A 262,495-nucleotide genomic window follows, 5' to 3' on the forward strand; every position below is an offset into this window, starting at 1 on the left:
TACATAAAACTACCTCTATACACTTTAATAGACGATACTTAATGCAAACAAGACCTGTATCTAAGTTGGCAGTATTAATAACAGTTTTAGTGATAATTAAACCTCATCACGATTTGAAAACTTTAGATGAATTAATTCAAAATAATCTTAACAGTTAAATGAGACAGTAATTATTATTTTGCTACTATTATTAAACGAATACGGTCGTATTATAAACATATTAAGTTAGTATAATTCTCTTTAGAGCAGGGTGAGAAAAAAGTCCGGAAAAATACAGGGGTTAGAACACAGTTATAAAGCAGCATAGATAATCACTTGGTGCTGGTTCAGTATTAAATAACTTCTTTAAAATATTGTTCTTGAGTAAGACCGATGGTTTAGATTAAATATATGCTGGATTGACAACAACTTTATTAAAGCCATATTTCTTTACACGCCGCTTCCCAGATATTTCATCAAGTCGGTAGATGTTTATTTTTACCTCAGAACTACACAATGGGCTACCTGCACTCTGTTCCCAACGGCGAATCAAGTACCGGATTTTAGAGTACTTATCGCTTACCCACCAAGAAACAGACGATAGAAATATAGTGTTTCTTATCCTCATTAACAATGCATGTATTTAACTATTTTTAACAGCAGATAGATATGGAAAACAGAAAATGCAGATCATGACTTCATTAAAAGAAAAACAACAACAAACGATCCACGATATTATTTGCATCTACAGATAAATATAAATCACCTTATATTTCTGGTTAGCATTGATAAACTAAGATATAAATAAAGTATGTCAGTGGTTTGGTTTGTTTTCAATTTCGCGCAAAGCTACACGAGGGCTATCCGTGCTAGCCGTCCCTAATTTAGCAGTGTAAGACAAGATGGAAGGCAGCTAGTCATCACCACCCACCGCCAACTCTTGGGCTACTCTTTTGCCAACGAATAGTGGGATTTGACCGTACATATAATGTCCCAACGACTGAAAGGGCGAGCATTTTTGGTGTGACGGGGATTCGGATCCGCGACCTTCAGATTACGATTTGATTGCTTTAACCACCTGGCCATGCCAGGCCGCCACCACTGCTGTGTAAGAAACAAACTTCATAAGCAACAATCAAACCTACACTACTGCGCGCCAGTAATTTGGCAGAAAAGCTGAGAAAATCGTTTGTTTCTTTCCTGCGTTAGGTGTCTCTAATTTAAAAGTGGTATATGAGGAAGGTACCTAGTCAACACCACCCACCTCCAACTCTTGAAATACTCTTATTATACAGAATAGCAGGATTTTATCGTCACATTTATAACGCACTCACCGCCTCAAAGTGCCGATTTGATTTATTCATATTTTACTTGTAGTCCAGTATGCTAACCACAGTGCCATGTGCCGACCAAAAACACCTTTGGCAGGGTACTTGACTTGTATGTAGTTAGTTAACTAGAATTACTGTGGTTTTTGTTTCTACACCCGTCTTTCTCATGCAAATATATTTTGTTTACAAAATATGACTTTATGCCCCTGAATAAAAATAATCAAGTATTCGAAAACACTTTAGTTCTGGGGTTGTTCACGTTAGTCTCAATAAATTTCACATTCTTCTTTATTATATTGCTACCAATACAAGGACATGTTTTCAACTTCATGATGATGTGTGTGTTTTTATTGTTGTTCTTTTTTGAGGGGAAGGTATTTAAGGGTTAGACAGCTCGTTTTCGTAGCCATATCTTTCATTTTGTAGATGAGGTACTTGTTCTGTAGTTGTTTAACAATATTGTTAAATGTACATTCTTCGTTGAACAGGGCTGTAACGTTATCCTACTTTCATAATAATATTACAGATTCTTGTTTTTAATCAAAGGTAAAACTGAAAAATAAACTGTGATGTTGGGTCCTAATATATTATTTTATTCGCTGTGCCATTTGCAACACGACAATATTATTCACATGCCTAAATCAATCTAAGTTACTAAATGGTAAGTTAAGAGGACTTAAAAACTCTACATATATTATGCACACGTCACTATTATAAGAGGTCTAACTAGTTCCTTGGTTTTTTGACCCAAACTATGCTATCTGGCTTGATTAAGAGAAAATGCCGTCCACAAGAGAGGAGAAACAAAATCACAGAATATGTTAAATCTCTAAGTAATAGATTATCTCTTCAATTTTACACTTTATCCATTATTTAATCCCGAATAATACATTTTGCACAATGCCACATTATTCAGATACTATAGGTTACTATACAATGAGTTAAAAGAGCTGATTGATTTGGAATTAAGCACAAAACTATACAATGGGCTTCACATGCTTTTCCAACCACTGAGGGGCGAGTTAAAAGGATTAAATACTCCATAAATATTTAAGTTATACGTCTAGCGTATGAAAATTGCACTGTTAAATAGCAGGTAAATATTCTCAATAAGTTATATAGGTAATAAACATGCAAATAGTTGGCTCCACGAGCCGTATCTTTGCTACACGTCACTATGCTTGACATACATTAATTTTTGTCATAAAGCGAGCTCATTCTTCTCTGAAATACTTTGAGATTGAGCTGTTATACCAGTATGAACAGGCTTGCCTCTGCCATGATTTTATGAGTTATTTAAATCAAGCTAAATTCAACTTTTGGTACATTTGTGTAGTGTGTTTGTTTGTTTGAATTTTCGCCAAGTTACTCACTGTGCTGTGTACTCTAGGTTCTCTAATTTTAAAGGTATGGACTAGAAGGAAGATAGCTAATCAACAAAAAAACCATCGCCAAAACTTAAGTTACCCTTTACCAACGAATAGTGAGATCGACTGTTACATTATAAAGCTTTCACGACTTAAAAGGGCGAGCATATTCGGTAAGAACTTCCAATCTTGCGACCCGCAGAATGCGAGTTTAGCGCCTTAACGACGATACCAGACTATGCCAGAAATTGATTTTGTTTATTTTTTTAATTTTGCACAAAGCTACTCGAGGGCTATCTGTGCTACCAATCCCTAATTTAGCAGTGTAAGACTAGAGGGAAGGCAGCTAGTCATCACCACCCACCGTCAACTCTTTGGCTACTCTTTTTACCACCGAATAATGGGATTGACCGTCACATTATAACGCCCACACGGCTGAAAGGGCGATCATGTTCGGTGCGACTGGGATTCGAACCCGTGACCCTAGGATTACGAGTTGAACGCCTTAACACACCTGGCCATGCTGGGTCTACAAGAAATTGAGTTCGCACAGTAACTGATATATTGTACTATTTCCTAACAGCAAAAAATACTGATGGAGCAAACAAATGAAGTACGTACGTGATATATTAGAGACAATGGAACATCCGATTTAGATTTTTCGTCATGTTTTAACTCGACATCAGAAACAATCACAGTCGTGTCATATCAACTAACTTGTATTTTTGTTTTTGAAAACAGTACTTAAAGAACCACAAATACCTTTACCAGAACCTAACCTCATAGTTTGTGTAGTTTTAAGTTTACTCTAAATTAACGGAATCTCCGATATTCCAATTCAACTGCTAAGAAATTCGGGAAAAATAAGTGTTGGTAATGTGTACTTTTCGAACAACAAAGCGACACATCACTTGGAATTACAAAATAAAACAAATACAGTTTTCAGCTCATTCTCTCAGAATTAAATCTAGCCTATTAGTGAATTATTCTAATATTAATGAATTGATACTCATAAGAAACTGAAATGCACTAAACTGTATTATTATAAAACATTTTACTACAAAACTAATTTATCCTGTCTCTTTATTCTTCGATGATTTAAATCATTTGTTCAAAACCTTTATGTAAGTTGTATAATGGCGTAAAATACCCGCTCTTCGCTGGGAGGCTCCAAGTTTTCTCCAGTTTACCGATTAAGTTCTTGAATTATCGCCAATTGCTTTCCATAGCTATCGCAAAGGGATTTTTATCTGATAACCCTGATACGACACCCCCCTACAGTATATAAACATGTGTGCCACCTCTGGCGTCGTTAGATTTTTAATGGGTGTATGAAGTATATGAAAATAGTTGTAAACATATCACCCTGGGTAATCTTATTGCGGCCAGAAATATAAGAAAAATTACTTCTACATTCATTTTATCCCTGGCTGATATTTTGGCTTTCTTTAGCCTCTCTAGGCAGGGGTGCTACACCGTACAAATAATAACACCCCGACCCATCCTGAATCCGCTCCTCAACTTTTATTCTATTAGCTCCAAACCTGTGAGAAGAGTTTGCCGGCAGACAAGTTCAGAAACACTACAATGTTTGTATTGCCATCTAGCGAATAAAATAGTATTTGTTAAAATTACTTGATCTTTTATTCGACTTGATGTTTTGATTTTAGAATGTTGTGTTCACCATGGTAAACAAACCTTTCCGACTTGCAACTTGAACATTTGACATTTGAAAACAACGTTTAAGTATAGGAATGTTTTAGTTTCTATTACGTATTATATTTACAATGTCACATTTTGAACCACACTGTTTCTACACATTGTCATGAATTATTTTAATATTTTGTTTTTCTTTCTCGAAGAATTATCGTTTCTTTAGCGGTATATATTTTTCGCGGTCAATATTATATTTTACATTATAGATGACAAATCACATTTCATCAACTGTTAAGTTTCTTTTCATGAGTAGGCCAAGTATTTAGTTTAATGCTACGTTTCTAAGTATTTATCTAAATGCTAAATTTCCAAGTATGTATTTTAATGCTAAATTTCTAAGTATGTGTTTTGATACTAAGATTTATGTATTTATTAAGTTTAAGAACATTCCAGAGTGAGAAACATGAGAAGGTAATGAAGAAAACAATGTCCTATTAATAACAGAAAAAAAATGTGTTTGAAAAAAATTTTCACTGTTTATATAACATGGCTTAATTTAGAAACGTCTCTAAAGACCGACGTGTATAAGTGCTTTATATAATAATATAACATAATGTTTAGGCACAACAAAGGATCCATCTGAGCTGTTCTAACCTTTCAATTAAAATAAATGTATTTTAAAAAAATAATAAATAAATAAAAGAAAAAGAAATAAAAATATTAATAAATATATAAATAAATTTAAAGCTAACCTTTATTATTCATATAGTTATCAAGCTTTCTCCTAAACTTATTTAGATTTACTACAACCACACTATTTGAACGCAACTCGTTAGAAAAATAAAACCATCTTAGCTGAAGATTACTTCTACCCTGCCAAAGTTTATACTTGTGTCCCCTAGTTCTACAATTCTGACTGATAAATATAAAAAAGTTGATGCATCCAGACTATCAGTTCCCTTTACAATCTTAGACACTTCAATCAGGGTTTCCACTCACTGACAACCCCTGTTAAAATACAAACTTCAAGACTGAACATATTCAAAATGTGACCTAACCAGTGATTTTTACACTGAAATTATAACTTCTTTAGACTTGTATTCAATATTTATGTATGCACAACCTAAACTTTTATTTGACTCACCCCTAGCAATGGTACACTACTTGGATGATTTCAGAGACTGAATAACCACTGCACCAAATTCCTTTCTTTCATAATATTGTGGCTATTCTCATCCAAATTATACTTATAATTCAAATTATGATTATATAAATGTATTATCTTGCAGTTATCCCATCTGCCATTTATTTGTCCAACTCACTAAATGATCTAAATCATTCTGTAAAGCAGCAACACCCAAGACCTTAATATAATCAGCAAATGTAAGTAATTTATTGGCTATTCCTTCATCTTCGTCATTGATATAAATCAAAAAGAGCAAAGATCCTAAGACTGAGCCCTCAGGTACCCTACTCGTAAAATTAATTCATTTCGATGAATTCGATTTATGACAAACATTTACTTTCTTCCATCCAGTCATTTATCTATCTAATTAGTTAATTTAAACTCACATCCAATACAGATAATTTTCTTCACAAGCCTTTTATGTACCACCTTGTCAAATGCTTCTTGAAAATATATATATACATTACATCTACACCATTAACGTCATCTACGTAAACAATAACCCTTTTCAAAGAATCTCAAAACATTTGTAAGCTAAGATTTTTTCCTTAGTGAAACCATGTTGACTGTTGAATAAAATTATAAACTTAGTTAAATGACTTTGTAAAACAGCTTTTATCACACTTTCCAAAATTTTTCCCACAAATAATGTAAGATTAATACGCCTATAATTACTAGAACAATTCTTATTACCTCCTTAGAAAAGAAGAGTGACATTAGCTACCTTCCAATCTTTTGGCCCAAGAACTCACACACACACAAAAGTATTAAGTGTCTTATATATTCAGTCTTTAACCTCTTTCAAACTCCTTGTGGAAATATTATCAAGCCCAGGAACCTTCTCGTACTTCAAACTTTTCAATGTTTTCTTAATAGCTCAAACTTAATGTGATCATTTTGTTTTATCTTTTTTCATCTATCAACTGTTAAAGACGATGAATATTACTTAAATCTCATTAGCAAAATTGAAGAAAAAGCAGAATTTAATAAACTAGCTGTCATATAATCATCGGATACGATCCTTCATTTATCATACCTCAAAGGTCCTACCCTCATGTTAACTATTTGTTTACCCCTAATGTATTTGAAAAAATCCTCACTGTTAATTTTTAGCCAACTTCTTTTCACATATCCTTTTTGTATTCTCAAGAAGGCCAGTACGGGTATTAAAACTTTAAATAAACTAAAGCACAGAACACCGTTAATCTGAAGACGGCCTAAGAAATTCGAAACTCTGTTCTGTACTTGATTTTAATTAATGTTTTAACAGCAACCTTCTTGAGAATACATTTTTACTTCACGTTGGTTTCACGTCATCACGAACACAACTTTTCTGATATTTTAATTTCTCGTTTGACCAATTTTTAAATTTTGTTCATCATTTATAATCTTCTAAATTACCCGTCATACAAGCCAATTTAAATTTCTTAAATTTGCGATGCTTTTCTTTAATTTTATCTCAACTGTTTTATTAAGAAAAAATGTGCACTACCAATATGACAACAACAGATTTTGTCTGCAGACTAAATAAAAATACTTAAATTAATTAAAGTTAGAAAAATTTCAAAACTAGAAAGAAGTACACCGTCGGGCATTTTCCAGTTACCATAAAAATTAGGGTAGTCGAGGTAGTCAGTTCCAAATGACGTAAGCCAAAAGTGTATAAAAACGTGAAAGTGTTCCTTATTTCCATGTCTTTTCTTTGTTTCCCCTTATTTGAAAAAACAAAAACAAAACAATTGTAAAACAAAATAGCTCATACACATTGTCGGATAGTTTCCAGTTACAATACCAAAAATTAAGGGATTCTAGCCAACCAGCCCAAAGTGTATAAAATACATTTATGCCATATTTCATAGGTTTTTATCTCCCTTCTATGGAAAAAAAGAGTACAACATGATAGTCTACCTACACCGTTGAACAGTATCAGACAACCATAAGAAATATTAAAGAAATCGAGTGGGCCAGCTCTCCTATGTAAGGACAAATTCTATCACTGCTGAAGTCTGGTATGGTTTTAATCGAGTGCTCTTGACTGAAAGCAAGAATGATAAATTGTATAGTTTCCACTGTTTTTAAACTAAGAGTAAGCTATTGATATCTAAGATTGTGTTTGAAAATATACCTTTCAATAAAACAAAACAAGATAAAAGGAGAAAAACTTCTGTTGATAACACGGAAGAATCTTTATCACAGCAAGGAGAGCATTACTGCAAGAATAGAGAAAAGGTTAGAAACAGTTATGCTAAATTTGTGAAACAAGCCTTATCTATCAAGTTAGCCAAAGAAGAGGCTGCCAGTCCAGCAAAACAAGGATGACAAATTTTAGTTTATTTTAAAATGTTGGTTATTACTTAAGGAAGCTTGAAACAAATATATTTTTAAAAACATTGAAGAGGTTATTTCATTTTTATGCTTTCCATTATTTTATTCAACTCTAAGAAATGTGAATTTTAAATTATCTTTGTGTGTTTAGTTGATCATTGTATGGTTTCGCACTGTTCACACGTTCAGCTCTCTCAGAGCTCTAGAACTGTCAATGTGCACACCTTTAGCTCTCCAAACATTCTAAACCTGCCAGTGCCCAGACAGTCAGTTCTCAGTAAACTCTAGATCTGCTATTGTTGTAAGAGATTTACTGTTGTACATTTATTTAAGTGCATATGCTTGTTTATGAATAGTTTTCATTTTTGCATGTGACATATATTGCTGACTATGAATTGCACAAATCTCGCCTGTTTCCGAAATCTGTAAAACGTTCCTGTGCGTAAGAATCAACGGTGTACTAGATGCATATATAATACTCGTTATTCACAGTATCGTCACGAGCTTTGGTGAAGGTTCTAGTGTCTCGCGTGATTGATATATAAAAACCGGCTAACCGACAGACGGAAGAAAGAACATTACTAGACAGCTACAGTCAGTACGTTATAGGCTTAAGAAGATATACTAGTGATTAGCACCTATTAATTGGAAAACTACAAAACTGGACCAGGAACATTTATAGATTTCGCATATTTCGAACCGTTCAACTTCAGTGAATTACTTAGGACGTGGCCCGGCATGGCCAAGCGTGTTAAGGCTTGCGACTCGTAATCTGAAGGTCGCGGGTTCGCATCCCCGTTGCGCCAAACATGCTCGCCCTTTCAGCCGTAGGGGCGTTATAATGTGACGGTCAATCCCACTATTCGTTGGTAAAAGAGTAGCCCAAGAGTTGGCGGTGGGTGGTGATGACTAGCTGCTTTCTTTCTAGTCTTACACTGCTAAATTAGGGACGGCTAGCACAGATAGCCCTCGAGTAGCTTTGTGCGAAATTCAGAAACAAACAAACAAACTTAGGACGTAAGAATTTCTATGAGAACTTTAACTGTTTCTTCTGTAAGGTATGAGGGTAGTCAAGAAAGACGTCGTTAGCTTAAGAGTGCTGTGACAATATCAACTCAGAATCAATTTGTTCGTCGTGGAGCTGAATTGTCGATAAAATATTTAGTTCTGGACAGGATATAACACTCAGTATAGTTTATAAAACTCTTGTACATAAACCATCATTTGTAATAACTATTAGAAATAAATTGTATTTTTTTAAGTTTGTATTATAAAATATATTTGTGTTAAAAAGGAAAATTTTGTACACCATTTTGGTTGGCAAATAACAAATTTATTACATGTTAACACTTAATTAACTACTAAGCTGAAATTCAAATTTCCTCTTATTAGAGAGAGTAAAACGTAATGTATATAACGTGATAAATCGAAGACTTATCTGAAACAAAAATATAATATGGTTTGCCAATTTACATACGTTTACCTCTTTCTAAGCTCTAGACCTGCCATGTACACCCGTTCAGCTCTGTAATGAAAACTCTAGATCTCCCAGTGTGCTCATGTTCATCTCTTTAAAAGCCGTAGACCTTTCAGTGCACACATATTCAGCTTTTTAAAAGCTCTAAGCCTAATGAGTGGAGATTAAGTTTTGTTCCGACCGCTTAAATAATCTATCAGGTACATTTTAAAACATGGTTTATTTTTTATATTTATATTGATTCCTTACTAAATAAATGATATAACGCTAATTTTAAAAACGTATTCCAGAGTCTTTATACAGTCAATGCACTTTTCAACTTCGTCTTTCTGAAATCTCGGTTTTTGAAAACTGTAAAACTTTTTTTTCCGGCACCAATAATTAAACTTATATACTTTAATTTAATTTTTAACTAGTAAGAAACTGACTGGGAAATATAAACACAAGAAAGTGAAAACGTAAAACAGGATGCGGGGAAAGAGAAACTTTAAGGAATAACATTTCTCGTTGTCAGTAATGTTTTAACGTACTAAATTTAAACTATTTCTAATATTTTGATTTAATGCTGTGTAAGAAATATTCCCCTAAACTGTATAGCCATTTTCATTCCAGAAAAGATTGTGCATGTACTTTTGCATGCTTGGTAATAGGCAGATTACATCTGGACTGTGGTTTTCAGTAGAATTTACGTTTCTGTTTATGTCTTGTTGAACTGCCACAATGGTACTTGAAATAGTGACATAAGTATTTTATTTCGTTTTTGGACACCATGTGTTTGACAAGCAGTTCCAAAGTGTGAAAATTAATATTTGATAAAACAAGTGTTACGATGGAGTATAACTTACCTATTAATCGCTTCCACTATTCATTCGAGATTTCCTCTGGTGTTTGATAAAATACTCAATTACCACAAAGCATTTTTTCTTTTTTCATATGTTATATTCGTAGCTTTTCAATTACATTTTGTATCCTATAGCAAGCTACGAATATAACACATGAAAAGAGAAAAAATTGAAGACTTCGATGTTTTAATTTATTAACTGAAAAAAGCAAAACAATCCTCCAATAAAATTTACATATTAGTTTAGATATGATAATGTACTCTAATAAAGCCAGGGAGTGTAACTTTTACTTTATTTTTTTTATTTATTTGCATTGTATTAACATACACTAGAAAGAAAATCTGTTTTTTTGAAATTCTTTTTACGTACTTAACGGCATTAAATTGAAATTGTGATATATAAATTAGTGAAATACATTGTTATAAGTAACATTAGAATATATTGGGGTTTTATTTATTAGTAATTTAGGTTTGAAATGTTTTCTTTCAAGCTGACATGCTGTTATTCATAGCGATGTGAGTGACGGTGATGCTATTGAAAATTTTATTGTACTCAAAACGTTCTAATGGTGATGAATTTGTTCCGTAAGCAAGACTTACTATATTATTTCTCTATCATTACTTTCTTAAACGGTGCTTGTTATACTATTTACTATGATAAATGTCATTACTCTTTAATTATTTATTATTAAGATTACTTTGCACTGTTAGTTTAAAATACATGTTTAGGACTAACCTAAATATTTCCAGCTTGCCGAATCTCGTGAGATATTATTGAGTTTACGCCCGAGACGAACTTCAACAAAGACGGTACCCAACTGCTGAAATCAATTCTAAACTTGATAAGTAGAAAGACAAGAAAATTATACTCAATTAGCTATGCCGGGTTGATTTTCAGTTTTGCTCTGAGCGCACAGCTTATTCTGATTGAACGCTATTATTATTATTTTATTTCTTTAAATTAATTAAATTTATGTGTCATTTACTTTCTATTACTGCCATGTAGGATAAAACTACTTTAAAAATTATTATTTTATTTCTTTAAATTAAATAAATATATGTGTTATTTACTTTCTATCTCTGCCAATTAGGATAAAACTACATTAAAAATTAAACAGGAGTATTCAAACTAACTATAACTTACTACACATAATAATCTACACCAATGATCTTTTATGGTTTTTGAAATCAGTTAAAGAAAACTAAATTGGGAAAAGTGAGAAGATTTCAGCTATAATATTACGAAGACTACTGACTTCTTTAGTTAAATTTTATGAAGGTTCTAGTTTGAATAAAGAGTTTTAAAATTAACAAAGAAAGAAGCATAATTAATTTTAAAATAACTGACCCAAGTCCACTGATAAAAACTATTTATTTAAGATCAGATAATTTGTAACTAGGCAAATTTTGTATTACACTGGAAGGATTATGAACAAAACGTCAGTGGTGTTATTTTAAGTGACTTTATTTCCCTATCTCAGGAAGAGGAATTTTTACGTAAAAGCTTACTATTCCAGTATTTAAGTAATTCTGAAAGAGGTGAAGAAAAAACGTATGTATATATATACCTTGCTTTCGAGCTCTTTGTAAAAATAGCCTCATACCTGCTAAAATATATAACTTACATAGCTTGTGTTTTCGCATTTTTTACTGAATTATTTCGTACTAAAAAGTGAACAGTATATGTTTCTGACAAATCATTGTGACAATATTATCTTATACATAGTGGATCCATGTTGGGCACAGATCTTCTAACTCAATGTCAGTTAATATTAGTCCAAAAAATTTCTCGCTTGAGGAACTATTTGTTGCTGAACCACGACATGTTGGAGGTATGAAATTTGCAGGTTTCTTTGGAACGTAGAGAATCCAGGAGACATTGCACTCACAAGCGACATCATTACCTAGAAAAAAAATGTTTTATTTGAAATTAACCAAACATTTCGAGACATTTAAAACGTAACAGAACACTGAGCTTTAAAATAATGTTGATGTATGTTATCTAAACATAAAACTACACAAATAATTGTTTACACTGTATCCGTGCAACGAGGAGATCGAATCCCAAATTTTAATTTCAAAGGCCCTGAAGCTTAATTATGAACTCTTATATATCTACGGTTATTAGGCAATATTAATTATGTATTTAAACCATTGAAGGAGTGAAGACAAATATGATTACGAAAAGGGAATGACTTTAAAATGACGATGCACGAACAAATTTAAATTACATAAAACACTTTAGTGAAATATTATAAAATAATTGATTGAAATATCTTGTTATAAAATATTTTATAAACTTTAGTGAAACATCTTGTTATAAAACACTAGTAAAATATCTTATTATAAAACACTTGAATGAAATATTTTATTATGAAACACTTTAGTAAAATATCTTATTATAAAATACTTGAGTGAAGTATTATAAAACATTTTAGCGAAATAGCTTGCTCTGTATTTAAATAGAAACAGTTTTATGATTATTTAAGGTAGTTATATTTGAGACAGATATGGCCTCACAGATATTTTAATATATACAGGTTAGATTAAATATCATTCAGGCTACTTAAAGTTCAGATAAAAGTCACAATGGTTGAAATACATTGTCTTTGCACAAGTTAAATTTACAATTATTTACGATACTTACAGTTTACGTAAAGGTGAGTCAGTTGATTCCATACTGGTTGAAATACATTTTTGTCTATCGTGGTTAGCTTGTTTCCTTGTAGGTAGACTTCACGAAGAGCTGGCATTCTTTCAAACATATGCAGTTCGAGTTCCACCAATTCGTTATCTCTGTAAACCATTCAACAATAAGAAATGTCTGTCTACAACGTGTTATTTCTGTAGAGTATTTAACAACATTAAATATCTTTATTTATGGCTTATCTCTGTAGAACATTTAATAGCAGGTAATGTCCTTATCTACAGCTTGTTATCTCTGTAGAACATTCAACAAGTGATGTCTCTATCTACAGCTTGTATCTGTAGAACATTGAACAAGTAGTGTATTTATCTATATATCATTAACTCTATAATAACAAGTAATATTGTATGCACATATTATCTCTAAGAAAACAGATAATGTTTCTAAGTACATATTGTTATCCCCATAATAACAGGTAGTAATTTTATTTATATATTAGTATCCCTATAATAACTGGTAATGTTTTTATCAATAGGTTTTCTTAAAACATGTAATGACAGTTATTGTCATAAATTATTATATTTTTTTAGATTAATTTTTGAAATTCTTCACAAGTTTAAACGTTACCAAAGAGAAATAATTTTATAAATTGTACCGATACAAAAGAACTAAACAAAAAATATGTTTTAAAATGAAGTTATTTTTCTTTTTATGTTGTGTTTCGTTTTGCAGTATTTTTAAGGAAAATGTTTTCTTGAATCGGTAGCTATTCAAATGTCTAGAAAAAAAAATTACCTTAAGTTGATTATCCTTAGTTTACTTGCATCCGAGGGAAATGTGTTTCTTTCTATACGTTTGAAACCAACGCCACCTAGGTTAATAATTTCAAGTTTTGATAAATCTGACAACAGGTGAGTAATAGAAATTTCATCTACCTTGATAGCGCCTGATTTGCCAGTACAAGTAAAGCTCTTGATGTTAGGTATTCCTATATAATTTATGTTGCTGTCCAACAAACACATACTCCCTTCTATGGTTAGAGTTTGAAATAGAGAAAACTGTTGGTTTAATTGCTGAATTTCTGTAGCTTCTACCTTACCAACAGAAGATGTTACAACTGACAGTTCAGTTAGTGTCTTCTCTAAGCCCTCGAAGTCCTTCATCAAGTTTAAAGTTTCAATCGAAAATGATTTCAGCTCGATAGCCTTTATAGTTAGCCCCATGAAGAAATAACGACCAAAAGTAAATTTTTCTTCTGTTTTAGACATTGTGAGTTCAAGGCGACTGATACTGTATCCTCGAAAAGCCCACACAGGAATGTCTCCAAGTGTCTTGATTTTGCACGATATGACAATTCCAGTTGTGCATGTACATTGTGGGTAAAGGTTTTCTTTAGGTGGACATCCTGATGAGGGATCAAATACTTGAAAAGTCAGCAATGTTGCAATAACTTTAGAATATATCGATACCTTGTGTCTGTAAAACATTGTAAAACAAAGTCACTTTAAAAACATATTAAAGCTGAAACAAATTCCAAGAGAGAAATATCTAATTTCCATTGGTCTAAAACACTGTTGAGAACGAATATACTCAATGGATGATTTGTTTCAGTAATACTAAAACAAAAAAGAAATGGATTCAGCTTATCTTTTAAATTTGCATCTAAAAATTATACTTTAATAACTGTCTTTATTCCTTTGGGCAGTGCGAATCAATTTGAATTTTTTATTTTATTTTAGTATCTATATAGTGATAAGTATTTTGGTAGTGTGAGAACTCACACTATTGATCTAACTTTTTCGTAAATAAGCAAAACCTCAAAACCGATTTCATGAAATAATATAAAGCTGGTTGATTTTAGTAAACAAAGGGACTTGATAATAGAAAAATTAATTGGGGGGAAATAAAACTTGTTCTATATAAAAAAATATCATATTAGTAACATTAACTACACGAAAACCTAATGTATTTCTTGAATTATTATAAGATATTTTGAATTGAACCCCCAGTGGGAAAGCGATAAGTTTCCGAACTTATAACGTTAAAGTTTTGGTGAAATTTCTCGATGTGAACACAACAAATAACCCAATATGGCTTTGCTCTAAAACAAACAAACTTCTTATAGCAGAAGAAAGACAGAATTCTATTACAAAATGTTCATAAGAAAATTTGACTCATTGACTCACATACTAAAATTATGTATAGTATATTTACAATTTGTTCCCAGGTGGCTCAGCAGTAAGTGTAAGGACTTATAACATTAAAAATTGAATCTCGATACCTGCATAGCACAGATTTGCTAATTGTGTCGTCTTACGTGTAACAACAATAAAACAAACTATATAGGATTTATAAAACAGACTGTATTATAAGATAAAAATATCAATAACTGCTAATTATAATTACAGTTTATGTATTTTTTTCTTTTAAAATCATGGTCAGGTGGGTTAAGGCGTTTGACTCGTAAGCTGAGAGTCGCAGGTTCGAATCTCGGTCGTACCAAACATGCTCGCCCTTTTAGCCGTGGGGGCGTTATAATGTGATGGTCAATACCACTAGTCGTTGGTAAAAGTAGCCCAAGAATTGGCGATGGGTGGTGATGACTAGCTCTAATCTTACACTGCTAAATTAGGGACGGCTAGCGCAGATAGCCCTCGAGTAGCTTTGCGCGAAATTCAAAAGAAACAAACAAATCTAAAATATTTTGTACGTACTATACATTCATATTTAAATATACTTTACATTTTCACTCAACTGTTTTCAATTTATTTGAAGTTATGATTAAATTCAATTATTGGAAATGTAATGTAAATGCTACCAAGTTACTATTAAATCATTTATGGAGTTAATATTAAAATCAGTTACTATAACTGTAATTCGGCTCTATCCAATTTATTTTGGAGTTAACATTAAAGACAATTATTGTAACTGTAATTTTCAACATGAAGAGCACCTTATGAGCATAAAATAAATAGATAGAAAAATGTATAATTATTTGTAAACTCTTTATCGTAAATACCATGTTTATGAAGGTTCATCATGTTACAGTAAAAAATAAAATAAAAATTGTTAGTGTATTTTTGCAGCTTTTGAATAGTAAGCACCAAGTGTAAAGTTTACAGTTTAACATGAATATGAATCAAAATTATGAGATATTGTGGTGTTTAATGATTTGAAACAAGTGTACATCATAACCTGACATTATTTGAGCTACGTGTTTATTTTCTCACCTCTCAACGCATTCGAGATTAATTTTGTAAAAATGTGGTAAATCATGCTTACATAATTTTAAGTAGTCGATATTTGTTACACGAAGAGTAAGTCGTATAAAGAAGTTTCAGCTAATTATTGAACCTATCAGCAGTATCACTGATGCTGCCCCTCAGTGGTTCAGCGGTATGTCTCTGGACTTACAACGCTAAAAACCGGGTTTCGATCCCCGTGGTGGGCATAGCACAGATAGCCCATTGTGTAGCTTTGTGCTTAATTCAAAATAATAATAATAACAACAACAGCATCACTGATACCAACGTTGATGCTACACACCGTGATAAGTCATAAAATACTGCAGAAGGATATTCCTAAGAAAGCTGTAATAAAGAGTTCTATCATGTATCCAGGACAAGAGCTACAATATGTTAAGTAAACAAAGGAGAAATTGTCTATAATCTCAGATTAGATTTACGTTTAAGTCTGACTTTTAAATGATAATAAAATTTTGATTTATTAATATTATTTCAAAGAATAAACGAACTTTCATTGTTTATAGATTTACACTTTCTTACTGTGTGAAGTTTCCCCACAACTACTGTAGGTGGTTTTCTTTGCGTATAAACTAATATTATAGTCGTTTATCTCTCGTAGTCTGCTTTGTCATTGTTTTTATCTGACTCATTCTCTTTATTTAAACTCAAGGACTATAAATTGTACAGAACCTTTACTTAATAGAGTGCACATTGGCCAAATGGTAAGGTTGTTTGTCTCGCAATATGAGGGTCATGCGTTCGAATACTGGACTCACTAAATATGCTTGTCCTTTCAGCAGTAGGGTAGTTATAATATGATGATCAATCCCACTATTCGTTGGTAATATAATAATACAAGAGTTGGAGGTGAGTGGTGATGACTAGCTGCCTTCTTTCTAGTCTTTCACTGCTAAATTATAGAAAGTTAACTCAGATAGCCTTTGTATAGCTTTGCGCGACATTTAAAACAAAAAGTTGTGATTTAACTTCCTTCGCTGCAGGAGAGGGCTAATGAAACTTAATAACGACTGACATAAACCTCTCAAGTACATCTACTGACTTACAACGCTACAATACGTGGTTCGAGTTCCCGTGGTGGACATAGCAGATAGACCAATGTGGCTTTTCTCTAATGCAAAACACGAACGAATGGAATAAAATTAAGGCGTCCAGGAGAAAGTTGTTCTAATTTCCATCACTTATTGTTATTACAACAACACTACGAAGAGATAAAGTTCTAAGATTCTATGGCAAACCAATCCAACGAAGACACAGAGATAGCAAATCATTAACTATTATTAAGAAACACAAGGTATAAAATTAAGGTACAAGATCTAACTGTGAAGTTGTATAAAAGTACGATTCGTAGTGATAACTATTGTATTTCTATGACAACTAATAATTTATTTGTAGTTTTTGGAGCTAAGGAAGAAAAACATCCAAGTTGCTCTTGACGGAAGAGATTTATGAAATTGAAGTTAAAAATGGTCACTGCGACTGTTGTTAGGGGTGTAGGTAAACAACACACATACATATCCTAAAGTTATCATTCTAATCTTTATAAAGGTCACATCTCTTTCTGTATACCACTACTTCTTAACAAAACCTGTGGACGGCTAGTTTAAGTGTAGAATGTTGTGATCTTTACCATTAATCTTATTCCTAAGTTTTACTTGCAAAATCCTGCAAATCTGTCCTTTACACAATTGCAGTTTATATTATCTCATAAGATACTTTTTACCCATTTTAAACCTTTAAGAAAAGCTAGCATTACTTTTCAGGGGTGATTAATTACCACGCCTATAAGTGATTGCAGACAGCGGCGAATAGTTGGACTATACTACATTATTTTAGCAAAGGAAACCGGCAAGTTTGGGCTTAAAAGCAATACTGGAAATTGTGGTTGTGGGTCGTTCACTTTCACTGTTTTAATATCAGAACACTAACCGTCGTTCCTGTTATGAACGACATTAAAGTTACTTTCAGTTATCTCTCATCCGTGGTGTTAAACACCGTTTTCAGTCGATATTTCATTCGTTGCATTAACTGTCACTTTCGGTTTAACCCTCGTTTACAACACTAACCGTCATTATCAGTTCAGCTCTCCGTCACAACATTAACTGTCATTATCAGTTGAACCATCAGTCTTGTTATTAACTGTAACTTTCAATAGACTACTTATTCGTGCCATTAAACGTCACTTTTAGTCGATCCCTCATTGGTGGCATTAGCCCTCACTTTTAGTTGATACTTTATTCGCGTAATTAAATGTTTCTTTCAATTGAGCTCTCTTTGGTGGCATTATGACGGTATAATTCAATGGCTGTGACGTTGCAGTCATTCGACCCATTGTTAGTGGATTTAAACTAATCTGTGGAAGAGAGCACACTCTAGTTCCTCTACCAAATGTAATTGAAATTAACTCAGCTAATTCCTCACTGGAACTTATTCTCAAAAAACAGAGATGTACACTATACATCTAGATAAGGGACTATTTTACATAACTTACTTAGATGAATGTGTATACTGCATTTGATCGATTTTCCTGAACAGTATATTTTTTAATTGTACCAGAAATGATGTGATTTATTAAAATGTTAAGCAATAGTTAGGCACAGAAAAATAGTTGATAAACAAAACGGATAAATATTACTAAAGCGATTTTACTTTCAGCCATATAAATAAATGAAAATAGACGCTTACTCTTTTCCTGCCATCTTGTCTTCGTCCAATCCACAGAGTAACGTCCTTGGCAACATTCGGTTAGGGATTTATAAACCATCAAAACAGGTGATATAAACAAAATTTTCTATCTCTACCAAACCTATGACGCAAACTAGTTTATTGCGCAACGTGTTATTCAATTGTATTTTGTTCAAGGTAAATATCGAATGTTTTATCTACATATCCAGATGCTACATTCTCAATCATTTCATCGAAGACATTCGGGCACTTGGCATCTTCACATACATTTCTTAGAAAAATATCTTACGTTCTGTTTTCGAAAAAATAATGATTAAAAGGAATGCTAAGCTAAGATACTTACATAATAATTAATGTATTAAAAATAGAAACCAGCCCTAAGAAGATTTTCCATATTTCAATGTTTTTAAGTCACCATCTTCAGAAGTAAAACCTGAGGTTTGGTGAAGACTTATATAACTACATAACCATTTGCATTTCTACGCTAGAATAAAAACATACGTCCAATAGCTTATTTCTTCTAAATCTTGAACAAATTTTATTCAATACATTTTTTCATTATCTACTATTTTTATACTGTTTAAATTTCAACTCTGCTCTTCATTATCCATGCAAACCGTCTCTAAACTTTTATTACTCAAGTCTATAACATCAGACACGCCTGTCATAGGTTCTACTAAGACCAGCTCATTTACTTCTTCCTCATTTTTATGTACCTTGACCCTAAATTTCTAATTTTTATATATTTGCTCAAGGTGTTCGTTTGTAATTAAGTATATTTGGCTCTCTGTGCTCTGCCAACCACGAGTATCGAAACCTGCTTTCTAGTATTGTAAGTCCGCAGACATTTCACAGTACTATTTAGAAGTTGGTCAAAGTGAATTCAACAATAGACACAAGAAACTTTATAAATCACACTTCTTATACTTTGTATTTCTATACCCGTGATAAAAAATATATTTATTTTACAACGGGGAGATAATGTTACACAAAATTCTATATTTCGTTGTTTATTCTTGTCATCATATCTACACTTCCTGTCTAACTTTGTATATTATGATATTCTAAATTTATTTTTATCTGTTTTTATACAATTTTCAATAATTTTGAGATTATGTTCTTTATATCTAGTTAGCTGTTTCAAGAAAATTAACTCTGATCTTAAATCACAACTGCAAGTGCGGATTTTTCAAAGCTCAAAATGCAAACGTTCTCAGTTCAGAAGTGAGTGAAATCCCGAATCTGACCCACGAGTCTCTGCCAAACTCATATTTTAAATTAAGGAATAAATTCTTTAAATTGATTAAAAATTTAGCAGTGGGATCTTCCTTGTCCCCCTCTCTTTATGCGAGCTATTTATATTCAAATTCGAAGTAAATATGTTTAATATTTTAGAAGTGAAACCCTTGGTGTGGTTAAGATATGCAAATGACACGTTTTTTGATGTGGCAGAGTAGTATTGAAATATTGATACAGTTTGAAAGTCATCTCATTTCGATCAATTTTGCTCTTAAAAACATTTGGTATGGTTAAGGTATGTTTTTCTTCAAACTTTGCTTTTGTGACCTAGGAACGTATAACGAAAACATGATGGGAGACTATATTCGAGGGCTGATACGTGAAAGTGATTTACATTACAGTCACAAATCTCGAAAACCTACTCACTTCTGGTCATTTTTTATAACTTTAGTATAAATACATGTGAATCTTGATTCATGTGTTATTTTATTCAGAACTTATGGAAATGAAAATATATAAAGTTGCCCGTTTTTACGTAGAAAATAGGTTAATTTCTAAATTTCATTATCCAAGTCACAAAAGCAAAATTTCAAGGGAATAATGGACATTTTCTGTACTTTTACAACATAAACAATTAAGAAATAACACATACTATCCAGGAACAAAATCTGTGTTACATAGTGTTATCAATCTTTATTTTTTCACGTATTTTGAACTTCGTTGTCTTTCTATTGAGAGAGCTTTTTTCTTACGTTACCGTTACAACAATATGGTACATGCTGGAATCAAAAGGTAATCGTAAACTATCACAATAATAGGAATATTAAATATTTGTGTTATAAAATCCAAATAAACATAGGACATGAAAAAAAGACTTACACAGATCTATCGAACAAAATATCTACTTGTGTGTATTTTACAAGTATTAACACTGACCAAGCACTCGGTTGTCAGCAATTAATTAGCTCTTGTGAAAACACGAAAAATGTTTCCCACAGAAAAGAGACCGAAGAATTGAATCTATGTTACACCATTTAGTCCTATTGTGGTATCCCACAATCATAAGTTACCTGCATCACTGATCATTTCCATTTTACATGTATATTTAAGAGAGGATTTAGCTTCAATCATTACTAATTGGTGCAAACTTTTGTACTATCTCTTCACGTGGAATAACCAAACCCCATAGGAGCATTGTGAACTGACTGTAAATATAACAGTTTCAACTGCTACATTTTCACTTTTTAACTAACATCCTTTTGAGGCTGACCTCGTACCTTTAAAATTAATTTTAAATTGCTGCATTAAGTGAGTAATGTAGTCCTAGATTCCATTAATTATCTCCTTAAACTCAGTTATCACAATAGTAAACCTAATTAAACAAATTGGTTGCAATAGCCATAAGCCTAAAGAAACAGTAAAATTGTAATGGAACAACACATAATTTAAAATTAAGTTGTATGAAACTGAATTTATAAAGATATTAAGAAAACATGGAGTTAGATAAAATATACGGACTTTTGAAGAGACTGGAGAAAATAACAGAAACTCCACACTCTTATAACTCCAATTGTTGGTGTCTATAAGAGATGAAAACACAACCATATGATAATGTAATTGTACCTTAAATTATTCTATATCACTTGTTTTGTCTGAATATGATTCTTTCAGAGATAAATGTTCTAAACATTTCGTATGCTAAAATATCTGTCAGATTTCCAAACAGAGATGATTGTAGACTTAGGTCTGGCCGAAATTTTAGTGACACAGACATCTAAAGTAATTCATCTGTCTTTAGAAACAGTATCAAAAGTGATATCAACATAATTCTCAATAAACAGAATCACGCCAGACGAACATAATAGTGGTTGAAAGGCCAAGTAAACAGATTTTTACAGATGAGCACTAATATGAGTAGTGCGACATAAAATATTACTCACAGCGTGAACGTACACGGAGTGGTTAATTTTAACCTACAACAACCAACATTTCTCAAACCAACCTGAAGAAAACTGCAGAACATAGTCTCCATGTTAGATCTGTCATTTAGAAACCTCTAAAAAATAGGTGGAAGAATTTGGTTCGATCATTTTTTACATCTTTTATTTCAAGTGGACGAGTTTTTGTGTTTGATTAAACCCAAGTGAAGGTTACATCTTTATACCATCATTATACTTTATAATGACGATTAATCGTACAATTCGTTGGTAAAAGATTAGCCTAGGAGATGGCACTGGGTGGTGATGACTGGCCTCTTTCCCTCTAGTCTTTTACTATTAAAGTAGAAAGTAGGGGCGGCTAGCGCAGATTGTCCTCGTGTACTTTTACGCGAAATTTAAAAACTGAAATAATAAAAAAACGAAAGGTTTTGCACTAAAATCAAGCAGACAGAAAAATAAAATACATAAATTTAAATTTAAACAGATACAAAATGGAAAATTAATACAAGAGGAAACTAATAATTTTCATATACAAAATATCATAAAGAAACAAAAATGCAACATAGTTAATCTGAAAATAAAATTAGTCTAAAATGCAAATAAGTACACTAAATAAAATAAACATGAAAACACGGCACTGAACAAAGTACAGCAACATGATTTTTTTTAATTTTGAGCATTTTGAATTTTCGACCAATTCACAGAAATATGTTCATTTTCATTATGTGCAAAGGAAACGAAAAAAATATTTACATTTCTTTTGAATCTGCTATATTTTTATCTACGTCGTCCAAGCTTTTAATTCAACAGTTACATTCGTATCGATTTCATGGGAAATAAAACTGAAATAATAGAACTAAAGATATTATCTCAGCTTGTTTATTGTTAAGTGCAAAGATACATCCTAGTCCATCCGTGTTCTGTACACTTCAAATATTGAAACCCAATTTTTTGTGTTATAGATAATCGGACTTACTAGTAAACCCCGGAAGGGAGATAAATAAACGAGTGATATATAAACGCGTCCGCTTTGCATGTGCATTATGCTCAGTTTACAGAGTTTGTAAACATTTATTGTAGAGTGTAATTCCATTTCTCTCATGTGTATATCCTATGAAAGCAATTTTTACATTATCCTTTAAATAACATGAAAGACTTTTCTTTGCTTTACTTATTGACTTTATTTAGCAGTATGAAGATGTTCAAGATACCTGTGAATCTCATATTATTTCTTTAGCACATTATTATGTCAACGTTCAACTTAAAATGTTCATGCAATTTCTGAGGAATGTGTAACTTCTGAATTGGTGTTAAATTTAAATTAAAGGTGACTTGACAACAAGCTTAAGATAAATAAGAAGAGGATTATTCGTATTTTATCTACTTTTATTCAATTATTTTTCAATAACATTTTGTCTTTGCTTTGGTTTATTTGAATATAGTTTTTATTTAATTTTTTTAAAAATTCTTTTATTCTATTTAAAAACACAGTTGTCTAATTTGACCATAAGTCATTGTCCATTTTATTTTCATTTGTTTTAAAGCACTTTTCTTTTACATTCTGTATATCTTCCTTCCGTTTTATACCACCATGTTTGTTTTGTAACGTACTAGGCCTTTGAACCTCCATCGTCGCAGAAATAAGATAGGCCTAACTGTTTATTATATTTATCCTTTATCTTCTCAAGATTGTGTATACTCTAGATTAATCTGGCATAACTTAACACTGCAACAGTGGAAGGTATCTGTAATATTACTTGAACAATCGTCTGAAAGTTAATATCTTGCAAGTTTTTATTATGATGCGTTCTGTAACGGATTTACTATTATGAATTTATTTTAATATCAATATTTGCTTTAGTTAAGCCCACCGCTAGTATAGCGGTAAGTCTACGGATTTACAACGCTAAAATCAGGGTTTCCGTTCCCCTCAGTGGGCTCAGCAGATAGCCTGATGTGGCTTTGCTATAAGAAAAACACAAACGCACATTCTTTAGTTAAATATACGTTTAGAAACGTACGTAAATAAGTGTTGCTAAGTTCCTGCCTATTCTCTACATTTGTAGAAGATTCACACAAAGCTACATGAGGGCTATCTGCGCTAGCCGACCCTAATTTAGCAGCGTAAAACTAGAGGGAGGGCAGCTAGTCATCACCACCCATCGCCAACTCTGGGGCTACTATTTTACCAACGAATAATGGAATTGACCGTCACATAATAACGCTCCCACGGCTGAAAGGGCGAGCATGTTTGGTGCGACGGGAATTCGAACCCACGACTCTCAGATTACAAGTAGAACGCCTTAACACACCTGGCCATCCGGGCCTTACCTCGGAAGCTATAACTGTTATTAAATGCTTATTAATTGGGAAATTATTTTCGGATATTAGTAATTCTACGAGGACATTGGATATCTTCGTTGGAAAAAGTCAATTTATAAATGGTATGAGATAAGCCATTAAACGAAATGTAACAATAGCAACTTAGAATTAATTTGCTCATGGTGAACTGTTAATAAAATATTCAGTTCCTTATAGATAGAAAACTCAGTACTGCTTGTAAGTTTGTAAATAGTTCGTATATAAACTATTATTTGTAATAACCGTTATTATAAATTATATTAATGTTTGTATGTTAAAATATATTTGTGTTAAGAAATAGAACTGTGTGTATTAGTCCTGTTGTCAAATATAAACTTGATACATATCGACACTCAGTTAACTTCTAAATTAAAATTAAATCGGAAATTCGTCCAGGATAAATTATAACACGTAACAGTTCCAATAATGAATGCTGTCATTCCTTCTTCATTTAATGTGATGATGGATACTCGTTTCCACAGTTTTAAAATGGTATTAACAGTACAAATGTACTTATTGACGATATTAGAAATGTAAATTAAGCGAATTCGATAAAGTATTGACATATGATATTTTTAATTAAAACGTTACACTAGAAATATCTTTATCAACCAGAAGAGACTCACAAAATACTTGCGGTCAGATTAGTATCTTTATTGAGACTAATACTGGTCTTAGTCATTCTGGATCCTCTGGAAGAATTCAGTTATGAGGCCCATAATGATAATGCTCCATAAGACTGCTATGATTGCAACAGTACTTCTTCAGATACAGGACTGCTAGAATAACAGCAATAATACAAAATAATTCTAATCAGCCACTGAAAGTCTGTAAGCCCACTTGTCTTAGGTTAACATTAGTTAAGCTTGTGATGTCGAGAAAACCCACTCGTGAGGTTCACGATGACCGAAGAAGGTCGAAATGTTGTTCGCTCCTCTACGTATAATAATTTTTCAAGCCAAACGAGCCGTTTTTACATATATATTACTTAGGCTTATTTTTTAAGCTTGGCCTACATTCGATAAAGAGGTGAATTATCACTGTAACGTGTAATTTTGTGGTTTAAGTTTAGTTTGTGCTAAATTTTAACATTCTTAATACTATCAGTAAATAAACGTATAATATTATTCTACGAACTGAAGTTTTAAAAACTTTGATAATATTAATACTAGAAATGTATATTTCTATACACCGATATTCACTACATAATTAATAATGAGTTTTATTATGTGATTGTACAAAGTGTTTACTGAAGTATATACCATGGATATACTAGCTGCTGCACAGTGTTTCATAAAATGATTCCAATTTTTTTGAAGTACAAACTTTTAGCATAGCTTTATCTCATAGTTGATTTCAGATTTAATTACAGTCGCTAGTATTGAGGATTCCATCTTGGTTTTCTATATCCATGAGTATGCTTATATTCGCTTAAGTGCGTGTGCATTGGAATTTAGACAGGACTTAAAACTACGCATTAATATAATAGATGAAACACGTGAGAAAAGGTGTTTTATTAAAACATGTAACTGCAATACAAATAAGTTGCTATCTAGAATTATACACAGACTGTTCTCTACGTTAAAATATTTTTATTTGCGTGTTTTTGTTCTCTTACCGGAGACTCTTACAGCATTAAAAGAGAAGAAAGGTCGTAAATAAAAGAAAGTATTTTAACGTAGAGAACAGCCTTTTTATATTTTGTACAAAACGTATAACAGTTAAATGATTATCGTGTAAGTAGAAATGTTGGACAATTCTTTATTACAGAGGATAAGCACGAAAAATATTACTGTTTTAGGAACAGTTGGAGCAACTGGGGGCATAGTGACAATGTAACACTGACTTAGGAATCGTGTTATATGTGTTGGTAAAGTTGTGGGCTGCGGATGAAATACATGTTCCAATTGATAAATTCGTTGGACACAAGAATATTCCGAAAAAAACTGGAATTATTAAACATGAAATTGCAAGATAAAAAGCTCCAAAAGGAGGATGGAAAGAATATCCTGAAAGAAAAGTAGTAACTTAAACTAATTAGCCTAACTTAGCTTATAGGCCTATTTCAGGTATAAAAGTCCGTCTTAATAAATATTTTTCTTCGTGAGTCGTCAAAATTGCGTACTTTGTGATCTCTAACTTAAGTGATACCCAGAACAAATTCTTAAACATATGATGGGCTCGATAATCTGCAATTAAAGTATGATGCATTTAATTTCTGAACAGATTATAAGCATGAACATAGAAAAAAACGTTAACTTTAGTTAGATCTCCCATTTAGATCGTCTGTAGCAAGTTATATCAGTTTAATTTGCTGTTTTTTAATTGCTAGCATAGAGAAAAGTGAAATCTACAGCTTAGAATAAGATGAATATCTCTTCAGGACAAAACTGAGTGTGAAACGTTGAGAATACTAAACAAGGACACAACTGGCAGCAACCAATGATAACTGGGATGACTACAATGTTTATAATGCTCCAAAATATAGGGTGAACCAAAATTATTTTTCCAATTTTAAAATTTGATAAACAAGTAAGGAAACACAACCACACAGTTTTCAACACTTTATTTTTATTCATTCCAGTGAGTAGTGCTAGTCTGTAAAATAGTAACCGTACAAGGAAAAAGTCAATGCATTGTTTGGTTTCCAGACCAACTCAATGACTTTAGTGCAACGTAATTGAAGGAAAGAAATATGAGGGTATGTTAAGTATATCGTGTATCGCAACCTAAACATCAAGAAGCTAAAGGCCAGGATAACGGACGCCATCGACACGGTAACTGAAAATGTTGCAGCAAACGAAATGTGCGTAATTTTATTTAATGCTCTACCTCTCCTTTCACACAAATGGAAAAAAAAAGAGAAAAAACATGATCGCTGGTCATTACTACACCTTTAAGAATAAGTAGAGGAGACAGGTAGATGAAAACGAATCCTCGTCACCCCAAACATGCTCGCCCTTTCAACCGTGGAGAGGTTATAATGTGATGGTCAATCCCACTATTTGTTGAGAAAAGAGTAACCCAAGAGTTGGCGGTGGGTGGTGATGATTAGCTGCTTTCCTTCTAATCTTAAACTGCAAAAAAAACTCCTCGTGTAGCTTTGCGCGAAATTCAAAACAAACCAAATAAAAAAACAGAATATGCGACACTGTATTCTATATATAGTTAGTTCAGTAAAGGTTCGTACAGATGCTCAACTATAGTATTACACTGATTTCTTGGTTTACTTTTGTTTCTTCTTTAGCACCTCAGTTTGAGTGCCATGTTGGCTAAACTTGATAATTCAATGTCTAACCTACAGGGAAACACCACTATAAGTAAAGAAACAAATTTATATTACACAGTACGTGTGAAACCTCTAAATATATAAACTCTAAACTACAATATATAGTTTAAACTTATACGAACTATACCGAAGTTTGAAACCACAACATGACACAGGATAAACTAGTCAATGCTGACCTTTTATTTTAATATTTCTAACACGAAAATGAACAATAGTTAGTGTTAACCTTTGCCAAAACAATGACCAAACTAATATTCCTTTTTTGTGGTTATGATAAAGTTGTGTTATTGTGACTAAACATTTTTAACATGGCAAACATCCTGAACATAAAACTTTTAACCTACCCTAATGCTAAAAGATGTAGCCTCGATGTCATTAGCCATCAGTTTTAACGATGGAAATGATAAAATATTTCCCAACCTAGTCTTCTACATTTTATTAATGAAAGACTTCTCTATTCAGAATTCTATAAACAGTGGAACTTTAACATGGTATTTTGTGTATTTTAGTTTTATTTTATATTTTCTTGCATAATGCATGGGGAGAAATCATATCTAGATGCACAAATACACTTTTTTGGAAAATAAGATTAAATTAATTATTACTGCAGGTTATTCAAATCTCTTAATGTACAATTAAATATTTCTTTAGCACATCTGAGCATATTTCTGTTAGTTTGTTTTATAATAGATATGCAAACAACAATTTATATGTGTAAGGAAGAGTGTTATTGATGGTTGAACACACTGCTTTTCTACAGAACATTGGTTTGTCTTCTTCAAGACCAGTGTTCTGTCAAAACATGTAGCGTGTTCAACCATTAATAAAACTCTTCCTTATGCTTATAAATCATTGTATGTCTAGCTATTATTATATTAGCATTGTGTGCCTCCTCACATAAGTTCTTTTTATTGTTTTTTTTAATTTCGCGCAAAGCTTAACGAGAGCTATCTGCGCTAGCCGTTCCTAATTTAATAGTGTAAGACTAGAGAGAAGGCAGCTAGTCATCAACACCCACCGCCAACTCTTGGAATACTCTTTTACCAACAAATAGTGGGATTGACCGTAGAGTATATCACTCTCACAGCTGAAAGGGCGAGCATGTTTGGTACGACGGGCATTAGAACCCACAACCCTCAGATCACGAGTCAAGTGCCTTAACCCTCCTGGCCAAAGTTCTGTTTACTTCATCGAAAACATTTTACGGACAAAATTGCAAATCACATTTCAAACATGGATGGAAATAACTTAGTGACAAAATTAAGTCTTATTTGGTAATGTTGTTTTATATGAATCATTCATCTATTGGTATAATTTTTAATATGAGAAATTATTCGTTAATTAACTCGATTTTAGAATTATTTTATTTAAAATCAGTAGATTATTATATACAAGAATTCGCAAAAATTGTCAACTTTGGTGCTGTTTATCGGCATGTAAAAATTCTTTGAGACACACACCATTTTCAACAGTTGTTAATTAACTTTATTTAAGAAAGTAAGTTCGTTGTACACTTTCTTTTGTTTATGAAACAGCTGCATAACTAAAGAAACACAGCCCACCACCACCAGCTGCAAACATCATCAATGTCAACATCTTTAAGTGATACTCCTTTAAGGTTATTTGGAGAGGCACAGGTGGGATAAAACAGGTTTGCAGGTTTCTTGCTTACGATCAGCCAGCCAATACTACAGTCGCAATAGACTGGGTTATCTAGAAGTAAAGTGAATAGAAACATTGTCAGTACACTTTAAAAGAAGCAAAATAAGTCAAAGTATAGGATTAACTTTAAAAACTCAGTGATCAAAGTAGTTGACACTTTCTTGTTACTTTTATTTTAGATCAGTTAACTTTGATACGATCACTTCACTAAACATGCTTTATTCTCCAGAACCTTTCATTATACTACAGGTATTAAAACTCTTAAGCTTGCTTTATTTTTCAATCACACTATCTGCTCGTTGTCATAGCCGACGGAGCATTTTGCTCAATACAGAACTTATGAAGTTTACCATAACAGTTGTGAAATATATATATATTTACCACCCCTTCATAAAACCGCACTTGTAACACAATCCTTACGTAAATACTTTCCCATATGAATTACTGTTTTTAACAAATGGCGTATACAAATACTGCCCCATAGCAACTGCTGTTTCTAACAAATGATTTTTACAAATACTGACCTAAAGCAACTGCTGTTTCTAACAAATGATTTATATAAATACTGACCCATTGCAACTGCTGTTTCTAACAAATGATGGCCCGGCATGGCCAAGCGCGTTAAGGCGTACGACTCGTAATCTGAGGGTCGTGGGTTCGCATCCGCGTCGCGCCAAACATGTTCGCCCTCCCAGCCATGGGGGTGTTATAATGTGACGGTCAATCCCACTATTCGTTGGTAAAAGAGTAGCCCAAGAGTTGGCGGTGGGTGGTAATGACTAGCTGCCTTCCCTCTAGTCTTACACTGCTAAATTAGGGACGGCTAGCACAGATAGCCCTCGAGTAGTTTTGTGCGAAATTCCAAAACAAACAAATCTAACAAATGATTTATACAAATACTGACCCATAGCAACTGCTGTTTCTAACAAATGACATATAATTACTGTCCCATAGTAACTGCTGTTTCAAACAAATGACATATAAATACTATCCCATAACAACTGTTATTTCTAAAAAATGGCTTATACAAGTACTGTCCCATAGCAAATGCTGTTTCTAACAAATTACTTATATAAATATATTATCACATCATCATAACAACTGCTGCTCTATTAAAAGGCTTATAGAAATACTGTCCTGTTACAGTTCCTGTTGTAACAAAAGGTTTGTAAAAATGTGATTATTGTATTTCGGCTATTCTTAGGAGTTATTCTGAATGAAACACATCGTAAGTAATAGATAAGGAGAACATGCTACCTGAATATAGTTATTCACTTGTTATGAGGTGAACGCTTTTCATCTAAACTTCTGAAGCGTAATTACAATAATTATACAGTCTTCTTATTGAAGGCATACCGAAATCATGTATATGCTTGAGAAAAAATTTAAAATTTTACTTTGAATTAATATCACAGTTTGTACTATTAAGGCTAGTCTTATGATAAATAGGGTCATCTTTTGAAGAACGACATAACGCGAAATTTCAATAAAACAGGTATTTGTGTTGAATTTTGAAATATATTTATCAAAGAAAAGTGAAATTGATCTTATCTTAAGGTTTTCGAACGCTGTTTGATGACCTAACTCTAATACGATGAACTATAATGCATGAAATATCATAAAACCACAATATGTTGAAAATGATATTTTAAACTGTCTTCAACACTGATGAGCAACCGTGTGATGGCGATGCTTAAAAATACAAAAAATATATTTATAATAGTTGAAGTACAAAGGTGATGCCCACCATTAAGATAAATATGAGTCAGTTGATACCACACTGGCTTGAATGTGTCTCTGAGTAATAAACGAAACATGTTTCCTTGCAAATAGAGTTCACGAAGTGCTGGCATGTTTGTGAAAATCAAATCATCCAGGAAATGTAGATCATTATCCCTGTAAGAGTAAAATAATGTTAAGAAAGGACAAATATGATAAAGTATAACACAGTAATTTCAATCGAATAAGTCAGTTAATTTTAAAAATAACAATTAAATATCTTCAAGTAAGTACTAATAGAAAATATCATATGTGAGATGTGAAGAAGTAATACAATGGAGAAGTAATGTGATCAGAACCAGAGGAAATACCTGAAATACTATTGAAAAAAATAGTTAATACCCTTCTTTCTCTGTATAAATATTTCATCCAACTAATTCTAGTTAAAAGCTTAACTTTAACGCCACCTATAAATCTTGCCCTTACCATCACGAGTCCCAAACGTTCTTGGAAGTTCAAATTGGTTTATCCAATAAAAGTATTATGAAGACGAGCCAATGCTAGGAATCAAAACGTCTTTAAAATCAAATATCGATATTCCAAAAGTTGCTGTTATTTTATTTTTTAAGATTAAACGTTAATAGAATGTAATTAAAAGCCTATTTTAAAATACAAATTATCATGGTCATCTGTTAGCCTCTTGAGAGCTTAAAGGTAAAACTTAAGGTTTATAATGCTGAAGCACGAGGCGCTGTCTCACTGTGGACAAAATGCGAATAGCTAGTAGTGTTTACCCTGAAACAAACATTACATAATAATAATCAAATTTCATTTTAATGCTGTGTGAAGATATTATTTTATTAAGGTCGAATTCAGAAGTTACTAGTGACATGAAAGCATAAAAACAACCCGTCCTACGATAAAAAACAATCATATAATTGTTTCTTTAGTTAAAAAACCAAACCAGTTAATATTTGAAAATTATGATAAATAAGCCTCATCTATAATATATCGATTTTTAGCTGCTGTAATAAATATCTTTAAGATATAAATTATCAAACTTTAATTTCTTAAAAGTTAAAAACAAGTATATGTGCTAAAGCCCTTTTCTCAGACATCGATTAATTTATAATTAGACTTTTGTAAATACTTGATTTTATATTTAAACACAACTTTTATTGTCAGCTGTTTTCGAAAGCCCATTTGTGTAAATCTACAAAGTTCATTAATGATAACTATTGTGGTGAAGAATTTCAAATGTTTCGTACTATCATATTCACAGTTTATTTTAAAGCAAAAAAAATATTCAATCTGTAGTCTATATCACAGAATAAAATAGCATTTGTTTTATGATTTGCAGTTATTATAAATACCAGAATTTAAGATATCATTTTAAAAGTTGCAACAGTGCAATTTTCGGCTCTTTTAAAAATAAAGAAATCAAAATGTAAAAACTGTTCATATTTTAAATGCTTCATTTAATTGGAAAACGTACACTTTCTACCTTCATAAAATATGATGTTGTTATTATAATCTAGGAATTTACATCTTAAAAAGCGCGTTTTTTTTTAAGTTTAGGGCAGTTAACACTGAACAAAAATGAGTTGATTATAAAAATTCAAATTAAAGTCTGAAAATTTCCTAATCAACATAGTTAAAGCGTTAAAGGTTTATTTGATTATGAGTTTTAGTATTTGAATTTACTGCAGAATCTGTTCACTAACCTTAAGTTGATTATTTTCAGCTTCTGTGCCGTTATTGGAAAAATGTTTCTCATCACGCTTTTAACTTTAGTACCACCTAGGTTAACTTCCTCCAGTTTTGAAAATGCTGCTAACAAAAACTCAGAAACATGGACTGAATTTTTTCCTTCTGCGTTGCCTGTACAAATGAATTTTTTTAGGTTTGGTATTCCGATAAAGTTTATATTCTGCGTAAGTAAACAAATACTCCCTTCTATGCGTAAGGTGTGAAAATAGAGAAATTCGTCGCCATGGGAAATATCGTCTGATGTCATAATTTCTTCTACGTATGATTCTTCCAATTCCAGTGTTTGCAGCGACTTAGATAAACCTCGGAAATCTTCCATCAAGTTCAAGGAAGATATTTGTAGGTTTTTCAATTGAATATGGTGGATTGACAATCCTTGGAAGACATCTGCTGGAAATTTGATCATTCTGCCGTCTTCGAGGATCAGCCGACTGTAGGTGTGGCCTTTGAAGTAAGAGAATGGGATTTTGTTTGCACTCGTAAAACCTCTACAAGTTAGAACCGGTCCATAAACAGAACATCTACAAGGAAGAATGTTTTCTGGGGGTGGACAACTTGTTGCAGCTTTTTGTAACTGAAGTGTAACAACAATGGAGAAAAACAGCAGCAGGTAGCTAGAGCTGTAAAAAACAAAAACAACGTGTCTTAAAGAAAGCTGAACATTTTCAACATGTTAACTTGAGTTTACCAGACAGTTCTTTAGGTTAACAATAACTTTTTATAGCTAAACGCGAAGAGCAACTTCAATACATGTTACATAAAACATATTAAACTTTTATTGTAAAATTATATAAAATGATCAACAACGCAGCCTATGCGATGTTTACATAATACATATTTACCAAATTCAAATTCCCTAAACTTTGTGGATGTAATATATGCATTATGTGTATTTTTAGTTTTAAATAATTAATATCAAACATTTTTCCACAGATAAAAATTTAGAACAAATTACAAATTCTCAAGTAAAATGAATTAAAATAAGTTGTTAGCTTAATAGGTGTAACACCATTACGATGTACTGTGTACTATCACCTGTTGAGTTATTATTTACGAGTAATATGTGCATACATAAGTGAAAGAGACACATTCACATACACAAAAGACTAGAAACTGCTCCAAAGTCAGGGACTGTTTGAATATTTATCCTCGCTCCCCGATTCATACATGTATCCATTTACGGTCAAATCTCATTATATTAAAAAACATTTATTGATAAAAGTTTCACTTGCAGAGGTACGTATCGCTACTTAGTAATTATTTTGGCTATTTTTTGGTCTAAATGTTTACTGTCTAACATTAGATTGATGTTATTATCTGTATGTTTACTGTATAACTTTACGATAATGCTATTGTCTGAATGTTTACTATCTAACATTAAGTAAATGTTGTTATCCGAACGTTTACTGTTTAACATTAGGTCGGTATTACTGTCTCAATGTTTACACTCTAATATTAGGGTCATGCTATTGTCTGACTGTTTAGTGTCTAACATTCGGTTGATGTTATTGTCCGAATTTTTAATATTTAACATTAAGTTGGTATTATTGTCCGAATGTTTACAGCCTATCATCAAGTTGATGTTATTTTCCAAATGCTTAATGTCTAGCTTTGGGTTGATGTTATTGTGAGAATGTTTATTATCTAACATTATGTTGATGCTATTGTCTGAAAATTTACTGTCTAACATTAAGTAGGTATCATTGTCCAAATGTTTACTGTTTAACATTAAGTTGACCTTACTGTGTGAATGTTTACTTCTTAGTTTCGGTTAATATTAATGTGTGAATGTTTACTGTCTTCGTTTCGGTTGATGATAATGTGTGAATGTTTACTATCTGACATTAATTTGATGTTATTGTCCGAATATTTACTGTCTAATTTTGGGTTGGTGTTACTCTGTGAATGTTTACTGTCTAGCTTTCGGTTGATATTACTGTATCAATGTTTGCTTTCTAACATTAGGTTGATGTTACTGTCCGAATGTTTACAATCTAATATTGGTATGATGTTATGGTCCGAATGTTTACTGTCTAACATTAGTTTGATATTATTCTGAGAATTTTACTGTCTACCTTTATGTTGATGTTATTATCTCAATGTTTATTGTATAACATTTTGTTGTTGAAGTTATTCTGAGAGTTTTATTGTCTACCTTTATGTTGGTTTTATTGTTTCAATGTTTATCGTATAACATTTTGTTGATGCTTCATTCTAAGAGTTTACTTTCTATTCTATAGTTGATGTTATTATTTGAATGTGTTCAGTCTATAATTAAGTTGGTATTATTGTCCGCATATTTGTTGCCTAACTTTAGGTTGATGTTATTGTTCGAAAGTCCACTTTCTAACATTATTTTCTTTGTATTGCCCGAATGTTTACTGTCTAACATTAAGTCGATGTTATTGTCCGAATAGTTACTACCTATATTACTTTGATGTTATTGTCCCAATATTTTCTGTGTAATATTAGTTTGATATTATTGTCTGATTGTTCACTGTCTGCTATTAACTTGACGTTATCTTGCGAATGTTTACTGTTTAACATTATGTTGATGTAATTGTGAGAATGTTTATTGTTTAACATTTTGTTTATGCTATTGTCTGAATGTTTACTGTCTAACATTAAGCTGGTATTATGGTCCAAATGTTTGCTTGCGCACATTAAGTTGACGTTATTGTCCGAGTGCTTTGTGTCAAACCTTGGGATAATTTTATAGTCCAAAATGTTTACTGTTTAACTATGGGTTAATGTTGTTGTCTAAATGTTTACTGTCTAACATTACATTGATGTTATTATGCGAATATTTACTGTCTAACATTAGGTTGATGTAATTGTGAGAATGTTTATTGTCTGTCATTTTGTTTATATTATTTTCTGAATGTTTATTGTCTATCATTTGGTTGATGCTATTATCAGAATGTTTACAGTCTAACATTAAGTTTTTATTATTTTTCGAATGTTTAGCGTCTAATAATAAATTGATGTTATTGTCTGGATGTTTACTGTCTAACTTTAGTTTGAGGTTATTATCTGAATGCTTATTGTCTAGCTTTGGGTTGATGTTATTGTCCGAATGTTTACTGTCTAACTTTAGTTTGAGGTTATTATCTGAATGCTTAATGTCTAGTTTTTGGTTGATATTATTGTTCGAATGTTTACTGTCTAACTTTAGTTTGAAGTTATTATCTGAATGCTTAATGTCTAGTTTTTGGTTGATATTATTATTCGAATGTTTACTGTCTAACTTTGGGTTGATGTTATTGTCCGAATGGTTACTGTTTAAAACTTAGTTGGTTTTATAGTCCAAACGTTTACTGCCTAAAGTTAAGTTGACGCTATTGTCCGAATATTTAGTATCTAACTTTGAGTCAAATCATTGTCTGAATGTTGATGTTATTGTTCGAATGTTTACTGTCTAACATCAGGTAGATGCTGTTGTTCGATTGTTTACTGTGTAAGCCTGGGGTGATGTTAGTGTGGGAATGTTTACCGTTTAACATTAAGTTGGTATCATTGTCCAAATATTTACTGTTTAACTTCAGTTTGATATTATTTTCCGAATGTTTAAGATCTAACTTTAAGTTAGTATTATTATCCAAATGTTTACTGTATTATGTTAACTTGATGTTATTGTTAGAATGCTTACTCTCTAACTGTGGGTTTATGTTATTATCCGAATGATTACTGTCTAACATTGAGTTAACATCATTGTCCAAATGATTTCTGTCTAACATTGAGTTAACATTATTGTCCAAATGATTTCTGTCTAACATTAGGTGGATGTTATTGTCCGAGTGCTTACTGTGTAACACTCTATTAATATGATTGTCTCACATTAGTTTAGTATTATTCTCTGAAAATTACTGTCTAGTTATTCATATTAATATCACAATGTTTACTGGCTAACATTAGTTTGATGTTCCTTTCCGAATGTTTATTGTTTGACATTAGGGTAATGTTATTGTCCGAATACTTACTGTTTAACTTTGGGTTTATATTAGTCTGTGAATGTTTACTATTTAACATTAAGTTGGTATATTTCTCCTAATGTTGAATATCTATCTTCACAATGACGCTATTGTCTGAATCCTTAATGTATGGCTTTGGATTGATGTTATTGTCCGAATGTTTATTCTGTAACTTTGGATTGATGTTATTTTCTGAATTTTTACAGCCTATTATTAGTTTGATGTTATTGTCTGAATGTTTACTGTCTAACATTATGTTTATTCTATTATCCAAATATTTGCTGTTTGACTTTAGTTTGATATTATTATCCAAATGTTTACTGTCTATCGTTATGTTAATGTTATTGTTCTAATGTTTACGTGCTACCATTTGGTTGATATTATTGTTCGTTTGTTTACAGTCTTACATTAGTTTGATGTTATTGTCCGAATTTTGTAGTTTAACATTATTTTGGTAGTTGTGTCTGAATGTTTCTAGTCTAATATTAAGTTGATGTTATTGTCTGAATGTTAACTGTCTAACATTAATTTGGTATTATTGTCCATATGTTTTTGTCTAGCTTTGGATTGATGTTATTGTCTAAATATTTGCTTTTTAAGTTACATTGACATTATTATCCGAATGTTTACTATGCAGCTTTGTGTTGATGTTATTGTCTGAATTTTTACGGTTTAACATTAGTTTGAAGTTTTTGTCCGAATGTTTACTGTCTAACATTGTGTTTATATTACTGTACATATATTTGCTGTTTGATATTATTATCCGAAAGTTTACTGTCTTACATTATGTTGATGATGTTGGTTATTTTCTGTTATTGGTCCAATATTTGCTCTCCCCATTTGGTTGATATTATCGTCCGATTGTTTACAGTTTAACATGAGTTTCATGTTCTTGTCCGAATATTTGCTGTTTTACTTTTTTTCTTGTTATTGTCCTAATGTTTACTCTTTAACATTAGTTTGATGTTATTGTACTAATTTTTACTGTCTAACATTTGGTTCATTTTATCGTCCGAATGTTTACAGTCTAACACTAGGTTGATGTTTTTGTCCAGAAATTACTTTCGAACATCAGGTTAATCTTATTGTCCAAAAGTTTGCTGTTCAATAATGTGTTAGTAATATTGTTCGAATGTTTAAAGTCTAACATTAGTTTCATTGTTTTCTCTTAATGTTTACTGTTTTACTTTTTCTGTTATTCTGTTAACGTTTACTCTCTACCATTCCGTTGATATTACGTCCAATTGTTTACAGTCTAACATTAGTTTGATGTTCTTGTCCGAATATTTCCTGTTTTACTTTATCTTCCTGTAATTTTCATAACGTATACTATCTAATATTAGTTTGATGTTCTTGTCCGAATTTTTACTGTCTAATATTAGGTTGATGTTATTGTCCAAATGTTTATAGTAATAACATTAGTTTGTTATTACTGTTTCAATGTTTTCATTATAATAGTATGTTGATGTTATTATCCGAATGTTTACTGTCTGACATTACGCTGATGTTGTCGTGCGAATTTTTACTGCTTAACATTGCGTTATTATTGTTGTCTGAATGTTTACTGTCTAGCTTTGGGTTGATGTTATTGTGCGAAGTTTTACTGTGTACCTTAGGGTTCATATTATCGTCCAAATGTTTACAGACTAACGTTAGTTTTATGTTACTGTCCGAATGTTTACTATCTAACATTAGTTTGATATTATTTTCCGAATATTTAATGTCTTACTTTGAGTCCATATTATTGTCTAAATGATTACTGTCTAACGTTAGGTAGATGTTATTTTCCGAATGTTTACTGTCTACCTTGATGTTGTTGTATTATCTGAATGTTTAATGTCTAAAATTACTCTGATGTTATTGTTCGAACTTTTACTGTTTAAAATTATGTTTTTTTTTATTATCCAAATATCTACTCTTTAACATTAGTTTTCCGAATGTTTACTGTTTAACATCAGGTTGATGTTATTGTCCGACTGTTTATTCTCTAACATAATGTTAATGTAATTGTCCAAATGTGTGCTATCTAAAATTTGGTCGATATTATCGTTTGAATGTTTATAGTACAAGATTAGTTTGATATTTTTGTCCGAATGCTTACTGTTTTTTTGCATTTTGCTATGATTGAACTAATGTTCACTGTCTAACATTAGTTTGATGTTATTTTCCGAATGTTTACAGTTTAACATTAGGTTGGTATTATTGTTCGAATGTTTTACCATCCTTAACTTCATGTTATTGTTCGAATCCATAATGTCTAGCTTTGAGTTGATGTTATTGTGAGAATGTTTACTGTCTTAGTTTGGGTTTATGTTAATGTGTGAAAGTTCACTGTCTGATATTAATTTCATGTTATTGATCGAATGTTTACTCTCTAATATTCGTTTGATATCATTGACCGAATCTTTGCTATCTAACATTAGGTTTATGTTATTCTGAGAGTTTTATTGTCTACCTATATGTTGGTTTTATTGTTTCAATGTTTATCGTATAACATTTTGTTGATGCTTCATTCTGAGAGTTTACTTTCTATTCTATAGTTGATGTTATTATCTGAATGTCTACAGTCTATAATTAAGTTGGTATTATTGTCCGAATGTTTATTGTCTAACATTAGGTTGATGTTATTGTTCGAAAGTCCACTTTCTAACATTATTTTCTTTGTATTGCCCGAATGTTTACTGTGTAACATTAAGTCGATGTTATTGTCCGAATAGTTACTGCCTAACTTAGGGTTGACGTTATTGTCTGAATGTTTAACTGCTATTAACTTGATGTTATCTTTCGAATGTTTACTGTTTAACATTATGTTGATGTAATTGGGAGAATGTTTTTGTTTAACATTTTGTTTATGTCATTGTCCGAATGTTTACTGTCTAACATTAGGTTGATGCTCTTTCCGAATGTTTGCTGCTTTACTTTATTTTCAAATTATTCTATTAATATTTACTGTGCAACACTAGTTCAATGTTATTCTTCGAATGTTTGCTGTCTAACATAAGGTTAATGTTGTTGTCTAAATGTTTACTATCTAACAATACATTGATGTTATTGCCCGAATGTTTATTGTCTAACAATAGTTTGATGTTATTGTCCAAATGTTTTCTGTCTAACATTAATTTAATATTATTGTTCGAATGCTTAATGTCTAGCTTTGGGTTGATGTTATGATCTGAATGTTTATTGTTTGTAATTTTGTTTATTCTTTTTTCTGAATGTTTACTGTCTAACATTTGGTTGATGTTATTATCAAAATATTTAAGTCTAACATTTAGCTGTTATTATTTTTCGAATGTTTACTCTCTAACATTAGTTTGATGTCATTGTCCGAATGTCTACTGTCTAACGTTATGTTAATGTCATTCTCCTAATGTTTACTGTTTAACATTTGGTTGATATTATCGTCAGAATGTTTATTTTCAAACACTCGGTTGATGTTCTTGTCCGAAATTTTGCTGTCCAATATTGTGTTAGTAATATCGCCCGAATGTTTACTCTCTAAAATTATATTGATGCTCTTGTTCGAATGTTTACTCTTTTACTTTATTTTCTGTTGTTGTTCTAATGTTTACTGTCTACCCTTTGGTTTATATTATCGTGCGATTGCTTACAGTCTAACATTAGTTTGATGTTCTGGTCCGAAATATTTGCTTTTTTACTTTATTTTCCTGTTACTGTCCTAATGTTTTCTTTTTAACATTAGTTACATGTTATTGTCCGAACGTTTACTTTCCAGTATTAGTTTGGGATTATTTTCTGAAAATTTACTGTCTATCTTTTGGTTGATATAATCGTCCCAATATTGAGAGGCTTTTATTAATTTGATATTTTTGTCCGAATGTTTACAAACTAACATTAGTTTGATGTTATTTTACGAATATTTGCCGTCTAACATTAAATAGAGGTTATTCTCCGAATATTTACTGTCTAACATTAAGTTGACGTTATTGTCCTAATGCTTACTCTCTAACTGTTGGTTGATGTTATTGTCCGAATGATTACTGTCTAACTCTGAGTTCACATCATTGTCTGAATAATTACTGTCTAAAATTAGGTAAATGTTTTTGTCCGAATACTTACCGAGTAACATTTTACAAGTATTATTGTCTGAATGTTTACGGTACAATATTGGGTTGATGTTACCGTGTGAATATTTACTGTCTTAGTTTAGGTTGATGTTAATGTGTGAACGTTTGCTGTTTAACATTTAGTTGGTATTATTGTTCGAATGTTTACTCCCTATATTCAAGTTGATGTTATTCTCCGAATTTTTTTGATCTAACATTAGTTTGATGTTATTGTCCGAATTTTTACTGTCTAACATTATGTTGATGTACATGTAACTGTGTGAATGTTTACTCTCTGGGGTTTGGTTGACATTAATGTGTGAATGTTTATTATCTAAGGTTGATTTAGTATTAATATGTGAATACTTACTGTCTAACATGAGTTTGATGTTATACTTGTCCGAATGTTTAATATCTAGCATTATGTTTATTTTATGTTTATGTTACTGTGAGAATGTTTGCTGTCTAACATTTTGTTGTTGCTATTGTCTGAATGTTTACTCCCTATTATTTTTTATGTTATTTTCTGATTGGTTATTGTCTAACCTTAAGTTAGTATTAATGTAGAAATGTTTACTGTAGAATATTAAGTTGATGTCATTGTCCAAATGTTTACCATTAAATTTTTTGTTGATTTTTTTTTGTCCTAATGTTTGCTTTCTAACATTAAGTTGATGTTATTGTGTGAATGTTTCTAATGTAACATTACTTTAATGTTATTGTCCGAATGTTTACTCTCTAACATTAGTTTGGTATTACTGTCTGAAAATTTACTCTCTAAGTTTTGGTTGATATTAACGCTCGAATGTCTACCGGCTAACATTGGTTTAATGTTCTTTTCCGAATATTTTCTGTCTAACATGAGATTGATGTTATTGTCCGAATGTTTACAGGGTAATATTGGATTAGTATTATTTTCTAGTGTTTACTGTTTAACATTAGTTTTTTGTTATTTTCCAAATTTTTACTGTCTAACATTGTGTTAGTAGTATTGTCTTAATGTTTACTGTATAACTTTGGTTTTTTTTTGTTATTGTGTGAATGTTTTATGTTATTATCCTAATGTTTACTGTCTAATATTTGGTTGATATTATCTTCCGAATATTTACATGCTAACATTAGTATGATGTTCTTTTCTAAATGTTTACTCTCTAACGCTAGGTTGGTGTTATTGTCGGGATGTTTACAGGGTAACATTGGATTGGTATTAGTGTCTGAATGTTTACTGTGTAACATTAGGTTATTGTTATTGTCCGAATGTTTATTGTCTTACGTTGTGTTAGTATTATTGTCTGTATTTTTTGCTGTCTAACTTGTTGTTGATGTTATTGTCCGAATGTTTATTGTCTTACATTGTGTTAGTATTATTGTCTGTATTTTTTGCTGTCTAACTTGTTGTTGATGTTATTGTCCGAATGTTTACTGTGTAATTTTTAGGTTGGTATGTTTTGTTTTATTTTTATTATAGTATCTACTGATAGTTTGCGGCTTAAATAGAAACTCCTGTAAAACTTTCTACTAACAAAGTAAAGTATCGTAGTTTTTTAATGTCAATTTCATTACTATCTTGGTTATAAATATTTTGAAATAAAAAAGACTTCATTGAAATCTTATAATGCTTTGAAACAGAGGAAAATAAATTATTACCTCTTCATGTCCATGATTCACCTCGTGAGAGTGTTGCGAATGGTAAGTACCCCTTTTTATGATTCTCGTGAGCTTTATAACCCCTTCAGCATTTTAATATTGTAATGACGCATGAAAACATAATGAGGACCTGTGTTATCAGTAGAATATTAAATATTGATGTTATGTGATCTTGTCTAACTTGCTTCGTTGTAATGTTTATCAAATCCCCACGTGAACTCTGTCACATGTTAGGACCTTTTTTTTGTATATTTAAGATACTAATTCCATTCTGAAAGTTATCTTAATTCTATCTGCCATGTGAAATAGAACAGATAGTACTTTTCTAATTTTTATCAACTATTATTTGTTACATCCTCCGCAGTATAACTGGTATTTAATAATATAAATCCAAATACCCCCTCCTCTCAGTTTGAGTTTTGATGTACAATTTACTTTTAAATTGTTTTACGAATAAAAATTGATCCAGAACGAGTTTCCGATTTATTTTATTATGTACTTGAAGTATTACAATTTCAAATAGTCGGAAATGTTAATTTTAATTTAGATGTTATTCAAATGCTAATATGTATCAAATTTACGATATTTGCCGACAAGATTGATACATACAATTTTTTTCTTAATCCAAAAATATTTCATTATAAATACAATTTATAATGGTTACTACATATAATGTTTTATATACAAGAATTTTACAAACTTATAAACAATACTGGGTTATCTATCTGGTTTAGAAGAGAATTTTATCATGGTCAGGTGGTTAGGGCGCTCGACTCGTACTCTGAGGGGCGCGGGTTCGAATTCCTGTCACACCAAACATGCTCGCCCTTTCAGCCATGGAGGGTTATAATGTGAATGGCAGTCCCACTATTTCTTAGTAAAGAGTCGCCCAAGAATTGGTTTGGAGAGTGATGACTTGCTGCTTTCACTCCTATTTTACACTACTAAATTAAGGACGGCTAGTGCAGATAACCCTTGTGCAGTTTTGCGCGAAATTAAAAAAACAAACAAAGAAACAACTAGCTAACTTGAAGCACTCATACGTTTTTCACCGATGACAATATCTAATGTTCTCGTAGGAATACTAACGTCCAAAGTTAATTCACAGAATTAAACTTTTTGTAATGTCCAAAATCTATAAAAGTTCTTGGTCTGTTATCTGTAGTTTTCCGATTAATAAGCGTTTGTCACAATTATAGGTTCAAAAGCTTATAGTATAATGACTATAGCGACCCAACAATATTATTAAATTGTGTATTAGCGCGTCGATTTATAAATTTTTCAGGTGAGTTTCTCGTAAGTTTAGTTGGTAACAATGTAAATATATAGAGTTGATCCTTACACTCGAGAATCTTGTAGACGTTTAGAGAATAGACATGATTTGGCAACACCATGGGTTACATGCATTTCTAAATATATATTAAACTGAAACAAACATAAACATTAAAATAAATGTGTACTAGTTTATCCAATAGAGATTCTACAATTGTCTTTACTTCGGGATGGAAGATCTTCAGAAGTTACGAACACAAAAATAAACAATTGGTAACATCTAAAACATATAGAATTTTATTTTATATACTAAAGACATTACCATGTATTAACACATAAAAAGAAGTCAAAATCACCATACAAATATCGTCAATAAATACCCATGTCATGCCTTTTGATTATTATTTTGTAATATTCTCACACTTCTGCTAAATAATTAGTAAAAACTGTATAATTACTCTACGTTTCACAAACCTGTGTATACTGGTGAATCAACAATGATTAAATATGTCTGAGATGAGTTAAATAAATAATTTAGAACTATGACAAACCATGATGGTGTCAAAAAAAAGATCTAAAGATAAAACTATTGGGAAATTTCCAGATAATTAATTTTTTTTAAAATGTCCAGTTCTTAACATTAAAAGTGTCATACAAAATGTGCTATCTTTTTATTATTGTTCCATATAAGTTTTTACCATACAGAGGGCTTCGATTTGTCGTAACATTTGCAAGCATTAATCATAATTTGGAAGATGAATACAGAATTACTAACTGGGTATGACACATTTTATTTTGCAGTTAGCATGTTATAATTTGGTAAGTGAATCTAATATTACTTTAACAACATACATGGCATGAGAAAAACGATATGGTATGACTTAGAATACAAAATATGCAAAACGAATTTACAGAAAAAGTGTAGTATATGAAGACGTTACAGCGCGAAACGTTTTCAGCCTCTTCCCTAAAAGAATATGATATCTCAGAATTTTGAAATTTTCTTTCCGTTGATCTTCTGTGACTTCCCATTAGTTTGCCACAATATAAGTGGTGGATATTGTCAATGTCGTTGAAATAAAAGAAATATACTTCTGTACTAATATGATATCTGTTATGGACCCACCATTACCAGAATGTATTCACGCTTCTTGCAACAGAACAAAAGCAACACCTGCTTGATGAACTCATCAGGAATGAAAATATACTGGAAACAACACCACTTCAGATTGTGTTAACTTACATCACAATACAATTAATTATACTTTGTATCCCCACTTTTTCTAGTTTATCCAATTTTATGAAAGGTACCAGCTTGGGGTGACATCACGTTCAGGAAGAATGTATCTTCACACTCATCCATTTGTGCCATTGAAAAAGGAGTTCGAAAACACTGGTCCTATGTGCCTTGTGAAAGGACTTGAGTAATTAATTTATAAAGTATACAAAAGCGCTATTGATTGGTGCTGTATTGTGGTGGAAAGAGTTAATCTGAGATGTGTTTATGGAAACTTTGAATGTTAAAGTAATAAGTTATATGAGGATATAAGAGGCTGTACAAGAAGGCCTAAAGACTCGGAATTGTTTTCTTCATAGTGTAGAACTAATGAATTGAGGAGAAGCCAATATTAACCTCATGCACTGATGCAGAAGAAGAGAAGCAATTATTCGTTCAGTCATGAATGGCTCAACATCCAGTACAAGATTCATTCGGCAGAAACGTTATTTACATGTCCAGGATATCAGAGGATGTCAGGAAAGAGTTAGGACTAAGAAGAGAACGTATTCTAAACATTTATTAACCATATCTCTTGAAATTCCTTTTCTGTAAATAAGTAACAACAATCAAAATGGTAAGTTACTTTTTGTATTAGTTGCACTATACAATGAAAGAGAAACAACAATATTATAATTTAATCTTCCACAAAATGTTTACAACCTTTAACAATGTCGTATGCCAGAATATCATAGGTTTCTTCTTTTTGTATTCGTGTTAGTTGTTTAAAATCCATTCTCAGTTATGAACATGAAACGGAATGACCAAAATCATTAAATCTATCTTCTTTCAATATGTCTTTTTTTTGTGTCATCTTCCAAAATGGCATAAGGAAACCGATAGGGTATGATTTAAAATACGAAATAAGTGAAGAAAAGTTGTGCAGTTTCTTCAAATTACAAAATTTGCATATCTTGAGAATATTCCAGACAATTGAGACTGCCTGCAGAGACGTTGCTGATCAAGTTCGTGTATTCTCCAGATGAATAAATAAAGCTTGAAGATCAGGTTCGACTAATCAGAAAGAAGAACAACTAGTCTCCAGTAGCAGCAGACAAACAATATGAATATTAAGTTTCTTCAAACGTACAGCAAAAAGCATAGGAAACAAGACATACAAACCAAGGTGAGCTCAGATGAGGTAAGGTAAATAGAAGCTAGATTTATTTTTGTTTTCAGTTACTTCATTTTATTCTGGGTTGTGTTTATGGGAATATTTTCTTACGTTTTTAAACACTGCTGTACAACATTGTAATAGTATATCCTGTATTAAAGTCCATATTTTTAGCTTGTTTATTCCGTTGCTAAGTGTAAAACAACACAATACGCTATTTGTTTTGTTTTGGAATTTCGCACAAAGCTACTCGAGGGCTATCTATGCTAGCCGTCCCTAATTTAGCAGTGTAAGACTAGTCATTACCACCCACCGCCAACTCTTGGGCTACTCTTTTACCAACGAATAGTGGGATTGACCGAAACATTATAACGCCCCCACTGCTGGGAGGGCGAGCATGTTTGACGAGACGCGGGCGCGAACCCCGGATTACGAGTCGTACGCCTTACGCGCTAGGCCATGCCAGGCCCCGCTATTTGTGTATCGAAACCTGACTTTTTTTTTGTTTTCGTCTAATCACCCAATCATTAGAGCTGTTTTACACCTATTTAAGAGAAACGAAAATTAATTTTTATTCCTGTTATTTAATTCAGCTATAATTAAAAAAAAAACCAGATCACATGTTTCAAGTGTGTATTAAGTTTTAAAAGTTGTTTTGATATCGTTTTAAGTTATATTTTTATAGTATTGTACTTTGTTACCTGGAGGACGTAGAAAACATAGAAAGTTCAATGGATGAGATATCACGTTTTTTCTAGTATACTCGAACGTAAATTATAAATGTTAAAATATTAAAAAGTTATAACACGTAATATACACTTAATTGTTAAAAGAAAATGTTTTTGTAACATTATTTTTTATATACAAATAAATTTTTTTAACTCTTGCCCTATATCTACTGAAGATATATTCTGAAGAAACTAAAATCATCTATGGTGAAACATTTTGTAAACAAAACAATAAAAATAGGAAGTCGTTACTTGGAAAAAAAGAAATGTAATTGTTGAATATAAGATCATTTGTAAGATAACCAGTAACCCATCGATCATAATTTTTTGGTTTAGTTAATTATACATTTCTTTTGTTTCATCGTCTGTGTCTTATTGTCCATTTTGGATGTTGTATTTTGTTGACTTTCAAAACATGGTACAATAACTTCTACAAATTTTATTTTAGTATTTGTTCAGAAATTTTCTGAATGTTCAACAGAGAGGTGGGAACAGTAACCCAAAAAAGGAAAAAATTACATTCTATAAGGCATTTAAAACCAAGAGCTCTGACACTGTCATTGGGACAATGGTGCTGAGGATCAGAAAACAGAAGAAAAACAATAGGGAAAGAGGAATAGGAGGAAGAGATGACAGACAAAGGGTAGAAACCAAAGTGATGCAAAGGTTAGTTATGAAGTGAGTAGAAAAGATAAAAAAGCAATTCAACAGGAACCAAGTCAACTAGGTTCAAAGGTTAGAGGTAGCTACCAGTAGAATAGACAAAGGATAACCCCCTGGGAGGAATGTATGGTCAGAAGAGGCAGCGAGAGTGAGAAAAGGAAATGATGAAATAACAAGTGTACATGGGTCAAGGAAGAGTAAAGATGATAGAGTAAAGACATGATAAAATGATGGCAAGAAACTTCCACCCAAGACTCCAAAGAAAGAAGAGCATCTTGAAGACCTCACGGCAAAGTGGAGCAAGACTGAAGTCATGTATGGAAGACTGGGGAATGTAAATGACAGAGAAAAGCGTGTCACACACAAATAAATCTCACTTGCACAGAAACCATGAAAAGAAACGATTATAAATTTCATGAAAGTCATAAGATATTATCAAAAATATAGTAACTCTATAATAAAGATTAATATATCAATCACAAAGATTGCACAAATTCTTTCAAAATTAAAAAAAAATGAATGTGCCTAAATTTAGAATAAAGATAATTTCAAGTGCAAGTTCATGTGAGGACCCATGAGCATGGAGGATGCATCACCTTCCTATTGGTAGAGAGATATTACTACACGATGACTACATTATGTACTTGTGCAATTCATGTCAAAACATGTGATTTAGGTGAGAAATAGTTCAAGGTTAGTGGCATGAGCAAAAGCTCAAGACTAGACACACAAGAATTACTACTGTATGTAGAGTTAAGTGGATTGTTTAAAAATGATTATATTATCACTCAAAAAATATTAAAACAAGTTTTTATCATATTTACTCTCAGTAAACATTCAGAGCAACAAGACAGCAACAATAATTCTTACAGCTCTAATAGTTGGTTGTTGAGAAATGTAAAGCATTTTAAACATATCCTTCATGATAGAAAAACACAGGTTCAAAAAGTATTGATAGAAGTGAAATGGTAAATCCTATAACCCAAGTGGGTTGGTAAAAGTTTTGAGCAACTGAGAGATCATTTTCAGTGTTAATAGAATATTTATGGTTGTTGAAATGTTCTCTAAAGGTTTTTCATGTCCTAATTATTGATGACTGCATTTTTTTTACACTGTGTCATAAAAATGGTGTTTTTTCTTCACAAGTGATTTCTTCATATAAAGTTTCTTTGTTTATGCATTCAGAAAATGAGTTAGTGGTTTATATGAACTTGCAGGTTTGACAAAAGGCTTTATTTCATGGACAGCAATCATTTTTGAGTAGGATGTTATTCACTTTTCTGTGAACAAGGATACCTTTTAGAGTTCTATTTTTCTGGAAGGAGGTAACAAGAACCTCATGAAATATCTGTTTAGGACAATGAACAAGTTGTAGAAGATAAAAATGTTTCTTCAAAATCCATGAAATGTTTGAGTTTAAACTGATAGATAATCATAAGAGAAATTATATCTGAAAGTTTAGTATTACTCGGAATTGCTCATCTAATTACTGTTAAAACTTTCATAATTAACATAGATCCTGGAATCAGTGATCTACATTCATTGCTTTCATCAGAAAAATAACTTTATTCATTAATTAGTTTTATGAAGGCCAAATTTACTGAAACTTACTATTTTTTAAGATAATTTTTCATACCTGTTTTTATAAACTGATTAGTATATTTTTTGCAGTCAGTCACCAGGTGTCATTTATTTTACTTAAACACCAAAGCATAATTTTATATATACACATATTTAGGCATTTCTAAACTAAAATATCCATAACACCTTTTTGCATACACTTTTGCCACTGGCTACATTGTACCAGAAATAAAATGCTTACAATAGTTCATAGAAAAATAAATGTCTCTTGGAAAACCAAACATACATATCACTCTCTGATTATACCACCACACCCATTTTGTCCCTGAGGAAGAAAGATCAACCTTTCAAAGGTGCTTGGGGTTACAAGGTTTCTATTTCAAAATTAATGCCATAATAGTTAGTAGTCTTTTACAATAAGATACTTTTGTGGTAAGACAATCTTGAAGATAATACTTCTTGAATACAGTCAGGTTATTAAACTAAACATTTATTAAATTTATGATACAACAAAATGTATTGTTACCAACTGGAGTATAAAAAAGTTTAATAAGTCTGTTTTTCATATTTATACATTATGAATGTCAGTATCAGTGTCTTTTTAAGCAGATGAATGTGTTTCATGGTAACCACAAGTTTCACCACATGTTAAGTGTAACATCACTGATATGTTTTGAGAGAACAAATCAAATGCATCACCTTTTAGAGTTACAAATTTATATATGATCTATATATGTCTGACTATCAAGTTTACTTAAGGAGTTGTTAAAGTTTTTAAATGGTGAAATTATATTTTCTGTATGTTTAATGCTTAAAAACAACATTACATGGAAGTCTTGTATAACTCAGGTACTTTCCATCCAAGTGGCACAGTAAACAAGTTAGAAAATCTTGATTTTCTGTAGAGTAACATGTATTTGAACTTACTATATTAGTGGGGAGTTTCTTTTTAAAAATGCTTAAAAAGTTTACAATTTTTGTATATTAGTTCTGTTCAAGAACAAATCAGGATTGAAACATCCACAGTTTGTATTTATTACCACCAGTTAAGAGTACTTGTCAAAGAAGCAAAAATTATACAAAGGGCAACATTAAATAATGTTCCTCTTCCCTTTTTTGTTACTAAATCCCTAATAATCTCATTAGATAATTGTGTGCCCTACTTGTGAAAAATAATAACTGATTCCTTGAACTGATCAATTACACTCAACCTATTAGTACCACACCTTTTACAACCCATACAAGAAAAAAAAAGCATATGCTTACTCCTTATTTTTTTTTCAACCACAACATTATTCTAACAAAGTATCACTTTTAATTTTTCTTTCACTCTGCGTTTCTTTTTTTTTCACTAATTTTTAAATTACCCTTAATTTCACATGACAGCCTTCATCTTTTTAACAGTTGCCATTTTTAGTTAAACAATTTATTTATCTTCATTATTTGAACAAAATAAACATACTAGAACATTACTTAATAAATATTTGCAACATCACAATATCTTGCAATTTTCTACCATATTCATTAAATAGTAAACCTGTACAATTTGATGACAGTTTTTTATTTGGTGAACATATTAAAAAATATGTTTACAAACACTGCAACTTAATAAAATCATAATGTGTTTATTAAAAAGTAAAAATAGTAATTATAAACACAGCATCAACAAAATAACTTTATTATGTTTTAAGCAATTTCAAGTTATGCAACCTCTTTGCTTCATACAACATACATTTCAGTGTATAGGTATATTATTAAACCTGATGATGACAAAACCTTTTCCAAACACTATACATTCATTATCATGTTAAACTTTCAATAAGATTTGTTATCAGTTCAACCCATCTTTAAACTGTATAAGCTTACTTACATTATGTAAAGTTATCATATATTTTCTCTTTGAAGAAAATTTCTATAGCATTAAAATATATATAATTTTATACACAAATACATTCAGAATTCACAACAAAGGGAACAGAAAAGAAACTTTACAAAGCTATAAAAAACAACCTATATTTTAACTTTATCAACACATGATAGTCTAACTATGTGTTATATCCAAGCATATTTAAACTTTCTCAACAACTGTTCTCATAGCAAGAATAGTTTCTCTTTCTTTCTTTTATGAAGAGGGGGTCTAATTAGACTTCTAGTAGTTTAATTAATAAGTGTACATCACATTCAATGTTTTTTTTATTTATAAAACCTATGTGTTTCAAGTAATTAGTGGTAAAATTAATTAGAAAGTCTATTATTATAGGTTGTAATGAACAATTTAAAATCTATATCTTTATTTCTACTAATGTGATCAGTTAGAAAATAAAAACAGTTGGACAAACATTTGAAAACTTTAATTGAAATAAATTATTATATTTTGAAAGAAAAGCCATGTCTACACCTATATTCACATTTTAGTGTTTGCAAACATCAGTCTGTTTTCAATTTTTTTTATTTCTTTCATTTTTACTTATTTTGGATATCAACAGTACTAAAACATTTGTCAAGAGCATTATAACTTTCAAACAATTAAAAACAGATTTTAAAGTAGACATATGTTACAAGAGCTACAGGTGTCATAAATATAACAGCTACAAATGATGTAAGAAATAATAACCATAAATAATTATTTCAAAATTTTGGTTGAAATAAAGTTTTTTTATTACCATTTAGAGAAAAAAGGTAATTTTTTTTCTAACTTCATTACCAAAATATCTGGTGCAAATATTAATCAAGATGCTTGATTAATAATGAGTGATGTATTCATCAACGTAAATTACATTTAGTAAAACTTTGAATCTCTCATATTTTGTTGTCTCCAAATCCACAAAAATCTTAGTGTTGTCTTTCCACAGTCCAGGAAAGAGCTAAAAAATATTCAGATGTTGTGGGAAAACTGAGGGAAAAGGAATTCAGGATATGGAGAAAATGCCCAAGACAACAATCTTCATTGTCCACAACCTGGGTGACACCCCACTTCACAGGACAAAACTGTACACACAGAATGAATGGATAACCAACAGCTGGTTAAGTGAGACAGTGCTATAACAGGCAATCAACCTCCAGTCTTCATGGGACTAACAAAAGGCAGGTGTAACTCCAAAGTGGGGTCATGGAATTATGTATGATGGAGAGTAGAATGGCAGAGGAAAACAAAGTTGCTTAGTAGTGTGTAGTAAAGGAGTCCACAGGTGTACAAAGCAGGAGAGCTGAGCTCCAACCAGAGCTGAAGAGAAGCTACAGAAACAAATCAGCTCCAACACTCACAATGTCCAACCTTCATAGAGCAGCAATATTAAATAGTAACAAGAAGATTTAAAACAGAAGAGAGGCAAACCCCATAAGTATGCACAGAATGAGAAGTCTGGTGAAGTTCCCCAGTCCAAAAAGACAAATAAGCAAAGTTAGCAGAGATAACTTGATGAGCTGCATCAGTTCACAATTCCAAAATATAAAAAAACACTCCAAATAAAAATAATCATAATGAAAGGGTGTAGCACAGATTCTCCTACAAAAAAAATTGAAGAAAGCAAGTGTGAGAAAGGAAGGCATCCTGATGAAGTACTTACTCATACCAAAGAAACAAAGTTAACTGGGACACAGTGGAAGAAAAATCTCACAGACAAGGTGGAAAATGGATATGTATGAGTTTACCCACTAAAGCTGAGGGGTTGAGATGTAAATCTTTTAAAATGAGTTGAATAAGCATGAGCTAAGTAGATAGAGAGAGAAAAGAAGGAAAAAAAGAGATTCTTTATATTGTACATAAGGTGTCATCTAACAGAATGATGAAACTAAAAAGCACATGAAATCTATACTCTAGACAAAAACAATGTGAAGTAGTCCTGGTACAACATTTGTTAGAGACATTGTAACATGTCCCAAAGTTACAAATTTGATTAAAAGTAAAATTAAGATTGAAGGTTTAATTCAAATCAACATTCTAACTGAAATACTTAAAATTGGATATCATTCTGATTTCTAATCCAGAAACATAAGGAAAGAGTTCACTATGAATTAGTAAGAAAAGTTCAACATAATTAGTTCAAAAATCTGTCAGTTCCAATTAAAACATGAACTGAACGAAGCAGTACTGGGGATAGACAAGTCTTTATTACAATACTAGTGGTCATGAGGATTACTACGCACAAAGCATATATTGTCTAATAATGACTATATCATAAGCTATTACAGTACACATTCTCATATCTAGAAGTAGAAGCTTTATTTAAGAGGTCGTGTGATGTCTAAAAATTTTTATGGCAGTGGTACGACATAATAGCTGCACAGAGGTGAGTACACTTTTATGATTTAGGAACAATGAAACATGACTGAGAAAAGAAAGATTTAAGTACAAGTTGTGCAATTGATAAACAAAACCCATGGAGGGTTGAAAGGAAAATATTTGTTGGTATAATTGAATTTCATGCATAAGTATTCAAGAGTCCCTAATTTTGAAGTGACAGACTATATGGAAGGCAGCTAGTCAACATCATCCAATTCCAACTTTTGAGCTACTGCTGTTAGATTGAATAGTGACATTTGACAGTTTCTCTTACAATTTATCCATGGCCCAATGTGCAAAAAAAGAAACAATGCAGAGTATTAGAGAGGTTAAAACTTAGCAGGTGCATACTTTGTACCATTGAAAGGTAATGATAATCAGTTGATTTCTAGTGCACCTTATGTCCCATTTCATATTCTTGTGTATAAACAGTATGAAAAATAGGGTTTCTGTTTATCACTTTATTTTACAGTGTTTATTGTGCATGAATTACAAAATGTTAGTTATTTTACAGCACAGAATTTTATTGGCAAACTTGAATGAACACCATATGGTTAAACACCTTTTACTAGGTGCAATAAAATAAATGCACCCAATGAAAGTAAATTAACTCCAATGTGAAAGTTCAGCATTTAATTATCAAAACATTTCCATTTAAAAAAACAAACCATCATACACTGAAACCACTGCATCCGTTTTGACTCATTCGAGTCTCAGGGTGAAAAACAATACTCTTCAGAACAAAATTCTTAAAATTTTTCTGACAAGAAATATAAATTAATGAAATTCCCATAATCATCTGCTATAAGAATACATATAGTACTTATATCCTCCAAAATAAAGCTGCCTTCTACACTGAAAATGTATTGCTAATAATTATGAACACTAATGTATAACCTACACAAATGACTAGAAACTGATGACAAAGTGGCCCCAATGTAATACACCATTAATACATGGAAGACCCAAAACTCATGCAACAAGAGATGACATTTGAAGATGTGGGGAAAAACTGAGACTAAAAAAGGTAAATGTCATTGAACTACTTTGAGCTAGCTGAAAAAAACTGTAGAATACTGATATAAAACACTACAAATCTGTGATATCCTACCACCTCAAAAAAAAAAAAAAATTACTTTTAAAAAAGTTACTACTATATAAACACTTGTACATTATTACATTTTTAGTTAATTTATTTTAGTACAAGGTATCATTTCCCACACAGATTTTAAACCTACTTATAGATAAATTAGAAAGTCAGAAAAATTATTATAATTTTTGGACATCCTGTTTCACTGTTTAAATTATTGTTTGTATTTTAAAATATATTAGAAATTTAGATAAATCATTCTTAACCTGTATAATGTCAAAAGCAGTCTTAGCAAAGTACTCTATAGGCCTATAAGCAATGGTATGTGGTAATGTTTTTAAAGTATATTTTTAACAAGGTAATTAAAGTGCAAAAATTAAACTCTTAGTAGGTTTTGAAAGAAAACTTAAATAAAAAATAATAATTTTTCCACAATACTCCTTAAACTTTTTTTATTCCAAACTTTACACACTACCATTGAGTGATTTATTGCTTATTGTAGTCATGATTCAGAGATATAAAACAAAATTAAATGATAGCAATTGTGAAAAGCTAAAGTTTCTAAATCTCTTAAGATAAACAACTGCAATTATTACTTCATACTCCAATCACACAAATAAAACAAAAGGTTTAATTCTTAACATTAATATAATTTTTCTTTCAAACTAGTAAGTGAGTCAGACTGACTAAATAAATTTACAGACAGATCTACAGTAAAAACTGACTCAATAAAATCATAAACAGATCTATAATAAAAATATTTAATTAAAAAAATTTTTTTTACAACCTACTTGTAACATTTACTAAAAGCTTAGTGTCTTGGGAGAAAGAAACGTAATGAATTTGGAATTCTAGTAAACTTTAATTCTCTAATACAGGGTTGGTCCAATGGATTTATCCTGTACACAAAAGGATAAAGAGCTCATTAAAAACTAGAAAAAACAATTTTATTCTTTTCAGTGAATAATTAAATCTCAAGTGAGTTCTTAAAAAGTTTCAATTATTCACTAACAAATGAAATTTATAATCTTACTGCTTTTTAGTACTTTTTCAATATCAAAATCTACTACTTGCACTTTAGCTCGTTGATGCACGCATGCACAGTACTAAGGCAAGAAATTCAAAGATGATCGCGTATCTTGATTGTCACACTACTAGGAAAATTTTTGTGACACCATAGGGTAAATCCACTCATTGCACTAAATGGCTGTAAATGTCAAGTTGGATAAATCCAATTATAGCATGTAGTGTTAAAAGACGTATAAATGTCATTATGTCTGATTATGTTTTTACTGATGTTTCATTCTGATATCTTTAAACGTTTAGAAAAACAATTCCACTTACATACAGAAGTTTAGAGAGATTTATCAAAATTCTTAAATCTTTTTCAAGTTCACTTTACCCTAACATTGTCAAACATTAAAAAACATGTCATAATCACCAGTAAATATAAAACGTACAAAACTCAAGAATTATTTAAATTACCACTTCATAATTATTTCTTATCTCTTAAACATAACTAGAAATTTTTAAACTGCACAGTTACCTTTCCTAAAAAGTAAAGCCCAAAGATAAGTTCCTTTACAAATTTTACTTTGTTGTTTGCATTTCAAAAATAAAACCACAAACAAACTAAACAATTTTCTTCAGTGTAGCTAGAAAATTCAGTATATTTTCTTTTCTAAACAAGTTTTATGGTAAAAGTCCAAGTCTGTGGTTTCTTTTCACCAAAATAATAAACAAATCTTTAAGAAATTACATCTTATAATAAATACTATGTGTGGTTTATTTGTCGTTAAAACATAACTATAGAGTGGGGAATTGTGCTACGGCCACTGCAAATACTGAAACTCAGTTTATGATGTTATAAGCCCTCAAACCTAACCATGGAGTCTCTGTAATGTGACATGTGTAAAACTTTTTTTATTAAAAATTCTCCTTTTTTTCTTCTAATCAAAATTTTTGCTGTAAACACAATTTACACTTTATTCATATGATTATCTTGAATACATCATGGACAACTAAATCCAACATGACCATCTTCACTGATAAAGCAAAAACCAAAAGTTCAAACAGACCAAACCAAAAATTGATTTCCAAATTTAGTTTCTTTTTCTTAACAAAAAACAAAAAGTATTCCAAACACTTTAAAATAAATTTCAATACTCACAAACTATGTCTATACATAACTGCATAACTTTACATTTTTTCTCAAAATAATAAACAACAAAAAGAACCTGGTCTAATATTATACAACAATGCTAGACATAAACTAGCCAAACAATGTGAAATTGAAAATATTTTGGAGTATAACATAATGGCTACTCAGTTTTGATTGAAATTTGTGTATATTTTTTTTCAAAAGAAATAATATAATGAGGAAAATGAAATATTCAGATTTCTTTATTTATAATTCAATTATTAAAATTATAATACTTGCAAAAACTTATAATGTTTGCTTACTTGAAAGTAACAAAAATTATACACAAAATGTCATGCTAGTTTAGACTGTAAAGTCTATCCATGAAAATATTCAGTTAGGATGTACCATTCAACAGGTTAGTATTCAATATATGAAAATAAAAATTACAGTTAGTTATTTTTTTCTAAAAGTTTAACAGCAATAAAGATCTTTTACATTTTAGCAATAACAGTAAGTTAAAATAAGCCAAAAATTGTTCTTATTAACTGTATAATCCCTCTAAGTAACACACCATAGGCTAACCCTACAACAAATTAACCCTTAAACAGCAGGAATGTTGTTGGTAGCAGCAGCAGTTGATGATAGCTGCCATTTAAGGGTTAAGTACCAAGAACGTGTTTGAGAAGTTGAATTTAACAAGTTTTGTGTAACTAAAATGCTTATTTCACTTTTTTCTCTTATTTCGAGAACAACTTTTGAACATTTAATGGCCCATATTTTCATGAATGAAAGAGCAGTAGACAAACCACTGTTATTCATTGGACAGTGATTCGTCGACACATTTTTTGACAAAATGCAAAGGAACATTATCACGTAAACATACTCATATAAATTTTACATGGAAAATACATCTTCTTAGATCTTATTTGCCTCAGACCAGACAAGGCACTGAGGTGGAAGTTTCATTATGGGTTTCTTCCAATTGTAACAAAAGCCTACAGCTGCATGAAGTGTAAAGATTAAACCAAATCTACATTACGTACCCAACTAACAATAATAAAATAAGTATTTTTACTAAATTAAATATTAAACACACACACAATAACAATTATAAAAACTCAAACAAAGGAAAAAGGCTCTAAGCATGGAATTCTTAAATAAAATACACACTATTTTAAAATAAAAATATACTTTATGCAATATCAATTGCTGGAATGTTTGTAAAAAACCTTTAGACCATATATAAATATATAAAGCAGTAAAACAGAATATATTACATTTCTAATATATTTTTCTGTTTTAAAATGATCTCCTAGGAGGTTATTTTTATCTTTAAAATTTTGTGTGAGAACATGTAGTAAATGAAATATAAACTACTATACTAAATCAGGAAATACCATTTACAAATCCTAATGATGAAATTATTTTTTTAAGAGTAATTAAATGCAATACAAAATCCTAATGAGAAAAATATTTTAAACATTTCACTCTTAATGTCCAAATATGGCCTTCTCCAAAAATGAGTATTTTGATCAGAGTGATGATTCTTTTGTACCTGAAGTCCAAAATTTAACAAGACTGAAGTTTTAGAAATGTCTAAGCTGATAATATTTCATCAGTGACTGTAAAAGTGGCATTCAAGTATTTCAAAAACATCTGATCTATTATTATTCAGATACCTTTCAAATTACTTTCATACAAACAAAAACTAAGCTATGTTGTTAAATTTTCTCTCTAATGATTGTAATTATGTGATGAATTCATAAATGTACTTTTATTTTAATACTTAGTGTAAAACAATAGACAATCACAAAAAATTGTCTTACATTTAATTTTCCAATGTGGAAAATAATTATAGTTGATTTACGAGCAAGAGAATCATCTGTTATTATAGGAACATCTGAACTTAGATATTTTAAAGTGGAATAATTACAAACTTAATAATAGATAAATAAACCATGTATTTTAAAATATATTAAGCTAAGAAAACAGAAAGCTATAAATATCACGATCCATTAATAGTAAAAAAACAAACAAATCAAACTTTTTATCAAAAATGTAACCAAAACTTAATTCTTACTCTCTCACATAACAACTACTGTACTTTAGTAAACTAACAGCCAATTAAACACACCCAAACAAGACTTTCCCATCAGGATTCAAAATCATATTCAAACCTAAAAAATACTCAATACAAACAAACATAGAAGTTGTTCACAGAAAGTGTTGACTGGATACAAAAATTCAATATAGTAAAACAAACGCTATACAATTTCAGGAATGTAAAGACCAAAAAAAGTTGAAAGAAAGTATCCAAGGCTATAACACAACAAATGGTAACTAATATTAAATACAAAACTAACATTACAATTAAAAATGAGCAAAAATACTACCTAAAACAATTCTCAAGATGTAAATATGTAATTAATATTTTGTAGCTTGATATTTGGAGTAATGTCATAACATATCTATCATGTTTGAAAAAATATTGTTGGTATAATAAGTGCCAATCTTATGACAATACGAGTTACAAGTAAAATATGAATGTTAAATGATAATTTGAAAAAGCAGTATACATTACCAATCATAAAACAAAATTAGAAAAGCACAACTAGAAGAACAGCACTTATTGCCCCCCAAAAAGTAGGCCTACTTGTCAAAAATACTCCTAATATATTTATCACAGCTTCAACTACTGAGAAAAATTAAAACACAGTATTTTAATGTGTTTATTGTCATGATCACTGCCTCTGTTCATAAAACAAACATTTCTTGCAATTATGTTCTCCCACCTGACTAATAACCAACAAGGGATGTTGCAAGCACTCTCTAAGAAACCTGATAATCTTGAAGGTAACTAAATAATGTTTTAGTAAGGAAATCTTATATTTATTTTAAGAAATTTGTTCCTATATCTAATGGTTTCAACTTCCTGAAAAAATGTATTTCTAGTATAAAAGCCTTATATCTAACAAAGAATGAAGTTAAATAGTGCTAAGCATGACATTTTACAGCAAGTCAATCAATATAGATGTTAACACTGACCATATGTTGAGATTTCATTCAATACATATTTATAGTTATTATAACATTAGACAGCTTCTTCTTAGCGTCTATAATTTGCAAATTAATCAGAGTTATAAGGTACATAAATTAATAAAATTAATCAATAAAAAATATTCTTTGTTGAAATTTCTTTATAATTATTTCAATGAGCCAAAACTTCAGCATTGTCCTATCCATTTCACATCAATATAACTTTAATTTTGCACCACTGTTGTTGTTGTTGTTTTGTGTTTATCTTTTTAAATAAAACTGAGGAATTGCTTCAAAAGAACAGTTCCAATGTTCAAACATGAACTGAAAGGAGTTGTTTCTAATGGTTTCGTTTGTTTGGAATTTCATGCAAACCTACATGAAGGCTATCTGCAAGAGCTGTTCCTAATTTAGAAATGAAAGACTAAAGGGAAGGCAGCTAGTCAGCTATCTACTGCCAACGCTTGGGATATTCTTTTAGCAATGAATAACAGGATTGGCCATTACATAATAATGCCCTCAAAGCTGAAACAGTAAAGATGTTTGGTAACAGGGTTTTCAAACTCACAATCTCCAAATTGCAACTGGAGCACCATAACCACTAGACTATGCCAGGCTCTTTCTAAAAACTTGATACTATTTCCACATAGTCACTGGTATAAAACTTGTACTATAGGACCTCTACATGAGAACTGCTTACCCATCATCCTCTTATCTCATTACAAAATGGCTCTTTGATGATCATTTCTTGAATTACGGGTGGTAAAATAATCCAAATAACTTTATAATAAACCTATATATGTATGTATAAACATATACACTTAGGTATATATGCTATAGAAATGTAGTGAACAAGTTAAGAACTTAATGGTTGGTATATTTTTACAAAAAAACTTCATTATATTAAAATAATGACACATGGAAGGTTATTTCTTTCTTTGGTCAAAATACACCAAAATTCAGTTTCTCCTCAAGACAAAAACAAAAGTGGATTTATGGGTAAACTATGGACACGATCACTCAAGTAACTAGTAGTGTTAACTTAAGAAAGTCTTAGGTCTTTAGTGATTCACTTATAAACAGAAAATTCATGATTTTCTGTACTTCACTTCATTTTGAGAATTTTCAGGTCAACACATACTACATTCCAGTAAATTAGATTTCATTTCTTAATAATAACTAAAATCCATATATATACCTTGATATGCTTGATATATGTATATGACCTAAATCAGACTAGACTGGCATGTCTTTTTTGCTTTTGGCAACTGATAATAATGAAACTATTACATACTCATCACCAATCTGATGATTCACTGTACGAGCGATGGCCTCCAGATGGTGATTTTTGAGTAAAATGGTGTTGGTGATAATTTCCTTGCTGTATTAGCAATCGCTTCATCTCTCTACACTTTACTTTGAATTCCTCTTCTTTTTCCATAAGACTATAATAAAAATATGTTGTTAATACAAGCGTAAAAACATTTGGTTATACAACTACAATGAATTGAAAGTCAACTGTACTATTTGAAACAAAATGAAGAATTATTGCAATCAGAAGAAAAAAAGCAAAGAAATTAGTAAAATTGGGACAAAATAATGTCTTACATTAATTCACAATAAAAATATTTTGCTAGAAAAACAAAGTTGGATGAAGAAGAAATAAAGGTATCTACAGAACAGAAAATGAATGATAAAATGAAATTCAAATGCACTACATATTTTGTTCTTTGAATGATACTGACTACATATTTTGCTTAAATACTTAAATATTGTATTTATTGTAAACAAATTAAATAAATCTCAGATATTTAAAAAACAGCTGCTATAGGTAAAGAAAGCACTAACAAAGGAGCAAACAATGTTTCGACCTTCTTTGGTCATTGTCAGGTTCACAAAGAAAGTACTTTCTTTACCTATACCAGCTGGTTTTAAATATATAATTTTTTCTAAACGTGGGTTTTCTCGTCATCATGGATTAAATAAATCTCAATTTCTTTTCCTCAAAAAAAATGTTTCTTTTTGGACAATTGCTCATTCTGATGAGAAATTTATTCACTCAATTATAAAACCAAAGTTCAAACATAAAATCCCAATTTAACCTCTCACTACAATATTTATCTATTACCTTTTACAGCTGTTATAATATTATATCACAACAAAAGCAAAACTTGTAAGAACCTTAACTTTAAAAACCAAAATACATAAAAACATAGGATTAAATACTTAGTTGTCAAGCAAAACCAAAATCACTGTGTTTGTCACTCAGAACGAGAGATTATCTTCATTTTGTTCCTTTGTTTTTAACAAGATGTGCTGTTAATTTCAACACTGATAATCAAGTTAAAATAAGAATTATCTGGTTACATAAATTCACACTTTTAAAAGGCTCAAATTAAATCATTATATATTACTGTTGTTGGTAGGTTTTAGATTATACATTGTTCAAGAGTACCTACTTATTACTTTATGAGTAGTTAAACATGACCTACTGGCTATGTGGTGAAATATTTCAATATCCTTCTTGTTAGATTAGAAACTGTTCAACAGAACCTGCCCATTAGATTACAAACTGTTCAACAGAATCTGCCCATTAGATTACAAACTGTTCAACAGAATCTGCCCATTAGATTACAAAGTGTTCAACATAACCTGCACATTAAATTACAAACTGTTCAGCAGAAGCCACTCAGTAGGTTAGAAACTGTTGTGCAGATCCTACTTTATTAATCACAAACTGTTTAACAGGACAGATTTATTGTGTTTTCCAAAAAAAAGAAATAAGATTTAATAATTAAAAAAAAATTAGTGATACCACAGTATAAATTCAAGAAACACTGATAATAATAATAATGATATAAATGATAAAGAACAAAATCTCATGTCAAAGTAAAAGAGAAAAAAAATAAAATATTGAAACTGTGATGATTTATACATTTGTTTGTTAATACTCAAGCACACAGCCACACAATGATCTATCTGTGCTAAGCCACTGATGGGTAGACATGATGATGACTCAAGCCAAAGAAACACCTACATCTTCAAATACAGGAAGAGACTAAGACAAAAATCTTACAATATGAATTAATTACAGCAACTTAATGGTATTGTATGCACATAACTCATTTTCTGTACTTTTCTGTGTGTTTAAGATATCATGGACAATCTAAAGCTTATTTTTCTGCTCATAATATACTTCTATTGAAATAATCATATACATCACTTACAAAACATGCAATAAAACAAAACAAAACAGGCTAAATGTGACATACGAAACATAAAAGCTCAGAATTTCTAAAAAAGCAGCATGTTTAAGAGCTGTTTCACCACAAGTTATTTTAATCACAAACAAGTGCAGATGAAATTACTCATCTTTGATATCAATACTTACACATTTATATTTTATATCATTCACCTGCATACATTATTCTCAATAATGCGTAGAAAGGACATTATAACATCAAGATATTTTTGCGATTTTACAAACAACTTATTTACAAATTTAGAAGTACTTTACACACAAGTATTTATGGATAAACAATACATATAAAATCCATTACCATTCTGGCAATGTACTAACTTCAGGTGAACACAATAATCTATATATACAAAGGAAAAAGTGTTTATATTTTATGGTGGCTCTAGGTATTAAATGGATAACATTGTATTTGAATAACTAGAAAGCTGAAAAATCAAACATCACACAATTAAACATTTACCTTTTTCAAAACTAATTATGTAATACCTCAAAAACAGAAACCTAAAATTATCAGTAAAGGAAACTATCAAGAAAGGTCAGTAATTTGAAGGTTAAGCTGCTTAGTTTCTATGTAGAATTTCTCTAAACAAAGGTCATATTTTCACCACATGTACCTGACTTACCTGTTTCAAAAAGTTAGAATGATCAAATATTAAGGATAATAAGTCTTGTTAGATTTGCTTGACTCACTTGTCAAATATTAAGGATAATAAGTCTTGTTAGATTTGCTTGACTCACTTGTCAAATATTAAGGATAATAAGTCTTGTTAGATTTGCTTGACTCACTTGTCAAATATTAAGGATAATAAGTCTTGTTAGATTTGCTTGACTCACTTGTCAAATATTAAGGATAATAAGTCTTGTTAGATTTGCTTGACTCACTTGTCAAATATTAAGGATAATAAGTCTTGTTAGATTTGCTTGACTCACTTGTCAAATATTAAGGATAATAAGTCTTGTTAGATTTTCTTGACTCACTTGTCAAATATTAAGGATAATAAGTCTTGTTAGATTTGCTTGACTCACTTGTCAACTAGCTTGCGGCGTTCTTCCTGTAAATGACGATTATCTGCTTCAAGTTTGGCTCTCCAACTCTGTTCTCTGTTCACCATTTCCTCAAGATAATTCAGCTGTTGCTGCCAAGACTCTTCCTTTTCTCGCAATTCTTGCTGTTCTCTTATAATGTAATCCCTTCAAATCAAAGTTATATACATGAACATTTAGATAAGAGAAGAAATCCAAATATGATTATACACTATGTGAAAAGAATTTCTTCCTCAAAACTGAATGAATGAATAATGATTTGATGAACAACCTGGAAATACAGGTTGTTTTTTCTCTAAATTTCATATGATTCATCTACAACTCAAATTTCACTGTAGTATTTAATTAGATAGTCTCCCCTTTTGGTGAAAATGGTTAATATTTATTTGAAGTAATTAAGTCTCATCTTCAAACTTCATTCAGCACTTTAATTTTGAACACATTTCTACTTCATGAGGACTTATATCACAAACTTTGAATATTTTTTTATTAGAAATGCTGGCTTGTATGAAATGTTTCAATTTGTTAAGCATACACAAGATATGTTATTCCAAACTACATGTATGATGGATAAAACAAACAGTTAATTTAACAAACTTTGAAGAATAAAGTTTCCCTTACTTGAGCTGGCGCATCCTTTCCTTATACCTTGCTTTTCTTTGTTGATACTTAACTGTAAATATCTCAAGCTGTTGTCCCTGTGAAGAAAGTTGGGTCTGGAGTTGATTAATTTCAACCTGGAGTCGTTCAATTTTTTCTGCCATGACCAATTCCTGAACATAATTTCAGATATCAAGTTAAGAAAACATTTTACCAGAGTTTGATAAAATTTGAAATGACGGTTAGTAATTCTGACCTGAACGAAACTCTACAGTAATCACAATCTAAACAGCTAAATCAGAGACCTTTCAGGTTAAGACATAATTAACACTAATTTTGAACTGCTGACCAATAGGAGAGCAACAAGTCAGCAGCACCCATCAAAGTTATAATAACCCAAAGCAGAAAATATTGAGCATATTCAATGATAAATTGCAATTTAAATCATGACTTACTAATCCAAGGCTCTGAACATCAACAATTAGGTCCCACCAAGCCTAAATTTTAGATTTACTCAACAGCTTAACAAAACGTGAAAACATTTTTAAATCAGTTTTAACAGGTTAATTCATTTACATGATAAAAAGAAAAAAGCTAATGCTGAAAATATTACTAAGAAATGGCATTAAACTTTTATTATAAAAACAACGTATAAAATTGAAATTTGCTTGAAATGCCTCTTATGCCTTATAAACGTACAAGTGATTCAGTTCAATAATGCAAATTACTTAGCTTAAGTGTCAAAAGCTTTCTGGAAAGCACAACACTACATTTATAGATGATAAAATTTGTATTTTTTTAACTGCATCTAATATCTATCACAACTTTAAACCTTTGTTTCCAGTTTTCAAAACTTTTGGTGCCTGGTAGTTGTTTTCTGTTCACTGAGTGAGATGAGGCATACTCACTTTGTAAATATTTCTTAAAATATGTTTTGTTTGTTTCTATAGAACTAAGTGTTGGAGTAAAAGGAAGTACTAACTTTTTTTAATATTCTAATCCCTTCCTTGATTTGTCAAACATAATTTGGATACTCTTCATGTTTCAAAAATATTTAAGTTAATAAACCATTTCTTGACATATTTTTATCATTTGTTTAAATCTATAAAAATTATTGCTTATTAGATAGCATTGATTGTGCTAACCTGTTTCACGTTTATCCTGAACTATGTATCAAAAAAACTGGAGAAAAACATTCCTATACTTTACTGTGGTTTCACTGAAATACATTGTATGGAAAAATATCATAAAACACCTTGTTTCATTAATATATAAACAGGCCAACAAAAAAATGAAATAAAGTACCCTGACTTCTTTTTCTTAGCTCATTTTCAAAATCAGCCTGACACAGAAGGGGTTAATTAACAATAACTGAAGCAATAGTAACTATTTAATGAATACTAATTTATTTGGTAGTTTTAATTGTAAGTCCCTAAATTCCAAGACCATAATTCCAAACAGAAACCACTCGTGGAAACAACATTAGATATATTTACATAAAAGGATTTAAAAATTCAATACAAAAGAAGATAGTACGAAAACAGAGAAAGTTCCAGAAAGATGTTAAAGATAAAGCCGTAATGAGGCCCACAGTGAAACTATACCGCCAAACATATTGACATAATTCAAAAAGGAACTCATTACAATCATGTAGTAACACAAACAGGTCTGCAAATATAAATTAACAGCAAACAGGAATATGGCAAAATAAACTGTTACAGCAAAAGATTAAGTGCACATGTAATATATATAGGTAGACACTTCTTATGGAAGGACAGGCTTCATACAAGTGCTAGACAATAGTTTATGATACAGGTAAGAACATGTAGGTACACTAGAATGTAAAACTTTAGATATTATTATTCTAATTAGACTAATTATATTATTCATCATTTGGAAACAAGTTTAATGAGACTGTTTCACATCAACTGATTAAACTGGAATTAGAGATAAGTGTACATTTTATTATTTTAGCTTAAAAATTTGTTAAATTCAATTAGAATAGAATTTTTAAAATCTCTGCTAAGAGATCAATTACATTTAATTTATCTCTTTAATTACTTTCCTGAAATAATAATTATATAACACAATTATCCCACCTGGTGTGAAGATTTTCTGTGATCCAGAGAGGAGTGAAAAGAATCCATCTGTGATGATTTCTGCATCACCACAGACTCTCCTATGTATGTAATTAACACAAAATTACAGAGTGACTTTACATGTATGTGTGTGTGTATACTTACACATGCAACACACATGAAATAATTATGTTAAAATGATATTTAATTGATAGTCTTCAGTTTCAAAGTAAAACATTTTTATGTTTTATGTATGTTTTTTATTCATTCATTTTAAATTAATAATAATAGTTTTCAGAAAACAATGGAAGAATTTTATTTCATTTTATCCAACACACCCAGAACAAAAATACAAAATAATAAATTGAGAATTTAAAGACCTGCAATTAGGGATAATAAAGAAAATTATGTAAACAAGGATTGAGACACTAGACATTTACTGAAACTTAAAATACCTCTCTTGATTCCACAAAACGTAATTCTAGTTAACTGCATGGAACTAAAATAGAGGTTTGTAGTTTGAGTATAACACAGACCTGAGACATTTTTATTGTGTTGATGTTATCTTCATTACTAACTAGAGTTACCTTATTTTTAATCAACAGTTACCAATAATTATAAAAAATATCTTATCCTGGGAAATGTTGAATGAACAAATTTTATACTCTTAACTCATATTTTATACTCATAAATGATGATACTGTTTACTGCTAATATAAAATGAATTTTAAGTAGAAGTGTTATAATTTTGTTAAACAAATGTATTCCCTCCTATAAAAGCACACATTTTAAATAGCTATTAATAATGAATATGCACATGGTACATTAATATATACACAGTTATCCAACTTTCTTGAGATTGGTTTACCACTACTCTCACATATAATTAAACAAAAATCAGACAGGACCAAATTATTTATGCTATTTGGTATAGGAAAATCACAGTTATGTAATGTTTTAAGGCTGTATGTTATTGCTAATTACTGAACAAGAACTTAGAACCTGTTTAATCAACAAAGTCATAGAGCTTTTTTACTCAACAAAACCACAGAAACTGTTTCAACATCTGCTTACTCAGCAAGATCTAGAACCTGTTTAGTCAATAAGGGCTTACTTCCTGATTAATCTATAGAGACTTAAGATCTGTTTTGACAATAAGGACTTAGGAGCTGTTTATTCAATAAGGATTTAGAATTATACAAAAATACCTGATAGTTTAATTGTTGTTTTTTCTTCAAACTGTAAAATAATTTGAACAGAGGTAATTTTATCAAATGCAAGAGTATTACTGAAACTCAATGAAAATAGTATCTGGTCCTTAACTTCTATTCTTAAAGTGATGACACAAACTTCCAGTGCCAATATTATTCATTTTATTTATAATGATAGCTGTCAAGTGTGAAGAGCAATATTTAAATGCAAGTGTTATTCTGTTACGAAGAAATAACCAATAGCTGTTACTTATGTAAATGGTGTATTGGAATATTTTTTTTTTGTAGAAGCCTTTTATAGCATATACCTTGATCATAGTTTATGTGTTGTATTTACAGTATATAAAGGAAATTTTGTTTTTATATTCTAATGTATCATTACTGCTAGGTAGTACACATTTAAAACTATATAAATAATGGGATTTTATCATTTTTTTCTTACACGAGTAGCAAAATGGCCTTTAAAACCTGTAATTTTAATTGCAAGCAATAAATTCCATTCTAATTTCTTGCTAATCAGTAAAATTAGTATAATTCCATGCCCTTCAGAACCCAAGAAAGAGGTGTGTCAAATACCACAACTTTAGAGAATTTTCATTATATTTATAAATCCTGAGAATTGTTATTTGTAGATCACATAATGTAATGGATTTTTACACATTAAAAACAAAACACTAACATTGACATGGTTTGGGTGTGAAGATTATCATAAAAATATGTTCTAGTAATAACAAAAACTGTTATTTTAAAAGTTTTGTTATCAACTTATAATCATTCCTAGGGATTACAACTAGAATGGTTACTTTGAGTTAACTTCCTAATTTGAAAGTAAATATTAAAAGAACACATTTAAATATAGATTTTAGTGAATCGCATGGTATGTTGAATGCAGTGTTGTTTAAAATTGGATGTCAAAACACAAAGCCTATAATTTTGTACAAATTAGGAACTGAAGTTACTAATACTGACAGGCTAAAATACAAAGTTAGAACTTCATGTCATTTTATTTTGCTGAGTTATACATGGCTTATACACCAAATGAGACATGGTGGCCCTGTTCAACTCTTTCCATTTTTTGAAACAGTCCCTTATACACTGTTGCTACAGTATTTGACATGTGAATAACCAATCAACAGTTTAGAATGTCTTCAGAGCGGTTTTCTCAGCCATTTTAAATCTCTGAAAAGCCTACCACATTCTTCAATTTAAGATTTCAAGAAGATAGATTATGTCTTTCATTTGCTTGAAGTTTCATATTTTTAAAAATATAAATCTTAATTATGAAGCTTAATAAATTAGAGTGCAATTCTATGGTATCAGTGCAGTTATTTATAATTTTTTGGGTTATTCTAATGTATATGTATATATATATTTTAATTATGCGCAAAGCTTCATGAGGGCTATCTGCATTTGCCATTCCTAATTTAGCAGTGTAAGACTAGAGGGAAGGCAGCTAATCATCACCACCCACTGCCAACTCTTGGGCTTCTCTTTTATCAACAAATAGTGGGATTAACCGTCACATTATAATACCCCCACGGCTGAAAGCGCAAGCATGTTTGGTGAGACAAAGATTCAAACCAGCGACCCTCAGATTACGAGTCGAATGCCTTAACCCACCTGGACATGCCGGGCCCAACTGTACATATAAAACTTTAACAAAATTTAGTTTGATATCCTCCACGAGCAAAATTTTAAAAGGCTTAGCAACCTATATCCAGCAGCAAATGAGTACAAAGGTTGTAGCAAGAAGAGCTAATTGTTTGCTTTAGTTCTTTATTTTTCTATATTTTAAGAAAAAGAAGTTTAATACCTTAATTCTAAATATTAATAATCTATATACATATATAAAGTATAATAACTGATATGTGACTGTATATTACAAAATACTAGTCCACTATAAAACAGCCACGACATGGAAGACTTAAGGTCAGTTTTACATTACTAGATACGTGACCTTAGTGCACATACACTGTCTAGCTATGTTAGGTTAGATAGGCATGACTGGAAGGTCAACATAATGAAAAATAATAAATATAAATGTTCATATACAGTGTTATGAAACTCAAGTCATTTAAACTAAACATATGTAAACACAGTTAAAGTATTGAAAATGACAGAATATAAAGTATTACTGAAAACAAACATTTTAACCCTTTCGGCACTGAATAACAACTTTTAATGCTTGGCATGGCGCTGAATATATATGTTTGATACTTCAACTAATTACGGTATCAGTATTAAAAGCATGATACCTCAGCAATAACTCAACAAAAGTCCCTGAAATATTCAGTGATTGTACCTAATACTATATATGTTAAATTTAATACATAAGAATAACAGGAATAAAGGAAAGTAGCCTGCTGCACTGAGCCTTCAAATCGACTGCTGTCGCCAACTGCGCCAAAAGGGTTAAATGTGACTGAGCTATTAGACATTAACACTCCTACGAAAAGTGGGGCCTAATAGGCCCCAGAGCAACTTGAAAGGTTATTAATATTAGGCTAATAATTTTGAATTTAAATGAAATTGCCATTTAAATCCATTAATGAATGGATTAATGAGATTCCCACTGTCCCAATCTACTATCTAGTGAAACCACAGCCAGGGGAACGGACTTGGAAAAATAAGGACTAAAAACGTCTTTTCGTAGGAGTGTTAAATAAATAATAGTTGAGATTTTTGTGATAAAGAATAACTTATTTTTAATCATAAAATGAAATCACATCACACTCAAAACTAGTAACAAAACAAACTCGTTTCAGAAACAAACCCTTCAGAAAAAATTACATAAAAAATTATAATTTTTTAAATAAAAAATACTTGTAATCTTTACTAAAAATCTAGCAAATTTTGTGAAGATATAAATATTATAGTGGAAAAACTTAATGTGGACAAATGTGTAGATAAAGTCACGTATATTACACAGAGCCCATTGTGAAAGGGTAATGAGATCACGAGTTTCACTAAAAAGGACTGTAACAAGCACACCTAACTCAAAATACAAAAATTATTTTAAAAATATATTATCCTTTTACAATACATACTTCTTGCTTTGGTTTTCTCCTTTCTTAGATAATCCTCTAGCTCATCATACTGTACAAGAGATTCTGAAAGCTGATCACAACCAACAAAAATATTACTACTCATATGTTCAAATCAAAAATATATATGCCAGAATCATTAAGTTTTCTGTGACTAAAAACTTTATGAAAAATAAATACAGTGGTAAACTAGCAACATAATATGTAATAACACCTTAAATAAAAAATAATCAGACTGGATTTCAACACTGGAGAATAGTGATTGAAATACAATCATTAATAAATCTAATTCATATTACTTCAAAACACTCTGAACATAAACATGTGAACCTGAAACACAATGTGTTCTCACAAGTTTCACTTTTATATTTTGTTATCTGTACATTTATTTCACAGTTCAAACAATGCAGATGTGCACTCTGACTGCACTTGAAACTCATTAAAGATACACATTACAGCCAAGGCTTATTAGGTGTGCACTAATAGTGTGCTACAGACTAAGCAGAAGGCACACCTAAACTGTAGTTAAGATTACACTGACTTACCCTTACATTGTGGCTCACCTTTACTAGACAAACTTAGTTAAAACTGTGCAGTTGTATATTAGTTTATTTTTGCATATTTTACAATAAATAAAAATTAAGATTTTAAATTTTAAGCTTTTTGTTTGTCATATAATTTAACAAAAGTTTACCTTGTCAATAGCTATCATTACTTACAATAAAATGTAAAAGAAAGAAATCCTGTCAAATTTCAATCTCACACTACCCATGAATATACAGAAACACTAGTGTACATTTTCCACCAATGATTTTAGACAGGTTTTTCAAATTCACTAATTTAATTACAAACAATAGAATAAATGGAGGTAATTGGTTTGTTTTGAATTTTTCACAAATTCTATCTGGGCTAGCCATTCCTAATTTAGCAGTGTAAGATTAGAGGGAAGACAGCTGGTCATCACCACCCAGTGCCAACTCTTGGGCTACTCTTTTATCAATGAATAGTGGGATTGACCATCATTTATAACATCTCCATGGCTGAAAGAGCAAGCATGCTTAGTGTTAGTGAATATAAAATGAGCTCTAGATACTAACTTGCACATGTTAAATTGCAGTAAACCCACACGTAAAATATACAGATATTTCTTCTTATTAACATATTAAAAATCTTATGCAATAAATATGTAATAGTAAGCTATATGCATCTAACTGAAGACTACACACAATCAGATAAAAAAATCTCATAAGATGTACAAACATTTGATAATATGGAATGGAAGAAACTAAAGAAAAAGAGGAAAAAGAAGAAAGAAAGAACACACTGAATCATGATAAAAACCAACAAAAAAGGCCAAAACACTATAAAAATACACTAAATTTGAATTACAACTTTTCTTTAGTTGGCTCATAAACTTAAAGTGTTGTATTTAGGTTAAACAACACAAATATTGTCTTTCAGTTTCAATATAATAATACTGATTACATAATACAACAGCTGACTACACAGTTAGGAGAATTATGGAAATGGAAAATACAATATGTTTTTAAAAGCAGATTTTTGAAGGATGAATCATTCTTTGGACTGGTGACATATGAAGACGTGGTATACTATATATGCTAAGTGACAAAGATTAATCCCATGTACAAAACATCTGGTTACAAAGGATTAATAATGTAGTGCTATATTTGTTCTACTTGTGACAAAGAATTCCATACAATACTGAACTTGCTACGCCCAGTGAAAATGAATTAATATCACACAGTGCTATATTTGTTATATGTGGTTGCAAAGAATTAGTGTCACAGAGTGCTATATTTGTTATATGTGGTTACAAAGAATTAATGTCACACAGTGCTACACTTGTCACACTCGGTGACAATGGATTAATGCCACAAAACACTACATTTGCTGTATGTGGTGAAATAGGAACAATGCTATACAATTTCCTCAGGCAAATGGAAAAACATTAATTCTGCAGTGTTTTGTACACCCTATGCTGAATTCAAAATGATTAATTCATCATCTAAGAAAACATGTTTGAGGAACTCTTTCAGAGAATACAACTTCATGGATTTATCACAACAAAATTTATCATAAAAATTATCCACTTTCATAAGCACTATAAACACCAAGACTTACTTTGTAAGCTAAAGTTTCATTATCTAACTCTAACTGGGTGTTGGTTTTTTCTAACAAGCGTATTCGTTCTCCCAGTTCTCTAATATTCCTCTGTTGTTCATGACAACGAGATTTTAACTCATCTCTTTCAAGTTCTAGCTCATCAACTCGCTGTTGGAGACCACCATTCTATAAAAGAAAACTATAATATAATAAACAAAAAATCTTAAGTTAAATAATTACAGCTTTTATTGCTGCATTTCATTAACACTTAAATAACCAAAACTAATAAATAACTATTTGTGTCAAAAACTTCTGGCTTCTCCATCTTTTTATATTTTGTTAAGTATATATTACATACCTAATTAATACAAGTTTCAAAATATTTCTAAATACAAAACCATTGTTAAAATCAAAAGGATACTAAGCAGAAAATAAAGACGTCTGGTAACAAATCCAACAATATTTTGTTTTCATATATTTACATCAAAAAGGATAACTTTGAATCAAAAGGATTATTTCATAAGATTAAACAAATACAAAAAACAATAAGAAAAGCATTTTAAAACCCTTACCCAACACAATCCTGTATCTCCTAGACTTAGTAACAAAATATTAATGTCACGTAGTGACTAATAAAAAGATAAAATGCAATAAGGCAAAATGCTAAATTACAGTACATCTCTTGCACAACAGTATAACTCAAGAAAGTATGTCAAGTTCATTTACTTTCTAACTAAAATTCCAGTGGTAAATGATGTTATACTTGCCAAAATATTCTTTATCCACAGCAGTTCTGTTTCTTCTCCTCGATCTTCACTTTTTGCCAACTGATGAACCAGAGCTTCCATCTATAGGAATCAAATATTTATTTTTTAGCAAACTGAACAGTACTGGTTTCTACAATCATGCAATTACACATACCTATATTCTTCAAATTTGCACCATCACCGCAAAAGCTCAATAGGTTAAAACATAACATTTTGAAATCAGTATAATTGAGCAAAGTTTTGGTTTTAACTACTATTAAAACTACTGATTTTCATAGTATACAAGATTTTTCATGTTGAAAGTTAGAAAAAAGATTGCAATTAAGTCATTTAGCTCCCAAGATTTCTTTTTTATTTGATACTTTTCTTTTTTACTCTGGTACTTATTCATCATAACAAAAAGATTTTTTATACTTGTAATTAACAACAAATTTTTACATAAATATTTATCCATAATGAAAATTTTTCACACAGTCTCTTTGTATAAGTGAACACCAAATTAAGTGTTCTAATGTTCCCTCATATGTTTAAAGAACTCTTTATAATTTCTCAATATTAGAATTATGATAGCTAACTATTTCCTACTTGGCTCAACTAAAAATTTCAATACCTTGAATCTTAAATAAAATGCTCAAAACTATCAATTATTAATTATCTTTTTATTACTTTTCCCTAAGCAGCTGGGTTAATATTTTTAGATAAAGGTCCTTAGATTATTTTACACTTGTTAAAAATATTTTTTATCTTATTGAATATATGATAAATAGGTGATTTACGATGTCAGTTACAGAATCTGAGTTGAGTTTTGTCTCAAATTAACTAATTCCTTGAATGTCTGAACCTTAAGTACCAATTCTAATTACGGTTTCTGCGATTTTCATTTTTACATGTAATTCCAATTCCATGTAATTCTTTGCTAAGTTTGAATTTCTGTGTAAACAAAATCTGTGATGATTTTTTAAATATTCTTTTAGTACTGTATAACATGTCACCTACCCATAATTCTTCACTCTCCCTTCTTGCACATAAGTTACTGTGCAAAGGACAGGGAATTTTACATCAACTCTGTTTTCCCACCTTAACTTAGATTTTATCAAAAGTTTCAGTTGTGATGAAAATATGATTGTGGAAAGGAGGAAATTAATGTATTTCAGAGGTAAGTACCTATTTGAAATTCATTTTAAAACTCAAAATTTCAAATCAAACTGGTAGATCTACCTATAAAATATTCAAAGCCAGAATGACCACATTCTAAAGGAGGTTGGAACCAATAAACACGAAAACAAAACAAAAATATAAAACTACAAGCTACCTGGCAAGAAGATAATAATGTAGAATAAGAAATATGTAACCAGTCAATCTGGAATTCAAAATCAGAAAATATACAGATCCAGATTCAAGGGAGAATGAGTAAAACAGATCAACCTTATGTAATGATTGGACCTACCGGGCACTCAAAAAAAAAAAAAAAAGGTATTTTTCTCAACAAATTACTACTTCATCCATGATGCCCTTTGAATCAGGCAAAAGGATATGTTTTGGAAGTGGCAATACTGTACTGACCCTGTTGAGCCAACAACAACACTGTGATGGTGATATAAACAGGTAGAAGGAATGTGATTTCTTACTCCTGAAATGAAAGGTTCTAGAAAGAGCAACCCAGATGCATACAATAAAAGGATATACTACAAAAGCAATAGACCATCTTTATCCATATCAAAAATGGCCAATGAGACAAAGCTAACCTTATTAGTAGCTGGTCAGGGAAAAACCAAAGAAAGACTTGGGCAAGGCTCAAGGTTGAGCTTAACAACATAAGGATAGTTAAATGGGGAACATTTTGGTAATAAAGATGTCAAAGTAGATATGGAAATCCAATTAATTTACTGATGAGAATGACAATAACTAATAATGATGCATAAAATGAATACTTCACAGGAAGAAATCACAATGTGCTAGGCAGAAAACAGATGATGAATCAAAGAAAGAGGCCATATGGTAGACCTCATCCCCAATAAACAGACTGATGGTCAAAAACATAAGAAATAAGAAAAGATAAGGTAAATACGGTGTGTATTAATACTGAACTGATTTTAAATAATATCCCCAATTCCAATGCCACGAGAAGGTGGAAAAATAACAAATTCAAGGATTGAAATCACCACAAATGAAACAAGCACCCTCAAATGTAATTAAAATAGGTTTAATATTAAAAACACAGCATATCTAATAGAAAAAGAAAATATACTAGCAGAAGCATCATGAAGGTTATGATTATCATCAAAGCAGACAAGTCCAGTTCTGCAGATGAAGAAAGTGATTAGGCCTGAGAAAAAAAAAAAATCATCAAAAATAAAAGAAAATAGAAAGTGTTACACATATTAAGTTTCTACATAACTGTGATACCTGTCAAAAACATCAGTATACAACAGAAAAGTGTTAACCATTAGGACTGACAATATATCGACTTTACCCTGCATGCTTTTGGCAACTCGTGTAAGTAAGTCTCAAACAAAGTTATAGAAATTCCTTGTAGAAATAATAATTGCATTAAAAAGAATGTTACAGGAAACTTCAGAATAGATTATGAACAGGAAAATTTAAATCAGGGAAGGAGTGTAAAAGTTATGCAAGATCCACGAATGTTTGCACAATAAGACACATTGAAGGAAGGAGAGTGAAGAATTAAGGATTACTGACACAGGCTTTGCAATGTGTAAAGGATATTCAGAAATGCTTGGTCACATGTTCTGTTGATAACATGAGAACAATGAGAAATGGCTTTCAGTATTTCAGAGGTATGTCTACTCGATTTAAATTTCCCTGGTATTTTCTAATATTACAAAAACAAAACCGTGAATAATCCTTAATTTTACGAGCAATTCAATGTCCTTTTACTTTTATGAAAACTTTATCAATTTTCATTCAATATTTATGAACATTTATATTTTACATATTCTCAGCTCAAGACCTCCCATAACATTGTTTCTTGATTAAGATACCAAAACAAAGAATCTATTAGTACTGAGTAACTTACTTACAGTAATGTGTATTTTTATATTTTCTACAGCAACACACATGCATATAACAATTTGGTAAGTCTTTCACTAATGTGTGTGTGTGTGTGTGTTTTTGAAAGTTAACACTGAGTATTAGATCAAGTCATAAACAGAGAACAGAATTTCAATCATTAAGAAGGTTTAGAAGTTAAGGGCACTCAAAACTTGTGTATTTGCATGATGATCTTCCACAAATTCTCTACATTTTTATCATATGTCCTGACAGCACTGATTCACAATCAGAACTTGAATTATAATGGAGGAAATGAAATAATATAAAACGTCAAATTGTTAAATAAATAAAAACAAAGTACTGATAAAATGTTTTAGACATAACGTTGCAATATTCTTGTTTACTTCTTGAACAAGACATTTCTACACATACATTAGTAGAAACATGCAACATATCACTAGTGTGTGTTATGGGAAGGATTTCATGATTTTTCCAAAGATTTGTATAACACCTTTTGCAATGTTTTGATGACATTTTACATAAAGTATGTTAAGAAAGTGGGAAGAAACCCCAAATAAATCACCTTTACTACTATGATGGTTTTGTTCTTTCTATTCAATTAGCACAGAAAATGACCACTTTGAAATAATTTCCAGGTTTGTAGCAATGTATTTAGTATGTTCATTTATGCAACTGTTTTTGTCTCTGCCATGTTCAGGTTTTTATTTTCACAAGATCTTGTACCTAGTCCAGTAAAAGACATTCTAGTGACATGATATTTGTTTTTAACACAAATATTTATGTGCGAGTTAGTTATGATTTTTCAAAGATTTCCAAGAAAGGAGAGAAATAGGGGGAGGAAAAAAAAGATTTTTCCACAGATTTTACAGTAAGTACAAATTCATTTACTAAGATTTTTTTTTATATGTGAATAGACTGCTGTTGAAATAGGTAGGTTGTGATGACATTTCAACACGATAGAGATAATCCTTGTTTTTTAAGACTCGTGTAAGTAAATTGATATGTGGAATTATACACAGACTTTCCTCAATATTATAATACTTTTATTTTGGAACTGTTGGTTGTCTTACCGGAGCCTCCGTCAGGCAACAATCATAATAACAAACATCTGGTATTAAAAGTTAACTACGTAGAAATTATGAAGAACAAAGACGAAAAGCATTTTTTCCTTACATATCATGCCAAGGGAAAAACTTTTAGATAATAAATAAACTTAACATCACCATAGTTTTCTTAACTCTTCCCACATTATGCAACAGTCTTATGAAGCTACATTCCCTAGTTCTCTGTCCTCTCACAAAGAATGTAGTTTACAACACCTGGTGTCAGTGTAATATAAACCAAAAATTATAACATAAGTATGAGTTACTTGTCACTTTGCTACTTTTTTGCTTGGTTATGTGTGTATGTTGGTATTTAAAACCACGTAAAAAAGTTTACAATTTTTATTAAACAGTTTTAAATTATGTATCCAATACTGATTGCCATGGCTGCATTCTGACAGTTTTTTAATCTGTTTGTATAACAAATAACTTTTTACTTGGAAACATTTTTTTTTCATAGCCACACTGTTTTTTGGTTTAAATATACTTTTTTGTGAAACAAGTGTATCTTTGTCATACATGTATTCATTGGCAAAATAATTGTTACTAATGTTAGCACTAAGCATACACACAAATTAGTACCACACTTCAGGAGTGAGTAATAGTCAAAACTTGAACAATTCTGGCCAAAGCTTGTCAGTCAGCCAAAAACACTTACCAAGCTTACAAATTATTAGGTACATGTGAATACACTATGGACAGTAAATATACACTCTTCACATAGCAAACAGCAAATATTACTGAAATATAAGCAAGTCCTATAGCTATATAGCTAAAATGAGCTACATTGAGCACAAGTATATAATCTTATGTGTATGGAAAATAAACTTATGAATTAGATTTAGTATGGAGAAAGAAATAACAGCTGCCAAGAAACAACTAAAACTCACAAGTATTATGTGTTTACACAGGTAACCATTCTAAATTTTACATACTGTTACAAGCAATTTAAAATTTAAAAAAAAAACAACATCAGAATTCCATGAAATTTTGCACAAAAACAAAAATAAAGGTATTGTTTATTACTGTAAAGCTTAAAGGAAATTTAAAAATCTATATTTTATTTCAGATAAAACCAGCTCTGTCGGCCACAAAATTTCATGTTTCAGGCTACTAATACTATTGCTAATAAAATGAGCATGAAAAAAAATAATGACATTAATTTCAAAGCAATCTAACAAAGACTGATGATAAAAAAAAACTAGGTGTGCAAAATGAAGGAAACAAATAATATGGTTGGATTCTGCTAAGGTACATCTTAGCAATAGTTGTGAAAGATTCATTTCATTTTTTTTTTATGGTAACTAGTAATAACCTTGATGGTTTACAGTCTCAAATATCTAAGGTGTATCTGTTACAATAACAGAGATTCTGAGGGATCAGTTTTGTACACAATCACTTAGTGTAAAGAGACTCTTGGATTGGCTGCATATGCTTATTATTTGGCCATCCAACTCACTACCACTAGTCTTAATAAACAATACACTGGGGAAACACAGCATCCATTACAAGTAAGGATTAAAGAACACCAAAAGATATTAAGAAATGTGCTATGAACACATATGCTAGAACTTCTCACATTCAGGAAAACAACCACACAACAGACAAAAAAAATGCTAAAATAATAAAAAGAGAAAACACAAAATGGAGAAAAACTGAAGAAACTATTGTCATCCAAGCATAAGACAATGGATCACCAATGGGTATTAATCAAAATAATGATCCATTAGTACTCACTTCTGCATAAACACTAATCACCAAAGACATACATGTTATTTAAAACATTAGAGATTTAATTTTATTTCACTATATAATACTTATAATTGTATTTTCCTTACATTATATTGAAGTAATTGACTTATCTTCTACATTCAACATAATTTCTATATGATAGATAACTTTAATACTAGATGTCAGTTATTGTTACATTGTTGCCTAGATACCTATTTTAAAGCAGTTTTCTACAAATTAATGATATTGTATTGCTCAGTACATTGTTGCCTGGTGAAGACTCCTGTAAGAGGACAGAAAGCTTACAAATAAAGGCATTTAAACAAAGAAATGTATGTGTATAATGCCAGAGTTCATTATAAGGTCCTGCAACTATTCTTGTACATTATGTATAAAATATAAAAATGCAATTAAGATGAAAGGCTCTACAGTAAATGTGTATGTGCATGTTCCTAATTGATGTTTGGATCCTGAAGTGCAATTGGTTCACAGATTTGTGAATAATCACATCTGATTGGCTGTTTTTGAATGGCAGAATCCATAAATTCCTAATTTCTATACTTGAAATTTTGTTGACAGCTCATTTTCTATCTTCAACAAGGAAAGTTTCTATTCCTACATTTGAAGGTTCAATTTCTAAGCAAGAATTTGATGACAGTTATAAACATCTGAAGGTTTGTCAGACAGCATTTCAAGCAGTATCCATTTTTTTTTTCTACTGTTAAAAGATAGCATATTGTAATGTTTATATAGTTCTTTAAAGCTTTGTCCTAATTGTTTCTTGTTTTCTCCAATATACAATGAGGTTTCATAAACAATTCCTGTAGTTGTTAGTCCTCTGTAAGTGTATGTAGATATTTTAAAAAAGTTGCTAAAATCATTTCTAAAGTAAACTACTCACAAATATTTTCCAAGACTTTTCCTTCATTAAAAAGTCAATGCTGTTGTAAAGACTTACCTTCTTTTTGGCACTAATTAATTCTTCTTCTATTAAAGATTTTTCTTGTTTAATTTGAGATAATTCATTTTCATGAAACTGCCTCAACTGTTGTTTCAGGTGGCGCATAGTTTCTTGTTGATGCTTTAGTTCTTCTTCGTATTCATCTCTGCAAGTTTGAAACCAATAATGTAACTATTTAATGAAAGAACTTTATATAAATATTCCAAACATTTTACCAAAACAAAAATTTAGTTAAAAAAATTAAGCTACAAATCCATGATAATAATAATAGTAATAATATAAAAAGCAATAGTCAGTTTAATGCTTCAATGTTTGTATAAACCAAGGAGTTAAACCACTAGAATCACAATTTTATATATATCTAAGTTTTTTTCATATTAGAAAATATCTTGAGACCTAATACACAAAAATTCAAGTTATTCATTTAACAATGTTTCTCTGGACTAAAATAATCTTGTAATGAAAATTCTTATATAAATTTTTTTACACAATATATGAAATTAATAATTTAAAATGTCACTTCATGGTACAAACTTGGAAAAAATTAATAGAAATATTAAATTTAGAATTTTTTAAATTTGAAATGGGTGGACAAACAAAACTTGATATCAAAGAAATTACTAATTTTGCAACAAAAAACATTTACCCTCAAATCAAAAACTTTCTTATACTGTACACAGCCTACAGGTTCACATACATTTAGTTATGTTAACACTTTTCTTTACTTACCTCACTGCACACAATATCACGCTGATGTGGTGAAGGGCCTGGTGTAACTGAAAAAAATTTAGATGAGCTCGCTACAGAAAAAATAACTGAAGGGGAATGCCCAAGGAATGGTTGACTGATTGGTTAGTTGGTTTGACATTTTATGGCACAAAGCAACTGGGCTTTCTGTGCCAAATATCCAGTAAAAAAATTAAAAGCAAAGTAAAATTATTAAAATTCATAAAAAAGGAATCAAGGTAAAACAATACAAAGTTTAATTTTTGAATTAAAAACTTAAATAATATTAAATCCAATTTTCGAATCTAGTTTACAGCAGTAAGAAAGTAATACATGTTGTGAAAGACTTTCTGTAGCATAATTTTAATTATAACTTGCCAGGATGACTAACAGGTAAGTTAGAAAAAAAAAGCATTAGTCACCTAAAGTAGACCTTGCCAGTCCTGATTTCAAGGTATTTGACATTACACCCATTTTCTAATTTCATATCCAACTAACTGTACTTTAATTCGTAAAAAGGAATCACATTTAAAACAAAAAATGAAATCTGTTTATGAATTGAAAACTTTAATGTTAAAAAGGCCAATGACCTATAAAAAACTAATAACATATGTAAGATGAACAGTGTCACCATCACCAATGACACTGCCCAACATTAGGGATAAACCTTGGGACAAAACATAACTAAAATGGTGTCATCAATGAGAATCATAACAATGAAAAGGCAGTAAATGTGGCTCATTGTGACCTGAATGTCACACAAACAACATATTGATGCATCAGTCCAAGATAAAAGAAAAACAAGTTAAATCAACTTCCTCTTTCCAATTCTTAAAGAAACAAGACAGCCAAAGTCCAACAGAGTTTTATCTGGAAAAGCTTGTTTTCAAGTTGCTCACTGTCAGATCTGATTAAAAACAATCAGTGTAAATAGATGATTACAGCTCAAAAGGAAAGAGGTGATTGCTCTGCTTGAGTCTTGATGGCTAAGAAGGTGAAGGATGAAGCAGAAGTGCTGGCTACCCAGCAAAAACTTTCACCAAGAGTACTGGTGATGCTCCAGGCATCAGCTATTTCCTAGCCATCAGAGAGCAAGATTGAAAGGGAGACAGAATTAACCTTTGACATTTCGAATGTCCAATGTGACTTTAAAATTGGTGGTAGGAGAGATGCTGGTTGTGAATTTAATCCAAGATTCCTTTTGGCTTTGACGTCTTACCTGCCCAGCATGTGCATAGGCCTGCTGAAAAGTGATGCACTTCGAGAGTGTGGGATACCTCAGGCCCATTTTTGAGCCTTCCTTGCACTGTGCCAGGCAAGATTCCATCATGGATGAGGATATTGTGAAAAACGTATCAATATATCAGGAATACTGTATAATACAGTCAGTCACAGCTGCCATGCAGTCAAGTGGCAAAGAAAGGATGAGCACATGCTGATCAACCAACAGTACCTCCTTTCCATGCACTCATCCATCACACAACTTGTCATTTCTGTACAAAGGCGACTGTGTTGGTAGGTTTCAGAAATGTTTCCTGTAAGGAAAGACATACAGGATAATGAGAATCAATCAGTGCTTTGATGTCATCCAGATTAGAACTTAAACCTAGACAATTCCATTGTATTAAAGTGGCCATTTGTATTCATGTTTAGGCAAGTTGGGTGGAGAGCCCTTCTGTTTTCAACTATGTCTTTTTTTTCTTTTTGTGAGGGAGGTCTATCGACCTCTATGAATCCTGCCCTGGCTTGTTTGGGCAGATCTTTGTCTTTGGAAGAAGATTCCAGCGACCAAGAATTGGAACAAATGATTGTTTTGCATATTAGGGCTGGAGAATGAGATGTACCCAAGAAAATGCTCATATCGGAAACCAAAGAAAATGGACTTGGGGGTTTACTGGAATGAATGGTAGGGACAGAGATGGGTGTTTACACTGATTTATCAACTTTCTTAACCATGGAAGTCAAAAGGCTTTTCATATTGTTTGAGAACTATACTTTCAGAGGCACAGATTGATCCATCTGCTCTCCCACTGTAGTAGTGCAAGTGCAGCAGCAAACATCTGAGGTGAAGTGGTGGACAGTAACTTTGAGCCTCAGGGTAATTAATGTTTTGAATCATTTTCAAATGCTGTACCTCTTTTTTCTTCCAACCACTTAGGGCAAGATGGGTGACAGCCATTACAATTAAAGCAATGAGGGTCTGTTTGACACTCATAGTGATTGTGGTCCTTGCCACCATAATGAGCACACCCCAAGGAACCACGACACGATGTCTTTGAGTGCCAAACTGCTGACATTGAAAACATGAAATAATTTGAAACATGTGGCTGTTGCAATTAAGATAAAATGCCTTGATGGTGGCAGGTGGACATGGTGATGTAAATGTCAAAATTAGGAGATTGGATAGCATCGTAATTCCATCTTTGTGAGTGGAGGTACACCTCACTGCAGAAACTTCTTGGGTGAAGAAACTAGTGAGCATCACCAACTGTGGGATGTTCTTCAAATCAATCTCAGCAATAACTCCTCATGATGAATTCAAAGTAGTATGGGGAGTATCCTCAATGGATATATCCCCAATCACCTTCAAATGCAAGAGGAGTTCACTGTGTTTAGGATTGGATGTTTCTTCCAACATATCACCAGAGCAAAGCTTTTTGACAAACTTAGGAGAGCCAGCAAGCCCCTCTTGTCCCTTCTGAATAAAAAAAAAAAAAAAGAGAGCTTTTGCCCTACAGGTTTGTCTGAAAGAGAATGTAATATAAGAAAATGGGTTACAGGTGTTACACATGTTCAAGATTGCTGCTCAGAATCTTCAAGACTTAGTTGTTTACCTACAGACTGTTTTTTCACTATTTTATTTAAGTTTTTATTTGAGAGATCCATAAAAAAGGAATAATTTGGTGCCCACTGACCCCAACCACCAAGGAGCCCTATGAGGGGATGCACTACAAAGCCAAACAAGGACACTGCAGAATGCCAGGGTTTCATGAGCACTATACCAAAACACCTGCATCAGGTAAAACATCCACAACACCTGTTTAGAACATCCAATAATGGTACTTGGTTGACTCTAGCCCAAGTGGACTGGCCGATTGACCAAAGGAGGGCCACCCCAAGGCTGCCCATCTAAAGGAATTCAAAGCCAAAGTGGAGTGTTAGTGTTGGACCCCTCAATCATCAGGATACCCTTCTCCCCTTCATGGGTAACCATGTACAGCAAACACATGGGTGGATATTTAGATCCCACAGGAGGTAAATTAAAGGAACAGAACTTTCTCTTGGAGGTACCCTCACCACGTACAAGAATCCATACTGATTCATGGAAGACCTTATCACATGTGGGGTATATTCTTTGTCCATATAGGAGTATGAAAGGAGGGTGACAACAATTTGCTTCCCATACACCATATGAATAGGGATGACAGTCCCTTCCTACTATAAAAAACAAAAAACATTTTGTCCCATCTAGCTGGTAAAAACACTAAGATATTAGCATATTATATAATATGAGGTGACTTGTACTATACTGAACACCCCTTACTATTTCCCACCACACTGTGCTGCCCACTCAGGCTTTCACTACAGAGATTACACAACCAGTGTAAAATTTTCCACATCAACCACTCCAATGACTATGACCTGATAAGGGGTAATGGTCTCCCCATGCTACACTTGACAGACAGGGAAAGAAGAATTCATGCTGGGGAAACAGCAGAGATATATCCAGACCTGATCACTACAGAGATTACACAACCAGTGTAAAATTTTCCACATCAACCACTCCAATGACTATGACCTGATAAGGGGTAATGGTCTCCCCATGCTACACTTGACAGACAGGGAAAGAAGAATTCATGCTGGGGAAACAGCAGAGATATATCCAGACCTGATCAGTCCTAACCAATTCAAAGGTCTTTTGTCTGCAGAAATTGCAATGGGATACTGAAAAAACTAATTTGAAAATGCAGAATAAATGAACTGGGAAAGCAAGCAGACACTCTACTGGTTCTTGCTTCTTCCATGTTAGTTCATGGAACACACAGTCAAAAGTTATATGTATATATATATATATATATATATATAATCACTAAGTAAGCATTGGTAGAACTGCCATTGTCAGTCCTAGTTGTCAACTTCGCATCACAGTGGATAATACCTGTGGTAATAGCACTTAAATACATTGAAATATAATTAAAATATAATATATTTTTGCACTATACATGGTATAATACCATTAAAGGTAGATACATCAAGGATGGGAAATATTTATTGTCAGAAATAATCACTGTACTCTGCATTCTACAAATTTAATGTTTAAATCTAAATAACTGGTATGAACATCATTACTATTGGTCCTTCTGTTGCAAGATCAAATTATTTATGGAAATTTATGTAGCAGAAGATGCAGATGTATAAATTAGGATTTATTACCCATTTCAGAAACAAGTTTTTATAAAAGAATAGATACAGGTTGGCAATACTTGAAGATAAATCTGCTCCCATTGGAATACCCACTGTTTGTTTGTATTAGTTTTAAAAAACAAAAATAAATTATATTTTTGTATTGAATTTTATAAAATTTAGATTTTGGAAAATTTATTTATGTGTTTACAAAACTGTGAAACACATCACTGAAAACCTGATCAAATCCTTCAAACCTACCGTATTTTCCGGTTAATAAGCCGAATCGCCGAATAAGCCGAGGCCAATTTTCAGCTCTGAAAATGAGAGTTTTTGCTTATTACTGCCCAATAAGCCGAAGCCATTTTTAAGAAGTGACAATTTCTTCAAAATGATTTCTTAGTCCCGTTTCAGCGTCAGCATGCATGTTGTGTGTGATCATTGGCGTTCTGTAGTAAAGCAGAACGTGTCATATTGAGACAGAGATGGAATCAATATGTCATTCGTTATTGGCTCCACTCACTGTAATTAGGTAACCAATGAAATTCCAGAAACAATGTTTCACTGTAGTCTTAACGTGCTTTGCTGATGGAACAAAATTACCGCCTATGGTAATTTTCAAAAGAAAAACATTTCCTAAGAAGAAGAAATTACCGAAAGGAGTGATCGGCCAATAAGCCGACCCCCAAATATCAGGTCCAAAATTTAGGGCCAGAAATTTGGCTTATTAGGCAGAAAATACGGTATTTCAGCACAAAGTTGGATTAAATCATACACAGAAACAAAGTTGGCCATTTTTAATAAATTTAAATCATTTAAACATTTCAAGACTAAAATGCTATTTCTAATAATCCAAAAATAATTATCCAGATTATTTCATAACAATGTTTTTATTTTTTGAAACAAGACATCTAGAATACTACTGGGTACAATAGACAACTTCTGTATCTGTATTTAAAAAAATTGGTAATGAATCTGAACTTGATGGCATTATTTTGCAATTTTTGAAATGCATATGCAAAGATAAAAAATCTATATTTTGTATTGCATTTTTAAGGGCTTTCTTCAACTTCGTAATAATATTTTTTATTTAAAGTATTTTTTTAAATGTATTTGTAGTGTTAATCTACTAATTAAAATTTGTGTATACAACATTTTCCATACAAAGCCAAAATTGCACCTAGTTTTATGAATCAAGGTACAAATAAATTGTTCTTGGAGATATTTAATTTTTAAAGACACTGAAAGAAATATCTATTATCTGAAGATAAATTTAAAGTTCTTAATTTATTTTTATGAAATTAATAAAATATAATTAATTTTGAAAAAGAAACATGGAATATAGTAAGATTATTTTACTTATTTTAATAACATAATTATCATACTTTGTCTTTTTAAATTTAAAGTTTACTACCTTTCTTTAATATTGAAGTCAATTCCTTGTTGTTGATAACCTTTAAATTACCTCTAATCACACTATTATTAAAAAAGTTTGGAATCACTATTACTACAGTTGAAAGAATTTGTTAATTTCAATTGGATTAAATTATTCAAAGAATTTTTTTATAGTTAAAAAGGAGAAGTCCTATAGATTTATTATATTAGAAACTATCTACAGGTTGAGAATTTTATGGGGAAAGTTTTGTCTTGAGCACTTTTATGGATTAAATAATGTAGAAATAAATCATATTTTATGGTAAAAATCTATTACTATGTAAGATTTATTTTTCTTTGTTGAAAACTTTGTTATTTGATTCCATTTTAACCTCAATTTAAATATTTATGAATGTTTAAATTCAAAACTTGACAAATATCTAAGTTTTCTATCTTTAATTAAATTACTTATATTGTTATAAAGTTTACCTATTTTAACTTTACCCCTACATTTATTTTGTTTACTGCTACAAATATTTACCTGAAACAAGTATCTAATATAATCACTTTTACTTAAAGATTTAGCATTTTTATTTTGAAGATCCTAATTTAAACCATAAGGATCGAGTTGTTTTTCTTTCAAAACAAAATATTCTCTTTCTGTTAATAGATTTAAATTATATATTTTTCAAATATTGTAATTTGGTCCTTTTAACAAATGAATGTTTGTTAAAATAACTTGATTCACTCAAATGAGAAAAACATTAGTTTGAGACTTATCCAAGTTAATCCTTAAATGTCTATTATGATGAGAAACCTACTTGAAGTAAATATGTATTACCATAATGTTATACCAATACCAGCAATCTTTAAAATACAAAGGGTTAGTTGTTTGTTTTACATATTTAAGACCACATACATTACAAGTTAATAACTAAATTACATTATCCATTTTAAAAAGTGGTATAATTTGCCATAAATCTTAAAAGGCTTGACCAGCCAATTCAAATAATCATATGGCTGAGAAAGAGATCTCTCAAGAAGAGGAAGGAAAATAAACCAGTCATCCATGTCATTAACAGAAATGAAGCCCAAGACTCTGATTGTTGTGAGCAAATGTCCCTATGATTCATTTGAACACAAATGGAGCCTAAGCAATGCTGATAAACTAAAACTGACAAATCTGATCCCCATGAATGAAGTAAAGAAAACAGTGGTAGAACAGGGTTATTAGAATACGCTGAAAGATGATACATCAATCTTGCTTTTCCATAGACCTAGAAAAAAGGGAAAACAGAAGAAAGAAACCCCTCTTTGAAGAACCAAGGTACCAGTAGATGGTGGTTGTGAGAAGAAAGGTTGATGCTAATCCCAAGTCTTTTTAGGGACAGCAGATACAGGAATAAAACACTAGAAAAGGGCAAAGAATCCTCTTATTGACTCTTATATCCAAGAGATCCAATAACATGTAGCAGAAACTGAGAATCAGGAAGAGAAAAGGGAACAGGAAGATCAGAGAAAGAAGGAAATGACAAAAAGTGAAGAGAAAGGCCATGTGTTTAATGACCTACTGTCATCTACAAATTAGGACCAGAAGTTTACAAACAGAAACTTACAAAGGGAGGTGGTCATTGACATATTGTGCAATAGCCAACATGACAGTAGGCAGGACAGAGAAGTAGAGATGAGAAATAGGGAAAAAAAGAAAAGTGAAAAATTACCAGGGTTGAAAAATAGGAGTGAATATACAAGGTTGTGAGATGAAAAAGAAAAAAAATGAAGAAAGGGATAAGTGGTGTCAGGCAGCCACATCTCTAGTCTTTAATGCTTTAGAAAAACTTCCAATGAATTCACAACAAAGAAAAAGAGCAAAACAGAAGTCATACAGGTAAGACAAACAGCACAGAAGAACATCATGTCCAAGGAAGAACCAACAACAGAAAAGCCTGTTAGAAAGAGACACAAGGATGAAAAAAACACTGGCTGTAATATTAAAAGATACCAACCACAGATTTACAGAAAAACTATCAATACTACAGTGCAGAGCTTCTGAGAAATGAAGAAAGAATAGGTAATGAAAGAGACAGATAAGAAAAAAAGGCAAAGATGAGAAAACTAAGCACCAAAGAGAGTTACTGGTAAAAAGGGACCAGCACTTCAAAAAGGTAAAAAGGACTCCAGGGACTTGGAATCTGAGAATGGGACAGGGAGAAGGCCATAAGCAACAGCACTGGAATCATGGAGTCAAGAAGGAGGAGCAATTTAAGTGTGTGAATGAAGAAAATCCAGAAATATGTCTGAAGGAGGAAAACTAAATCATTATTGTGAAAAGCAAGTCATAAAGAATGGAAAGATTCAAAGAGACATAGATGAGAAACAGTAAGAATGAGCTGATAAAACAAATCCATAAAGAGATGTTGAAGGATGAACACTGTCCTCTGCAGGTAAAGAAGAGTTAATTACTAGTTCAGGTGGTATAAAGAGCTGGTACAAATCACTATACTCATAGATTTAGAAAGAAGGTAAACACTTCAAAGACAGGGAAATAAGGAGATAAAGGTCTCAATGAACAATATACTCTGAAGTCTTCCACAGTCAATGGTCCTCCAATGACCACAGACAAAGTACTTTATGATAGTGTTTTTAACATGTCAGGACCTCTGAAGTAGGTTGTAGTTGCCATCTTTTGAATATCTGTTAAAATAATTCCCTGGATCAGTTTCTTCTTTTAGTGCAGTAATTGAAAAGTGATATAGTTTGAACAAAACCATATGAAATAAACAAAAGTTAACACCAGAATAAATAGATAGCATGACACAAAACTGGATAAAGTTTAAAAACTTCAATAACCATGTCTGTTCACAACAGTGTCAAGGAAAAAAATGAAGTGGTTAAAATAGCCTACTGAACATGGAAGATGTGTCACTATTAATTAGTGGAGGACTATTCTTACATGACTACATCACACACCAGTGCAGTTCACACTGAAACATCTTAGGTGGCAGATAACCTAAGGCTATTGCATGTGCAAAATCTCAAAAGCAGATATGTGAAAAAAAACTATTTTATGCAGACAGGTATGGATATAATTTTAAAACATTTTTGTTTGTTGCAACCCTAGATCTAAGAAAAAAGATCCACACATTTATGTCATATCATCCACTGTAAAATACAAAAGGGACTTCAGTAGGATTAATTTCTATGTTTATAATATTTTTTTACAAACAATTTTGTGTGATTCAATATATTAAGCAATCTTCTATCAACAATGACCCATAAGGAATTTAGTATACAAATAACTTGGAAAAATTCATTTAAAAAGCCAAAGGGACCCTATGGACAATAAAACAGAATAGTAAATGGAAAGGTATACAGAAGACATTTAAAAAAACTCGGATTAAAAAAAACAGCACAAAATATCAGTTAGATACAGAAATAATAAATTCCATAATATGACATTCAAATTAAAAAATAAACTTTTCCTTATATTAATTACACAACTATTTGTAGCAGATGTTATGAATTATAGACAAAACTGTTTGTATGTTGCACAATTACTGACTTTGTTTGTGTTATAGGTAATAATCTCCAACATCAGTGAATACCCAATAAGAATCATCTGTTCAATCTAATCATTCTTATAACAGTAAAATATGTGCAAATAAATATCACATATCATTTACTGAAAGAAAAATGAGCAAAGATTAACATCTATTAACAGATCAATAGTGTTTAAGATATTAAGGATGATATCCACTAAATAGGATTTTTAAGAAAACATTCATTACAAAGGAAATTATTTTAAACTTAAATTACTATAATTGACAAGCATTACTATTTGTTTAAATTTCAAATATTATATTTGTCATTTTTTTCAGTTTTGATACATGTGCAATTATTTCACAGTTAACCAATGTCATTTTGTATTTTGTAGTTTCTTTTTGACAACTATTCTAATAAAAATTTAGTATTGCATTATTAATACCCACAAAAAATTTGATGTTCATAATTACCATGAAATTACATCTAAATTATTTAAAAACAACAGTGCTTTATCTTTGTTTTATTTAAAAGTTATACTTCACCATGCGGTATATTTCTCTCCCATAATTTCCTTATCTTTAATACTAATTGTATAAATCAAATGTATATCCATGCAAACTTCTTTCTTACTTTTGCTGTTCTAACATCATCTGTACTTGAGGAGAATTAAGTTTAACACTATCTGGAAGGTTTGATGTCATCCATGATGTCTGTTCTCGCTTATGTCGACTCTCTCTTTCTTGTTCTAATTCTTCTTTCATTCTTGTTCTTTCAACAATAAGATAGGCAAACTGTTCACTAACTCCCAAATTTGCAATTTCAGAGAGTCCTTCTTGGATTAACATCTGTCGAATTTCACGGCTCACAATTTCCCCATTTTCTCTGTCTTCTAAATCAAGTTCATCCCTTAGTCTTTTATTTTCTTCTTCTAGTTCGTATATTTTTTGATCTGACAACTTTCTTATATGTTCAACATATATGTCAACTTCCTGTGTAAACATAAAAGTACAATATTTTTATCATTGGAACATATCAAAATAACTAATGACACAACAAATAAATTTGGTCTGCAAATTTTTTTCACAAAAATGATGAGGTGGTGGCAAATTTTTATTTATTTTTGTTAAAGATGACCAAGCAATATTTTTTTTTGATAAATACTGTTCAAGTTTAAACAGCTCTGTTGCTTACACCCGCATACTGAAAGCACTTTTAACTTCCATTAACTTAAAATATGTAATTCTGGTTTTATTACAAAAAGTTTAATACATATGAGGACCAATTCTAAACTTAGAGAATTGTACAGAGAAATCAATTCCAATAGAGGATAAACTACCTGATCTGCCCTCAAATATGGCATTCTTGACACAGGCATTTATGTACAACTTGTGAATACAATGTAAACAGTTTGTCTTGGTTAATTTACACACATGTAATTACATTTACATTCAAGTTTCTTCTTCAATGTTATAAACTTAGCACATCATTAACTGACAAAAAAATAAACCAGAAATGATTCTGTACCAATAATTCTCAAACTGGAATTGGTTCAAGATCAATTGCAAATTTCTGAGATAAAAATAAAATCAGTTATATAAAAATTAGAGTCAATATCAGTCAACTTCTTATTTTGCTGTAGTCTGATATTTATAATTATTGACTTAAGATTATTAAAGAGTTGTGATTTCAAAACAATTATTAAATCAGCACTAATTTATACAGATTTCATAGTAGTACTAATCCATAACTACATTTCAAAACAAAATAATTGTTAGAGCACTAAAATGTATGGATTATGAAAACACAAATCAATTTTTAAAAAATCCAAGAAACAACAAGAAAAGCATAGTTGCTGAAAGATGACTGACATTATCTACACTCAATGATGTAATGACTTGCAAAAACTTGTTTTTAAGATATCTGTTTACAGACATTTTTTCTCCATTATTCGTTCATGATGTCAAACTACAAAATTTTGTGAATAAAAATGTCAAAGTGCCAAAACTTGATACAAATGTGTGTGTTTTTGGTGGCAAGAGTTTTCTGTATCTAAGTTTTTGGTTATATTCTACAAGTCTATGACAGTCATCTTAATGAAATGATGGTACATGTAAATTAGAGTGAAGATTTTTGCCATTTAAATTGCCATAAAGGAAGCAAAGAAATTGAAAGTAAATTTCACCCTATTATTCTGAACACATCTGCTATAAATATCAGGATTCTGACTCATATTATGACACTTGTTTAATATTTTAGGTTAGTAGCAACAGATTGCAACAAGCAAAATTTCAAGGACCTGACAAAGTATACAAGTTTTTGAAAAGCAAACTCAGAGGAAATAAAGACAAATATACTTAAGATTAATGATTATTAATTCTTTTGTTACAGGTGATCAAAAGGTGTAAATCATCTAATACAAATATGGTCACTGTGGTAAGTTGGTAAAAAATGATTTAAAAATATAAGAAAAATGGTTTAACATACTACACAATCATAGTGGTTACAAGACATCTATTCTGAGTAGAGTTAGGTATTGAAATGCTTGCAAACTAATGCATCAAACATTATATAAATTTGTATCATAATCATACAGTGTAGGCAATAGAACAAAACCAGGTGTTTCCCAAAAAATTTCCAATAATAGTTGCCTCTGTTAACAACACAGCTATTCTTCAACATCAGTTTTGCTATTAAAGACATTGGTCTTGCATGCTCCAATTCTTTTATATCTTACTCAAGTGCCCTTGGAAATATTTAATTTGCAAATTTCTCCACCCTCATAAATCTGCCCTCTACCCTGGTAGTATACATAAGCACCTCACTTAGATAATGTAATTACATTTTCAAGACTTAACCAGCTCTTAGTGGGGATGCTGGGAAGGAGAATTTCAGTGGATGTAAATATTATTTGAAATACATTTTCAGTTTTGGAAAATGTTAACTTACAAAACATATTACCATTCACTGAAAATATAGCTAGAATTCCACATTCAGAAGGGAAAGGGGCCAGTGTGGGCATGATCTATACAGAAGCATCTGCATAGAACAGTAGTGTACCAAGTTAAAAGTGGTATACAAGTGAGAGAACCATACAGCACACAGAAGAGGTATGCTCTTCACCTGGAACTGAGTTCCTGTATCAAGGGTGAAAGAGCATGAGTAATTATTATAGGTCAGCCTCAACCAGATAATTGAGGTTCCACAATTCAGGGTTGGAATTAAGGAGTCTCACATTGATAGCCAAGGCTATTGAATCACACTGTCATAGATATATACAGTTTTGACTGGATCTGTACCTGCAGTTACAAAGCGATGTGTTTCACACCACCTGAATCATGACGAGAAAGTAAGCAATACTGAGGTGGACAAACTTTTCCCTTCACCTGAAGAAGTACAAAAGGCAACATCCCAAACTCAAATGACTGGATCGTTTATGCCATACTCAACCAAAGGAACAGAATTCATTCAGTCTCAAATTATAAACACTCACACCCAAACCAAGTGCACGAGGAGTATTTTCCTTGTCCCTGGAATTAGAGATGTGAAATCTGTGCTCAACCAATGACCAAGACGATAACCACTTCACATTTAGAACTATGAAGATATAGTAGAACTCCTTTTATGAACAATATACAAAACTGACACTGATGAAAAAGAAGGGCCATGCACTCCTCAACCAGATAGCTTCATTTCAAATGTGAACTGGAATTATGAATAGGTTCCCATGGAGGTTGGTGTCATTCCTACTGATATCTAGGGAAAATATCCAAAGACCTGAGTATAAGGGCTTTCCAACTTTAGTCTCTTCTTCAATGATGGTGCAAAACACTAACACTGGAGAAGAAACCTCTGTCCACCACTCCTGTGACTGGAAACTGGGTATGGTAAAGACTCCCTAGCTCTACTAGTAGAAACTGTAGCATATTTTGTTGGTGAATCTGAAGACACATTGCTCTTGAAATAGAGCAACAGGTGAACCAAGTTTCCTGAAGTGTTAAAAGCAAATTGATCCAGATTTATTCAATCCAATGATAATCAGGGACATACAGAATCCTCTTTAGCTTTACTCACGATAGTCCATGAGTGGCAGTCCATAATAACATAGTAATACCAACTGGCAAATATCTAAATGGTCTTATGGAACTCCTAATTTCTATAGAGCTTGTTGTAATTAGTAGCTAAAATAATCCAATTGGATGTTAGCATGGAACTGGATTGAGAAGAGCACAACTGTCTCGACAACAGATGTCACAAAGTGAAATCCAGTAAAAGCAAGATGTAATGGATCCTGAAAAATAGAGACATGATTGCACAAAAGCATCCTCTCCTCCTCATTATCCAGCATATGTTATTAAAAATATCCATGGGGTAGGGAAAAACTCCCAGGATAAATCTGCCTTAGAGTGCAATGAACGAGAGAAAAGCAATGGAAGAAATCTGAATATCAGCCCATAAAAAGCCCCCCACTGAATAAATGAAAAGGCCAGCAGAAAACAAATGTGCTGAAACTACCGAGATGTATCTTAGAAGATAAACCAGTTGTAAAGATCAAAATATGCAAAAGGAATATTTGGAAATCCACCTCTAAGAAAATGGGGGAAATTCAGGAGAAACTGATCCCAGAGAAAAGTCTCTATGATCATTACAAAAGGAGGTAAAGGTGGGTCATAAAATACTTTTTGCCTGACAGGTCAAAACAAATTATCAAATTATAATTGATTGCACAGATGAGAAATAGGTGGCAAAAGAATTGCACAGATGGCTGTATCCCCTTTTCTAGTTGCCAGAGACTTAGAAAGTACTTATTACAATAGAGCAGGACCTAAGGGAAGAAAGTCCTAAAACATGCCAACAATTCCAACTTATGAAATCAACATGTCAACAACCAAAAAGAATAATTTTACTATGAAGCAAAATGCCAAGACAAGCAAACAGGTAAAGAAGGATAGAAGATTTATATATCTCAACACATAATAAAACAGTAAATCTCTTCCAGCCTAAACCAATAAAATCAAGAAGGAGAAAATAACTAAATATTCCCCATCCTCAACTAATATGAAGAAGTAGACTCAAAAGGTACAAGGCAAAACTCCATAATTTCACAAATCCAAACAATTACTAGATGAAAAGGAGTAGGATTGAAACTGGACTTGTGAGAAGCCAATGTAGGAAACTTCAGAAGTTCTAGGAAAAAAAACACTTCAGGACAAATGAACGTATCTATCTCTCAGTGGATAAAAACATGGACAGCCCCAACCAAAAGTACCCTCCCCTACTAACAAAGGAGGTACAGGAGCTCTGATTAGCCACCTTGCTGACAATGGCAATAATGGGAGTTCATACCTACAAATAACATGTCTAATATAGTTTTATACACATATATGCAACTTCTTTGTTCAAATTGTGATCATACAGAAATCTACAAGGCAGCACAAAAATTGCAATCAATAATAAAATGATGCGTAACACTTCTTCAAAGAAAATCATGCCCAATGCTATGTCCAGAAAAAGTAACTATATTATTTAAGTGAGGTGACAACAAAAAGTATCAGGACAGATGGAAGGATAACAAGGGTGCAGATATTTGTGACTTAGATACTGTCAAGGGCATTTCAGTGGAGTGTAAAAGACTGGTATGTTTGGGATTTTTTTATGTTCTTAATTACTATTGGTGAGCTTTTGTACACTCGAAGCAGCTTGTTACAACACAGTTTGAAAACCACAAGAGTAAGGTATATTAATTGCTAGTAATGAAACCTCATTAGCCAGTAAGGAGGAGGTGACTGGAAAAAGTGGCTACATGATACAAGTGCAAAATTCTCACACATTATGATTGTATGTAAATAGTAGCAGATATTTGAATCAAACTCTTTGAATATAAGTTTAGTCCTTTTGACAAAACTTACAACTACTAGGTTACCATAAAACTCTATATACTATAACACTGAGTTTACAAAGTATACCTTCATAAATGTTTGCTTGTTTTTAGTAAATATAACAACTGTTATACTAGAAAAATCAAATTTTTTGCAAGGTATTTTTTATTGGAGATTCATATGTAAATTTATGAAGGCTTAATTGAGTCATTCTATGTGAAAGGTGATTTTCACGATCATAAAGTATTTCTTTTCAAAATAGTTTTCATGTCTCATTAGATAATTACTGCTAGAATCTCATATGAATATCAATTTTTTTTTTTAACTTTATATTTAATCTCTTATTTTCTCTACTCTAACAGTAACTGTGACAAAAAGTGAAAAAAATCAAAAGACAAGCTATAGGAAGGGCATGTCATTTGGGTTAAATGATTACAATATCATCTCAGTAAAACATCAAGACGTTGAAATTTTATATTCTGGCTTGTCAATATCTACAAGTACATTTACAGCACTGTAACACAAATTTTGCTCCTGGATAGTACTGTTATTTTATTTCTTAATTGCTTATGTTGTAAAATTACAGAAAATGGCCATTATTTCCTTCAAACTTCACTTTTGCGACATGGATAATGAAATTTAGGAATTAACCTATTTTCTATGTAAAAACGAACAAATTTGCACATTTTTATTTATATAAGATCTGAATAAAATAATATGAATCAAGATTTACATGTATTTATACTAAAGTTATACCAAAATGAACAAAAATGTTTAGAAGTGAGTAGTTTTTCGAGATTTGCGACTGTAATGTAAATCATTTTCATGTATCAGTCCCCATATATAGTCTCCCATCATGTTTTCATCATATGCTACCAGGTCACAAAAGCAAAGTTTGAAGAGAAAAACAGGTCTTTTCCATTTACTTTAGGCATAAGCAATTGGGAAATAACACTTTCTGCCCAGGAACAAGAAAGAGTAAAAATTTTGTTACAGAGTGTAATTGGTTGAATAATTTGAGACCATTTTTATGAGAGAAAAAAGAAATGAAATGTTACACCATATATTCATTATGTGACTCAGAGATGCATAATGAAAATTTATTTATATATTTGATTTAGAAATTAAGGAAATAGCTCTTAGATAGTTTATAAATCAAATTTTAAATTATGTACTAATTCTAAGTGGATTAACACAATCATACTAAAATAATTTACATGAGGCTTTAAATGTATTAGTAAAAACATGATTTGTACAGTTTAACCCACCAATATCCATAGTGGTAGTTTTAATTTTCAACATTTACATTAAAACATAAAGAGAGTCTAACATGAAGCACCACAGTATGAACTATAAAGTACATAGAATGTGCTTAATGATTGACAGAAAATTATACACAGATAGTTAATTTATTCATTAAGTTTATTTTTATTCAGTGAAATGAGGCTTTTTGTTTCTTTATCACCTGGAACAAAAACATTGAATTGTGATTTATGAAAATATTAGTTTTGAAATACTTGCAAATAGTATTGCAAACATCATAAAATACATTCTAAAATACAATTTTTATTAAAAAATCAAAGAATTAAATTTGTCCAAAATATGTTGAAACTCATCAGAAAAGGTACTTTTAATAAACTTGTTTGACAACAAAACTCCAAATGTTTAAAATAAGTGTTGTGTTTGAATTGTTAAATAGTACTTTACTAGAAAATGTTAGAGTGTTGACACTTTAGTACAATTTTTGGAGTACTTGCCTGGCTTGAAAGAAGTCTCAAGTCATAGTAGATATATATAAAAAAATACTACAAATAAACACTAGTAGTCAAAACTAACTACACTATGCTGGTTTGTTAAAATCACAATAAATCTTAGATAAGCAATTTTTAATGGTCTGTAAGACCATCTGTTATATGCATTTCCTATTTTACTTCAAAAAAAAAAGATTTAAATATAGCTGATGTTGTCATAGTTATTTCCAATAAAGCAAAAACATTTGATATTGGTGTAAATCAAAACTGTCATTGTATGTAACAGGCATTGCTCATTATCATTTACTAAACTTCTGTATAATTAAAAAGTATTACATAATAAACCTACGCAATAATTATATCTGCATCTATACTTATTAAAACACATTAATTCTTATAGGTAAACTACACACAGTTAGTCAAAGAAATCCTAAAAAAATAGATTAACTGAATTAACTATAAAAATGACCTAATAGACACACCTTCAGTTCCTCTCCTTGTTGACGACGAACTTTGTCCAGTTGATGACGCAGTGATATACAATTAGTTTCAGCATCAACAAGCCACCTCCATACATGTATTAACTTTTGCTGATCTGGTAGCTTATGATCAAGGCCCTCTTTATGAAAGCGTTCAATAATTTCAGTTCTCTCATCATCAACTGCCTAAGTAATGTATAAAATCAAAATATGAATTAAATTTTCAAAGTGAAATAAGACAGCACACATTATAATAGTAATGTTTTACTATGTTACCATTTTTATATTCTCTCATAAAGATATCACATTGATAAGAAATTGCTTTAAGTAAAAATGTACTCTATAGACCAGGGGTTACCAAACTATGGCCCATGGGCCAGATACGGCCCTCGAGATCATTTTGAAAGTGCTGCCAACAGCTCGCTGCTTGAAAATAAAAAGTGACATTTCATCAAATGTCTGACTGTCATAAAATAAATCACACCGATAGTCACTTTAAGCTGGCAATCACAAAATGTTATGATAAAAAGAAACAAGGCTGTCACACGCATTTTTAACCAATAAGAAAATTTATCTTTCGTCTTTGCTGCCCATTTATTCATACTGAGGCACGTATCTATGAAAGCATTAGGATTTCGAAAACAAGTACAGATTTAACCCTCGTCCTATTGACTCATCTTGTAAATTCAGTGGCCTAGGGTTACCTCTTCAGCAAGCTCATTTCTCTTAGTAGTCGGGTTATGCTCTTTTCGTATCTCGTTCTAAGGTAAGTGTCGTGGCAAACGTATGTTTCAAGATATTTTGTTTGTGCATTCTTGGACCAGTACAATACTTTTCTCACAGCGTTCCGTGTTTTTCATTTTCAGATCCTGTTTTTTTTCACCCATCGTTATGGCTGCTTTTAAATAAGAAAAGTGGACTCTGAGTGCCATGTTTCCAATAAAGAATGGAGAGAAAAGTACTTCTTTGTGGAAACAAAAAACTAGAAAGCTACTTGTGTGATATGCACCGAAAGTGTTGCCGTTTTGAAAGAGTACAATCTTTGGCATCACAATGAAACAAAACATCTATCAACATATTTGAAATTTTCAGGAATGTTCCATTCTGAGAAATTTGAATCCATGAAATGTATTTTTGAATCTCAAAAGATTCTCTTCAAGAGACAGTTTGCTGAAAATGAATCTGTCACTCGTACAAGTTACAAAATAGTGTATAGGATGGCAGAGCGAGGAAAACCTTTTACTGACGGCAACTTCATCAAAGAGTGTATGATGGAAGCAGCAAATGAGCTGTGTCCTGAAAAAGCCAATTTCTTTGAAAGTATCAGCCTTTCAGCAACTTCAGTTGTACAGAGAGCAGAAGAACTTGGAGAGAACATCGCATTACAGATACACCAGAAAGCTAGAAACTTCCTATGGTATTCTCTGGCAGTGGATGAGTCTACTGATCTCTCGAGTATGTCACAACTTCTCATGTTCATTCATGGAGTTAATTTGGACATTCAGATCACAGAACAGTTGGCATCAGTTTGCAGCATGCACGGAAGAACAACTGAAGAAGACATTTTCATGGAAGTGCATAAAACTTTGTAAGACTATAACCTTCAGTGGAATCAGCTCAGAGGTGTAACAGTTGATGGAAGAAAAAACATGGCTGGAGTAAAGAAGGGTCCAGTAGGGCTCATCAGGAAACAGTTGGGAGATATTCAACTCCCAAGCACTCTGTTCATGCACTGCATCATACATCATGTTCATAAATCAGCAAGCACTCTGTGGAAAAGACTTAGATATTTCTTGCATACTGAAACCAGTCATTTCTGCAGTGAACTTCATTAGGGATCATGCACTTAATCCTCACCATTTCAAGACATTTCTTGAAGAAATTGATTCAGATTTCTGTGACTTGCCTTATCATATGGCAGTGAGGTGGCTCAGCTGTGGTAAAGTCTTGTCTCATTTTTATAAGCTGAGAATAGAAATAAATATATTTCTTACCGAGAAATATAGAGCCGATCCTCTTCTGTCAGATCCAACCTGGTTGTCAAAGTTGTCATTTTTGGTTGACATCACATCCCACATGAATTAATTAAAAGTTGAAACTTCACAGGAAGAATAACTTTGTCTGTGATCTCTATAGAATCATTAACAGATTTTGGAGAAAGCTGTCATTGTTGGAAGCACATTTGGAAGGAGGAAACATCTCTCATTTTCAGTGTTTCAATGAGTTTCATGCTGGAATCACAGATGTCAACCTGGAGTTTCAGAAAAAGATTATTGGTGATTTAAATAAGCATTTTTAGAGAAATTTTTGGATCACAACAGAGTCGAAAGTGACATTCTCCTTTTTTCAGAATCCTTTTGATTGTGTCATTGATGATGTGCCAGTGGAACTTCAGCTGGAGGTCATCGATTTGCAAGGAAATGACTTGTTGAAAGCAAAACACAGAGAGGGACAACTTATTGAATTTTACAGCTGCATACCTGAAGATGATTTTCCAAAGCTGAAGCAGTTTGCATCTGGTACGACATCAGTGTTGGGAACAACTTATGTCTGTGAACAAGCATTTTTATAAAAATGAAGTATGTGAAGTCGGTACATCGATCAAGGTTGACTGATGAACATTTGAACGCAATTCTAATGATTGGATGCAGCAATTCAAAACTGAGCATTGAAGATATTTTGAAAGCCAAAAGCCAATTTCATAAATCTCACTGACTTTTTTTTGTGGCTTAGTGAAATTCCGATATGTACTCACTATGTGCAATGTGACAATTGTTTTTGCTAATGTCACCTTCTTTGATAACCTTTTGGTAAATAAAAATGTTGGTTGTATTTCTGTTTGTTTTTTATTATATGTGTGTATTGCATGCTACTCCCACATGGCTAATGTGGCATCCTAAACTTAGTGTTAAGTCTTTTACAGAGAGCTTTTGTTCTAGCTTATGAGTATTGAACATAATGATCATGCAGCCCGTGCTTCTCATTCCCCATGTAATCTGGCTCCCTGTGAAAAAAGTTTGGTGACCCCTGCTACAGACAGCTGCTGTGAACATTAAAACCTTAATTAAAAATAATTACAGAATACAGAAATATATCAGCCTATCATAGGATACATACTTTAGATCAGTGGTTCCCAACCAGGGGTGAGAGAACATTTGTTTTGGCCACCTTCACCTTTATTCTTAAATAAATAATTTCTGTGAGGGGTGCAAGAACATATTAAAATTTTTTAGGGGTGCAGGGCATAAAAAAGGTTTGAAACAACTGCTTTAGATGTTTACCATAGGACTGATTAAACAATGATCACTCAGTCTTCAACTGAGTTATAAAATATTTAACATATACTTATAAATAAATAATTAGTGATAAGAGTAACAAAACAATCAATAAATAATATTCCTAGAAGACACAGACCAATGCTAATACACTGACTAAATCTTCTTGGTCAATATTTAATGTCTTTCTGTTGGTCAATTATTATGCATTTTATTGTAATTTTTCTTTCAATATAGTTGTGACCTGCTACTGTTTGAATGCTTAAGGACCTTGTGAACAAATAATGAAGGGTATATATGTAAAAATGGTTGGTTTGGGTTGAGAATTTTTTTTTTTATGCAGAGGAGTGAACAACGTTTCGACCTTCTTCAGTCATCGTCAGGTTCACAAAGAGAGAAAGAGATAACTGACCGATAGCTGACCACATGTTTGAAGGGGGTTGTGTAACTGAGTGTAGGAATGTAGAGGGCATGCTTAGATGTTTGATTATATTTATTAATATAGGTATAAAGGTGTTTCTCTGTACTGGTTTATTTTGGGCTTGAGTTCTTTAATTTATGTATAAAGCCTTTACTGAGTTAGTGTGATACAAAGGTAATTTTTGTGTTTAATGCTAAAATACTTCTTTCCATCTTGTACTTTTCATATTTCATGTTTTAGAGGGCATTTACATTACCTCTAAAACTTTCTATATTAATATCAAATTATTTTTGGCAAAACTTTAAATCTTCTGTTATTTTCTCAAACATTATCAAGTATAAAAAAATTAAGCATTAAGAGTCATAAAATACAATAAATATTTTATTTCTTCATGAAATGCACCATTTATTGCCAAACCTTCAATTTACTTTTCACATTTCCTGTTATTAACCCTTCTACATTTGTTTTGTTGGAGCTATCAGAAAGATATATGATAAAGAATAAACGACATATCTAGTTCCTCCCACAAACAGGGTAAACTGATAAAATTACACACTTGGAGCTGTAAGCTCAAGTTCCAAGATAAAATAAAATTTTTAACTATTTTATTTTTTGTTACCAAGAAGTTTATAATTTTTACACTTTTGATAAAAATATAGCAATAAGTAATATATATAAAAAACAAAAAAGTGAACACTGTGTTAAAACCTTTCTGCATTTGTACTCCATGGTTTAGTAAATCTCACTTTCTTTCTTACTATATATATTTTGATTTACTGAAAAATAGTATCTATACAACTTTCAAACACGTAGTTAAGAAAATAAAATATATACCAGGTACTAGCAGATAATGTTCTAAAACTACTATAATTATTTGTTCTCTTTCCAAACTAAGTTATAAATAGGTTTAAAAATTCTATTACTACTAGGAGTAGTGACTTTACTCAAACCCTAAACATTTTTTTGCAAACTAATTTCTTTAACCAGAAAATATAAACAAAATTTCTGTACAAGATAGCACGCTCTTTCTATTGATTGTAAAAACTTCCATCAAACAAAATAAAACTAGCCAGAATTTTAACATCACCATTCTTTGGAGCCTTGAACTTAACTTGATGGATTCATTGATTCTCTACTGAATCAAATCATTGGCACCACTCAGTCATGACTGCATCCAAGTCTTCCAGTTGTGCTTCTCTTAGGTGCTAAACTGAGTCACATAAGAATCACACAAACTCAGGACCAGATGATGGACTACCTGCTCCTAAAACCAGTTGTTTCAAGAAATTACCTACCTAAAAGGATTAAGAATATATCTATCTTCTTTCTTCACATCTTTGAACACTGGGGACAAAATATGCTTAGCTTCACTAGAAAGGTCTGTAGTGGTGTCCAAGACCTCTCTATTTCAAATTATCTGCCTGGTTGAGATTTCACCCCTGTTGTAGGTACAACATCACAGGTATAGTCAAGAAACCCAAACAACAGGTAAGTAGCAGAGCAGAAAGTTATTCTCAGCAGTTTAGTAAGGTGCTCTTTTGACCCCATGTTTCTTCAGAATACATTGTCACCCTGAAAGGATAACTCTCTACATGAAGGCTTTCTTCTACCCCATAGTAAATTGTAGTATTTTGTGTAAAATGTTCCCCCTGCTGAAGATTTGGCACTGACTAGCAGACTTCAGCCACTACTGACACACTCAGTCCTACCTGAGTAGCTTCACCAGAGTGGTTGAATTACTCTGGCTGGTAATAGCTAATAGCCCTAACAAACACTCCACCACTGGATCAATAGATGCAATTCCACCTTGGTGACCCTCAATCACCAATGCTTCCCTTACACTGAGATCAATCCCCTAAGAAGCAATGCCTGATATGTCATTATGGACATTCTAGACATTTTGATTTTCAGAGTCTGTAATTACAAACAGGTAAAAGGTATGGATCTTTTGATCCTCAGCAAAACGTTTGATGTGCAAAAAAGGACTTTTTCCAGATTAGACATCCTTCTCTCATAATCATTTCTCTTTAGCAAGTAACTCTTCCTCTTTGTTGTAAGTGCTTCTGTTTCAGAAAATGTTACTTTTTAAACCAAAAACATTCCTCTAAACTGAGTAATAAGGGTTCAAGAAAAATAAATCAAAACAGATATTAACAGGAAACACCACAAATATATTGTGTGGTCACAGTACCAAAATTTCTCTTTTCTAACCACTTTGTTTTTTTTAGATGAAAGTTATAAGATTTATTTAAAGGGTATTACACAAGCCCTCTTTTTAATGGATGGATCAGCAGCATATATTATCAAGTGACAGTGTATTTTTTTACTGTGCAGCTTTATATGGGGAAGAACTAAACAGTAGCCAATAAAACTTTTTTCTTCACTTTACCTATCCAGTGTATAGGTTGTTTTCATAGTGAATATATAACACGTTCACACCAGCAATTTGTTTGATACTTTTCACTACCTCGTTTTGGTTAACTTGTGTTGAGAGTTACAAACAAGAAGTGAAATTCTCCAAAATTTGTATAACCCAATAACACACATTGATCAAAGTGTAGCTTAAAGTGCACCTCCCTTGAACTTGGACTTTGAGATTAAACAATTTTTCAAAATAAGAAGTTTATTTGTTGTACTTGCTATTGTGTGGCTATATAAGCTGAAGAACTGAATATTGGTAAATAACACTTTTTCTTCACTTCAACTAACCAATATATAGGTTTCTCTCTAAGTGACAATAAAGCACATTTACACTAACATGTATGTTTAACCAGTATTGCTGGCTGTTAGGAGGATGCGGCTAGTTTATAAAAGGACTTAAATCAATTGTAAAGTTTGGTAAACAAATTATAAGTAAATAAATAGTAATGGTTTTTACGTATAACAAATGCAAGATAGTGCATGTGGGTTATTATAATTTACATTTAAGTATAATAATAATGTAAGTAACCTTATTACTCTTATGGAAGGATGTTTGTTTTCTGGTTCATCTTTCACATCATTCAAGAACTTTGTTGTTTAATGGTAGAAAAAATTGGATTTTATGTTGAATATAAGCCTAAAAAGGTTTATTTCACTGTACAGGTACTGGTACCTGCTTTGATCACCTGTGGAGCATTGTATTAAGCCTTGGGATTCTTACCTTATAAAGAACATTGAACTGTTGGAAAGGGTTCAGATGAGGACTACAAAGATTACACCTGAGATGGAAAAGTTATAAAACCAGGATGAGTTAAAATATCTGAAATTGTTCTCCTTTGAGAAAGAAAAAAATTTGCTAAGGAATGTAAAACTGTACAAGAAATTGATGGTGTTGACTGTATATCTTTCATCATCAATTAAATAATGATAACAGTAGAACAAGGGACACAAATGTGACTTTTGGTGAAGTACAGAGTAATCTTCAGCTAAAACAGTTATTTTTCTAACAGAATGGTTAGCCTTGGGAATATATTACCTTCAGATGAGGTAGATGTACTCGTACAGTAACTTAAGTGAGTTTAAGTAAAATGATAAGGGTTAAATATTTTAAGTTTAATTTAATAGATCTGACAATCTAAATGTGTCAATACTACAACAATAGGTTCCTCGTTCTTAAATTTTGCATAATGTTATAGAAATGTACATAATGCATCAACTTCAAACACACATCTGCTTGATCACTCTAAGTACAGCTGGTAGTTTTCCTTGACCTAATTTTGTTCATTTCTACTTCTATTTTAATTTATCCTTAAACGTACAATGTTACATCTTACTATAATTTAAGTTGCAATGAACTACAATACAAAAACATATCCACAGAGAGTAACTTTAATACTGTGACAGGTGGTAAAGTCTTCAGTTAAAAACCACCTATGATTTAACCTATATTTTCCTAATTAAGAACAACCACTGAATTTGAACTAGTAATACTAGCAGTACAAGGTGCTTTAAATTGTAGAGCAGTTGCAACTTACCATAATATACACGGTTCGGAAGATTACCAGTATCAACGACAGCCACTAATGTTACGTCCATTCCTTGAGTTACATTTTATTATTAATTAAAAAAAAAACTATTGCGGCTTTTGAACAGCATTAACTAAGCTTATAATAATAGTTAACATATAGATTTTGGACTCATTTTCCAACCTGAATTACACTACTACTACCGCTGCTAGCTAACAAGACACTACACAATACAACCTACTGAATTATATAAACACAAGATGGCGGTTACGAATAAATAGTAGTAAAAATTATAATAAGCGTGGAAAATAAAAATAAACGAATTACTTAAAGAGAAGTTTTGTTTGTTTTTGGAATTTCGCACAAAGCTACTCGAGGGCTATCTGTACTAGCCGTCCCTAATTTAGCAGTATAAGACTAGAGGGAAGGCAGCTAGTCATCACCACCCACCGCCAACTCTTGGGCTACTCTTTTACCAACGAAAAGTGGGATTGATCGTAACATTATAACGCCCCCACGGCTGGGAGGGCGAACATGTTTGGCGCGACTCGGGCGCGAACCCGCGACCCTCAGATTACGAAGCGCACGCCTTAACGCACTAGGCCATACCAGGACCCTACTTAAAGAGAAACGTGCAACAGTACATAAACTACCGACAAAGTATTTAACGTTGTAGTAAATAATACAACCTTAAGCTATGATAAGAAATAAATAAACAAAAGGATCTTAGAATTGAATTCAAACTTAGAAATAAAATATTAAAAATGTACACAAATATTATTTCCTACCCGTCGGATCGTATATGAAATTTTACTAAGAAATAACTAAGCGTAACAGAAAAAAGATTAAGAAAGAATTATTCTCCAGAGAACATCTCTTCTCTTTCTTTCTCCTCATATTCACAAATAAAACACACACAAAAAATTTTCACCATGTGCAGAAATAAAAGATAATGATATCAGTATCAACTACGTAATAAAACATTGTTACACTACATCCATATCCTTTCAAACTACCCGGTAACTCAATGGTAAGTCTGAGGTCTTATAACATAAAAAATCGGGTTTCAAAATCTCTTTTCGGCAGAACACAGATAGCCAATTGTGTAGCTTGGCGCTTAAGAACAGACAAGAGTACTCTGATAGTAAGAAGAAAAATATACTGAATAAAATACAAGTATAGTGAGACTGTTCTTTTTGAAATATTATATACTCCTTTATGTAAGAAGGTTTTTTTTTCGATCTGGTTTATCTTTGCAGAAGTTGTTGTGAAATATGAGCAATAAGGTTGTCGTTTAAACCGTTGTCATGACATTCTTTCTGTTCTTTTCTCTCGGGGCTGCTTCAGCCTATTCTCGGTGAGGGTGCTGATGTGCACTAGAAAAAAAATTGTGGAAGTTCTTCTTTAAATGTTGTTATCACACATGTTGTAATATTTAGGGATTAAATCGGTTTTAACAGTATGCATATTTCATTTGCTACAGTGGCTGAAGGAGATGCTAAAGTACACCTTGGAGTATCCTCAGCCCCTGCAAAATCCCTTCCATGTTGCCGCTGCCCCTGTCTTACTTCCTACAGATGAGAAGAATTCCAAGCTGAATGGTGATTTTCTGAAGAAAAAGTGTATTTCTGTTGACACAATACTCTTCACTTTAAACTGCAGCAGTATTGCACTTTTGCACTTCAACTTTCACATGGTTTTGGTTTGATAGGTGTAAACATTTAAATTGTCTAATGAAGAGTTTGTCACCAGCACTTAAATCAGATTATTTAGCATTACTGTATTTGTCAGAGTAGTTTTTTATGATTTTCTTCATAGTAGGAAATTTGTCTTTGGACTATGTTTTGCTGTTTCACATGGCAAACATTTTGCAACCATCTTTCAAATCATATTACCTATTTCTGAAACCCACACTGTTTTCTATAGTAATAGTTTTATCTATACCGTCCTCTGATGACCACTGTTAGCCAGTCTAACAGCCTTCTAGTGAAGCTTCTATGGAATTATTAAAATATTATCTCTTCTTAGGACCATTAATAGTTTATGCTCTAATCCGTGATGACGAGAAAACCCACTTGTAGAGAAAATTATATATTTAAAAACGGCTGAACCTGACGATGATCGAAGTAGGTCGAAACGTTGTTCGCTCCTCTGTTAGTGCTTTTTCTACTCATACCAGCCGTATTTAAATATATAAGTTTATGCTTTACATCTTTGCATTTTTCTAGAACTAGATCGTCACATTAGATTTATAATTATGTTTGGATTTTTATACTCTCTGAAGTATCTCATCATTTGTTGTACCATCTTAGAATTGTTTGAGTATCATAGCTGATGGTACAACATTTGTGATGTCAAGTTGAATGTAATTGTCAATTTGCGACGTGTGGACATTTGATTCTGAGTGTTTCAGCTTCATATTTTGCCTTGTATAAAGTAACTACTAAATTATCTCTACCAGGTCTTAACTTCATAGGCTTAAATCATAAACGCAGTCTCTTAAGTTTTGTCATTGATTTATAGTTTGGCTTGTTGAAAGTACCGTTCAACGGTTTGTGAATAACTACGACAGTAAGCGAAGATCAATATAAATATAGATATAAAAAACTCAATAACTCAGACCACTTTTAGTCCTCTCTCTTTTTAGCCATAGATTTTTTTGAAATAAGAAATGAATGGCTTCCATATTTTATGAGATTTTATCATCTCTCAGAAAATAATATGTAAGTACCACTCCTAATCTGGTGAGATTATCATCAACAGTCATATCTACTGCTAGTAATAGACTGAAGTATTTTATCAATGAATGACATCCTTTGGTATTTGGTCCTTGAAACGCTAAAAGTCTACTTTAGTTCTGGACACCATGTCTAATGTACAACTTGACAAATGAGTTGACGAACTGAAGCACTTGCTGTTGCAAAATTCTGAACAAAACAAGTTAAGTACTGTCTTGCCAAAGAAGTTTAGTGTTGGACTGGTATTGAATAAAAACATAGTCTATTTTCACTGGATGCCATGACATATTTAGAAAAGTGACCGTCATAGAAATTAATGGATGATTTACTAAACTCATGCTTGTTTGGGTTAACTGTAAGATTATAATCTTTCATTCCAAAACTTGACTTATGTAGCAGTAAAAATCCTTATGTGGAATAAATCTAAGTGTATAATGAGAACCAGGTTTCAGCTCAAGCTACTGGTAACGTTGATTTAAATCAATATTGCTCAACAATATAGTTCCATTTAACTCCACAAACAAATCTTCTGTTTCTGACATTGGATAACATTCACGGTTTATAGCTGTGTTAGCATCCTTCATATCAACACAATTTGTTTCTTCTATGGAACAATAAGTATCAGTGAAACAAATGACATAACACCATCAGCCTTATTTATAATACCTAACTTTTATAGTCTGTTATGGCCACGCTCAGACTGTCACATGTAACAAATTATATTCTATGACGCTGTTGAGTTACTGATGTGTCAACTTGTCATATCCTAACTCTTTCAATCCCTTCACGAATCCTTCAGACCAGGAATTCTCAAACTTCGTTGTTGATCTTCTCAATATTTCGGGATGTGTGATGATTTCTCCTCCTCCTCCCACTACATATAAAGTGATAACAAATTACTGTACATACTCTAAAACATCTGTTATCGCAATATTTTATTTTTATTTCGAAATTCCCTACTGTAGTCTTGCGACCCTCTTTTGTATGGGGGGTCCCGTTTGAGAAGTGCTGCTTTAGAATATTCGTTAATAATTTCGTTACGAGTTTAGCCATTTTAATCATTATGTAACAATTAAGACTAAATGATGTCTATGCTTTTTTCTGTCTTCTCTGGGATCAAACTTTATATTTTAGTAGACATATTGATAAAACTAATTTATTCCCTCAAGGAAAAAAATGTTTAAAGTTCTTTGGTGATAACAAAGAAAACACTGGATTTAAATGTGATAAAAATGTCCATACTGTTACCTGGCAAAAGTGGAGACTATAATAAAAAAGCTGTACAATCTTATAAATGACATAAATGGTAGAAGTGTATTTTATATGACTAATAGAAAAATTATTTCAGGTTTCTGAAACAGGATTAATAATTCTAGTTTAGCTTATGTTAGATAATTTATTCAAGAAAGATATTTGGCCCAGATTTCTGAAATGAGTGTGCCTTTACTGTTATCATGGACAATGTTTCCCAAGGAACGTTCATCAACATCCACAGAGATGGCAGTACTTTAGCTCATATGAAAGACCAGCATGTCGGGATCAGCCATATTGGCTCCAAAATCAAACAGGACTTAGAAGTGGACAAGAATCTGTCAGGTAAGTTGTTAAACTAAAGTTGTCTCATAAATACAATGTATTTACTGTTACTGCCAAAACATGTATGAAAACATATAGAATCATTGTAACATATATATAAAATGAGCATTTGTTATTTCTTCAATCAGAAGAGAAATGTAGGTGTCTCATAGAAAAGGTCATTTAAATATATCTTTAATGGTATCTTTACCATTACTCAGGATTGTCTTTACCGTTACTTTTGTGAGGTAATGGTAGAGATGAGATGGTGACGGTATAGACACATTAAACTTTGAATTTAAATCCGGTATCAAGATGTTACCCCGTCATGTCAGTTTCCCCAACAACTATTGATATGTCTTTTGGTCGGGTGGGGAAATGTTTGGGTCTGATGGGAAAAATCTCAACAGCTCCATTTATCCTTTCTTCCATTTCTCTAAATCCATTTAAAGATTTGTATGTTTCATAAATAACCTGTCTCTTTCCATTTACTGAAAAATACTTCAACCTACTCATAAGTTGAGATGACATAGTTCTTTAATTCATTATTCACACACAAATAATGTGTACATGGTGAAAAAAGTGAAAATTCTGCTGTGTTTTCTATTCCAGTGATGCAAGATGCCTAAATCAAAAGCAAAAAAATGATGAGAGCTATGCGGGCTAGAAGGAAGAAAGATAGTGAAGCACATGCTGTTTGTCTAGCAAAATAGAGAGAGAGGTAAATTAAAATTGTAGATTGGTCCTTTGAATGGTTTTGGTGAAATTGAAATACCATAATTCTTCTTTGCCTGATTATACAATATGATCAACATAATAAGTTTTATTTATATTGTTTTGAAACAAATCTATTGGCTGAGATATTGTCCAATACCATATCATTAAGACTGGTACAATCGACCATTGTACATTAAGACCTCATTAATTCACAGTAAGAGGGGTTCAAAACACAGCATTTTAGGTGAAGCATATTTTACAGTTTTATACCCTACAAATTATTTGAAAAGTTGAAGTGAAATTAGTCAGAACATGTCAATTTTTACATCTATATGTGCACACTGACGCCCGTATGTAGAGTGTTTGTTTAAGTGAACACTTATTCATAAAACACACTAAATTAGCAGATTTCAAGCCCATGTTAGCCATTTTATTGGTATTTGATTGCTTACAAACTTTATTTTTGTTTCAATATTTCAATCATACAGACAGTCCACAATCAGGGTGCTGCATGCTGGCAAAGATGGTGGTTTTATGAAACAATCTACTTGTAAAGTTTTGGTGTCAGAAGCAAAAACCATAAGAAGACATCCCATAAATTATTTAAGCTTAAATTAATGAGATCTCTCTGTACTTGTGTTCTTATCCATTTTTATAGCCATACGACTTGGGCTGAGTCAGCAAGTTTGGTAGTATGTACATGTGCAATCATTATTATGTCATCAGTGTTAAAGGCATTACAAACATTACATTTCAGGTATCAGCAACGGAAGGCTTAAGGGAAAATAAAAACTATACATAGTCTCAGTGAAAAAAAACAGCAGGCTCAACGGCGTATATGGAAACGGGAGAAAAAGGGCAATGGGCAGCTGTACAAGTAGAACCAGAGCCTCAGCCAGATTTTTAAGTCTCTGACCTAACACCTCCTGAATCTCCTTAAAGTCCTGAGCGTCCTCCATCTCATCAAAAAGTAGCGGGAAGAAAGAAGCTACAGAGAGAGACAAAGCGTGCTTACAGAAGAATCAGGAGCCAGGAGGAAACAATTAAAAACTTCAGGAATGAACTGAAAAAAATGAAAAGCAAAACAAGAAATTATTACAACAGCAAACAAATGTACCTGAGGACAAAACAGGACTGAACACCAGTGGTACAAATGCTTAGGATGCAGATCCATCACTAACAAAAAAGGCAAGATTAGTGGTTAGATATGGCAATATGAAAAATATCCAAAAGCACCTGATATTTCAATATGGTTGCTCAAGATCCTGCTATTCGTGGACCAGTATTAATATATGTTTACAATTAGATACTGTTCACAAGTTGATTTAATAAAATTCTTGTTTTAACATTTTCTGATATTTTCTAATGTTTTTAACATTATTTGTTGGTTTCTTATTCACTATACTTGATTTTTGTTTAAATAAAAAACATTCATAATATTTTTGATAATTTAAGCTGTATTTCTACGATACATGGATAGTATGGACTTGATAAAAATTTTAAAACTCATCTGCCCTGGTATCTGCCTACAAACTTGGCATCAGTTCGTCAATTATAACCTGTATTCTGTTCCATATTACATCATAATGTATACATGCGTTCGTAGACATACATTATGCAAACACTTTCCTTTATTTCATGGTAACGGTAGAGACATGTCTTTCCTGTTACCACAGTAAAGGTAATGAAAGATATGTAAAACATAATTTTCAACTATTGTAAAAAATTAGGATTTTCTAGTGTTGTAGCTTCACAGAATTTAACAAATTATAGAAAAGAGTAACATAAACCTATTATTGGCAAAAAAAGGGAAAAACCATTGTCTTTACCGTTACTGATTTAATTTGTTGAAAATGGTCCACTTTTGGATGGAAGCCTAATGATTACAATACGTAGCAAATCAAGAATCATGGTTGTTTCCAGTCCAAGCAAATTTCCATCGGATATTACACAAACATTTGCCACATAAGATTAACTTGTTACATTTAAATGTACAGACATTTTAAAGTCATTGCTAATTAGTAGTGATTTATTAACTTTATAAGTGTATATTTTCTTTGATGTAGAGACAATTGGACACCTTATATTTTATCGTGTGTGCTTGAAGCGACTACATTTACACCAGCTCCAAAGCCTAACAAGCATCTTATAGATTGTTTCTCAATCCTTGCCTCTGCATGGAGTTTTAATTTATTGGTATTAGAGACAACATAAAAATGATTCGTATATTTTTCATCTGTAGACTCCCTGCACATCCACAATATTGAAACTTTTACTCTTCATTTCTTCATAGTTTGACAAAATATGCAACCCTTTCTCATATTCGGCAGTTTTTTTTATTGTTTGCTGACTTTGAATTTCGCGCAAAGCTACACTAGGACTATTTGCAATAATCACCCTTACTTTAGCAGTGTAAGACTACAGAGAAGAGAGCTAGTCGTCACTACTCACCACCAACTCTTAGGCTATTGTTTTACCAACGAATAGTTGCATTGATCATCGCATTACAACTCCCCCACTGCTGAAAGGGCAAAGATGTTTGGTGTGACGAAGATTCGAACCCACAACCCTAGAATTGCGAGTCTAGCGCCTTAATCATTCTGCCACATCAGGCTTTTTTTTGATGGATCAGAACCTGTACAACACTCACACGCTTTTAGTATAATTTATTTCACCATTAACTTGATTGTTGGATATTTGTATCTTTTTTTAGTATTTTCTTTTTTCTAATTTTGATTTTTGATTGTTCACTGTACATTTCATTAATTTCCGTTTCATTATTTATTTTAACTTGATATACAATATGTTCAGCTTATCTTTTAGACATTTCTAAAGTATGAGCATGGAACAATCTGTAAGTCTCAACTTTGTTGATGAAAAGATAATATATATAAATTGTAATTTTACTTCTTTGATTGCATCAGAAAATTTACACATTACTGGTAATTATATTAACATATATGAAACATTTATCTAGCGCTTTCCCTGGCTTTTATGTTGAGCTTTTGATCACATATACTTCAGAGAACTTGTTTATTTACTAATTTATTTACTTAACGTATTCACAGCTTTCTTGTTATATTCACCATGAGTCCTCAAATTAGTCATTAGCAAGTTTAAGAGCGGACTCATTACTCCAAACCATGGGTTCGACTGACTGTGGTGGACAGAGTGATAATAACCTATTGTAGACGTTAAAATAAACAAGCTCAACCACAATGATCTGTTAATGTGTTAAATATGTAATTTACTTCTTTACCAGCTAACTACAACAATAGGATATGTTAATGGTCAGTTGCAAACTTTCTTTCTTAATTTGAAGATGACCTAAGGATGTCGAAACGTAGCTCTAACCTATACTTCAATTAAAGTTTTAATACCCATACCAGCCATTTCAAGAATACATTTTTAATTTCATTTTAGTTTTTTATTCTTACAAATTTACACTTTCAATCAAAGTGTAAATATATAATCGAATTTATCCGATTTAACATTTATAGCTATTTGGTACAATAAGAAGATTTACCCCACAGCATCACAAACACTATTCCTCCTAGTGCAAGAATCGCATCGCAGCTTTTCTGTGATTGGAAGGGTCGTGTATCATGTTTCACCTCCTGTACTAGTGTTTTATCGCTTCACGACTTTGCGTGTCATCCTTATTCTTTGGTCCGGCATGATCAAGTGGTTAAAGTACTTTATTTGTAATCTGAGTGTCACGGGCTAAAATCCCCATCACACCAAATATGCTCACCTTTCGACCCATGGGAGCGTTACAATGTTACGATCAATCCCACTATTCGTTGGTAAATCAATAATCCAAGTGTTGGCGGTGAGTGGCGATGACTATCTCCCCTCTAATTTTGCACTGCTAAATTATGGACGGTTAGCACAGATAGCCCTCGAGTAGCTTTGTGCGAAATTCAAAATAAACCAGTCCTTGTTCTCTGTAACGTTTGAATTTTGGTATATGTACTGCAGAAACTAGTGTTCGCTGTTTAAATGGTGAACATCACACAAAAAAGGGTATTGGCATTACTTTGAGTCATCGATATGATTTCAATATTCCTATCAGGATCATGTTTACTCATATTTGAAGTTCATCATTTGCAATGGGTTACAATTTTGCTTTATTTGATATGCTAAAGTCTTTCATATTTTAAAACTTCCCATATACTCCAATGTTTGCTTACTTATACTATATCCTATATATATACCATTTTTAACATACAATGTATACACTATATAAATGATATATTAATTAAGTCTAACAGCAGATGAATGGTCGTTATACTTATAATACATACTTATGAATGAGAGGTGCTTGGATTAATTTTTATCGTGTATGATATAACGATTAAGTGTGTAACGTAGTTTGTTTTTGTGTAGGTTTTTCTGTAAATAAATGTACGAACTGATTAGAAGTCTGCCATACAGTGGTTATGTGTCGGCATAGTTGTGTATGAAGTGGAAACTCGTTGAACGTAGGACTTTCTATGTACCTGTGAGTACAGAGTTTCGCAAATTTTGTACTTTTGTTTTGGTTTATTGCTGTGTTGATCTATGGACAGGCGTAGTATATTACTTCCTGGGTGTGTGTATTAAAGCTAAATCGTTACTATGAGGGTGTTGTGACTGTATTATTTTCAGACAGGCTTCTAATTCATTTATATGTTTTTTTTTCAAATTAATTTAGAACCATAAGCAATGCCTAGAAAATTTGCTGTTATAGCCGTCTTAAGAAGAGTTCCGTGAAGATAGAGTTTTGGATTCATTCTAAGAAATTTCTTTAATTTTGCAAGTACACATGTTTGTGCTTTTGATATATAAGTTTTAATTCTTTTCCTTTGACAGTGTTCTGCTATTTCTTTTAGAGCGGGCTATAAGTTTGTGGTTATTCTAACGTGGTGTTAAAAAGTTTTCCAGATTGCCATATTGTCTGTGAATTGGGAGGTGTAATAGACATTAGGATCACTTAATGGCATATCGTTTGCATACATGATGAAGAGTGTGGGGCTAATTATCCGTCTCAAGAGTAAAATGCTATGAGTAGGTGCTCTCTATATTAACCCAAAATTTTCTATATTTTAGAAAGTTGGGTGACCAGCGAATAAAACCGCGAGGTAGTTCCATCTGTAGCATCCGGAACATCAGACCTGAGCATCAGATTGTCTCAAAAACTTTTTATATTTCAAGTAGGGAAACGACAGTGCACTCTTTTTTTGTTGAAGCTATCTTAGTTTGGTTTATTTTGAATTTCGCGCAAAGCTACTCGTGGGCTACCTGCGCTAGCCGTCCATAATTTAGCAGTGCAAGACCAGATGGAAGGCACCTAGTCATCACCACCCACAGCCAACTTTTGGGCGCTACTCTTTTACCAACGAATAGTGGGATTGACCGTCAAATTATAATGCCCCCACGGCTAAAAGGGCGAGCATGTTTGGTGCGACGGGGATTCCAACCTGCAACCCTCAGACTACGAGTCGAGTGCCTTAACCAACTGGCCATGCCAGGCCCTGAAGCTATCTATTACAGTTTTAAACAACATAAGTGGCCCAGCATGACCAGGTGGGTTAAGGTTTTCGACTCATAATCCAAGGGTTGCGGGTTCGAATCTCCGCCGCGCCAAAACATGCTCGCCCTTTCAGCCGTGGGAGCATTATAACGTGACGGTCAGTCTCACTATTCGTTGGTAAAAGAGTAGCCCAAGAGTTGGTGATGGGTGGTGATGACTAGCTGCCTTCTCTCTAGTCTTATACTGCTAAATTAGGTACGGCTAGCGCAGGTATTGTAGCTTTGCGCGAAATACAAAAACAACAAAACAAAACAACAATTTAAGTGATCGATTGTTCCTCAAAGATTTTTGAAGCTGTCTTATATCTTTGGTAATTTTGAATTTTATTCTATATATGGGTTTAACTTATTACATTTTATTCATTCTAAAATATTTCTTACACAACTGGTTATGCTGAATGTCTGCAGCTCTGTGGTTTATTTTCTGGTTTTAAAACATGAAAATATTCGCTTGCTTCCAAAAGACGAAGATATAGTCTGACGTTAGGGAAAAGCTGAAAAGTACCTTTAGATGTTAAAGTAATGGTTGAATGCCTTGTAGCCATATTTCCCGGATTCTTTGTGTTTAGTTTGCATGATGTGGGTAGTTGTTGTTTCATTTCTCATGAATGTATTTGGTATATTTTTAATTAATATTTCTTGTGTTTGTGTAGATATTGTCAAAGAATATTGATTTAAAAGTTGCTTTATTTGTTTAATTTTAGTTTATCTGATTTTGGCACAAATCTTTCATGCCGGGATCGGTTTTCTGTATATCTTTTTTAATTGTTTACGGAAGGGTTTGAATCGTCTAGTTCATTTAGTTTGTCACAGGCCAGTTATCTTGTTTATTATCTTGGTTCTAAGTGCACTGATATGTGGTTTTAAGTTAACATATTTTGTGTTAAAGTATAATCTAAGTAACCCACATCTCTCTTTAATTAAATTTATGATACCTCCGTGTAGTTTATATGTGTTGTTTTGGATGTGGTTGTCGTGTTTCGGTACGGCCATGTTTGCTGCCTTTGTAAGCACTTAGCAATTATGTGACAGCATGCACGGGTGTTTTTTTTTCTTAATTCAAAACGACATGGGGCTATCTGATGTAGTCACCAAGAGAAATCGAAACCACAATTTTGGGGTTGTAAATCCCTATACTTTCTGCTGTCCCAACATTTGACAGTATTCGTCTCAATCAGACGGCCACGAGGCTCTTGGCATTATCGAACTTGATAGAAGTCTGCCTAATTTTATTTTATACTTTAGCCAGACGTTCTATACATTTTGAACTTAAGTCCTCAGAGGTTCCACATAAATTTAGAATTTCACAGATATTTTTTGGCGTACAACAATGGGTCAGCGTTTGATTATTCATTCAAACAGAATTCGTATTATACATATACATATATAGTGTGTGTTTTTCTTATAGCAAAGCTACAACGGGCTATTATCTGTGTCCACCGAGGAGAATCGAACCTTTGATTTTAGCGTTGTAACTCCGAAGACTTACCGATGTTCGAGCATGAAATGCATTATATAGATTTTTAATAGTCTGGAACCATTTACGCCTGTGTCCAAAATTCGTACGTTTACAATTTAAGACTACTGTTATTATATAGTTTCTATTATTTTTAACAATATATTTTAATATATTGGTAGCTGTTGTTCAACTGGGAGGGCAATAGATGCAAACAACTGTAACAGTTGTGTTACTTAGTAAGGTCACATCTGTAGATCTGAACTGGTATGTGTTCACAAAATTGATATTAGTTACGATCATTGTCGATTTGTAGAGTAGGTCGATTGTCATGTTTTTGTTTTTATTATCCATTATTCTGATTGTTGATTATCCAGCATGTTTTAACTGTTGTATTTTCAGTTGCTAGGGTCTCAGTTATAAATATCGTATCTGCATCAGTTTTTTTTTCATCAGTTCTTTATGTCTCTTGGAAGCAAGGCCACCTTCACGTGTAACTAGCCGTCTTCTTCATCGGGATTCAGTCCAGGTTTTAGAGTAGGGAAGGTTAGATTCAGGATTGACCTCTTTTTTATCCATCTCAGGTATAATTATTTTGTGTGTACCGATACTGAATCCTAGATAATAACTCTTGTGACGTTGTAGCATTATTCAAAGTGTGTTAAATGTTGCCTATTATAAGCAATTTTAATTAACATATCCTGTTCATACCATGACCAGTTCATGGAGTAACATTAACTCGTATATTTTTGCTAACTTCACTGATGTATGATCGCACTATTAGTCCGTTTTCACAATACAGTTTCACTTAGCACTCATATATATACATACACACAAAATCCCATTTTTACATATATTGTAGAACCCTTTTAAAATAGAGTTACGTTTGTTTCTCGAATTCTAACACTGTTTAGACTGTATGTTTGTCAGTTATGATGTTTAGAGAGGAAAGGTACTTTGGGGTAGGTTCATCATGTATTACGTAACTCTCCAGTTTTCTCATTGGTTCATTTTTGTTAATATTTTCATCATAAAATTAAAGCGAGTTATCCAAGCGTACGATTGACAGAGTTGGCATGTTTGATTAATTGTGTAGAAATACCGAACTTGTTGATCGTAATGTTCGTTAAAATATAGTTTTGTATTTTGCTGTAGTTTGTTGATGTGTGTTTTTGATACATTTATTCATGTTATACATGCATATTCTACAGCTGGTCTTATGTACGTTCTGTAGATATTTTATATGTTTTCTGCTTAATCTTTATAGTTGACTCAAAATTAAACTGGATACTTCTGTTTTATGTGATTAATCATAGTATCCAGTTTAATAGAGTAAATAAAAAAATTTGCTGACGTTGTTACCTGTAAAGGAGTCCTGTCTAGAAATAACTGTGGTATTACTTTGATTGTTTTGTACGATTTTGCAAATAATGTGACTTGTGTTTGGTGCGCATTTATTTTAATTCTTCACTTATTACAGTATAATTCTATTTAGTTTAGTTGTGGTTATACATTGAATGTTGCTGTCGTTGGATTTGGGGCAATGTTACAGATTTAAAACATCATTTGCGAACTGTGAGCAAAAAAGTGGGGTTTGGGTCTTTGAGAAGTGATATTTCTGACATACATGATAAACAGTGTAAGGCACGATTCGGTGTAGGTGATATCAACATTTACTACAACTTAACATCTTATCCTACAACAACAAATATATCATCATAGACGACCTGAATAGAAAAACATTTTTCGGTTGCAGAACCACAAATGCAAATGGAAAACATCTATCATACTATATTTTTTGAAAAGTTCAGATGTCTACCTACAAAATGCAGTAGCGAATACTACTATGCAATAATACCATTTAATAAATGCAGAACTTGAGACTGTTATACAATACAGTGTCGAATACCTTCTCGATATCTAGGAAGCAAGCGAAAATGTTTCTTTTTTTTGTTGGTTTCTTAAAGCTATAAATCAATGTTTCTGTTAATCTTATCAGATCTAGATTTCCGGAATCCATTTATTTCCATAAATGTATTTAATCTATAACTTATTATACGTTCTAGAACTCTGATAGTTAGCAGATGCCATGGTTATTTGTTTTCGTGTTTAGTAGTGGGAATTAAGGAGTGCCTATATCACAAGGTGTTCGATGGATATAGCATTTAAGATGATTCCAAAATTATTTTGGGTCTTTAGCTTTGTTTAGGTGATCACAGATTTCATCCTAACTCTCTCAATTTAATCTTTTTATTTCCTTTCGATACCATCCCAGAGTCTTGAGAAGTCTGAACTGAACATTTCAACCTTGATCCTTCTTTACCATGCTGTGCCCATACGTGTACAAAGAAAGCTCTAGATTCAAAAGAATGTCTCTCCTTTTTGTTACTTACTATTGCACTTATCTCATATCGTGTCCTTATTTCAACTACAGTTTCCTCATCCTCATTATAAGTGTTAGGTGTTTTTAGAAAATGTTTTAGTATAATCACATTTTACAAAACCAGAGAACTGAATGAAAAATCTAAAAAAAAAAAACATTAAAAATAAACTTCATAAATACCTTCTCTGGTTATGGCACAAAATTGTAATTTCATAACTTGGTCTGTGGTATAATGTATTCTGATGTCCTACAGAAAGATATAAATATCTGCAATAGAGCAAGTACCGGAAATCTTATACGTAGAATGATATAAAATTGGGAACCAACAGAAAAATAAGTAAACACAAGAGAGCATATAACCAGAATCTTAATTCACATGTGAATTAATGCAAAGATATATAGTAATGCTTATTAGTTTTAATTAGGTAGGTTTTTTTTCTGGTTGCTGAAACAGATGAACGGAATATATGCATAATACACAGACAGAAATGACAATCATAACGATACGCACTTTCAAGTCATTCCATATCCTAGAAAATATCAAGTTGATTTCAAGTTAGAATTTTTGAGATGTCACTAGCATTCTAGCTAACAAACAAATTACAAAGTTGAAAATATAGCTTACAACAATATTATTTACTGCTTTATAATCAATAGTTTCCTCTTATTTCTGCAAAGTAAAACAGTTGAAGCAATTATTTCAAACATTCTAAAGAATATCTATTATCAAATTAAAGAACACCAACATTTATTTCGTCTGGAAACATTAATCGGTTTAAAGGTTGCTTTAGCAAATATAGTTTCTCTGGAGTTCGGTTTTTCAAATCAATGAGCAAAGAACAACAGAATTACTGTGCTGCATACTGATAAACTTTTTGAAAATACTTGACACGAGTTATAAACATTTGTTTCACTAAAACATTAAGATTAGCTTTGTATCTGACATTCTTAAACATATTAATATATTGTTTGTCTGTGTGTGTGTTTTGTTATAGCTAAACAACATCAGACTAGCTGTGTCCTTTAAAGGAAATCATAACCCTGATGGTATCGTTGCAATTCCGAAGAATTACAACTGTCCCACCGGGGGAAGTAACATTATGAGAATTCAACTTTGTATTACACAACTCTTTACCTTGATGAGTCAGGTCTTGTAAGTTACAACACAGTGATGTATTCGAATAATGACTTCCAAAAGTTACAACACAGTGATGTATTCGAATAATGACTTCCAAAAGTTACAACACAGTGATGTATTCGAATAATGACTTCCAAAGTTACAACACAGTGATGTATTCGAATAATGACTTCCAAAAGTTACAACACAGTGATGTATTCGAATAATGACTTCCAAAAGTTACAACACAGTGATGTATTCGAATAATGACTTCCAAAAGTTACAACACAGTGATGTATTCGAATAATGACTTCCAAAAGTTACAACACAGTGATGTATTCGAATAACGACTTCCAAAAGTTACAACACAGTGATGTATTCGAATAACGACTTCCAAAAGTTACAACACAGTGATGTATTCGAATAACGACTTCCAAAAGTTACAACACAGTGATGTATTCGAATAACGACTTCCAAAAGTTACAACACAGTGATGTATTCGAATAACGACTTCCAAAAGTTACAACACAGTGATGTATTCGAATAACGACTTCCAAAAGTTACAACACAGTGATGTATTCGAATAACGACTTCCAAGTGTGAGCAGTCGAGACTCATCTTCTTTCTCCACATTCACTTACAAGATCACCAATGACAAATATATTTGGTTTACCAAACTGGAAATACTCATGAAAATGTTCAAGTAGTCCTTGAAGACCCATTAAGAATGCCACCATTTTGAAGTCTCCGATAACCTCCCAGTCATACTCATCATACTTCAGAGCATCTAGCAAGGTCTAGACGCCGTTGTGTTGTTCCTCCTTGAAGTGCACCAAAAGATATTTAAATTTTAAAAATCTAAAATTTGTATTGTCTATTCAAGCAAGCAAAAATTTTCCGTCACACCTTTTAGATTTTTTTTTTTTTTTGCAATGCTCGAAAGTAAAATGAGGTGCCCAGGGTTTGTCTTGATCCCCGACAAGCATTCCGAAATATGCCTTGTAGGTTTCACACAGCAGATGCTGTCATAGAGTACGTTTTTGCTCTTGCCTTGATAAATTAGCCAACATACATAGCAAAATGCGTCTGGAGAATGCTTGCAGCTTCTTGATGCCATCTCTGATAAAATCAGAAAGATCTATGAGTTCACCTTGGCAGCTAGAACTAAACTGAAGTGGTGAGCCCCTGTGTATATATATATAACTATGGAAAGTTCTAGAAAATTCTAAAAGGTTCTTGACAATTCTCGTGAGTTCTACGACATTCTAGAAAGTTCTTAAAAATTCTTGTAAGTTTGAAAATATTATCTATCAGTTACTTAGCACTGAATCTACCTGGAATGTTCTGGAAAATGGATAAATTTGAAAATTTCATTACCCAGGTCACAAAGCAAAGTTTGAAGAGAAAAATAGGTATTTCCATTTACTTTAGGCATAAGCAATTGGGAAATAACTCTTTCTGCCCAGGAACAAGAAAAAATAAAAATTTTGTTACATAGTGTTATAACTTATTTCATACCATTATAAAATAACACTAGCAGAGTTGGTCAAATATAGATGTTTGATACGAGTTTATGTCAAAAAATTATATTAGCTAATTATCTTACCAAGATTTAGTTATTTGTACATGAACGCGTGCCTTTCTTTTGGCCAGGCCACATCAGGCTATCAGCTGTGTCCACCGAGGGGAATCGAACCCCTGATTATAGCGTTTAAAATCCAAAGGTTTACCGCTGTTCCAGTGGGGAAGAAAATGTTACAGAGAAAAGTGCAGAAGTTGTGACATCATATTCGAGCTCTATAATAAAACATAAAGTAGTAGACGTCGGTATTTGTGTCACAGTTTTGAAAATAGATCATAGATTTACACATTTGATTGGAGTTATGTTAATGACTTAGTAGTCGTTGATTTACTTTTAGTTCATATAGTTCCATCAATAATATCGACAGTTTGAAGATTTTATGCACAAAGTAATACAGAACTTATGTTTCAGATCCGTATATTGTAAGCTAAATTAATGTATTTTTATGGATATATTTAGAAATCGAATATTTCAGGATAACATGAAACAAAATTCGTCTCGGAACTATGTATTTGTAAGATAATGTAATGTGTAAATATTCATGATGTATGCTATATAGATTAGTCAATCTGTGATACATAAATTATCGATTTTGTGTATTCAAACACCTTTCTTATTATCACAATTGAAGTGATACTAGAAAGCTCACATTAACAATAATACAAAACTAATATTGTGTTCACTATTTTAGTAATATATTTTAATAGCATAACAGCTTGACGAAATAATACAATAACCACATAACAAACATTTGTCTATTTGCCCTTGTCCGCTTCTGGTGGGGCCCGGCATGGCCAGGAGGCTAAGGCACTCGACTCGTAATTCGAGGATGCTGGATTCAAATACCTGTCACTCCAAACATGCTCACCCTTTCAGCCGTGGGGGCGTTATTATGTAATGACCAATTCCATTATTCGTTGGTAAAAGAGAAGCCCAAGAGTTGGCAGTTGGTGGTGATGACTAGCTACCTTCCATCCAGCTTTACCTGCTAAATTAGGGACGGCTAGCACAGATAGCCCTCATGTAGCTTTGAGCGAAATTAAAAAACAAACAAGCAACACATTATTAGCTCTTCAACGCCACTTTTATAAATCATGACGTCACGTGACCACTAAAAGTACACCTTGTCAGCTTGTATGGTCGTTTTTTAAAGATTAATAGCTGGAAGTGATAGCTACTGCAACCGGTAAAATAATTAAAATATATATCAAGACCAATCACTTAAAATTGAATTGATATATAAAATACCACTTTGTAATTAACACACACATCTACATCAACAACAAACAAACGATAATAAATTCCAAGATACAACAAACTACAAAACTTTATATTGCTGCATACCATATGTTCCCGACATCAGCGAAAAAATTACCAACATTTGAAAAAAAACATAACAAAACTTAATATTTCAGTACACACTAAATGTATTCAAGAACCAGGTACAAAACTAAAATCCATACTGTGTAAAAACTACACTGACATATACAACACGAACATTACTTACAAAATACAATGTAACAACTTCTACGACTTCTGTATTGGAGAAACAAGCAGATAAATGGAAACTAGATTTAAAGAACCCAAAAAGAAAAACCTTCACACATTTTTGAGCACTGCAAATAAAATAAGCAAAACATAACCATAGAAATTACCCACATACTAAGTAGAGAAACAAATATAAAATCAAAGAAGCGCTACTTATACAACAATTCAAACCCAGTTTTGAAAGAACACCGTTATACCTATGCTAAATAATAACCCAACATATAAATGCAACGCCTCGTACTTATTTAGTCTCATCCCTAAGACATGTGCTCGACAACGGCCAGTAGCAAACTTTCTTTGTTAACCTGAATATGACGTCAGAAGTTCGAAATATTGTTCTGCAATTTATTTTAAATAAAGTTTTAATACCCGTACCAGGCGTCTCGAGAATACATATTTTGCCATTTATTCTGATATAATTAGTGTTATGTTGCTTTAGGAAGAGTATCTATTAATGTTTTAATTTACTGTAAGTGTTTAGAAGACTCTAAGATAAGGAATGCGGGAAGAAGGAGATTTGTTTTAACTGAAATAACTACTAATTTCACTTCTGTATTATTAGTATAAAGTATAATTATAGTTAGATTTATTAATGACATTTTTCTACAGTTAAGTGCAGATACTTTACATGTAGTAATGCCATTCTAGTTAATCGGATGCAATACTCTTTCCAAAAAGAAATGAGAGACAAGATGGGATGCTGTTACATTTACAGATTGATGTGAGTTGGCTTACATAGGTTATTTACAGGGTAAAGTGCAGAAATGGATGTTGGATATGAATATTAAACACGCACGCACACACAAATATAAATAAATCTTCTTATTGGCATGAACATATACATCAAGTGCATAGAATTAAATATAATTACACTCACGAAAATTACCGAATTTGTATACGTAATTATTTGGCGAGTTAAAATCCTTCTTGTCCCATTTGTACTAATTCGTATTTAGAATAGTTGTTGAAGTATGCAGCGTAAAATTATGTTTTACTTCATCTGATCCATTTTCTGATTCAAAAATGTATATAGGATAATTATTTGGGCCCTTAACTTGTACAAACAATTGAGAAGATTTTTTTTACTTTCAGCAGTTAGTGAAAAGTCATTGTTTGGAACACAGAAGCCAATCAGTAAGTTAACGCTTACACCATTATTGTTAAAATTGTGGATGTTGGCGCACCTGAATACCAGAAATACATGATAAATTTTAGGTTATCTCTGTTTGGCTCACACATTTAAACATTAACTGGAACAAACTCATTAATGTGACTGAATAAAATGATATCGGAATAGTGGTAGACAAATCACTCAAACTATTGAGACAGAGCTGTTTGGCAAGTATTGTTTTTTGTTTGTTTTTGGAATTTCGCACAAAGCTACTCGAGGGCTATCTGTGCTAGCCATCCCTAATTTAGCAGTGTAAGACTAGAGGGAAGGCAGCTCGTCATCACCACCAACTCTTGGGCTACTCTTTTACCAACGAATAGTGGGATTGACCGTCACATTATAACGCCCCCACGGCTGGGAGGGCAAGCATGTTTGGCGCGACGTGGGCGCGAACCCACGACCCTCGGATTACGAGTCGCACGCCTTACGCGCTTGGCCATGCCAGGCCCATTTGGAAAGTATTAAAGTCAATATAATATTTAGTGTATATTTGTATAGATAGGCAAAAGAGGTAGTTAACATTTTACTTAAATCAATACATAAGCCTCATCTGTAGTATTGTCCATAGTTACGGTTACCTTACCTAAAAAAGAGTTTTGACTTATTGGAAAGTGTTTAGATGAGGGCTGTTAAAATGATAACAGAAATGTAAGGGCTGTCGACTTACGAGTATAAGGCTAGATTTAGTTATTTCAAGTCATTTTTATTTTAAGGAAAGAAAAGTAAGAGTTGACCTTATTATATTTGCAAGATTACCTAATGGGTCTATAAAATAAAGACCTCTGAGTGTTTTATTCTACATTCTGAAGATAATAGAACGAGAGGACATATTTTTAAAATTTAGAGAAGTCAAGCAAAATTCCAATTAATTAAGATAATATTATTTTTCGAAAAGCGTAATCACCATAGGGATTGAGCCACCATTGACAGTAACTGATGCTACAAATTACAGGCATTAGGGTGCGTCAGCGGATAAAGGATAAAAATTAAAATGTCCCTATTTTTTTGCTCAGTTGTGCCACTGCATGAGAAAAGAACATAGACAAAGTTTCATTTCAATCGCGAAGTATTTAGGGGTCGCGCATCCCTCGCAAAGCTCACTATTTTCCTTAAATTTACTCTACATTACATTGTTAATGGTAATTAAATTATTTAAAGAAATTATTTAATATTTATTAATTATACAAATAGCAAAAACATAAAAACTTGAAAGAAAAATTTATTTCATTGAAGCTTTATCTTACCTGCCCTCTTCGCATTATGTTCGCCGATGTTCTTCTGCCACCTGAATCATATACTGAAATTGATCTTCGTTCTTGGTGCGGCCCTTTGCCGTAAACTGTTGAATTAAAGCTACTCCTCTTTCAGCTGCGTCATTTGTCACAAAAAATTTCTTTACTCTGTCCTTTCCTTGTTTGTACTCTTCGGAGGCGCTCCACTCTTTCGGTGGTAATGATAAAAATGCGCTACTAATATCCAGATGGTAGAAAATTTTCTTCGTTGCCGAGGTAAAAAAACCTGGAAGTTTTCTGGAAACAGCATTGCTTGCAGCATCATCTGTTAAACGTGGAGTTGGCCTAGGAGATCCTTTCACGTATTCATATTTGAGACCATCTTGAGTTTGTCGCTATTCGTTACACCGTCATCAAAGAGCGCAAGCCCAACTGCAACCTCAGATAAATACCATAAATGCCGATTCATTGCCTTTGTACCAACTTCCTTAATCATATGATTTTCATGCAATGCAAGTTCCTTGAGTAGTGTAAGGTCCCTTCGAGCTGCCACGGAAGCATCCTTAGCTGTAAACTATGAGAGCAAGTAATGCTTAGTTATAAAGACACACAAATCGCCAAGTTTGCTGCAGAAATGTGCGTCAAATAAAACACGAGATGAAGCAGGCCGTGGTTGCAGTCTACCAAACTCCTCTTGGAACATCCAAATTTGTAGAGAATATATTGCTCGAGCCATCCATCTTGCACGATTTACAGCACCAGAAGTACGGAAAGAAACTGAAGAACGTCCGTGTGGAAGAGATCCAAGAAAAATGACAGCTAATTCCAAGAGCATTTTATAATCGTCCCGTGGTTGATGAGATTGAAGGAGATTCTGACAAAATTGAATAATATCATCCTTCCAAAACTGTATTCGGAGTGGCATTGCTTCTACTGCTGTTATGTACTTAGTTTTATTAATTTTAGGCCAACAATCTCTAAAGTTTAAAAACAAAGTAATATCTGGACTTTTTTGATGCCTCTATCACGAGAGTAGAGAATACAGCGCTCAGAAGAATCTCCAAAATGTGATTTAATTCTGTCTTTTACATTCCATTCTACTAAAAGTGATCCGATCTCAGAAGCTACTGAATTTGCATACCCACTATAAATCTTGGGCACTGAAAGAATTTTCTCTACACCTTCAACTGAAAGTAAAATTGCCAAACGTACGATCTTCTCTCTGCCAACCAAGTCAGGCATCAGCTTACCATCCCAATGTAATGTCAAAGGAACGTTTGGAGAAAAACTTTCCTTCAATTCAGCTGCTAGAAGAGTACGGTTAGTAATTCGTTTCCTCCTTATGGAACTAGGGCTAATGGCAAGATTCTCGATATTATGTCCAATATGAGCTGCAAAAGGAAGCAAAATTTGCGAGGCTTTTCGGTCACTGATCTGGGTTCTGTCTAAAGCCGAAGCTAGCCTTTCACTAATGCCAACTTTTCGTTTGGTTCCGGAAGCACGTTGTTATTTTGTGCGCATTGCGCAACCCCTAAATATTAATTTATTGGATTGATTTTTACGCTAGCATATTTTTTTCATTGAATGGAATCAAATTATAAGCGAGCGACTGAGTGTCACAACTTTTTGTTTTTTGACGCACCCTAACAGGCATTTAATAGAGAATACGGTAATTTCGTGAAAAACAAGGGGTAGGTTTAAATATTTACTTCTCGAAAGGAAGGAAGTACAAAGATAACCATGAAGGGTTAAAGGGACCTTGATGTGCATTTATTATATTAAAGAAAGATTATCTTCAATTAATTACTACTAATAACCTTACTTTGATTGAAACAAAACTGTTGAAAATATTATCTTTTGTGGACAGGTTCTGTTACGTAGTAAAACTTATCTCGGATGAGTCTCCGATTTATTATATTATGTATTATGATTTCTAATAGTCAGAAACTTTTGTTTTTAATTTAGAAGTTAGTTGAATGTTGATAGATATAAAATTTATCATATTTACCAACGTGACTGATACATACAATTTTTATTCTTCAGACAAATATAGTTTAATATACAAACAACAATACAATTTATGATAAAGGTTATTATAAATAATGATTTAAATATAAAAGCTTTACAAATTTACAAACAATACAGAGTCTTCTAACTGATATGGAACTGAATCTTTTATCGATGGTTCACGATGAAGGAAATAATTCTATCTTTACACATATGTTTGTTTGGTTTTGAATTTTGTGCAAAGCTACACGAGGGCTGTCTGCTCTAGCCGTCCCTAATTTAGTAGTGTAAGACTAAAGGGAAGGCAGCAAGTCATCACCACCCACTGCCAACTATTTTATCAACGAAGAATGGGATTCACCGTAACTTTATAAAGCTCCAATGGCTGAAAAGGCGAGCATGTTTGGTGGGACAGAGATTCGAACCCGCGACCCTCGGATTACCAGTCAAGTGCCTTAATCACCTGACCATGTGGGCCTCATATCCAGGTACACTTTTTTTGACAGGGAGCTAGCTATCTTCTTCACATATGAAAATATCTAATATCATTGTACGAATACCAACGTCCGAAGTTAATTATCTAAAGTTGACAGTTCGAAATCTTTAAACATTCCTGATTAAATATATGTAGTTTTCCGATTAATAAGCGTTTATCACAGTTATAGTTTCTGAAATTTATAGTATACTAACTGTAGCAAACCAAGAACAATATTATAAAACTGTCTCTTGGCACATCCATTTATAAACTTCAGGCGAGGTTCTCGAAAGTTCAATTGATGACAATATTTTACTTAGATACTGAGCACATTGTTGGTTTTTACACTATAGAATCTTTTGCAAATTTAGAGAACAGGCGGGAATTTCGCAATACTTATTTGACACTGTAAGTTACATGCATTTGTAACATAGATATTAAAATAAATATGCAATAGTAAATCCGCTACAGCTGTTTTTTAAAAATTATCTGATGAAAACACTTAAAAGTCCAAAATAAGTAAACTGTAATAAATTAGTTTATTTCCTTTTTTCACATTTCAAGAAGATTGAAATTTAGTTCTATATCATAAATTACTGTAAACCTACTGTACAAATGACATTAACTAACATAAAACAAATCAATCTCTTTGTACAAAGTAGGCCAGGTGGGTTAAGGCGTTCGACTCGTAATCTGAGGGTCGCGAGTTCGAATCCCCGTCGCACCAAACATGCTCGCCCTTTCAGCTGTGGGGGCGTTACAAATTTACGGTCAATCCCATTATTCGTTGGTAAAAGAGTAGCCCAAGAGTTGGTGGTGGGTGGTGATGACTAACTACCTTCCCTCTAATCTTACACTGCTAAATTAGGGATGGCTAGCGCAGATGGATCACATGTAGCTTTGCGCGAAATTAAAAAAAACAAAGAAAATAAACATTGTACAAAGTAACTAGGCCCGCTGCTGAAAGAGGGTGTTTGTGTGTAAAAAAGGCAACAATCATTACTGGGGAACACCTTTGGACTATATCTTTATTTATTAATGAATGCTTTTCGGTTTTTCTTTACATATCACGGTTGATATATTAAGAATGTTTAAAAAATAACATGAGAAATGATTAATATATATTTGTTGTTACTTTATTGACATTTTTACGCTTATATCGTGAATTTGTCTTGTTTATTATGTTTGCTGCTATTTTAATTTAGGATCAATATTTTAAAGAAGTTATAAATTTTAAAAATGACAAAGAAAATGGGCACGATGAGGATGTTTGCTCCAAGGTTCATGCTGGTTCTCGTCTCTCCTAATGTAAATCGACAAATAACAGCAAAGGCAGATCCAAATATTTCACGAAAACATACTGGTTGATTCAACTATATTTTGAAATCCTCTACGATCAATACAAGTATCTCGTATTTATAATCCAACTTTCGATTTGCGAGAAAAACTGGACGTCAACTTAAATTTTTCAAGATGTTACACACATTCTAGCTAACATGAATTACTACATTAAAAACTCAACTTGCAACAGCACATTACAAAATTTTTAAGACAAATTCATGTAAGAAATCAAAGGTGTTTCCTGGTTTGAAAATTCTCTTTTCAACTAGCTCGTGCATTCGAAAAACAAGTTAATATTTTTTAAATCTTCATTTTATAACAATACTTTTCGGGGAAAACTGTTAAAAGGCCCTAAATGAGTAGCATTGTTTATTTTTAACAATCTATTTCATTTTAATTGTGTTAGATGACTGAAGTATTTCCTCTTAATCAAAAATAAAGATAACTCCGATTCATCTTAAAGGTGTGTCTCAGTTGCTTTTCTTAGATGAGCTTTTACACAAGTTATGCTATACCAAATGTAATAATTTCTAGACCATTTTACGAAAATACACAAAACATCAAAAACAGTTCTAAATACACGTCTTTGAGCGTGTGTGTATCATAGGCCAAGAGATGTCATCAATGGACTAGAACTATTCAAAATGGCGGAGCGTCGAAAACCGAAACGTAAAAAGGAGGTAAGGAGAAATTTTAAGTAGTAGATTTAAGTTAGATTTGTTGAATTATATGAAATATAACTCTTTAGAATAAGTAAAGATTTTATGTTTACTTATTTTTTGTTGAAGCTATTTAGATGAAGCCATGTATGTTAGTTTGTTGCCGGTACTACGATAGTTCAAGTACGAATTTGCATTCTCTTACTACAGTTAATACATAGTCGTACTGTCTGATATCAGAAAAAAACACGCAGGTTCAAGAAGCCTTGATACAAAATGATAAAACCTTACAAGCCGTTCACTTTCAAAAGGTGGATCTTTTTCTTCAGTGGGTTATAGGGTTTTTATCGTTTAACCATACTCTAGAAAACTTATGACGTTAGGAATTTTAACAGAAAAACTGCGTAATAGATTAAATAAGTAAATAATTAACTTTCAAAGGTTTAAATATAGATTTCGACGAATATCTCTTTGGATTATTCCCTCGAGCCAAATACTTGAATAAGTTATTTGGCAGGATTCAAAGTTAATCATTAACGAAACATTGTGAGGGATATGACAGGTCTTTAAAGCAACAGGTGGGTATCGTACATATCAGCATCAGGCTAGGTTCTTTTTCCAAGTTGACACTTGCCAGAACAAAAGAATAAGTAACAAAGTGTAAAACAGTATCTAGTCTGATGTTTGGGACAAAGAGAGAGCTGGTTGGAGATATGGAGAAGAGTATATTGTGTGCTAATGATGAGCTCTACTTAAGCAGTTTATACAGTACTAGCAGGATGTTTGGGGAAGCCCTAAAATAACCAGTAGATATATTTTACACTTTTGTAGTGGTGCAGGAACTTGGGAATAAACAAGTGGATAGGCTGGTTGACAAAGAGGAGGTGATTTAAAGCATATCAATTAAATAATCACAATTTCTACATTTTTATTGTTTGAAATATTAGGAAAAAATGAAATAGAAGGCTATGATTTAATTGTAGATACTGAAGCTTTATTAGATTTGAAAAATTAATAGTAATAAGTATTGTGAAATTCAAAGTGAAAACTATTTAATATATATACTTTTTTGATAGAAGTGAGGCTACTCTTTATTTTAGGGAAGAATTAAATCATAAAAAAAGGTAGTCAAGAAATTAAAATTGTTATAGCTCACTTGATCAGATAGGAGAGTGTGGTAAGAAATTGTATAAGGAGATTGTTGTCATTATTAATAAAAATACTAATACAAAAATCATGGAAATCTTTAATTTTAGACACATAGTAAGAGGGAGAGATTTCTTGAGGTAGGTGAGGATGGCCTTTATACCAAATAGTAAAAATAAAAGCAAACTGACTTGATTCTTCTTTGAGTTTATTGTTAAAACTAACAAGGATATGATTGTAAAAGTGGAGGAACATTTATGGGAAGAGTAATCATTACATAATTAGGATCCTTTGGTTAGTTAGTAGTAAATTTCACAGTTAATATCTGGGGTTTTGTTCCTTGCAGTGAACAGAGTGCAGGTAGTCTATTGTGTAGATTTACACTAAAAAAAAATAAAGACAAAAATGTTTAATTCAGGTGGTGGTTTACTACTTTAGTACTTGTTTAAAAGCAGAAATGAAGTTTTAGATGGTAATTTCCTGAAAGCCAATCTTGACACCATGGAAGAAAGTTTGTCATTACTAGATTGATATAACAAGTTAAAAAGTGTTTAATTATATAAGCTGATTTTAATTCAACATAGTAGAAAAGATGGACAACAGGGAAGATAAACCTAATTGGTTGACTTAAGTAATAGAGATAATTTGTGAGAAATAATGCCGTAAGTATTTAAATTGATAGATAGGTTGGAAGATTCACATGACTATGGAAAAGCTAGAAATGTGGTTAAAAAGAAACTAGGAAATCTGGAAGGGCTTGTGAGAAACCAGAATTATAGTAAAACTAACAGCAAATAATTTTAACTATGTTAAAGGTAAAATGATGATTAAATAGGAATTTGACTTATAAAGGATCTTGACAGTATATAAAATGATTGAAATTTGAATATTGTATTCTCTTTTTTTGTTACAAAGGTTTAACAGGCAGTGTTACAAAAGAAGTAATTTACAGTTTTTCTGATGATGAATATTCTGTAGATAATATTGGATTGATCTGAATCATGTAGGTATTACATTGCATACATCTCAATCAGTTTGACCAACTTTGTAAACAACATGTAGTCAAGAAAATTTTTAGCCTTACATCATGAAAACCACCTTTCATTCAGACTGAGTCAATAGGATATTTATAGACAAATCTTTATTACAAATTACTTAATAAAAAAAATGATTTTTTTGTGTAAAAAAGTTTTGTGATGTTTATTAAAATTGTTTAAAATGCTTTTGCATCTTATAGTTTTCACATTTAATTTGTTTGACCTCTGTAATATCCTAAAATAATTATCAGAAGTAATTTTGATAAAACTATATAATCATCTCTTATTATCTATTATTATTGACCTAACACAAATTTTAGCTGTATTATGAATATATGGGTACAAGTAAAATCAGTGATACCATTTTTCTTCTGGAATGACTGCTGATTGTTACAGACAATTACAGTTATTTGTCTTAACAGTTTTAACCTGTTACCCTTTCTCATGTTTCCTTTTATTTTTATTAATGTAAAAACAAAAATATTTGTCCCCAGTGATGGGAAAATTTGAAGTTAATCAATGTAAATTATTTCATGGATTTTAAGAAGATTAATTGTGTTTCACTTGGGGCCAAAGCTTCAAGCTACTTATACTGCCCACCACCAAAAGTAGTTGTTGAGCATTTCAGTCATGACAAGTGCCACTTAATGATAACATATGGTGAATCTACATTTTTATTCTTTGAGTTGTGTCACATTTTGAAATTTGAATGATATTGTACTTAATTTCTAACAATTTAGTGTAAAATATCCTGCTTGGAAAATACAATTTGGCTTCAATATTATATTTACTTGTTCTCCCATCATTTTTAAAGTGAAACTGAGCCTTATCTGTGTGCACAGCTTTTCAAATGTAGTGAGGGAAGCAAACAGATGAATGCTGAGACAGACATTAATGTTCTCACAATAGAATATAAGGCAGTGTACCTTAGACTCTCTCTATCCAAAGAGCAACATATCACAGGAGAGCTTAGTGTAAACATATGGTGACATTACAATTACATGATGCAAACTGAACCCAGGAAATGTTATTTTAGTAAGTTTTTAATTTTTACAAAGTGTAACAATGTAGATTTGTATATATAAAAAACAAGGAGCTAGTACTTTAGCACTGAGACTGTTTACATTTTGAATATTTGACATAGTGACAAAATAATTAATTCATGCAGCTTTCAAACATTCATTTAAAAAAAAACACAAAGTATAACATGCACTAGAAAAGAATTTCCAAAGCTATTGTAATGTATCTGGCTTTTTAAATAAGCTGTAAATAGATTATGAAAGTACTGCTTGAAGCAACAACATTGCTTAAAACAAAATGTTTTGCTTTTAGACTTCCAGTTCAGTTCGTGAAAATTAAAGAAATTATTGTAGGAGTCCAGTAAACTTAGAAAAAGTATTTTAGTATGTTATATATTTGTACTACTATTGTTTACATTAAAAGGCTGTAGCTACCCATAATACAACCAGTAATTGATATGACATCAGTTTTAATCATTGTTTCTGGTAGGTATAATGCAGCACAAAACTGGTATGCAGTCATAGATTCTGTAAAATCAAATTTATAAAACATAAAAAATGCACTTTGTTTTCCTCTGTTAGTTATGTTTAATTTGAGCTGAAATGAAGTAGGTAGTATAGCTTTTTATGTTCTCATATTTTCTTCTTCCTTACAGCAGTTACTTTCTACAAAAGATGAAAAACCCAGCAAAGTAGAATATGACATTGCAAAGTATTTACGACAAAAGCTTCCTGTTAAGAAAACATCTCTCTTAAGTCACAAAGTTGAGTATTTTATTGGTAAGTACTTTAAAATTGACGAAGAGCTATTTTTATGCCATATAATGCTTTTTAGCCATATTCACCTTTTAAAATTATAATTATGAACTTATATATGTATACTTCTGTTTTTGTACTCTTTTTTTTTTTTGTTATTTTTACTTTGAAAATAAGGATAAGATTAGCAGACTTTGTAGTTAGATTTAATATGATGTTGAATTTATTATACAGTAGTGTAAATCAAATTGTGAAATATATTTGTTCAGTTTGAATAAAAAATCTCGTACATTCATCAACTGAGTAATATAATTTTTGGGTACATCAGCTGTCATTAGCTCTGTAAGTGTGATGATCTAGAATTTTATTTAAATCGGTTATATGCTCGTGAACTCTGTCATTTAAAGATTTGCATTAAAACAGTCTACACCAAGGTGTTGTCCAAGCCTTAAGAAAGATAATTTAGGTAACACTACCTGGAGTATCTGTACCCTGGATGGAAGTTATGTAAATTTATGATGAATGAAAAGTTATCTTAGGCCTTGAAAAGTTGTTTCCTTTATATATAATTTAAAATAAACCCCAAAACACCCATAAAAATAGCAAAACAAAATGTGAAACAGTAAATTTGAATGTATTCCCTCATGGGTCCAACAAACTCATGCCAATTTTGATGAAGTTCCATTAACAGTGGTAAAATAGTGGTTAAAAAAAATCCTACAGAAACACTCGTAAAACTACAAAATGCAAAATTGAAAATTTGTGAGTTTTTCTCCATTTACCTAATGACCCTCCATGGCAGTTTTGGTGAAGATCCATCCAAACCCTATGAAGTACTTACATGGATATACAATAGACAGTACTGTTATATTTATATTGATTGCACCAGTGCATTAGATCTGCATGTGATGTATTCATGACATCATATCTGCACCCTGAGAATGGATGAAAATAAAGTTCTGTGTGATAGGAAACAGAGGAGAAATGGGAAAATTGTGACACCTATTGCAAATCTACATGTACACAAGATAAAAAGTTCCTAAAATTGGGAATTGTATATTGTATAATAAAAACGTTTTTCAAGTATTATTCAAGAAAGAGTTCAATTATAGTATGATTCTCTGTTATTGATGTAGGAAGAATAATGGGAGCTTATGTATATTTAAATTTAGTACTGAGTTGATCACTGCATTTGATTGGTTATCTAGTTTGAGCAAACATGCTCTGTATTTGATACCACATTGTTGTTTGCTTTAGCCTCCAAAGCTGTTGATTGTCTTTTGGATTCACCATGGTCAACAGGGAAGAATAAGACAGAAATTCTCTTCACTACAAGAGATTCTGTAGCTGATTATATGGATATGTGAGTTATATGCATATATATTTACAAATACAGCATTTATGGACAAAATTAATGTTCATCAGTTCAGAGAAGACTTTTTAGGTTCTTGAAATGGATGTTAGTGAAAATATAGAGTTAGAAATGTAATCATTCAGTTTACAATGAAAATAAGCTAATTTTTGCAATTTAGTATGAGTAATGAATGCCATTGAACATAAAAGCAAATCTCTTTTTAATACATTTTTCTAGGCAAGTTACCATATTACAATCGAAATTTAGGTAAAGATCATTACTGTTAATTTATGTAAATTAAATTAAAATAATGATGTATATAATAATTTGAAGTTTTATGCTATCTCAGTTTTAAATAATTTATTTTAAAGTAATGTTTAAATTTTTTTTAAAACTTTAAATGTATTGTTTTGTGACCAATGAGCTATTAAAATTATCTTTATTTTCAATAAGGTGTAAATGTATAACTGCACTCTAAGATGTTTACATAACCTTTTGACTTGTACATTTTAATGTTCTTTGAATTAATTTAATTAAAATGAGTAATTCATTTTTTCAAGGCCAACAAGTGTCATTTTCACCTTTTAACAGATTTGTTTTAGCTTTGTAGCCTACATTTAGATGTTACATACACATGTATATAGTCATTAGAAAAAGCTCATTTTGCATTATAATATAAGAGTAAATATTTTAAATTGTTATGCAGTTGTTACCAAGTACATGTAAACAACTGCAGTATTGTGTGATGATTGATTGACTAAATATGTTATAGTTAGTGATGCAATTTACATTGTATTTTGGTTTTACTATTATACTTTAATTGATTATGTATTAGTTACATTTTGCAATGCATAATTGAATCGTTAACTTACCTTTTAAACATTCATCATACTTTGCATCAGTTCTCAAGGCTTACATTATTTCATGATGCACAAAAGTTTTGCCAAAAGACTGTGCATATATGCCAGTAGTATTGTAATATACCTGGAGGGTACCATGTACTTGTGTCAAGATGAAGAATAAATGGTAAGGAGAAGAAAGAAAAATAAAACCTTAAAAATTCACTATGTAGTGGAACCACTCTAAGCGGCCACCCCTCAGATTCGGTTACCCCTTGAAAGTGGTCATTCAATCACAGTCCCTTTTTTTTGTTTACATAATCCCTAATTATGTACAGTGGAACTCCTCTAATCAGGCCAGTTTGTCTCAGTCCCGAAGGTGGCTGCTTAAGAGGGGTTCCACTGTATATGAAAGAATGAAACCTGAAATTACTAAAATAACCAAAATAATACCTTTAAAGAGAATGTACAAAAAGTGAAGTTGTATGTACTTTTTTTTCCTCCTAATTTTAGTCATTTCATTGCATTATATGGTGGTGATAATAGCTAGAGTTAGTGATATGATAGAGAAAATGAAAAATAATATATTAACTTTACCTTTAAATATTTTAATATTCATTTGGGAAGTTCTATAGATTATACAGATGACATGAAAACTATAAGATGAAGACAAGTATTTTTATGCTTAAAATGGAAAGCACTTTGCACTTGAACTAATTTAACAGTCTAAATACAAATAACTACTATAGATAAAGAATATTTTTTAGAAAAAAGTAATTATAATAGTGCCATTCTTTTTGTACAAAATACTTATAAATTTTAACAAAATATTATGAGGTTGTGCGAGGAATGCTCAAAGTTTTAAGAATTTTTCTGTGAGATTTCCTTTCAAGTAACATAATTAAAACTTAGATATATAAAACTTTGATCATGACGTAAATTTTAATGGCAATTTCATTGGTATATATTGACATTAAGATTGTTTAAGTACATTTTTAATGTAACATTAGATTTGAATGTGCAGTGCAATGGTGCCCAAAATCATAGGGTTAAAATGAATAAACTAAAATTTGTTTTACTTTAGGAACAAACTGTGTAAGGAGTGTGTTAAAGTATTGTAAAATGTGTATTACTGTATGAACAATTTCACTTAAGTTAAAAGTGGTAGCCTGTCAGGGAAACTGTGGTAGAGGTTGTGCTGTATAAAGCTTGTAGACTTACATAACTTAAAAAATGATAGTTTTTCAGGATTTATTTTTGTACATTTTACAGAAAACCAGAGTTGCATTAAAGTGGAAGCCAACAAAAGTTAATCTGTAGATGTAAAAAAGAAACAATCTGGTCTTAAAATTTGTTAAATACTTAATGATAAACAAAAGTATCTGTCCTCAGTGATGGGAAACAAACATAAACAAATGCAAAATTAAAGAAGCCTTACTTATACAATAACTCAAGCCCAAAATAAACCAATACAAAGGAACACCTTTATACCTATATTAATTAATATAATCAAAATTTCTAAGCATGCCCTCTACATTCCTACACTCAGTTACACAACCCCCTTCAAACATGTGGCCAGCTATCGGTCAGCTACCTCTTTCTTTCTTTGTGTATTTGACGATGACTGAAGAAGGTCAAAATGTTGTTTGCTCCTCTGCAAAAAAAAAAAAAAAAATCTCAACCCAAACCAACCATTTTTACTTATATATTTTTCTCTTTAAGCGGGTTTTCTCGTCATCACTTTGTCCACTTTCAGCATCAGGTTTTTGCTTCCAATTAATATGATTTTCTTTCTTTGAGCAAAAATCCATAGGTAAGCATGATATTCACAGGTGAAACACTCTTCTTTCTATGTTTGTATTTATGGGAAGACATTTTACACATTTCACTTATGAGTATATTGTTTTAATCAGAAGAAGAACCTTTTTAAGATTGTGTTATTGGATTACAGTTATGTAGTCTGGCATGTTCAATCCATTTTTTTGTTCTGACATTTTTTTACCTAAATTTGGGTCAGTTTTCCGTGACAGTCGATCTTAAAAATGGTGTGCTTAGTTTACTGTACGTTAGTCAGAAAATACAAAACATATTGATAATACAATATCACCATAATGGATGATTATTTTTTAAAATTTGAGTTTTCAAACAGTTGTTGATAACATCTCTTGCATTGGTGAACATCTGAACTAACATGTATCTTGCACACTCACTTTAAGAATTTAATATCACTGTGTGTTAAACTCCATATGCAAGTATGATGTTGAAATGTCATTATAAAAGCAAATATTTTTGTGTTTTATAGTAATCATTATTCATTTTTTGCTGATATATCATTTCTATTACAAATATTTTATGTTTTTAACATTTGACAACATTTGATTATTTTGATCTTTTCCATGAAAAAGTATTCAGTTGTTCTTGCATTATAAAAGAAAAAATAAGGTCATCTTTGTCTGTCTTATTGTATTGAAAGTATTGGGAGTTCTACATCAGTGAAAGTTTACTACTAGACAATAGAGCTTATGTACATGAACTGTTTTAACCTTTGAGAAGTGTTGTTCTGATGAGACACTTGTTTAGAAATATTACTCTAAGACTATATTTCTGAGTTTAAAGATGGTTGGTGTATTAATATCAAACTAAATAGTATACTCATTTTAACACTATTGTAACAGGTCAAAGGCCATATCTTATTTTTTGTTTCTCATTCAAAATTTTGTTCAACTATTTAATGACACTATGTCTGTAAGTCTGGTATCATATTGAAAATTATAATTCAAATTGCAGTATTATTCATAAGCTAATTTCTTAACTTAAAGGTAAGTATCACAGAAAACCTGAACATAAATTTGTGTCACGTGGTTCATGAATACAGTATTGTTTCAAATTAGATGTTTTTGATCTTCAAATACAAAGTCTGCAGCTTCTTACAAACTAAAAATTCCAAATACCTATATTGACAAGATTGATTATGAAATAAGAACCTTGTATCTTTTTATTTTGCTGAGGTATCATTAATGTACTGAATCAAACACAGTGGTTACCTCTTTCTATTTTTTGAAATGCTCTCTAATATATACTTACTTTTGTCTGTGACACCTGAATGACCAATCGAAAGCTCAGATTGTTCTTTTAGTAGCTTTTTCAGGCATTTTGAAGTATTATGATATCAACTCATTCTTTTGAAACAATTTCTAGGAGGAAAGTTTAATTTTCAGTCTATTCAAAATTTCATAATTTTTTTTTCAGACTCAATTACTGATTAGTTACTTTACTAAGTTTGGTAAATTATAGTAGAATTCTATGATATCTATATAGTAATTTATGATTTTTTGTTTGTTACAAATGTATGTATGAAGCCTAAAAAGAATTTGTTTCACGTCCAAGATATAAATATATGCTACATTAACTCATTTATTGTTCTGTGTTTTAAGAAATGTAAGTTAAATAATTTATTTATAAATTAGTAATTAATGATTATAACTGAAATATGAATATTTTACAAAATACTAGTCCACTAAAACAGAGCCAAGATAGGTCACTTTGTAAAGGTTAGTTTTCTATTTGTGAATATGGTAATGTGAGTGTATGTGTGCCAGGTCATTGCAACTTTTATAATGTTAACCAGGCATGGCTCAAAAGCTCAGAAAAATAAAAATAACATACATAAATGTATAATGTTAGAAGGTTTAAGCTATTTAAACTAAACATTTGTGTTTTCATGACATAATATGTATTCATTCTAGAATGAAAAATGCATAATTTGCTTTTATTTCATAATTTGTTATGGTGGTTACAAGGTTGGTTAAATTGATCAACTCCATATAGAGCTTGGATACAGGAACACACAAATAAGTTATGAATTTTTGGTGAAAAAATACTTGAAATGTATTTTGTAGAGTGTGTAAGATTGCACATATGATGTTCAAGATTTTTGAGACAAAGAATAGTTGTTGTTTCTTTAATCATAACATGAAAATCACTTCACACCCAATAACAAAACAAAGTTGATATATTCATGAACCACTACTTAATTTAAATAATTCAGTAAAAATAAAATTTTTTGTGTACAAACGATTTCTTATATTTACTAAAAATTATAAATACTTAATATGAGCAAAAGTTTATATGAGCTTGTGTATTTTACACTGAGCATTTTGCAAAAGGGTTAAGGTATAAAAGAAATGGGAACTCATTTCAGATAATCAAGTTATTTAAGTCCCTTTTTCAATTTGAGGACTAATTCTTGATGATGAGAAATGCACTTGAAATAAAAATGTAACTCAGAACAGCTGGTACGGGTATTAACACTGGTATGGGTATGTAACAAAAAAACAAAACAAACAAGAACCTGTTTTCAAGTGTTTGGTTATTAATTTTTATAACATACACACAATTTTATTGTATTCAGGAAATAGGATGTCCTAGGTAGTTAAGAAAATTATTCTTAAGTCAGTTAAGATGGTCTTTTGGTTTTTTAGATTGTAGTGCTTCTTTTTAAAAACATCACAACAGTATGACATTCAAAATTGTTATTCTGCTCACATATTCTGTTTCCATTAATTTATTTGTTTGTCATAAAATGTGTAATTGTCTAATTCATTAATTTTGATTTTGTAATAAAGGATGCTTAGGCACAAGTTTTTCCATCGTGCTCGGAAAATTATTATCCAGAAAGAATCAAAGAAAAGAACCAAAGAGAAAGAAGAAGAAAATGCTGGTGAGGAAATTAAAGAAAAGACAAAAGAAAAACATAAAGAAAAAGATACTACAAGTGAAAAGGAAGACAAACAACCAGAAGGAAAAAAGGTATAGAAATTGCATTATATAAAACCAAATGTTGGTAATAATACAAAATTATAAATTGCTACTGAGCTGTACAGAAGTCTTCAAAGTGCTTGATAATATAAAAATATTTTCTCTTTACCATTGACAGAACTGTTGGATAGGTCTGCTATTTTAATTTTTTTTTGTATTCTTTTGACACACATTGAAACTGAGACCAAACTGCTATGATACAAAAGCTGAAGAGAGACCATAAAGCAGCCATGGTGGCTTAGAAGATTTCTCTTGAACAAAATTAAAAGATGAAAGTTTCAAATTGACCACACTGAAATAGTGTGTGTAAGGGAAGGCTTGAGTAGGAAGAAACCAACATTGTACAGATACTACTATTACACTTACTATGTTTTATAGAGTTAGAAAAAAAAACTTGTTTATTTTTTGATGGAAGAGCCATTATATTCCACTTGCAAGGATAGCTATCCCCATTTTCTGCTGCCTTCTATATGAAAACCTTTTTATAATGCGTGCAAAAAGCCTTCTGCATCACCCTATTGGAATCTTTGATTCCGATATGTCTCTTATGCAAATCATCATGCAATAAGATATGAGAGCACTACTATCACATGATACCTCCTCCATATGCCACTTCTTGTTTAGTCGTGCTTGAGTTCACACATATTTCTTTTCATTCCTTACTTTTTGAAGTGGTGTAACATAGTTTAATTTACTTTACTTCTAGAATAGATTTTCAACTTTATTTTTGAAAGTGGTTGATTTACCCAAGTTTTGGTGCAAAAAAATTTCTTTGTTTTGAATCAAGCATGAATTCAAAAGCAAACTGATACCATCATTCAAACCACAGGTATGGGTGATGTACTGGGTGATTTATTAGACTCTTTTTGTTTTATAGGGAGAATGAACATTATCTTGAACATCCATGTGTTCTGCTGTTGTCCTTCTCCCTTTTGAGCTTTGCCAGGCTTATGAGGATTCTGACTGTTTATCCCTCATCTCTACCCATGGGCTTTGGATCAGTCTATGCTCTGTTATCATAGGGTAAACTGTCCATATCTGGACCAATAATTGTTGGGCTCAGTTTTACCTATTTGGGGGTAGAGGGTAGGACTCAAATCTCTCATTCATCTTGAAATGTGCAGTAATTCTGCCTTACCCTGAGAACTATTTTTTGTAACTTTCCTTGATTCATCTCCTTTCTTAGTCTGTTCACAGGAACCTTGAGGGGTTTTATGGGGATGTCCTCTTTCCCACTTACATGTTGGCCTTCCCTGTCATTTTCAGTTCTGGCCCTCCAGACATGGCTTATTTGTTTTTGGGACCTGTAGGGTTGTGATGCTATATTGTCCTTATTCTCCTTATCTACATGACCAGGACCTTGAATGACCCCATGTTTGTGAAGTTTCATGTTTTGCATAATCCAGGAGTCTTTAGAGTCAAGGGTGGCTTTGATCCAACATCAGTATACCCTTACTTATCTGATAACCGATTTGTCTTAGTTGGAGTCAAACATGGCACCTGTTTCTGTCACTTGACTATCCCCTTCTCAGATAATGCCTGTTTGTCCTTCCTGTGTTGCCATTGTTCATTTTTTTCATGATGAAAAATGATATGCCAACACCCAATCTAGTGTTTTGCATGATTCAGGAGTCTTTAAGAGTTGAGGATAGCTTTGATCTGACAACAGTCTACTCTTACTCATCCTGTGATCCATTTGTCCCAGTTGGAGTTGAACTTGGCACCTGTTCTTGTCACCTGACTATCCAAATAATGTCTGTTTCTCCTTCCTGTGTTGCTGTTGGGTTGAGGAATAATTCGTGAGCGTTTTTTCAAGTTAAAAAAATATATTCATAAATGAAATGCTTTTGCAAAATATTTCATGTCATTTGGTAGATAATTTTTTGCTCTAATAGATGGTGTGTTTGATTTTCATGTCTTTAATTTTTGCTTTCATTTTCAGCTCATTAAATGGAATGTCAAGTGGACAAAATCGAGCATTTTCGACACCATCTGCTTTTCGCATTTAATTTCTTGCAATTTCGTTTACAACAATGCATACAATATACCTAGGTATTACATGAAATAAAGTATCATAATAAATGTTTTGGGTGTAATGTGTTCATGTATTGAAGTATTGCATAGTCTTGCATGTAATGCTTGAATGAAATTAGTTAAAAATGCTCACGAATTATTCCTCAACCTAATACTATTAATTTTTTTCATGGCAAAGCTTGATGTGTCAACACTCATTATAGTGGGAGCTCATCTGCAATATTTGGTCATAAGTGGAGCCCTTTCATCTTCAGTGTTTGGATTCACTAAGTTTTGGCAAAAGGATTTGTCTTATTCCTCCTCTCTTTTTTTCCTGCCCTTGTTTCCTTTCCTCTTCCTCAGGATCTCTTGTGATGCCAGCATCTATCCAAAAAAGTGCTAGACCTTCTCACACAGAGACTATCATACCTGTTCTACATGGTTTGGGAGAAGCTTACTTCTGCATGTTTGTAACCCCCAAAAAGAAAGGACTTGAGAATTATCAACAGTCTGTCCTGTTTCAATCAATGTGTTCAAACCCCACTTTTCACTTTGGAATCCCATCTTACTTTTCATTGAGTTATTTCTCCAAGCCTTTGGATGAGCAAGTTGAATGTCTCAAATGCTTATTTGCACATTCTTCTTTTTTATTTACAGTTACTAATGTTATATATCACACATGATGGCAAAGCTTTATAAAAAAAATTCTTCTGAAGTTTTTTTTTTTTTATAAACTATTATATGTACTTAATTAGACAACCTGTAGTGACTCTGAAATATGGACTGATGTCTTTATCAGATCATAAACTGGATGTATAGTATTGCTATTCTCTTTTAAGATGTTGACAAGATCACAAAGCAGGTTAAAGCTAGGAGGCTTGCTTGCTTTAATCAATGGTGAAATTGTGCTGGTACTCACTACTACTGAGTACAGGAACATATTTGAGCTGCTTTGTCATTTTTTTATGTTTACACATAGATATTTTTTCTTTTTTCAAAAACAGGTCCATTGCACCTGCCTGAGAACCTCTATTTTTTTTAAAAATTTCACCTCTGACAATAATGACTTCCTTTTATCCTCATTAGGAAGTAAAGAAATCTGGATTACTTCTGTTGAATTCATGGCTGATGTGTAGAAAGACTGTAAATCCTTGTCATAGCATTTTAATAATAGCTTTAGATTGAAAAGATGCTGACAGTAGGCTTTAGCTGCCCATTCTTGGTAAGAAAAACTCAGAATGAGGTTTAACATGAGATTAATTCTAGTTGCACCAATTACTAAAAGAAACATCATCTGTCATGGTGGATGCTGGCAATCAGACTAAATCATCATCAATATCAATCTGCTTAAAAGATTCCCCATCCCCCACACTCTTGCTACTTACACCATTTAACAAACCTGTATTGTTATTCCAATGAGATAACATGATCTAACATTTGCTGATGAATTCTGGTGTGCAGAAGACATCAAGTAAAGGTGAATTGAAATAAAGATGCAACCTTCTTTTAGCAGGGTGAGCAAATGAAACATTCATGCAGAAATGGTCATCAATCAGCTAAAGCTATTTCTGCACACCAAGCAACACACATGCTCCAAGGGAAAGGATTACCATCCTTTGTGGGTATTGACATCTTTTTGGAAGCAATACTGAAGTACCTGTGGTAATCTTGGTGCACAACTTTGCCAGCCATGTTAACATCTTGATAATTGGAGCTATCTAGAATATCAATACAAAAATAGTCATAGTAGGAAATAGTTAAAGAACATTCAGTGCTTATGCCCCTCCAAAATTGTGTCCACACGAACCTGGTATATGCACCACAAATGATCAATATGAGGACTATGAAGCTAACTAGTAATGGGATGTACTTCAACTATCCTATCAAGGCTCTGTTACATCTCACCAAGTCTTAGCAGCATAGGACCAAAATTGCTTACAAGCAGAATTCCTCACAAGATTTTTCCAGTGTAAGTGCCTCAGTTATGTGCAGTAGGGAATTTGTAGCTCTACAATGACTCCATATATACCAGTAAAGCAGGGGATTGCTTAAGAAGTGAACCAGGAAACAGTCATGGACAGACAAGTGCTGTAAATTCATCACTGAAATAACTGGTCACCACTAGATTACAAATGTCCCCCTGCAAAATAAACATCTAGCACTTCTGAAGTCTGTGGAAAGCAGCCTACACAGAAACTGTAAAGATTGGTCAAAGAGTGAAGCATAAAACAACTTATCAGCACACGATATATATATAAAAAGACGGCTGGTATGGGTAGAGAAAATTCAATGTAGAGGAGCAAACAATGTTTCAACCTTCTTCGGTCATTGTCAGGCTCACAAAGAAAGAAAGAGGTAACTGACTGATAGCTGACCACATGTTTGAAGGCAATTGTGTAATTGAGTGTAGGAATGTAGAGGGTATCCTTAGGTATTTGATTATAAATTAATACAGGTATAAAGTTGTTTCTTTGTATTGGTTTATTTTGGGCTTGAGTTGTTGTATAAGGCTTCTTTAATTTTGCATTTGTTTATGTTTGTTTATTTATTCTTTGGGTGTTTTCTATGGTTATGTTGTGTTTACTTGATTTGCAGTGTTTGAAAATGTGTGAAGGTGACTTTTTTGTTCTTTGAATCTGGTTTCCATTTTTCTACTTGTTTCTCCAATATAGAAGTTGTGGCAGTTATCACATTGTATTTTGTAAATAATGTTGGTGTTGTGTTTGTCAGTGTAGTTTTTACATAGTATAGACCTTAGTTTTGTGCCTGGTTTTTGAATAAATTTGGTATTAACTGGACTGTCACATTTTGTTAATAGTTTTTGCCAAATGTTGGTTATTTTTCTGCTGATGTTGGGAATATATGGTATGCAGCAGTATATGGTTTCGTGATTTTTTGAATCATGAGGTACATTTACTTTTGTTAATTGATTTTGCTTTTTGTTTAGGTGAATGCGTATAATGTTTTCTACGGTTTGTGGAGGAAACTTATTGATGTTGATGAAGTATAGTTTTATTTTGTCTAATTCATCATTAATTTTGTCTGGTGAGCATAGTTTTATGGCTGTGTTTATTTGGTTTTTTAGTATGTTGAGTTTTTGTTTTGTTTCATGTCCTGAGTCCCAAGAAATGTGTAGTCCAGTATGGGCAAAGAAGGTTGAAACATTCGCTCCTCTACTTAGAGTTTTCTTTATCCATACCAGCCATTTTTACATACATGTTTTTCTCAACAAGTGGGTTTTCTTCTCATGACAGATTATCAACACACAGTTAAAGATCATAGTGGACAATGACCTGTCATCATAATTGCAGATGTTTTCTTCACCATAGATAATGCCCCTCAGTGTGGATTCCTGTATGTGGTGAGGGGGCCTTCCAGCGAAGGTTCTGTTCATTTAGTTTACCTCCTCTAAGATCTAAACATCCACTTGTGTTTCCATGTGTGGTGACACATGAAGGGGAAGAGAGGACCCTGGTGGTTCAAGGGTTCAATCCTAACACTACTTTGATGGATCAACTTCAACACCCATCTCTGTCCCTTACATACATTCCAACAACTCTCCAAACTCCACTTCTTTTGGTTCAAGGTACAGGCATTTCCTTAGATACATCTTCTTCTCCCACCCCAAGATGCAAAATGATCATTTGTTCACGTCCTCAGTCACTGGAATCCTCTTCTAACAGCAAAAACCTGCCCAGTCAACCCAGAGCAGGATTCACAGAAGTCAATAGAACTCCCTTGAATAAAGACAGTAAAGAAAAAATAGGTGGTCATAAACAGAAGAGTTCTCCACCTGATTTGCCTACACATAAATAAAAATGGCCACCTTCATACAATGGAACTGTCAAGTTTACATTCTAATCTGGATGACATCAAAACACTGATTGCCTCCTACCATCCTGTATGTCTTTCCTTACAGGAAACATTTCTGAAACCTGCTGATACAGTCACCTTTTGGCAATTTTCTTTGTACAGAAATGACAGGCTGTGTGATGGATGAGTTATTGGAGGGGTAGAACTGTTGGTTGATCAGCATTTGCCCACCCTGTCTTTGCCACTCGACACACCTTTGGAGGCTGTAGCCATCCATGTTTCCTTGGGTCACACCATCACTGTCTGTTCTCTCTACTTGTTGCCTGGAGAGACCTAAGATCAATTAGACCTTGATGCTCTCATTGAATAGTTGCCATCTCCATCTTTAATGGACATCATCCCCTCTGGGGGAAGTGCTGATATTGATAGGAGGGGTCGCTATGTAGAGCATATGCTCTCTGATCACGACCTTTCTCTTTTCAGTAGTGGTTCTTCTGCTTATTTTCGTGCATCTAGTCAGTTCTTTACTGCTACTAATCTCTCAGTTTACTCCCCTTCACTATTTTCTCACTTTTCATGGAGGGTTGACAATAATCCAGGAGGCAGTGATTATTTTCCTATAATTTTAAGAGAGACTGGTCGTAGTCAATGCCACTGGACCTGCATGCCCTGGTGGAAGCTAGATCATGCAAACTGGCCCTCTATCACTGCTCTCGCAGAACTTGTCCTGCCATTGATAGACAAGTTTGTGGCAGCAGGAACTGACTATATTGTACAAGTAGTTGCTCAATGTATTCCTAAAACCTTGACACGCTTTCCATGATATCCTTGTCCATGATCGAATCCTGCCTGCCACACGGTATGGAAAGCTCAAAAAACAGGCCTGGGATACTTTCTGTAGATATCCCACACTCTCAAACCATGCCACTTTCTAGCAGGCCTGTGCACATGCTCAGTGGGCAAGATGCCAAAACCAGAAGGAATCTTGGAGTAAATTCACAACCAGCATATCTTCTACCATCAGTTCCAAAGTTATATGAGACAAGATTCGATAGGTCATTGGGCAGTATATTTCTGTCCCCTCTTGATCCTGCTTTTGATGGCCAGAAAGTAGCTTATACCCAGAGTATTGCCAATACTCTAGGTGAAAGCTTTTGCCAGGTATGTAGCACTTCTGCTTCTTCTTCCACCTTCTTATCCATCAAGACTTGAGCAGTGTGATAACCTCTTTCCTTTCGAGCTAATTGTTTCTATGACTATAATCGTCTCTTTACACTGGTGGAACTAAAACTGGCCCTTCATTGGTCTGGCAGTACATCGATTGGACCTGATGATGTACACTATGAAATGCTGCACCATCTATTTCCTGCTTCTCTTACTGTTCTTCTGATTGTTTTAACTGAATTTTGCAAGAGAATGTTTTCCTGATGACTGGTGCCAGGTTGTTGTCCTACCTTTCTCTAAGCCTGGGAAGGATCCCAAGATTCTTTCAAACTACATCCAGTTGCTTTTGATGAGCTGTCTCTGAAAGACCTTAGAGAGGATGGTTAATGCTCATCTCATTTGGTTCCTTGAATCAAACAACCTCCTCTCATTCACTCAGTGTGGGTTCCAATGACAGCATTTCACCATGGACCACCTGATTCGACTTGAAACATCCATTGAGAAGCCTTTCTCAAATGACAACATCTTGTATGAGTATTCTTTGACATTGAGAAGGCATATGATATAACATGGAGGTATGGCATTTGGCAAGACCTCCATATATATGGGTTACATGGCCATTTGCCCATTTTTATTAAAATTTTTTTAATGGACAGGAGACTCCAAGTTCATGTGGGTTCCACACTTTCCCGTTCTTTTCTACAGGAACTTGGAGCCCCTCAGGGCTGTGTTTTGAGTGTCACACTTTTCAGTATAAAGATTAATGCCATCACTGAACAACTCTCTCTCACTTTTGCAAACGGGTTCTATGTTGACAACTTTCACATCTCATGTCAGTCGTTAAACATGAGGCATATTGAGTGGCAGCTACAGAGTACCCTCAATTGTTTACTGAAGTGGACCATAGCAAACGGCTTTAACTTCTCTCTCTCTAAAACCATTTACATGCACTTTTGCCGTAATGGTGTATTCACCCTGACCCTGAACTCCATATCTGTGAAGTTGTGTTGCCTATTGTCCCTGTGACAAAGTTCATGGGGCTTATCTTTGACCATAAGCTGACTTTTATACCACACATCAAGCAGCTACGGGTCAAATGTACAAGAGCACTGAACATCCTCTGTGTCCTCTCTTCTACCACTTGGGGAGCTAATCATTGTTCTATGCTAAAGATATATTGTGCTCTTATTCAATTGAAACTTGACTATGGATCACTGGTCTATGGGCCTGCTGGAACTTCGCGGCCTTAAAGATGCTGGACCCCATTCATCATCAAGGATTTTGGCTCTGCAATGGGGCTTTTTGCCCTTTCCCAGTTCAGAGCTTATACATAGTCTCATGAACCTTCTTTACACCTCCACTGTGTGCAAATATCTTTATTATATGCTTTAAAACTTCATTCCTTACCAAAGCATCCCACCTGGAGTTGTGTTTTCCTTCCTCAGTGGACCATACTTTTTCAGAACAGACGATCTACCATTGCTCCTTTTGGCCTTTGTATCCAGGTGCAGTTGAATGAATTGGGTCTACCCTTGGATAACATTCCTGTATCTACTGGTCAGCCCATCCCACCATGGCTTCTCACAGTCTAAGTAATCTGAGAAAAGCAGACACTCTCAATTGGAAATACTTCGAACCATCTTTCCATTCCTGTTTATTCAGATGGTTTGTTGTGGTTCTGTGGTTGTGTGTAGAATTCCTCTACCGCTTCTGTGTTCAATGCTGAACTGTATGCCACATCACTTGCCCTGGATCACGTAGAAGTTAAGCAGCACTCAAACTGCACTATTTATACTGCTTCACTTAGTTCTTTACTGGCCCTGGAATCGCTTCATGTTAGTTCACACCCAGTTCTCTCCGATATTCAAAACTGACTGGCCTATTTCTTTTTAACATATACTTCTGTCCAGTTTTTCTGGATAACAGGCCATGTTGGTATTCACAGGAATGAGCTTGCTGATACTGCAGCTGAATCTATCTCCTCTGCCACTCTCACTGCTGTGCCTATTCCATACATGGACTATGGTCATGTATTCAAGGCTTGGTTCTGTGCCGGCTGGCAGTCGACTTGGAGTGAGGAACATGAAAACAAGCTTTTCCAAATAAAATCCTATATTGGACTTTGGCTGTCTTGCTTCTGTAAGGATCAGAAAGAGGAAGTTGTTCTAACTATACTACGCATTGGTCACAGTTTTTTAACTCATTGTTTTCTTTTATCTGGAACTGATGCACCAATATGTTGTCTGTGTAATTCTCAGGTCACAATAAACCACATTTTACTTTCTTGCTGTTGTTGTGGCTCTCAACGACAGCACCATTTTAAGCATGTTCTGTACCAATGTTTGTCCATAATGTTAGATAGTGTTATTGGTAATGGTGACACTGCCCACTTTGGGAATGTTTTAAGTTTTTTAAAGAACATTAATCTTTTTAATATGATTTAAGTTTTTAATTTATACATAAGATCTTTTTACTGTGATTCCCTTTTAAGTCCATATAGTTTGATTTGAAATTAGAAAATGGCCATAACATCAAATAACTCGAAACCAGGACTGGAAAGGCCAACTTCAGGTGACTAACGCTGCTGTTTGAACTAACTGTTAGTCATCCTGGCAAGTTATTATTAAAATTCTGCTGCAAGTCTTTTATTACTTTACTTTTTGAAAATGGCCATAATGTCAAATAACTTGGAACCAGGACTGGAAAGGCAAACTTCAGGTAACTGACTGCATTTTTTGTACTTGCCTGTTAGTCCTCCTGATGAGTTATGATAATAACAATTATGCTACAGAAAGTTCTTTGCAACTTATATTATTGTAGTTTTTATCTTACTGCTGTAGACTAGATATAAAGATTGGTTTTATGCTATTTATGTGTTTTTAAACTTTGTTTTGTTTTACCTTAATTTCCTTTTATGAATTGTACTAAATTTAATTTTAGCTTTTTACTGGGTATTTGGTGCAGATAGCCCAGCTGCTTTGTGCCACAAAACACCAGATCAACCAGCCAACAACCATAGATAATGAATGAGTTGGTTGGTATTCATCATCTCATTGAGCAACAATGTAGTATTCAAGCTTTCTGCAAGTGTGGAACTGTAAAGGAAGCTGTCTTCTGGTGTATCATCTATACAGACAGTATTAACAATAGAATATTTGTAACTGACTTAAGGATGGTACTGCATAAAATTCAGAGTGACTGATCCTGGTAAGGATGGAACAAGGCAGGTTCATAGTAAGACCATCATCTGAATGTATGTGTCAGACCATACGTGGATAAAACTGAAAAACAAACCAGGCAAGCATGCAAAAGAAATAACTCTGCTGGAGGGATATTGACTTTTTCTGTACTAGTAAGTCACAAATGGCAACCATAGAAGGTATTCATTTGCTTTTGAAGAGAATGAGACTGCTAAATAGCAAAGTGCCATATGGTATAGCTAGAAAAAGCCAATTATGAGAAGTCAAAAGAGCGGAATACAGCAGTTGCTGGTAGATAGTAAAAAACAAAACACTATCTCCTACAAAACATATCTCTGTCACATGAGGTGTCAGCACCTGTGAGTTCAATCACTGGGATTGTCATCTACTGTTCAACTATTCTTAAGAATTACTGTATGAAGTTATCAGCATTAAAGTGAAAAAAAAGTTGAAAATGTTAATTTATGAGAAACTTTACAAATAAACTTGTTGTTTATGTTCAATAAATATCCAAAATTACAAGCTTGTTATCTTTTTTTCTTATGTAAATTTAATGTTTACATTGACAGATATGCCTAAAATTACTAAAGATGGCAAAAGTTTCATCAGTATGTCTGCAGTGGTATAAGGGTTGAAAAAAACTTGGTACAACCTGTTAGCCTTTTCCTTTTATAAAAGTGACACGGCATGGCTAGGTGGTTAAGGCACTTGACTCGTAATTTGAGTGTTGCGGGTTCGAATCCCCGTCATGCCAAACATGCTCGCCCTTTCAGCCATGAGGGCATTATAATGTGATGGTCAATCCCACTATTCATTGGTAAAAAAGTAGCCCAAGAGTTGGTGGTGGGTGATGATGAATAATTGCCTTTCCTCTAGTCTTACACTGCTAAATTACAGATGGCTAGCTCTGATAGCCTTCACGTAGCTTTGCACAAAATTCAAAACAAATCAAACCTTTTATAAAAACAGTAAAACCAACTGGTAAGATGGTAGCATGTCTCTATAAACATTCCATCAGTCTGGGTATACAAAATGGTATATGATCTTTTTTTGTGTGCTAAATTCATGAGTTTGAAAATGATGTATTTTGTAAACCACACTTTTTTGCTTTTGGGTACACCTAATGTATACATAACTGTATAGTTTTTTTGAGAGAAATAGTAGTATAGAGATTCAACATAAGAACTGGCAAAATAACACATCATGAGCATTTGCTGATATGTAGACAGTATGAAGTTTTGAAATAGCTTGCGCCATTCAAATACGTTTCTTTCAAAATGAATAACCGAAAAATATCACTTAAAACAATACTTGCCTGACTTTTTCAAACTGTGGACTTTGAGGAATGCGACATTACTGATTAATTCTGATTCTTTTCATTGTACTAACTTGCATTATTTCATTGTTTTGTGAAAACATTTGCCACTTTTGTGTTTAATATTGTATTACTTTTTTTCTTGAGTTTTAGGAAAGTGTATACATTTTTAGTTAATTGTTCAAGTGATTAAACTGAACCATCAAAATTGATTATTTTACATTTTGAAGTAAAGATATGTTTTTATGATGTTCTTTAGCATTTTAATGCAAAATATAACTTGTGGAAAAGGAGTCATACAATACAATAGACATCAATTTGTATATCATACTTTAACATAGGAAGAAGAAGGAGAAAAGAAAAAGAAAAAAATTAAGCTGGATATGCACTTGGAACAAGTATTTCTTGATGGGAATGAGGTATGTTAACTGGTAGCAAAACTGTAGTTATTGTTAAATAATATGGTTTGATTAATGTATGTAAACACATGGCATGTCTTGTGGATGGTCTTGTTCAAATTCCTGTGTGTTATTGCAAATTTTATCGCTTAACATTTCACAGTTCCTTTCTGGAAAGAAAATACCTATTTTATATAGTTGTTATCATTAATATATTAGTGTTCTTCACCTGGTTCTGTTTCTTCAATTTCAGTTAAGCATAAGCCTTGAACAAAACTTTGTGCAATAAAAAAGTGTTATAGAAATGCTTAAGACAGTTAAAAATAAGAGTTGGGTTATAGGAAAGATAAAAGAATGACTTTTTTTCAATAAAGTGCTTGTGTGATTAAAAAAAAAAGACAGGAGTCTGAAACATCAGTGTGTATGTTTCTATTTTTGAAAACTTGTTAATAGTACTAATAAACGTTTTTTTTCTAAGTTTGCCATGTTCTTAAGGTTTTATATTAACTGTTTTGAATTTCAATACATACTGAATAGTTAATTTCATAGATGTAAGCTATAAACTTTTATATTGTAATATAGCCAGTGTTGTTATTCATCACCCTATTGTTCATTGTTTCATTAATTTGTCATTTAAAATAGATTAAACTGTTGTCACATGATCTGTCTATTCGACCAACCTTGTAACCTCTTTGTATTTAGTATAGTTTCTATATTATTACTTTTGAAACAACATGTGTATCTTCACAAAATGTCACATATTTTTAGTAAACATTGGAAATCTTTTGTACACAAAAAGTCAAAGCATTAAAAGGATTACAACAAGGTAAACTGTAATATTTAGTTCAAACTGAAAAGCATAGGCTACTCACAATGTTTTTCCAAGAGTAAATGAGTTCCAAGAGTTTTTCTCTGTAAATTCTTTATGAAGTTGGTCAAATTTGTAAGTTATAAAACTTAATTACTCTTACAATAATAAATACGTGTCAGAAATAATAAATACAGTATTTATTTGGAACTTTTGTTTGTGCCATCAATTGTTGATGAAACATAATCCTAAATTTTTTATATTAATAATACTGCTCCATTCAGTAAGTTGTGTTTAATTAAAAGCACATCATAATCACATGTAAAAGTAGAAATTATCTGATAACTACCATAATTTTGCTGGCTTTCTAACTACTAAGAATCATTAAAACTTCAGCTAAGCTATTTGATGTGTTTTCCATAAGAAAAAGGTTTAAACTGGAAGGGAAATAGACAATTCTCTCTGCATAGTACATCATTTGTTTGAATAAAACTCTGGCTTTCTATTGGTTATAAATAATGTAGTATTAAATGTCAGAGAAAACTGTTGGTAATCAAAATACAGTTAATAAACCAATTTTTAATATACATATTAAATTTTTAGTCTTATAATGAAATATTTCAAAAAATCTTCAATTCCTCAAGTAAGAGAATTGTGACATTTTATTTTCATGCCAAGTTTATTTTTGTACCTTAACAATTAAGTAGCTTGCTTAAATTTTGAATGCAACTCTCTAAAAAGTCGGTCATGATAGTGCACTTTGATCTGCTTATAGTGAGAGAGTTAAATACCTGTCATCAAACCCAAAATGAAATATTGCAGGTTTATAATATACTTGTATTCCTAGCTCAGTTTGGTTTATTTGTTTTATTGACCTTTATGATTGGATTAGACTTTTTTTCTGCAATTGAATAAATTACATACTGAGGCAAATATTTTGAAAAGTGCCAAACTTTATATACTGTAGCAGTCAAGTAAAACTCAAAATTACTTTTCTCTCTAGGCCTATGTGTGGATCTATGATCCAATACCTCTGAAGGTGTGGATAGCAGGAACCTTTCTTGGTATGTTATTTTTATTTTTAAAATATGTATTAGTTATATATGTATACTTTTCATGTCTATATGCTTACCTATTCCTATCTATCTGCCTGTTTGGCTGTCCTATTAAATAGTCATACCATTGTTTGTCTGTCATCTTCCTAACTACCCACGTCCTTATTTATTTGTCTTTATAACTATCCTTCTCTGTCTGTTTGGATATATTCTTACTTAGCTGTCTGTCTATTTAATTTTTTTTTTTCATGTAACAAATCCCTCTCTGTCCATCTTTATTTGGTCATCTACCTATTAGTTTTGTCTGTCTACAGTACATACTGACATTTTGATGGTAAAAAAAATCATTTTAGGGAATATTAGTTTATTCAAGGTCATCCATCATGACAATCTGTTTGTGAAGTGTTTATGTGTTACTGTTTTATAAAGTTCTAGGTCTCATTGATGTATTCATAAATTTTTCTTAAACAGTTTTAGTAGTATCAGTATAATGCACTGTCTTCAGTATGGATATCACATATTTTGTGAATTTTGATTATGCATTTTGCTGATACTGTCAGAAATGTATAATTTGTGTGAGTTGCTCCACTTTTTATGCTTTATGTAGAATGAATTCCTTCTCAAATTTAAATTCAAAATGTCATTATGTTTACTGTATTTTAGTGGCATATTTAGGGCATGTATTATTGGTGGATCTTCAGTCAAATGGGATATATATTTTTCCTAACATTTTCTCATGTGATCAGTGATGCGAAGTGTGTCTAAGTGATAACCAATTTGGTTTATTTAGTAATTTACTATAAACTTACATTAGTGAAGTGACAAGATTAGGTTAAAGTAGCATTAACATCAACTTTCCAAAACACAGGTGATTAAGACTTTGTCATAAATATTATGTAAAAGTGTAAATATGTATGGTTTAGGCTTTGTAATTAACAGAGAGGGTAGGTTAAGGCAACTGATTTTATAACTACAATTTTTACATGTTATACCTTTTAGTATGTTTTATGTATCTTGATGAAATTTGGCAAGATTTGAGTTAATATTACAAGTCATTTGCTCACCAGAAAGTCAGATTTTTTTAATTAACTAGTTTTACCAAAGATTTGTCTATGAATATGTGGAGTCAGAGTGTTGACTGCTGTTAGTACCAAGTTATCATCATGTTAAGATTAAAAATATATTTCACTCTTTGCAAATTTTAAAATTTCATTTACATAACCTTTAACCCTATTGTTAAGGGTCAAAGGCTATTTCATCTTGTTTGTTGTTTCACATTCAAATCTTTTTTTCAAATTTATGAAATTATTCCATTGAGCTTGATATCAAACTGTAGGTTATAATTCATATTTTCATGTTATACATTATTTAATTTCTTAATATAAAAGTAAATATTTACAAAACACATCTGGCCCAGCATGGTCAGGTTGTTAAGGCACTTGACTAGTAATCTGAGGGTTGTGGGTTTGAATCCCCATCACACCAAACATGCTCGCCCTTTCAGCTGTGGGGATGTTATAATGTTATAGTCAATCCCACTATTCATTAATAAAAGAGTAGCCCAAGAGTTGCAGTGGGTGGTGGTGACTAGCTGCCTTCCCTCTGGTCTTACACTGCTAAATTGGGGATGCCTAGTGCAGATAGCCCTTGTGTAGCTTTGTGCAAAATTCAAAACAAACCAAAACATGTCTAAACATTGATTTTTGTATGTAATGTGGTATGTTCAATGCAACACTGGTGTAAATTAGATGTGTATGATGTCAAAATATAAATTATTAGTTTTGTATAAATTAGGAACTCAAATTACTGATATTTAAAAGTTAGAATATAAAATAAAGACCTCCTTATCTTTTCTTGATGATGAGATATCACTACTGGCCCCTTGCTCACCTCTCTCAGTTTTTGGAAACAGTCCCTTGTATTCACTGAATTCTATGTATGACATATAAATAACTAATCAAAAGGATAAAGTATTGGTGTTTTTCATAATTTTTTATAATTTCTAGTCATTCTAGAAAGAAGAAAGTATAATTTATATTTCTTTATTTGATATAGTTATGTGATTGGTTAAATTTAAACACATTCAGAGATTCTCATCTGATAGTGAAAATAACAGATAAATAGAAACTTTTATTTCTTAAAAGACATTTTATAATTATCTTGATGTTATATAGTTTTTACTTGTGATATTTGAACAATTTCTGATACATAAAAGTATTTCTAATTTTAAAATGAAAGTTACTTTACCTGTTGCCTGGTTGACATTCTGAGAAAAAATATTATGAGAAATTCTTAAGTTAAAATGTCTTACTAGTTAATTTAAAAATCTGATATTATGTGTATGAAAGTCTTGTAATGTTTATTAATAACCTTCAAAATGTTTTAAACATATGCCAAGATTATCAAAAATAAAATATAATTATTCTAATGGACACTTTTTTGGTTACAAATTAGGTGGATTTCACCCAACTTGTAATGCAAGGGTTAAAACATCCTAAATAAATATTAAACATATTTTCATTGGTAAATTTTCATATTTTTCTTTTATTTTCTCTACCCTAACTATAGACTCATTTGATTTGACCATCCTTGTAACTACCATTTTTTTGTGGCTAGTCACTTTGACTTGAAAGTGAAAATGCATTATTTTATGCTAGACATTTGTCAATAATTCATGGATGTATGTTATTAGAGATGGCAATTTGATGCTGATTGGTTATTTTCCATATTTTTTTTTTAGAAATGCTACTGGCTATTAATGAGATTAATGCAAATCCAATGAGGGATAGGGGGATTAAGTTGGGAACTAAAAACAAAATTCCCTTACATATGCTATAGAAAACTTTTATTACAAATCCTAGAAGCAAACTGGAATTTAAATGTCTGCTGCACTAATGGTACTCTTATAAATAAGGATGATCAGTAAATTGGTATGATATTAGTAGTAGTATATGTGTGTTATGTTATTGTTGCACTGGTGCTTCAGGAATAAAACAGTTCTGAAAATCAGTGATGAAAATGCACAGCAGGAGAGAAATATTGACAGCAGTTGCTGAAAATGAATGATTAAAATGTAATTCAGGTGCAAGGAATTGAGAGAGGTTGCTGAACGTTTTTGAGAAAAATGTGCATTAGGTGAGAGCAACTGTCAATGGTTGCAAGCAGCAGCAGTTTTATTGGTCATGGCTTGAGAAAAGAGTTGTGCTTAAATTTCAAAATGGTGGCACAAAGGTTGAAAATGTGACTTGTTTTGAAAGAATAATGCTAAAGACATTAAAATTCTTTTGTGGAAACTTTTAAGAAATTTTTGTTCTTGTATTAGTGCACAAATGTAGGAGATACACAACAGAGAAGCAACAATATTAATTCTACATGAATATCAAAATATTAATTTAAAATGCAATAAGTGTCTATAAAAATAATTTTCTTTCTTGTTTTTCCCCTCTGAATAGACTGTGATGCTGGTTGTTGCTCTCACATCCTGATTCTTCAGCCTAACTTATACCCATGCTTGTTTAATGCCTTGTGTTTTTTTTCATAAAAGCTAATGTAAAAACACTGAAGTAGAATTACGTGTCACTAACATTTCAAAGTAATGTCATAAATTCACAGTTTATGGATTACAGCTTTTATGTGTGTGTGTGTGTGTGTGTATAAAATGTTAAATATTAAATATTCTAGAAATGGTTGAATACAGTGTATTTTTAGCATGAATTTTGTTTTTCTTATTTCGTTATGCTTTTTTGATACTAGATTTAGTTATGTTGTTCTGGCTGTATAATACCTGTCCTTTGGATGGGTGAAGTAAAAACTTGTTTGTAACAAAGGATGTGAGATTGTGCTTCTGTTTTTTTCTTAATAAATATATGTATATACATATAAAATGTACTATAACTAAAATGTAACTACATTACAAAATATTACTAGTCCACTAAAATACAGTCAGGACAGGTTACTTTTTAGAGGTCAGTTTTATACTCTTAGGGTATGGTAAAATGAGTGCATCTGCTCTGTATCATTGTAACTTCTTTGATGCTAGTCAGCAATGGTAAAAATAATAAACATGTAAATGTGTAATGTTGTAATCTTTAAACTATTTAGACTAAACATTTGTGTTTTTGTGTTATAATCTGTAGTCATTTTTAGAACAAAAAGCATAATTTATATTGATTTCCTAATTTTTTTTGGCAGTTATGAGATTGGTTAAATTTAAATCTACCAAACACATACAGAGACTCCACATCAATAGTGAAAATAACAGCTAAAATATAAATTTTTTTCTTAAAAAAAAGCATTTAATAATTATCTGGAGGCTATAAAGATCTCACATGTGAAATTTTAAGATTTTCTAATGCATAAAAAGTATGTTTAATCTTAAAATAAAAATTACTCTAAATGTTGAATTGTCAACATTCTGAAAGAAAACATTGTATGAGAAAACCTTTAAGATATTTTAATATTAATTTTATGTATGAAAGCCTCATAATATTTAACAACAGCCTATAGAATTCTGTAAAAATGTGCATGCATTATCAAAAATCATAGTATAATTACTCTCATGCATACTTTCATGGTTACAACTTGAATGGATTCCACCCAATGCATAATGGAAGGGTTAATATGTGCACTCCAACAATAGAGATTTGGTGTTTCAGTATGTTATATACACAGCAAGTCTATTATTGATGTAGGTGTAACTAATGTTTATGTTAATATGTGCTCTCTAACAGTGCAGTTTTGGTGTTTCAGTATATCATATATACCACTAACCTGTTATGGGTGTCACTGTAATCTTGAAGTTTTATTACTTCTGTATTTCATGTTTTAAATAAGACTGTAACATATTTATGCAGAGATGCCAACCATTATGATTTTGGTGTATATATTACGACTATACGCTCATACAGACAAATATTACCACTTATTGCAACTCCCAAATTATTATATATTAATAGGCCTATACAATAAAGTGATAAATTGTTCCCCCAGGGCTTGAAAGGGGTAAAAAGAAAATTTTTAGTGAGATACAAATAAATTTTGATAATAAATAAAAGAGATAGCCCAAATGGCTACTTGGAATAATCATATTTGATCTTGAAATAATAAAAAAATATTTGTATCTTCAATGTCTACCTATAGTTTGAGTGTGGTGCTTCTCCATACTGGGTACGTGGGGGAATCCATAGTTACGTCATTATTGCTTGTCAGCCAATCAGTGGTTACGTAGATGGGTGTTTCTTGTTTTCTAAGTGGCATAGAAACACCAATGCAATCATTCAGAAGATGGAAAAAATGAGGCCTCGTTCACCAGATTGTCTAAAAGGACTAAAACTGTGAATCAAACATTTAGGAAAGAGTATAGTGCAAAATATCTGGTCATTGCATCAAAAGTCAGTGACAGTTATGTATTTTGTACAGTTTGTCACATCGATTTTTCTGTGGTGCATGGCAGAATAAATGATTATTCCAGATATACAAAATTGGCATCTCACCAACAAAAGGCTGAGGCAAAGACAAAAATGATGCAGATACCGACATTTATGAGTAAGAATTCAGAATATGAAACCGTAAATGCAGAAGTGATGTTCACGCAATTCATCATTGCTCATATTTTACCCCTAGCTGTAGCTGATCAAGAATTTTTTTTAATTTATTTATTAAATACATAAAACACAGTCATAAATGAGCAATCTATAGCAGTAATAAATAATAATAATATAATAATAAACAGCTTAAAGACATTGGTCAGGCCTTGTAGCCGCAAATGATAAAGGGCTCTGTCTACAATCATTACACTCAGTCATTTAAAATAGTTGGCATCTCTGTTTATGCCATGTTTATGTATTTAATGACCAAAGGTATAGATGTATCATGTGGTTTGACTTTGGTGTATTGTTAATATTTTATATGAGTTGTAGCAGCTTGTTCATCAATGGTTTTGCTGCTTCAGATGTAAAAAAACAAAACAACCATACATGTGGATTTTCTATGTCTGTGTTATTTACAAAACTAGTAAAATATAATTTCAATGGCAAATATTAAAAAATGAACATAAAAACTGCATACAATTCCTACATTTACTGCAGGACAAATGGGTTCATGAAAGGGTTGTTTTTAGTGATCAAAGTTATTGAAATACTATAGACATCTGCTTAAGTTTTTGAGGAGTTTCAGAGGATAGAATAGCATATATTTTATGTGTGTTTTGCTAGTATTTATACTTTAATGATTTGAAACAACCAAAAAATACATTGCAATTGTAGTGATAACATTTGTGATGGAAAGGTTCACAAGTTTTGAATATACATTTAATATGCTAGATTTGATCATTTTGTAAACACCAAAATTTGAGAGTGATTAAATTTCACACGTTCCATATCTATTGTGTTTGATAGGATAAATTAATTAAATTTTGGTTTCCGTTGTAGCTTATTTTTGTATCTTTATTTCAAAATTTTGTTCCACACAGTAAACATTTAATTTATGATAAATAAAGAATGATATATCTCATTGTTAAATAGATGAAAGCTAAGACATCTATTACTATAATTTGTTTTCTTTCAGTGTTAGGAGCTATTGCCCTTTGCCTCTTTCCCCTTTGGCCTAGAATAGTACGTCATTATGTCTATTATTTAAGTATTGCTGCTGCTGGATTCTTGGTGTTCATCATTGTTTTAGCAGTTTGTAAGTAGAAATAAACCTTCTTTTTAAATATTTATGAAATGATAACCAAGTTTAAAGTACCTGATTATACAACTTGCTTTCATAAAATGATTAAAGATATCTAAAGTAAGCTGTTTGTTTGAGTAGCAGGGTTATGTTGCATGTCATGTAATATGTCCAAAGTAAAAAGAAATACATCCTCCCTGTGCAGTCTGTTGTAACTATTTCCCTTGTATGAGAAACTCAAACATAACTTTGTAACAATTTTAAAAACATATTTTATACACACTTTTAACATTATACATGTGAAATGATTTAACAAACCTTGTAACTGTGAAACTATACAAACTATAATTCTCAATTTATTGTGTGCATTATCACAAACATTTTGCAGGCATTTAGTGGATACTACAAGTCTGTTGTACCCAAAGTTGTTTGTTTTATATATATTACTGTTAAAGACTTGGGTGTAAATGTTCAAAATCTTTACTGAGTCAGTCTGAGTGAAAGGTGATTTTTCATACAAAGAATAAAAATATCATTTCTATCTTGCAGTTTTAATATTTCATTTACGTAATCCCTTGGATTTCCTAAACGAGTACGAAAATTGTTTATTTTTTTAACTATATTATAGCTCTTATTTTTTCTTTCTATAACAATAAATTAAAAATAAACATAACAAACATGAGTCATTTGCACTGGTTTAAAAATTTAGAGATTCTTTTGTAGGTCTTTTTGAGTCTTAAAAGTCTGTATCTCTTAATAAAAATAATATAGCTCTTAAATATGAATTTTATAACACACAAAATATATTGTTACCTGTAATAGAATGACCCCAAACTACTATAATTTGTCTGGGTTTATAAGTAAGTTATGAACATATTAAAAAGAATGTTATGATTTAAAACAGTGGTGCACAAAGTCTGGCCTGTGACGAGTCACTGAGTGGCCTACGACGTCCAACGGGAAAGTCAAACATGGAGAGTTTCCGACTGCACGAAGATTAAGCGCTATAAAAGAATATGCATTACATTAGATACTGGATGTTTCCATATTTGTGTCGAGCAATAAAGAAAATTTAATAAGCAAATCTTGTTAATGCATAAGCATTTTATCATTGGCACAATGATGTAATATTTCCGTAATTACGAAATCTCATGCATTCCAATTGTTCTTTGAGATTTACTTACGAGCCCTATTTTGATATTATTTTGTAACAATTGGCAGCTAATCATAAAAGAAAAGTTGATGACAAAACCGTCAGTTTCATGATGATTAGACTGCACAATACTGTTTTGTTCAACAACAGAAGAATGTGATTTGTCTGCTGTGTCATTCAACAGTAGCAGTGGCGAAGGTATCCAATATAAAGCGTCATTATGAGTTCGAGCATAAAGATTTCCACAACATGGTCGGTGATGAACGAACAGCTCGAATTGAATCTCTGCAGCGGTCGCTGAATCACCAGCAGAACACTTTCTTAAAGCAGTCAGCAGATTTAGGTGCAGCATGTGAGGTCAGCTACGATATTCCGTTGATGATAGCGAAATCTGGCCAACCGTTCACTGATGGTGATTTTGTCAAGCAATGTATGATTACTGCATCGGAAAAGTTGTGTCCGGAAGCAGTTTGCAAGCTACAGATGATGGCTTTGAATCGTATGACAGTTCAATGAAGAATTTCACACCTCTCAGCAGACATGACAAGGCAGCTTACAAATAAAGCATCCAACTTTGTCTACTTCTCTTTGGCAGCAGACGAGTTGACTGACATCAGTTCAACAGCACAGCTACTAGTTTTTGTTCGAGGTGTGTCGTCATAGTTTGATATCACAGAGGAACTAATCGGCATGGGTTCCACGAAGGATCAGACAACTGGGTCTGCTCTATTCGAGGAGACAGTACGACTGTATAGTAGTGTTTCATTGGATTTCACAAAACTGGTAAGTGTGACAACTGATGGAGCAACAGCCATGACCAGAGAAAGTAGCAGGCTGGTAACACTGTTGATGAAGCATCGAGGAAAGCAGAACAGAACTTGGTGAAGTTGCACTGTATTATTCACCAACAGAACCTGTGCAGTAAAGAACTTGGTTTTCAGGCACTGATGGCATTAGTGACGAAAACCATTAATTTCATCAAATCATGAGGGCTCAATCATCATCAGTTTTGAAGTCTTCTTGAAGAAATTGATTCAGATTATGGTGACCTTATGTACGCTGTGAAGTGTGCTGCCTGAGTCGAGGGAAGATGCTCAGAAGATTCTGGGAGTTGATTGATGAGGTGATAGAATTCATCAGAAGCAAGAACAAAGACACAGAAGTGATTTCCATGACTGATCCAGCATGGCAAGCTGATTTCACCTTTCTGGTTGACATGACACAACACTTGAATAATCTAAATTTGAAGTTGCAAGGCAAAAATCAGCTTGTCTGTCAGTTTGCAAATCACGTCTCAGCTTTCAGGACAAAGTTGCAGTTGTTCTGGCAGCAAGCAGCATCAGGCAACTTTGTGCACTTTCCCACTTTTCAGTCACAGCTACAGAAGAATCAGAACATTGACACACAAGTTTATGTTGGGAAGCTAGATACCTTGATTCAGTCCTTCAACTCACAGTGTCATGACTTTGACCAATGCAGAGTGTTGATGAAACTTTTTGCTGATCTGTTTAGTGTGCCAGTGGATGACTTGTCAGCAGAATATCAGCTTGAACTTACTGATCTCCAGGCTTCTGATGAACTGCGTGCTATTTACCGAGAAAACAGTTTGCTTGACTTCTACAAAATGTTGCCTGATACATTTGCTAATCTGAAGGAGAACGCACTTGTCCACACCAGCATGTTTGACAGCACGTACTGCTCCAAACAGGCTTTCTTGCATATGAAACTGAACAAAAACAACACTTGCAATCAGCTGACTGATGATCACCTGGAAGCAGTCTTGCATCTTTCAACGTCAAACATCAAGCCGGACGTTTCTAAGCTTGTAGATGACATGCAGCACCACCCATCCCACTGACTTTGTGACAGTTGACATATCATAACATTTCTTACAATAATGTGCAAACTCTTTGATGTAATCATTATTTGTGTGATGTCCATCTTGTGTGAAACAACTGTGGGACGATTTTAATTGTCACTTTTTTGTGGCTCTCAACGGTTACAAGAAGTCTGTTTGTGGCTCCTGACTCAAAAAGTTTGTGCACCACTGATTTATAACATCAAATTTGACCTGGCCTACATAAATTGAGTTTTTTTCCTTAACTGACAGTAAGAATTTGAAACTTCAATGACATAAAAATTTAGATTACAAAGAATATTTTCTTGCCAAGTTTATTGTCATATATTGTATATATATTTAAATAAATTTTGAATGTAACGACAAAAGGTTGTAACATACCTAAAACTACTTTTAGAAGTTTTTTTATGTAACTGTAGAATATCTATGAGTTGTGAGTTATTTTTCCCAAAGTTTCATTACAGCGTGCTTTAATGGAAATTTTAAAATCTTAATGTTCACAAATTAATGTTGTTTTCATTGGTATTCTGTATTGGTTAATAGTTTACAATATTTCCCTACAGAATCCAACTTCAATCACATTAGTTACCTTTATTGGAAGTGATGGGAATTATCATTTTGTAAAGATGGTAATGCAAGATACAGATGTCATAATCCACAAAGATGAAACTTAAAATATTTTGTGTATGTTATTATGTTAGGAGTCATCACAATTACTTGTCTACAATTAAATGTAAGTAAAGTGTAATGTGATGTCATGTAAAACAGGTAAGCAGGTGAAATATTAAGGAAATTGGAGCTTAGGCTGTTATGTTTGGTTTATCCCTCCTTGTGAAAGCTGCTAAATACGTGAATAATTGGATGAACTGAAACTAAGATGCATCTTTCTTTCTGCAGTACGTATGGTCATCTTCATCGTCATCTGGTTGCTGACTTTTGGAAAACATCATTTATGGCTTTTACCTAATTTAACTGAAGATGTAGGATTTTTTGAATCATTTTGGCCTCTATATCATTATGAATATAAAGGTAAAAAGCAAGAAATAGAAGATTCAAAGGGTGACAATGAAAAACCAAAGGCTCTGTCAGGCTCTGAGAATGATGATGACAGACATTCCCAAGAACAACAAAACATTGAATCAGAAGGAGAAAATCAAAATTGTAATCAGAATGATTCCAGTGTTCATCACATTAATGAAGGTAATGATTTTGAAATAGTTGAACCTAAGGAAGACCTAACTGATGAGCACAATAGCATGGGTGGAGAAAGCCAATCTTGAGAGTGAAAGGAAATTATAAATATTTAATAGAATTGTTCATTTTGAGTATCATTCAAGGGCATTATAGCTTTTTGTTGCTATTCTACTTTCAGTTATTTCATGAATATGAGAAATGTTACAGTGAAAAAAGGCAAAATTTTATGTCATAATGTTTTCCATTAAGTAAAATACTTTACCATATGAACTCTTACAAATGAAACATTTATGATACCCTTTATCTTAAGTTTTTCACTTATTGCACTTCATGAGTATAAACACGTTTAAAAATTTTGTTCCAGAATTATTTTTTTACTTAATATTTAACATATGTTTACTGTTTTGTACTCTATCCACTAATACTGAACCATTTTTATGGATGTTACCTCTAATTTTTTATGTATTAAAAAAAGTGTTTGAAATGATCCATGATGGTCTGAAGGGAACATTTGTATTTTGAAATGGGTTTCACAATAAATTACAATGATATGTTTCTACTAAGCACAGAAGAGTTTCAGAAACATTGTATTTACAGCCGTATCATCTCAATGTTTCCCAGATTATAAAGATTTAAGGATTTTGATTCTTATTACTTGTTGGACAGTTTTCCACAATTGATTATTTAAATATTTCTCTTTGAAAGTTATTCAGCAAAATCAGTATTGAACCTGTGATCTGACAGAAAGCATTTCACAAAGATGTTGGAACTTACAAGTAATTACCTTTTCTCAAATGAAACTAAAACTTGTATGTTACTTAAACTTTGATTAGGTTAGTCTTGTGATTGGAATTTTTGTACAAGTATCTGATAATTAATGTTTTATGCTACACAGCAAAGTACAAAAGTAATATAATATGCAGACTGAGAGATAGGATGACCATTATGCTAATTGTCGACAGTGAGGTTTATTGGCTTCCTAAGGAAAAAAGAGCATTTATTATTAAAAAAAATCTGTATTATTGTTAAAAACCTGTTAAACTGTAATTTGCTGTTTCTGCCACATGAATATTTTTTCAGTGATAATTTAAGATAACTTTTTACTGATTTGTGGTTCATCCTACAATATTCATTAGATGAAAAACTGTAAAAAAAATCTTTTTACACTTTTTATCAAATAAATTTTGCCTAAACATGCATTCCTAAAATGTATATTTATTTTCTTATCAATTTTAGTTATTCAGAATAACAAGTCAAATCATAATACAATTATTATACATTTACACCCATCAAATGAAATATTTATCACAATTATTTATATGTAGTAAGCATGAAACAAGATCTGCATGAATATTTATATAATTTAAACACATTTTGTTGTGAATGGGTGACCTTTGACTTATTCTTGAAGTTTTTTTGCAAAGAGCTATACAAAGTGGATCTTTTCAGAATTTCAGTAATTGCTAAAATAATTAAATATATCAGTTTTGCCTCCTAAAAGATGTTATTTAACTAACGTACATCAATAGTATAATTTTCAATAGTAATTAAAAATGGATCATTTATGAACACACCTTTCACTAAAAGTATTCAAAGAAACTTAAGCCTTGAATTAAAATATACCTTTTTGATCTGTTGATCGTCTTTGCTACAATTATTATTAATTTGAATTCCATTATCTTCCGTACAGCTGATGTCAAACTAATAGATTTATGATAGTAAAAAATAATGCAGTTATAAAAAGTAAATTAGCTCAATATGTGAATCTTCCAGTTGTATAAAATTATTAGCCCCGTGTGAGTAAATTGGGTAAATCATTCAGTTGTATGAAACACGTTAGCTCACAGTGTGAATAATGCATGTAAATATTTCAGCTGTATGAAATACACTAGCCCACTATGCGAATGATACGTGTGATCTTTGTCATATATAACGCATTATTTTAATATATGAGTAACGCATATAAATATTTCGGATATTATTCAACTTTTTAAAATTATCTTCTTACAAAGAGGAAGCAATAACAACACAAATTACGCGTTGCTATTGCTTATATGTTTACTGTGGAATTTACAAGAGAAAACGACCAGATTAAAAACTTGAATTTCTGTGGGAGGCTGGATGAAGCAAAAGGCACGAATATATCTTTAGGCATCCCATATTTCCTGTTTCTTCTAATGTCGATGTTTATTAATGTTGGTTGCTTGTAGCGATAGAAATTTTACGTATCATTACAGTACTGCTTTTATCTGTACTGGAGTTGTGAGCATTATTAATTAGAGCTCTGGATTTATATAAACTAATATAGAGAAAGTCTGACACAAACCACAGTGTGATCTTATTTCAGAAAGTTCAAGGGCCCTTTCGAAGCACGTGGTCTAATCTCGAATATCCTCTTGATCAGTCGAATTTTTATCAAGCTGGTGCACATGCCTCTATAGTTTATAGTTCAAGGTTATAAAGTATTCGATCGCAGCTCGACTGTTTGTCTCCAGGTGTTTATTATATATTATTCGTCTAAGATTTTGTATCTATACATATAGATATAACACTGTTTTGTCAATCCATTGTCTTCGTGTATACCAATCATACCTACATAAACGACTGCTGCTATTGGTTAACTAGAGCGTGAAAGTGACAAGGGTTTGTTTCATGGAGAAGAAAAAGGTTTGTGCTTTGTATGTGCTTTTGGTTATTTTTTTCAAGGGACAGATTTTTTGTTGTGTTATCTATGTGCTATGTTAGATTTCAGTTTATTAGAATGTGTATGGACCTGTCAATTTCATTTTCTTGATGAAGAAATCGTGACTAAGGTTTACAAACAGATGACTTAAGAAGGTCGAAATGTTGTTCTGTATTTTAATTAAAGTTTTAATACCCATACCAGCCACCTTAAAAATACATTTTTACGTCAGGTTGGTTTTTCATCATCACGAAAATATGCATGTATTTTCAACACTTCCAAAATCCTTTTTCTTTTATTATTGGAAAAAGAAATTCTTTAGAGAAATTATTGGGAATTGAACATCCTAAGGTTTAAGCGATTTTTTTATTATTTTAATGTTGCGATAGTTTCCAGTAAATTATACCTTTGCTGTAATAATATCAACTGCCCAGTTACAACTGATAGCGAAAGTTTCATCTCAAAGACAACATTTACAAATTATATTAAGAATTGATTAAGATTCTGTTACTGAATAAGATTGTCGTTTTAAAAAAAAATCGGGATTACAAGTTAAACGTTTAAATATTTAGTTGTTAAAGATAATGAATAAGTAATTAGAGCGTACTGGTAATAAGGATGGTAATTTCCATTTTAACAATAGCCACTCTTTCTTATCTTATAGCTTTTCTAGACAACCATCACAAACCAAATCTAGAAATATTTCTAAACTTATTAGAATAAGGAGACTCCAATAGCTATGCAAGTTAAAACATAGTACATTGCTAAAATGAATAGTTCAGAACTTAATCATAATTTAAAATAATCATAAAATATGATATGTTACCTATACTCGCACTTTTCTTTCATTTCATACAAAAGTGTTAGAACAAAGTCAAAAGTTAGATTTGAGGCTACTTTTAAAGAACAATGGAAGGTAAATTATAGGAGAAATATCAAAATTGTATTAATCTTCATATTTTGTACAACGGAAACTTGGTAAAAATGCCTGATTTCAGCACATAGTCTTTCAGGCATTTTTGAAACATATTTAATCAGAGTTTTCTTTGAGATTTTACTCCAGATGATTATAATGCACTGTCATAAAGCTCATTTGGAAGCAACTTTTAATCTGTGAAGTTTTTGATCTATCAAATCCCAGATCAGTTCAATTGGGTTGACACCGAGGCTCTGTAGGGGCCATTGCATAATTTAAATGATTCCAGCAGCTCTTTCTCAGCTAAATAACTTTTGCATTGGTTAAATGAGTGTTTAGGGCCGTTATCTTTCTGGTAGTAGAATCCTTTACCAATAATACGCAAACCACTGGGTGTTTCATGACGAATCGGCCCGGCATGGCCTAGCGCGTAAGGCGTGCGACTCGTAATCCGAGGGTCGCGGGTTCGCGCCCGCGTCGCGCTAAACATGCTCGCTTTCCCAACCGTGGGGGTATATAATGTGACGGTCAATCCCACTATTCGTTGGTAAAGAGTAGCCCAAGAGTTGGCGGTGGGTGGTGATGACTAGCTGCCTTCCCTCTAGTCTTACACTGCTAAATTAGGGACGGCTTGCACAGATAGCCCTCGAGTAGCTTTGTGCGGAATTTCCAAACAAACAAACAAATTCATGACGAATCAGTATTTGATGGTACTTGTACTGGTCCATTATTCCATTTATTTTGCAAATATTTCCTGCTACCTCAGCAGGACTCCACCTCCCTCTCAAACCACCACACTGCCTACCCCATGCTTCATGGTAGGTGCCATGCAATGAGATAAGTGTCTTTTACATTTCTTCCGCAGGACGTACAGTCTATGCTTTCAACCAGATATTTCAAACTTGGACTCATCCATCTATAACACCTTTTTTCAACCATCAACAGTCCAGTTTTGTATTTTTTAAGGAAATTTAATTTTCTCGACAATATTTGGAGATCAAAGCATAGTTTTTTAACTGCTACACGACCAGATATTCCACTCTCATTGAGTCTTCTTGTTACTGTATATCTGGACACAATCTATCATTTGGTACATGGTTATTTATCTCATCCTTGAGATCAGTGGTAGTCTTCCTTCTGTCCTGAAAGCTTAATAAACAAAGATACCATCAGTATCATTGATTTAAGGTGTCCTGTCTCTTTCTAACCTATTTTCAAATTTACCTGTCTCAGTCTCACGATCTAGGATGAACATTTCAAGTCTACAACAATTTGTTGAAGAGTCCAACTAGCATCATGTAAAGCTTTTATCAAATTCTCTGCTCTACTGACAATTCTATATCTTTTTAAGTCCTTAATAAAATTAAAGAATATCGGTTAAACAAAAAAATTATTAATATGGTTTGGTTTATTTTGAATGTCACGCAAAACTACACAAACCGTATTGGTGAACCATTAATTAAAAATGAAAAAGTTGGCTTCCAATTCGTTTAACACAATAAACTTATAGGAGCTTGGGCATCTCTAGGAACATTTGCAGAGCCGAACATAGATAGTAGCAAAGGAAAAGATGAAAGCCCTTATCTTTATATATTATCCACAGCAGAAAACATTGAGTGCGTTTAGTTCAATGTTATTGACTTGAATGATATACCTATCAATAAACAGTTCATCAGGCTAACTGCTATTTGCTATGTTTGGTCTGTTATTTGATTAAGAATTAAATAAAGAATTGAAAACTGAAGTAAAATTAATGTGAACTATTAATTAAAAATGAAAAAGTCTGCTTTTAGTTCGCTTAACACAATAAAGTTAAAGGAGCTTGGGCATTTCTAGGAACATTTACAGAGCCGAATATGATAGTAGCAAAGAAACTGAAAGAACGCCCTTAATAAAGTTAAAGAATATTGGTTAAACAGTGAAAGTTAGTGCTAAAACAAAGCATGATACAATATAATAAACTTTATATTAAAAACACGGTAATACAAGAAAGTTATTAATATGGTTTGTTTCGAATTTCATGCAAAGCTACACAAGAGCTGTCATTAATAGCCGTCCCTAATTTGGTCATCGTCACCCACCGCCAACTCTTGGGCTACTCTTTTACCAACGAATAGTGGGATTGACCGTCACATTATAGCTCCCCACGGCTGAAGGGGCGAGCACGTTTGGTGCGGCGGGGATTCGAATCCGCGACCCTCAGATTACGACTCGAGTGCCTTAACCATTTGGCCGTGCTGGACCCGTTAATATGGATGTTTCGAGATTTCATTAAATTGCATCATAATCGTTAATATCTCAGAAAATTAGTTCACAATATTCGAGCTACAAAAACCAACATTAACAATGAGTGAGTTTTCATATTCAATCGGAAGTTTAAAACAGACTTACAGAGTAACAATATAATGGAATTACAATAAAACATGCAACATATACATGTTTAATAAATAAAATTGTTAAGATAAACTTTTAAATATCAACATTGTATTTTAAAAATAATAATAATTAAATATCGCATACAAACACTGGGGATATGGAACTGATTGCATTAATGAGAACAGGGAGGAGTTGATAATATTATTTAATGTTGGATGATCATTGAAAATGGAGAGACTTTCTTTAGTAATTAATTCATAATTTATTGTTTTAGAATCGCGAAGTTTTTAAGATGTGTGGGACGGTTTTTATTCTCAGTATACAATCGAATATAAGACTCGGGTGGATTAGTTGACTTATAAGAAAGATACTTTTCTTTTGTGTTACCGAGTTTTCAATGTTTATTATAAAACTTCTTTTTCACCATCAACTAATTCGGAAATTAAGTGAAGAAATTTGATGATTAAACGAAACACAATCTCAAATGAAATGAACAAAGCATTTACAAAAACTACTTATATATGCATATACATAGGAAATATCCCTTTTTCAGAGCTGAAAGAACATTCTTCAGGACTTTTGCCTCTTGGAAGAAAGCCCCTGAAAAATCTTCTTGGGCTTCTACACGCCCCTACATCGTTAGGACACTACCTATAGCCATATTATGGTGTTGAATCATGTACTTACTGATATGCAGTTAACTAATCTAACTGCCACGTTATGTTTGGTCTGTTATTTGCTAAAGAACTGAATAAGGAATATAAAATTGAAATAATCCTAATAAAACTAATATGAACCATTAATTAAATAAAACAAAATCTTAAAAGAAACGAACAAAGCATTTACAAAGTTACTTATATATGCATATGCAAAGAAAAAATGCCATTTTAGAGTCAAAGCACTCCATTACTTGTCTCTTGAAGAACCTTGTTGGGCTTTTATTCTGTTTTCATTCTTCGCTCTGGAAACCACATTAAGCATGATTTTAGAGACTTAAGAGCAAATGTAATAGATGTACTTGGTATTTTGAACCTTAATGCTATCTTACGCGCAACATGGCCAAACAGCTATCTTTAATTTAGTTTTTACCATGATTTACTCATTGCCTTCTTGTTTTGTATCTTGAGTTGCTCAATAATTTTTCGTTAGTGTAGAGCTCAAATAAAAGTATCATCGTTATAATTCTGTTTGTTGAAAGCCAGATTTTCTTTTCAAAGTTCGGTTCCCGCGGTTGATTAAGCATACAGCCAAACCTGGCTTTTCTCTAAAAACCTTTTATATTAGTAAAAAATGAAATTTCTTGTTAGAGCTTCTCTTAATGATTTGAAGACCACGGTTGAGACATTGATTTGTTCAAATACATTCTGTATGGATTCTAGAATTTTTTTAATTTTTTTTTTGTTTATTTTAGAGCAAAGCCACAGTGGGCTATCTACTGTTTCCACCGTAAGAAATCGAGTCCCAGATTTTAAAGTCGTTAAACTTACCACTGTCCCCCCTAGTAGAACATTTTTGTAGAATGGTTTATTTTACAAATTTTCATCCTCTTGTCAACAGATGGATTTCTGATTAACTTTAAACAGATGTGGAGAACTCTATTTACCGTTCATCTCTAAAGAATTTAATATTCTGAGTGTTCTGTTCGTATAATTTACGAAGTTTTGAAATGTGCCTTATTTTCTTGTTCAGTATTTTCATTGTATAGATTAGTAATTAACTTCTGTTGCTGTAGTCTTCTTCAGTCATGAGAGCAGCCATGCATTCTGATTAAATTGAATAAATTACACTGCTTAAGGAGTTCTCACAATAATAATTTGATATTAATAATTTAGAAAAAAAGTTAACACTTATTGTTCACATGTCTGTTGAATGAATAATGGTAACATTTCTTCCCAAAGTTGTGTTAGTCAGGGAATGAGTCATAAAATGTCTAAGGATAGGTGTTTGTACACGGGAACGTGGTGGTAGCTCACAAGTAGTAACCTTTGTTGAGGAATTGTTTATGTTCTCACTACAGATTGGGAAGATAAAATTTCCATGAGACTAGAATAAAGTACATATCAACTGATTCTACCCTTCTTGGAATTTTAACAGTAGTCTTAGCGTAGTCTCATTGATACTATGCCAAGTCACATGATATTTGACAAGAAGTGAAGGGAAATGAACGCACTTGTTTAAAATTAGATACCTACTAAATTAAGTCGACCATTTTCTGTCTATTCTCGTTGGGAATTCAAGACCAAAGCAACATATGAACCCAAGCAATATTCCAAATCTGTAAAACACTTAATTTTCAGAGTATTCTGTTTCCCATCACAGATTAGCTCGTGTGGGAAATACTGGCTCAATAGTTGGATTTCCCACAAGATAAATGCACAAACAAACTGTTATCTTGGAAGTCCATTCACCACGATCAGGATTCTATGCCAAGGAGTCGCATGACAAGAACTGAAATAATAATTTAATACTACACTAAAGTGAAACAAAAAAGTCAGGTTGACTTGATACCTTGCAGTTCTAGCTACCCATCACAGAGGTCATACGTTTTTATACTGATGATGAGATAATCCTCTTGGCTATACTGACTAGCGCAGGTCATTGTATCATCTTAATTTTAAGCATGGTTCGCATGTTAACTGAATAAACACAATAGTTTCAATAGACAAGTATAAGATGCAAGATATGGAATAAGTTCTATGATACGTAATCTGCCTGAGTTAGGTATTAATGCAAGATTGAGCTGTTTACATCCTGTTCACAATAATATAGGAGTATTTATATACTTTATGCAGTAATTGAGTTTGCAATTATATTAATCTTTTATAAATAATTAAATCCTTCATAAATAATTGTGTATGATATAACTATTGAGGTTTTTTTATTTCGTTATAGCAATTAGCCCTATAACTTAAATAATTTGTAAAATACTTATTACTTTGTATAAAAAAAAAACAATTTCCGGCTTTTCTCAACCCATTGTAATGAGAGTAAGAGTCTGATAAGAACCACACTTTATATCTGGTTTATATCAGCATAAAGAAAATCATAAGATAATTCATTCCGTATATTTTGATTGTATTATACGTAATTATATTAATATAACGATTTGAAAAAAACATCCGATGTATAGAGTCGAACGTCTTCATCATTATCAGTCAAAAGTGCTTCAAAATCCACAGATGCGAGAACTTCCGATGAACGTCATGAACAACACAGCTACCGCGCCGGCGTCGTCTTGTATCCGCCAAGACAAACGGAAGTTAAACAGAATCACGTTTCTGAAGAGTATACAACAGAACATAGAGTGTCATCTGTGGTAAGTTTGTAAGAAATATATTTAAATAGACTTTTAACAAATGTTTTATGAATAAGTACAATTTAATCCCCAAAAATATATCACGATCACATAACTACAAATATATTATCAACTTTTAAACAGTCAAGCATGTCATGTCATGTTAATATCTCTCCTAGAGATAATTAGTATTATCTCTGTAATACTAATTAATCCACCAGAAACATTTCTTTCCAATTAGCATTTCATATTTAGCGAAATGTTTATCACGCCTAAAAATGTTAATGTTTTTACTGATTTTAAAAGGTATATATACTATAAAGTGTGAATGACTTACCGTTTTTCACTTTCAGAATAGGCAAGCATTTGTTTAGAATACATATAAATTTGACAGAGATTAAGGGTTTTGATAGTAATTTATGTAATATTTAAAACCTAGAAATTACATAAGGATTTGTAAAACATAATTTAATTTTTTTAAGGTGTACATAATATGGGTGGCGCGGCAATTTGACGGTTTAGGGTTCGAACTCTTGACACATGAAACATGTTTGCCCATTCATCTGTGAGGGTATTATAATATTACAGTTAATCTCACTATTCGTTGTTAAAGAGTAGCTCAAGAGTTGGCGGTGGACGGTGATGACTATCCAGCTGCTTTCCTAAATTAGGAATGGCTAGCGCAGTTATCCATCATGTAGGTTTGCACGAAATTCAAGCAAACAAACATAATATGAGCTACGATGACACGGTTCTAGGCCTTACAGAGTCAGGCCCAAGGCCAGGTTTTTTTATCGTGGAGACTTACGATATCAGATCACTTTTATAAAAATATATAAAAAGAACAATATATTAAAAAAGAGGAATTGATCAAGAAAAACACCTATTGTAAAAAAAATAAATTACACATCTAGAACTGATATACATAATATGCCTTCCTGCAGGTTCTGTGTTTCCGCTTTCTATTAGTTATTATTTTTAATAGCTTATTTCATAAAAAATATATAAAATTATTTGTAATATTTTACCTATTAACTTGTAATATAAAAACTTTCTGTAGGCCTATGATGAATATAGATACTATTGCAATGTTCCCTTTACCTCGCCTCAGAACTTCCACCCGCTAGTACAGCGAGCGGTAAGTCTACGGATTTACAATGCTAAAATCAGGTGGACTCAATCAACAGATAGCTCGATGTGGCTTTGCCATAAGAAAAACAGAAACACACACACACAGAACTACGTCATTTCATATTCATTATTTATTCAAATAGATTTCAGTTTTCTTCACGAGTGAACCACAACATTCATAACCCTGGAATTACGTCACATTTCCTAGTCTATCAGTCCTAGTACAGGTTCTATTAACTTCCTTATAGCTGTGCTGTATTTATCTTGCCAAAAGTATTCCACAACACGTGGAGATTGAGTGCGTTATATTACAACAATAAAAGTGTATTACAATGTAGTATCAACATAATTAATATTTTGTCAGTTAAACATGTTGATCATTTTGCAATTACTCAAGTATTCACGAAACCCTTGAGAGACATATGCAACACAGTTCTTGGGTACAATTCTCATTTTTGGGGTTCAACCATGTTCTTTCTGATGACCGTGATTCTTTACAATAGCTCTTCAGTGTTGCTTTCTTTGCAAAAGACTTCGTAGCGAAGACGTTATATTTAAAGTATACATATCTTCTCTTCATGCCTGTTATGATCCATCACAGAGAAATCCATTGACGACTTGGCATATCTAATACCCTGACCACCATTTTAATTCTGCAGCTGCTTGAGTGAAAGTGATTGTTCTAGTATGTTGTGGAAGCAACTAATGTACATGTGAATGGTGTCACTTTTCCCGACGAAAATCCTTTTTGGTCATGGATTGTACTGCTGAAAAGGATTAGTCTATGGCTTTTGCCGTAAATCTTTAATTATTCCTTCTTTAATTTTTACCTGCTACAAGATGATGCACTTTGCTTACCACGGCTGAAGTACAACTTGTTGTAGGCCTCTTTCTGGATGATCCTGGTACCCCAAATTATTTCAGAGTCCTTTATTATACAATGTCATTTTTTTTATAAGGGATACTACCATCTTGAAAGTTTTAAAATATTAATATGAACACATCTTTATGATCTAAGTCAATGGGATAGGGAAGAGTTGCTACGTGTCCTTCCCAAAGTGATTACTATCTACGAACACCGAACAATGTGAAAATATAGTTCCGATATATTCCGATTAGCCAAGACGATTTTGCATTTGTTTGTCACGTTACTAGTTTATTTGCATATTGAAAATCTTTTTAATATAAGACACTGAACCCTGTAGCATTTTAGATATAGGGATTATACCGTGCTAGAAAAGTAATATATTTAAGCTGTAAAATCATTTTAAAAGTTAGTGTTAGTTGTTGTTTAATATTTTTGCATACTCGTTCAGTGAGAAAGACACGCTGTTGAGTTTATTTTCATAATATTTATATTTCAGATCTATAATTAACTCTCTACCAATTAAGCTCATCCATGGAGAATGGTCGAAGGTCCTCCTCGATGGCCCAGCATTAAGCACGAGGACTTATAACGTTTAAAGTAGGGTTTCGATAACCACGGTGGGCAAAGCTAAGATAGTTTATTATGTAACTTTGTGTTTAATAAGAAACATCGATTGATTGACTGATTATCTAGAATTAAACACAAAGCTACACAATGGGCTGTCTATGCTCTGTCAACTACGAGTATCGAAATCCGGCTTTTAACGGTGTAAGTCCAGACACATGCGGCTGTGCTACTGAAGAAGTAATAAAAAACAAATAAAAAATATAATATTTAAAATGAGTTCTCAATAAGTTCTACGATTACCCTTGATTTAACTCACACACTTGTTAGATCTATGATTTTACTGATATGCTCATGTAACCTATACATTACTTAATCGTATGTTTACACTTGAATGAGTTCAACTTGTTCATTGATAACAAATGACTGTACCTACGTTATGTGAGGAAAATTATCTTATTATTAAAATACTTTAAATTCTTGTGTAAAATATTATTAATCATTATTTATGTTTTCTTGACGGCTAATGTGTTTTAAATATAACCGATGTTTAATTATTGTTTCTTTTTTTTTGATAATTGTGAATGATGGTAAAATGAGCCATTATACTTAACATCACTTTAAAACTCAAATTTGAAAATCGAAAAACTTGTGAAACACCTCCAGATAAAATGATGATATAATTTTGTTCAGTGTTTTTATGACCTACTGTTATCTGAACTTTTAAAAACTTGAAATAAATGTTTGTTACGGTTGTAACAAATTCGAGTGGTTGCCTTTTTCCAGAGCTGACGCAGGTTCTATTACTACTCCATTATTGGTTGATTTACATTCAGTGGCCACTTTATTAGGTCTTTAACACAAATAACCAAACAGCGAATCACGTGGCTGCAATTCAATATATAAAGCATGCAGATATGGTCAAGAGGTTCAGTTGTTGTTCGATCAAGCATTATAGTGAGGAAGATGAGTGATCTAAGCGACTTTGACCATGGAATGATTGTTGGTGCCAAACTTGGTGGTTCCAGCACCTCTGAAACTGCTGAATTTCTGGGATTTTCAAGCACTAAAGTCTATATAGAATGATGAAAAAAACATCAAAACATCCAGTGAGCAGCATTTCTGTGGGCGAAAACACCTCGTTAATGAGAGAGGACAGAGGAGAATGGCCAGACTCTTTCAAGCTCATAGGAAGTCTACAAATACTCAAATACCCACGATTTACAACAGTGGTGTGCAGAAAGGCATCTCTGAGCACAAAACACGTTGAACCTTGGAGTGGGTGGACTACAGCAGCAGAAGACCACGCCAGGTTCCACTTATGTCAGCTAAGAACAGGAAGCTGAGGCTACAGTGGGCACAGGATCATCAAAAGTGGACGATTGAACATTGAGAAAATGTTGCCTGGTCTGACAAGTTTCGATTTCTGCTGCGACATGTAGATGGTTGAATCAGAACTTGACGTAAACAGCGTGGATCCATGAATTCATCCTGCCTTGTGTCAACGATACACGCTGGTGGTAGTGGTGTAATATTGTGGGGAATGTTTTTTGTCACACATTAGGCTCTTTAATACCAACTGAACATCATTTGAATGTCAAAACGTTCCTGAGCATTGTTGCTGTCCATGTGCATCCTTTTATGACCACAGTTTACCCGTTTCCCAATGGCTACTTCCAGCAAAATAACGCACCATGTCACAAAGCACACATCATCTCAGTCTGGTTCTACGAACATGACAGTGACTTCAGTGTATCTAATGGCCTGCACTATCCGCAGTTCAGCAGTTTTTGAGGTGCTGAAACCACAGCATCTGGCACCAAAAATCATTCCTTGGTCGTTTGGATCACGCATCTACTCCATTGTAATGTATGATCGAACAACAACTGAACCTAATGAACATGTCTGCATGCTAAATATATTGAGATGCAGCCACATAATTCATTGTTTGGCTACTTCCGTTAAAGACCAGGTATATCTAATAAAGTGGTCACATAGTGTATTTACAAACAGTACGCATGCATGCTCAGTGCAACTGAGTAAATGCTTTGTGACACTTCCAAGTTCGTTAATCAAATCACTGAAGTCCATGTTTCGCAAAATCTCAGACTCGGTGCTCATCACTGAAGATGTATTCAGTTTCTCAATGCTACAGTTATTGTTAGAAACAATGTTGCCTGCTTCTGTCTTGAAATGTTCTCTGTAGCGAACAATTTCCTCAATAAATGTTGGTTCCAAGTCTCCAGGGTAGACTTCAACTAGGTTATCTACCTTGGTTAAATGTTCAATACATTCATAGCCATATAATTGACACTTGACACCATTGGTTCATGGTGAAACTCCATAATTACAGATATAAGGAAACCAAGACATTTGTATGTTTTACAGCTATATAATTTATTCACGATCATTGATAAAGGCACCAATGAATGTACAAAATTTTAATTTTTACTCATTTCTGTAATGTATAGTCATAATTATAGATAAAATCAGAATATCTGACACACTGAAGGATAGGTTTCCAACCGTTTGGTCAAAGAAACAGAAAGCTCGTCAAGAATTGGTAGAAATACGTCATTTCAAATCTTTCACGTGCAGAAGATACTACTTTTTCATCAGGGCCATCACCACATAAGGCTTTCACACTGCTCTTGCACTTTCTTTCCCCTTCTTTTTATTAGTATTTCTTGACTTAAAAATACTCATTCGTTCAAAATCGCCAAAGGTTTCTCTGTGATGAGCAACATATTCTTTTGGAGAAAGTAATGGTGTTACAGCTTTATTCAGGTCTAGGTCTGCATTTGAAGTTTGGTGCTGATGCGATGGAATCGTTCTAGAATTGCTGACCAAAGTTCTACTAAGATGTCATTTTTCCAAACGTTTTATTTTACTCACTAGTCCTGAAGCTTTCCAATGTTCATTAGACTTCTCCTCGAAATAATCTGCTATTACCTACAGAGCCAACCAAATTTTCTTATAACCTTGACTCAAAGCAGTTGTGCCACTGGAATGTGCTGACCAACATGTTCTACTAAGACGTTTCACAACAGGCAAATCACTTCCAAGCTCCTTTAACAATGCTGCCCATCAATCAGTTGATGCACTGAATAATGTATAGACATTTTCAACAAAATTGAGAAATGCAGTTGCAGTATTTGTGCAATCAGCAGCAGAGTGTTTCACTAGATTCAATAAATGAGTGAAGCAAGTTATATAATTAGCTGGTGGATTTTTTTTTACGAATGAGTCCTTGAAGCATGTTATATTTACCACTTATATTGCTTGCATTGCCGTACGACTGACCTCTGCAGTTGCCAATATCCAAACTAGTTTCATCCATAAATGTAAACAGACTGTCTGCAAGACCTTGGCGTCATGTCCCATCATGTCTAAAAACTTTAAAAAATGATAGACTGTTCCATCATCAAAGACACCAAAATAAGCCTTCTATATGTTAAATATCTGGATTTTATATGTAAATAAGGAAAAGTATTTTGCACACTTGGCTTCCTCAACAATAACAATCAAAATGCTCTTTTCAATAACTTCTATAAATTTATCACACACAGTGGAAGATAGATGTGACACAGAACCCCTGCTTTTACTACTGTGCTCTTCTACATTTGCAGAAAGGAGATGATCGAATTGGGTCAGTTGTTTGAATGTTCCAAGAAAGTTGTCATTAGAAGAGAAACAATGATTTAATTATGACCAGAAAACGCCAACCACGCTCTGTTAGAAATGTAATGGTACTTATTACCCTCTCTAGTACATCTCTGGTTTGTATTATTCAAGTGTCCACTCTGCCTCTATCATTTGTTTGTTTGCTGAAAGTATTAAGAACATCATGATGGCTCTTACTATTCTTATTCATTCAATGCGTGTGTTAGCATTTCTCAAGTCTTAGTAAGTACTTTCAGCAAACACATTGTCATCCTCTCAAACTAACTTACAAATGAAGCAATACACACGCCTGTACTTGGTGAATAGCAAAACATGCATGTCCAAGGGATAAATATATATGCAAAAACGACTCGTTTGGGTTGAGAATTTTTTTTTTTACGTAGAGGAGCGAACAATGTTTCAACCTTTTTCGGTCATCGTCAGGTTCACAAAGAAAGGAAGAGGTAACTGACCGGAAGCTGACCACATGTTTGAAAGGGGTTGTGTAACTGAGTGTCGGAATGTAGAGGGCGTGCTTAAATGTTTGAGAAAAAAAATTATCAACCCAAACGAGCCGTTTTTACATATATATTTTTCTCTACAAGTGGGTTTTCTCGACATCACTGATGTCCTAGGGATGCTGTTTTCACCATTGCAAGAATTACACGATGAAATAATATTTATGAAAAGTGTCTTTTATTTCTCAAATAATCTTGATATTTGAGCATCATTATTCTGACACACGAAACTAAAGATTCTAGTCACATACCAATATTTTTAAGTACAGATTCATTACAATTTGTAACTGTTATGTTTGCGTACCTGCCGTGCCCTACAGATTCTCATGGTATTCAGTGTGTGTTGCTGAAAAATCATCTTGTGTTTCCTCCATGAGTTCAGATTTCTCAAGGATAATTTTGGTTGCCGTGCCGAAGGTACCATCACTAAATGTGGATTCTGGTGTTGTTGAAGGAAGTACAGCCAATGTTTTGTCTGTAAAGAAAACAAAACAGTTATTTTTGGTGTATGTGTCAGTACTGCTTGCTCTCGTTGCTTTCATTCTTTGTCCTTTTTTTGCCCCAGATTTATGATGATAGGCCATCGTCTCGTCGAATTACTCAGTCACAACTAGCCTGCAACAAAACAACGCTGAAAACAAGGAAAATAAAGAAAACAACAACAACAAAAGCACGTGACATTAACAATAAATCAATCCAATATTAAGCAGCCAACGATCGATCAATTGAGCAACAATATTTGATTAGTCTTGTAAGATTTCGGGAATATAAAATTAATTTATATTTTAAAACATAAATATTTAAGTATTGCTCGTGTGATGAATTCACAATTACACATTTATATTAATATATGTGTTTGTTTCAGTTTGATACATGTGGCGTATATTGTTGGATGTGTATTACGCAAGCCCTGTCTGTTCTATAAATATGTAAAAGATTCTCGAGAGTAAGAATCAATAATATACTTTCACGAAAACACTAGTGTTTCATCCAGTATTGTTGAATGTTCGAGTATCTTGCCTGATTGGTATAAAAACTAGTCGAGACATAGTAGTAGAACTATAGTCAGTATTCTATAAGTCTTTGGCTATTATTGTGATAAACGCTTATTAATTGAGAAATTACAAATATTTGAGCAGGAATATTTATAGATTTCCAACATTACAAACTATTCAACTTCAGTTGAATTAACTTCGGACGTTAGTATTTCTACCATGACATTAAATATCTTTGTTGGTAAAGAGTGAGCTTGTAAGCAGTGTTAGGCCAGCCAAGAAAAGATAGCTAGTTATCTTAAGCGAGGTGTAACAGTATCAATTCAGAATTTATAGTGAAGGTTATTACAAATAGCAGTTTATATACAAACATACGAACTATATTGAGTCGTCTATCTGATCTAGAATTGAATATTTTATCGAAGGTTTAGGTTCATGACGAGCAAATTATTTGTATATTAAAATATATTTCTTTAATAAAGAGTATTGTGTCTATCAATCTTGTTGGCAAATATATTAAATTGGATGCTAATTGACATTCAATAAACTTCCAAATTAAAATTAAAATTGTCGGCTATTTGACATCTTAATACGTGGTATACATAACATGATAAATGGGAAATTCGTCCGAGATAAATTATAATACTTAACATTGCAAATATTTGAAAAATTCTAACGTGTGTAAAAATGGATTTTTAATGTATTTAGTATTTAAGCGCTACATGTTTGTTTGAAAACATTGTAGTTTGATTTATCATCTGTTTATTTCGTCAGCAATACTCAACACTCTTTATTGTTGGTTTGAATTTTCGCGCATAGCTACACGAGGGCTATCTGACCAGGCTGTCCCTAATTTAGCAGTGTAAGACAAGGAGGAAGGCAGTTAGTCATCACCACCCACCGCCAGTTCTTGAGCTACTCTTTAACCGACGAATAGTGGGATAGACCGTGAAATTATAATGCCTCCACGCCCAAAAAGGTCAGCATGTTTGGCGTCACGGGGATTCGAACTCGCAACCCTCGGATTACGAGTCGAATGCCTTAACCACCTGGCCATACTATACCTCTCTTCATTATCTCTCAGCATTTTAATAATATGTTGCAATGTTTCTTTACTGATTACGTATTATTCAAATTATGCTTTCCTTAAACTATCCACACCATTTTATTATGGACAACAGGTCCTAAATAATCAAAAGCCTAATCACCACTTTTCCTGACGTTAAAACTTGATGATCACATTCTTTAAATGGGAAAATTACGACATGGCCAGCCTTCAGTTCTCTGTGACTCTATTCAATTCATTCACTGAATGTATTGAGTTTTCTGAAAATTTCATAACTCACCCAGCTTTGCAGTGGAGAGTAGGATTTAAGAACAAACTCTTCACACAGACGTATGTTTATTCGTCACATAAGCTGGCAGGCATCTGTTTGTCATTTGGCTAAACTGGCTTAATTACCATTGTCGTTGGTCTTCTAGATGCACATTTCAAACCAAGAAAATGGAAAATGATTGACGGAGCCACAAAGTGTAGGGGTAAATTACTGGGCCTCCTGTTGCCCCTGAGCCTTAGGCTCATACCTATGTAGTTTATTGCATAACCCTCCATAGAGAGTAGCTATTATATTAGGGTTGCGGTATATGTTGTTAAGCTATCTGTGCTCTACCCACCACGGCTATCGAAAACCTGGCTTTTAGCAGTGTAAGCCTGCAGAGTTGCCGTTTAGTCACTAGGGGACACTAGAGTGCGAGTTTATGAAGCGTTAACATCGTGTTGATAACAATTTCTATAATGCATGAAGTTTCTTTGTTTAGAAAATTGTGGCTTAATGTAATCGATGAATGGCGTGTAGAGTGTCTTAAAAATATAAACAAAACTAAATGCGTAACCGAAAAAAAAATTAGTTTCACAACTTGCTCCAAACCAATAAACTTTAGTACAATAATCATTCCGATAAAATTACTAAAGGACTAATTTATCTTGTTAAAACCTTCTACAATTAGGCGTCCTTGTATCCTAAGACGTGGTATTACCTTTTTAACATTACTTTTATGATCTAATACATTATAATTAATCGGAATTTAAAAAAACAAACAGCACTTTATTTTCATTTTTCATTCAAACTTTATAATCAAATGGCCTGTTAAAAATAAAATTAAGCCGTATTTGTAAATTTTGTTAAAGCCAATGCCAACGTTAGACCTTAAATTTCGAAGAGTTTCTCTTCATACTTTAGAGGAAACCATATTTTTACTTCAGTTTTATCACAGATTCTCTAAAATTCTGCATATAAATTAATATCAAAAACTTTTTAGTTTTCATTGATCAAACATTTAGTCAATCACGCTAGTTTAGTTTTTTTACGATGTTTATTTTAAAGTTAAATATAAACCTTTTATCAGTAAATGTATCTAATTTTGGTTACGAATTTTATAACTAAACCCCAAACCTTTTTTAGAGCTTTTATATATTGTGAGTATTAGTTATTCTCTTGGTATTGGCCCGGCATGGCCAAGCGTGTTAAGGCTTGCGACTCATAATTTGAGGGTCGCGAGTTCGCATCCCCGTCGCGCAAAACATGCTCACCCTTTCAGCCGTGGGAACATTATAATGTGACGGTCAATCCCACTATTCGTTGGTAAAAGAGAAGCCCAAGAGTTGGTGGAGGGTAGTGATGACTAGCTGCCTTCCATCTAGTCTTACACTGCTAAATTAGGGACGGCGAACATAGATAGCCCTCGAGTAGCTTTGTGCGAAATTAAAAAAAACAACAAAAAACTTGGTATTTTGAGTTTATTCGTCTACAGTTTTTTATTATTTGTATTTTTCCCTTTTCATTTGATTTGGTAATCTCTGTGTAGCTTAGCCTTTCATCTTACTTTTGCCGAACCACAGATCCGAAGTTTTTGCACTTCTTGCTGTGGCCCTCCCAGTGGCACAATGGTATGTCTGTAGACTTATATTGCTATAAACCGGGTTTCTCACCCCTGGTAGGCAGAGCACAGATAGACCCTTTGTGTAGCTTTGTGCATAATATCAAATCACAGAAACAATCTAGCTATGAGGATGTTATAAGTGTAACAGTTAATCTTTTTGATTAAGAGTAGTCACAACGACGGCGGGTGCTCTGACTGGTTATTATTTCTCAAGTTAATTTTCAAGAATTAAAACTGGGCATGTTTTAAGTTGAATGGTATCTGATCTTGTTGTTTAGTTAAAGTGTCATTTAAGGTACTTTTAAGGCTTAAAATTTTTGGTTGGCTTTTAGTCGTGGCATAGCGGCTCATAGAATGGCTAGGAATCGTTGTTTTTTTAAATACAAATGTTTAGCTTATAGCTTCGTTATCTCTTGACTAATTTGAGGTCAAACCTTTTCGTTTGATGTATTTGACCAAGCCCATGGTCTCATAGGTTATTTACTTTAATTCTGCATAAAAGAATTTCAATTTGAGAGTAGGCTGGTGGATGTCCTGATGAGTAATGAAATCGAATCGAGTATACGCACTCCTCACCTAGATATAGCTAATGAAAAGAGAAAGAAAGGTCTCTTTGATTAATTTACTGTAATCCTACTTAAAATAATTCAAGTGCTGCAGCTATTGAGGATTACCTCTTGTTTATTAAATGTAACATTACTGCTTCTTTTATTGTTTTTTTACTAACATATACCTGTTTTCGTTCAGACGATATTAAGTAAATTGTTTATTAAATGTAACCATGGTGCTTTATCAAACACCTTAGACATACACTAGTGTTAGCTTCAGGTCTGGAACCACACTTTCCGTTATTAACATTACTGGTCTAGATCCTTGTAAACAATAGCACTAGATATTTCTTTGAACATCTGCAAGATCGTGCACTCTGAGAAAAGTATAAATGTATCATTTATTTCGTTTGAGGTGTAACTGTGTGTTGCTAATAGTACGTAGAATGCTCTTTTACATAATTTGCTTAAATTTGGCTTTTCTTAAAGTTATTATTTTACTTTTATTTGTGATTATTTGAAAGTTCTACGCTGGAAATTTCTATCTTATATTCTTTATAGTTCTGTTGATTTCTGTTGTATAACTTCTTTTCTTCATTATTCAGTCCTTGCTTTGAAATGTTATCCATGCCTATCATCTTAAATTTTGTTTGTAAATTAGTACTAGTGGTTTACTTATGTCTTGAATAGAGTAGCAAGAAAGCTTCGTTGTTTATCAGAATTCATGGTATTTTGTCTTCTTTGTTACGTTATTTTCACCTTTAATTAGAATTAAGGAGTTCTTTTGATAAAAAGAAAACAGTTTTTGACATAAGACAACAGCCGTTGTTTGGATTTTCCCCAGAATTAGGCATGAAAATTCTAGTCAGCTTTCTTTCTTATAAAAATAAAAATGACGCAGATATGTTTATAAGTCTAAAAGATCGAGATCGAAGATAATTTTAATTTGAAAACGAGATTATTTCCATACAATTTATGAAAAGCTACTCAAACATAAACATTTAGTTAATAAGCTGCTTCGGTCTTTTATTCTATGTCTCCTTCTATCTAAACTGGATCATTGTCACAGTACAAGTCAGTTGATCGTCAACAAAAATTAAAGAAACAGTAAGAGATGACCTAACCTCTCTTTATTTGCCAAACCAAGACAGCAATCCCGTAAAACAGACTATGTCTGGGTTGTAAACAAGGTTTAGAAACAGTAGCTCGAGCTTTCTGTTTATTACCCCTTCGAACAGACAGTCGCCAAGTTAAGAAAAGACAGAGAGCTAGTAGGGGCAGAAATATGCCCCATCTGTCCAAACCATGTCCACATAGTCAGCTGACTGACCTACGTGAAGAATATTTAGATAGGCTGGTGGTAAAAGCACAATTTATTGTGGTCTACCATGACCACAAGTACAGTTCTAGGGTGTACAGTTGGTCAAAGTCTCCATTATGTTTCAGCATTCTACACGACACACTTTCAAATACTGTGATTTTTTTTTTCCTATATGACATGCAATAACCCCCTCGTAATAATTCTGTGTTTTTTTAACTTAACAGCATGGTATGAGGTACTCTTTATATGCTCTTGGTTTATTATTTTGATATTGTTACAGTTCTTGTTTGCATCGTTTTCATTGTCAGTATCATACATAGTTCCTTTTCTTTGTATGCTTTGTTCAAATCGATCCTTTGGGTTTGAATGTGATACACAGTACACTTCCCTCATTTTTTCTTCTTCATGATGTTTATTCATTTTCCAATATAGTAAAAAACCATACGTCCTGTGTTATTCTTTTAAGTTGTTCATTTCGACGCTTTGATAAATATAGTGCTAGCTTTGTGTTTTAGGCTTGTTAGTATACGTTACAATTTCTTTATTGGTCTTTTATGTTTTGTTCAACATGACACAAAATACATTTCTCTTTTCTTCTCAGCTGGTCAACAATATACTCTATAGTTTCCCTTTAAACTCGTTTCTTTGTTTTTAGTCAATTTCTTGTTAATGATACACGTTCTATCATCTCGTCTTATTAATTGTTTTAATCCGATAGACAGTACATTCTAATTCATTAATAATTTTTAGTCGTTTATTTGTCACCAATACACAAAATATGCCTTTTTTTTAACCTTGTATAATTTAGTATTAAGACCGTCAGTATTATATACGATATACCCTCTATGTATTAGCTATTATACTTGTTTTCGTTTTCTATATGGTAAAGAACGTTCTCTTGGTCCAATTTTATTATACATTTCTTTATAATGATACACAATACGTTTTCTTTGTGTGTCTGTGCTTTTTTGTTTTTGTTTCGGCCAAGTTGTTTATTCGTCAGTATGATACACAATACACTCTGTTTGTATTCTTTAGTGAGAATGTTTAATTTGTCAGAATGATACACAATACGCTCTGTTTATAACTTTTTTGCTCAGGTTGTATATTTCTGGTTTACTGTATGCTCGGTTTTTATTTTTTGTTCAAGTTGTTTATCTGCAGTAAATTCTCATTGTTTTTATTGATAACTAAATTGTTTCGTACTGCTTGTAGGACTTTCACTTTCTCCGTATAATACACAATATTTTTTTATTATACTTCTTTGTGACTATAGTAGAGGAACGTTCTTCTTGCCTTCTCTGTTCAAGTCATTTCTTTGTTAGTTTGATATGTGAGACATTTACTTCATTTGCTTTGCTCAACTCGTTCCTTTGTTTTCAGTATAATATATATATATATGCACACAAACGCTTATTTTTATAACACGTTTTCCCTTATTCGGTATTTGTACGACACAAACACACCTTTCGTATTCTTTGTTTAAACATTTTCTTTGTCAATAATCTCATTATGATACACAATACACCAGTTGTATTCTTTGTTCAAGTTATTGTATTTGTTAGTATTTATAATTCTTATGGAATTCTTTTCTTGAGCTTATAATGTAGCTAAACTGAAAACTTGTTATAATACAACTACTGAAGGCCATTGTAGAAGGTACAGATTTTAATAAAGGAAATCAAAAATAGAAAAGTAAGATTCAATTTAATTATTTTTTGTACAAGGTGCACATTTTTCGGATATTGTAAGAGACAAAAATAATAACGCGTCACTTTTAAGTCAACAACTACAAACATCTTTTCAGTAATTTTGTGAATAAGATTTATTATATTTGTGCTTGTCATAAAAAACAAACAAACTACACTGCTCTGAACAATAGATGAATAATCAAAATTTCTAATATTATGTCTAAGACCAACGTTATAAAAATAATATAAAACACTCCCCTCAGTCAGGAATATCATTACTAATCGTGTGATGGTCTTGCAAAAGTCCATTTGGTAGTCGTAGTTTTACATGTTTACAGCTTATGACAGAATCAACAGAACTGTTGCTGGAAATTCAGTTATTGACAAGATCCTGAGTTATCTAAGACAAATCTTAAATACTGTTACCAGCGTCTGAGCTTACTTTACAGTATGAATTTTATGAGAGTCTCACAAATTGGGACCGAAGTTCAATGAGAGTGCAAGTCACTGTCTCCGCCACATTTCTTTTCTTCAGAGAATGTGTTGACTAGTTTAGCACAGTGGGAAGGGCATTACCACTTGTTAACTCTAAGGCTAGGTAGGTAATAGCCAGGTAGGTTAAGGCGTTCGACTCGTAATCTGAGGCTCGCGGGTTCGCATCCCTGTCGCGCCAAACATGCTTGCCCTTTCAACCGTGGGGGCGTTATAATGTTTTAGTCAATCCCACTATTCGTTGGTAAAAGAGTAGCTCAAGAATTGGCGGTGGGTGGTGATGACTAGCTGCCTCACCTCTAGTTTTATACTGCTAAATTAGGGACGGCTCGCGCAGATAGCCCTTTAGTAGCTTTGCGCGAAATTAAGAAACAAACAAAACAAAGACCCTAAAGCTAAATCTGTCATCGTATAGCACAAAGAAATGGATTTATTAGAGGTACCATTCAATGAAGTTAGAGATCAGTATATTCACCGATACTTCTTCCTCTTCCAGTACCAATATGTACGTCACCTTCCTATATTAGAATTAGTTTTCGGCGTTCAAATCACAGGTTTTAAAGTTTATACTATATATTGAAATAAAGTTTCAGAAAAAAAAAATCTCTCATTGTCCATCCCAACTGACGAGTTATGGTGTTATACGAAAGGATTATTTAGGAAGTGACTTGCGGGAAACAGAGAACACATTTAAAACGATATTTTTACACGCTTGTGTTTTTAAATCAAAAATGGACAAATCAGTAGAAATAGGATAAAAGAGCACACGTAGTTGACGTTATTTTTATCACTATATACGTGTTAATAATTATCAATACCTTGTTCATCAAAATTGGAAGAAAAGTGGTCCTTAAAATTGTAAGACAATGAAAGGAGTAAACGTAAAGAAATAAATTAATATATTTAATCGAACACATGAATATAGAAAAAATAAAGATATTAGTGATCACACTGAGAAAAATATGTTCACGATTATAAAACAAAGCTAATAGAAAAGGTACTCTTTACTTTAAAAAAAGAGACTCAAATAATGCGTATATTTCAAAGAATTGTATTATTTTATGGAAAAATTATTTTCCAAACAATATTAGCGAAAAAGTATTAAACGCGCGAGGACATATTAAAATAAGAAAAGACATATAGTGAAACAATACATAATAATAATAAGGAAAAATTGCATATTTTCAAAATGAAAATATAGTTGAAAAAATACATAGTTGAAAAAAAATCAACGAGTTTTAAATAATATTTTCTTGCTGTAAATTTTGATATAGTTTTAATTAATTAAGTTGCATTGTTTATAACTTTCCATTTATATATTTGACTAGAAATTAATCTCTAGTGTAATTCCTCGTTTATTATTTATTTTCATAGTAAATTTATGAACGTTACAAAAGGTTTCCTTGACATAAAGATAAATATTGTCCTGATTATAACTGAGTATATAACATTCATCTTGATAAACATTTATCGTACCATACTCTCAGAACCCATCGATTAACTTTTCACACTTCCAGGATTTGTTGGACAACCTGAACCATCACTATATTTTTGTTTACCAGACAATCTATGTGGAAATTCCCAATATTGATTAATATTCATTGATTAAAATTTCACATTTCCAGAGTCTGTAGGGCAACCTGGACTGCTACAATATTTCTGTTGACAACAAAATATGAAGGTATTCAGAATTGTTTTGTGGCTATAGCCACGTCAGCCCTACTATTTTACTTAACTTTAAACAACAGCTTTCTTTCTTTGTCTTTGGAACAACAACGCCACAGTAGGATATCTGTTGTATTCACCGAGGGGAATCAAATCATGGAATTTAGAGCTTTGAGTTCGTAAACATACTGCTCTCCCACGGGGGAGATTGAGTAGTGTAACAGATTTACTGTTACACATTTATTTTAATACCTACTTTCAGTTTGATGCATATGACGTATATTGTTGGATGTGTATTGCACAAGTTCAACATATTCTCTAAATTTGTGGTAGATTTTTGAGAGTAAGAATCAACAATATTTGTTGAACGTTCGAGAATCTTGTGTGATTGATATATGAAATTGACGCGTCGAGAAACATTTTAATATTATTGGTCAAATAAGTCAGTATATTATAAACTTCGGTAGCTATAATTGTGATTAACGCTTATTGATCGTAAAATTATAATATTTGATCAGGAACTTTTATAGACTTCGAATATTACAAACCATTCAACGTAAGTGAAACAACTTCAGACGTTAGTATTTCTACAAGAACATTAAATACATTTGTCGGTAAAAGTCAGCTTGTGAGCACTGTGAAGCCAACCAAGAAAAGATAGCTGGCTAGCTTAGGTGAGGAGTAACAATATCAACAAGGAATTAATTTGCTCATTATGGATCTGGACCATCTATCGATAAAATATTCAGTTTTAGACCAGATAGATGAATCAACATAGTTTGTAAGTTTGTAAAAAATTGTATATAAATAATTTATTGGGTTTTTAACTATTTGTAATAATCATTATAATAAATTGTTTTTGGATATTAAAATATGTGTATTAAGAAAGAATATTGTTTGTATCAATCTTGTTGGCAAATATCATCAATTTGATACATATGGAAATTCAATTAATTTCTAAATTAAACTTCCTGGCTTCTCGAAATCGTGTTAAGTAACGTACATAACATAATAAATCGGAGATTCGTATGAGATTAAATCATGATACTTAACAGCAGCAACAACACAACTCCTCCAACTCAAAGAGTTAATAAACTGAAATTTCCAGTGAAAGAAATTTGGAGATGAAGAACCATCTTGACAGATTTACTTTCCATATTGAGAGACTTGATAATAAATTTGATCACTTCAGGTGGAATAAGGAGATAAATATATACAATTATGAGAACGATTATTAAATTACAGAAAAGAAGATAGACGACTGAAATATTCTTACATAAAAGTTACTTCTACAGTTTGAATATGAGTAAAATTAGCCACAATTAATGAAAATTATTATTGAATAGAATCACTGACCTTGTTATAAACCATTTTACTTAACTAAAATAGGTTGAAAATGTCCTGTGCTACAGATGATTTAGAATGGTTATTTGAAAATTGTTATGTGCGTTTTGGGTTATACATATCCCATCTACAGTAGTTTACTACAACGAGGAAGTGTTTGTTTTTTTGAATTTCACACAAAGTTACTCGAGGGCTATCTGTGCTAGCTGTCCCTAATTTAGTAGTTTAAGTCTAGAGGGAAGGCAGCTAGTCATCACCACCCACCACCAACTCTTGGGCGACTCTTTTACCAACGAATAGTGGGATTGACCGACACATTATAACGCTCTCACGGTTGAAAGGGCGAGCATGTTTGGCGCGACGGGGATGCGAACTCGCGACCCTCAGATTACGAGTCGCACGCCTTAATACGCTTGGTCATGCCGGGCCCCCGCGGATGTGAGTTCAAATAAATATTGAAACACTTTTCAATTAGTAAATTAACATCAAATATAAAGCAAATAATCTAATGTAGGACTATTTGTTTAAAACAATTATAATTTACAAAAAAAATTGTGTGGTTGTTGGTTCTCCCAGGTGAAAATTCTAGTTTTTTTTTTATTTAGTGGTCAGTGTTCTCTCTCTTTGCGTAAATGGTATAAAAAGAGCGACTTTAAAAGCTTCTAACTGGTGTTTATTAATATGTAAATATAATAAGTTTCTCTTTATTATTGGTAATCCCTAACATATAGACTTGGAAATCGGTTTTCTTTTCTGGCAGCTTATTACCTTCTTCCTTCACTTCTCTCAGTGCATTTATTCTCTCTCACATCTCTCGGTCTTTTCTGCTCTTTTTGTTTAACTCCTGTCTCTTATAATCCTTTCTCAAACACACACCGAACTGGTCCCTTTCTTTCTGACCTTGCATCTGTTTCCCATACAGCCCGGCATGGCCAGGTGGTTGAGGCACTTGACTCGTAAACCGACGTCGCGGGTTCGAATCTCTGTCACCACAAACATGCTCGCCCTTTCAGCCTTGGGGACTTTATAACATGATAGTGAATCCCATTATTCATTGGTAAAAGAGTAGCCCAAGAGTTGGCGGTGGGTGGTGATGACTAGCTGCCTTCCCTCTAGCTTTACACTGCTAAATTAGGGACAGCTAGCGCAGATAGTCCTCGAGTAGCTTTGCGCGAAAATTCAAAACGAAACAAACAAGACGCATTCTCTTTATGTTATTTGATAAAGTTACTTATTTGTCAATATGATACACATGATACACTTGGTCAGGTTATCTATCAGTATGATATACACTACACTTTTTTGCATTCTTTTGTAAGTTCTTTATATGTATGTATGCTACACACTGCATTTGTCCCCAGCTAGTACAGTGGTAAGTCTACGAATTAACAACGCTAAAATCAGGAAGTTCGATTCCCCTCGGTGGACTCAGCACCGATGAGGATTTGCTACAAAAAACACACACAATACATTTTGTTTCTTTTATGTGATATGGTTGTTTATTTGTGAGTGTGCTGTTTTGTCATATTGTTTATTTTTCAGTATGACACACAATACAAATTTCACGTATATCAGATTATAAAGTTTCAGAAAATTGGGAAAATTCGTAGTTTTCTTCTGCTGATCACTTACTCCAATAATTCTCTAATGATTTAAAGTACTGTAATTTCCGAAATACTTAGAAACTTGCTGAAGTCCAACCGCTTTCTCACCTCCCTCAATCTTAAATGATACTCCTTACACCTAACTTCATAACTAGGACGAAGCTATCAAAAGTTATGAATAGACGTATGAATATGTTTCTTCTTCCAGTAACTGAAGTTGTGAAATGGTTGTTGTTTGTGATAATTAGAACGTCAAGAAAAGGTAAAGCTATGTGAGTTATCACTTCTTTATTTCAACTGCAAAATTTGTGATAGGACGTTGTCAATTATAATAATTGAAAAAAATCTGCATGAAATCGGGCTACCAATTTATACTTTTGTCTCTACGACTGGATCAGGCTTAAAGAGTCTTGCTGAGTGTCAAATATAAATCTTAAAATATTTAACAAGTTATATTTTCACAACAATGATGCATTTTCATTTGTTAACGAATTTCAAGATTTAAAAAAATCACTCAATCACGAGATTTGACGTCACTTTCCTGTTCATTAACATTTCACAGAGTGAAACAATAAAAATTCGTCTATCACAACTAATTTCATGAAACACTGATCTGGTAAATGATTTTAACCAGTCACAACTAGGTTAGCTCCTTAATCTAGATACCAAAAATCAGCTGTTTCTTTTCAATGGGAAAGTGTATGACTAGGTAGATGGCGCTGTGATAGGGTTACTTTTATGTCTCAGATTTGTCAATACTTTTATTTGTTTTCACAAGAGCGTAAGCCAAAAGACTACAAGACGCAGTTCAGACCAGTTTAATACAAAGGTATGTTGAAGAATATTTTATCATCCTTTCTTAAAAAAAGCAAAAGCATAAAAACTACAACAACAGATATTTTAAAATAATCTTAGTTTGCGATTTCCCAACATAAATTTTATAGTTAAGATATAAATTAATCATTCTCTGCCTTACCTTGATGTCAAAGTTACTACAAATAGCAACTAGTTCACACTTTAGTTGCGGGAAAAAACAAAATCTCAGGTTTATGTCTAGCTTTTGATAGTTTAACCGCACTGAATCTTTTATCCTTTTGTTCACTGGACCTTTTGCGATAAACTATCAGTACCAGTTTTTACAGAGATGAAATTTTTACGTAACCATGTCAGACGATACTCAGATCATGATAGTTGAGGATCACTGGCGGTCTGTGGGTTGGACCAGAATTAAGCCATTCTCCCCATTAACTTTGATGAGTTTCTCTTTGAGGTAGATGGTCGAAGAGTGTATTGCTCGAAGTGGTCCGAGGACGAAAATGTTTAAGAACTATTGTGTTAAATAAATTGGCTCGTCACTTTCATAACCCTAAATTACAACCTACGACAAAACCCCAAATGCTCCCAAATGAACGGCAAGCATAACTTACTTAAACAGAGAAAGCTTGAAAAAAAGATAAACTAGATAAACGTATCTGCATCTTAGTCTAAAAATAATCTTTCTTTTTTCGACTCAGATACTTATTTATCTTTAAACAGAAACTTGCAGAGACCTGTTGTTCATGAGTAATCTAGAAAAAAGAAGTACGATGACTCGCTATCTTCCCACACAGAAGATTTAGGGATCTCAGTAAAACTATTCTTCTATACAGATGAAACACTAATCACTACTACAGAAGAAAGAAAATCACGTATTGAACCCTTGATACAATAAACCTTATTAATTAAAATAAACAACAATAAGTTTTAAATTAATACTTCTAATTTACAAGTGACATTAATTAAATTATCCATTATCTGTTTATGTTTATGCAATAGTTGCTACCTCTGTTAATAACTAAGTGTAATTTCTTCATATCTGCAGTATGCTGAATGTCCGATAAAGCATTGCTATCACCTTTAATTTTGTTGTCAAATTTCGCTTCCCAACAGATGAATCAAGAACCTCTGTATAGTAATAATAAATTCATTACCTGATGATCGCTAGAGTTGAATATTAAAGGAATTGTTCATAACATTGTTTTGTGGACGGAATAAATACCTGTTTAAAAGCCCTATTTTTTGTGAATGGAATCGATATTGAAAACTTTGAAAATATGCTAACACACAAACAACAAGCATTATTTTGTAATACTACAGTAAAATAAATTGTAAAATATTAAATCAAGACCAGGATTTATTTGATATTACTATAATCAAACGGTAAATCTATGTATTTACAACACTAAAATTCAGGGCTCGATTTCACGCGAACGATTAGAGCAGCTAGCTCAATGTAGCTTTCCTCTCAGACAAATGAAACAAAGAATGAGACGAGAAAAAAATTTTGTCTGATTTTTTCTTTTACATTTGAAAAGAAGTTAATAGCTTGTAAGATTCAACACGATGTTTAAATCAAATATTAACGTTTAATAGTGAAGTTTAAGCTGCGTTGGATGTTACATATAATAGTTGAAACTTGTGTCAAATTACACAAAATTTTTACTTTTTCTTGTTCCTGGGCAGAAAATATTATTTTCCAGTTGCTTATGCCTAAAGTAAATTGAAAATACTTATTTTTCTATTTACACTTTGTTTTTGTGACCTGGGTAATGAAATTTCCAAATTTATTCATTTTCCTGAGTAGCTGATATAGAATTTTCTCGAACTTACAAGAATTTTAAAACTTTCTAAAATGTTGTAGAACTCACGAGAATTTAAAAAAACCTTTTAGACTTTTCTAGTCCTTTTCATAGTAATATATATATACAAGGGCTCACCATTCACCACTTCAGTTTAGTTCTAGCTGCCTAAGTGAACAAATAGACCTATCTGATTTTATCAGAGATGGTATCAAGAAACTGCAAGCATCCTCCAGACGCATTCTGCTATGTATGTGGCCAATTGATCAAGACAAGAGCGAGAAAGTACATTGTGACGGCATTTGGTAAAATGTGTGAAGCCTACAAGGCATATTTTGACATGCCTGTCGGAGATCATGACAAACTCCTAGGTACCTCATTTTGCCTGCGAGTACTGCAAAAAAAAACAAAAAAAAACACTGAAAGGTAAGAGGATAATTTTTGCTTGCTTGAATAGTAAGATTTTGTATTATACAAATTTTAGGCCGTATAAAATTTAAATATCTTTTAAATTTTTTTAAATTTCCAATAGTATAGAAAAAATATCACATATAAAATATTTTGCATGAACCTCTTACAGATTAGTTGTGGATGAAATAAATTTATTCTTCATAATAACAATTTTAGTTTGCTCTTTTGCAAGATGGTACAGAGGGGAAAAGAGAGCCATGAAGTTTGCTATTCCAAGAATTTGGCATGAACTCACTGATCACTTAAGCAATTACTACTTCTGTATGGTGGAATCTTTGAAACGTCGACTGGCAAGAATGCATTTGCTATCATGTATCCGGACTTTCCATCATCCATCGCCCCAGTGCCACACTGCCCTGAGCACCCTGTACCCACTCCGCCAGAGAGAAAGCAGTCATCCTCAGAGGAGAGCAGCAAATTGGAAGAGGAGGTAGACGTTGAAGATCCAGATTACAATTTCGAGGGTGCAGCTGGTGAGAGAAACCAATACTACTCCAACCAATGAGACCTCAATGACTTAATCAAAGATCTTGGTCTTACAAAGTCGAATGCCGAGACTATATTTGGGGGCTGATACGTGAAAGTGATTTACCTTACAGTCGCAAACCTCGAAAAACTACTCACTTCTAAACATTTTTGTATAACTTTAGTGTAAATACATGTAAATATTGATTCATGTGTTGTTTTATTCAGACCTTATGTAAGTGAAGATATGCAAATTTGCCCGTTTTTACGTAGGAAATAGGTTAATTTCTAAATTTCATTATCCGGGTCACAAAAGCAAAGTTTGAAGGGAATAATGTCCATTTTCTGTACTTTTACAACATAAGTAATAACATAAGAAATAACACATACTATCCAGAAACAAAATTTGTGTTACATAGTGTTATCTCTCTTGGTATCAAGCGCTACAACTTCCACGACAAAAAATTTTATGGAATTACAGCAAAATACTGTGTTTGAATTGTTATGTTCATACATGGAAGAGATTAACAAATTACATGTAACAATTTTATGGATGTTTTAATTAACCAATTTGTAACTTGAATAGTTTTTAGCTATTTTGTTCTTCCACATAGACAACCATAAAAATGACTTAGTAAATGATTCGGTACTTTGGAAAAATATAATTCTATATTAAATATAAAAACAGAATTTGTTAGACCACCCTGCTACGAGGTTTGAATATGGTAAGTAATAGCTGAAATTGAAATAACACTTCTCCTGAACTTATTATTATTTGACAACAAACCTCTAAAATAACTTCAATCACCCAATATTAAAAGCTTGTTTACTTCTTGTTTTGTATTTTTGCAGCCAATGACATCTTATAATGAATATGGCTCTATTCCTCCCCGCTCATCATTTAGTAGTTTGGGTAGCAGTCGCTATCTTGTGGATTGGTAAGTTAATAACATCTTGAAGAATATACATCTTTTAATGGTTTGGATAGCAATCGTTATATTTCGAATGATAAATGAGTAACATGCTAGATAATATACATCATTTGATTATTTGGGTAGCAGTCGTTATCTTGTGGATTTATAAGTCAGTAACTTTCTAAAAAACTTGTAAGATATATAAATGACAATAACATTACTCGTATTAGGTTCTAACCTTTTATTCATGCCATTTATCAACAAAATTAAGTATACAAAACTATTACACTGTTAAATATTAATTACATCTAACCAACTTAGAACTGTAAATGAATTTAATATTAAGTTTAAATCCAATGATAACAGGAAAAGAAATGTATGAAAACAACAAATAATTAAAAAAATTATACATCGAATACATAAATGAATTGATCCTCCATCTAGGACTAGTAAGTCAGATACAGACTTGAGAATTGCATTAATATTCATCTGTTAAGGAGTTTATAACTCAGGTATTGTTGTTTTTTGTTTTGAAGTTAAGCAAGAATTTACACAATGGGCTAGCTGTCTGCTGCCCGCAATGGGTATCGAAAAAAGGGCTATAGTGTTGTAAGCCCGAAGACATACCGCCGTGCTACTAGGAAGGGGGCATAACTCATGTGAAAAGAAGTTTTAGCATTTGGATGACTGATAACGAAACTAAAACTTAACCAAACAGCTGATCAATCAAGAAACAAAGGATTCTTTATGGATTTATATGTAAATAAGGCAGAAATGTTGCACTAGTAAAGCATACAGCTGTCGTATTGAACAATATTAATGGATTAGAACGGTAGTTTTCAGCGAGTAATAAATACATAGGATGAAAGTAGTTTCTACTATGATTGATTGATTATTTGGAATTAAGCACAAAGCCATACAGTGGGCTATCTGTGCTCTGCCCACCACGGGTATCGAAACCCGGTTTCTAGCTATGTGAGTCCGCAGACATGCCGCTTTGACACTGGGGTATTGGTTTTGCAAATACATCCGTTCTATTAGTTCTTGAACTGTCAAAAGTTGATCAAACCTACCTCAGTTAATTAAAGAACTTGAAGGCATTGAATTTGTTTATAACAGTTAAATAAATTCCTAAAATAGTTTGGTTTGGTTTGAATTCTTTGCAGGGCTATCTGCGTCAAGTGTCCCTAATTTAAGTCTTAGACTAAACCAAATGCAACATCTAGTCAATACAACCCACTGGATTACTCTTTACTCTAACGAATAATGGTATTGGCCGTTACATTATATTGCTCCCATGGCTGAAAGGGCGAGCATGATCTTACAGAACCCTAAAATAGAGATTCCGTGTTAACACAGGGTGGGTAAACTACTTTAAAGGACACATCACACTTAAGATTTCCCATATCAAGTGCAACTAGCTCCCTCTCTGAGTAGCTTCAACCAATACAAATCAACAGAATTTAGAGCATACAGTGTACACACAAAATACTCCACTCTGTACTTCAAACTTTAAACTCCTTTACTGTCAAGAACAATATTTTCTGTACCATTGAATATAAAGTTTAGTAAACATGTTTCAGATTAAAGTTCTCTGTGATAATTATAGACATTTTATCAACGCCGCAGTTGTCAATAATTCATAAGTTTCTTTAGTAAAACAAAAACATTGCTCATCTAGTTAGCTAGAAACAAATGTAACAACACCTAGTTCATTAGAAACCAATATAGTAGAATACGTCGTTGAACTAGTTACAAACAAATAGAGCAGAATATATTATCAAACTACTTGATAGCAAAATATGTTGTCAAACTTATGTTAGAAACTAATATAGCAAAATACGTTATCAAACTAATTAGAAACAAATGTAGCAGAATACGTTATCTAACTAGTTAAAATTCGAAGTAGCAGAATATGTTATCAAACTAATTTGAAAGAAATATAGCAGAATACATTGTCAAACCAAATAGAAATCAAAGTAGCAAAATATGTTGTCAAACTATCTAGAAACCAATGTAACAGAATACGTTGTCAAACCAATTATTAGGTTGTCCAGAAATAAATGTCGTTTTTGAACTGCGAAGTTTGGAAGAGTATAAACCAGTGTTGTACAACATGCTTTAATCAAAGTAAGCACCACTTGCTTCAACACACTTTTGCCAACATGTAACGATGCTGTTTTTGTTCCTGCTGTAGAAATTAGATTCTATGGTCTATGAACTCTCTGAAAACTCTTCTGTAACTGCCTGGTTTTTGAAGCGTTTATTGTTCAAAAAGTTGTCAAAGTGCTTGAAAAAAAATGAAAATATGTAGGGGAAAGGTCTGGGAAATTAGGTGGATAAGGCAGATCCTCGATTTTCAATTCGTTCAATTTTTGGAGCGTCATCATTGACAAGTCTCATAACGCCGATTTTGTTGGTTTTCAGTCAGCTCATGTGGAACCCACTTATCTAACTTTTTCGTCTTTCCTATCGCACTCAGGTGGTTGTCAATGCTTGAGTTGCTTGTGCCTATCTTCAGTGGCGTAGCTAGTGGGTGGGGTCGCCAAATTGATGTTACATAATTAGGAATTATGGCTTACATTTTGTCACGAGGGGGCGCGAAAACTGACTTTGTCCCCGTGTGCTGAAAACCCTAACTACGCCTCTGCCTATCTTTTTTGCAAGCTCATGTACTGGTGTACGAGAGTCTGTTTCAGCTGTTTCCCTTAATGTGTTTTCATCTAAGGATGGCTTCCTTCCACAACCTTCGTAGTCTTCAAGACTTTCATCTCCATGTTGAAACCTGTACGTTCAGTAACATATTCATGGTGGAGTGTCTGGTTGATGTTCCATGTATTTTTAGTAGCATTTCGTACAAGTTTGAAGTCGTAGAGGAAAAATCAGACGAAAGTCCTTCTTGTCCATGCTGCCTTTGAGGTTGAGAAACTTACTCTGAGTAGAGTTGAAACAGTAGACAATTAAGACACCTTTTAAGCGACAAACGTTGAATTAAACCAACCAACCAACAATAAATACTCAATATTCAGCTTCTAAATGTCATCGTGAGACTTCCGACATTTATTTCTGGACAACTTAATAGAAAGACTATATGGAATGGCAGGCTGAAGTTTGATGAAGATACATAATTTTTTATTCAGTTACGCACTTATAAGAGGTTGTTTTAAATTAATTGTTTTATATTTAGCCTTCGTAAGAATATTTTTTATCGATGTTCCTCTCTACTGTAAGTGTTAGTCACACGTATATTAAACACAAAATTCATGGTACACGGAAAATATTTTAAACGCCACGAGCAAAATGTATTCTGTATTCTTTATTTTCGTCAAACTCACATTATTCCTCCAAACTTTCATTTAAAAAGCTTTATCTGAAATGATTTATGTATGTTTTTGAAGTATGTTAGAGGTTTAAGTCATAGGGCATGACGGGAAGAGAGATGAAAAGCTATTACCAATTTAAGGGGTAACCTGTTTTTGAACCGATAATACCAATATAGTGATACACAATCATTCGTATATAAATTGGTAGATATCGTTTAGAAAAATAAGCTTACTTACCAATCGGAATGGCCCGGCATGGCCAGATGGTTAAGGCACTCGACTGGTAATCCAAGGGTCGCGGGCTCAAATCCCCGTCACACCAACCATGCTCGCCATTTTAGCCGTGGGGGCGTATTAATGAACGCTTAATTTCACTATTCGTTGGTAAAATAGTAGCCAAAATGTTAGCGGTGGATGGTGATGACTAGCTGCCTTTTCTGTTTTGAATATCGCGCAACGCTACTCGAGGGCTATCTGCGCTAGCCGTCCTTAATTTAGCAGTGTAAGACTAGAGGGAAAGCAGCTAGTCATCACCACCCACCGCCAACTCTTGGACTACTCTTTTACCAACAAATAATGGGATTGACCGTAACATTATAACACCCCAATGGCTGAAAGGGCGAGCATGTTTGGTGTGACGGGGATTTCAACTCGCGACCCTCAGATTATAATTGGGCACTCTAACAACTTAGCCATGACGGGCCCAATTGTGAATAAAGTTACTATTGTTGCTCTCTGTCTTACGAACATAATGTAGAACGTCAGTAAGTTCAACTAAATAATCCAGCATTTTATCAACTACGAGGGTGAGCAGTAATCTTTATATTATAGCTTTGGTGAATGACACTGCTGTATTTGTGAAAAAAATATGAAAAAGGCCTATAAAGACCAAATAATGACGTTTGGATTACATGAAACGTTTGTAATTTTATGGTAATAAAATGCAAACTTAGCTGCTTTTCATCCCTAAATTAAACTATAAACTTAAAACAAACCTCTAATATGTTTAAACACAAAATACCTGTGATAAGCATGACACACTCGATCAACTTTTCCAATATTCCAAGAATCCGTTAAATATTTTGAACTGCAAGTCATACCTGTCAGAAAACTTAGTATGTGCGTATTTTGTTGTGTTAAATTATGTTGTTATTATGTGGTCTGTCGAGCCCCTCTCCCCCTCCCAAATAAAATGTAAGTGTTTCGTGATCAAAACTGTCGGGAATTACCGCTGTTGTGTTTAGTAGATATTTAGTAGAGTGTGAAGTCAAAAGGGTTACAGCACTTAAGTGTGAAAACAGGGGTGTAGCTAAAATGACAGATTTAAAACTACAAATTCAAACAGTTGTATACTGTCTATTTAAAAAACACAACTGTTGTATGAAAACATTTCTGTCTTTTAGTTAGCGAAACGAAAATAATAAATATTTAAGACTTGAGGCTTTAGGCCAAAGAGGAAACAATTCTTTCCTAGACTATGTAATTGTAAGGTATTCTGGTGTATGTGTTGTCACATATAATAAAGTCAAACTGTATAGTTTAGTTAATTTAATTTATACAACATGAATCTAAAGTTTGAGCGTTTCATGTTAATAAAACGGTCCTCTTCAATGCTTCATAATTTGCAAGTTAAATTATTACGTGAACAATAAAAAGTGTAACCATGAATTACGTTGCACATATAGCCGAACTGTACTGATGAAGCATAAATATAAATTTTATTTATTCGAATACTTTCTTTATTATTATTGTATAAACTAATATTGAAGTGAAACCATAAAATCGGTCAAACGTCTATTTTGAAAATGTTTCAGATACGTATTTAGTTTTGCAATCGAGGTCAATGTTTGTTTTCTTTTCTTTTTGAATTTCATGCAAAGCTACACGAGGGCTATCTGCGCTAGTCGTCCCTAATTTAGTAGTGTAAGACTAGAGGGAAGGCACCTAGTCATCACCACCCACCGCCAACTATTTTACCAAAGAATAGTGAGATTGACCCTCACATAATAATGCCCCCACGGCTGAAAGGGCGAGCATGTTTGGTGTGACGAGGATTCGAATTCGCGCCCATAGGATTTCGAGTCGAGTGCCTTAACCACCTGGCCATGCCGAGTCCATATAAGTAACTATTCATCTTCTGGCGTCACTTTTTAGAACTATGACGCCATAGGTCGTATGACCTCTTGGTCTCAAAAGACACTCCTTTCTCCAGTGGACGGCAGCATTTGATATCCCCTACGGCATCAATAAGTTTTGAATGCAATATAGACAGACTTCCTAACTATTGATGTGACAATATCGGTCGTAAATACAATATTTAAACACTTTTTGCGTGTGTTGATTTCGAAATAATTAAAAAACAAATGATAAAAATCAGTGAACATAATCACGTTTTGATACTTGAGATACATTGTGATTTTACAAATCGCATACACAAGAGAGTTAAATGAGACTTACATGCTTTTAAGTTATACCGTTGTTAAAGGTTTGGAAGGAAAAAGAAAAATTGTTAGTTTTAGTTTTACATCACACATTGACATTACGTATTCTAGACCTAAAATGAAAGTTGAAATGCAACAAACAAAGTCTTTTTTGTTGTTTTTTGTAGTTATCGTTATAATTTTTTTTAAGGTTTGACGAGGCAACTGTACAGTATGAAGACAGCGCCGCCACAAATCAAAGAGATGAACTACTCACTACACTTCACCGACTCGAAGATGCGACAACGATTCTGCGACGACAGTTACGTTCTGTTAAAAGGTTGTTGAATCGAAAGGATCGGGCGTACCCTGGATTGTCTTACCGTTTACTTCCTTGGTACTTTAAGTACATTCTATTTATCGTCTTGCTATGGCAGGTAAGAACTCTCTAGCGTGAAATTGCTAGTTTCAATTCTAGGCTTTCCTGAAGACAAATACAAAATAAATTATTAGAAGATGTCTCTTCATGAACATTCTGAGTTGACATAACCTTGATAGATTAAAAATGAAGTTAAATGACAACACTTGATCTTTGTTTTAATATTCTTTCAATCGAAAACTCTTTCAACATCTTAATTAAATGGTTGTTTCTCCTAAGTTATATAAATAACTCGGTGCGAGATACAAAGTTATTAGAGGCTTAAAAATACAAGTTTCGTGTTTCTTTCCACTTGTTGGTTTCTTATTAATTATGTTTCCAGAAAGTCTGTGAAAAAGTCATAACAACACAGATGCAGAGTATGTGCAAACACCGTCTACTGTGAAATATCAGTGTGGTGCATAGTATACAGGTTATACTTAATTCTCACAGTACTTTTTCAACAGGTAAAACATTAATAATTCAACTTGTATCGTAAGCTTTACGCACGTTTTGTGTTATATCCCTCAAAAAGTGTATTTTGTTCATAAATACAGTTTATCTGTCGGTTTAGCAATTTAAATTTGCCCTAATCAAGTTTCACATGACTTAAAAGTATATTTTTGGTCCGAAAAAAAATAGAATTGGTTCTTGGGACTATTCTCTCCAAAATGTCTGGATCCACCACTGTTAGCTCTTACAAACGTATTATGTTTCTTTAGTAACGTTTACTCCATTATAAAGATTCTTCATTATCATGAAATTATGCATTCACACGTTGAGAAGAAAAGTACTAAAACACCACTAACTCGACTGATATGTCAAGTGTGGAACCAGCCATAGTTTTAAATAGGGTTGGATTATATATAAGTAGGAATGTATTCTCAAGATGGCTGGTATGGGTAGTAAAACTTTAATTAAAATAAAGTGCAGAACAACAACGTTTCGACCTTAGGTCATATTCAGGTCAATAAAGAGAGTTTGCAATTTTCATGTTGTCATCACGAATAAGCAGTAATGTTTCTATTAAATGAACTGACTAAATAGAAAAGGTCGTGGTCGATGAATAACGTCATGAACGCGTTTTTTTTTTTTTTAATTCTGTGGAACAGCGTTTTTGATTACATATGAGTCTCCAAAGTTAAGCAATTTTTGAGCATGTGGGAAACTGTTTTTGTTATTAAATCATTATATACAAGTTAATAAAAAATTGTTTGACAGAGAACGAACTCATAAAATAATAAAACAAACAAATTAAACTATTGTTTTAATAAATTCTCTCCACATAGTAAAAAAGAGTTGCTAAGTACAAAATCAGAAAAATCACCCCCATAACTAAAAGAATTGCTGAGAACAAAATCATGAAATTTCCCCCATGTTAATAACAAAAACAGGAAAATCATCCCCAAAACTGAAAGAGTTGCTAAGAGCGAAATAAGAAAACTCCTCACAACAAAAATTCTTCCATAAGTAAAAGAGTTATTGAGAATGAACTCAAGAAAATCACCTCATAATTAAAAGAATTGCTAAGAACGAAATCAGGAAAATCACTCCCCCCATTGGTAAAAGAGTTACTAAGGAAGGAAACAGGAAAATATCTCCATAACTAAAAAGGTTACTGAGAAATAAATCAGAAGAATCAGCCCAATAACTAAAAGAGTTATTAATAACTATATCAGGAAAATTAACCCTACAACTAAATGAGTTGATAAGCATGATCTCAGGTAATTAGAAGAATTGTATTACTTTTAATCACTTTAAAATGTTTTGATAGTAATAATATTATTATCACTGATTTCACCAAATTCCAGAATTGTTTCAGATAATAAAATATACATTTTTTTTCATTTAAAAACGGCCTAGCATGGCCTGGTGGGTTAAGGCATTCGAATCGTAATCCGAGGGTCGCGGGTTCGAATCCCCATCATACCAAACATGCTCGCCCTTTCAGCCTTGGGGGCGTTATAATATGACGGTCAATCCTAGTATTCGTTGGTAAAAGAATAGCCCAAAAGTTGGCTGGGGTGGTGATGACTTGCTGCCTTCCTCTAGTCTTGCACTACTAAATTAGGGACGGCTAGCGCAGACAACCCTCATGTAGCTTTGCACGAAATTCAGAAACAAACAAACAAATCATTTTATAAACTTTATCGTCATCTTACATTTTAAGTGTGTAAGAGCTCACATTTCTGTGTTTCACGACAGATTCTTGTGTAATTAAATAAACAGAACAGCATTTTGCTCTGGAGTTGAGGAAATATACGTGAGTTAATACAGGTTTAGAGGACACAATAACACATTTAAGTATTTGATTAATTGACTGGGCGAGGCGTAGTGGTTAGCTTGCCTGCACTGTGAACTCGGGAGTTCATGATTCGCAACTCGTTGTTGCAAAAATTCACTCTTCTAAGCCTTTGGAGCCCTGTAAGAGTTACGGTCAAATTCCATACAATAGCAGTCTCAGAGTTGGCGGTGTATGCTATTGACTAGCTGCCTTACCTAGTCTTATCAGTTCAGAATTAGGGAAGTCTGTGTGGTTTGGATTGTTTTGAATTTCGCGAAAAGCTACATAAGGGCTATGTGCACTAACCGCAGTGTAAGACTAGGGAGAATGCAGCTAGTTATCACCATCCACTGAGAATCCGTGGGCTTCTTTTTTACCAGTGAAAAGTGGGTTTTATCGGAACATTATAACGCTCCCACGGTTGAAAGAGCAAGCATGTTTGGTAGGACTGTAATTAGAACCGGCCCGGCATGGCCAAGCGTGTTAAGGCGTGCGACCCGTAATCTGAGGGTCGCGGGTTCGCATCCCCGTCGCGCCAAACATGCTCGTCCTTTCAGTCGTGGGGGCGTTATAATGTGACGGTCAATCCAACTATTCGTTGGTAAAAGAGTAGCCCAAGAATTGGCGGTGGGTGGTGATGACTAGCTGCCTTCCCTCTAGTCCTACACTACTAAATTAGGGACGGCTAGCACAGATAGCCCTCGAGTAGCTTTGTGCGAAATTCAAAAACAAAAAAACTAATTAGAACCAGCGACTTGGAAATTGCGATTCGAGCGCCCTAACAACTTAATCGTGCTAGACCAATGTCTATATGCAAATATCCGTTACGTAAAATTATGAAATAATCTAAATAATAGTAAGTAATAATTTCTGTCAAGGTCTGTTGTCCTAGTTTTAGGGCAATAACAGAAAACCTCTACACAGAAGTAAATCTGACAAAGAGTATGAGCTCTGATAACAAGACAAAGAATTATTATATGAAATCTTCAAACTTTTGTATCGTTGTTTTTTCATTTCAGTTTTCTTCTGTAACACCTCCTTTTCTTTACGACCAGTTATCGGAAAGAAAACATCTCGGATATATGACGTTTGTAAGTGTATTTAAAATTTCTTAAACGAAAAGAGTATCGTATGTATGAACATTGGGAATTGAATGATTATTCTTATTGATTTACTTGAATAGCAACCGTTTGGTTATTTTTAAACACAACATAAACAGAAGGAATGCTTTATTACTTAACTTTTAGGTTTTATTAGATGTAATTTGTGTTAATCTTTTAAAATGACATGATCCCCTGTTTGTATTTTTAGTGTCATATCGTGATGTCATTATTTCAAGTTGTTAGCTTCGCTCACGTTGTATGGGGAACAGGTACTATAGTTTTTTTTTACTTTTTACATGATCATCTGCATTTAATTGTTTAGACCAATGTCAGTTTTTAATTTTTTAGTTTTGTTCACGATGTATAAGGAATAGTTTATTTTTACTTAAATTTACATGACAAGATCTTCTGCACTTAGTTTTTAAACTTATGCTGTACACTGTATAAAAGTCGATAATTAATTCGCAGAAGTACACGTGTGAAGTAATTAACCAATTGTAGGATTTTGAAAGTGATTACAAACTTCGATGTAGCAACCTCGTTAAATAATTTACATTGTTTTTACTTTAATCATGAATAACAAAATAACGTCGGAATACTTCACCGTAAAGTTTTTAGATATTGTAACACAGCCAATGTAGTTATGTACAAATGATTTATTTTTTATTTGTGATATTTTAATGTTAAGCGAATTTTCGAATTAATTTGGTCTTTCCACTGGGTCAGCGGCGAGTTTATGGTCGTACAATGCCGAAATTCAGAATTCAACTTCCCGAAGTGGACATGATGCAAAAATCTCACTGTGTAGTTCTGCATTTAAAAAATAACAAAAACGAATTAATTTCATGATTTTTAGCTGTATGAAACGCGTCATGTGACCCAAACTGAAAATGTGTTACATTTTAGCTATTGCACAATGTAATCACGCACGTACGTAGGGGGGCTTCAATGTTTTTGTTGTGATGTAAGAAAAATAGTTTATGGCGCAGCTACTTATGCTATTTAACGTTGTTTAGAAAGTATGTATTCTTATAGTTAAGCATTATCAATTTTTGGCTTGAAATAGTCGCATACAATGGCTTCTGTTTGCACTTTGTAATCGTAATCGAGAAGCCATATTGCAATTGTCAGGTTTTGTTGACCGGATTCTTTACAGTAGGTGCCTGTAATTCGTTGGCGATAAATTCAACAATAATCAAACAGCACATAATCTACTTGTTTTAAAACAATATATTAAACAGTATCCAGTGCTTTAAGAACTGTATCTTTTTCGTCAAAGTATACGCAAGTATATTTTATTTATACATACAATAATACAATTTGCAATAACGGTTACTACAAATAATAACTATGTACGAAAGCTTTACAAACTTACGAACAATATCGAGTCTTCTTACTGATATGAAGCTTCCTTGATGTCTTATTGAGGGTTTACGATAAGCGAGTTAATTTCGTGTTGATGTAGGCACAATTCATTTAACAGGAAGCTAATTTGTCTTGTGTTCTTTGCTGATCACATGTGGGTCTTTCGCAGCTGAAGTTATATAATTTTTTCGTGAATCTGCTGAATATAGATGTTTGTAACATTCTAAATTTATAAACGTTCCTGGTCAAATATCTGAAATTCCCGAAAAGTAAACATTAATCACAGATATATATATTAATATCGATATTTGTTTAAGTTAAATTTATATTTAGAAATACATACAACTTATATTGTTAAATCTGTATTATGAAATTTTTAACTATAAATTTAACTTAAACAAACATCGATATTAATACAGACATATGATAATAAATCCGTCACAAAGCATTTATTTGCTTTAGTACAAAACCTCATTGTGTTATCTACTGTATCCATCACAGAGAATCGAATCCTGAAGTTGTAAGTCCGTAAACTTACCAATGACCCATTGAGGGGACCGTAATTTATGAAAAGGGCTTATTACGTGTCATAACATTTTCTTTTTTTAATTTAGTGGTAATTTCTCGACAATTATGGAAGTCTGGAAAAGTCAGCAAGATCTTTCTCGCTCAGAATTTTACATCAACCGTTTTTGGTTTTGCTGGAATTTATTTTCTGTCTTTTAGATTTGAGGTAGAGTAATTATCTAATGTACTGCAAACTTCTGTACATTGTGATGCGTTAATTTTTTCTGTAAACAAAAGCAGAATCTCCAACTTCTACCACATATTCCTTCACTTGTAACAAGTAATTGGTTTGTTTCGAAATTTCGCGCAAAGCTGCTCGAGGGCTATCTGCGCTAGTCGTTCCTAATTTAGCAGTGTAAGACTAGAGGGAAAGCAGCTAGTCATTACCACCCAACGCCAATTTTTGGGCTACTCTTTTATCAATGAATAGTGGGATTGACCATGACATTATAACGCCCCCACTGCTGAAAGGGTGAGCATGTTTGGTGTGACGAGGATTCGAACCCGCAACCCTCAGATTACGTGTAGAGTGCCTTAACCACCTGGCCATGCCGGGCCTTTGTAACTAGTAAATCGTGGTAGATGTTACAGATTGCTGTTCTTTCAATTCTAACTAGTAAATCATGATAATGTTACAAATTTCTGTTTCTTCAATTCTAACCAGTAAATCGTACTAGATGTTAAAAACTGCCTATATTCAGTCAATTGTAGCAATGTTAAAAATTGTCGTTCTTTCACCAGAAGTCAGTTACTTTTATTAGATAGTTAAAATAGTTTATAAATTCGCAAACCATTTCGTTAGGATTTAAAACGTATATTTCAGTCATTTTCAAGTAGAAGAATTATGTTGTCAAAAATAAAATATGGAGTGTTAGTTGAAACAGGATATTTATAAAATCAGTCTTTCTCTAACGTGCTCAATTGTAGCATGAATTTTACTGTGAAGTTATTACTGAAATCCAGATATAACGATAAACTTTGAATCCTTGTAGCCCAGTCTGTGGGAGTTCCAGAGTGAGAAAGACGTGTCAGATGTTGATGCAAATGTTTACACCCAGTATATCCGCATGCTCTATTTGTCCGTATCTACAGCTACACAGTGTGGTAAGTTTTGGTCAGCAGGTTACATTTATTATATAAATAGGCTATTATATACTTTCGAACCACCTAAACTAATATTAAACATTGTTTCTGTCTTTTAATAAACCTTTATATTTTATCTGTTATTTTTCCTATCCCAAAACTGTATACAGTCTCGGTTACTTTGATCAACCTTGTAGTCACCATAAAAATACAAAATAAATCTCAGCTATCCTTGATATTTTGGTGCCTAGGATTACTGTATATTGTTACAGTCAGTTACACGTTTATTCGTTCTTATGGCCAAAGCTAATACAATTATAATGCTCTAGTCATTTAGATTTATGGTTTTACTGTTTCTTAGGTTAGTGCGAAAGCAAAAAATTACAGCAGGAACACTTCGGGTAAATACAGCATCAAAGCACCAGCACACTCATTGTATTATAACGTGCTGCAATCACAAGATAGCTATCGAATACTTTGTATTAAATGTTTTTGTATAAGTTAATACGCGTGTCACTTTTTCGTTATTTTTATAGCAATAAGTTTGTTTGTTTTGGAAAGCTACTCGAGGGCTATCTGTGCCAGCCGTCCCTAATTTAGCAGTGTAAGACTAGAGGGAAGGCAACTAGTCATCACCACCCACCGCCAACTCTTGGGCTACTCTTTTACCAACGAATAGTGGGATTGACCGTCACATTATACACCCCCACGACTGGGAGGGCGAGCATGTATGGCGCGACGCGGATGCGAACCCGCGACCCTCAGATTACGAGTCGCACGCCTTAACACGCTTGGCCCTGCCGGGCCCATAGCAATAAGTAATAAGTAAAAACAGTACGAAAGAACAAGAAATTTAATACTTGTACAAGTATGACGAAAGTTAAGCATAATATTTTGTTTGGGTGTTGTTAGCACATTACTTCATTATTACAACAATAGCTACGCAGCCTATTTGCACCACTTCTACCATTTTATTATGCCAACGACATCTTCAGTTGAGGGCTGAACGGTCAAATTCCCATAGCTACAAGTGGCACTGATACACTCCTAGTTTTCAGACAAATAAATGTTTGAATAAGTGTTGCTTTATGTGCAGGAAAAAGGTGTGTTTTATGTACAAGTTTTATCACTGCAGTAAATGGTAACAATGACCTAATCTGTATTTATCGTATACCAAAGAAGGCAACTTTTGTGTTTGATGGTATCACTATCAATATGTAAGCATACAGTCCACTGTTTAAAGTCTCAACCTAATCAGCACTGAGTGATTTTACTGTGTAATTACAATTAAATAAATGCTGGAACCAAATCTGCATCCTACTACATTAATTTCGCACATAACATGATGAACATTAAGTCAGAGGTATGCCTTTCTACTGTTTTTAATATTCTCAGAATGAATTAATTTATAACTGCCAAATGTGTTAATTTTTCCAGGAATATCTGATAAATGGGTAGGTGGTGCAAGATCCAAGGAGCTCCAGTATCCACACACACAAATACGGCAGGTGTTCAGGTATAAGATTAATATTTCTTGCGAAATATTGATCTCCTGGGGTGCTCGAAGACTAAACAGTCCTCCTTCAACCCCGCACCTGGTAGAAATTAGAAAAATATTAACGTGAGTGGATAACACGGATAGACAAATTAATGGATGTGGTTTTATTCTTGTAAATGCTTGTCTGGTAAGCGTGGCAGGCAAAGCAAACCCCCTCCAAAAAGAGAGACGGGGAGATACGACAAGAAGCAGGCCGGATAGAACACGAACAATACACAAACGGGCCAATTCATGGCCGGGCATGGATCGATAGATCAAAGTGCCCAAGCGGGGAACAATAGATCCAATGCTTAAGAATTAGATGTGGGGGGAAACGGGAGTACCCCGAGAAAACTCACTTTCACGACCTGGGCGCCGAATAATCTACCCAGATCGTGCCCGAGGGTAGCTGTAAGGAAAGAAAGTCTAGGTTAATAATCATTGAAAAAAAATAACAAAAAATATATATAAAATAAAAAAATGCAAAAATAATAATCACGATCACGATGAGAGGCAAAGTTTGGTTATGATGGCACTGTCGGGTTAGCACGTTCTGTGTTAAACATGCGCCTCATTGATGTTTGAAACATTTTTATATGTTGATATGCGTGTGAAATCTCAGGTGAAGTTTCAAGTATTGCTCCTTGGCTTGGCTGTTCTACACTGGTCTGGACGGACTTATGTCTTCCCTTAATTTGAGATTGTGACGACTTGGTGTTTGTAGACTTGGATTCGGTTTGAACCGAGGCGTCTTTAGTTGCCGGTCGCGTGGTTTGTATCTGGGTCGAGGTAGTGGAGCTTGGAATGAAAGGTGTGGTCCGGCAAGATTTGTTGTTTGTCTTCTCAAGCTCAGAGCGGTTTGATTGAGAACGGTCGGCAGGTGTATTAGTTGATGCTATAGGTTGCGAAACGTACTCAGGTTGTTTGGGTGTTCTCGGGTTAGTTGGGCGACGTCGGGGGCGTTCAGCACTAAAATGAAAAATATAGTAATAACAACCATTATGTAGAATTGTATCGGCAACATGCTTGGTGGTGGTTGCTATTTTCATGAAGCTAGTAGGTTGTCTGGTAGATTTTGAGAATATACGATGCACGGCGTATATTTCAGACTTTGTCTGGCTTTCTATGGCGTTCTTGATCTCGGACGGATGTATCGAAGGGTGTATACCTCTGAAGAAAACAATGAAAAGGCTCGTTGGGCTTTTTGTCGGAGAGCATCTGATGTTAATTACAGTATTCCACGGTTCACAGAAGTATGAAAGGTCGGCAGGAGTTGACGGTTGAAGGAGAATACCTTCTCGGCTAAGGAACCGTGTTTTAGAGTGGTCTATGGATGCGCCGGGCTTAGCTATTTGTAAAGGCGAAAGGTGGGGTGGTAGACCGTCGACGATTACCGGCGGGACAGAAGGCGTGAGTGGTATAGCAGGTCCAAGTAACGAGAACGACATGCTGGGAAATCAGAAGGAGAGAAAACACACGTCTTACTTACTCGGCGTCAAGGGTGGTGTGACGACATCTATTATCCACTAGAAACTCAACCTCAAATTCACGTATCATTATTTCTATATACCATGTAATGCGAAGTTCACTGTTCTTCAAATCAGTCGTTATGCCTTTTCAACTCAAACTCTACTTTTCCAGTTTAACAGAGCATCTAGAGCCATATATTGTTATTGACTCTCCTACATCTGTTGTAACATCGGCTGAAATGGTATTTGTTCCTTATAGTTCTAAGCTGCAACAGAATAAAAACATTCCATTGACTACAGTTATAGTAAGGGTTTCTTTCTTAACTCTCTTGCCATTTTTAAGAGCTGAACATTAGCTGCAAAGGTATGGGAAGTCATCTTGTCCTCTCTTGGCTGATGCACCATGACACCATACATTTTAATATTTTTTGGTTATGACCCAAATTCTGCTAATGGAACTAGGTGTGCGAGCTATGTTTGCAAATAGATCTCCTTGGCGCAGCCACTGATAGACGACAAAAGGAAGTTTAGACAATCCCTGGAGAACTTTTGCAACACACCCTAAATAGTTTGAAGACCCAGGTTTGGATCGCAGCCCAAGGGCTAAGAACCATTGCCTTATATCATCTGTTGCAGTGGAACTTGTAATGGACATTTCTGTTTATTCTTGAGGCTATCACAGTTCCTGGAAGTTATTTCAGAACAGAATGTGCATTTGCAGTTAACACTGCTACTTTTCCTCCTCTGTTTCAGCAAATAGTTCAGTGTAACTACTTTGAATTACAGTGCCACAGATACTGCTTCCAACAGTGATGGACGTTCTTATTAACCTTTCAATAAATGTTTTGATGACTACGTCATCATGACTACCAGGAAAAATGTACACAAATGAGTTAACTTACTACTTCCTTAGATAATTCATGTAAAAAGCTAAAATTTTATTGGATCCCTGCCTTTAACCCTTGAACTCAGTCATATGAATTGTTCTATTTTCTGCACAACTAAGAATTTCGTACAACTAATATTTTAATCCTAGTCATTGGATCACACCTTTTATAGGATTTTGAGTACCAAACTATCCAGACACAGCATCAGATGCTGCACCACTATCCTTGGGGCCGTCCATTTCAAGTAATAACATGTTTGAGAAAAATAGTCCAAATTATCCTTTACTGTCCTCTTAAATTCTGATAGCTTCACTTTGTTCATATCACTAATATAAAGAAATGATGACGCAGACAGGACCTTACTACCATCTTCTCTTCTACTGTGTACAAGTGACAATGGTATAAATGTTTGAGGAGATCCTAAAAAAGTCTGCAGTGTGATTCATTGACATATGTGTTTTAGACATTGGGTCACTCCTACTCCAAATGCTCTGAGGCTTTGAGTGCCAAACTGTCCATAGATAGCTTCAGATACTGTAATATATATCCCTGGGTCCATCTACTTCGTGAAACAATTTGTTTGAAATGTTTAAGGGATTAGTTCACTTCTCCTTCACTGCCATTTCAGTAGTGATAGATAATCTCTTTCACATCACTATCACAACTAAATGTTGGTTCAAGTAGGAATCTACTACTATATTCCGTACTAGTATGTGGCAGAGATGTTTCAGTATTTGAAGAAAGTATACAAAATCTTAAAAGACTCCAAATATTACAAAATCTTTGAAAGAAGTCCAGATTTGAACAATACAAGGTATGCAGATTTTCATCAAATTCTACATCAAGTTCTGCCACTAGACGAGATCTCAGAGTTATGTCAACTGATAAAGCTCAGCTACCAGACAAGGTATCAGAGCAATGCCAGATGAGAAGGGAAATGTCTGCTCCAACGAGCTTCTGGATCACAGTAAAAAACTGTCTGCTTTTATATTTTTTATAAAACATTTGACAGATTTAACAGAGAGACTATTTTTAATGTCAACGTAGGGTAAAGACCAAAATCGAAAAAATAAGTATTTTATAGTGTTGGGTCAGAACCCTAACATCGTTTATTGTACATGTCACGAGGTTTTAATGAGTTACATTCAAAATGTGATTAAACTACTTTTTATTTGCGCTTATAAAGCTGTTAATATTTACAAGTGTTTTATTTCTTGCTTTTCACATGTATTTTTATGTATTATTATAAAAGTAATTAAAATATAAAAATAAGATAATCTTTCTGTTAGTTAAAGCTATATTAGGTAAAATAAATAATATTATAAATGTTCACTAGGCAAACATTGAAGAAGGTTGAAGTAGCTCAGTGGGTAATGTAATTCGACAGGATAACGTGAGCCGAACGTTCCACAAATGATTTACAATTTATAATGATGCGAATAATACTAGTAGTTAGACAGGGTTCAAAGGGCAATAAAATTTAAGTATAAATACGTGTATACTACTACAAGTTTAAAGTTACTTAGAATAAACAAATGTGGTTTCATTTTACAATAAAAATCATTCTAGAAAGAAAAAGTGTAATTTAGATTTATTTATATTATACTTTATTTTTTGTTAGTTACTAGGTGGGTCAAATTGAACGACCTTGTTTAGAGATAGGGTAGAGATAGGTAGAGGAAATAATAACAAGAAAAATCTTAAAATGAAATCTTTTTACGAAATTTTAGAGATTACACAAATGATTTTTGAGATTAAGTAAATTATTTTTATTCTTAACATAAAAATCGTTTTGCACTTGGACTTAAAAAACTCTAAGTATATTCAGGGACAAATCTTTAGTGAAAATATTTTTATTAAAAAAACTGATTCTGTGTACAAATGACTTGTGATATTTACTAAACGTCAGCCAAAGTTTGTGAAGATTCATGTACTGTATTAAACGTTATAGTATTAAAACTATGTACAAGTGGTCACGGACTCGGTATTTTGGACCAAACCCACATTGAGAGAGTTCGTATCTGGCTCAATGCTAAATGTTAAGTGCATGTACTATAGATATTAGGCATGTACATTAGTTGACAAGGTTGTGCGCGCCGACTGGGCGCATTTAAAACGTCATGAACAGGCAACTAAAACGTATGAAAATATTGTATGTGCCTTTTGGCGGGAATTTTCGAGAAATGAATATCAGCTTTGGTATATAAAACTGAAACGTTAGGCACTTTCACTGAGTTGTTGGAGATCTCAAAGACAACCGACAAGAGTGTGTCTGTTTGTTTTGAATTTCGCACAAAGTCACACGAAGCCTATCTGCGCTAGCGGTCCATAATGTATCAGTGAAAAACTAGAGTGAAGGCAGTTAGTTATCACGACGCGCCGCCAATTCTTGGGCCACTCTTTTACTAACAAATAGTACGATTGACCGTCACTTATAATGTCCCCACTGCTAAAAGGGCGAGCATGTTCGGTAGGACAAGAAATCGGACCCGCAATCCGAAGACAGCGAGTTGAGAGCCCTAACCACCTGACCATGTCGGGCCCAACATATAAGAGAAAAGAATGATTCTCACGTTATTCTAATTAAAGAGGATAGAGGTTCACAACTAAGGTTGTCTTGATTACCAAATTGCGATGCGAACCTGGATACTTTATTCCCTGTATATGCAAGATAAATATCATACTACATTAATATACCTAAATAAATTTTCGTCGATAGTAATAGGTCTATAGAAGGATTGTTGTTGTAATTAAGCACAAAGCTACACGATGGGCTATCTGTGCTCTGCCCACTACGTGTATCGAAACTCGGTTTCTAGCATTGTAAGTCCGCAGCCATACCGCTGTGCCACTGGGGTGCGTATAGAAGATTGAAAATTATTTCAACTACGAAATTTTAAAACGAAACATTTCAGTTAATTTTAACTACGTGTGCTTTAAAAACAAGAGGCAACACGTTTGTAAACTTATAATTCAAAACTAATATTTTTCATCATCTGTGGTTCTTTTTTTATGTTATGGGACAGACTGCAGTTTCTGCTGATTTTTAGATATTTACACATATATGTCATGTTTTCAGTATAATATAAATCCTTTACAGTTGAAGCATTTGTTCTCTGGATAAATTTTGTTTAAATTGTCTTCAAACTACCTATTTCGATGATTATTCAGTTTTGTTATCCTTGAAAAATATTAATAAACTACGATTATCCAACTTTTATAACACCCCAAGTCCACCTCTGGTCAAGCGGTACGTCTTCGCTTTTACAATGCTAAAATCAGGGGTTCCATTCCCTTTGGTGGACTCAGCAGGTAGCCCAGTGTAGCTTTGCTATAAGAAAACACACATATACACATAAGACTTTCAATGGGTTAACGGTAATCTTCTGGACTTAAAATCCCAAAATTCGCAGATAGTCCATTGTAAAGTTTTGCCGTAACACAACTTTATTATTATTATTTGGATGGTTAAGTTTCTTATGTTGAGTTCTGAATAATTATATAAGTATGTTCTAATAAATAATAATGAAAAGAAGATATTGATTTCACTCTAAATAGATCGTTCTACTCCTCATTAGTTAATAAATAATTTATCCGCTATTTATGGCCCGACATGGCCGGGTGGGTTAAGGCGTTCGACTCGTAATCTGAGGGTCGCGGGTTCGAATCCCGGTCGCACCAAATATGCTCGCTCTTTCCGCCGTTGGAGCGTTATAATGTTACGGTCAGCCCCACTATTCGTTGGTAAAACAGTAGCTCAAGAGTTGACGGTGGGTGGTGATGGTTAGCTGTCTTCCCTCTAGTCTTACACTGCTAAATTAGAGACGACTAGCGCAGATAGCCCTTGAGTAGCTTTGCGTGAAATTTCAAAAAACAAAACAAACTATCCGTTATTTAATCTCAACTTCGTACCTTTTACCTTGTATCAGTGAATTTAACACTTGCAGTATGTGTTACTTGTCGAGTTTATATTTTCACTGAAGTGTTTTCTTGGTCAAGGCTACTCATTTGTTTATTTATGACTAGTTTCCTAATTGGACCATATCTTAACATACGATACATCTCATCTCTTTAGTAATTTATAAGCCAGTACAATCAAAGTAAACATTTACTTTTAAAGCACACTCGAAGTGTGTCCCGACATAGCCAGGAAGTTAAGGCGTTCGACTCGTACTTTGAGGATCGCAGGTTTGAAGCTCCGTCACGTAAAACGTTTTCTCCCGTTCAGTCGTGGGTGCGTTATAATGTGACAACCAATCCTACTATTCGCTGGTAAAAAAGTAGCCCAAGAGTTGGCGGTGGATGGTGATGACTAGCTACCTTTTCTCTAGTCTTACACTACTAAATTAGGGATAGCTATCGAAGATAGCCTTCGTGTAGCTTTGCGCGAAATTAATAAAAACAATCACTCGAGGCATTATTACACCACTTACTAAATTAAAGTAAGGTATATTCACAGTAGGAACTTTTAATGATAACAGTGAGTAGATAACGAAATAAATTTTTACCTTCATCTTTTAGCTGCGAATAAAGGTGTATCCTATAACGTGACAAAGTTTCTAATAATTTATCATTTTCTGGTTGTTCCTGACATGAAACTTTTGTCAGGGAAAGTGTTGATTGATATATGTTTTTAGCCGTGAAATAGCGATTCATAGAATTGCTCTAAGTTTTTTTTTTTTTTTAACTTTTAGTTCTTGACTGATTTCATATCTATGGTAAGTACAGGTTTGAGGCAAGAGGTTAAACCCTTTCCACTGATGTATTTAACTATGTCCAATATTTCATAGATTAATTCATTCTAATTTTACCTAAAATAATTTCAGTTTCAGGATAGGTTAGAAGCAATCCAGATGAGTAATCAAATCGAATTGAGTGCACACGCGTCCAACGCTTAATATTTTGGTGACGCTCCAAAATATAGATAATAAAATGAATAAAAGGTCTCATAAATTCATTACCCTAATCCTGCCTGAAAGCATTTCGAATGCCGCGGATGTTGAGGATCCAGCTTGTTTATTTTAATAAAAGTCTGTAGTATATTTCTACTTCATTAGATAGTTTTATTTTCATCCCCACTGGATTTGGTAATAATCCATACATATTTGATGAAATAGAATATAGTAAGTAATGTATGCTATTTTTCCTTTAGGAGCTGCTAACATTCAGCCACATGGCTGGTACGTGACTCTTTTAGTGTGTATTCAGGTAGGATTTCTGATCGCTATTAATTGTTCAACCTTTATTCTGTATTGTGTTATAATTTGTATTGTTTTATACCTCCGACTATGCCCAAGTAGCGCAAAACGCAATGAAAAATTTATAACAAGATACCAAAAACATTAAACAATCAAGTATACAACATAACCTAAAACATCGCTCTTTAATTTAATGCAGTTGTAAAACTCGATATGCCATTGTTAATGCATGTAAAATTTCTACCTCGTTAAGACAATATAAATATTTATTGTCCTGGCAGTTGCTTGAATTTTGATGGTTTCCGCATAATGATATTGTATCCCTGTGGGAAGTGCAGGATTTTAAGGGAAGAAGAACAGACTGTTATAGTTGAGGAGGTTTTGAGGGATGACAGACTTTCATAGCAGTGGAGATTTCTGAGGGTAGATCAGATTATAATAGCTGTGGAAGTTTCCGAGAGAAAAGCAGATTTTTGTAGCTGTGGTGGTTTGTGAAGGAATAACAGACTATCATAGCTGTAGAAGGTTTTGAGGAAAGAAACAAACTGTTATAACTGTGGGTGTTTTTAAGAAAAGAACAGATTAATTGGATGTTTATTCTCATTTCAAATGCTTTTTACACGATATGTTATCATTATAAAAAAACATCAACATAAAAAAATACGAATGTTTATTGTGACGATGTGTTACATAATTTTTGTAATGATAATCACATGTTCTTTTCCACATGTTTTCTCATGTTTCAATTGTCAGTTTTTTGTTTTTTCATTCTAGTTATATAATTCGAGAATAAAATATTTCTTTAATGGTTGAGTACATTATACTGAAACAATTTCCAATATGCAAGTCAATAAGTCACGTGACAATCATAATCGTAGAAAGTAGACGTGAAACGGCATGCAACAGAATTATCTTTTATCCTTGATTTCTACAAAAAATTAAACGCTCTTGGGATGGGTATGTAACATCCTTTTCCTGCGTAAAATATTCATACATTCAGAGCATATAGATGTGTTCATATCGGAAACAGAAGTCCCAGGACGGAGGCATCCCTTGTGATTTATTTCCTTGGAAAACAAGGGAATGTAGAGGCCTAAAAGAGGCCTGCAACAAGTCGTATCATCGCCACGATAAGCAAAGTGCGGCGTCTTATAACAAGTGAGAATCCATGACCACAAAGGTCAGAGTAAGCAACATAACCAAGTATAATTTTTGTCTGAAAAACGGCACAAGTTATTTTGTTAAAATATCCCTTTAATCATCACATATCTCAGGCAGGTGTAGAATTGGATGGAAGTTCGTTCTATTCCATAGAAAGTTATACTGGTCAAATGGCTTATCTATTTCTGTGTGATTAAACGGCTGAAACAAAACTCTGAGAAACTGTCATTGACATACTCTTGGTGGATTATGAAAATAATCAGAGAAATGTGGTGTGCTATGAATATTATAGCCTCGTATAATGAAAACTACGAAGCAGAGCTATTGTCAAGATGCACGGTTGTTAGATAGAATATGAACTAACACAGCAACATAGATTGTAACGACATGGCGAGGCTCCATACTCGTCTTAATTTAATGTACATAACCTATGTATCATATAATGAGCATTATAAAATAAAGCATCATGTGAATATTTTTAATTGGATTTTTATGTCACAGAAGTAAGCTTTATGTAAATGTTTCTTAACTGGGTTTTGTGTCATAAAAGTAAGCTTCATGTAACTTTTACTTAATTAAGTTTTTATGCCATAAATGTAAGCTTCATGTAAATGTTTCTTAATTGAGTGTTTATGCCACAGAAGTAAGCTTTATGTGAATTTTCTTTAATTGGGTTTTTATGCCACAAAAGTAAGCCTCATTCTTTTGCGGCTCCATTTATGAAGAAACAAATCTTATACAAACGATAATCCAATTAATTACAAAAGAAGTAATAAAAAGTCGTAAGCGCAGAAACGCTTCCCTTTATCTTTTTAATTTAAGGCTAAAGTTGTTAGTAACTGAAGTTTTATTTCCATTTTATAATCAAGCACAAAGCTCACGTTAGTCATGTGTTTGAACATCAGTCGTTATCGGGTAATAAAAATAGTAACATTGCTCTGAATGTTCTGTCTTTTTATATAGAGCATGATTAATTACGTGTATTTCGCCGGTATCCTCAGCCAAACAATAGGTTCGTCGAGTAGGAATGAGATGGATTGGTTAATTGCTTCAAGAGATCATCACTTAGATACGAGTGTAAGTATCAAAACATCAGTGTTAAGCGGTAAACAAATAAGTTCAATAAAGCTCTTGATATTACTACCATTGCTGAGCTGCTTTTTATTGCGTATACATAACATAAAAACCATTACTTTAGGCTTAACACAAATATAATTTCCATCACGTTGTATAGAATTGTCTGAGATGCACAAGTAACGATAACTAATTATTAGCTGTAAATGTACTTTACTGTGTGTCTTCTTTAACGTATTTAGGTAGGGACTAAATGGGGCTAAGTACCAGAGCCCATAGTCTTCTTATCGGGCGTCCATTGATACTTTTATTCCATGTAAAATTACTTGGGTTGTAGGGCCCATAAAAAATATTAGCTCCTGGGTGTATCTTCAGCAATTTTAGTCACAATCATTGATTCTTCAGTCACGAATAAAGAATTCCTATTTCTTTCGGCCGAACACCCTCTTTTATTATCTTGTCTCATTTTCTTAGTGTTAAGGGGCTTATATTGCTAAAAAATCGGGTTTCGATGCCGCGGTGGCCAGGGCACAGATAGCCTATTGTGTAGCTTTTCACTTAACAATAAATAACCTAATTAAAAAGGCATAATATAATCAGTTTTATTCTTAACAGTGACTCAGTCGGCGGTTCTCTTTCCAATACTTCGTCTTACGTCCATAAATTACTAGTTAAGTTTAAATATTCTGATTGGATGTTTGCCAGCCACTCGTTGGTCATCGTAAATCCTGAACATTTTAAAAGTGGATTTTTAATTAATTACTTAACTGTTTTTGTGAACAGTTATCTTAGAAGAAAAAAGAATTAAATACAATTTTTTTTTTTTTTCTGGTGCAGATCGCCACATCTTGTCACGAAGATGCTGTTTGACAAGAAGATCTTAGTGAACAAGAAAAAAGAAATAGCGAACCAGAAAGCAATTCTATTAAATGACAGTGAAGTGAAAATATTGTTCGATCTGATAAATTAGCATGTTTATCAAATACCTTGAGAGAAGAGAAGTGCTGAGTTTGAATAGTTTGACGTTTTGTGTTTTTGTTTATTGTCTGAAAGCTGGTATAATTGAATATGGTATTCATTCACCTTCATGCTGGAACCTACGAGGCACAACCACAAAGATGAATAAGTACCAGCTTATTCAACCGTCAACTGTGTTTTGTTTTTATTACTTGTGTGCTACTAACGAACAATTTGATTCTAGGTAAAGTGTTTAAAATATCAACTGTAGACCTGGAAAGTTCAAAGTTATAGAAATTATACCTGGTGACCATGTATATTAAATGTTATATTTACCATTGTATTTTACCACGACCAAATAGTTCAGTCAATTCATCAAAATTCTTCGAAGTCAAAATACTTAAAACAAATGACTGTAATAAATTTATTACGATCGTATTTTTAAATTGTTTGTTTGTGGTTACTTAAACATAAAGCTAAATTGTATTAGTAGTTTGTTCGTGTCTGTTGCTTGAATATAAGCCTAAATAGTATTGTTAGTTTTCGTTTGTGTTGCTTGAACATAGGGCTAAATAGTGGTAATAGTTTGTTCGTGTGTGTTGCTTGAACATAGGGCTTAATAGTGGTAATAGTTTGTTCGTGTGTGTTACTTGAACATAGGGCTAAATAGTGGTAATAGTTTGTTCGTGTATGTTACTTGAACATAGGGCTAAATAGTATTAGTAGTTTGTTTGTGTGTGTTACTTGAACACTTGAACATAGGGCTAAATAGTATTAGTAGTTTGTTTGAGATTGTGTGTGAAAAACATAGTAGTCGAAAGAAGATATGAATAACTGTCAGCACGAGATGTGCTTCCATTCAACCTGTTTTAATAGCATGAAAGCGAAATGTACATAAAACCGATTACACAGTAGGTGCTAGAATATCGGTGAACTGTAGCCAAGAGGTTGATAAAAACATCTTTATGAAATGATGGAAAATTTGCTAAAACGACGCACTTTTCCATTTTAACCTCACAGGCGTAGGAGGTACAATATACGGGAAAATAAATCTCGCTTACCTGTGGAATTTGACGGGAAATGCTAGAGATGGAATTACATCCGTGATCTTAGGACCCCTGCTTCAGTCAGGGTTTGTAATATAGAGCGTAATCAGGAAAAAATATACCAGCATTTATCGTCATTGTACGTATAACTGAAGCAAATGTGAGACAGATGCTTTACCTTTACTGAAACCTGTATCCAACTTGTAAAACTAGGAGCAGTGTAAGCAAAAATAGTCCGTAACATGACCCAATGTGTGAATAGTTTTTTTGGTAACTACCAGGTTACAAATGAGTCTATGTTTTCAATATATTAGCGTCCGTTAATAAATGGTTCTGTAGAAGAATGTCAGTGGCACATTATGAAAAATTTATGGTATTAAATTATATTAATTCCAAAAATTTTGAAACCAAATTCCTTAAGTCACAAATATCATACAGATGATAATTTACCCATATAAATTAAATAGTTAGTTGTATAAAGCTCGTTTACATAAATTAAGGTGGTTTAACTTATCTAAAGCTTAACGTGTATATTTTGTACTCATTTAGATTACAGAAAAACTGTTGTCTAGATTTCACAAGTATTAACTGCTTCAATCTGAATGTTAAACGTAGTTTAACAAGAAGGAATCTTTAATAACCGCGGCACTTGAAATTCATTTAAGCAAGATCAGAGTAAATTGGTCTTCGAGATCTCACCCCTTTTATTATAAGCAATATTTTTGTGCGCTAGAAATACCAAGGTTGGTGCACACGTATACACGATTCTATTTTATTTTTCATCAGGATTTTTACCAACCTACCATTAAATTGAAATTATTTTAGGCAAGATTAGAGTAAATTAATCTTCGAGACCTTGGACTGGTCAAATACAATCAATCAAAAAGGTTTGACCTCCTGAGTTCAAAACTATAATTAGATCTCGAATGGAACAAGGAATAAGGAAGTTATGAGTTAAAGGTTTATACTTGAAAAATAAACAAGCGCGGAGCCATTCTAAGAGCCGTTATGCCGCAGCTGAAAATGCTACTGAACGTCTCAGTCAGAATACCTTTACCGGTATCGATATTATCATTTATTCAAAACCCTAAATACATATCAACTTTACTATTACAACGAGTTCAATCATTCCTTCATATTTGTGGCTCAGCGGTAAGTCTGCGGAGTTACAACGCTAAAAACCGGCTTTCGATATCCGTGGTGGGCAGAGCAGAGATAGCCCATTGTGTAGCTTAGTGCTTAATTCAAAACAACAACAACATCCTTCATATTTTTTGGGCTGGTGGTTAGGGCGCTTGGCTCGCAATCTTCTAGTCTCGTACTCGAATTCCCGTCGCCGAATATGTTTAATCTTTTAGGCGTGAAGAAGCTATAATGTGGCAGTCAATTTCACTAATGGTTGGTAAAAGAGCAGCTCGAGAGTTGAGGGTGGGTGTGTTGATTAGCTGCCTTCTTTCTAGTCTATCTCTTGTAATTAGGGATGGCTAATCCAGATAACCCTTCTGTATCTTTGCGTTAAATTCAAAATAGTCTATCTTTGTCTAGCTTACAGTTTCTAGTTTATTAGTTCTAGCCACAACTCGTTGTGACGAGAAACCCATTTGAAGTAAAATTGTATTTCAAGACGTCTGGTATGAGTATTAAAGCTTTTATTAAAGTACAGTAGAGAACGACGTTTCGACCATTTTAGGTCATCTTCAGGTTAACAAAGAAAGCCGAAACGTTGTTTTCTGCTTTATTTTAATAAACCTTTTAATACCTATACCAGCCCTCCTGAGATGCATTGCCAGCGATAACTGTTGTTTACTGGAAAGCTCGTCCCTACGTACTAAAGCAATTTAGTAATTCTGATCGCCAGGCCTAATAAACAAGTTTTAAAAATAAAGAAAGTTATTATTATTAAGAATAAAAAAAGAAAAACAACATATACATACATACATTTCGAAATATTAACGATGTGCGAGGATTTTTTGTCGTGCGTATAAAAAATTATTCCAGTTTAAGGATTTATTCCAGACGAATAGATCGGGAATTCGTTTCGAAAATGTAGAATATTAGAAATGGGATATTCTTTTATGAAACCTGTTTTTGTGAAAAGTAGCTTCGATTGTCTTTTAGATTCGCATTTAGTGCATTTCGAAGACTTTTTTTAAAAGGTGGCATATCTATTCTGTTGGACTTCAGAAACGATTCATGAATTAGTCCTAAAATCCATGATGTCTTTGTTGAACAGCCACATCGCCTCAGAGGTCAGTGAACATCAAAATCGTCGTTGCTATAGGTACAGTAACACGTAGTGTGACGTAGTCGTGATATGTTATAAAATGCGCAAAATAACTGTATAGTGATTGTTTTTTGAATTTCGCGCAAAGCTACACGAAGGGTATCTGCGCTAGTCGTCCCTATTTTAGCAGTGAAAGACCAGAGAAAAGGCAGGTTAAGGTTTCCCTGCTGATTTCTCAAGCCAGTTCCCTTGGCTGTGGTTTCGCTAGATAGTAGATAGGGAATTGTAACCTAAGTCATCACCACCCATCATCAACCCTTGGGCTACTCTTTTACCAACGAATAGTGGGATTGACTGTAACGTTATAACGCCCCCACGGCTGAAAGGGTGAGCATGTTTAGTGTGGCGGGTATTCGAACCTGCGACCCTCGGATTACGAAACGAGCACCTTTGCCGAACCCACTGTACAGTGACAAACGATACTGTGTGCATACATGTGGTTACTTGCACCAGCGTAGATATTAAATATTAGTATCTAAGTATCCTTAAAACACAGGTTACAGCTGTTTATCAAAGAATAGCTTTAACACAGACAGCAAGGGACAACAAGCAAACACAAGTAAACACATAAACAACTTGTTTATTCATATTGTTGAAAGAGTTAACACTGCAAATAAATAAATTGTTTAAAAATAAGCCTCCTTTTTTAGTTTTTTATTATTCAAATTAGCTGCTGACGAAAAGAGAGAAGGATAAAGAAGAGAAAAATAACTGTGCATTTATCTCACTCTTCTAGTAACACCAAGGCTCTAGCGCTTTATCTTACAATCCTGAAATTATACACTTCTAATATTACGAAGTTAAATATAAGGTAACATGGACTGAAGTCGAGAGAATGTGAGTAGATGGCCTACCTTTAGTCAGTGCTAAGGAATTATGGAATTACATTACTCTAAGTCATTATACAATACTTGGAATGAGTGATGTAACGACTACTTATTTAAGTTCAGCCGATATGGAGACGACAAGATTTTGAAAGGTTATGGTTATGAAATGTAATTTGAAACAAAGAAAGTAGGTGCAAGTTCAAAACGAAAGGGACCATTTCAATATTCATTAGAGAAAGGAATATAAAAGACAAAAGTTCAACAAAAAATGTAGAAAAGATCGAGAGATGTGAGAGAGTAAACGAATAAGCCAAGAGATGCGAAGAGTCCTCCTCTGGAACTGTAGTAAATATACGGATTTACAACGTTAAAATCAGGGGTTCATTCCACTCGGTGGACATCAGATAGCCCGATGTGGCTTTGCTATAAGAAAACACGCATGCGAAGAAATAAAATATTATGCTGCAAATAAGGGTTAAAAAAACAATAGCAACAATTCTTACATCGATGTGTTTTGGATTATCAGTAATAAACAGCAAAATGTTATGTTTGTATTAGCATGAATCAATTCTCGATATGAATGAGTACAACCTAAGTAAAGTTGATGAACATAGGAAGGAAAAGAGAAGTGAGATGTAATGCGAACATAAAGTAAATTTGTATAGGTTCCTGTATCCTTTATTGGAATAAGCGAACATTCGATAAAGACTACGCAAAAACGTTTACACGTTAACTTGAGACTTAGGAACAAAATATGTAGTACTAACACTCACACGTGTAAAATAATAAGTATGTGTTTATGCCCTTTCAACACACAATCAACAAAGGTGACGTTTAGCTACACGTGACAGGAATATGTTCGCTAGTTGGTCTTTTTCCAGCTTAATGGCCTCTAGTGTCACCTACTCAATGTAAATCAAAGATGGTGGTATTTGAAGTGAAATATGATAAAATCTTAGTCATTTTTAAAGACAACTGGTAATTTTTATGATTTTAATATTGTTTATACTTTATGTGCTGTTTTTTAATCTTCAATTTATTTCACTGGCATAATTAGTTGAGCGTGACCGAAGAAAAGGACCTTGTATTAGTAACCAGGTCACTCAACCTATCGAAGCTGTGCTCTGTTGCAAATAGGAAGTTAATAGAATATTAAGTTATATTTACAGAGAAGTTGATTACGAGTCAGAAGAGGCTATTTTCTTTTTATGAAATAGTTCGAAAGATAACACTCGTGATTCATTAACAAGTGATGAATCCATTAATAGATTAAGTTTCATTTTTATTTTTAGTGTCTTGAACAGTTTGTCTGCTGTAAAATTGAGAGGAATAAATTACTAACATACTTTATAGGCCTTACATAAGTATAAATTACTAACATACTTTATAGGCCTTACATAAGTATAAATTTACTGTGGGTATTAAAATAAAACTCCAAATGTTACGTATATAATACACATTACACCACTATATGAAGGTTAGTTTTGTTTCTTCGGTTTCATTTTGTTTATTTTTGTGGATGGAATTTCCCGAAACCAGTATAACCGAATGAAGTGATAAGTAAAATGATACGTTGGTTTTGATATTTATTTTTGGTAATAAGTTATTTACGTTTCCGGTAAATATTAGAATATATGTGCAATGTGTTTACGAGTAAAATGCAATGCCCTTATTTCTTAAAAGTTTTGTAGCAAAACATATTTCGAAATAAAGCTCTAAAACTAAATTGTTTCAAGTCGTATTATATAGATTGGATAATAATTACTACTTACCTGAGCGTTATCTATGGCTCATCATATGGGACATTGTGGTCTGCATGAGACACGCGTTTTAAAAAGTCAAATGTTAGTATAAATATAATAAAATCCTTTAGAAATATATACAGTAACATTAACATAATTTAAAGAGATGAAAGTACCCACTCAATCATTTGGCTGTTTGTTTGTTTTTGAATTTCGCGCAAAGCTACACGAGGGCTATCTGCGCTAGCCGTCCCTAATTTAGCAGTGTAAGACTAGAGGGAAGGCAGCTAGTCATCACCATCCACCGCTAACATGGTTATCTATAATGTCTCATTATTTGAAATCAACACCTGGAAATTTCTTGAAATATCATTTTTGTAGTCGTAAAAGTAATAAAAGTCCTTACTTTATACCAAATGCTTTCAGCAACAAGAAAGTCACGTTCACATTCGCACCTGTCTGTCAATGTGTTTAATATAGGGTCACGTGAATGGTAGTTATACACAGTTCACTCATCTTGTCGTTATTAAAGTATGGTAAGCAAAGTGAATCGGCTGTAACAGGTGAGTTTCCACGGATGTAAAAGTCAGTGGTAAAACCCGTTTACATGTCTCAGGTAACAAAATGAAAAAGGTTTTTTGTTTGTTTTTGAATTTCGCGCTAGCATTCCCTAACTTAAGAGTGTAAGATTAGAGGGAAGGTATCTGGTCATCACCACCCACCGCCAACCCTTGGGCTACTCTTTTATCAACAAACAGTGGGGATGACCGTCACATTATAACGCCCCCACGGCTAAAAGAGCGAGTATGTTCGGTGCGATGGAGATTCGAATCCACGACCCTCAGATTACAAGCCACGTGTATACAAGTTGCTTCTTCCACAACATATTCATGACATGGAGATCAGCTGTTGAGAACTCTATGAATAGTACTTATTTGAGAAAACAAAAGGCAGTACCTAGTGACACTCAATGAAGTATATGTGTACCTTGATAACAAGTCTATTATTATGTTATTTTTTTCCACTTAATAAGTAAAGAAACTCATAAAGCAATACAAGGGAATGTCGCTAAATCGTCTTGAAGAAATTCACGATCGTCGTTGGGTACTGCATCAAGGCAAGCTAAGGATTAGAAGAGTGGATACACAAGGCAAGCTAAGGATTAGAAGAGTGGATACACAAGGCAAGCTAAGGATTAGAAGAGTGGATACACAAGGCAAGCTAAGGATTAGAAGAGTGGATACAAAGGATGAGATGAGCTCTACTTATTATCAGTCCAGTGTTCCAGTTCATTCGTACCACAGAAATATCGGTTTTATACGGTAACGAAAGGAACAGGTTAGAGATTCCCCAAAAGTAGGCTTTCAACCATCAAATACTTTGAGCAGCTGGAGAATGAAACGGGCATTTTTGTCACTCAAACGAAGACGTCTCAGCTTAATCACCTAGGGATTTTGAGTGATCAGACCATTGAAATTGACGCAAGTAAACTATCGTCCTCATGTACTGCATGGAGTGTGGAAAGCTGGCAGGAAGGAATGATGTTATTTGGACATGAACATTCTATGGAGAAAGCATTTGCATTGTAACCTACATTAAAAGACTAATTTCAAGATGTACTTGTAAAAAGAATTTTAGTCAACCAAAGATAATTTACTTTTATACTGAAAAACGGTGGATAAGTTACTTTTTTATTGAATTACGTCGAGAAAGCATTTTTTATTTCAAGCTCTCAGCAATACTAAGATCTAAAAATAACTTTTTGCTGTGCGTTACTAATACAGTTTTTATAGTAATTCGTTATTATTCTTGCAGTGTGATTAAGAGCTTCATTATCCAGACTTTGAAAGTTTGTTTGTTTATTTGTAAATTTCGCGCAAAACTACACGAGGGCTACCTACATTAGCCGTCCCTAATTTAGCAATGTAAGACTAGAAGAAAAGCAGCTAGTCATCACCACCTATTGCCAAGTCTTGAGCTACTCTTTTACTAATAAATACTTGGATTTACTGACACTGAAAGGGTGAAGATGTTTGGTGTGACGGCGATTCGAACCCGCAACCTCCAGATTACGAGTTGAGCGGCCTAACCACCTCTCGTTACACATACTGAAGGAGGTAAGATAATGTTTATCTCATAATCAGCAAAACAACATGAACATTAAGTATACGTTAATATCATGGGTTTTTTACAATAAATCATTATAAATTCGTGTTAACTAGGTTATGCAGTTTGTGCAGTTAGTTGGTTGATAATTTAAAAATTGAAAAATTCCTCTGAAAATGAAAATAAATTTATTCTGATAAAGCACTAAACTAAACCTAAACTAACGTGGCAGGGGTTCAGTTTAGAGAGAGAGAAATCAGAAGAGTTCTCTCTCCAACTGGAGTGTTCAGGAACTTTGTAGTTCCTCTTCGTCCCCTTACGTGAGAAATGTTTTAAAATATCCGTGGAGTTTTAACTTTGTTTTTCACATTTCAAAAAATGGAGTTGTGTATTTGTGAGTGAGAGGAAGGACGGAAGAACTGGACGCTTGGCTCGAGGATGGAAAAAAATGTAGAACGCTTCACGATTTTGCGTGTCATCCTTGCGCATATAAAGCACAACCTTTACCGCTTGCTTTATAGTGTAGTCAATGTCCCTTAAATATCTTCATTATAACGGATAAAAATATTATGTCCAATATAATTCTAATCAAACGGAAAAATGTGAAGAAAAATTTTCAACCCAACCACAGTTCCCCAATTGAACCTTCTCTTAAGCGAAAATAAAGAAAAATAGTGCTAATAAAAAATGACGAATATTTGGTGCGTTTTGACTTATGCTTTGGAAATGAAATGTTATGTTGAAACCCTTTAAAATCCAAAACTTTTCCTACTTGTAAAAAAGTAGTTAGTTCGTAGAACGATTATTATTATCCATTCTTCTAATTCTTAAAAATTCCTAAGGGGCTACATAAGGAATGCATTGTTAAAAAAATGATAGGTCTAACACAAATGTTTATGACAAATTGAATTAATTATAATCAGGTATCAAGAATGGGTTTACACTGTATTAATTGTTGTTGTCGCGAATGGCTTATATAAATAACGCATCCACCTTTTCCATGTTTGTTATATCGTATCCAACTGTCCTGATGATCATTGGAGAAAGCGATAGGCAGCGTTGGCAATAAATGTGACAAACATAGAATGCTATTATTACACACTCTTCTAATTATTGAAAATGTGCAAGAGACTAAATGAAGAGCTTAGTGGTAAACATATGTATAATAGGCCTAATACTGATGTCTTTTGACAAATGTAGTTGAGTACTTGTAATATATTGACTTGAAAATTTTTTAAAGAATATATAATTACCACGTAAAATCATAAAAAATAATGTTTTCGTAAGAGGTTTTAAACCTTGTTTATAATTTGCTTTTTTGACATCTTTCATACATGAATTCTAACTGCTTTTATAAGTAACAGTTTGAATGCATCTCGGTCTAAATGTTAAAAATAGTGAAATTCACAACATATATATTGTTAGTAGTAACTTAACTTCTATCTTTTCAAAAATTAGACAATAATTTAGTAAAATAATCTAAACTCCATCACGCAGTTCTTGAGTAAAATACTCTAAACCACAAACTTAAAATAATTTAGCAAACTAAACTACAGTTTTGCAATAATTTAGTAAAATACAGTAAACCACAAACTTGAAACAATTTAGTAAAATACTCTAAACTACAAGATTACAACATTTTTGGTGACGTTACTTCCTAGGTAATAAAAAATAGACAAGCTTCTTTGAATTTCCTGGCGAGTCTTCAAAAAGAATAATGTAAAAAAAAAAAGAGGAGAAAAAGGAATAGTTGGCAATACGGAATAGAAGACATTTATTGAAATGTGTGCATCTATATAACAAACTCAGTGATTCAAAAAGAATCCGTAAACGAGGTACTTTCATTATTTAAAGTTAAAATTAAGTAGTGAAGTGGTGTGAAATATACAAAAACCTACACTTCACCGAAAAAAACTATGATATTAGGATGATTCAGAATTTTATCATCAAAACCACTGAAAGAAATCAAACATATCTAACGTCAGAAATACTGCGTGATGTTATTCTAGTGAAAGATCTCCCTCCATTCGACTGATATACCGAAATTAGATTCTACTAGAAATCTTAGATTCAAACCTGTGTAAGCACAATAAATTATGCGTGAGTTCAGGAGTAGAAAATTTACCAGCGTATTAAATAAGACAACAACAATAATTAGAAAAGTAACTTACACGAAACATCTTCACCAAAACTATGAACAGGAAATTTTAAAATGATTGATATTTTGTTTTTTTCCTGTAAGTTAATGAATCGCTTGTTTGATCTGTCTTCGAAAGGAGAGAAAAAGCTGGGTTGTCTTCCCGCTAGTTGACAGTAACGCAAAGATCGCTACCCTGAATGCCAAGTCTGACAACTAGAAAGCCACAAGGGAGAAGATGGAAGCAGCTTCGCTGGAGGTCTGGAGAACTTGTCGATATTTTTAGATCGTCTTATCCTTTGCCCCGCCTTTTGAACATTTAAGTCTCGTCTGCTTATTTCACTGGTTTAGCTCGAGCCGACAGTGACAATTTACTTGTAGCTCAACTATCTGTGTTTATCAATACAATCTGTCATAAATTCAAGATTCGTTATCTGGAAATTTATTAGTTATATCACACGAGGACAGATCTTCAATTTTAATCCAACTTGGCCAGTTGAGAAAACCGTTCCAGGCAGACCGTCTGACTTTTTTAACAACTGTATATGTGCTAGAGTAAACTGGCTAACTGATTTGTGTGAGAGATGTTCAGAAATTATGTGGGATTGTATTCATTTGAAGGTCACTAATAAGTTCTACAAACGAAGTGAAAATAGCAAGCTAAACGTGAGGTGTAAACTGAACATTCGTTAAAGAGAGACAGTAAAACTGAAACTCAGTCTATATGGGGAACCCTTCCCCTGAAAGGATCATTAGCCAAAAGAAGGTAAGATCTTATCAGAATCATCAGATAAGATTATTTCAACGTGCTTATCTTGGATCTTATTCCACAATAATTTTGAACTAATTTTTAAGCTTAATGGCGCTCACTTTAATTGCCAACATAATTTTTGATGTTCGTTATGATCAGTGATGCGATATTTATTCAACCAGGATATTCCTACAACACGTGACGCTGAACACGATCAGATTGATGGTTATGGAAAGAAACAACTTTTTTATTTATGATTAATCCCAAATGTTAATATCACGTTAGAACCAGTGATCATTCACACGGTACTGATTTTAACAATATGAATTTAATTAGACTAAGAGAATACGATAAGAAATGTTACCAGGTAAATTTTGTTGATGAATTATTTTAGAAAAGTCGAGGAGCTCAGTTAAAATGCAATGAATTTTGATCTTTAAATCCATAACAATCTCAAAAAATAGATTCATTTCGATATTTAATAATGCTATTAACTTGTTCATTGAAATGAATGATAGTTTGTCATAATAAAATCTCCTTTTTACTAAGTGTAAAAAAGAAATACGTTGCAAAGATAAACAGCATCAGGTAAAAAACTGTAAATGTATTTTGATACGATGACAACGTTTCCGTCCTGATGAAGGGTTCTGTTGCGAAACGGTGTTATAATTTTGAAATACATTTACAGTATTCTCCGTCTGTAGTTGTTTTTGACAAGAAACGTTTGTTACAATTATATTCCTATATTCATCTCAGTTACTTCTTGTTTGTCACACGTTAACCTTAACTAGCTGACCTACTCTTGTATGAAAACGATATTTGTCGTTATATATTAAAATTGTTTTACAAAATAACTGTCGTTATATATTACAACGATGTTGCATATAAATTATGATGCTAATTAAGACGATAAAACGTATTTTAATGTATTAAATGAAATATGACTAGCTATTTTAAGGTATGTACTACAGTTTATATTCCAGGCCCCCTCTCGATTGGCCCAGCGGTAAGATTAATGGCGTGTAACACTAAAAATTGTGTTTCGACACCTGTTGTTTTGCGTAAAGATAAATAAACAAAGAAGTCAACTTACGTTAAACATTAAATTGTAAATTGAACTATACAGTCAGTGTCACAAAGTCTTAAAAAACATATGTTGCATACTAAATAAAATGTGACAATCCGTATTAAATCTTACAACGTGTGGTACAAAATAAGTAAAGTATGATCAAATTTGTTACATATTAAGACTAGTATTAAACTTAACTTGGAGATCAGGTTAAAAACAAAACACCAAAAAACTTCTTCCCATGTTCATAAACATGTGAATAAAAACAAACACGGTTTTCTGAACAGAATGTCATCTTACTAAAACCTGAACCTGACATTAACGGAAAAAAAAAATCAAAGAAGCTTTATTAATAAAATAAAACAGTCCCACAGTTAACTAATGGTCAGATCTTTATATCTTTATATCTTTGATCGTTATTTCCACACAAATATTATTAATCTTATGTACATATTTTACATATTTATTCACTTGTGTGTTTTCTGTTTAGCTTTAAATAAACAACCTGTGAATTAACGCGAATTGATACATGCATGCGTAAGTTACTATTATCAATTCTAGAATTAAAAATACATTCTTAGATTGTTAAATACTAATTCGTTCTTTACCGCTAGAGACCACTCCAGTGGTAGAAGCCTGTTCTAAATGCAGATCTTACTTACTGCGAAAGTTATAACTTGTATGTGTGTTTTCATATAACAAATCCACGTAGGCTACCTGCTGAGCCCACCGAGGGGAATCGAACCGCTGATTTTAGCGTTGTACATCCGTAGACGTACCGCTGTACTAGCGGGGGCTATATATAACTAGTAATAAAATATGAAACACAGTATTCTCTCACTCGAATTTTAATTTTCAATTTACATCTTCCTGAAAAGGACTGCTTTCCATATATATTAAATACATGTGAGTATGTATTTATAAATTAGATGAAAGTGTTCTGTTACAAGAGTAAATAACACCAAAATTAATTGCAACAAATATTTTTATTTCTCGCTTTTGAAGTTTATATATCATATTGTGTTGTTGTCTACAAAGTAGATAATTTTTCTCGTGATTCACGGCATGCTCACGTTTTGCACAGAAGTACGAAATGCAACGTTAAATGTCCATTATGTGACATCATGTAAAGTGGTGCGAGTGGTTAAAACAAGTTACTTTTAAAAATGGTCTTCAGCCCCTTTCGGGGAAAGAAAACAATGAAACTTCTGAAATAAGTGGACCAAAACTCAGCATCATAAAAACATCCAAGCTTTCTGTTTCCGGAATAAAAATACAGGTATTTGTTTTCGTGGTTAATGTATAATTGTAGAGTTTGTAAACTCATATAACGTTGTAGCTATTTCACGTTTCAAGTGTATTAGTGAACCAAACTGAGGAAAGCGTCTTTATGATTGGTTACAAGTTTTGTATGAATGAAGCCTTGCGAATGTCCTATTTACAGGGCCCGTCATGACCATGAGGTTAGGGCGCTCGACTCGTAATCTGAGGGTCGTGAGTTCGAATCTCCGTCACACCAAACATGCTCGCCCTTTCAGCCGTGGTGGCGTTATAATGTTACGATCAATCCCACTATTCACTGATAAAAAAGTAGCCCAAAAGTTGGCGGTGGGTGGTGACGACTAACTGTCTTTCCTCTAGTATTACACTGCAAAATTAGGGACTGCTAGCTCAGATAGCACTCGTGTAGCTTTGCGTGAAATTAATAAAAAAAACAAACAAACCTATTTACAGTAGAATCCTACAATAACAATAAAATTGTAGGTGTGGTGAAAATACTATCACCATAGCTCTGTATTTTATATGAATGGATTTTAATGATTTAAAAAATATGAGAAAATTATAAAATATCATATTAAATAATTATTTGTTGTAAATTAATTAATTTGTTTGTAATTAAGCTCAAATCTAAACAATGGGCTATCTGTACTCTGCCCACTACGGATATCGAAACCCTACTACTTACGTTGTAAGTCAACAGACATACCACTGTGCTCTTGGGGGTTGTAAATTTATGTCAAAAATCAAAACTTTTTTATCAATATACAGTGACATTTATATTCTCTTTATCAAGTTATGACCCTGGACTTTTGATTATAACTGAATTAATAAAAAATTATTTTCTTAACAAGATTAAAACTCATCATCTTCAGGAATTATCTACTGAATACAACAACAGAAGATGTTTCTGTTGAACCCCAACAATCCAGTGCAGTAACATATATGGAATTTCGTAATCAAAACACAGGGGAAATTCTCCACAGTAATGAGTTCAAAGATGTCCACTAAAAACAAAGAATGCACTTTAACTGGTCATCAAAATGCAAGTTAGCTTTGGTTGTACCACTGTGTAGAATAAGGAAATCTTAAGCATCCAATGTAATTGCCTAGAGGAACAAAATGCACGTGGCCTTTACTCTACTTACTGGATGATGATTAGCATACAGTTATTGGAATCGCTAAGTGCTTGATGGTAAAGGAACAGTCCAAACTTAACTTGACCTTCATTTTTCTGAACACGGTAAACATGTGCACGAACAAGCAATAGTTTTACCCTACAAAACGTACTACGGTATATTTCATGTTATTGTTAGATGAATTTGTGAACGTGACTGATGTGTGATAATCTGACTGTATAGTAGTACTGTTAGTTTTAGGTCTAGCTGATAAAAATGACTGATTAAATTTTTTTTTTTTTTTTCGTTGACTTATGTACCAGTCAACTCTTCTGATTAAGTATCGCAATATGGACAAAGAAGAAGAAACGCGCAACAACTGTATTTTATTGATTATCGCGATATCAAAATACGTAGAAATGTACGAATGTTTTACAGTTGAAGTAGACAAGTTTCATCAGTGATCTAAATAACAAGTATCTGAAGACTGTTATGTTTGTAAAACAGTAAAAAAACAGATTCATGTCGTATATATATACAAAAGAAATCTTGAAACGTTTGTCCAAATGATTGTAGTATTTTACACATTAAAACTCAAACGTAGGGGCCTATCACCTTTAAAATAAACCATAAACTAAACATTAGTGAACACAAACTTTATGTATGAGTACATAAAATACGTTTGTAATCAATGTTAACACATTTCATCAACTTTCCAGCATTCCTTGAATGTGTTTACAGACTTCTAATACTAAAATTCGGGATTACATTCCCACAGTGAACGCAGAATATAGTATAATGTGGATTTTTATATAAACAAGCAAACGAATTTCTGAAATGTGCTCTGAACTTTGACCTATGTGTCATGCCACAAGAACACGCGACTGACCTTTACGTTTGAATATGTGATTTGTAAGTGGTTTAATGGTTGTACATCAAAAATGTTCTTCTGTTAGTTCACAAAACTTTCTAAGTGTTAAGCGTATGTCATACAATATTTACTTTTTAGCACAAAAATCTTGTATTGATCAAAAGTCTGAGTGACCTAGTAAAGATCTCGTGCTTTGTATTCAGATCTCAAAGTGACTCGAAAGGTTCTACAGAACAACAAGGCGTTTTGTAAAAATATAGAATTTCTGACACATATCTAATGATAAATATCTTACAAAACAGTGGGTGTTACTACTTATTTTCCATGAACGTATATAATCGCAAAGTACGTTTTTGAAAAGTTTTCGTACCTGATTAGAATTGTTCTACACCAAGGTATCTGCTTATAAATCTCATTGACCAAACACAATATCAGTGTTACATATTTCATTATATTTAGTTGGAGCAAAATATTCATATACAGTTTAATAACTTGTGGGTAAAAACCACAGGATTTAACAATGAAAAATTTATTTTCAGGGTCAAATAGGTCATGATAAATTGAAACAGTTCAAACAATTGCGTTGTTTATAAAAGTAGATTTTCGTTTGGACATATCATATCTTCTTTAGCTAATATCTTAAGTTTCAATATTTACGAACAAATATATATTGAAAATAATTATTCTTATTCATTTCAGGATTGCATAGATTGTAAACTAAACTAGTATATGAATAATCATGAAATAAGTCAGACTTTTAGAGAAAAAATCATTTTTAAAAATTATTGAAATAATTTAAAGTATTCCTTACGTAATACCCCTCTAATACCAATAAGAGAACCACTATTGAAAATAAATACTTTTTTTAAACTGCGTTTTTTACGCTCTTTGGGTATTAACGAACGGTTCAGCTTTTTTTTTAATTATCTTCTATCATTGTCTTCAAATGTTTAAGTTATTTCCTTTGTTGCAATACAAAGTTGTTCTGTATTTCTAGTATCTTTTAATACAGGCCCGACATGACCAGATGGTTAAGGCATTCGACTCATAATTTGAGAGTCGAGCAGTCGAATCCCAAACACACTGCCCTTTCAGCCGTAAGGGTGTTATAATGTGACGGTCAAACCTTCTATTCGTTGGTAAAAGAATAGCCCAAGAACTTGCGGTGGGTGGTGACGACTACCTGCCTTCCCTCTAGTCTTACACTACTAAATGAAGGGTAGCTAGTATAGATAGCTTTTTTTAATACTGTTCCTTAATCACCATCCCTGTTATATTGTTTTTACCCTAGTGTTTCTACCGTAGTTTTATGCATTTGTTTTTTGTATTGTTTCATTTTAAAACGTTCCAGTAGTTGTCATTAACTGACAAGTTTGTTGTTCAACTTGAAAAAGGTCGTTTCCTCGAAACATCGCCAAGTTAATAAATTATTACAATAGTTTTTTTAAAAGCTATTTTTCTCTAAAAATCTAATTCCTTGTACTTTACCATATTCGCGTTTTACTTCTTATCTTTATATGTATAATTATATGTGTTAACCACATGTGTTACGCTATGAAAATAGTCAAACTGCAATAAATGATATATAGAATATTAAGTTTACGTATTTAAAGTATTTGTTTATTATTGTTTTACAGGATATTGAAGCGAAATTATAAAGTATAAAATCGTTCATAATGCATAAAACATTTGCGTATCTGAGAGTCAACGTCTAAACAAAGTTTATTATTACATTATCGCGAATCATAACACGTCAATATCGGTAAAGCTAGCTTCTAGGGTATGTTCTGCAAATATATGAACCTAGCTACCAACCTTGGAACAACACGCCACTATCGGCACTTTGTGTAACTATGTTTCATATTTCTAGAAATATGACGTTACAAATTATATGACCTCTTGCCAATAAAAGGATACACTTACTAGGTGACAGTAATTGAGCTTCAGTAACTTGCCACCTCTACCATTGAGTGATATATCGGTCCCCTAACTAACTGATGTTAGATATTACTTCTAGTATTACAACATATATAACATGCTACCTTAAATATCACAATGTTACCAACTGTGACACATTCTATGTCAAATATTATGGCTTAGCTTGTATTTTAAAGAAAATAGTACAACGTATGTAATATAGTGATAAATATATTACACATGCTTTACATAGTGGATATAACAGACAGAGCAAAAGTACTTTATATCAAGCTGAATAGTGTGACCAGATTTGCATACTCTGTATAATACTACAACTTATTTTATATACTAATTTCAATGACTTAACCTGTGTTATACGTTTATACATTGCATATTTCCTGAATTTCCTCTTGACAAAAAATCGTATAATCATGATAAAGCACATTTGTTTTCATTACATCAGTATCAGCAACCCAAGTGCCCTTATTTGAAAAATCCAAGTGAACAAAAGTTAGGAGAAGAAATAGCAAAGGCCAGAGACGAACTGTCTTCAAACAGCATGGATGGTTTAAACCTTGAGTATGGATGTGTTCAGAAAACGACACAGAGTAAGTAACGTTTCACGTCTTTCAGTAAATGATAACACAAACTTTTAATTGAAATACATCCTCTTACCAGTGTTTGAATCATTAGTTACGTGCAACAGGCCACAGAACATGAGTCATCCCTTACATACAAAGTTTATTTGTGGCCACTCAGCCACTCAAATGATCTGCAGTAGGTCACAGGATGTGAGTTATTCCTTACTTTCAGAATCTGCAACAGACCACAGTACATGGATCATCCCTTACTTCTAGAGTCCTTAGCAAGCCACAAAATGTGTCATCCTTTAGGTTCAGAGCCTGCAAAAAGTCAAAGAGCATGGGTCATTCCTTACTTCCAGAATATGCAACAGGCCACAGAATGTGATTCATCTCTTAGCAATCCCCAAAATGTGTCATCTCTTAGGATCAGGACCTGTAGCAAGTCAAAAAATGTTGGTTATCTCTTCCTTACTGAGTTTACAACAGACCATAGAACGTGGGTCATCCCTTACTTCCAGAGTCTTTAGCAAGCCATAAAATGTGTCATTCTTTAGGTTCAGAGCCTGCAAAAAGTCAAAGAACATGGGTCATCCCTTACTTCCAGAATATTCAACAAGCCACAGAATGTGGTTCATCTCTTAGCAAGCCCCAAAATGAGTCATCTCTTAGGATCAGGACCTGTAGCAAGTCAAAAAATGTTGGTTATCTCTTCCTTACTGAGTTTACAACAGACCACAGAACGTGGGTCATCCCTTACTTCTAGAGTCTTTAGCAAGCCACAAAATGTGTCATCCTTTAAGTTCAGAGCCTGCAAAAAGTCCAGGAACATGGGTCATTCCTTACTTCCAGAATATGCAACAGGCCACAGAATTTGGTTCATCTCTTAGCAAGCCACAAAATGTGTCATCTCCTAGGATTAGGACCTGTAGCAAGTCAAAAAAATGTTTGTTATCTGTTACTTCCTGAGTTTGCAACAGGCCACAGAACGTGGTTCATCTCTTACATACATAGTCTGTTGCTGGTAGCTTACACAGTCTGCAACAAACATGAATTTGAGTAATTCCTTAAATTCAAAGTTGCATCAGTTTACTTTGTCAAATTAACCATAGTTCAATAACTTCGCAAGTTTTCGAGTTCATCTAAACTAATCTTTTTTCGTGTGTTCTTTAAAATTATTTAAGATTTTAGTGTTGTTTGGATCGGCAACCTTAGACCTTACTGGTAATCATAGTATTACGATTTACGATTTTAACCTATAAATTTTTAAAGAACTTATCCTCATTATAATGAAATTTCATATTTTAAACAGTTTAAAACATACGAAAAATAAATGATTTAAAATTCAGTATTACTGGGAAACTAGTATTGTTCATTGTATATGTGAGGTTGGGTATCAGTAACAGCCTAAAACGATTAAACTCAAACCTAGAAATAGATTTCAGCAAATTTAATTACTAGTGTAACATATCACTTACGACAAACTTGCAGATTCATAATGCTAAGCATGGTCGCCACTAACCACTAACATGGGAGTACATTTTATGTTAGTAGAAATATTTTTTATGTTAATGGGAATATATTTTTCCTGCTAACTACTTCTGTCATAGCTGGATGTTTAATAACAAATCCGATAAGGTATAACTATTCACATGAGTTGAAAATACATGTTTAGAATTCAAATAAATACCATTCCTGCAGACTTTGATAAGCAACTTAACAGCAAGCTATGTCGTAATATTTCATTACATTTTCTGTGCATTACACATTATCCATTTGAACCAACTCCTTGCTTCACTTAAAATTACGTCAATACAAAAATGAATTTATAGCGGTGTCAACTACATCAAATTAATCACTCTAGTCAGTTATGAAGAGCTGCAACAAGTGTTTGTTAGAGGGTTGATATGGTCACACCATAAAAAGAGTAACGTGAATTCTGCCTGAGCGACACGGAAAGTATCAGTCACACACCCAGTGGCCAGATAATGCTATGTAATAGGACAAATAGAGAGTAAACGTTCCAAGTTTCGAAGATATCGAGGTCAAAAGTTGTCACTATCTAACGTCTCACGAGGTACGATATTTTTTACAAGTTACCCTCATAGAAAACCAGTCTATATCTCGCCATTCTTTCTTTTCTATATAAGCTGTGTTAAAACACTCTTTGGAGCGCATTACCTTCAACATGGCGTTCACAACATGCCTTCTTCCTCGTGTTTGTAATACACAATATGTTTCAGACTAGCAAGATACGTTGTGAAATCGTTTTTACATTTAACATATTTTGCAACGAGTGTATAATAAATGTGTAATTATTTTCTCTTTCATTTTGTCCTAAAAGCATATCCTATTAAGCCTGTTCTAAGACACTTTGATTTGGTTCACAGCTTTTCGTAGAGAGGGTTCTCCTTAAGCTATTATCCATACTATTATATCATTTTTCTCTACTTTCCAGACAGTGGGTTCTCTCAAACCATTTGACGTTTAAAAATTACCTATGTAGTTACGAATGCGTCAGATGACAATGTTCGCTATATAATCGGTGCAGAATGATATTGATAATTTTGTAATTTATCGATAAGTTATCTAGATTAGGCAGAATGGTTCACACAGTTTCTAAAGACTTCAAAACTTGTTTGTAATTACCAACAAACTGTCCAGACAGTGAGATAAATATTCATTTGAAGAAAAGCTGAGGAACATTTTCTTAACGATAGAAGTTTATTTGATCTTTATTTTATCAACAAAAATGTAGACTGAAAATTATTTGTCTCGATTTCTCCTTATTTAATCCTTAGTGCGAAGAAATGAGTCTGGATCAGAGATCAACCAAAACAGAGCAGATCAGAAACTGACAGAAATGGATCAACTTCTCAAGCAGAAAGTAGATATTTCTGAAAGACGAAACCGAAAGACGTCTCAGGTATACGTAAAAATATTCTTGTTGGATTCTACTCTACACTTTCTATTCATAATCCATGTATAAGTTATTATACTTATGAATATCTGGTTTACACAGAATGCTGACTCACATAATAGCTTAAGATATTCAATTTACGGACACTGAACTATATATTATCTGTATTTTCCATCGTTGATTTAAATAACACCTCTTTCTCAACATTTCTTTAGGTAAGACTATAAGAAGCGGCATAGTGGTATGACTGCTAGAAACCGTAGATAACAAAACAAACATGTAAGAAAACATGCTCACGAGAAACTGATTTATATATAAGATTTCTCTAAAATATTAATATAATAAATATATCAGTTTTCAAACACTGAATTAGTAAAGTTTGCTCGTAAACCCTAACGACGAGACCTTGCAAAATGTGTGGTCGAGAAGCCATTATGTTTCTCTTACTAGGAATATCAGTTAAAGATTACTTCCAGTCTTTTTTTTTTTTTTTTTGAAGGAATGTTACACCAACAAAGAAGCTCCCGCAGGTAATTCTTAATGTTGAAAACATAAATCTTCCTAAGTAACGAGAAATGGAATTATTAATAAACTTAGAACTTCCAAGTAACCAAATATTAATTCAAAGCACCAACAGAAGTCTCAAAGACAGAAAAAAACATGTATTAACATTAACAACATTCAACATGCCCTTTAACATAAAGATATAAGTCTTAAAACATAGAACAATTTGCCAATTTACTATTACTTTGGCCCGGCATGGCCAGGTGGTTAGGCACTCGACTCGTTATCCGAGGGTAACGGGGTCTAATCCCGGTCACACCAAACATGCTCGCCCTTTCAGCTGTGAGGTCGTTATAACGTGATAGTGAATCCCACTATTCGTTGATAAAAGAGTAATCCGAGAGTTGGCGGTAGGTGGTGATGATTAACTGCCTTTCTTCTAGTCTTTCACTGCTAAATTAGTGGCAGCTAGCGTGAAATAAAAAAAACATAAAAACTATGACATTAACTAAATATAGTTCCATACTTAAGTAAACAAAGATAAAAATAATAGAATGAAAGGAATAACAACGTGGGTTATTAGCTGCAACAATCCAAGCTGAATCATGCACAGATTAAGGTAAAATGATATTTACATCACGGATATAAATATAACAATAGTTTGAGTACGAGAGTCACAAATGAATAGTGAAGCGTGTAATATAATATTTTCAATAGTAACAAAGCAAACTAACAGCGAATTGTTTATAATATTGTGAATTCTTAGAACATTTTAATACTTCCAGCAAAAACAATATTAAAAATACAAAATAATTTTAAAGTGCTACATGAAAAGGTGAAAACTGTAACATAATATTTACAATACTAATAACATAAGTATGCACAGACTCTCCCTGGTTACCTGCTGAGTCAGCAGCAGAACACAGATAGCCCATTATATAGTCACACGCGTAGAATCAAATAAACGCAAGGAACACAGAACGAAACGAGTTTAAAATTTCCAATGCTAAAATTATGAAGAAACGTATGAGTATATATCATGTTATTCTACATACCCTATGTATGTAAAAAGGTAAATAATAACATGTAAGGGAATACTTCCAATAGAAACAAGATTAAGAACCTCATAAATGTGTCAGATAGTATTTATAAAAAAATAACAAGGTGAGACAAAAAGACAACTACTTGAACACGTTTTAAAGGTGTCCTCGTTGTTCATCTTAATGTTGGTATGAAAACAGAAGTTGAGCTTTTGTGTCTTGATATCACAAAGGCACTGGTGCTTCGTTGTAAGAACAAAACGTGTCTAATAAAATTACAGTCTATATAGAGCCTTGGAAGGATAACCTCCTCTCTCCATTTCCCATAAACTAAACTTCCAACTTCAGAAAGTAAGGTTTATCTGAAAAAAAAAAATGCTTTGTCGTTACTCATCCTAAACTGCTGCCACCTGGTGGCTTGATGACATGCTTGAAATTCAAAAACGGAATAATAATCTCTGTGATATCATCATAAGAAACCATGTCTGCCGTTGTGCCAATAAACATGTTCTCTCAGATTCTGACACGGTTAAGGATTCAGAAAAACTGAATATAGATTGATGATAAGAAGGAATGAGCCAGTATTTTCATTGTCCCATATATTGTAGTAAGAACTAACGTGGTGCCATCAAAGAGCTAAGTATGTAAGTATACATGGTGCAGTTAGTGTAATTCTTAGCTTCTATATGATCCAGAGCAAGTGATACTCAGCAGTGAAAACAGAATCTGGAGAGGATTCCATGAATGACTACAGAGATGCGTCATAATTAGTTGTGCCCGCAGAGTCACTTAATTTCAGACTACCACAAAAGAATGGCTCAAAAAGTGTTAATTAAAAAAGTTGGTATTGGCTTATGAAATGTTCACTGAAGAAACGTTTGTACTCCCAGTAAGGAGGACCTGACTTCCTTGGGTGACTATATAAAGTATGGCTGTAGGAGATGGTAACAAGAGACAACGCCTTTGCTTTTCAGATCAAGAAAAAATATCTTTTATTTGCAATAATAAATACCCTGTGAAACAGAAAGACACATAACCAAGAACGATGCTCAGGCAGTGATTAGAGCCCAATTTCATGCTGTAAAGACAGGAGCAAATGTCTGAGTTGAAGCCTGAAATTCATAGGACTCTGTGTACAAATTTAACTAAAGAATATAGAAAACCTAATGCAGAACCAACGTCTCTAGCTAGTGCTTGAGCATACAACACATACCCACTCTCCAAGAGGTGGAAAGAAAAATTTACCTCAAGCTGCTTAACACAAATAATAAAAGTCACATTGTTTTTAAGAACTTTTCCTTACAAACCATGGTAATTTACGCACCTTCAGATGGATCTTGAAATCAGCATGCAGTTCTCGTTGGCAGTAGAAATGTACAATTGACTTTAAATGACGAGTATTTCAAGCAATTTCATTGGTTTACTCATACAATTTATTGAAAGAATTTTCAAGTTGATGCTTAAAGTACCTCATACTCGATTTCTGAAAATAAACCTGAAGGTCATCAATATATGAACTTTTTGAAACTATAGAAGGAAGTTGTTCAGTTAATATTAAAACTTGTGAATCTCAAGACGTGGATCTGAGGCATGGAACAGGATATTACTGAACTCTGTACGATTCCAGAGTTCTCAAACATTATGGATAGAAATGGACATATGGCCAGGCAATACATACAATGGGGGTCCTATAATGTGCCTAAGTCCTAGATGGTGTTGTTAGCCATCTCACGACCACACCAAGATAGGAACAATATGCTCTCTTCAATAGGAAAGGTTACCTTGATCGATGTTTTACGTCGAATCAAAGTCCACAAATGTTTACTGTATGCAGAGAGATAAGAAAAAAGTTGCTAGAGCTGAGGAACCAAGCAAGTCAATATTTTAGCCATCTTCTCTATAACTTGACATAATAAACTAGTGAAAGTCATATATCTATAACTGAAAGGGCTTTTGGAATGCTTTACGTATTTATGAAAATGGATAATAATAGCCAGAAAACTCTTGCCATATCTCGTTAAAATTAATCAGAATAGTTTCGTGAGAGGCTGAAAAGAAAGTATGCAACATTTTGTTACGAATATTATGTGGTATAAATTAAGTATTTCCATATTAGTGCACCACAATTTTAATTTTCACGAGAGTAAATGACCAATTATAGTCATATAGCCAGGTAAGCCAAAAAGATGTTGGAGCTTTTTCAGTCTGGATGTCAGGGGTCATGAAGGCAGAGAAACATGTGGAAGTGTTGAAGTGGTAGTAGTAGCATTTCCAAGGGTGTTAGCATTAACTTGTAAGTCAAAAAATGTTCAGCAATGAGTTCAAGATTAAAACCAGATGAGGTGCACACATCCAATTCTTAATGTAACTGAAAACTGCTGGTGAAAACAATGGCATGGCACAGGACCAGCCTTTTGAAAGGCTAAGCATTTGGTAAGAGTGGAACGTCTGTGGATGATATATCAGCTAGTTTATGAACCTTTGTGGATTAGTGTATGGTAGAAGATGTGTAGAATGTTTAGATATAATAAGAAAAGATGCTGGGGCAACATTTTCTCTCAGTGCTTCTACACAGGTGGTAAATTCGTTAAAGTAGGATTAAATTCTAGAATGGTGGTGAAACAGGGTCAGTTTGACTTTTTTTAACTTCTATTATATCACACAAATCAATTGGCATTAAATATGGCCAACGCTTCTCAGAATGATAGGAAAATGATCATTGCTTTGTGGTTCAAGAGAAAGAAGGAAGAATTGTGAGTGTAAAAGATGGCAATAAACTTCTAGCTCAGAATATGAGAAAAAAGATATGTTCTTTAGTGCTTAAGAGAGAAAGAGTGTTGTCTGAGAGAATATATTTCACAAATGGAATAAAATTATTTAGTTCTAACTTTCCCCACCTGCGGTGGAGTCTTACAAGGAAATGCAATTAACTGTCATTAACTATAGTGCAGCAATGCAGACTTAGTTTGATAGACATTATACCCATACAAAACATAATGACCACAATATCCATAGAGAACATCCGATATTGGCACTAGGGTGATCTTAGCCACAATTCATCAGGTAAATGGTTTTGAGGTATCCATCCCAATGATTCAAGGCCAAAGTAGTGTGTTGCAGTAACAAGCACTTCTCAACTACCGAGTTTTCTCCTCCTCGTCATGAGTTGCCATGGGCAGCAAACAAGTAGGTGAATATTCTTTTCTTAAATAATGTATACTCTATAGAAAGAGTCTTTCTAAAGGAATCCACATGGAGGAGAAAACTTTATTTAGCTTAAAATTCCCAAGATATGAGCCAATGTAGCCAGAATTTAACTCCTTATACACTATAGGTGCATACAATAGCCATATCTCTGTCATCTCATTCAAACATTCACTTTATTACTGTTTTACCGTAATATCTCTTACAATGTACAGCTGATTTACTCAGTTTCTGAGGAACATTGCATCAACTATTGTAGAACGCAGAAATACTACTTGTAAGTCGTCTAGGTGTGAGTTCCATTGACTCTCCGAAGTAAGTAGGTGTATTAAACAAATTAAATGCCATGTTGTGAAATCCATACAGTGTCCAAAGCAATATTACATCTACCTTGATCAACCAGTTCAACCTACCATAGGCTGGAAACCAGAAGGGTACCTTCAGATGCATCCAATATTCATCTGTTTGTAGCAAAAGAAAAGCATTGACGCGTATTTCTGTATTCATTTGTCTAAAGAATAAAAAATAACATACAAGTTCCTTGAAATACAGACTGTAAAAAATCAAACAACTGTTTGAGGTTTGCATTATTCGATTTCTTAATATTCACCAATCTTATTTCAGGCAACAATGCTGGTACTTCGAAGAAGCCTACACAGTGGTTGTTCTATTGAACATGTACCATTGGAATCTGTTTGATGACTGTCTGACCAAATCAGTCAGACAACCTTCAAACAGCTAAACATCGTTACTAACTTGCTGAATTACTGTCTCTATGATACGGTAGAACAATTCTCAACTAGTGATATTAAATGTCTGGTATGCCATGCATTGACTTTTAAATGGGGTACAGCAATATCAGTGTCAGCTACAATAATATCATGTTACATATCATGCTAATAAAGAGTTTGGCTGTAAGTTAAATATAGAATTTTTTATAATTTCAGATATGTAATGCCACGTTGTGGCTGTTTGAGCCAGTACTGTCTATTTTCGAGACAGTGTGTTTGTGTGTGTTTTATTATAGCAAAGCCACATCAGGCTATCTGCTGTGTTTACCGAGGGAAATCGAACCCCTGATTTTAACGTTGTAAATCTGAAAACTTTCGAGACAGAAAAAGTAAGTTTTGTATCTCAGTATTACCACCATGACAGACACTGAAAATACACTAGACTTCACCCATAATACACTGTAACACACTTCTTAAATGTTTGGAGGCGTTATTATGTTCCAATCTGATCAAGTATCTATGCATCTAAATGTTCTTCAGCCAATTCTGGTTTTCATTCCATTTAAAAGGAGTTGAACAGCACTGCAATGTTGCCTCACATGTTTGGTTTTTTTTTAAGATTCTAATTTTAAGAAAAGTTCGTATAATTTAGTAAAATCAATTTTAGAGGAGGCGATCTGATGTACTTTATTTTTAAACACATGTATCACTTCTGCTATTCAATATGCAGTATTACATTTTTTATACAATAACCGTGTCATATTTTTGACAAGATATCATTCCAACTGCCTTTTTCTATATTAACAGGAACTGAAGATGAAGCCAACAGGGCTATTTAGAGAAACACCAACCAGTGACCAAGACGTTGTGATGCGTCGAGTTACTAACTTAAGACAACGAAGAATTTCTACCCAGATTAAGGTAGGGATATATTTTGTCTTTAGTGTTGATTTTAATTTGAGATATATTACAAGTTTCTACGCTGAATATGAATTAGAAAAAATTAACTGTTACTTAGTTAGAAATATTGAATTCTTGTCATAATGTGACATGAACTTGAATAAATAGATAAATGATGACTTCCAACAGAAGATTATTTAAATAAAACAAATACTAACTTTAGAAACGTAGAAAAACGCATCCATGACAGTTTTGATGCACTATTAGTTGTGCGTCCTCGCTGCAAGCAATGACTTGGACCATAAATCCAATAACGCCTGACGAGGTTGGCCATGTTTTGCAAGACTGAGTTTTCTCATGTTAAGTTTCATAATTACCTTGGAATTACTGAGTATTTTTAAAAAATTTTATTTTGCTATTCGCAATGAAAATAACGAAATGCTCTCTACATTTTCTAAATTTCACGATTTTAACTCTCAACATAGATTGTGAAGAAGTGGTTGTAATGTCCAGTACCCTGCTGGATATAATGATAATAAGTTGTCAGATGTTCACATTAGACTGACAAAAGTTAATGTATAAAACAAACAAAACGTCTGCATCATTTTGACAATTTGTTAAATTTTGCAGACTGTAATTGTGATGTTGTACGACTTACGATAGGAAGAACCACGTCACAGTAAACCAAAGTTTCCTCAGCCCATAAAAAAATCAAAACTCTCACATAATTTTAACCTTTGTTAAAAAGCAAACAAATCGTTAACATTATTTGTTCCAGATGGATTCCCTTCGGAAACAACTGTACTTAAATTCCAAAAAATCGAATCGACCGGCTACAATACATGAAGTGCCTCACCTGGAAACTCAACTACGAGAACTCAAGATGGCCTTGCAAGAGATAGACAACAGTTTAAACTCGGTTGGAAAAAAAGCCGAGGAAACATTGCAGAAGTTCAGCATGAGTCACGAGGACCTCAATCATCCAAAAGTAACAGAGCGACCTCTATCAGATTCAACAACGTTTAAAGTTATTGATGAACATGACAAAAAAGCTTGGCAATTACAACAGGAAGTACCAAAGTCTGAAGAGGATTGTCGAAAAGCATGCGCGAAATCAAAACCAGCGAAATTTATGGATTCTCCACAATCGAAAAAAAAATTTGGAAAAAGTGATCAGTTCTCTCAATCTCAGTTTACAGGTGAGTAAACGTTTAATGTTTTAATGTTGCTTGTACTCTAACGACATGGTGATATCTTATTGAAAAATGTTCTTCTCATTAACAATATTACCCTAAAAAATAATTATATACTGTCTTTTTACATGATAATAATTTGTAATATTGTTACTGATTTATTCATTTTAGAACAGTTTAAACTAACTTTAACCTGTGATAATATTTTATTTCTCAGTAATGTAAAAGTAGTCCTAGGATATTAATTCCAATAATTCTCACAATCTATTTCAATATAACAATTTCTTTATTTGATAGTTCCGTTACTAAATAGATCTCAAACATCAGAAATACCTATAGACTATGAAGCAACTTTTCAGCCAGGAAAAGCTCCAAGAGACCGTACGTTAGATTCATTAATTTCTTCCGTGAAAAAAAAGAGAGGTCCATTAAGGCTTCTTGGAAGCTTCGTGGACTCTCAAATTCGAGGTCGACTCGGGTCTCAGCGAAGACACAAGTCTGTGGAACGTCTACCGACAGAATCGTATAGATTTAAACATATGTTCACTCCTCGTTCTTCAACCACAGAAGACATAGATTTAATAGGTGATAAATATTTGAATTCTACGATCCTCCAAGAACATGTTCTGAGAAAACAACGATTAGTAAAGGCAGTTAGTGCTGACAGTAGGAGTTCTGAAGGCAGCTGTGGATCTTCCCACGTCCGGCCTTTAAAAACTGACGATAAGAGAAACAGAAAAGAAGAAAACAGAAGAAAAAGTAAAGGAACGCCAAGAACAGAAATAGACCCCAAAGCTCTTGCGGAAATTGAGGTACATTAAGCAAGTAAAAATTATAAGAGATTGTTTGACTTAAAACCTTTTTAGTTTTGTTTTGTAATCATACAACAAGTGTTCGTTTCACAAGTTGTAATTCTAAGGTTGAGTACATTATATTAAAACGATTTTAGAGCCTCATCACGTCGTTACAGCCCATGTCTCCACGTATCGATGACATTGCATTTGACAACAACCATGTAACATAGTTTCATTACAAAGGACTACATGGTAAGATTTTCATGTCCAGTGCACAGCGTTTTTTCATGCAAACTTTTCATTATCTAGCTAGTGTGCGAAGATGACAGGTTCCCAACAAACGTTTCAACAAACCTGTCACACAGAAATCCATTGGTACTACATCCAGCGACTTCATCTGTAGGCTTAAGAAATTGAAATAGCATAAATTTTCGTTTAATTCTTCTGATGCTTGAGATATGTAATGATCGAATGGATATTTGGTGTAAGCTTCATGCGTACATCTGACTTGTGCCCCATTTCCAGATTGAGGTATTTTTTTAAAATTTATATTGTCTACTGTTGCCTGGGAGAAGTAGGCCTCTTTTTTCACTGACATTTGTGGTCGGGGGTTCTCACCTTTTACAGTATGTCACTCCTTGCTTTCTAAGACAGGAATATGGTTTCTGGCATGTCTCGTTGTGAGTTTTTCTTAATTTAAAACAAAAAAGAATTCAAATACCATTAAATACAAGGAATATTCTTCTGTTGAAAATTCTAAATTACTAATTTTAGCACATTTTTATAACCTGAGTATATGTATATTTTGCGCGGAAAGGGCTGTTACACATCCTTCCTGAAAGGATCGACGTTCCATAAATTCATCCTACCTACGTAATGCCAAAGAAATATTAACATGTAGTTCTGTTACATTTTGTTCCACCACATCTTCTTATAGGCTGTATTAGTCACGTGAATTGTTTATTTGCATATTCACAGTCGTTTTAATATAAAGTACTCAAAGTAGTGTAACTGCTTGTGGTTGCTAATGTATATTCTAGTAAAATACTAATCTAATTAGCTGCGTCTGTCATATTTCATTCAGTTAATTCGTCTAACTGAAATAATTTAAATGATTGACACTTACAAATATTGTTTAAAAGTTTCTGGTATAATACTTTTTAATTTTCTAACAAGAGAGAATAAAATGGTAAATATAAATCATTGTTGTCCAAACATAAGCTTGTTTGTTTGTTTTGGAATTTCGCACAAAGCTATTCGAGGGCTGTCTGTGCTAGCCGTCCCTAATTTAGCAGTTTAAGTCTAGAGGGAAGGCAGCTAGTCATCACCACCCACCGCCAACTCTTGGGCTACTCTTTTACCAACGAATAGTGGGATTGACCGTCACTTTTTAACGCCCCCACGACATAAGCATAGACTGTTTAACTGTTGGCCTCAAAGCTATACATAGGTTGGTACAAGAAATTAAATTTGTATTTGATTTAGAACAAACCCATGCTGAAGTATCTGCTGTTTCCATTGTGAGAATCAAACCTAGGATTTTAGTGTTGTAAGTCCATAAACTTACTGCTGCCCTTTCAAGAGGGCAAAAATTAATAATGTGTATTTAAAATATCATATTATTAACTGATATTAGATGCACAATTATATATAAAAGAATGTAGATTTATGGATGACAGGATGTCACGAAAACAAATTCATTTTTCTTTTCTTATTAATATCACTATTGTTAAAATCCGTTCACCTTGTCCAGTGATAAAAACATATAAAATAAGAATAATAGAATGCCTGTAGAAGCTTGTAAAGCATGATATAATAATGCTACTAATTCGTGCCTCCCAGCTTTTCTAGAGTATAATTCAGAATTCAATTAATCAACACACTTCTAAAGTGTAATTTATTGTAAAAGTTACTATTCTACGTCACTCCAAAACTATTCTGTTTCTTGATTTTTAAATTAAGCACAAAGCTACACCATGGAATTATCGATGCTTTGTCCACCACGGATATGGAAACCCGGTTTTTTGTAGTGTGAATTCGCAGACATACCACTGTACCACTAGGAGGCTTCCAAAACCAGTGTGGATGTTTCAGCTTCGAAATTAATGAATTTGTACTATTATTAACTGACACTGAATCTGTAAGTTTATTATGTTCAATTAACAGATGGAGTGAGGCTCACAAGTTGTTCATAGAATCAAATAATGTATTAGTTTAAAGTCATGATATCTTATCCACGCGGTGAAACTGGATTGAGTCCGTGATAAAGCTGTGAATTTCGAAACTGACGGGTTACTTCTAATCCGTGCAATAACATCTTATTTTCTGTATTCCAAAAACATTTTCCTTATTCTGTGTGCATGAAATATAGTGTGGTATTACATAGACTCAAACCTGAGTCGTCAACTTTGAAACCCACGGTTCTACTACGGTGATATACCTCCATTCAGTCTAACACTCACACAGAAAAAGTAATATTGAGCAAAATTCAAAATTAAAAAGTACACATGAATACCTTATTTAAATTTTATCAAATAAATGTTTATCAACAAAGTAATACCCGACAAAAATATAGTTTGTTAGGCCAATACTTAAACAAAATATATGTTTAAATTGGACTAACAATGAATAAACTTTGATCTGTTGTATGGGTATTTAATAATAAAAGATGAAATATTGTTTGACAACGTCGTTATTCAAAGACTTAACAATGTTGGGGTGCTAAATAAATTAACGTTGAAAGCCATTACTTACTTATTATCTACGTTACAGAGTTCTGAATTTCTCAGTTTCTAAAATTGAGATTCAAAGTCACCAGCTGACCAGTATCAGTCGAAAATTGAATACATCCGTCTCTATGGGCTATAAAACTAAATTGTTGATAGTTGTCGAATTTATTACTTGAAAAGATTGGAATATAATTCGAGCTAACTTTCCGTTGTTTTTTCTCGACAATCTGTAAAAAGTAATCCTAAAATTGAAATATTATGGTAGAGAAAATTTGCACTAATTTGCACTGTTTTCTTTGCAGGCATTTGAGAAGATGGCCCACAGCTATTTGCAGAATCACAGGCACGAATTTCCTGTTTGATGAGATTATAACATACCACAATGATATTTTGTTGAAGTTCTTTTTCGATTTGTATCAATATCGATGCTTACTTATCTTGCATTGTATTTTCTATTAATTAGGTTTATTTTATATCACATAATACCTCGTTTCTTGTTGTTGTTATTTTTAAAAGAAGAATTAAAAACAAACAGTATAACCTTCCCGCACAACTTTTACTGAATATTTCTTATCGATAAATAAGGAAAATAGTTCACGATATTTTACTATACATTTAGAAAAATCTGTTTGCTATTTCTGTTGCTTATTGGTTGACAAGTTTCTCATTTTTCCACACACAAAGTTCAAAATTTAAGATCACGAAAAATGGAATTATCTGTAGTATTGTATGTTACCAATTTCTACATTTAGCAAAATACACCAGCAATGCGAGTTATGTAACGTTTAACAACGTGTACTAATAATATGAGTTATGAAAGAAAATAATATTGTACTGACATATTTTTATTCCTTATCTTTAAACAAAACAAAGTATAAATGTATAGGATTAAACTGAAAGTCAAAGCGTTGTTTATCGACTATTGGGCCCGGCATGGCCAAGCGTGTTAAGGCATCCCCGTCGCGCCCTTTCAGCCGTGGGGGCTTTATAATATGACGGTTACTCGTTGGTAAAAGAGTAGCCCAAGAGTTGGCAGTGGGTGGTGATGACTAGCTGCCTTCCCTCTAGTCTTACACTGCTAAATTAGGGACGGCTAGCACAGATAGCCCTCGAGTAGCTTTGTGCGAAATTAAAAAACAAACAAACAATTATCGACTATTTAGATTCTGGTAATAACAAAAAATCGACATTTTTTTCTGTTAAATATGGATTGATGATCGAAATCTTTTAAGTTATGAATTATAAGCGATTCTGGTTGCTGAAATATGGCCCGGCATGGCCAAGCGTGTTAAGGCGTTCAACTCGACGGTCGCGGGTTCGAATCCCCGTCGTACCAAACATGTTCGCCCTTTTTGCCGTGAGGGCGTTATAATGTGACGGTCAATCGCACTATTCGTTGGTAAAAGAGTAGCCCATGAGTTGGCGGTGGGTGGTGATGACTAGCTACCTTCTAAAACTTTAAAGCTGACAAAGCATCAGGAACCAATGAGCATAAAATGTGTGTGGAAAGATTCTTAGACTAATGATATTCTTATCACACTTCTCTTACTTTGTTTATTTCGGATTCAAAATTAAAGGCATGCAAAAATAATATTTCAGAATCGGTACTCAGTAAAAGACCCCTGGGGCAGTGACTTAAGTGAAACAAAATAAAACTACGAAATCTAGTTTTACACGTCTCTGATTTTGAATATAAGATGCAGAAATTTAGAAAAATGTGTGGAAAAGAATCTACAGTTTACATGAATTTTATCACAAATTTTAAGCTCTAAGTTTTCTTGTTTGTTTCAGATATTGGTGAAAAGCTAAACAAAGGTTGGCAATCTCCTCAATAGTTCTCAGTATCAGCTATATAATCATTAGAGTGAGACTTGACCGTCACTGTTGTAACGAGATCATGGCCCCAAAGTGTGGAGAGCAATGTTGGGTGTGTTATAATGGGGCGCTAGCCATAGATCCTCTAATCCATAGACTGGCACACTGACTTGTATATCATGTACGAGCCAGCATGTTTTTGATTTAAATTTTCTGCATTTCAAACATAATGAATTTCGATTTGTTTTTGTTTTGTCAAATTTATTATATTTGTTTGAATAGAATGCGCACCCAGTTTTGAAAGGTTTAATTGAAAATATTTTTTTTTTTCAGATCAGTTGCGCAAAGTATATTAAATAGTATCTAAATGCAGTAACCAACTATCGATGTATCAAACAATTTTGTTTTGTTTTTTTTTAATTTCGCACAGAGCTACACGAGGGCTATCTACGTTAGCAGTTCCTAATTTAGCAGTGTAAGACTACAGGGAAGGCAGCTAGTCATCACCACCTACCGCCAAGTCTTGAGCTACTCTTTTACCTACAAGTAGTGAAAATGATCGTCACTTAATAGCGCCTCCATGGCGGAAAGGACAAGCATGTTGGTGTGACGGGGATTCGAACCCGTTTCCTTCAGATTGTGAATCGAACGCCCTAACCACCTGACCATGCTGGACTGTTTGTTTTGTTATTATGCATGAAGCTACACCAAGGGCTATTTGTGCTCTACCCACCACGAGTATCGAAACTCGGTTACTAGAAGAATAAATCCGCAGACATACCACAGTGCCGCTATAAATCCGCAGACATACCACATTGCCGCTAGGGTGCAATCCGCAGACATGCCACATTGCCGCTAGGGTGCAATCCGCAGACATACCACAGTGCCGCTAGGATGCAACACTTTTGAAAATCTTTATTGCAATTTTTTCTTCGTGTCAGTTTCACAAAACATTTGTAAAGTTTACATGTGGTAATACACTAAGCCAATCATTCATCTTCTCATAAATCGCATTAAATCTCGTTCCATCCACTGTATTGAATACACAACATTTTTTGAAACATTTCATGATTTTCGGTTGTACCAAACAACATTGAACACGAATGTAATTCACAGTCAATTTTTACGTAGATATATGGAGGGAAAAATTGTGGATTCTATTGGTAAATACAGCAATCTTTATTTTTAGTTAACAAGTTTTCATAAAGAACTTATTTATAATTTCCTTTACTAAATTGTAGGTTTATTTTTTTAAAAAATGATATATATTTTTTACTAACGATCCTTTAATTGTTTTAAATCTGAATTCAAACTATCCAAAGCGGATAGTTTGATTAATTTGAAAGTATCTTCAAAAGAAAACTTAGTTCATTAAGAATTTACACTAAATTACTTTTAGAATGTATTTAGTATACAATACCTTATATTCTGAAACTACATACATTAGAAAGGTACAGAGGAGCTTGAAGCTAGTTAACCATAAGATAAAACTAGGCTTTAAAACAAACACTAGAAACAAATTCACGCAGTCAAATGGATCATGTAAAGGAAGATAAGTCATAGTTCGTTACAAGGATGCTGAGCTTATTAACCGGTATATATATTGTAGTATAAATCGTTGTTACAAATACATACATACCAGCAAAGACCTGCAAAATGTTTATGGTCAAGTCAGCATCCATTTATCATAATTCCAACAGTACTTCTTTATATATAGGATTTCTGAAATAATACAAAAGAACTAGTCGCAGACTCTGACATCTGTAATTCCATTTCTATTAGGCCTAGCATTAGTTAAACCTTTATTAACTGCAGTTAATATTCAGTAGGTATGGCTTTTTTTGAATTTTGTGTAAGACTATACAAGGACTACGTGCGCCTTATATTCGATAAAGAGATAAGTTAACAGAGATAAATTTGAAGAGTTTAATCTTTCCATTTTTCGTGTATCTTTCTGATATTATTATCAATGTGTATGTACTTAGATCATAGACTTACTGACTAGTTCATTTAGACGGAATAACAGGAGCACCATCTAAGTGAGAGAAAAATTGTTTTAAAACCGTACATACGTATTCCTATTATTGTTCATATCTCATACTTCTAAAATTAAAATTAGCGATTTCTCGAACTTATTTTACATAATGTTTCATTTCTGGAAGACAATACCTACCAATCCAAATGTGACTGCTAAATAGCATTCTGGTATATTAATACAAGCATTAGTGAGGTATACAGAACTGTCCAAAGGTGTTCAAAGTAAAAAATTAGATTTCAGGCTACTTTCATAGAACAATGGAAGGTAAATTTCAGGTGAAACATCAAAATTTTATCAGTCTTCATACTTATTACAAAAGAAACTTAGTGTAAGTGACTGAGTTTAACAAACAGTTAATATGTTTTGTGTCCCCTTTCTGCTCTAATAAATGCAAACAGTCTGTCAGGCGTTTTTACACCATATTTAATTAAAGTGTCCTTGGAAGTAACTTTTGATTTGTCAAGCTATTGATCTATTAAATAACAGATCAGCTCAACTATGTTGAGAACGAGGTTCTGTGGAAGTAGAATCTTTTACCAATAATATGCAAACTACTAGGTGTACCATGATGGATTAGTACCTGATAGTACTTTCACTGGTTCATATTCACCTATTTTGTAAATATTTCCGGTTGCCTTAGCACATAAACACCCCAAACCATCACAATACCTTCCCCATACTTCATGAAGGATCCTATGCATTGAGGTAAGTATTTTTTACAGTTTTTTTTTCCGCTGAATATACAACCTACGCTTTGAGTCATATATTTCAAACTTGAACTTGTGCGACCATAACACACTTCTTTAATCATCAACAGTCCAGTTTTTGTACTTTTTAGCAAATTTCAGTCTCTTGACAATATTTAGAGATCGATGTAAAGGTTTATTTAAATGCTTAATGACAAACATTCCATTCTTGTTGAGTCTTCTTGATACTGTAGGTCTGGACACTTTTCTGTCATTTGATTCATGGTTGCTTATCTCATGCTTGAGATCAGTGGCAGTCTTACTTCTGTCCCGAAGGCTACATAAACAAAGATACTTAACATCAGTATCATTGAATTTAGGTGTTCTGCCTCTTTCTTTTCTATTTTCAAATTTACATGTCTTGGTCTCACGACTTACAATCTACTTGACAGTGTTTGAGTAACATATCAAGCTTGAACAATTTGTCGAAGAGTCCAACCATGTAAAGCTTTTATGCAAACTCTTTGCTCCACTGATAATTGTCTACGCTTTTACGCCACGACATGACAACATAACTTAATATATAGTGCTAAACACTGTTTTTATCAAACTTTATATGTGGAGTTCTATTAAACAGATTTATTCTAACACGTTCTGCTACCATATGATAGCTTTTTTTTACAGTTACTACACTGTATTGATGCCATGACAGTTAATTCAGACCCTAAATTTGGTCAGTATGTT

At 32.8% G+C, this 262,495-nt stretch overlaps 5 protein-coding genes across 15 annotated transcripts; 2 read left to right on the forward strand and 3 right to left on the reverse strand.

Annotated features, from left to right (window-relative positions):
• Window positions 1–11,515: 11,515 nt before the first annotated feature.
• On the reverse strand, window positions 11,516–18,892 carry LOC143230477 (uncharacterized). The gene is made up of 4 exons (XM_076464110.1): window positions 18,758–18,892; window positions 13,605–14,285; window positions 12,810–12,958; window positions 11,516–12,066 (listed from the first exon to the last, which is right to left on the reverse strand). The coding sequence occupies exons 1-4, from the start codon at window positions 18,811–18,813 to the stop codon at window positions 11,879–11,881; spliced, it is 1,074 nt and encodes a 357-aa protein (XP_076320225.1). The 5' UTR covers window positions 18,814–18,892; the 3' UTR covers window positions 11,516–11,878.
• Window positions 18,893–29,048: 10,156 nt separating this feature from the next.
• LOC143230478 (uncharacterized) lies at window positions 29,049–42,557 on the reverse strand. The gene is made up of 4 exons (XM_076464111.1): window positions 42,423–42,557; window positions 32,692–33,357; window positions 30,996–31,144; window positions 29,049–29,299 (listed from the first exon to the last, which is right to left on the reverse strand). The coding sequence occupies exons 1-4, from the start codon at window positions 42,434–42,436 to the stop codon at window positions 29,130–29,132; spliced, it is 999 nt and encodes a 332-aa protein (XP_076320226.1). The 5' UTR covers window positions 42,437–42,557; the 3' UTR covers window positions 29,049–29,129.
• An 8,045-nt stretch (window positions 42,558–50,602) lies between these two features.
• Window positions 50,603–106,856, reverse strand: LOC143230479 (uncharacterized). Of its 2 annotated transcripts, none has more exons than XM_076464113.1 (11): window positions 106,364–106,856; window positions 98,719–98,897; window positions 91,240–91,598; window positions 80,560–80,707; window positions 73,735–73,815; window positions 72,986–73,153; window positions 70,847–70,916; window positions 66,610–66,689; window positions 64,532–64,683; window positions 63,893–64,057; window positions 50,603–61,052 (listed from the first exon to the last, which is right to left on the reverse strand). In XM_076464113.1, exons 1-11 carry the CDS (start codon window positions 106,368–106,370, stop codon window positions 60,905–60,907), a joined length of 1,557 nt encoding a protein of 518 aa, XP_076320228.1. In that variant the 5' UTR covers window positions 106,371–106,856; the 3' UTR covers window positions 50,603–60,904. The 2 variants fall into 2 exon arrangements, with proteins under 2 accessions (XP_076320228.1, XP_076320227.1); XM_076464112.1 differs by having other exon boundaries at window positions 98,719–98,901; window positions 106,368–106,854.
• Window positions 106,857–131,700: 24,844 nt separating this feature from the next.
• On the forward strand, window positions 131,701–225,907 carry LOC143230480 (uncharacterized). 8 transcript variants are annotated; one of them, XM_076464121.1, is made up of 19 exons: window positions 131,714–131,954; window positions 133,995–134,082; window positions 135,792–135,915; window positions 137,149–137,254; window positions 142,710–142,893; window positions 154,749–154,826; window positions 156,617–156,677; window positions 163,233–163,352; window positions 167,246–167,548; window positions 176,697–176,833; window positions 200,563–200,648; window positions 206,579–206,804; window positions 210,089–210,160; window positions 210,381–210,441; window positions 212,152–212,270; window positions 213,097–213,208; window positions 222,233–222,288; window positions 224,403–224,516; window positions 225,351–225,900. In XM_076464121.1, the coding sequence occupies exons 4-19, from the start codon at window positions 137,247–137,249 to the stop codon at window positions 225,381–225,383; spliced, it is 1,770 nt and encodes a 589-aa protein (XP_076320236.1). In that variant the 5' UTR covers window positions 131,714–131,954; window positions 133,995–134,082; window positions 135,792–135,915; window positions 137,149–137,246; the 3' UTR covers window positions 225,384–225,900. The 8 variants fall into 8 exon arrangements, with proteins under 8 accessions (XP_076320232.1, XP_076320236.1, XP_076320231.1 ...); XM_076464122.1 differs by having other exon boundaries at window positions 131,938–131,954; window positions 135,795–135,915; XM_076464116.1 differs by lacking the exon at window positions 133,995–134,082 and having other exon boundaries at window positions 131,716–131,954; window positions 135,795–135,915; window positions 225,351–225,898.
• Window positions 225,908–235,890: 9,983 nt separating this feature from the next.
• LOC143230481 (uncharacterized) lies at window positions 235,891–257,762 on the forward strand. Of its 3 annotated transcripts, XM_076464123.1 has the most exons (7): window positions 235,891–236,378; window positions 243,080–243,224; window positions 245,999–246,123; window positions 252,404–252,517; window positions 253,275–253,695; window positions 253,987–254,501; window positions 257,515–257,762. In XM_076464123.1, the coding sequence occupies exons 1-7, from the start codon at window positions 236,337–236,339 to the stop codon at window positions 257,572–257,574; spliced, it is 1,422 nt and encodes a 473-aa protein (XP_076320238.1). In that variant the 5' UTR covers window positions 235,891–236,336; the 3' UTR covers window positions 257,575–257,762. The 3 variants fall into 3 exon arrangements, with proteins under 3 accessions (XP_076320238.1, XP_076320241.1, XP_076320240.1); XM_076464126.1 differs by lacking the exon at window positions 243,080–243,224; XM_076464125.1 differs by lacking the exons at window positions 235,891–236,378; window positions 243,080–243,224 and adding an exon at window positions 245,363–245,508.
• Window positions 257,763–262,495: the final 4,733 nt, after the last annotated feature.

Source organism: Tachypleus tridentatus, chromosome 10 (assembly GCF_004210375.1).
Source record: "Tachypleus tridentatus isolate NWPU-2018 chromosome 10, ASM421037v1, whole genome shotgun sequence".
NCBI lineage: Eukaryota > Metazoa > Arthropoda > Merostomata > Xiphosura > Limulidae > Tachypleus > Tachypleus tridentatus.

Coding starts and splice junctions, on each gene's coding strand:
- LOC143230477 (XM_076464110.1), bottom strand. CDS start 18,813: ATGTTGCCAAGGACGTTACTCTGTGGATTGGACGAAGACAAGATGGCA. Junction 14,286..18,757: donor GACAAGATGGCAGGAAAAGA/GTAAGCGTCTAT, acceptor AATGTTTTACAG/ACACAAGGTATCGATATATT. Junction 12,067..12,809: donor GACTCACCTTTACGTAAACT/GTAAGTATCGTA, acceptor TTTTTTTTCTAG/GTAATGATGTCGCTTGTGAG.
- LOC143230478 (XM_076464111.1), bottom strand. Junction 31,145..32,691: donor CTGAAAATAATCAACTTAAG/GTTAGTGAACAG, acceptor TTACTCTTACAG/GGATAATGATCTACATTTCC. Junction 29,300..30,995: donor GACTCATATTTATCTTAATG/GTGGGCATCACC, acceptor CTTTACTTCTAG/ATAACCCAGTCTATTGCGAC.
- LOC143230479 (XM_076464113.1), bottom strand. Junction 91,599..98,718: donor AACAAGGAGAGGAACTGAAG/GTGTGTCTATTA, acceptor ATGTTTACACAG/GAAGTTGACATATATGTTGA. Junction 73,154..73,734: donor TGTGGATAAAGAATATTTTG/GCAAGTATAACA, acceptor TTTCTTTTATAG/AATGGTGGTCTCCAACAGCG.
- LOC143230480 (XM_076464115.1), top strand. CDS start 131,919: ATGGCGGAGCGTCGAAAACCGAAACGTAAAAAGGAG. Junction 200,649..206,578: donor AGTCGCTATCTTGTGGATTG/GTAAGTTAATAA, acceptor ATTTTTTTTAAG/GTTTGACGAGGCAACTGTAC. Junction 224,517..225,350: donor ATCATCACTTAGATACGAGT/GTAAGTATCAAA, acceptor TTTCTGGTGCAG/ATCGCCACATCTTGTCACGA.
- LOC143230481 (XM_076464123.1), top strand. CDS start 236,337: ATGGGGAACCCTTCCCCTGAAAGGATCATTAGCCAAAAGAAG. Junction 243,225..245,998: donor TGTTCAGAAAACGACACAGA/GTAAGTAACGTT, acceptor TTTAATCCTTAG/TGCGAAGAAATGAGTCTGGA. Junction 254,502..257,514: donor AAGCTCTTGCGGAAATTGAG/GTACATTAAGCA, acceptor TTTTCTTTGCAG/GCATTTGAGAAGATGGCCCA.